The sequence below is a fragment of the Ambystoma mexicanum genome, chromosome 8, assembly GCF_040938575.1.
Source record: "Ambystoma mexicanum isolate Mex_15411 chromosome 8, UKY_AmexF1_1, whole genome shotgun sequence".
Classification (NCBI taxonomy): Eukaryota; Metazoa; Chordata; class Amphibia; order Caudata; family Ambystomatidae; genus Ambystoma; species Ambystoma mexicanum.
Window position 1 is genome coordinate 1,074,679,955 of NC_090929.1, and position 288,358 is coordinate 1,074,968,312.

The window sequence follows — 288,358 nt, forward strand, 5'->3', positions numbered from 1 at the left end:
CTCCTCATATGTCACATATCTCGGCGAGTATGTCCCTGCTATTTCAAAATGGGTGGCTGTACTGCAGGCCATATCTGGGACCTCCTCTACCCACCCCCCTCTGGTCGGTTCATCGACCACTTCTGCTTCCTCCTTTGGATTCATCTTACTTGGTTCTTCTGTATCCATTTCTTCTTCTTCTGGGTTTGTACATGATGGTGTGAAGGAGTGTCTCTTTGGGGTCCAAATTTGTATCATTCCTTTCAAACTTCCGGCTGTTTTTACATGTTCGTCTTTGTTTCAGGTCATTAGCTGGCACTGTCCATTCGGGCTGCAATATTCCAGTTTCCTTCATACTTTCTTCGTTTTCTGGGATACACACACCTTGTTCCTTTGTAAAGGAGGCTACAGACATGACCTGCACCCCTGCCCCTCATTTCGAGCAACCAGGATGGTACTCGCCAAGGCACGTGACATATGAGGAGCAAATGAACCAACAGAGAGTTGCACTAGGACTCTGCCCAGTATACATTAGAAGATCCGTACCTGTTGAAGCGCCCATAACCAGACGACCCTGGGCAGCACGGTACCCTATCAGACAGCCATACCTGCCGCCAATATGAAAGGAGGACCACGAAGAGACGCCAAAAGCCCTAATGGAAGGCCAGTGGAAATGAAACAAGGGCCTGAACAGACTCATGAATGAACAAAAGCCACTATCGACTAGACCACGCCTGCGTAAGTAAATACAAAAATGAATGTAATGGACACAGAGAAGAGACAATGTTAAAACGTGAGGAAACAGAGCCACGAGACAAGATGGAAGCAACCGACCAGTTAAATGTGTGTAAATAGGCTTGGAACGCAAGATGCTAAGAAATCGATACTGCTTGCAATGCTTAGTAGAATATTAGAAGCGGCATGCGCCAACTATATAGCTACCTCAAGAGGCACGTTAGTGCGACTCCATTTTGTAAAGCAGAAATGGGCCCAGGCTGCCAGAGACCTGGCAGGCCAGGTTTCACAACTCAGCCTGAACAGAGAGAAAGAGCGGAATCGAAACTCAACAGAGAACGGCTCGTGCCGGGGAAATCGAGGTCACCCAGAGAAGGGAGAAGAGCGTCAACTCGCAAGAACCAAACTTCAGAGCATACCAGCTCGCCCGTGAACGTCAAGATAAGAGAGGCCCAGGCAGGTGGCAGGGCCGAAGCAGAATTAAATACAATAAAAGCTGGAAACTGAAGCAAATTCATGGTGAACAGACACGTGACCAGCCAGGCGTGAAGAGGTACCATCGCCTGATGTCATCCAGAACTGAGGATGCCATAACTTTTCCCGATAAGAGACTACAGTCTTGAGGCCAAACCCAGCCAACTAATTGACACAAAGCCTAAAATACTGATTGATGGAAGGGAGGCAGGGTGAAACTTGGTACACCAGGCCCTTAGGTGTCCATTCTGCATTCTGCTAATTAAAATGTGGATTTATGTCTAGGGGTGTTACCTGACCAATCACAATGGACCAAGATATCTGGAGTCCTATAGATAGTAGAACCAGTGAGACGTGGTACTTGTGATGACGTCAATCACGTGTGATGTAGTGGGATGGGCGTAGACGCCCACCAGATAAGAGTATTCCAATCCGCAGTCCCTATTATCATATACAGATATAGCACCTATACTTAAGTTACCTTTCCTAACCAATTATATTGCATGTCGAGTTTTGTAAAGTTAGACGTCAATGATGACGAATATTTCCTATAAGAATTACTGTTCAACTGAAGTTCGAGGAAGTCGGAGCGAGACAGGTGATCGCACTACAGCTGATTCCCATTTGTTTCCCCGTTTGATGTATGTATCATTAAACGGACTTCCCTTTGCCAAACTACTGAGTCCTTGTTATTGAGTCGTGTCGGAGTAAGTGAATCCTGCACCCCCTGTCCTCACATGGTGCAGATATCTTGTCTTGCAAGTTCTAGAGGGTGAGTGCTGACCAATGGGCCCGTCAGCGAATTCCTCTCCTCTAGAACACTTGGTAGCGTGAGGATGGTTCCGGCCATCGATTATAGATCATTGATTGATATAGTGTAAGACACCCTTAGACCGAAGGCACGAAGTAACTCTAGGTCTTCGGTAAGATTACGAGTCCTTTCGCCATTCTGGCTGAGTAGACTGAGAAGTTTCCCGTGGACAATGATGGAGTAAAATTTTAAAAAATCTGCAGTGGGTCTGAAGGAACCCGCCTTTCCAAGCATAACCCTTCTCATTCCCACGGGCAGCGGATCGGACGAAAACCTTAAAAGCAGGAAGAGGAAAGGGCGGTGATCCCGAAGTTCCAGAGAGGAAACGATGCAATCGGTGAGTGACGCAATAAAACTCGTTACTTTGGCAAATGTCGTGTAGGCATTAGAGCCAGTAAGGGAAAGGTAACAGAGGATGGCGGAGAAAAAATAAAGTAGTTAGAAGTAGAAGAAGACTGTATATATATAGGGGGTTAATGACTCGAGCATAAGAGAAAACGTTGAGAATACCGGGGGGCACCCGAGAGAAAACGTAAAGATTACCGGGGGGCACCCGAGAGAAAACGTAAAGATTACCGGGGGGCACCCGTAAGAAAACATAAGGATACCGGGAGGACACCCGAGAGAAAAAGTAAGAGGATTCGCCTTATTCCTGCACTTTAAAGGGTGGTCAGAAGGAACGTGAACCCAGAGCCCACAGTGGGGGGACAAATTAGGCTACGATGACGTTTAAAGACGTCATTAAGGGGGTTTGTTCAAATCCCATGATGGGGTATTAATTAGAAGACAAGTATACGTATGACCAGCTGGTGTCTGTCTAGTCTGTCAAAAGTCTGTCATATGTGTTCTGTTGTATGTCAAATGTAAAATAATTGTATAGACGATTGTTTGAAATGCATTTTGCGTTACGCGATTCTGTAACTAAGAGGGAATCGCCACTGAATTGATGAGTTTTGAGTAAATTGCTGGTATCAAATTTTGCGGGAAAAAGATTGGATTGGAGCTTGCGTATTTGGTGCTCGCTCATACTATTGAAAGAGTGAAAGAACTGTATAATTATTGTTGGTGATGAAATTAAGAATGGAGGAAGTTACCCCGCTTGCGCATTTGTGCAAACAACTGCCCAAGCATGCAACAAAGCTGAAGAAATATGGCCAGGAGTGGGTTAAGGGCACCGCAAATAAGATGTTTATGCCGTAGCCCCAGAACGGGTCACTCTCTAAGGCTGTTTTACAGCACATGACCACCTTCCTACTTGCCACATATACCGGCAAAAGGCTAGAGAAACGTCTTGCTGTGCTGGAACTGTGGAAAATGTTTGAAGAAACGAAGGTGGAAGAACCACCCCCAGATTGGATATTAAATGTATGTACAGAGGGGGGTGAGACGCCTACCGCACCACCTGCCCCACCTGAACCAGTGATCGTAGGGAGTAAGTCAGAGGGTCTTTACCCGCTAAGAGAACTTAAGGCAGCCACGGGGTACAGCAACTCGGCATATGAGTCGCCTGCATGCAGTGGTGACGACATCAAAGAAAAAGAGCAGGAAAGTAATCTTGCCTCCGTAGTCCCGAGGGACAAGGAGAGACACAGAGATGAAGGAAAGGATCAGGCACAGAGTAGTGCATCTCTCTAGAGAGAGGGAAAGAAGCAGAAAGGAAGTAGCGAGTTAGCATTCGCAAAGGACAAGTGGATGGGAGGTCAGATATTGCTAAAACTTGATGGTAAAGGGAGTGATGACATAAGACCGAGGGAATGGTCTGATGAGGTGCTGAGAAAGGAAAAGGAGAAAGAAAAGGAAATAAGAGATGAGAGGGTAAGAAAGAAGGATAGGTTAAGGCGAGAACAGCTGTATCGCGAAGAGCAAGGAATACCGCTCAGTCGCACACAATGCGCAGCCTATGAGAAGTACAGGCAGAACATGCTAAAGCTAGAGGAAGAAAGGAGAGTGCAAGAAAGGAAAGGAAAGAAGCAAGAAGACGAGGAAAGTAGAAGGGCAAAGAAACATAGAAATGAATGAATGAGGGAAGTAGATGAGGCTAGAGAAGAAGCAAAGAAGCGAAAGGAAATAGATGAGGAAGCAGAACATAAGTACAGACAGAGGGCACGAGATCTGGAATATTTACAACAGGAAGTTAAAAAACCCAATCCTGTTGTAGAATGGGAAGACATAGAAGAATTCTTTCCTGCAAGCATTGCGGTACCAGGTACAAGCAGGACAAATATTGAAGATGACTTCGACACCAGAAGCATCGGGGAAACGATTGATAAAATTTATGATGAGATGGGGCTGGAACTAATTTCCCAAGGGGAAGGGAGGATGAGCGCTTAGAGAGCACTCAGCTATATGACACTGAGGATGTCACCCGAAGTAGTGGGAGCAGGGGACTGTCACTAGACAGGCTAGAGATTGGGCAGAACGAAGAAGATGCAAGAAGTTGTGTAAACTGGGAGTATTCAGGATCTGACTCCGGTGAGGAAACGGAGGAAGTGGCACATGACGAAGGGAAACGGTGCGAAAAACAGCTCCCAAGGGGTACGATGGTCGGATGCTAGAGGGTCCACAAGTAGGGCACCGAAGTCCGCTGGACAATCCAGCCGACATGAAGAAACACCCCACTGTCAGAGGGGGGCGTCGGCGCCTCCCTATGCAGACAGGTTAAGGGCATTGCCAGGTAGACGGCAAGGCAGGAACATAACCCCGGCGATAGACCAGAGAACTATGGGGAAAGAGAAAGTGGACTGTGCATTCCAATTCCCGTTACTAGAAAAGGGGGGAGCAAGACCACAATACATTCCATGGCCACACATGGACCGAGAAAAACTTAAAAATAAGCTTCCAATGCTGACATCAGGAGCCGGAAAGTGGAAAAATGAGTTAGAGAAAATGACGGGGGGTGTCACCCTCGCCATAGGGGACATTAAGGGTCTCCTAATCGCCATACTTGGTGAAAGAGCCGATTATGTATGGAAACGGGCAGGCTACCATAGGGTAACCCTAACCAACACCTCCCATGATGGAGCGCCATTTCATAACTGTAGGGCAGCAGTGTGGAAAGCGCTGCATACACTATATACAGACACTTCTGATATGGGAGCTATAATGACACGAAAAATGAAGGAATCTGAGGATCCGTTGATTTATATCCAAAATTTTGAAGACGCGTGGGTACTCAAAACGCATGAGTCTTGGACGAAATCTATCCCTGTATTCTACCATATATTGTGCCAAGGGTTACCAGAACCGGTGCAAAAACAGCTCAAGAAATTGGTAGGAATAGAAGCTAAACCGTGGGCCAAAATACAATTAACAATCGCGCACTATTGGAGATTGTTACAAGAAAAAATCGGAAAAAGGAGGCAACCCGTAAGGGAGAGGAAGCAAAGCTGGTGCAAAAGAAGCTCTCGAAGTATGCTCTCGAGGGAGCCATGCTCACCAGCCCAGCCGAACCAAGCGCACAGCAAGCGACTAACCCATCGCAAAATAATCAGGGTAACACAGGATTTTACCCGAGGGGAAGAGGTTTTGGAAGTAGAGGATGGCAGAGCAATCAGGGAGGGTTTCGAGGTAACCAAGTAGGTTTTCAGAATGTTCAAGGTGGTTTCCAGAACGCACGAATGAGCGGTCCAGCTATGCCGGATGGACAAATGGCACGACCGCCGCCAGATTGTTGGCTGTGTAGAGTGACAGAACACGTGGCATGCATGTGCAGAAGCCAAGGCATGTGGCAAAACAGCCAAGGGATGGGGACAGGCATGGTGAATCAACCTGCCGCCCCGCAGCAGGGCGGTGCACAAAATTACACAGTACAACTGCAGGTACCAGGCGCACAGCAAACGGTTCAGCCAACGAACATGGGGAATCTGCCACAGGGACAACCCCAACAGGCACCGCCGCAGATAGCTCAGGGCAATAATCCTGGAGGGGAAATTAACCCTGGAAATGGGGGAAACCCACAAGTGTACAGTGGACCAAACTTATATATAAAATAGGACAGCTCACGGGAGACTCTGATGGGTTCTATCCGATCAGTGACACCAGACCCTAACAGGGAACCAAGGGTGAATGTCACCATAGGGGGGAAAGAATATTCCTTCTTAGTTGACACGGGAGCAACGCGCTCGTGCATACATGAGGGGAAGTTTTCCCTGTCTGGCAAGGCCACAGATACCCAGAGTTTCTCTGGAGCTCATAGCAGAGTTCCCTTTATAGACGCACTCCCAGTCTCAGTGGGAGAGCGTGAAATGAATGTACCCCTGTTATATTCACGCCAGACCCCAGCAAATATTCTGGGTCGGGACCTGATGACTAAATTAAAGATTACCATCTGGTTTAGCAAGAATGGTATAGTGTGCTCCACCCCAGGAATGCATTATTGAAACGTGTGCGAAATGATCAGAGCATACTCAGGACATGTAGCAATGAGGGCTACACCGTTAGAACCAGATGTTTTCGCATATGTAGTGCGGGTGCTCATGGCGGGATTGCCGGGCCTCGCAGACAAAACTATGAGAACCCCTGATGAGTTTCTATTCAGACCAAGAATACCCATGCACGAAGAGGAGGGACAAGTATTTCCCTTAATGATGCAATCTGCCGCAGTGTGAGGAAAAGTGGTATTGGTTGAAGGGTATGACGATGAAGGCAGGCAATGGTGTGCGATTATTGCCATTGAAGAAGGGTATCGAGTGACTGACGTCACCAATGACGATATGTTCGAAGAACACCCTGACCTAGAAGAGAAAAGGGTGGAGGTGAGCCTCATATTTTGGGTCAAAATGATCAAACAGGAAGTGCCACAGAGAATGATGTTGGCAGTGGTACGCCCAGAATACTTTGATGACGACATGGGCCAAGTGCCTGCCGCAGTATGGACTACAGGGCCCTATGATGTAGGTCTCCTGAAAGGGGTGGGTGAAGTAAAAATCAAACTGAAACCAGGAGCAATTTTACCATGAGCGCAACAATATCCCATGTCCAGAGAGGCAGATGAAGGAATCGCGAAGACAATCTCTGCCATGATGGAGCAGGGCATCATAGTGACGTCGGAATCAGCTTGCAACACAGTGATTTATCCTGTCAAGAAGTCAAAGGGAGGGTCTTGCCGTTTAATCCAAGATTTACGAGCATTAAACGACATAGTTGAAGCCGAGTTCCCTCTAGTCCCTAATCCATCCACAATATTATGAAATATACCAACTGAAGCAAAATATTTCACGGTGATCGATTTGAAAAATGTGTTTTTCTCGATTCCATTGCACCGTGACTCACAAGATCTGACATCCTTTACTTTCAGACAAATGCGTCTGAAAAGAACGAGGTTGCCACAGGGGTACTGCGAGTCCCCATCAATCTTTAACAGTGTCCTGCAAATGGACCTAAGCAACATTGCGGTGGACAGTGTTGTCTTGCAGTATATAGATGACATTCTGAACTGCAGCACCACTGAAGAGCAATACAGGCACGACTCTGTGCAGCTATTGTCTATACTGGCTGAGAAGGGATACAAGGTTGATAAGGAGAAGTTGCAGTACTGTCAGCCAGAAGTGTTATACATAGGCCAACTGATCTCCCATGAGGGGAAGAAGGTAACCCCAGAAAGGGCTGAAGCCATCATGAACACGGCCAAGCCACGCACAATAAAACAGATGCAAAGCTTTTTAGGCCTTTGCAATTACATCAGAGCATGGGTCTTTGACTACAGCTCATACACCAAGCCCTTGCTTCAGGCCCTAAAAAAGGCCCAGGCGACAAGGGAAGATATCAAATGGACTGAGACAATGGAAAAGGGGTTCACAGAGCTCAAGGGGGCAATTTGTAAGGCCTCAGTCCTTGGGATACCTAATTATGCAGAAGAATTCTACCTGTTCTCACATTCCGATGGTAATTCTATGACAGCAGTGCTCGCGCAGCGAACCTCACTGGGGTACAAGCCCCTAGCATATTACAGTGGGAATCTGGACCCAGTCATGAAGGGCCACTTCCCATGCGAACAAAACCTAGCTGCTGCCGCATTCGCTACCGAAAAGGCATTGTCCATTGTGATGGGATGCTCCGTGACATTGTATGTTGAGCACTCACGGTTTGCCATACTAGAAAAACCCAAGGGCACACTGACATCTCAAAGAGCATCCGCCTATGAGGTGATTATCTCCAACCCATCGATCAAAATAGTGCGATGTAAAACTGTGAATCCAGCTACGTTCATAGCAGAGCCAGTCGCAGAGGGAGAACCTCTACACGACTGTGCGAACTATGAGGAATTCTATGATGAAATCCCCAGGGTAAAAGAAAATGCCCTGGCAGGTGGAGAGATCGTCTTTATTGACGGGTCTTCGGGAATTGACCAAGAAGATGGACAAAGGTATACAGGCGTTGCAGTGGTAAAGCACCTAGCGAATGGAGAGTTCAAAGTACTCGTTAGTGCACGAATACCATCCCATTATTCGGCACAGGCTGCAGAAGTACTGGCGCTGATACTCGCCATTGAGAATCATGCAGACCAGGAAGTAACGGTGTACAGCGACTCCGCCTATGTGATGTCCACAGTACACGCAGGCTTAGCGCGCTGGAAAAGGAGGGGCTACCGCCGAGCAGACGGCACACCAGTGCAACATGCAGCCTTATTGGACAGGCTGATAAAAGCACTACAGCTCCCAGTGGGCATAGCGGTCATGAAATGCGCCGCTCATAAGAAGGGGACGGATTTCGTGTCAAGCGGAAATCATGAAGCAGACACGGAAGCCAAGCGCATGGCATCCAAAACTGAAACAATCATGGACGTGGAGGTGGCACGTACCCATGAGCGAATGATGGTAGCGCGAGCCACACCGGAGGCCTATAGCGATATGGGGCAGACTCAGCTAATGGAGCTCCAGGGGGAGGCACCACAGGAGGAGAAGAATTTATGGAAGCATTGAGGGTGTTCTTTAAACCCCTCTGACGGGCTGTGGAGGCAAAACAGCATTGGTAAACCAGTAATGCCTGTCACCCTCCTAAAGGTAGCATTAGAACAACTGCACTACCCCATCCACATGACAAAAGAAAATCTTGCTGCAACACTCACAGAGGACTGGTTCACGCCGAATTTAGCAGAGCATGTTGCATTTTTCATGGTGAACTGCATTATCTGCCAGCAATTCACCGCTGGGCACACATTAAAAGTAGTGAGAGGAATCATTCCCAGACCAAATGGACCATTCCAGCACTTACATATCGACTACGTCGACAAGATTCAAGTGTGCAATGGGTACAGGTATTTAATTGTGGTGGTGTGTCCCTTCTCTAGATGGATAGAAGCAGGTCCCTGTACACACCCCGACGCTGCCTGTGCTGCTAAGTTCCTGGTTAGGGAAGTGTTCCCTAGATGGGGGGTGTGCGAGGTAATTGGATCGGATAATGGGGCCCACTTTGTAAATTCAGTGTTCAAACAGATTAGTTCATTGCTTGGTATAAAGCACAAGTTCCCGTCAGCGTATCATCCTGAGGGGAATGGGATATGTGAACGGATCAATGGCTTGCAGAAGGAAAGGATAGCCAAGTTGAAGCTCACATTAAAGAAGAGATGGCTGCAGTGTCTACCATTGGCACTGTATGCACTTCGGAACCAACCAGGCTCCGACCATCACCTCACGCCGCACAAGATAGTTACAGGCAGAAGGATGAAGACCCCTCTTAGCCCCCGAGAAAGAGCTAGTTGTGATGCCCAGCCGACTAGAGAGGTTCTGGGAACAGAGATGCAAAAGTACATTGACTGTATGACATCCAGTGCCTCTGTCATTACAGGCCAGTTGCAGCGACGGCGAAAGGGGGACGGCGCAGCACGAAACACAACAGGAAGTGCTGAAGCAGACACCGAGCAAAGTGTCCATGCACCCCTCATCTTCCCTGGTGACAGCGTGTTGGTGAAGAACTTTACCAGGAAAAGGTGGGACGAGCCAAGATTTAATGGCCCGTTTATCGTAGAAGACTGCACCCAATCCGCCGTCAAGCTCCAGGGCAGAAGGGCATGGATCTTCCTAAATGACATTAAGCCTTACATAGGAGAGAGCCCTCCAGCTACATCTAACTGCGAAGAATCTACAGACAACGGGGAAGAACCTCAGCACGTGCAGACAAGATCCATGGTGAGGAAGAAGGATGCATGAGCAGGAAAACCAAGGCAAAGAACCCGGATGCAAGTTGTGACATAAAACTGGACAGGTTCCCCAAGCGCAGGGGGATAAGGACATAACGAACACTCTGTACATCCCAGTTGCAGGGTAAAGAGAAGCACATCCAAAGCCGCAACAACATTGATAAAATGAACTTTTGAAAGCATGACATATCCAAGTAGTACTGGGAATCAAGACTCTGATAGACTGTAAATGAGACATTTCTGAGAACCAAACAATATCCTGAATCATCCAATATAAAGACTTTGTGCACAGAATTCATGGTACATTCCAGCAGAAATCTCGAGTGGGATGTGCTAACCTATTTTCAACTTGTGGTGTTATCATACCCATCACTCATAGGGAGAGGAGCCAGTGTCACAGACTTTATTCAAGATCCAGCCAACCAAAAGGTAATCAGGCAACTGCTAACCATCATCGCAGAGGTCTTCGCTGAGTTACCCGAGCATAGTGAGAGGGACACAAATGTTTCCACCACCATTAGACATTGATGAACTTACATTTAATGTGTTCTTCCAAATAATCGAGAAATGCCCAGGACTCGTTGGGAGAACTACTGATACACGCACTTATATCAGCGATCCAAGAAACCTAGCTCAACTAAACCAGCTGTGGACTAAATTAAAATATTTAGTAGGGATTCATGCACCAGGAAGGTGCAAAGACTGTGCAAATCAAAAGAAAAGCTTGTGATCAGGACACAACCAAACAGGGCAAATGTCCCTATGACCCGAGGACATCCGGCTGGCACAGAACGTCCTGCTTAGATTACTCACAGATTATCCAGAAATGGTAGGAAGGCCTGCAGATGTTGACGTCATCACCTTCCTGAGAGATCCGGCCAACGCCCCACACATGGGCACACTTCTCCATGGCATAATGCTCCAAGTGGAGCTGTCCAACTTCCAGCGAGAATTCCTAAGAAGATTCCAGTGAGACTTTCTGCCAGGGACAGATCAAGGAGATAAAGACACAGTTCTTCAACTTGCCGCCGAGAGTCTGAGCGAAAGGAGTGGACACAAGAAATTCACCATCCTATATTCCTTTTTCTTCATTTTTCTCATTTTTTCCTATTTTTCATATGCTCACTTTTTTTTTTAATTATTTTGTTTTGTTTTTACAACATCTTATTTTTGTGTGATTTTAGTAGTTCCATCTTTTTCATTCTTTCACAGCGAATAGGTTCCAGCATATCATTAGGACTGAAACAAATTCTAGGAAGCAGTGGGACCTCACCTATTATTGATATGTTTAAATGAATGTGATGTACCAAAGTTGCTAGCCTAACCCTTTTTCCCATAGCCTAGCAAACAAAACCGTACTGCATACCCAGAGACTATCTTCATCACCCACAAGAGGGGGGACACTTGAAAAGCACTTGAAACTTTAGTAGTAACAAACTTTTGAACTGTGAGATCGGAGCAAGAAAAGAATAAATAATTGACTATGGACTCGATCGACATGGGGGCCCAGAGCAGTAACATAGTTTTACCCCCAGCAGAAGGGCGCCCCCGCTTTCCTGGAAGAAAATGCTGCAAACTTTCACTCAGAATGATTATGTGCATATGTACAGTGATCATTATTGTTTTTCTATTATTAACAATCAGAACTGCTTTCTTTATTGGTGCATGAAGTGTCCCCCTATCAGTACACCAACTGGATAACGAACGTCAGGGGCCTACGAAAACACCCACACCCTATATAGTGATTCCAGTTCCAAGAAAAGCTAATGATGAAGCAAATGATTTAAAGTTGACTCTAATTAGCAATGATACGTATACACATGAGGTGATGAATGAGAGAAACAGCTGGAGACAGGGTCAGCACGGAATGAATGATAATGTAGCATGGACCACGGCACACACCCACACACAGAATGCACATAAACAAGGGCAAGTGCCAATGGTTACAAGGCCTCCAATGAAGACAGCAGAGAAGGAGAAACTGCCTACCGAACATCCAAGTCCAGAGAATAGTGGAAGTGACCAAGAAATGCCACGTGAAATGCCGAAGAAGGAGGGAATAGCAAGATCCCTCAAAAGAACAGAAGTGGCCACAAAAGAATTCACAGAGAAGACACAAATGCTAATAGACTACTTGTTCCCATTCATAGCCAGAGCAAAGAAACTGCACGAGGAACTGAAAGGCAGAACTATAGAGACGATAGCAACAAGCACACCAGCCCGAAAGCAGGGAACAAGCACCAGACCTACGACACAGCCACACATTGAAGAACTGGGGAGCCAATGGCGGCTAGGGGAAGTATATGACAACATACAAGGAGGAATGAACGAAAAAACAAACCCTTCTCCTACCACAGCTATGCTGTCGAGGCAGCCAGCTCCACCGAGATACCCAGAGATGAAGAGCAACATAGACGCATTTAGAGATTTAGTCATAGCAAACTACAGAAGAACGCTAAGAATCAAGAGAAGCCCGCATGAAGATAACAATAAACTTGATGATTACCTGGACAGCACAGCCCACCTCGGAAACAACATATGGTACCAACACATGAAGGAAGTAGGACAAAGGAAGTCAGAAGGAGAATGCTTCGTCTGTGCACTCCTACCATACAGCATGGGAAAATCCAAGATTTTTGTGGCTGTAGAAATTGATATCCAGACAGCACACTGCATGTCGCATGTAGCAATGTGCAAAACCAGAGGCCAGTTCATGGGCAGTGATGCCTCCCTGAAATGGGCAACTGAAGCAACGGATACTGATGAGGATGATTATGTTGAAGACATAAAAACAAGAAACAGAGCTCATACTAGGAACCATGTTATCAGGTATGAGAACCCAGATGTAAAAGGGGCAGGAATTAGATGGGAAGTGAACCAGAAGCTAAATATCAGAGGAAAAACTCCAGAAGAAGCCCGAAGTTGGAAGTACAGGGGCCAGATGCAGATTTGGGGAACAGTGCTGTCACTAGACAGATGGGAAAAAGGAGTAGTGATCTGCAGAGCCTGGATGGTCGCCGGATATTACGAACCTGACATCAACATAGTGCGGAACGGATGCAAGCCACTATGGCCAAAACTCGCAAGATTACTCACATGGGTCGAAGACAGAGGGGGCCCCTGTAAATAGTACCACTAGAGAACCCAAAACTATGCTTCAGAAACAATGGTACGAAGAAGATGGGAGAGAATCAGAACTGTGGGAGGCATATGCACAATAGTGAATGTCCATGTTCCTGCACTAGTGATCCCCAAGAATGACCTGAATTTGGACAGTTTCCCGAAAGCAGATGTTCATCTAAGAAGAAGGAGATCTGTAGAACTGGTATCCAGGATAAGGAGGGAAAACTACTTTTCTCCCAAATCAGAAGAGGCATTCCATGCAATCCCAAATGAGCACTGGCTATTCAGCCTTACCTCAACAGTATTCACAATATTACTCCTGCCCCACATCCAAATCGGAGTGAATACTAAATGGTTGCAGATAACCAGATGGGAGTTCTTACAGACCATCAATTCCATCCTGGTTTGACATCGATCATGATCTTCATCCCTATGGCTTTCTTCGCAGTTTTCTGGCACTGGGAGATGATTATCTTGATAACACAAATCCTAATAGTATCATCAGTAGCAGGGCTCCCAGGAACTTGAATATGTCTGCCATCCATTGTGGGACCCATGGGAATAGTGTTCCAAACCAGCTGTCATCATCAACTTCATCAGTTTTATCGATCATCTGGTTCTGTAGGTTTGTCTGTATACTTATGGCTTCTGTTAAGGTCCCATTTTCTTCGTCATGTGACGGTATAAATGTGCAACATTATTCTCTGCTTTTTGCGCAAACACCTCCATCCATCGCTGTGATCATGTCAAGTACATATCTGTTCTGTAGAGTCATCAATCGGATTGCTCTTAGTTCTTCTTTAATCGCGTTGAATCCTTTTATGGTGGTGTTGATGGTCTGTAATAATTCCCATCTGGTTATCTGCAACCATTTGGTATTTACTCCAACTTGGATTCTTGGCATGAAGATCATTGTGAACACTGATGAGGTGAGGCTGAAAAGCCTGTGCTCATATGGGATTGCATGGAATGCTTCTTTTGATTTGGCAGAAAAGTAATTTTCTCTATTCATTCGTGGATACCAGCTCTACAGATCTCCTTTTCCTCAGGTGGGCATATGCTTTCGGGAAACTGTCAATATTCAGGTCACTTTTCGGGATCACCAGTGCAGGAACGTGGACGTTCACTATTGTGCATATGCCTCCCCAGTTTTTTGGCAGTGTTATGTATGCTTTGGATCCACACGCCCAGTAATGATCCATAATTACTGCGGTTCTGTGAGTCATTCCTGGAGCTTCAAAGATTTGTCCGCAGTTCTGATTCTCTCCCATCTTCCTCGTGCCGTTGTTCCTGAAACACAATTTTGGGCTTTCCAGCAGAACTATCTGCAAGGTCTTCCTCTGTCTTCGACCCATGTTAGCAATTTTGTGAGTTTTGGCCATAAAGGTTTGCACAGTTTTTGTGAGTTTTCTATTGCTTCCTTACAGGCTCCAAGGACCATCCAAGCTCGGCAGATCACCACTCCTTCTTCCCATCCGTTTGGGGAAACCACTGTTCCCCAAATCTGCTTTTGGCCTCTGTTTTTCCAAATTTGAGCCTCTTCCGGGGTTTTCCCTGGACGTTCAGTCTCGGGTTTATTTCCCATCTTATTTTTGTTCCTTTAACTTCAGGCTTTTCATACCTGATCACGTGATACCTAGTATGCGCTCTATTTCTTGTCTTAATGTCCTGGACGTAGCCATCTTCATCGGGGTAATCCATTTCAGTTGCCCATATCAATGAGGCGTCCCTCCCCATAAACTGTCCTCTGGTGTTGCACATTGCTACGTGTGAAAGACAGTGTGCTGTCGGGACATCAATTTCTACTGCCACAAAGATCTTGGATTTCCCCATGCTGTACGCTAGGAGTGCACAAACGAAACATTCTCCTTCTGATTTCCTTCTTCCAACTTCTTTCATGTGCTGGTACTAAATAATGTTTCCTAGATGTGCTGTACTGTCCAGGTAATCGTTCAGTTCATTGTTATCTTCATGTGGGCTTCTCTTGATTCTTAGTGTCTTCCTGTAGTTAGCTATAACTACATCTCTAAATGTGTCTGTGTGACTTTTCCTTGCTGAGGGTCTCTCGGGCATGCTGGTCGGTGGAGCAGGTTTCTTTATCTGCATTGATGTGGTAGGGGAGGTTTTGCAATTCTCTCCTTCTCCTCTTACATTCTTTTCCTGCCCTCTATAAGTGCCTTTATCAACCACCAGCCTGTCACCGGCCCAGTGTATGGCTGCATCGTGGGCCTGGTACTTGTTCCTTGTGTTGGAACTTGTGTGCTTGTCAATACAGTCTCTGCAGTTTTATTGTTCAGTTCCTCCTGCGGTTTCTTCGCTCTAGCTATAAACGGGAATAAATGATCTATCAACATTTGTGTTCTTGCAGTGAATTCTCCCGTAGCCGCTGATGTCTTCTTCAGGGCTTTTGCTATGTCTGCTTTAGTTGGCCTTTCACTTGATTCTTTTTGGTTTCTTTCATTATTTACTGGGATGGGTTGTTCGGTAGGCAGTCTTGTGCTCTCTGTTGCCTTTGCTTGAGGTTTTGTGGCCATTGACACGTGCCCTGGTTCGTCTACATTCAGTGTGTGGGTACGTGTAGTTGTCAGTGCTATGTTTTCATCCATTCCGTGCTGACCCTGTCTCCAGCCTTTTTCTTCATTTGTTACCACAAGTGTGTATGTATCACTGCTAATTACATTTCTTTTCAGTTCATTTGCTTTACCATTAGATTTCCTTGGGACTGGGATGACTATATAGGGTCTGGGTGCTTTTGTGGGACTCATGTGTACACCATCAGGTGGGTGTACTGAAATTGGAACGCTCCGTGTACCAATAAAAAATGCAGTTCTGATCGTTAGCGATAGCAAAATGATGATAAACACAATGCATAATACATGATAATGCGGTAGGTTACACAGCAGCATTTCCTTCCAGAGAAGCGAGGGCACCCCTCTGCTTGTGGGAGGACCAGGTTACTGTTCTGGGCCCCCATCTCAATCCTTTACTCAATGTCAATGTTATTGTTTTCCCCCAATTCGATATTGTTCTCGACCAGTCTGTGTCATAAAGTGCCTGGTGCTTCACAAGTGTCCCCCCTTTTGCGGGTGATGATTGTCTCTGGATACAGGATACAGTTCTCTTCCTATGCTATGGAAAAATAGATTATACTAATGCTTTGGTGAGTCACATTTACTGTGCATGCTCGAAGTACGTAAGTTCCCAGTCCACCCCCCGAATCTGCTTCAGTCCTGAGGACATGATGGACACTGTTCAATGTCGAGAAATGGAAAAATGACAATCAAAAACAAATAAAGGCGAAGTTCTTGTCTCTGCTCCCTCGATCTGTCCCTCGGCGGAAAGATGAAGTGCTTGCCTCAGCTTCCTCGATCTGTCCCTCGGCGGAAGGTTTCACTGGAATCTCCTCATATAATCTCTCTGAAAGTTGGACAGCTCCACTTGCAGTATGATGCCATGGAGGAGCGTTCCCATCTGTGCGACGTTAGCTGGGTCTCTGATGAATGTGAGGACGTTAACCTCGATAGGTCTCCCCACCATTTCTGGAAAGTCAGTGATTAGGCGAAAGAGGACGTTGCGTGCCAGTCGGCTGTCCTCGGGGACAGGGACATTTGTCCTGCCTTGCTGGGTTCTGTATCACAGGCCCTTCCCTTGACGTGAAGAGTCCTTGCGCTTTCCTGATGCGTGGATTGCGACTAAGTAACTGAGTTTATTTCACAGCTTGCTCAAATGTTCAGAGTTTGCTGGATCTCGAATAAACGTGAGAGTGTCTGTTGTTCTCCCGACAATAGCTGGGCACTCCTCTATGATGCAAAAGAAAAGCGTATTGATGAATTCATCTATAATCGCCTGTGGTGGAAACATTTGTGTCCTTTTCGCTGTACTCAGGCAGTACACTGAACACTTCCGCGATGACGGTAAGTAGCTGCCAGATTATCTTCTTGTTGGCAGGATCTTGGATAAAGTCTGCGACACTGGTGACCCTCCCTACTAGTGATGGATATGATTCCAATATTAACTGGAAGTAGGTGAGCACGTCCCTTGTGATGTTTCTGCTGGGGGACACCATAAGTGCTGCCAAACAAAGTCTTGATATTTGATGATTCAGGATACTGTGTTTAGCTCTTAAGGTAAAAGTCCTTGATCACAGTCTATTAGAGTCGTGTTTCTCAACAACGCTTAAGTGCGGTTTGATTTACAAGTTTGTGTCAACAAACGTGTTGTGGCTTAAAAGCGCAATTTTCTTCTTCACCCTGCAACTAGGATGCACAGAGTGTCCGTTTATGTCCTTATCCCCTTTTGCTTAGAGGAAATGTCCAGTTTAAGCCACAACTTGCACAAGGGTTCTTTCTGTCTTGGCTTTGCTGCTCATGCGTCCTTCTTCCTCGTCAAGGATCTCGTCTGCACGTGCTGTGGTTCTTCCCCGTTGTCTGTGGTTTCTTCGCGGTGGGGTGCAGCTAGAGGGCTTTCTCCGATGTAGGGCTTAAAATCATTGAGAAAAATCTGTGCTCTCCTGCCCTGCAGTTTCACAGCTGAAGGAGTGCAATCCTCCACGATGAAAGGACCATTGAATCTCGGTTCGTCCCACTTTTTCCTCTTATGGTTCTTTACAAGTACAGCATCTCCCAGGAAAATGAGTGGAACACGTAGATCTTGAACTGCGTCTGTTTCAGTGTCTCCTGCTGTGCTTTGAGCTGTGCTGCACCCTTTTCGTCGTCGCTGCAGTTGGTCTGAAATTACAGTAAGGCTGGATGTCATGCAGTTCAGTTATTTGTTCATTTCGGTTCGCAGGACCTCTTGGGTTGACTGGGCATCACATCTACCTCTGTCTCGAGGGGTTAGGGGAGTATTCATTCTCCTTCCTGTGACTATCCCGTGCGGTGTAAAATGATGGTCGGAGCCTGGTTGGTTGCGAAGAGCATACAATGCCGGTGGAAGGCAGTGCAACCATCCCCTCTTTAGAGTAAGCTTCAACTTGGCTATCCTTTCCTTTAACAAGCCGTTGAGCCTCTCACAAATACCATTACCTTCCGGATGATACACCGACGAGAACTTGTGCTTTATACCAAGCAACAAGCTAATCTGCTCAATGACTGTATTTACAAAATGAGCCCCATTGTCTGATCTCATCACTTCACACACCCCCCATCTAGGGAACACTTCCCTCACCAGGGATTTGGCCGCACAGGTAGAGTCTGGGTGTGTACAAGGGCCTGCTCCTATCTATCTAGAGAATGGACACACCACTACAATTAAGTACAATTAAGTATCTGTACCCGTTACACATAGTCGATATGTAAGTGCTGAAAAGGCCAATTTGGCCGGGGGATGACTCTCACTACTTTTAATGTGTGCCCAGCGGTGAATTGCTGGCAGATTATGCAGTTCACCATAAAGAAGGCAACATGCTCTGCTAAATTCGGTATAAACCAGTCTTCTGCAAGCGCTGCTGCTAGATTTTCTTTCGACATGTGTAATGGATAATGCAATTGCTTCAATGCTATTTTTAGTAGGGCTACAGGCATTACTGGTTTACCGGTGCTGATTTGCCTCCACAATCAGTCAGAGGGGTTTAAAGAACACCCTCAACGTTTCCATAGGTTCTTCTCGTCCTGTTGTGCCTCCCCTTGAAGTTCCATTAGTTGTGTCTGCCCCAGATTACTATAGGCTTCGGGTGTGGTACGTGCCACCATCATTCTCTCATGGGTAAATGCCACTTCCACTTCCATGATTGTCTCACTTTTGTAGGCCACACGCTTGGCTTCCGTGTCTGCTGCGTGGTTTCCGCGTGACACGAAATCTGTCCCGTTGGTGTGGGCGGTGTATTTCACGACCGCTATGCCCACTGGGAGCTGTAGTGCCTTAATCCGCCTGTCCAATAAGGCTGCGTGCTGCACTGGCGTGCCGTCTGCTCGGAGGTAGCCCCTCCTTTTCCAGCATGCTAGTCCTGCGTGCACCATGGACGTCACATAGGCGGAGTCACTGTACACCGTAACTTCCTGGTCTGCGTGATTCTCAATGGCGAGTATCAACGCCAATAATTCTGCAGCCTGCGCTGAATAATGAGATGGTATTCGTGCACTGACGAGTACTCGAAATTCTCCGTTTGCTACGTGTTTCATTACGGCAACGCCTGTACATCTCTGTCCGTCTTCTTGGTTGATTCTCGAAGATCCGTCAATAAAAACGATCTCTCCTCCCACCAGGGCATTTTCTTTTACCCTGGGGATTTCATCATAGAATTCTTCATAGTTTGCACAATCATGTATCGGCTCTCCTTCAGTGACTGGCTCAGCTATGAATGTAGCTGGGTTCACTGTTTTACATCAAACTATTTTGATTGATAAATTAGATATAATCACTTCATAGGCAGAAGCTCTTTGAGATGTTAATGTACCCTTTGGTTTCTCTAAAATGGCGAATATTGAGTGCTCGATGTATAACGTCATAGAACATCCCATCACAATGGTTGTCGTTTTCTCTATGGTGAACACTGCGGCAGCTAAGCTTTGTTTGCATGGAAAGTGGCCTCTCATTACTGGGTCCAGGTTACCACTGTAATATGCCACAGGCTTGTACCCCAATGAGGTCCTTTGAGCGAGCACTGCCATCATAACGCTGCCATCTGTATGTGAGAACAGGAAGAATTCCTCTGCATAATTAGGGATCCAGAGGACTGGAGCCGTGCAAATCGTTTTCTTGAGTTCTGCAAACCCCTTTTCCATTGCCTCGGTCCATTCAATCTTTTCCTTGGTCACCTGGGCCTTCTTCAGGGCCTGGAGCAAGGGCTTGGTATACGAACTGTAATCGAATACCCATGCTCGAACATAGTTGCAAAGGCCCAGAAAGCTCTGCATTTGTTTTATCGTGAGTGGCTTAGCCGTGTGCATGATGGCTTCTGCCCTTTCTGGGGTCACCTTTTTACCTTCATGTGAAATTAGCTGACCTATGTACACCACCTCCTGTTGACAGTATTGTAGCTTTTCCTTGTCAACCTTATATCCTTTCTCAGCCAGTATAGTCAGTAGCTGAACAGAATCGCGCCTGCATTGTTCTTGTGTGGTGCTGCAGATCAAGATGTCGTCCACATACTGCAAGACAACACTTTCTAGTGCAATATCGCTTAGGTCCATCTGTAGGACTCTGTTGAAAATGGACGGAGACTCACAGTACTCCTGTGGCAACCTCGTGCTTTTCAGACGCATTTGTCTGACTGTAAATGACGTCAGATCTTGAGAATCACGGTGCAGCGGGATTGAGAAAAAAGCATTTTTCAAGTCAATCAACCTGAAATATTTTGCCTTGATGGGTATGTTGCATAGGATTGTAGATTGATTGGGGACTAGAGGGAACTCGTATTCAACTATATCATTTAATGCTCTTAAATCTTGGATTAAACGCCACGACCCTCCCATTGATTTCTTGACAGGATAAATCACTGTATTACAAGGTGACTCTGACATCACTAAGATGCCCTGGTCCATCATGGCGGATATTGTCTTCGCGATTCCTTCATCCGCCTCTCTGGACATGGGATATTGTCGGGCTCTTGGTAAAATTGCTCTTGGTTTCAGTTTAATTTTCACTTCTCCCACCCCCTTCAGGAGACCTACGTCATAGGGTCCTGTAGTCCATACTGAGACAGGCACCTGGGCCATGTAGTCGTCAAAGTATTCCAGACGTATCAGCGCCAACATCATTCTCTGAGGCACTTCTCTCTTGATCATTTTTACCCAAAATATGAGACTCACTTCCACCCTTGTCTCTTCTGAGTCTGGTTGTTCTTCAAACAGATCGTCATCGGTGACGTCAGTCACTCGATACCCTTCTTCAATGGCGATAATCGCACACCATTGTCTGGCTTCATCATCGTAGCCTTCGACCAATTCTACTTTCCCTCGCACGGCTGAAGCATGTATCATTAAGGGAAATACTTGTCCCTCCTCTTCATGCATAGGTATTCTTGGTCTGAATAGAAACTCATCAGGGGTTCTCATATTTCTATCTGCGAGGCCTGGTAATCCTGCCATAAGCACATGCATGCCATATGTGAAAACTTCTGGCTCTAATGGTATAGCTCTCATGGTTATGTGTCCTGAGTATGCCCTGATCATTTTGCACACATTTACATAATGCATTCCTCCGTGAACGAGATCGCATGTTCAATTTTGTCATTAAGTCTCAACCCAAAATGTTTACTAGTGTCTGACGTGAGTATAATAAGGGTACATTCATTTTGCACTCTCCGATGGAGACTGGGAGTGCGTTTGTAAAGGGAACTTGACTGGGAGCTCCTGTGAATCTCTGAGTATTTATGGCCTCGCCGGACAAGGAAAACTTGCCTTCACGTATGCACAAGCGTGTTGCACCCGTGTCAACTAAGAAGGAATATTCTTTTCCCCCATGACGACATTCACCTTTGGTTCCCTATTAGGGTCTGGTGTCACTGATAGGATAGAGCACATCAGGGTTCCCAGTGAGCTGTCCCAGTTGATATATAAATTCGGTCCACTGTACACTTGTGGATTCTCTACATTCTCGGGGTTGACTCCCCTTCCGGAGTTTGTGCCCTGAGACATTTGCGGTGGTGCCTGTTGAAATTGCCCTTGTGGCAAATTCCCCATGTTCGGGGGTTGAGCCCCTTGTTGCACACCCTGCTGCCTGCCTGGTGCTCGCTGCTGCACTGTGTGATTCTGTGAACCACCCTGTTGTGAGATTGCACGTGGATTTGCCATGCCTGCTCCCATTCCTTGACCATTTTGCCACGTGCCTTGACTTCTGCACGTGCGCGCTAAGTGGCCTGTCATTCCGCACAGCCAACATACCGGCGGTGGTCGGATTATATGTCCGTTTGACATATCTGGGCTGCCCGTTTGCAAGTTTTGAAAGCCTCCTTGATTGCCTTGGAACCCTCCTTGATTACTCTGCCATCCTCTTCCTCTAAATCCTCTTCCCCTTGGGTACTGTCCTACGTTACCTTGGTTATTCTGCTGTGGGTTAGCCACCTGTTGTATGTTCTGTTCAGCTGGGCTAGTTAGCATGGATCCTTCAAGAGCATACTTTGAATTTCTTTTGCACCAACTTCGCTTCCTCATCCTTTCGTGTTGCCTCCTTTTTCCGATTCTTTTCTTGCAACAATCTACAGTAATGTGCGATAGTTAACTGTATTTCTGCCCACGGTTTAGCCTCTACCCCTACCAATTTCTCGAGCTGTTTCTGCACTGGTTCTGGCAACCCTTGACACAATATGTGGTAAAACACTGGTATAGATTTCGTCCAAGATTCATGCATTTCGAGCACCCACACGTCTTGGAAATTCTGGATATAAATCAACGGATCTTCTGACTCCTTCATTTTTCGAGTCATTATAGCTCCCATATTGGAAGTGTCCGGGTACAGCACTTGCAGCACTTTCCTTACTGCTGCTCTGCAATTATTAAATGGCGCTCCGTCATGTGCAGTGTTAATTATGGTTGCACCAGGGTACCCTGCCCGTGTCCACACATCGTCTGCTCTGTCACTGAGTATGGCAATCAGGAGACCTTTAATGTCCCCTATAGCTAACGTGACACCCCTGTCATTTTTTCTAACTCATGTATCCACTTCCTGGCTCCCCATGTCAGCATTGGAAGCTTGTTTTTCAGGTTCTCTCGATCCTTGTGTGGCCATGGAATATATTGCGGTCTTGCTCCCCCCTTTTCTAGTAGCGGAAATTGGAATGCGCAGCCTTCTTTCTCTTCCCCCATAGCTCCCCTGTCTATCGCTGGGGTAACATTCTCACATCGCCGTCTGCCTGGCAATGTCTTCAACCTGTCTACATAGGCGGGTGCTGACACCCCCCTCTTACCATGGGGTGTTCCTTCATGCTGGTCAGACTGCGCGGCAGACTCTGATGTCGTCGGTGCGGACTCGCTAGCGTCTGACCATCGTGCCCCTTTGTCCCTTGGGAGCCGCTTTTCGCACCGTCTCCCATCTTCATTTGTCTCGCACTCCGTTTCCTCTCCGGAGTCGGACGTTGATTGTTCCCAATTCACGCAACTCCTTGTGTCATCATCGTTTTTACTGATTTCTAGTCTGTCCAGGGACAGTCTCCTGCTCCCACTACTCCAAGTGACATTCTCAGTGTCATACAGCTGACTGCTTTCGAAGCGTTCATCTTCCCTTTCCCTTTGGGACATTTGCTCTAGCCCCATTTCATCATATATTTTATCGATCGTTTCCCCAATGCTTCTGGTGTCGAAGTCATCTTCAATATTTGCCCTAATCGTGCTTGGTACTGAGTCGTACGCAGGAAAGAATTCTTCAATGTCTTCCCATTCTACAACAGGATTAGGTTTTTTAACTTCCCGCTCCAGATATTCGAGATCGTGTGCCCTCTGTCTACGCTTACGTTCAATATCATCACCAAATTCTTTGCGCTTCCTGGCCTCTTCTCTGACCTTATCTTCTTCCCTTCTCTTTTCATTTCTACGTTCATCTGCCCTTCGAACTTCCTCATCTTTTCGTCTGTTTATCCTTTTTTCATGTACCCTTTGCTCTTCTTCCAACCTTAGCTGTCTCTGTCTGTACTGGTCATAGGCTGCTTTCTGTTTGTGATCGAGCTACTTTTCTTGCTCCTCGCGATATAGTTGTTCTCGCCTTAGCCTATCTTTCCTTCTTATCCTTTCATCTCTTAACTCCTTTTCCTTCTCCTTCTCCCTTCTCTGTGCCTCATCTGACCTTTCCTTAGGTCTCACATCATCACTTCCTTTTCCATCGAGTTTCAACAATACCTGCCCTCCCATCCATTCGTCTTTTGTGAATGCTATCTCATCAGGTCTGCTTTCACCTAATTTCCATTTCTTTCCCTCTCTCTCCTTATCGAGAGATGCACTAATCTGTGCCTGGTCCTTCCTCTCATCATCGCGTCTCTCCTTGTCCCTCGGGACTGCAGAGGTAATATTCTTATCCTGATCCTTCCCTTTATTGTCGTCACTACTGTATGTAGGTGACTCATATGCTGGGTTGCTATACCTCGTTGCTGCCTTAAACCCTCTTAATGGATAGAGTCCCTCAGGCTTACTTCCCTTGGTTTCTGTTTCAGGTGGGGCAGGTGGCACGGTAGGCGTCTCACCCCCCTCCGTGCATACGTTTAATATCCAGTATACCGTTGGCTCTTCTTCCTTTGACTGTTCGAACATTTTCCAAAGTTCTAGAACAGCAAGGCGTTTCTCTAGTTTCTTGCCTGTATATGTGGCATGCCGGTAAGTTGTCATATGCTGTAAGACCGCTTTAGATAAAGACCCATTTTGTGGCCACGGCATAAACATCTTGTGGGCGTTACGCTTAACCCACTCAGTGCTATATTTCTTAAGCTTGGGTGCATGTTTCGGCAGTTGTTTACATAAGTGTGCTAATGGAATAATATCCTCCATGCTTAAATCTGTTTCTAACAATACTTTCATGCAAATTCAACACTCCCAACAATATGAGCGAGCACCAAATACCGCAAGCTCCAATCCAATCTTTTCCCGCCAAAACATTTGTATCACCAATTTACTTCAAGAACATCAATTTGTGTGCGATTCGCTCTTAACTGTAGAATCGTGTAAAAACTCTACTTGATTTCAAACAACAAGGAGACAAATGTCCATGTGACATACGACAGAATACGTACAACAGAAATTTGACAGACTAGACGGACACCAGCTGGACACAAATATCTCTGCCTCTAATTTGTACCCCGACATGGAGTTTACACAAACCCCTTTTATGACGTCTATAAACGTGGTAGTAATCTGGTCGTCCCCTATTATGTGGGCTCTGAGTTCACGTTTCTTCTGACCGCTATATTACAGCGCAGGAAAAAAGGCGTATCCTCTCTCTTTATCTCAGGTGTCTGCCCTGGTATCCTCTCTCTTCTCGGGTGTTTACGCCGGTATTCTCTCTTTTCTCAGGTGTATACCCCAGTATTCTCTCTTTTTATTCCATTATTCTCGAGTCATTATCCCCTTATATATATATATGCAGTCTTCTCTACTTCTGACTATTTTGTTTTCTCCACCTCCCTCCGTTACCTTTTCCCTTACTTGTTCTAATGCCTATGACATTTGCCAAAGCATTCAATTTTTTGTTTCACTCACCACTCGCATCGTACCTCTCTGGATCCTCGGGATCACCACCTCCGTTACCGCCTTCTTTAGTCTTTTGCCTGTTCCGCTGCTCGTAGGAATGGAAGGGTTTATGTTTTTAAAATGGGTCCCTTCAGACCCACTGTAGTTTTGTATTTATTTAAACTATCATTGTCCACGGGAAGCTTCACAGTCTACTCGGCCAAATGGCGAAGGACTCGTGATATTGCCGAAGACCTAGAGTTACTTAGTGTCGATGGTCAATAGATGTATTATTTTAATCAATAATCAATAATTGATGGTCAAAACCATCCTCTCCGCTACCAAGTGTACAGGAGAGCGGAGCGACCTCTGACGGGCCCATGGGATCAGAGCTCACTCTTGAGTACCTTAAGACGAGATAGCTGCACCTTGAGGGGGATGGGGTGCAGGATTCTCTTACTCCAACACCAATCAATAAGGACAACTCAATGGTTTGGCAAAGGGAAGCCTGTTTAATGACAAGTACAAAAAACGGGGAAGCAATAGGAAATCAGCAGTGATGCGGTCGCCCGTCTCACTTCAACTTCCAAATTCTTCATTCAGACAGCAATAGTTATAGTAAATTCTCATCATCATTGACGTGTAACACTCAAACGTTTGTCATGCAATTCTATTGGTTAAAAAGAAAACTTAAGTATAGGTGCTATATCTGTATATGGTAACAGAGTGTGAGGATTGGATAACTCTTATCGGGTGGGCATCTACGCCCATCCCTCTACATCACTCATGCTCAACGTCACTACAAGTACGACATCTCATTGGTTCTACTAACTATAGGACCCTAGATTATTTGGTCTATTGTGATTGGGTCAGTTACACCCCCAGGCATAAATCTCCACTTTAATTAGCAGCATGCAGAATGTTCACCCAGATGCGGTGTGCCCCACGATTCACCCTGCCTCCCTTCAATCAATCAGCGCTTTAGGACTATGTGTCAATTAGTTGGCTGAGGTTGGCCTCGAAACTGTAGCTTCTTATCGGGAAAGGTTATGGCATCCTTTATTTTTGGGTGACATCAGACGTTGGTACCTCTTTGCGCTTGGCTGATCACGTGTTAGTACACCGTGAATCTGATTCATTTTCCCTCTATTTGTGTATTTGATTCTCCCTTCGGCTTTGCCACCTGCCTGGGCCTCCTTATCTCGACCTTCAAGGGGCAGGCTGCTATGCTCTGAAGTTTCCATTCTTCGAGGTTGCTGCTCTCCTCCCTTCCTTAAGTTGACCTCGAATTCCCAGGCATGAGCTGCTTCTTGCTAAGTTTCGATTCCGCTCTTTCGTCTGACTTTGTGCTGGTATATGAATCCTGGCCTGTTTGACCCCTACCATTCTGGGCTTAATTCTGCTTTTGTAAAGCAGATTCACACTTGTATAATGTGCTTCTTTGAGGTAGATATATAGTTGGCGCTTGCCGCTCTATTCTTCTACTAAGCATAGCAAGCTGCACTGTTTTCTTCCAAAGCCTATTTACAGGCTTTAGCTAGTTGCAGATTTTCATCCTACTTCATAGTTACGTTTCTTTATATTTCGACATCGTTTCTTCTTCCAAGTCCATTACATCATTATTATTTACATTTCGTCTTTGCGTGTCATCTTTCGATTGTCGTTTACGTTCATCTGTATGTCTGTCCGGGCCCTTGTGTCGTCACCATTCGCCTTCAATGAAGGCCCTTTGGGTTTCCTCAGAGACAGTTTGTAAGTAGTCTTCATTTTGTGTCAGCTGCTGGTACGGTTGTCTCAATGGGTACCGTGCTGCCCATGGTTGTCTGGTTATTGGCACTTCAACAAGTATTGCTCTCCTGATGGGCACTGGACAGAGCCTAGTGCTGCTCTCTGTTGGTTTATTTGCTCCTCATACGTCACATATCTCGGTGAGTATGTCCCTGGTATTTCAAAATGGGTGGCTGGAGTGCAGGCCATATCTGGGACCTCCTCTACATGGTGTAAATTTCTCTGGGCGAATTTATAAGCGGGAGCAGCAAGTGAGCCCAACCCACATCAAGGGGTGTGCGGGGGATGGAGGGGATTTTGGAAAAATGGCTTCCAAAATGTGGAAACACGCCTTCCAGGATGTGAAATTTACTGTCCAAATGCACACAAGTATGAGCTAAAAAGCATTAGGTTCTTATTCTTCTTACATGTGCAATTGTGATGGTGTATTTTACGGCAGCTTGTATTAATAGCTGGTACTATTATGTATGCATAAAAAAATTCATTATATAGATATCCAGTAATGATGGAAAAATATAATTTTTTCATTCTATTGTCTAATTTCTCTTTCCTATCACCTCTACACCAAACTTCCCCTTCCTTTCCACACACTAACATCTGATGACACTCTGGCAGGGTCCCAATATAACACCTTTTGGACAAGAGCAGGCTCCGTAAGACCACTACATTGGTGATTGCAGCAGTATGAATATTGGATAACATAACATTTGTAAGCCAACTGCAACCCAAAAGGGCGGGCCGGATGAGGATGAGTGTGGGTTGGTGGAGGTCCATTTTGTTGTGTAGTAAAACCTCTGTGGTGTGTCGCCCCTTTAAGGGGTTGGGTCCCTCCCTCATGTATTGCCCTTTTAAGATGGGCCATGATGTTGTCAAACTAGGCCACGTTACCATGGGGCCCCCCTGCACAGCGGGCAGGACGGGGCCGTATGCAGTGACACTGTCAGCCTGGCCGCATACCGAGGCACTTAAACCTACACAGTGCTGGTGTCCCATAGCACTATTGGGGCTGGTACGATGTCCTATGGCCAGCCTCCACCCTTGCAAACTCCGAGGCCCGGAGCCTCCTGATGCTGGTGTCCCATAGCATCCAACGGGGGAGCTGGTACGATGTCCCATGGCCAGCTCCATCGTCCAACATTGGCAACGAGGAAGTCGTCTCTCTCTCATGAAGGAAAAGGAGAGAGAGAGAGAGAGAGCGGACAACGAGCACACGAAGTGCAAGCAGTCTCTACATTCCTTTCAGGACAGCACCCGACCCTCACTGCAGCCAGGAAGGCCCTGCACTCCACCTCACGTACTACGGTAATAGCCCGGACCAACCTGCAGTGCCTGGCAAGAAGGAGGGGAAAGTGGAGCGGCCACAGCCGCAAAGAAAGTGGCGGTTCCTGGGAAAGAAAGGGATATCTCCCTTTCCCCGCGGCACCCGCCGCAAGCCAGGGAGAAAGGGCCCCGTGCCCACATAGTGTGAAGTACGGTGTCGGCCACACGATAAGGGAGGTGGCTCCCCCCCCTCTAAGAACTATAAAGAAGGTCCTGCGGCCTCCGCCGCAACTGTGATGACGCGGGTCGTCACCCACGTAGTGTGGGAGTGACAAGCTGCCCCCGAAAAGGAAGATGCCCAGCGGCCAGTGCCGTACCGAGATTCCCCAAGTGGCGTGATCGCCACGAAGATAAAAGTGTTAGTGGCCTCCGCCGCAAAAGGGGAAGCTGCACGGCAACCGCCGCACGGAATAAGTAAGATGCCCCTCCCCCACCCGCCGTGAAGTGGAGGCAGCGTCCCCCATGACAAGGAAAACCCCAGAAGAGGAAGGAGGTGAGCCGCCCGCCCCTCTCTTTTCCCCCCAGAGGAGGAAGCCTGTCCTGTGGCCCCTGCCGCATGGAGATCTGAGCTGCCCTTCCTCTGTATGCCTGCACCACGGGTCGGGATGGAAGGAAAGCGACACAAGCCGCAGTGGGGAAAAGCCATAGCCGCCCTTCCCCCACCCGCCGTGAAGGAAAAGCGGCATCTGCCGCAACAAGGAAGAGCCCCAGAGGAGGCATCGCTAGCGGGAGAGAGGTGAGCTGCCCGTTCTCCCCACCTCAGAGGGGAAGAGCAACGAAGAGGAGCTGCCCCTCCCCTTCCAACAAGCCGCACAAAACGAAGCGCCTACACAGGCGGCTCCCGCCGCAGGGAGAGGTGAGCTGTCCCTCCCCTGCATGCCTGCCAGCACCACGAGCCGGAGGGAAAGTGGCACGAGCCGCGGTATGCTCCAGACCGGAGCGAATAACGAAGCACGGTGCCGCTCACTGGCCCTCAGCAGACTTGGGCCACCGGCGGGAAGTGCTACTCTGCTCCGGGCGGGAGCAGTAACAGGTTGCATAGACTCGCTCTTTGTTGGAGCAATGTGATGGGCATCGGCCCATGGTGGGCCCGGGCCCCTGGGGACGGTGAAGGGCTGTCCTCCATCTTGCATCACCGGGGGTTTAGAAATGCAACACCCCTTCTTGGCTGCCCAATCAGGCACCCTCCACTGTTGTGTAAGTGGCACCCACGAATATGCCCAACACCAAGTCGACACATGAACCCTCCTCCGGTCCAGAGTTGTGATTGAAAGGTGACAATTACGACACTGCAGTTCCTGGGCCCAGTGGTGGGGACTGGCTTTGAAAGAAGAAAGGCAGCAACGGGGCCCCGATCACCAGAACCAAGAAGTCAGACCCCCTACTACGGAAGCCACCCTGAGTGACTGCTCAACAATGTCTCCACTGCAGTCACCCTGGCTGACCAACAGGTGGTGTTGACATCGAACCACCAAGGCTCCTGAACTACCGGCCACTGGTGCCGGCCACATGCCACCCCGTCACAAGACGGAACTATCACCAAGAAGCAGCGCAGCCGACAGGAACTGGGTTGCAGCTCATGACGAGTGCTTGTGCGCCCTCCTGTGCCATCGAAGGAAAGAGGCACTCCCGGGTGGGGGGTAACATCGCCGGAAAAGGGGTGAGTGATGGCCAGCCACACCACACCCTGTCGTCAGCATGTCATCAGAGGTCAAGGGTCATGTGCTGTCACATCCGCTACCCCTGGCATTTTGGTGAAATGACATCCTGATTTCCATCCACAAGATGAGGATGGAAAAGGAAAAGAAATAGAAATGAAAAAGCATGCAGAATTCTTGACATACTGCGCTGGTATTTCTGAAAAGTTGCATCCGTTACAGACCAACACTCAGACGGTGTAATTCTATTGGAGCCCCTCAGAATACCACCATTAGTAGTCAGGGCAAGAAAATGCAATTGCTGTAATGAGGCCCATACACGTCTTTTTTTTAAGTATACGTTTAAAAAGGTTTTGGGATCATTTCCCAAAAAAAGAACAAGGGTGTGCCTTTTAGTGACACACCGTTTTGGGATCTCGTTCAGCTACCTTTAACAAGCCTTAAAATCAAAATGTCCACTCCAAGTCCCTGCCAGGGTTTCTTCAAAGCAATCATCTGAGAGCTAATGGTGTAATCAGTGCTGTAAAGGCGCTACTGGTGTGATACAAATGTCTTAACCAGGTCTGGCCTTAGCCACTTGATTTTTAAGCAGCAATCGTGTCCTTCAATGAAGTCCTGTTAAGCATTAGTACCAATGCCAACAGTGTCAGCTTTTGTGTAGGTAGTAGGCATTTGCAAGGCACTGCTATCATATTCCCAGGTATGTGCACCATTTTCACGCTGCTACCATCATTGCCTTCCCTGGCAAATACCTTTCCCATATCTACACACAAGCCAACACCGTTGGCATTGCCAATGCTTGTTTTAAAATGGTTACAGCAGCGTTTTTTCAAAATAGGCTGCATTCCAGATCGCCAAAATGAAAAGAGGAACATTGGAGTCTCCCATAATAGATTTTGAGCGAAATTACAATGTCAAAGCAGCTTCAATTTCACTCACATTATCACACCGGGGTGTCCCAAGTACTAACAGTTCTCACTAACAGAAATGTGCTCATGAGCAAGACATTGCTGTAAGGACATAACCACTCTTCATATTGCAACAACTTTGTCCTTAAAATCATAGTGAATGTCACCCCTAAATGGCCACTAAATTGGCCCTATGCCTATAAACAAAATGAATGCCACCCGAATTACACAAGATATTTGCAGCTGAAAAGGATGAACTGTGCTAAAAAATATCTATGAGGACCAAAATAATTTCCATAAAATTGTTTCCAATATTACCACAAAAGTAGTGCTGAAACAAGTACGATATTATTGCGGCTCTAAGCATCACCCACAAATGTGTCCATCTTGCCGCCCCAATGTACCTTTCCCAGAGGATCCACCTGGTCTCCTCCACAAGACCCACTAGATCACCCTATGCCAGCATGCTCTCAGTATCCAGGGTAAAAAGGACCAGAGCAGGGGGCTCCAGTTTCCCGTACCTCGCTGCCGTACACTGGAACACCCTCCCTAGCTCCCTGCGCTCTGAACCCTCACTGACCGCCTTTCGGAAAACCCTGAAAACGACCCTGTTCATCTAACAATTACATGGCCTAGCCCTCATAATTGTATTGTATGATGTATTATGTGGTATATCTGATCACAAGTCACTGCCTTACTGTAACCCAAGGCACAACCTGCTCACATTGTAACTAAGTCTTCCTTGCAAGTAACAGTGCCACAATGCCCCTGGGCTGCCTGCGCGCTATATAAATTTAATAAATAAATAAATAAAATTATCGCCAAAATCACCGTGCATGTTTCGATAATCATAGACATCAATTGGGGTTTGGGGGAGCAGGGGTTTGGGGGAGCAGGGGTTGCTGTTGCTACCCCAAGCTCTGCCTAACCAGCTGCCGCTGGTTAAAGAGCCGTTGTGACTGGCCATTAGAAATGTGTGGCTCTCAGAAGCATCAGATCAATGCAGACAGAAAACAGCATGCTCTAAAAACATGTTTTTGTTTAAAAGAATGCATGCATTGCGTGAAATTATAAATATAAGCGCACGCTCCAATCTGTGATTTTCCAGGAAACCCTCATTCCCCAATTTCTCGGATATGGAGCAGGCTAAATTTCTAGGGCTGTGAATTTTGCCACCGCGTTTTTTTGTTTTTAACACGATGGTGGGGAACCTCCATTTTCATAGATTAAGTTAACGCAGTCCAATGACTGAAGGGCGTCGCTCCTCATGCACAGGTCCCTACAGATTTGGAAATGCAGCTTTGAACTGTATTGACGACTGCTCCTGCCATTCTACCACACCTCTTATATTCCTTGCATTTCAGCTCTTATAGTTGCGCATTTTTATTTCAAATGCAATGACATGACCCGGAATGCAAAGAATATCGATCCAGGATGAGAGAGACCATTGCACTTTGCAGGAGACAACTTGAGATGTCTATCATGTATTCCAATTGAATGCTGGTTTCTTCGGTTAGTGTATTCCAGAAAAGAAAGACATGTGTAAAAGGGCACAGATCGAATTACTCAGTAAATTGTGACACAGTTAGAGGAGTAGGTCAACATATGAAAAAGGATTTTGGTGAACCAGTTCTGCTTCCTATATCAGTAGGTGAGATAGATTTGTGAGTTAAGCGCTCACCTCAGTGATGGAACCTCGACCTTCAACTTTCCATGGTTGATAAGTGGCTGTTATTGGCCACCAATGACATCCATTCTTACAGCACTTAGAAAGGGATTTCTCCACCATAGAGCACTATAAAAAGTGATATTCTGTTAGATAAGGTAGAACTATGGCATGTGACGTATGTTAACTTTGTGGTAACATCATTGGGTGAAGAACCCCGGGTGTACAAGTCTTCCCAAGTCCCTGACATTGCTATATTACATCTGTGGAATCGCCAATAATAAACAGAAAAATAAAAGAGACAAGGTAGCAGAAAGGCATGCTTGTTAAATATGTAAAAGAATGTCACCTTAAGTATCCAAGCTGCCCCCGCATCCGACTATCCACCTAGATGCTTCTAAAAACACAGGGGTCGCCATTTATTGGTAGTATACATCAATGCATCCCCGGGAGAAGGTCCTGCACATGACGCTGATGCATGGAGGACATATAAAGCCAAGAATGGGAAGCATCTTCACCCGAAACCACTCCAGAATATTCTGGTTCTTTAGGCACGCCACATTTTAAAGAACCGAATATTCTGGAGTGGTGTAACCAGGGACGGCCAGTCAGCTGCGCCAGCGAAACGTTACTTTCGATCGGGCACGTTTCCACTATCCATTTTTAAAAACATGCTTTTTTTTTTTAAATAAAACGGTTAGACAAGACGAGCACTCACCGGGAAAATTATAGCAAGTTGGTTGTTCAGATGGATATTAGTTACAGGAAACTGCAGTGTATTTAATAAACTTACTTAATATAACAAATTAACTGTTTGTAATTTAAAAAACACTAATACCGAAAATGCGGTGTAAATCATTAACATTTCAATGGTTTAACCGGACACCGTTTTAAGGTGTCTTTCAGCCTAATTTTGGAGGGATTCGATGCACTTGTACTCGTATCAGGGAGAAATGTTGTAAGGGTTTACCAGAGTGATGGGGTAGATTTATTTAACGTTCAGGGAGATTGCCAGCCAACCTTGGAGACCTCATTGTGCTCAGGGAGACCTTTCTGCCTGAGGAAAGTCCTACCTCACCAGCCTATCTTAGAGACGTGCGCATTTACAAGTTTACAAAGTAAGCTTGGCATCAGGAGGCTGTGCAGCATCGTTCAGCGCACTTGAAGACGTTGACCCTAAATAAGGTATAGCCGGGCCTGATTGGTTAAACAGTGTAACCAATCGGGTGTCTGCCTTGCCACTGTCTTTGGCGGTTCATTGGCTGATGCTGTGTAGGAGAAAATGCTCAGAGCCTTGGCAATCATTTTTTTTGCAACTTCTAACTTCTTCAGCTTCAAATATTTTCCACACACGACACATGTGTTAAAACAAATGGTACCCGTGTCATTTTGGCTTTCACCACATGACATATCCTGGCCTAGTCCCTGTTAATGTCAAGGGACGCTTTCGCTTTCTCATAAAATCTTCAAGATTATATGAGAAAGCTACCTGGCCTTGACTTGACTTTAGCAGGGAATAGTACTGTGACTCACTGTGAGAGGTGGTTCGCCCCTCTCCGTCTCCCTCCAATCATGTTGGGGAGATGGAGAGAGTCGAAATCTAGTTCACGACTCCTGCATTCCCTGGGGTAGGACTCCAGGACAGTCTGCCCTGGGGAATGAAGGCCGCACTGCAGCAGACACACTTGACACTTTGTCTTCTTCCCATCACACTTACTGGAGCTGGCAAGGCAAGGCCGTGCACGTGGGCCCTCTGCTTTCAGCTTCTATGGGCGGCCAATCACACCCTGGCTCTTCCACAATGCAAACTGTCCAACTCCAACACGAAGTAAGAAGGTGGTATGGCACCTCACACGTGTGCCCATCACCTGATCAGGGGTGGAGCCAGACTCAAAATATTGGGGGGGCTAGATGGCAGTTTTTAAAGCTGGTAGTTAGTGGGACCATTAAACCAATTGCGCAGTTGACCCCCACTTCCTTTGAGCCCTGGAGGCTGAATAGCTATTTCAACTTCCTTTGGCCCACTAGATGCATCTTACACCACTATTCAGAAGCTATGTAGTTTAACAAAGAGGCTAATCATTGGAGATGTGAGCCATCTAAAAGCTTAGCCCAGCAGTCAAGCCTTCAGATTAATCATCGGGCAGTGGTATTCAAATGTTTTTATGCCAACCCCCCTTGAGGAAACATTTTTACCGGTGCCCCCCACCCACCTATTGCTGGTCATGGGCTTATCCTGCATGTGCAAAGGGAGGTACGTGGAATGCTGAGCAACCTCTTACCCAGGGGCTGACTGTGGGTGACTGCATGTCAAGATGCCACCATCTACCCACTCTAATGCATACCGCTAAACCTATTTAGTCTTGATGGGCAGGCCAACCTTGGATGCTTTTGAGAGGTGTCCTATTGAGGTCAAAATGACATTTGGTTGCCTAGGAGAGTGAAAATGCGTACCAAGGAGGACAACACCACGATAATTGAATGGTATGCTTTTAAGGCAGGAGGAATGAAGAGAGGTCGAAACCAGCTCATCAAACCAATTGTCTCAGATTGTTTAATTGCAGGTTGGTGGGAGGGGGCACATCTTTCAAATTTAAAAAAGTCTGATCACTGAGGATGGAATTTACACAGCATGGAACAGACTCGCTCAGAACATATGTCTTTTTAGTTTGGGATTTTTTATTTGCACTATCTTCTTTTTTTTCCTCATCACTCGCCTTTCCTTGCTTTCTCTCCACTATCCAGCTTTCTGGCCTTGATATGATATGATATGATATGGCATTTGTAACGCGCCTATACACAAGTGTTTCAAGGCGCAACGAGGCAGGGGGGGGGGAACAAGGGGAGAACAGACAACGATCCTACTAGGCCAGGTGTCATTCAGATCGCGCAAGGGTAAGGGGACTGGGAAAAGTGCAAGGGGAGAGGGGAAGTGCAGTACATGGTTCGTAGAATACAAGATAAGTAATAGGGCCAGCTGGTGGCAAGTGCAAGGAGAGTGCAGTACATGGTTAGTAGAATACAAGATAAATAATAGGGCCAGCTGGTGGCAAGTGCAAGGTAAGTGCAGGGAGAAGGGGCTGTAGGATACAGAGACAGTCCCGTAGTGCAGGTAGGCAGTGCAGGGAAGAGTGGCTGGGCCAAGGACCGAGATCGGTGAATGGCCAGTTGCAGATTCAGTGCAGGTTCAGTGATTTTAGCAGGGGAGAGAGGGAGAGAAAGCGGAGGCAAAGGGGAAGGTTTTGAGGTGCTTCTGGAACCGGAGATGGTTCTCCTCAAGTTTCAGGGAGGCAGGAAGGCTGTTCCAGAGGGAGGCCCCTGCTGCGGAGAGAGATCTACCCCCAGCTCGTTGTTTGGAGAAGCGGCTGACCCTGAGGTAGTTGGAGGTGGATGAGCGAAGAGCTCGAGAAGGAAGATATTTAGGAAGAGAGAGTTGAAGGTATTTTGGCCCAAGGCCCCAGAAGGCCTTGTGGACAATGCAGAGGGTTTTGAACTTAATCCTCGCAGCCACTGCGAGCCAGTGTAGCGATTTCAGTCCTGGAGAGATACGGTCCCTGGGCTTGAGGCCAAGGACAAGTCTCGCAGTCCTTTTCTGGATGAGTTGCAAAGGGCGGAGAGTAGAGGCAGGAAGATTTAGAAAGAGGCTGTTACAGTAGTCCAGCTTCGAGAGAACCAGGGCTCTGGAGACAGTGAGCTTCTGGGGGAAGGAGAGGAAAGGAAGGATACCTCTGAGGAGGTGTAGCTGGTAGTGTGACTTCTTAGAGACATCAGATATGTGAGGAGAGAAAGAGAGTGTGGAGTCGAAGATGACCCCGAGGTTTTTTGCCTTGCAGCTAGGAGCAGGAAGAGAGCCAAGGGAGGCCGGCCAGAGAGCTGCAGGGAGGAGGGAGTGGGTGTGCCGATAAGTAGAATCTCAGTCTTACTGGCATTAAGGCAGAGGTCGTTGGCGGCACACCATTCCTGGATAGCAGAAAGACAGTCGGAGATGAGGGAAGGGGAAGAGGAGACCGAGGGTAGCCTGAAAATGAGCTGGGTATCATCCGCATAGCACTGAAAGTTGGGACAGAGAGTGGCGATGCTGTGGGCAAGAAGTGCCAGGTATTGGTTGAACAGCCAGAGGGAGAGGTTAGATCCCTGGGGGACACCACAGGTAGAGAAAAAGATGTCAGAGAGGAAGGAACCCAGTTGGACCTGTGAGGGTCGATTGGAGAGGAAGGAAGTCAGCCACGCCAGAGCCTGACCAGTGACCCAGGTTGTCACGGAGACGGTTGAGCAGGATGGTGTGGTTGACAGTGTCAAAGGCAGAAGAGAGGTCGAGCAAAATGAGAACACAAGGGGTGTTAGAGTCAAGGTTTGAGAGCAGGTCCTCACGGATGTTCAGGAGAGCAGTTTCCGTGCTTCTGGCTGCTCTGAAGCCAGACTGATGGTCATGAAGACTACCAACAGATTCAGCATGGAGATTAAGCTGGGAGATGGCCAGTTTCTCCAGGAGCTTGCCCAGGAAGGGAGTGATAGAGATTGGGTGATAGTTAGCTGGGCAGGAGGGGTCGGAGGAGGGTTTCTTAAGAAGGGGGTGCACAAGGGAGTGCTTGAGGGGGGATGGGAAGACTCCAGAGGCGAAGGAGTGATTGCAGAAGTCAGCCTGGGCAGGCGCCAGGGAGTCAATGTGGTCCTTGATAGTTTTGGAGGAACAGGGGTGGACCTGTTTTGACGAGACTTTCATAGATCGGACTTGTCTCGAAACCTCGTCAGCAGAAAAAAGGGGAAAGGCAGAGAAGGAGGGAGGAGGGGTGGCTGCAGAGGGGCCACAGGGAGAGCAGGGAATAGAGGAGGGGAGGTGATAGGAGGAGAGTGAGGACAGGATGTCCTGAGTTTTTGAAATGAAGTGAGAGGCCAGTGCCATGCAGAAGGCCTGGGAGGGGACAGGAGAGGTGGAGACTGCAGCAGGGTTGGCCAGCTCCTTGCAGATTTTAAAGAGTTCGGCCGAATCGTTAGATGCCGCAGAGATGCGGGCTTGGATAAGGGCTCTCTTCTTAGTGAGAACGGAGAGCCGGTATTTCCTTTGGAGCAGGCGGCAGGCCAGTTTGTCAGAGGATGAACATGAAGCACGCCATTTCCTCTCTGCCACCCTGCACTTGCGTTTAAGGGTGACGACATCCGAGTCGTACCAGGAGTTACATTTGGCTTTGGGCTTCAGGCGGATTCTTATGACAGGGGCAAGGATATCAAGGGTATCAGATTTAGCAGAGTGGAGAGGGCTGTGTCAGGGCGGGAGTCAGCCGAAGGGGAAGGGGGGGGCGAGAAGGTGGAAGCGAAAGCCTCAACTGACACGCGCATCATGGGTCGGATGACCGCAAAGGTGGGTGGCAGTGATGAGGGTGGCTTTGCCTGTGGGGTAGGGAAGGTGAGGTGGGAGGATAGGAGAAAGTGATCACTCCAGGAGAGAGGAGTGGAGAGAGGGACAGAGAGGGGAAGGTCAGAAGAGATCAGAGCATCAAGAGTGTGCCCTGCAGAATGGGTCGGCCCAGACGGGAGAATAGAGAGTGAGAGAGAGTCACAGAGGTCGCAAAAGAGTCCAGAGGGAGGACAGGAGGCATCAAGGTGGATATTGAAGTCTCCAAGAAAGAGGAGTTGAGTGGTTGAGGACAGGAGTGAGCAGGCAAGGTCAGCCCACTCAGAGAGGAAGTAGGAAATTTGACCAGGTGGCCGATAGATAGTAGCCACGGTAAGGGAATGGCTAGGAGAGAGAGAGAGTCGGCAGACGAGGCATTCAAAGGAGGAGTAGGTCTGCGTAGGGGTGACTGTGGCATGAATGCACTCAGGGAAGATAAGGGCAACACCCCCCAGCACGGTTGGGCCTGGGCCAGGAGAGGATCTTGTAACCATCAGGTAGGAGTGTGTCAAAGCTGGTGACAGAGCTGGCTGTGAACCATTTGAGTTGAGAGTGGCAATGAGGAGAAGCTTGCCATCCTTAAAAGACTTCCGGGGAGGGGTACAGATCAGAGGTACGCCCTGTGGAGGTGAAGAGGAAGGAGCAAGAGAGAGGGCAGGGTGTCACAATTGCTTCTCCTTGAGTTGAACAATTACACTCTTTGACTTGCAAATCCAAACCCCAAACTTCTATCAGTGTAGAATCAGATCCTCAGTACCAGTCACTCACAGTCCTTAGGTTTTCAGTGTCCCTGCACTTCTTTGTGGTCTCCTTGTTTAATGGCCACTGGATCTCTTCTTCTTACCCTTTTCACCGGTAGGTCCCTCTAGTGCCTGTGTCTTGAGGTCAACATGTGCCCACTTGCTAGACCTGCAGTAGGGTGTGGACTAGAGATAAATGGTACCTGGTGAAACCCCACAGCATTCAGTAGGAGGCTGAAAACTTCAGTTAGCTTAGTGGCTTGATCGCTGCCTCCCTGTCAGCTTCCTGTCTTGCGGTCCTAGGTTGGTCCCCTACAGGCTCATCCCTCCTGGCCTCCTCTATGGGTCATAATAGCATACTGTCAACTCACCCACTTTTGGCACATGACACTCACCCGCCATTCCCCTTACCAGTTCATAGGTGTCAATGGATCTCCTACCAGAAAAAACAAAATACACTTTTTTTTCCATCCTGTTTTTTAAACTTTTTTTTTTACAAGTATTTAATGGCCTTGTGTCCAAGGGAAACACCTCTGCACCCTCTGCCCTCTTTTGTTTGTTTTCACGCACCTCTTTGATGCTCTGCCACAAGCTCATATCTCCTCTCCTCCCTCACCCTTGTAAGTCGGTGGGTTCACCTCCTCCTGACCAAAGATCACTTCTCAGCGCCTAAAACCACCTTCTTATATCCCATTGCTCCCTCCTTGGGGTTCCCTCACCCCTTCCCCTGAATACCTCCTAAGCCATCTCTCCCTTGTTCTTTATAATGAGCTCCTGATATCTGTTTCACTCCATCATAGTAGATCCTCCAAGCTCCTCTTTCTCTTTCTCTCTGACCTGCAGCTTGATATCTCCTCTAATTTCATCTCTCCCTCTCGCTGCCTAGATATCCCAGTTAGGCTGGCTGCAAGGGCACTGAGCACATTAAAAGCTTTCTGCAATGTTTCTTGATTTTGACAGCCAAACCAGTTTACTCTTTAAATATGACAAAAACCTTAAAGAGGTAGGGGGAACGGAAAGTGTAATACATGTGACAGTCCTCTGCCTAAGAGCTGAAACCATGAGAGAGCTGGAATCAGGAGTGGTGATTTGTGGCATTACACAGCGGGTGGCAGCACCTATCCCTACGACCAGGACATCCATTATCCCCAGGCACCAGCACAAGACTTCAACATAGGAACCGACACCCATCAACACAATCCAATAAGCCAAACCAGACAAAACCCAACAAGAGAAACAAGCCTGAAAAGAGGGGAATACAACTACTAAAGTACCCCTGAAAACCTCCCTATTTGAATAACCTGATACCATACTCTTACCAGCATTTAACTTACAAAACAAGCACAACACAGTCTTCAGCTGATTCCGGCGCTACTTAAGAGTTGAACTTAATGTGCGTGTAGAGGCAGCAAGGCATAGGTCTAAATCTCTCAGACTGCACAGAGAGCAAAATTGATACTACTTCAAATTAGACCTCGTACTAGCCTGCGCTCAAAACAGAAATTACAAAATTTTTAAAGTTTACTTGTTGTGTGTGTCCAAATAAATACAAAGAATTCTTGAATGCGATAACTGATTTGGTTTTCTTAGCCTTCCCGGCCTTGATTTATTGTAAGTTGAAAGAAAAACACTTCAATTTGAATTCAAAAGCTCATTCAAACTTGAGAGAAATAATATTGAAGTTATTGTTAACCAGCCTTGTCCCTTGTCCCTTGTCTCTTGTCCCTTGTCCCGACACGTGTTTCCCCGCCTATTATGTGGCGGTTCCTCAGGGGTTTTAGTGGCTGAAGGTTCTCACTAAATCATATTCATTATTCTCATGCATAACGATTGATATTTGGCCATTGCAATCATGTACAGTCTGTGAGTCAAAGTATGATGCTTCTCAAATCTCAAATTAGTTTCTAACACGGTGTCTCCATAACCAAGTCTATGAAGATTTAAGATTTAAGGGACAAGGGACAAGGCTGGTTAACAATAACTTCAATATTATTTCTCTCAAGTTTGAATGAGCTTTTGAATTCAAATTGAAGTGTTTTTCTTTCAACTTACAATAAATCAAGGCCGGGAAGGCTAATTCAAATTGAAGTGATTTTCTTTCAACTTACAATAAATCAAGGCCGGGAAGGCTAAGAAAACCAAATCAGTTATCGCATTCAAGAATTCTTTGTATTTATTTGGACACACACAACAAGTAAACTTTAAAAATTTTGTAATTTCTGTTTTGAGCGCAGGCTAGTACGAGGTCTAATTTGAAGTAGCAGCATTTAACTTACCCTGCATAGAACGATCTTATCCAGAATACACACTATTTGTGTAAATCAGCCACTAACGCACTTAGCATGTATGTGCAGGTTAGCCACTTTCAGTGTCCAGTCTAATAGTATAGCTAAGCCGTATGCCCCTTGCTTCACCCTGAAACAGACCCGGTTTAATGTCTGCATCATGCTGGTCCAATCGAGAGGGATTGATTGGGAGGAGAAATGCGTCAGACCTGGTGAAATGATGGGAGTGAGAATTGTAACACGCCCGGATGTATTGGTGGGGGTAGGGAGTGTGTCGCACCGGGGTGGAGGGCAGGGGATGAAAGATGCGTCTGACCTGGAAGGGCAGTTGGAGACCAGAAGTGTATGTCACCTTGATGTAGTGCCGGGGGTGGGAGGCATCTCTCACTGGGATGGACGAACAGGGGACGGAGATGTGTCGCACTTGGATAGACTGCAGAGGGTGTGAAATGCGTCACACATAAAGGAGTGGTATTGGGGGCAGAAGCTGTGCCACACATGGATTGAGTTTGGGGCACCGGGAATGCGTCTCTCCTGAAAGAATTAATGGCGGTGGTAATTGCTTCGCACCAGAATGAATGACAGGGGAAGGGATATGGTTTGTATTTAGTCAGGATGTCGGGGGTATGAAAGGTATTGCCACTAACTAACCATACTAAAAACTCACCCCTCTGCATACGCCTTCTCAAACTCTGAACTAAACACAACCATTATTATTATTATTATTATTATTTTTATGGTATTTATTGAGGGCGGACCTAGCATTGAGAAGAAACAGAGCGCTTTTCAGAGGTATACACCAATGCAGCTACATAACAAAGCACTTTACAGAGGTGTACAACATTACAGATGCATAAGAAAGCACTTTTCAGTGGTAACAACAGAACAGATATACAGCGCGGGGTAGGATGCAGAGGGGGGTGCTTTAAGTGGGCCAGGGCGAGCCGGGGCCAGGCCCGACAGTCTCCAAAAAGTGGGTCTGAGTCGGGGCCCTGGCGGGGCCCCCCGATCCCGCCACAACATTGGCGGGACACATTATCCTGCTGCGGCTGCGACGGGAGATGGACCCGCCATCAAGTCAGGCAAGCTGATAGAAGTGCCAGCCAGCCACAGCAACGCTGTGACTGGCTGGCACTTCTCGCAGTCACTGTAACTTCCTCTGGTGACCGCTCGTGTGAGGGGTCACCAGAGGAAGCTACTGTCCTTTTGTTTCCCGCGCCCTCCCCAGGTCACCGAGGCATCTTTGACCCTCTGCGAACCTGTGGACTCCAAAAGATTTCTTGAAAAGAACACAATTCAAGCCATCTTTTGTAAAGCTTTGCCGATGGACAAAGACGCCTCAGGCTTTGTCCGTCATCAAAGCTTTATAATAGATGGATTGAACTGTGTACTTTTCAAACCATCTTTTATAAACATATAACATCTTTTATAAACATATAACATATTATAAACATATAACATATGTAACATATTTCTATGTTTATAAAGTATGACTTGCATAGTACACAAACCATAGTAAGGTACGCATACAGATATATAAATGCTTACATGCATTTATATATTTGTTTGCGTACCTTACTCTGGTTTGTCCTACGCCATTTTTCGGTATAGACCTTTGAGCGATTTCAGTTTTTCACTATACCATTGATTGTTGGTTTTTGGTGCAGTTTTAGCCTTTCTTAGGGGCTCCATACTATGGCAGTGAGCTTGTAGCTGCTGCATCAAGCTTGTATAAAGGTCTGCACAGGCAGATTTCTTTAATATTGTTGGTATATCACACAGGAGCTTGCTATCCGAAATAAGGTTGAGATCCTTTTTCAGACCGCGTAGTTCTAAGCTAGTGATTACCTTCGTTTTTCCTAACATCTGCGTAATAACCATGATGAAGCTCACAATGTGGTGAACAGACCGGCTGACTGGGATATTGACAAGGCGGTATAGGTTAAGGCCTCTGGACAATATAGGATCCAGCCATTGCCCATTTCTGTGCATATAAAGGTTGTAGAGAATAGAGAGATTATGTGAATCAAGAAAATCTTTTAGATGTCTGAAATCAACATCTTCAGGGTCGTTGCACCAAATGTTTAAGTCCCCTAGAATGATTAGTTTAGAATAACAGAGGGCTTCTGTGCCCAGGTAAGCATCCATGATATCCAAGAATAGATTGGCTGAACAAGGGGGTCTGCAACATAATATCATTTGGCAGGATGTGGTGGAAGTGAACTGGCATGTACAGGCCAATACCCAAGAGGTGTCATCCCAGTTCAGAGTATGAAAATTCTAAAGTTCACAGGTGTTTTTGTACAGAATAGCAACTCCCCCTTTTTTGATTTTCCCTGTTAAGCCACTTAATCTGCTAATTGTCCTGCACCAGAGAGTGGAAAGATGTTACATAGGTGGATGTGAACCATGATTCAGTTATCCAGAGAATATCTGGATCGCTAGATTAAATATAATAATTTATGGCGGTGGCGTTTTTTATGGGCGATTTGGCGTTTATCATGGTCACTGAAAATGTAGAGACTGTAGCGACTTGTGAGGTCACCTTCAAAGGGGTGCATGATATACTAGAGGACCTGATCTTATTCAGGGCACTTAGTGACAGAATACCTTGCTGCGAGTCCTTATAGGACAATAAGAAGTCTCTGGAATATGTTTTTGACATTGTGGTTTGGGTGCACATATTCCAGACTATTTTGCAAGGTGAGAGCTGCAGCAATAATTTAATCAACAGTGAACAATAAAGGAAACAAAAAGAAAATTGCAGTAAGCACAGCAGGCGAGTTACCAGGTTTAAGGATTCATGGCGTACACCCGTACGCGCCTGATGGACAAAGATATGTCAACAAGAACTACAGCTCCCTTGGGAGTTGTAGTTCCAACACTAGAAACGTGTGCGGCATTCGTGCTGCGTGTTTCACTTTCTATAGGAAGTTGGGCACAATTGCAATTTCAAAACTAGGCGGGCTGATAGGTTCAATGCAAGTGGTACAAGCACAATTTAAAAAGCACAGTATTAAAACTATTTAGTATCTATGAGGCTATCTGGCCTCAATATACCCCTAATTCGAAAAGCAATATAATATTAAAAGCACAATAAAGATAAAATGTGCAGTTTCAGTTTTTTGCTGCTAAATTAAATCCTAGCTGAAGCAAAATGCAGAGCCTATCTATCAATGCAGAGCATTATGCAACTTTGTTGCGCTGGCGCTTTCGTGCCTGGTGGGCAAAGATAAGTCAACAAGAACTACAGCTCCCTTGGGCGTTGTAGTTCCGACACGAGAAATGTGTGCTACGTTCGCGCTGCGCATTTCAATTTCTATAGGAAGTTGGACACAATTGCAATTTCAAATCTAGGCGGGCTAGAGGGCGCCAGAGGGCCATCCAAGATGGCCGCCTTGGCCTGAGCTCCCGTAAGTACCCCGCATCAATCCTTCATAATCCTGCTGTTTCCTGCACTGCACAGCCCCAATTCCTCGCCCCCTGACTTCCTGGTCTGCCCAGTTGCCTGCCAGTGTTTTCCGGACGAAAATCGGCCATTCCACGCCGGATTGAGACCCCTGAGGCCTTAGGTCTGGGCCCCACACAGCTAGCCTGCCGGAGTAAAGGACGCAGCGCCGCAGCCCACATCCAGCCAGCGGACCACATTGGCCAACGCCGCGCCGCCGAGGGACCCACCCCGCTCAGCCTGGACCGTGCCCTGCGGGAGGGCCGGATCCGGAGCGCTGCTCCCCCGGGGCGGGGGCGAGCTACAGGGTCCCTGTGGTGCGGGCCCAACATCCGCCTTCCCGGCACGCGGCCATCATCGGCACCCGCCCGCCGCCCCGTGGGGCCCCACTGTCATGATGCCTACCTCCAAGGAGCCAGGTCCGACCCGGCAACCCCAGAGGCAGGCATCATTTCCCCCAGGGGAGTGCCAGCGGGCCCAAGCTGGGGCCCTTTGGATGCGGTCCTGGCGCCTTAGGCGCCAGGCTCATGTTGGACCTCTGTCCTGGTGCCTTAGGCGCCAGGCTCATAAAGCTAGACATGTGTTCAAGTGTTTTAATGTGCACTTACCTGATGCAGACCATGCTGCCACATCCAGGCCCTCTTGAGGCCTGAATGGAACTACTTTACCTGTGGGACTACTTTCCACCCGGGTGTGGTCGGGGAAGGATACATACCTGATCGGTGGAAGGATACACACTTGGAACTTCTTCCAAAGCTATTTAAACCACACCCGATCAGCAACTCACGCTTCGCGTTGTTCTGCTCCTCGCAGCTGGACGCTCACCGTGTCGGCTCCTGCATCTGGACCTCAGCCACGCCTGTCAGTATCCTGGGTCACCTGCAAAGGGAGACAAAAGACCTTACCTGCTAAATCAGCACCACGGAGACATCACACTGACGATCCTGAAAAGGAAGACATCATTTTTAAAAGCATTTCGCTACGATCGCTGCAGCGCTGCATTTCACTCACCTATCCTCATTTCACTCACCTATCCTGGACGCCACCATCTTCAGCAGCGATCATCTGGATCCACAGCCACTTCCCAGAGCCTAGAGAGAAAAAGACAAGAACAAGGTGAGAGAAGGAAGGGAATAGGAAAAGCTCAGTTTCCTTCTAAGACTTACCTGTTGGGTCATTCCCATTTCATTTCGGGTCTTGCCGCTTCCAGGCATTTTCCGGACCCCGGCCCCTATGGGGAAAAAAGGCAAAGACATTGAATGAGCGAATGCAAAGACATTACCCGAGCGCTCATCCAGAACTTACCTGTCATTTACTGGAACTGCACGTTTCACTTCGGGTCGGTGCCATATCTCCGGCATTCCGAACCCCGGCCCCTAAGGGGAAAAAGACAATGAACATTATTATTAAGCTTGGACTTTTGAACTTGCAACATAACTATTACAGAGCCTTACCTGAATTGTCAAGCTTACCTGAACTCCCATCAATCCTCAATCCAGTGAAGTAACTGGGTTTCAACGCGCCCCTGCATCAGAAGCAGGATGGAGAGCTCATTCTTCCTGACCCTAAGGTGAGACTTCACGGGGAATCGTGGAAGGGTATCGTGGAGGGTTGGAAGAGAGTGGGAGGCTTGAGCATAACTCAGTCAGTAGGTAATACTCCCTTTTCACGCACAGGGGAATATTCCTGCGAGCCAGAGAAGCCAGAGTAGAGGGGCCCTTCCTGTCCATCTTCAGAGTCCTGCGCTTCATCATTGAAGAAGCATCAGCACTCGAAGCCAGACCTGCGCCTCCGTGGGAATCAGGTGAGCGTTACACCCACAACGATCCACCAGAGCCGGGGGAGCGAGGCCGGAAGATCAGCAGAGACACCAGGTACGGGGGGGGGATCACGCGCCGCGCTGAAGTTGGCCCCGAGCCGGCCATCAAACAAAGGCTCCGAGCCAATCAATTACCATACTCGATGCTCTTCCCAGCACGGCTCAGAGTACAGCACGGGGAGAGGGTCCACTTTTTCCAATCATCCGAGGATGCACGCATGTTTCTTGACCAGATGGGCTGCCCAGACCCGAATCCCAACCGTCCCAGGCCCCAAAGAGACAGAAACATCAGGATTCCGCCATAATCCGGAGTGACTAGGGGCGAGCTGAAAACTCGCAAGAAGACACAACGGAAACAGGTTCAACACACAGTGAGTTCAACGCGGGGCAGGGAAGCTTGGAGGGCCCCAGGCACCCCTTGCACAGCACCAGTTTACTCCCCAGGGTACACTCTGCTACCAGTAGGTCTCGAAGCTGAGTTCCTCGGGGGTACAGTTTATACAGCGACATGGTTTCCACCTGTTACGCTGTTTGTTTTAAAGGGTTTGTGTGGGTTCTCTCTGTGGGCCAGTTGGGGGTTGCCCACCTGAAAGAGAGATACACCACGGGTTTGGGTGGGTTTGACCTCGGACGGTGTCCTCAAAGTTCATCAGGAAAGCACAGCGCCTCCAGTTCTCACCCCTCCCCTCACTCTCCATCTCCTAAGCAGATACCAAAGTCGTCCAATCAAGCAAGTCACAAAGCTATCAGCAACAAAGCCAGCAAGTCTCTTCTCAGTGCCTCCACACGACCAGCTGCAGTAAACGGAAAGTGGTCAATTAGAATGCCTCATCCGAACCATTCAACGTTTTAACATGGAACATTAGAGGCTGCAATATCCCAGCCAAAACCAGGAAAATACTCCAGTACCTCAGGCGTCACGAAATTGACGTGGCTATGATTCAAGAGACCCACCTTCTACCAGGGACGGAGCACCAGTGGGCTAAGAGCTGGGGCTGTCACAGATACTACTCCTCTTATTCAACCTACTCCAGAGGAGTCGCTCTACTCATACACAGAAGGATGAGCTTCCGCCTGATACGCATGGCGAAAGACGCAGAGGGGAGAGCAATCATAGTGAGCAGTATCGTAGCCAGTCAGAAGGTGACCTTCGTCAACTCCTACGCTCCGAACACAGACGGCCCTGACAATTTTGGATGGGTACTCACCCAGCTGTCCAAACAGGATCCTGCAACCGTAATCTGGGGAGGAGACATGAACATTGTACTTGATCCACTAAAGGACAGATCAAAAGCTTCTCCACTTCCTCCAACCAAAGCTGGACTTCAAATAAAAGAAATCTGTAATGCCTTCAGCCTGATAGACATTTGGAGGGTCTCGAATGGTGATTCACGAGAATTCACACTTCATTCACCTGTACACAACTCGAGCTCACGTATCGACTATCTCTTCGTCTCTGCAAATGGTCCTCTGACAGGTGATCGATGCTGCATACATCCGAGAACTCTCTCCTATCATTCCCCTATTTTCCTCAACTTAAAGCCATCCACTCCGACGCCACCGCTACAGCGATGGCGCTTCAAGAACGGCTCGTTAAGGGATGAAGTGTTTGCTTCCAAACTAAGGGACAAGATCAATGTATTTCTTGATGCCAACACTGGCTCGGTCCCATCCGCAAGCACAATTTGGGAGTCACTAAAATGCTTTATAAGAGGAGTCTGCCATGCCAAGGAAAATGGCATCCATAAGCTCATCAAGCGCGAGCTCACAAGCAGCGAAGGGAAACTAAAGAGCCTTGAGCGTCAAGCCACTAATGGGGCGGATCCCAAAATATCAGCAGCCCTGAAGGAAGAATTGATGAAATTCAATCTCGCAGCAGACCGCGAGGTCAAATTCCTGTATCGCAATAGCCAAGCTCGTCAGTACGGAGAAGGCCAAAAACCCGGGGCCCTTCTAGCAAATTTAATCAGAGCCGACAACAGACCTGCACACATTGAATCGATTCGGACCACTCTGGGTGAGACAGTCTACACCGATGAAAGGATAGCGGAGGAGTTCAGGATCTTCTACCAAGAACTATACAGTGCTAAACTCAATAAGTCGTCGACTGCTCCACTGGAGTACCTAGAAGACACGGAACTCTACTGGGTCGAACATTCTCTCCGAGAACCTCTAAACGAAATGATCACGCAAGAAGAGATTTTAGAAGCCATAAAGTCCCTCCCCAGCTCCAAAGCGCCGGGCCCCGACGGACTGACTGGAGAATTCTACAAGTCCTTCGCGGGCACCTTGGCCCCTCTCCTAGAGGCAGTATATGCGGAAGCGCTGGAAAGAGGGCACCTGCCCCCTACCACCTGTGAAGCAAATGTTATTCTACTACACAAACCTGGCAAACCTCCAGAAGATTGCTCATCATACCAACCAATATCTCTCCTCAATCTTGACAATAAAATACTCGCCAAGGTGCTGGCAAGGAGGTTAATGCCATTGATGCCTGCTCTTGTTCTGGCGGACCAAGCCGGTTTCATTCCAGGCCGCAACACGACATTTGGACTTAGGAGAATGTTCGGTGTCATGGCCGCACTGGACCCCTCACTGCAGGCTGTGGCGGTGCTTCTCGACGCTGAAAAGGCATTTGACTCGGTCGAGTGGCCATTTCTGTTCACGGTGCTCACTAGAATGGGCCTAGGAGCCCGATTTATTAACCTGGTCTCTCTCCTGTATACCAAGCCTCGTGCCAACATTATTGTAGGTACAGCCAAGTCGGCCCCAATAGTTCTGCAACGAGGCACGAGACAAGGCTGCCCACTATCGGCCTTGATATTTGCTCTGGTGATGGAACCTCTAGCCTCCAAACTGCGAGAACAGAGACAGCAGAGGGGACTCATTATAGGCCCTCACAAACTCATCATCTCTCTCTATGCCGATGACGTAGCACTATTCATCCGAAACCCGGAAGACAATCTCAATCCAGTCATGAGGGAAGTCATCAAGTTCGGAGCTGCGTCAGGATTAAAAATCAACCAGTCAAAATCCATTGTATTCCCTCTCACACCAGCCACAAAACAGTTCCCAGACGACTTCAAACTCACATGGAAGTGCTCCAGAGTTCGATACCTCGGGATACAAATATCTCTAAAACGTCAGGAGGTATTCCGGGATAACTATGAAGTGGTGGTCAAATCACTTCAGGACAAGATCTCGCGCTGGAAGTCTCTTCCACTAACCCTCTGGGGTAGGATCTCCCTGGTGAAGATGGTGATGTTACCCAAACTATTATACCTATTCAACAATATCCCGATGTTGCTGCAACAATCCTTCTGGAAAAAATTGAAAAGCTTGGTCCTCGAACTACTCTGGGCGGGTAAGCCAGCGAGAGTGGCATACACCACACTAACGCTCCTGGTCACCAAGGGGGGACTGGCACTGCCAGACCTGGAAAGATACTATTGGGCGGCTCAAGCACAGTTCCTCAGCCATTGGTACGCCTCCCAGGCGATCCGACCACATGTACAAGTTGAGCGAGCCCTCGCAACACCTAACTTCCTAACTGCAGTCGTCCTCAGTCAAATGCCAGCTCCCAGCGCCACGATGAATGTGATGCTCACAACGTACAAAGTTTGGAGGACGCTGGCCCAGAAACTTGGGGTGCAGGCACGGTACTCCCCACTCCTGCCTGTCAAGTTTATTCCCGGAGTCCCACTGACCTCGGAGACGGTGTTTCACAAGTGGGTCGACAAGCTGAACATACAAGCACTGGGGGATCTCTTCACAGAAGAAGGTTTTCTAACACCAGAGCAAGCAAAAAGTAAAGGGGGAAGCACGGCCTTGGATGTATTCCTCTACTTCAGAATCCGCTACACCATGCAGGCTCTACTGCCCGACTTCCCACGTCAGCCACCAACGTGGCAATTATTGCATAACGTCATCCAAGCGCAGGGCGAAGGTAAGCTAGTGTCACAGATCTATAAAGCCCTCATTCCCTGCACATCTCTCGCCATCTCAGGTGCAAAGGATAGATGGGAGAAGTCATTACAGGTTAAGATCTCTGAGGAAGACTGGCTCTATAGTCTGAAACAAACTCAAAAAGTGGCGCTTAACTCACGCCTAAAACTTATACACTTCAACTTTCTCCATCAAACATATCACACACCAGCGAAAACCAACAAGCATCACCCAGACACAGAAGCAAAATGCATCAGATGTGGGGCAATCTCAGCAAACTTTACTCACCTAGCTTGGGCGTGCCCCGAGCTTACGCATTTCTGGAATCAAGTTCTGAAGACAACAGCGGCTGTTGTGGGAGAACCAATACAACCAAGCCACACAGCGGCCCTGTTGGGCATGACTAGGCTGCTCTCTGCTCCAAAAAGGAAACTGGCAGGGGTAATGTTGACTTTGGCCCGCAGGAGGGTCGCCATGGCATGGGGCAGAGGCCCCCCCGTCAATCCTCTCCTGGCGCAAAGACTTGTTATATTACCAAGATGTGGAAACTGACTTCATTAAATTACTTCCTCTGCACGCCCGACCTCCAGACATCTGGGGGCCATTGACACTGTTCTTGATGGGCAAAGCTGCAGAGCACACATCTGCATCTTCAGACTCGGAGGACACCACCCGGTGAGGTCTGGGCCAGGGTATCTCCACATCCTCGAAGCGATTGCTGGAGGGGGCTCTATCTCAATTAAAGAGGACGCTGTTTCAGGGGGACGGAGCTGTGAGGGGGAGGGAGGGAGGGGCAGTTGAAGGGTCCCGGGTCAAGGCGCAAAGTTTAAGTCCACCCTAATGTGGGTGTGAAGTTGTATCGTGAGTTAAATACCTAAAAATAAAGTTTTTATGAAAAAGAATCTAGGCGGGCTGATAGGTTAAATTCAAGAGGTGGGTCTGTGGATGCAGAGCTGGATTTTGTCGGTGGTGGTGGTGGATTTTTCAATGGAATGTTGCATGGCAGGTTTGGGTAGCGGGTTGATGCTCTGCTTGACCGCTTTGAAGAGGCCTCTACTTTTGTTGTCGGCTTCTGCTATGGTATTCAGATAGTAGGAGGCTGTGGCTGTGTTGATTGGTTGTTGGCGGGCTGCTCAGAGTTCCTTGAGGAGTGCCAGGTCGGATGCAGAGCTGGAGATGTGTCAGGTTTTCTCTTGTTTCCTGATCACTCTTTTGCTGAGGTTGAGTTCTTGCGTGTACCAGGTTGCTGACGGTTTCGGTTTGCAGGTGCATTGTTTCAGAGGCACGTGTTCGTCAATGGAGGCATTGAGTGCTTCCAGTAGAGAGCCGCAGTTCGATTGGGGGTGTTCTGACCATGTAAGGTGTAAGTTCACCTGTGAGGGCTTCCACTGGGAAGTTCTTGAAGGACCTGAAGGTTTGTCTGCTGGGTTTATGGAGGGAGTGCTTGACTGGGGTGATGTGCAGGATGTTCAAAGGCATGGCTAGGTGGTCAGATCAGTCAAGCGGGGGACGAGAGGTGTAGTGGGTGGAAGACATTGCAGTGATGATTAGGTTGAGGATGTTAACTTTCTTGTGTGTTGGGTCTTCTGTGTGCTGTGTGAGGCTGAGGGTCTCGAGAAGGCTGAGGAGAGCTTCCTTAATCGGTTTGGTGGCCTTTTTGCCTGGGAGGTTAAAGTCTCCCAGGAAGATGTAGTTTGTGTGCATGAGGGACATGGTAGTGACCAGTTCAGTGAAGTCTCTGATGAAGGTGGTGTTGAGTTAGGGTGGTCTGTAGATGAGATGGAAGGTGACTGTGTCTGTCGGGGAGAGTGGGAAGTGGCAGGAGAGGACTTCGAATGAGCTAATGTTATCGACGTCAAGTCTAGTGGAGGGCCACAAGGTCTTGTGTATGACTGCATGACCTCTGCCTGTCTTTTTTGACCGGTCTCTGTGTTGGATGTTGTAGCCATCTGGGGCAAGATGTCTAGGATGTGGGCGGAGGCGGGTGTCAGCCAGGTCGTGTGATGAAGATGGCATCAAGGTCTTATTTAGTGATGAGGTCAGTGATGTCTTCTGCATGGGTGATAGTTGAGCGGACGTTGGCGAGCATCAACTTCCGTGTTGTGGATGGTAAAGGGGTGTTGATGGTGTTGAGGCCCGATGTGGGTGAGGTTGCTGCATTGCGGAGTCCATGCCTTAGAGGAGGGGCGATGTCATTGACGTTGGCATTGCCTGATGATGGTGGGGATGGCCTGTGAGGACGGAGAGAGAAAACACATGTCGGTGCATGCTTACCTGTTGCATGAGCAGGGGTTCGGGCCCTGGGTCCTCCCGGTCCGAACAGGTCCAAACAGGAATTGCCCTTTTCTTCATCTACACTTCACTTCGGACACCCAGGTGAGAGACACGCTAGAACCATACCTCTACACCACCACAAACCACCAGCACTTTGCAACACCCTGAAAAGAAAACAAACCACACACAATCTCACCTCAACACCAAATAGCGACTACCAACCAAAAATTCACCTCTGCTCAGTGACCGGTTTCTCTGAACTGAAGCTGTCAACAGCACATCGCAACTCTCTTGCTCTTCTGCTCTTCTACTGTTCTTTTCCACTAACAAACCCCACCTACCTCCTTGCATTGCAGATCCGCCAGAGCACCAAGACACCACGCAGGTGGCAGCCGTGCATGGTTCAAGAACCTTTAACGTAATATAGCATTGTTCCCCTAGTAAAAATGTTTTCCATTTGACGCACTGATTACTATTGGCTCTGTCATCAGCATAATGCTGGTTGTTGACAGACAGATCTCTTCTGGGTACATTGAGCTTGTAGTGGGGCGTGGCCCCTTCTTAGAGCACAGATTGGTCCAAGTTGAGAAGGAGTACGTGTCAAAGTCTTTTTTTTGAAGGGCGGCTTTTAGGACGTTCTTAAACATGGAAACATTTGTTAGGGTTTTCATATGGGGATTCAGTGTTCTAGTGACAGGACCCTGAACCCTTATGTATTTGTCTCTGTGCTTTGTTATGCAGGTCAGTGAGTGTTTGGGGCTGCATCTTCTGAGTCTATGATTGGAACGTAGCGGACGCCCGAGTGTCAGCGAATGTTAGGTCCTTTGCCACTGAATGCTTTATAAAATAGTGCAGAGTGTTTTGAATGTGTTGCAATGCTTTGGTGGGCACCCGTCGAACATGTGATCGGAAGAGGAGTGAACTAGTGGTGATTGTGCTGTATATCACATGAAGCTACTGCTTGTAACATCATTAATAGGCAAACCTACTGATGGTCATGTTTGTTATAGAGTACAGACAAAAGCATGCGTAAAAGGCACATGTAAATATTTGACACATGCTTTTACCCTACTCTATATTTTGATTGACTTGGATGGCGGAGATAAGACATGGTACGGAAATGCCATTTTGGTCAACCGCATCCTCTTCACTATACATACCTGCATGCCTTTAAGGCAGAATTATATTTTTGTGCTAGTGCAAAGTCTTTGGAATCAGATAGAATCCACCTGCTTTTTCACACCAGCTAAAAGCAAGCGAATTCCATAGGAATTCATTGTAAATGTCACCTGCCATTTATACATTTCAGGTGGCATTTCACTATTTCCACTACAACGTTCAGAAACAAGGCGCAAAGGTGATGCCACCTGCTTTTAAAATTTGTTTTGCATTTCGTAAGGCAAATGGCTTAAATTGCACGGAGGGGACATGTTTGCACATCAGTCATGATTCAAAGAAAATGAGAGCGACTGTGTGTGATATCTTCAATGGGAGAATCTTCTACTTGTGATGTAAGTGACAGGGCATAGCTGTCCTGGGCTCATCTCTTGAGAGATCCCTTTCTCCTGTGCTGGTTTTGCACATGAAATGCTGGGTATCTAGTCAATTCATCTAAACCCATTCCATCTAATACCATTCCATCAAAATGTTTCCATCTAAAACATTTCCATTGAATGCATGTTTTTGGGGGGTAACGGCTTAATTTTTGTGCAGGTGCATTTTAAAGAGTAAAAAAACAGGAGTTTGCTGGGGGACACCCCCCTCAAATACCCCCTCCAAAAAAGAAACAAAATTGCATTAGATGGACATTTTTTAGATGGAAAAATTCCGATGGAATGGCATTAGATGCAATGGTTTTAGATGAAATGACCATAAACCAAATGCTGGTACTTGCTTAATTTATTTCACACTTTAAATATGGGCCTAGAAGTCTCTGCATGCAATATGTGTATCGGGGACAGGATGAAGGCGTATGGGATGAATATTGCCGAATGGCAGCGATGGGAAGATATTGGGGCTCATGTTCATTGAGCTATAACATACATTTCATGTGTTAAAGTCTAGCGTAAGACTTTTACGCATGCAATTTGCCTTACGGCTTATTTTCGGTTATTTGAATGGCAAAGAGGAGGTGCAGAGTTACAATTCTGCCTCGCCCTTCCTCTCCGCCATGCAATTACTCCAGCATTTGCGCCAGCATGTATTTTCATGCTGGAGAAAATGCTATGGATTCCCATGGAATTGACCTACAAAGCAGGCGGATTCCATAGGAATCCATTGTGTTGTGTTGTGCTTAGAGTGAATGCAGATGCATAATGATGCTGAGAGAATGTTGGTGTGCCTATGAGAATGTTTGTGTGTGGAGGCAGGAGCGACTGTCGTAAAGGTTCCAGGAGTTGGCAGTTGGAGAAGCCTAGTCTGGGGACCCAGTGGTTCACTGTATCATCTCAACATGTAACTAGAATAAAGCTTACCTGTGGAACCTAATAGAAGTGTCCTAGAAATCTGCTTTTCTACACTGGCGACGAGGATGGTCTTTAAGAACACAAGAAACGGACCTGCAAGGCAAAAGTAAGATGTTTTAAGAAACCAGGCTACTGCTGTGGGTACAGCAAGAAGAGAGAGGAACCACTACCCCAATATCAAGTAAGTCCCATCACCCAGAGCAAAGAGACGGGAAATTAAGAGGTCCCAAAGTTAAGAAGCACTGCCCAAGTCCAAAAGAAGCAGAGCAAGGGAAGACTGCACAGAAGGGGCTGCACTCCAACAAGAGGCAATAGGTACAAAACAAGAGGATTTGCGCAAGCCCCAGAGCATAACAGAAGGGGCCAGGGCAGAAGAAAACCCAGGCCTGGTTCGCAAGTAATGTGACCATAATGAGAAAGTCTGCGAGTTACCCTTTTGAGAGTGAACTGCTTAATGGCGACAGTCTGAAGTAGGAGCTTCGAGAAAAAGCTCTGTTTCTTCTTCTGAAGTACATGTTGTGACCGGAGGGGCCTGATATTTCTACATGGGGAAACGCTCTCCCATGTTGCTTGTAGAGAAAGTGTGCTGAGAAGGTGTCTTTGGTCATAGCCACATGAGAAGGCTAACATGATAATGAGCACCTACTATGCTGGGTCGTCCGGTGTAGACTTTGAAGGGCGCAGGACGAGGGCATCGTCCTTTATGACTTGGATGAAAGCGAAGTATGAGGCCATTGGAAGCAGCAGTTGGGACACAGGGAGCTCCTTGCAGTCCGATGGATCCGTCATGACTGATGCCGTAGGTGGAGCGCTGTAGGGTATTGCCAATACTCCGCTGCGCACCTTCGTGAGGATGGAATGACTGGTGTCATTTAGCCAGTGTGTGTTTCGTCACGGTTCTAAAACTGTGATTGCTTTGCTACAGCGTTAAACAATGAAAGAGGCTCGCTTTCGGAGAAAGGAGACGTTTCCCTTTGAGAAAGGAACCTAGCATTGTGACACTGCGTGCTGATTCAACTAGGAAGTTCGGCGTACTAAAAAGAAGATCCTTGTGTGAGGGGGGTTTGTTTTCTTCATTTCTAATCGAAGAAGGTGGAATACACCCAGCGAGGTACAATGAGGCATCCCGCTTTGGATGTAGGAGGTGGGATCAAAGCAGATCAGATTGAGGCGCATTTCGCGCCAATTAAGGTGAAGTGATGTCCATACAAAGCGCAGCTACTTGTAGACAGAAGTTTTTTTTGCAAGAAGGGTCATTTAATCGGTATGCAGCCAGAGATCCTATGCTTCCATGTGTACAAGTTTTATTTTTTGTGATATGCTGTCACAATGTTGCGGAAACAAGTTCAAACTTGTGCTGACACATGACCTTTACTTGTTTCGCATAGTGGTTGGTGAAAATGTGCTTAAAGTACTTGTTAAGTTAATGTACGATTTGTGTTAAACTTGTAGTAAAGTTTGAGAAATTGCACGGATTCGGTGGTGGCAATTTATGGTAATGTGGATGGCTGTGCAGTGTATGTGAGGAGAGGCCTATAGCTGTGTTTAGATGCAAATTAAATGTAAAATATTTGAGGATTTTCAGGTTAGTGGTGCAAGGCACCTACAGACTTTATGGTAATGAACTTCCTCACTTTTTAAAGGTGAGGGAAGTGCCTGAAGTGTTGTGAGTCGAGAACCTGAGAGTGTGGGCTAGAGTTAACCTGCTGAGGAATTTCAGGTGTAGAGCTGTTGTTCAGCATGGACTCTTAGCAATTTAATTTAAAAAAGAAAATATTAACTGTCGTGTGGGGCGTTTAACATGGCTGCATGTTGAATTGTTATGTATTTTTGCGATGCTTGATGTGATGTTGGCATGTATGAGTGGATGGGAATTGTTGTGTTCCCCACCAGGTAGGAGGGTCATGCCTTCTGCAGTGTGAGTGGATAGGAATGGTGTGTTTCCCACAAGGTAGGAGGGTCATGCCTTCCGCAGTGTGCGTGGATGGAAATCGGGTTCCCACCAGGTAGGAGGGTCATGCCTTCTGCAGTGTGAGTGGATAGGAATGGTGTGTTTCCCACAAGGTAGGAGGGTCATGCCTTCCGCAGTGTGCGTGGATGAGAATCGGGTTCCCACCAGGTAGGAGGGTCATGCCTTCCGCATTGTGAGTGGATAGGAATTGTTGTGTTTCCCATAAGGTAGATAAGGGGGATCATGCCTCCCGCCATTGTCAGTGGGTTGGGAATTGAGTTTCCCACCAGGCAGGAGGGTCATGCCTTCCACAATGTGAGTGGATGGGAAATGTAGGTGTCCCACCAGGTTAGGTAAGGGGGGTCATGCCTTCTGTAAAATAAGTGGGAGTGAGTGTAGTGAATCCGTGTGTAGTGAATCCGTACAAAGTTAGTAGTGGTTGTGCAAGTTTGCGCCTACCTTAGTTGATAGGGATGTGTTCACATCCCGTCATGCCAGGAGAGTGCGGCGCGAAAGCCTAGCAAGTGTAGAAAGGGGGGACGCCTTCCGTGTACGGATACAGAGTGATGTTGGGGAGGACGCTCCCCACCTTTCTGAGTTATTAACAGATGCTGTGTTAGTGTGTCCTTTGTGTGTTCCAGTTCGTGGATTTGTGTGTGAGTGTAAAGGAGGAGATGTGTTATGTTGTGCTTGGAGTGAATGCAGATGCAGGATGATGCTGAGAGAACGTTGGCGTGCCTGAGAGAATGTTTGTGTGTGAATATAGGAATGATTGTCATGAAGGTGCCAGGAGTTAGCAGTTGGAGAAGCCTAGACTTGGTGAGGGGACCCAGTGGTTCACTGTATCATCTCAACGTGTATCTAGAATAAAGCTTACCTGTGGAACCTTATAGAAGTGTCCTAGGAATCTGCTTTTCTACACAGTGTAATGCTGCCTGCCATGCGCACAATGCTGGCAGCGTTTACTTATTTTGCAGGGTGCAGTGCAAAAGGGTGGCATAAAAACGAGTATGCCACCACTTTACACCACACTTTTGCACTCTCCCATGCAAAAGTTGAAAATGACTCAGGGGGGCCTGGCAATGCAAAAAATGCATACATAACTGATTACCTCTGTGTAATTTACACAGAACTCAAAAATAAGCTCCATTCTTTTTTATGTAATGGTCTCGGCAAGCCAATGTACTATTTCTGGCCTGCTACCACCGTACTGTTACTGTACACCCTAGGGTATTTCCTGTTATTCCTAGTGGCACTGTAATCTATGTAATATATGTAACTAGAAAGATGGTTAATATGCTGCTACTGTAAACTTTGTAATATAATTTATTACCTGTATTTTTTTCTGCAACTTTGTACAAATTGCGCCCCGATGCCCCCGGGCCTGATGGTTTGCGCGTTATAAATAAACAAATACAAATACAATGTTTGTGATGCCACAACCCTTGGAGCGACATTGTTGGGTATGCCTCTTAAACATTTAGGAGTATAATCTACGTTGGCACTCATTTGCTCTCAAGGCGTACATTGCAGGGAGGGCCCCTGTTACGTTTGCACTTAAGTGTAAACATGTCTCCACTGTGCACTTTTAGTCATTTGCACTACAAGGTGCAAAAAGCAGGCGTAATCCCAAATGTACGTCTTCTTTTTGCACTTTACCACTGCAAAGTGAGTAATTGTTGCCTGCCATTTACGCATGGAAGGCCGCATTTACAATGGATGCCTATGCCGTTCGCCTATTTTTTTCTGGTGTAAAAAGCAGGTGGATTCCCTAGGAATCCACAGCATTTGCGCTAGCATGAAAATGTCATTGTGGCGTAAAATGTATGTTTTTTGTATGATGTAGAGCATGGGACTCACAGAAACGGTCATTCTGTTATGTGCCTCCTCTCCCCATACAAACAAACATTTGAAGTAGGGGTAAAGAGTATATGTACAGTTTTATGCCTATTATGTATTCTTTTTCCGTATCATTTTTACTCGACTTCACCAGGAACATAACCCCCATTGTGCGCGAGTAACCTTAAAGCTTTACTACCAAGCTATAATAATTATTTATTTATGTGTATTCATTTTCTTCTGTTCTCTCCTCTGTTCGCACTTTTCACTTTCCCTTCCATGCAATTACCCCTTTTCCCTTTCCCATGCACTTGCGCGTTCTCAATGTCACTGGGCCTAATAAGATCGTTGTTTTTTGTTCTCCCCTGTCCCCCTCCCTTTTGCCTGGTCGCGCTCTGAAACACGTGTGTATGAGCGCGACATAAATAAAATATCAATATCAAGACATGCTATTGGAAACATCATGCTTTGAAACGCCCTAGAGGACTTTGCTAACATTGTTAGTCCTGAGGTGAGTTTTGATTAACACACGTTAAAATATGTTTTAATTGAAAGAAAAAGTAAACTGCTGAATCTTCCAATAACGCGCCTGCGTCACTTTGGAGCTCCCAGCAGCAGTCCTCCAAGCCCACAAGGCGAGCACTTCTCATTGGGCCCAAGTCCTCCGGAATGGTCTCGTCCTCGAGGGGCACCGAATACACAGGTGCCAGGGGGCAGGGAACCCCTTAGGGAAAACCCATGAACGCTAAATGTCTCTATACTTTAAATGTAATGTCCATGAAATCTGTCCACCGGCCCCACCCTGGAAATTCAAAAGTCAGCTCGCCTGTCGTTGTCGTCGTCGTTCGTGAAGGTTCTTTGGATACCGTCCCTAAGCTAATGACAGACCTCCTTTCATCTCCACTCATAACCTATTGCCTTCCCACTCTCTCCATTGTAGGCCTTGAGGCCTGTGAAACTGCTCGCCTGGGTCCCCACAGCTATTCAGTGGACATTAGCTACTGGCGAGAAAAATAGCCCCCCCTTTTTGTATGGGTGAACAGCGGGAGCTGATTGATAAGCGCGAGGGCCTCTGATTAATCGTCCAGATCAAAAGAGGAAATCAAATAAACGTCAGCCCCCCCTCGGATAGAATGTGCCTTCGTAACACAAGCCTCCCCGCCGGCGTGCAGAAAAGAGGCTTTTTAAGGACAAATTAGGCGAGTAATTCTTTCAATATTTTCCAGCCGTGATATTAAAGGCGATTCCCTTTGAAGTGAGTGTTTGCTAGAGAAACGGCCATTTTGCATGTCAGCGAGATGGCGCATAGGTTGGTAAAGCAGCAGGAGTCGCAAAGTCATGCACCACGCTGCTTCAGTGAGGCCAGTGGAAGACCTTGCTGCTTAGTTGACGTTTAAGGCCTGGTTCATGGAATTTTTAGCGCAGTGCAAAGTGTATTTTTGCAGTGCAAACACCCTGATTCACAGAGCGGTGCATAGTGTATTTTTGCAGTGCAAACACCCTGATTCACAGAGCGGTGCAAAGTGTATTTTTTCAGTGCAGATTCACTTTGCACTGCAAAAGTACTCTTTGTACCGTTAAATGGGCCTAACTCACAGTGCAAAGAGTACTAAACATTCCATGAATCAGGCCCTTAGCACGTTGCAAGCAACACATTAAAAAAAAAACGACCTCATTGGTAGAGTGAAGCCGGAGGTGCTCAGGCAGCCCAGGCAGAGAGTCGGAGACCCTAAGGCTTGTGTCTGCGTCTTATTTTGTAAATGGCCAAGGCTCCCCTGCAATGCAGAGTCCCCAGGAGGCTTTGCAAACAGCCAAATACTCCTATGTGACGAGCCATAGGAAAACACATTTTTTCCAGCACTGGTTAAGCAAAACGTGTGTAAAAAACTCATGGCCTGAACCAGTTTGCCTACACATTGCATTATTCTTACACTATTCTACAGAATTAACATCCTATGCATTTGAGGATAAGGCACTAAAAACCCTGCGTAAAGCAACTAAGCACAAGCAAATGGGCATCATTGCAAAGTGGTTTAGAAAGGTAATTTTTCAGATCACAAAGGGGATTTTCTGGACAAAAAAATCCCCCAACATTTTCAAAAGTGCACCTATCTAAATATTTAGAATATTACTTCATCTTGGGGTGGGGGTGTCTCTCGTGAAGGGTTCCTTCATTTATACTGACTACATTGATGAAAAAGTGTCTTTTTGGGCCCAAACACCATGCTAAGTCAGTTGCTAATTTGAGAGTATATGTGTAATAAAAACATTGGTATGAACCGTAGGAGATGCTTTATGATTTTATTTTATTATTTGGATCTAATAGCCGATGATTGTGTAGTTGGCTTGTAAAAAAATCTTATTGAGAAACACATTAGATATTATTAATGTCACCTATTGACAGAAGAGCCATGTTCATGAGTCGACTCTTCAAGCCATCGGCTAGAACAGGGTTATGCAAGCTCTGGCTATCCGGATGTCTCGGACTACAAGTGTCATCAACTTAGATTCATTGTAAACCTTACAGCCAATCAACTCGTTTGTTTTGCTTTAGACACCCATAGTGGAAGAGGTATTCCCAAACGTGGGTCTCGTGCCTGCTGGACTTACGGGACCCAAGCTACACCTCACTGATGATGCCCAATGAGGCTGAAACATGTCTGGAGTTTCTCCAGAAGGCAGAAGGGGTGTGACCAAGCAGTCCGGGCTGGACTGCCCCTTTTGTGGTGGGACCAAGCCTGATCTGATTTGCATATGGTCTTTCCCCTTTCCGTAATGGCTTGGCAGGTGAAAAATGATGGTCTGGTGGGTTGGCCAGAGCGATGCCAGCGGTTAAAAGTAATTCTAAAACATCCTTTGTTTTATTTTAATGGTTTTTATTGTTCAAGATACTGAAAATTATACATGTGTTAGCAAGTAACAGGTAACAATAAAGGATGAACAGAGTAAATGATCTCAGCAAACTAGATTATGATTTCTATACAAGACATTAATTGGTCAGATTAAGTAATTGTACCAATTTAATCAAGAGTAGACTAGAAGTTGTAGATAATACTAATTAAACATGGAGAGTTATAAAACAAGTCTGTAAAGAGTAACTAATATGGCGATAAGAATAGAAATATGGGGAGACGTACTAGGAGACATACAGGAGACATACAGGAAACAGGTGGGAACAGGATGAGGGGGGAGGATGGGTATAATAAATTCTTTCATAAAAATGATCTATTCATTTCTGTAATAATATATAACAAACATTTGAATATAAGTATAGTCATCAGGTTAATGAAGTATATATGAGGATATATTTTCATGAGCCATGAGCAGTTGCGTTGAAACAGTTAAGATAACAGGTGAAATAGCACCATTTAGCATTGCTGTAGTCACCCCTCCCCAGCCATTGTGGAATATGTATGTCAGACCTCTGACTTAAAAACCCTTTCTCTTCTGCTCCTATGCCGATGACACTCTTAGACTTAGCTGCAGGACTCTGGTAAAAACAAGTTCTCACCTGTCACCAAGGGAATGGGCACTTCTGAATTGTGGGTGAGTGGCAACTGCCTGAAGTTTAACACAGCCTAGACAGAAATTGTGGCAAAGGGGCCATAATACCACCTCCAACTAATTGGCAATCGCTGCCCTGCCGCCACCATCTTTGGGGGAAATGTAACTATCCAGACTAGGGCTGGGATGTCAATAAAGTCTCAATAGGAAAATAAGCTGCTAAAAAAAGCTCTGCCATTCATTTTCCCAAAAAATGGTCCATTGGCCTGGCAGCCCTTGTAAACTTTCGATTGGATGATGGTAAAACCCTCTATACGGCCTACAAAATACAGTGATTCCAAATGGACTGGAATGCAGCAGGAGATAATTGTTTGTTACGAAAAAAAACTAGCTGCCTCTCTCCAGCAATCTAAGCAGCCTGCTCTGGCTACCAGTGGCAGTAAGAATAAAGTCCAAAAAACTCTGCCTAGCGCCCAAAAGCATGAAAGGCCAGGCTTCTCAATGCCTAGAATGCAAAATTCCCCAATAGCATCCCACCGGAACCCTCCACTCCACCAATGCCAACCTGCGGACTGTTCCTCCCTCCCGCTGCAAGAGCAGAGGAGACAGACGCTTTTTGTATTCACCCAATGCCTCCGAACGTTCCTTAACCTTCTCCCGCCTTCTCTGACACCCACATCAGAGCAATTCAATTAGTCATTCACTTCTGCAATACAATGCAAGCCTTCCGTTTGAAGCCTCCCCCACATGCATGCCTCAAACACTTGCCCATGAACCAGGCCCGCTCCACCCCCCGCGCCCGCTCCATCGACACCAGGGCAACAGCACATCACCCAATAGGGATATGGGCTACTCCATCGGCCCCTGGCGGATGGATCCACGGAGAGCAGTGCATTCGTTGCTCGGTCTCATCTCGAGGCTGGGCCAGTTCCTTGCCTAATCATGGAAGCACTGTATCCCAACCTCCAGCTGGCTCCCCGCACCAGGCTCGATCACAGGAGCGGTGTAACTCAGCCCCGCTGCTGCAAAACGCCAAGAAGAAATTAATGTTGCAGTGGGGCATAACCATATGAAAAACAAACCTTAAATGCATCATGGCTCTAGTAATACTTGTATCTGAGCCAGGCAAAGAAGCATTGTTGTATTACATTCAATAGACTCATTCTCCCAAACCAGTCACCTGGAATGAAGACCTGTACAAAACAATGGCCCTAAATTATCTAGGCTGTGTCAACACACTTACAGTACTGCAAACACATCTGACACGTGGATAGCTCACAGGGTTATTTTTTTTTGATCGTGGTATGGTTTAAATTCAAGCCTTTCACAAATAGAAAAAGCACAATTACAATACATTTTGTGACAACAGCAATGTGTACGGTTAGCCAGTGGCGTAACTGAAACTAACATGTTCAAACTGCGAGTGATAGTAGCCTCTTCTACCTCCGGACCACAGCAATTAATGTCCCCACCTACAATAACCACTGAAGCTGGCTTACTTGACGACCATTGAACCAGAATTTCCTCCAATTCCAATCTAATCTGGTCTTCATTGCCTAAAATTGGGTTAATATAAAAATGTATCAATAAGGCATTACATTTATTTTTGACGGTATATATTGACAACTTAGTAGCCAGGAGACAATCAGATTCAGAACGAATACAAACCAAATCCCATCCTGACACATTTGTTACAGCAGTTAGACGGCCCCCAGAGGGACACTCACGGCCGCCATTTTTTGGCTTTATTAATAATGGTGGTAACACAATCAATGACAGGCAAATGTCTCAAGCAAAACAAAGGGGGTCTGGGAATCTCTCTACCAGCACGAACACAGCCCAATTACCTGTTCTTGGGTGAATAACCCCTGGGAGAGACTCTACCAAGTCTTTAGCTCACTGTCCTTTCACAGAGAAGAAATTTCCCCGCATATCAGCCTTTGTCCTGCCTAGGGAAAAGAACAGTGAGCTAAAGACTTGGTGGAGACTCTCCCAGGGGCCATCCACCCAAAAACAAGTCAATGGGCTGTCTTCGTGCTGGTAGAGAGTTTCCCAGACCCCCTCTCTGTTTTAAATGTCTCAAGCAAGTTTCATGTAAAAATAAAATGTCAAATTTGTTTTAAAAAACTCGAGCATCTTGCGATAAAAAAAACTATTAAAATCACGTGAATTCCAACTTCAAAAAAGATATTGGCCCTCATTACAAGGTTGGCGGAATGGGTTTATCGGCACCGGTAATGGTGCCGGTGCCGGTAAACCCATTCCGCCCTATCACAAGGTCTCCACGCGGGACCCGCAATGGGCGCCTGGTAAAACCAGGTGTCCATACCGGGTCCCGCGAGGAGACCAGGGACCTAACAACGTTGTTAGCTCCATCCCCATTCCCATTGAGCCCCATGGGGGCCCGAATGGGAATGGGGATGAACCGGGTTCCTCGGATGAGGAATTACCGGGTCCGGCAAGGTTGGGATGGCCCGGTAAGTCCTCATTTGAGGAACCTGGGCCCAGTATGCGGTAAGGAGGCTAAATGCGGCATGGTTACCTCCAACCTCGTAATGAGGGCCATTGAATCAAAGTTAAAAACCTGGGTGTTTACTTGTTTTGTTTGGGAGAGCTGAGACCAACCAAGGCCAGTCTTCTGTTCCTTTGTCCCTAGGTACTTTATAGTTTGAGCCCTTCACCCTCCCAAGTGAGTAAATTGAAGAAAATTTAAATTAGCCAATAGAAACAGCTTTCATTCATTACAGCATCTAGAAGAAGGAGAAATCAGACATGAAGCACTTTATGAAAACCTGATACTCTTATTGTATCATTCTTGTTGAATGAATTCTACAAATGAGGTAAGCCCAGAATGGGGTAAGCCCACTTAGGCTTTGTGTACTGGTTTAGCGCTTTATTTGAAATCGAAGCATTGAGCGCTCTTCATGGTCTACAATTGCCTGGTGATCCCAGTATCCTTTCAGGCCATTGTTTAATTGCCCGATTTCGAATTTTCTGTGTGGACCTCTCTGCGAAGCCCAGTTGGGATGTGTGATTTGCAGTCCTTTGTTTTCACGTTCTATGATGGCTGCCATTTCTGCAAGCGCTGGAGGGCTTGCTCTGCACTTGCAGCCTCTACTCTTATTGGCCAGTGCCATCCGTTAAGGGTCAATCAAGGGTGCCGGCAGGCAAAAGCCGGCCCCCTGTCAAGGCCCTCTCCTAAGGCCCCTTGTCTGGCCCTGTCCCCAGAGCTGGAGGGAGCCCCCCCTCCATGCCGCCGCTCCTGCAACTTTGCCCAAGCCCATGCTGCACAATGACCAAATTTACTGTATCTGTGCATTTCGGGACCATGACAAATGTGCTGCTATATTGCACCGGTAAGCACCCCGGATCACCTGCTCCTGGACCACAACCGTCTACCTAGCTGCCGGCTGAATGCTGCCTCCCTTGCCCTACAGTCTGACTGCAAACTGTATCTTCTTCCCACTTGATATGCGTATCTGCCGTACATTTCACATTTAGCTTGCTTTCTGTTGCCTGCTAGTGCCAAACCCATCATTTCTCTTTAAGAGTGCCTTTAGTATCTATATCCTCCATTTTGTGCTGTTTTTAGTGCTTATGTGAAATTTGTAATCTTGGTGTGATTTTTTAAATCACTGCATCCTCCATTTTGTGCTGTATTTAGTGCTTCTTGGCAAATTCGAATCTAGGTGTTCTTTTTAAATAGCTAAATTCACCATTGTGTACTGATTTTAGTGCTTTTTGGCAAATCTGAATCTATTTGTGCTTCTTAATCTGTGCACTGATTGTCTTCCTCTGCACACCTCCTCTGGGTCGGCCTAGCTGCTAGGCCTTTGGTGAGTTCCTGTGCACTGTGCAGCTCGCCTGCCTTTGTCTCTCTCTCTCCCTCTACTCAGATGGCACTCCCCATCTCTCCTATCTATTCCAACTGCTATTCTATCACTTATCCTACCTCTCTCATGAAGTCTGGAAGAAAAAAGCTGAAAGAAGCTCTCCTGGACTCTAATCCAGGCCTACCGATCGCTGACACTTACATCAATGCCACTTACAGACAGACTATTACGGACATCATCTTCACTGTCCCCTCTCCTGACCTATGGACCCCCCACCTGGTCTCCACTTGTTCTCCTTTCTCCTTCTCACCCATTAATGATGGCACTAGGTGAGAAGTACTCCTTGCATACTTCTCATCCTCTAGATATATCATTACTGTCTATCACAATGGCACTAACATGGTCCAAGGTTCTCGACCTACTCTTCTCCTTCTCAACCAGCACCTGCCATCTCTCAAAACTTTCTCCCTTCTCCTGCCACCCCTTCTTCCTCTCCCCTTATTTCTCCACCACCACCCGTGGGAGTACCACGCCCCTGTACAGCCACTCGGAAAACCTTCAAAGGTGGTAACCAGCTTCACTTTGCAACTCTGAATGCTCGCTCTGCTGTCAAACACTTCTCTGACATCTGTCTCCTTCTCTAAGACTATGACCTGCACGTCCTTACTCTTACCGGGACGAGGTTCAATGCCAGCTCTGTCACTGCTTTTGACACACTCCTTCCCGAGGACTACAAAATCTTCTCCAAACCCAGACCCAAAAGGTCTGTAGGCGGAGTTGCCCTGATCATCCCTGAGTGGGACCCTGCTTCCATCATACCTACGCAATCCTACTTCTCTTTTGAATGCCTCGTCTGTAGGCTTGGGGTCTCGCCTACTCTCTCTCTCACCTTGCTACTACCTGCAGCCTCTTGGCCCTATTTCCCTCTTCCTCTCTGAATGGGACGACCTTGCATCATTCCTTTAAACCTTTTCTTCCAAACTCCTCCTCCTTGGTGACTCTCTTGAATCATCCACCTCTCAGTTCCGGGTCCTCTGTGACTCCCTCTCTCTCACTGTTCTTCCTTCCGGCCTGACACACATTGCTGGCCACACTCTTCATGCCCTCATCTCTGGTGACATCCCTATCTCTAATCCGGTCACCACCCCCTCTCCTGGTCTGACCCCTCTCTCCTTTCCTCCCACCTGGGGCCCCTTGGCCTTCTATCTGAGCCCCCCCTGCACTGCCAGCCTTCTTTGCCATCATTTGACCGATGAAGTGAGTGTCAGTTGCTGCTTTTGCCTCTTCATCCCCCCCACTCCTGACTCTCCGTCTGACTCTGTCCTTGCTAACCTGCACCTAGCCATCTCTAACATCCTTGACATTGTTGTCCCTGCCATAAGGATCCGGCTAAAACCTGCCACCAAGAACAACATTGACTTGTATTGATTTGTATCTTTTTATTATGTAACCTCTGTAACTATGTAAGCTTAAAGTATTCTTGTTTCCATGCCCTGATACCTACGGGTCTGGCGGTGCTATAAATAAATAAATAAATAAATAAATAAATAAATAAACAAACAAACAAACAAACAAACAGCTGGTATGACTCTGATCTAGCATCTCTGAAATGCAAGTGCAGAGTTGCTGAACAGAAGTAGCAAACCTTGGTTTTATACTCTGACAAACTGGCCTGCAGCCTGCTACAAAGGTGATATCACTTCTCTATCCGCTCCAAGAAGCAGGCCCACATCCAAACCCACATCTCTAGAGCCACTAAAAAAACGGCCAAATGTTTCAAAATCTGCAAAGAACTTGTAAATCCACTTTCAGTCTCCACCTCTCTCCTTCCTTCCCAGGCTCTCTGAACTGCCTTGGCCTCCCACTTCACATCCAAAACTCAGGACATCCTGTCCTCACTCTCTTCCACCCCCATCTCGTCTCCCACTCCTGCTCCCCTGCCTCCTTTGGCCCCCTTCCTACTCCCACCTCACTCTCCTCCCTCCTTCCCATAGCACCGGATGAGGTCTCTAAAGTGGTCCCCTCTGTGAAGGCGTCCTCCGAACAGGTGTCTACCTGGTCCTCCAGAACCATTAATGACAACACCTCCTCTCGCGTCGCACCGGCTCTTGCTGACCTCTGTAACCATTCCTTCGCCACTGGCTCTTTCCCTCTATCCCTCAAGTACTTCCTTGTGCACCTTATCTTAAAAAAGCTGTCTGCTGACCCCTCCTGCCTGGCTATCGCCCTATCTCTACTACCCAATTCCTGGATAAACTCTTGGACAAGTTGGCCCTTCCCAACTGAACCTCCACACTGATCTTGTTGGTTGCATTGATGACCATCAATCTGGATTCTGGGCATCCAGAGGCATGGAAACTGCTTTCTTGAACACCTGTGAAACCATGCTCGCAAATCTCGACTCCAACTCTCCTGCTGTTCTCATTCTCCTTGATCTCTCCTCTGCCTTTGACACGGTCAACCATTCCATCCTCATAAAGCGACTCTGTAACACCCTCAGCATCACTGACTGGGCACTGGATTGGCTGACCTCTTTCCTCACTAACAGCCTTCCTAGCTGCAACTGGGCCCTTTCTCCTCCACAACCACCCTCTCTACCTGTGGCGTCCCCCAGGGCTCTATCCTATCGTCATGGCTCGTCAATATCTGTCTCGCCACTCTTGCTCACCTGATCTCCTCCTTATCTCCTCATTTCCATTGCTATGCCAGTGACACACAGTTTTCCTTCAAACTTCCCTCTACTTCCCACTCTTCCTCCTCTCTCATCCCCGACTATCTGTCCGCCATTCGGGCATGGTGTGCAGCGAATGATCTCTGTCTGAATGCCAGTAAGACAAAGATCTTCCTCATCGGGACTCCTGTGCCCTCTTTTCCTCCTACCGTCTGGCCACCCTCTTTGGGCCCTCTACCCCCATCATCTAGTGAGGCCAAAAACCTAGGGGTCATCTTCGACTCCACTCTCTCCTTCACCGCTCACATCATGAACTTCACCAAGAACTCCCACTTCCAGTTCCACCACCTTTTCTCACCTTCCTCCAGAAGCTCAGTGTCTCCAGAGCTCTGGTCTTCTCTGGGCCGGACTACTGCAACAGCCTCTTTCTCAATCTCCCTCTTTCCTCCCTTCGGCCCCTCCAGCTAATCCAGAATAGGGCTGTAAGACTTATACTTGGCCTCAAGCCCATGGACTGCATCTCTCCAGCACTAAAAGCATTCGCTTTACTACAATCATCGACCAATTCACGCCCGTCCACTTTGATGAGTGGGATCTGATAAAACCTCTTGCTTGACCTGACATACGATTAAATCTCACCCATACCGGCGCTATACTTGTATCTCCAGAAAGAGTACTGAAATATTCTCTCCAATAATCTCTTTTATGTAACCTGACTACACGTTGGGCAAGAACCCTGTCCTTTCTATATGCCACCACATCCTCCAAACACTTGGAGCGTAAGTCCTTCCGCCCTTTCCTATCCTAAACAAACGCTAAACATTCTAACGACCAGCACAGGACCTCTGGTTTCCTAAACTACTTTTTACAAGCTGGAGCCAGTTGCTCCACTACACACTGAATCACATGCACTATCGCTTGATTAAACTCGTCTATTGAGGAGGGCAAGTGTGATCTCTGGCCTCCACCTTCTCCACTATCAACCATCAAATCAGCGCAGCTCACACAAAAGTTCATCTAGTCCATTTTATAACCCTTGGAGAAAGAACTAGTTGCTATTACCATCCTGACTTTACCTCCAGTGCAATAAATCCATGATCACTCTCCATCTGCCCTTATCATCCACGTGCACGTAGGCACCAAACTCGCCGAAACCCACGTAAAATCAAGGTAGGACCCCTTGCCTGTAGTCACATCCATCTTTGTGTATTCTTTAGAGGTCAACAATACAAGCCCACACTCTTCTGCCATTGCCTCAAGTCTATCCTCATTCATATCTGTCACAGGACTACTGAAATCACAACAGAATGTAAACTTGCTCTCTTGACCCAGGGCATGCTGTAACGCCCCTATATCATTTCACGGTTTATAGAAGTTGAGCACAACTATCACTCCATTAACCACTGGTATTGTCACCAACCTATGGGATGGAGCATTGGGCTGAATCTAGCAACACCAGCAAAGTTATGGTGATTTTCAAAAGGCATAAAAAAACTTTCACCTGAAATGTGAAAGTAGAATAACCCATTTTAGCCAACTCACACATGCCACAGCGCCACCGAGTAGCCTTTATGGAAGTTCACCTCCAGTTCAGAGCTTCATGAACAAAGCATTCGGGGTAAGGCAAAGCATCTTAAATGCAAGCCTTTAGCTCAGCGTTATTCAAACTGTGGGTCACGACCCCTCAGGGGTCCGCGGGTGCATCCCTGGGGGGGCCCTGAGAGCTCAGCATGGAATATAATGAAATCATATTTTTTTTAGATTGGAAGAAATGGGCAGGGGTGGCTCACATGGTTGGGCTGAAGCATGAAACTGTCTCAGGCAGCAATGAAAAAGTGGCCTGCAGTTGTAAATGGATATTCATTCCTTTAGTCACAGACTGGCCTCATTATAACTATGGCGGTACGGTAACAACGGTGCAAGTAAGCTACCGGCACCGTTGCCACCGTACTGCCATAGTACTAGTTGAGCTCGCGGGTGCCTGACAGCCCGCCAGGTCTGACCTGGCAGGCCGTGCGGCACCCGCGAGCACAGCTCGTCGGATGCACCGGCACCGTTATTATTAACGGTGCCGGTGCATCCGAGCTCCCCATTCCCACTGGTAACGGCACCCGCGAAAGGGCAATTATCAGGTCCACCTAACTCGGCATGACCGGTAATTGCCCATTCGCGTGTGCCGGACCCGGATGCAACTGTGGCAGCAGCCATGCCGGTTTTACCGGCACAGCTTCAGCCATGGTTGTAATGAGGCCCACTGTTTCAATAGTACCCAAGGGAGTGCTTTGTGTTAAAATAATTAAATTGTGATATGTTCAGCAGCAATGGCCAAAATGACTAACTGCATTGTTAAGTAACTCATCAAACTGGTCCACATTGGCCAAAATGGTGGCCCATTTTGACTGGCCCACACTAGCATTTTACATTTTTGATACAGGCATTGCCCTGTAGGCCAGTCCGAGCCTGGCGGCTCATCCATAATGGCGAGGGGGCGCCCACCCAGTGGCCCCTCACCCATTATGGAGGAGCTAAGGAGCCAGCCCAGTGAAACCGTGAGAACTCCCTCAGCTGCTTTTTCCAACTGATGGAGTGCTCCTGGGCTGGCTGTACTGTCAAAGGGAAACACTTTCCCTTTGACAGTTCAGTTTAGTTCCCCAGCCGCACATGCTCACTGAGCCATGCAAGTGCTGGGGCGTTTTGCTTCGCCAGCATTGCATAGCTCATTGGAAATGCTGGTTGGGGTACTGCATGTCTGTATGTCCGAGGGGGAGCTCCTGCACCTCCTTGCACATATGAACAGAGGAGCCTGGAGCAGGGCGTTTCAGCACCCTCATGCAGGCCAATGCAGAAGGTACGTTTATGTTCATTGTTTTTATTTAAACATGTGTATGGATGCGTGTATGCTTATGTTATGAGTGAGTGTATGGTGATGGATGCTCGTGTGAATGATAGAGTGATTGTTGTATGAATGTGCAGCGCCTTGCATACACACATAATCATGTTCATTGTGTTAGGCCCAGTGGGGCCCAGGGGACAGTGATGGTATCTTTTTACTGGACATCTATCATAGATGTCCAGTAAAAAATGTCATGCTTGCGCCCCCCCAGCACCAATTGCAAACTGTTTGGCTATTTACCAATTTTTTGGTTAAAAGTATGCTCTACAATGCAACATTTTAACCCATTATTTAAAAAAAATTTACAGGGGTGAAACCCCCCCCCGAATCTCCCTTTATTGGTCCGGGCTCCCTCACAATGCTCAGTCGCTGTGGCATTTTTGGGAGAAAGTTATGCCCCTCCACTTTAGAAAATCACCAGCCGCCACTGGCCCTTAGACTGTTGGGAACGGAATGGGGGGAACCCAGGGACTATGGTGGGAGTACAATGGGCAGGAACCATGTGATAGTGGTGGGAGCAGAGTGGGGAGAGCCCAGTGTGTGTGATGGGGTGGGGAGAGACCAGGGACTGGGTAGGAGTGGGATGAGGGAGCCCAGCGATTGTGATGGGAGCAGGTGACGGCGCGCAATATATACTGTCCATTTGGCATTTCTGGGGGGGTCCCGACCTGCCCAAATTTTGCTCAGGGGGGCCATGGCCAAAAAAGTTTGAAGACCACTGCTTTAGCTGAAGAAAAATGTTTCAGCACAATTAGGTTAGACATATGATGTCAATCGTGTCGTGTGTATAGTGAACATTTAATGTATTGTGTGGCTGAGCAAATGTATATTTGCATACCAGTCATGTATAATGTTGTGAAAGGGAGTGCCCACGTGTGTGATAACAGAGAAAAAGACGTAGATGTATTCTTATTGTCATCATATTTTGTCTGGGCCTTGGCTTAGCGTGTCACTCCCTCGTAGTCTGCCACACTGTCTCTGCTCTCTCTCCACTCACTTCAAATGTTACCCATCCTCTTCAGATCGGGCAGCGGCTCTGCCTGTAATTTGCTCTCCTTAACTTCCTTCTCTCTTTTTTTTATCAACCTTCATTTTCTTTCCCTCTTTAATATTTATCCTTCTCTCCAGTTGCTCAGTCTCTCCCCTCGTGTAGCCTGATTTTTCAATAAAAACTCGGGATTCTCCCGCATAAATCGGCAGTGTTGGCATATATGCTCTCTATGCTCGTAAACAGCTGTAATCACGGTGGTATACTGTTTTATTTGTCTTCTTTGTGCCCTCCCTGGAGTCAACCAATGCCTGGACTTTGGACAGCAAGCTGTTAGTAACTCTTCTTCGTCAGCACACCAATTCCTCCGGTTGACTGTGAGCCCCTGAATCCCAACAACACCTTCTCATTTGGCCCGCCTCCCCTGCGCCCTCATCCTGTGCAGAGTCCCCGCAGCTGCGGGGTGGGGAGGGCTCCAGATAGGAGCTGAAGGAAGAGGCGCATTGCAGGGAGGGGTGCCCACTGCCCAGGCAGGAGCCTGGCCTGTCTGCTCCTCTGAAAGGCCCATTCTTGGGCAGGGGACTCCTGCTGATTCCCCATTGCTTCGCCTTCTTAAAATGAGTTTATCACGCTCCCAGGGCCGGCCTCTGCCAAAATGTAATGTTTCGCCTTCTTTGTCCGCCATGAACGCTTCAATTTGGAGCCTACATTTATTATTTTGACCTTTGGAGACATCAAAGCGAGGCCGCGAGAGTGCCTGGGAGCTATGGGAGCGGGCGCTTTGTGACTTCGCCTCATTGAGGAAAGGCCGCATTTTTTTTTTATCTTCCACTCAAATAAAAAAAAAAAAAGAAGTTTCGTCCACGAAGCGGAGAAGAAAGCCCTCACCGCGGCAATATTGAATGAAAATAAAAATCAATTAGTCTCTGGGGTTTGTGAAACAGTGTGAAGGGGGCGGTGGCTGGAAAGGAGGCCTGAGGAACGGAGACAGGCCGCCGGCCTAATCAAATCCTCCACGGAAGGTTCTGGAAAGCGGGGCGAAAGCGGCCTTCAAAGGGCGACTGGGAAAAGAGCTCCCCGCAAAAGCGAGCAGGTATTGTCGACTGGGGCTGTCAACGCTTTTCGGATTTAAGCGATTAGTACTCAGCGAGTGAGGTTTAAAGTTCAAATTTTACTCCGCAGCCAGCTCTCATAAGCTCACAGGAACCCCCGAGGGGCAATTAGACGGGTAATGGGCGAAATCTACAGCTCTCGTTACGTCAATTTACCTTCTGCCAGGCGTAATGTTTCTTAATGTGAAATTATGTGTAGAATAGAGGTGCTAAGCGGTTTAGCATAGAAAAAAAGACGGGGTTTTTAAACAAAAAAGATATCAGTGTTAATGTTAGCAATGCTGCCAAATGTGTAAGGTAGGGCAAGGAAAATAACTAGATTTGGTGCAAAAGCTATGCTTGAAGTGACATTAAGCTTAGTAGTGCTGCAAAAGATTCCGCAGTGGGGATTAACAAAAATCAATTGGTTAAAAAAACATTAAAAGCAGTATAAGGCGTTCCAGGACAACCAGCAAAAGTGATCAAATAATACCTGTTAAAGTGCAACATCTCCACAGTCCTTTGAACATCTTCCTGGATTCCCCACACGTGGCATCACTAATGGTGACATTCAGTTTCATGAGTTAGCGCTTCATGTTGCCATTTAAGTAACTGTATGACCATAGGAGAATTCAGTAGCAGAAGCAGCTAGTGGTGCGGGGGATGGATTGGGAAGGGGGGTAGATAATAGGACGCCAGCAGGAGGCTGGTGGTGGGGGGGTTTTGGCAGTGGGAGAATTGGTAAAAGTTTTCAGAACCGAGGCCCTTAATTAAGAAATACGGAAAAGACAGGAACCTGTTACAGATACCGTCACCGCAACATCTGGCTACAGTTTGTACAATATATTCCATATAAGTAGAGAAAGGTTGTTGTGGCATTAAAACATTTGAAATCTGGATTCTGTGATTGCTCCTTGTATAGGGATGCCCGCCTACAATACGGATCCCCTTGTTTTCGGTCAGTGATTCTATACACCGCCCCTATGACTGTCTCTGTCTGCCTTGGCTCACCCTGAGGTGTCAAGCAATGTTCAAGGTTCTGCACTGGCCTATAAAATCTCTTTACAAACTTGCCCTAAATTATCATGTGAATAAATTGACTTGATAGAAGCCAAATGGAACCTCCGAGATCGGATGCTCCTAATCTCGGGACCCTCCCTTATTTAAAATAAAAGGGAAGTGGAGATCATAGATTCGAGCAGCCAAACTGTGGAATGGCGTCCCGGACGAAATTCATGTTTTTGGGTTTAAAGCTCCAAAAACGTTTAGTTCTCTCAATCTTGCTTAATAGCCCAAAGGAATAGTTAGAAGCTTATAGGTATAGGCAATTAAGTTTGTGCGGTGCGCGCGCTGCACAATACAAGTGAAGCAACGTTAAGTACTGTTTGTGCTGCAGTTAAGAGGCGATGAGTGTGTCGGAATTCCCTGAGTACTTACTAATAATCTTAATTACGGTATCTTCCTCTTCACAGTGCTAACAAAAGGGAGGCGCCAGTCTCAGGGCGTTCACACTGATGGACAGCGTCCACCCACTCTTTTAAGGAGATGCACGCCAACCCGTTTGGTAGTTTCAAAGCAGTTAGTGGATGGCCAGCCCCAGTAGACGGTGCTAGAAGGCCAGCCAGCATACCAGGCTGCCCCTCTGCCCACCTCAGGGTATTCATCGCCTAGTCTCTCCTGAGGGAGGTGGAACGGGCGTTTCCCTAGGCCGGCCCAAACCGGCTCTGGGCCCAGGGGGACCGTAAAGGTCTTGGGCTGCAGAGACTCGTCCCCTTTGCAGCCCCGGATGAACACCCACCCACTCCTTTAAGTAACTAAGATCAGGAGATTGATTACAGTAAAATAAGATGGTCTAGGGATATGGTTTAACAAGCAAGTGTCTTCAGTGGCGTTAGTGGTTCTTTTAAACTTGTAAACATTTTGTGTTGATTACTGCATGCTCATAATTTTCAGTTTATAGGTTGTGTGGTTTTGTTGAAAATGTTCTTTTTCTGTCACAGGTGGAGTTACAGGGCAGTCATATCTGGGGGTGAGTTTTTGCTGAGGTTCTGGTCACGAGGGTACCCACTGGCAGCGCACAAGCCATGTGTGGGATTCGACGGGCACTGACGCCCTTACGGACAGTTTACACTTCACATCAACTGAATGCAGTGGTCCTGGGTTTATTCGCTCCAGGTAAGGGCGTGGGAGCTACTGCCTGGGAATTGAAAAGTGCCACCCAAAAGGTGTTGTACGCCATTACACTAAAGCATGCTGGGACTGCCCCCATTTTGTTTGCTGACTCCAATAAAATGTGATCTGCTTGTTCCAAACATATTATTGTCTTTGTGGTCTATTTTATAATTGGATATTGCTTATCTGGTGGGTATGGGGTAGGGGGCTAAGGTAGGGGATGGCCCCGCTATGAAGAACAGCCAATGGATGTCCCCATGAACGATTTACTTGCAAATAAAGATTGTGGTTCTACAAACAACTAATAGAAGTGCGCACATCGGGTTACATTATGAATGCAGGCTGCGGCACCACTAACCCGAGTCACTTAAAAAAAGTCAAGACCCACAACCTCTTTACTGGTTCTTATGTAGACGTAGAGTAGGAAAAGGGCAGCAACAAAACAGAGCTTTGACTTGTCGGATATAGTGCTGTTCCTTCTAGAGCCCCAATCCCCGGAAATCTGTCCCTGAGCTGAAGCTCTCATCCACAAGCAGGCTTCTGAAGACTCACACTGGACTGAATGTTTTACTTACTAAGAGCTCCATTCAGAAACAGAAGATATATATATATATATATATATATCAGACATTGTTCGCTTTGGGTGAGTATTGCAACAAATGAAAAGAACAGGGCCTAGTATGCATTACTTGATCACAGGGGTTTCATGTTAAATCATTAACACAGACATATTTCAAATGGAAAATGTGGTTATTCTTATGTTCCCAAAATGCTCTTTTTTTAATGAACATCGCCAGGAATGGGTTCCTTAAAGAGATGAGTGCCGCTCAACTTGGGCTGGGGCTCTGCACCTCTGCCCCACCCACATAATAAGCACACCTTCCCGGCACGAAGAGGGAAGACGCCCCACAGTCATCTTTTTTCCATTTCCGGCACTATATAGACACGATACACATTACTGCGTCCCAGTTACAACGTGTAGCCTGTTTACATTACATTTGTTCAAAGGGAAGTTCTTCTGTGAATGCCAGGTGCTAAGGGTATGTATTTCTCTGTGCAACCACTGAAACACAGTTCCAAACGCTGGCATGGCATTTTTTGTAGCCAGATTGCTTCGTCCCCCATTGCATTTGAACCAGCGAAGAGGTGTGATGGTAATTTGCAGTCAACATCACCAGGCGTGTCAGACTGTACCTATAACTAACTGGGCATCACAAGAACAGCATGGGTACTACGACTAAAGTCAAAGTACAAGCGCTGAACACTTCCTGTGATACATCGGTTCCATGTCATTTCATTGCTTGATGTTTTTTCGCAGGGTTTTTTACCGTGATTTTTTTTCTCGAAAAAAACATCACATTTTTTAGAAAATCGGGCTGCTGTGGGGGGGAACACCCCAAAAATAATTTAAAAAAAAAACTTCCTGCAATGAAAAGACGTCATACCCCAGGATTTGCATTCCCCTCGTTATTCCAGGTTCTCATCCTCGATCATGTCCTCTGGGTTGCCACCTTCTTTTTAGAGTAATGGGTTAGAGTGTAAACGGCACTACAAATATTTTGTTAATAATGCCTCATACAGATACCGCTGAATGAAAGGGATCCCGTGATACGCTGCACAGCTACGTCACATGAGGTAAGGGTGCACCTCGACACGCTGCACGTCAGGCTCCAACTTCGCCAGCTTAATCATCCCAAGAATCAAAGGAACACGTCAGAGCATGGTGTAGCTATAGGCTTTCTAGATAACTGCGAAGAGACGTGCATGTCGCACGCTCCTTCCGAGGGTCATCGATGCATGGTTTATCCATGAAAATATCCCTGTATGGAAATATATTGCACATTACAACGCTTTTGCTATTACCTGCTTCCCACACGGGTTGCAGTGTTACCTTGTACGTGCCATAGCATGGGTTGTACGCCGAGCATAAGTCCTCAAAACAGTGGGGCATGGGGAAGTGACGTCCCGGGAAGTGAACACATCAAAGTGAAATATGCAAATGTATTCAACTGGCCTTTCCCAATTAAAAAAAAGCACACAGGGCAAATGAGCATTTGCCTTTTAGAAAACTTAACACTCAACACAAGAAAAGTAATCAGACGGAAAGATTTTCCAATAGCGTTGCTGGTAAAGTATAAAAGATGCACACCTTTTAAAAATAGGAATCTGTATCGTAACAGTCCCTGAAGGGCAAAATTAAAATGTTATACGTTTTCGAGGCATCGACTATGCTTTCATGTGGACTTCTGGGAACGTGTCTTGCTTACAGGTTCGTATCGCATTTTCAGTGACTGAAAACTCAGTAACCAGTATTTTAAGCAGAGGGAGCAAACTATCCTTCTTATTACTTGAGGCTTTAAAAAAACATCCACGTGGGACAGTATCCGCCCTCTGTAAAAAGTGGGCCGATGTACCCGCTACTTCTGCCCTGGTGGTCCACAGAAAACACTCTCCGCGTTGGGCAAAACTGTTAAGGCCCATTCTGGACAGCTGAGTACCCAAAGTGGCCTGAAGCCCAATACCAGGGTCACCGTGCGGTGCTAGAATTACTCTCAGTCCAGCATGTTTGTGTCAGTGGGTCTTTCCAGAGCACTATTGCGTTGGCTTAGGAAATCACCTATCTTACTTTCTTAAACTAGTACTCTCTGAAACGGCACTAGTCAGGTCCTTCCAAAGGTGGTTTGCTAAACCCACCAGAAGATGCACTTAAACGGCCAGTCTGTCACCATGAAAGACCTAAGAAAACAACACAGAAAAAAATCCATCCAAGTCTAAGGTATCTATAAATCGCACCACGTCTGTGGACACATGCCACATGCGCGGCTCCCCATGCGTGCACTCTAGAATGATGCAGCTAGGGCTATGCAAATCCGGTCTAGCAGCTCGCATAGACGTCCACACTGAAACCCCTAACGTGCCTCAACACCGCTAACATTAGTATACAGTGACAACCTACGAAAAAAATGCGGTCTAGCTGGGCACACATCGAATCCTCTGCACTAACACTGTATCCTAAACCACTGACAGCACCCACCCACGTACCTAAACTCTGGGTTGCTTAGTAGGGCCCAGCCAGCCCTTAAGTCCTAAGCACACGCATCTTAATATAAACATTTAGAACTTTCACATACATGGACTTCGGTCCCCGTGGGCGTTTCAACCACAAAGCGCATTGAGACCATACAAATGGGGAAATGGCGCTATATAAATGACGACTACGATTACAATTAAAATTACAATTAAAACATATAGGGGCAGGTCTTAGAACCAATGCAGGTGGGTGAGCTCTTAGAATTCCCCCACAGACACCACCGAGATGACCGTAAAAGGTAGGTTTAATGCCATAGTGGGCTTCCTCGTTGGGGTTGCCACATTGACCTTGTGCCTTTGTGATTCTCATGCTACCCGAGGCATGGGAATGATGTACCGCAACGGGCACGTGCAGCACACCATCAAAATATGTATGGTGTGTGATGCAGATCTGCACATGGCTGTCTGGGTCCATCAAGGAATCCATGGTCCTGAGGAAGAGTAGTCTGTCGGAAACCTAGGCGTGAAGGCCGACCTGGCTGTTCCCTGTGTATATTGACTACCACACAAACACGCACACAAACACAGCGGTACTATGTTCTAGTCCATGCACACATGGGCACCCGCACAAACCTCAACAACACAGAACCAACTTGAGTAATATCAGGAGCAACGCAATGGACACATACATGCATGATACCATGCACAGAAAAAGGGGTTGTTGCTGACGGCACAGTACTCTGCACCCGCGCAAAACCTTGCCCTGGTTCTGGTCCTGAAAGAGCTGCACAGGTGTCAGTCCTGAGTGAAGATCACTTTCCATTATTGGAGTGGTGGTCCCCTGGGTGAGGAGAAATGGTCACCTGGTGTTCGGCTTTTTTTGTACTGCGGTGATAGTGCCCTCATTTGCGTGAGGTGCTGAATCGATGATATCTTGCACGAGGCAAACTTATTTCAATCCTGCCTTGAAGGTCAACTTTCAATATCTCAGGGGTCAGCAAAGTCTTTATGGGAGTGGGAAATGGGCATATGCCCCAGGCCTCTAGCCTGAAAGGCGCCATAATCGGCTGCATACCAAATAGCCCACGTCCTGATATTGTATATTGTGCTGTTGAGGTTACAAGCCTGCAGTCTGGCTGTTGGCAACTAAGGGCCTATGTGACCAATACATCATATTGTGGAATCCATGTTCACTCTAGCACATATGGGTGCATTCACTCAAGCACAAGTTGTGTATTGCTTTCACCTTTCCTTGGGAATATATTCTTCCTGTGCAATAATCACGCCCGAAATGTATATTGATAGGTTATAGTGCTAGGATGGTTTGGAGGGTAGTGCTTTGTGTTAAGCACTCGTTGCAGAGATCTGTGTTCAAATGTCTGATAATAGTTCCAAATGCTGGTAAGGCAGACTCCGACTTTTCTCTCTTAGGTTGATAAACTTGTGTGTGTACACTTGAGAAAAGCACCTGCTGTGCTACTAAACAACGTACCTGCACCAGAATGCACTAAACAAACACAGCATCACTATGATGAAGGTCTAGAGGTTGGTCGCTCTAGAGAACTGTAAAAAAAAGCTGGGCAACCACCCCAAATAAAGAGCATAACGAGTTATTAGTGAATGGTGAAAGGACGTCAAATTGAAGACAGTCGGGCTCATTTCACAGTTCGTGGTATCTTTTTACAGTTCGTGGTAATTGTGTGCAGGGGAAAGCCGGCATTATAATGTACATTCTGTGGGGTTCCCTGCATGCAAATTTCCACATTTACAAAACAGATTGGGAAATTAAATAGAAAAAACAGGCAAAACTGCCTTTCATCTGTCATTTTTATTTTATTTTAATTGGTTATTTATAACATGCTTAATACCTAGAGGTTTCTAAGCGTGGACCCCGGCATCGAACCTGACCGGGGAATCGAACCTGTGTTGCTCTGCATCATCTTGCTTCCAAGGCGAGCGCGTTGCCCCTGAGCTATCCTCCCGAGATTTTACTCTCCAGTTTGTTAAAAATGGAAACGCAACCAGGAAATAATGCTTTGCAGATGGCATTTACAATGTATTTCTCTTATTTCTCTTATAAAATGGCTGTCAGGGGAACACAATTGTTAAGGCTCATATCCCAGCTTTGTCACCAAACGATACTGTTATCCTTCAAAAGATTGTCGTATCGCACGTTATTCTACAGTCCTGTCTTTGGTGAAAGCGTTTAGCAGCTGAGGGGTCAACAGGTTGCATGATACCAACATGAATTGGTAAGCCAATTTTATTTTTTATCATGAAAGGGGATCAGGTTTGACTAAGTACCACTTGTGGGACTGTGGATATAAAACAACAGGGATCGTGGATATTAGCGTCTGTTGTCCACGAGCTAAAAGTAGCTCCTGGATATCTTCATCGACCACAAAGAGTGATCAAGGCCTCCATGTCACACAATCTCCACCCAATTCTGCTAGCTAACTAAATTGTGCAAAAATGTTCTATTTTATTCAGATATCAAAAAGTGAAAACTTTACAAAGATAAATACAACAATAGTTAATGTAGATATGTAAAACAACCAACATTTCATCTATAAATCAACATAATTCAACATCAATCAATCTATGACAATTCATAAGACACAAAAACCATATATTAATGTGCACAAAAACCCCTAACACATCGGGGGACACCTAGAATCTTTAAAATCCTTTGTGTGACCTGCCCTTTCTTTGCAGTGTCTTAGTTTCTTCTGCTGGTCGACACGTTGTGTTTCGGCCTTTCTATGAGCATCAATTAGTGCTCCAATAGTATAAGGCCTTCATCGGGGCAAAACAGATGCTTTGACGACAACCCAAAGTGTTCCTGTGTCTTTCTTTTATCTACAATTCAAGCAAAGGTACATATATTATATCAGAGCAAGGTAGTATATTTCTGACATGTAATTTAAAACGGATGTAAAATTCCGTCATCGGTTATTCTTTTTTCCCAATAAATGGAACAGCAGGCTGCATACCTTTTATATATATAGCCACTCAAAAATAGACTCTGTGTAGCCCAATGTATTGGCATACGCTTCTCATTAGTTAGGTCTGCCTGTGGACAAATATTTTATGTGTGTGCATGGAAGACACTTTTTACATCCACTCTTTTATCCTAATACCTACAACTTCATATCTATGTTATCTCTCACCTGTGCTAACCTTCTTCATCAGGTAGCTGCCCCATGTTTAATCGAATCGGGTAGGAGAGTATAATTTTCAAGCAGGTGCTACATACAAAGAACAAACACCTATGAGAACACAGCGCAGGGAAGTCATTTTTCGTTTTGGCACTTGTAATCAACATAGACCACCTGAGAGGACTCACCCGCTACAGCCTTGATACGCCTTTTGTTTATATGCAGTCCCCGTGCAGTGCTTTAAGGTTCCTCCTCCTCTTCTGACCTTTGGTGTTCCTTCTCTACCTGCCCTTCCTTGCCTGTTGCATTATCATTCTCTCCTTCGCCCCACCCCTTTCTCCTGTCTTCTTTGATGTTCTGCCTCATAATCCTCTGGTTTTGGGGCTCCTTCTCTACTTCCTCTTTCCGGTCTGCTTCCTCTTCTCCTTGGCTCCCGCTCCCCATTTGTATCTTGACTGCTCCTTTCTCCATTCTTTGCTTGTCGCTCTCCCCACCTTCCTCTTCTCTCTCCTGTGATGCTTTCTCTTGACATCCTCTTATCACCCCAAGGTCTTCGTGCTCTAACCGCTCCTCCTCCTCTCACTCCGTTCCACTATTCCTCCCTTCCTACACTCCAAACGCGCTCTCCTTTCTCCTCCTGCTACTCTGCTCGTACCTCTCTGTAGTGATAATCCATCTCATAATTCTAACACCCCAGTTATTGGGGCAGATACTTGGCCCTGGAAATGTGAGATGGGTGACAGATTTATGCGGTTTTGGAAAGGAGGCCTGTTACTGGACCCAGATAATTTGGACTACAACTCCTTCATGTGAGCTATATAGTGTTACGACCCACCCGTGGTTCCATGTAATGAATTAATATAATCACTCTTTGCCATTTGGAAACCAGATGCTGCTTCTCTTTCAGCTGCCCGCCCCCTGGCGTAGTTCCGCTGGGGTCTGTGTTTGCCACCTCCTACTGTGATATGCGTCTGTATCTCTGCTTGCATAGCAATTCCTCTTTGCCCCTGGATAAACAAATAATCAACCAGCAGTTCACAATGTCCCGTGTTCATGGGTTAGCGAGTGACAACTTTTGACTTCTTCAGGTCTCTCCTTTCTAAATAATTTCCATGTGTTTGAGTCCACAATCGGGTGGGGGCTGGAACAGTTTAAGGAACCTTAAGCCACAGTGGGGCTCTTTGGGCATCATAGGGAAACTTTACTCACAAGGGTGGGAATGGGGCGGGGGCCCTGGGGATCCCTGAATACTGGCTCGGGCCAGCACTGAAGAGCGGGCAGTAGGGCCCAGGCTCAAGGTCACCATGAGCACGTACCCCAGCCTCCTTCTGGTGACCTTGTCTCTCTTCTCATATTCTGGTGGTATTGTTAAGCCCATTGTCTGCTCTTTCTTTTCTTGTAGGCCATTTCCGTGGAGCGGGCCTAGGGACATGAGAGGCAACAAAATGTTGCAGGCCTCTGCCAAACCTATCTACAGGTCTGCTTATTTGATACAAAAAACAGTTTGCTTTTTTCTACAATTTAAAAAGTTTTTGAAATTAGGAAACACATTCATGAGGGCAGTGTGAAACAATGACTCTAAGGATTTGACCGTATCACATTGTTTCTTTTCTTGGGTGTCTGTATAAGTCTTTAAAGAATGTTACAGTAGTAGAACCCACATGATATGTTCTAGGCTCACATCCGTCAATTTCTGGTACTTGCAGTTTGATAGAGACAATAAAGCTACAATAATGTTCCTTTTTGGAACTGTTTCGAAAAGAATGTATTTCTTAAATATGGTCATGTTTCATTTATTATGTGATTTGAATTTTCTGCAAGTCAGGTGAACAAAACCGTGTATTATTTGTATTCATGAAATCCAAACATTTACAAATAATAATTACACCTTGCTGTATGACAAGATCTGGGAAACACTATGGTCAGAGGCTGAAATTGCAGAATGGGCGCAAATGCCAGCATCACCACTCAACCAAAATGTGGGTGGCTCATTTGATTTCATAGTACCTAACCTGTCAACACTGCCGGTCCGTAAATATTGCAGAGTTGTCATGATTTATTAAGTTCTCAGGGTACATACTTCAAGAAAGCCCCACTCATCACTTAGGGCACCAACACATGAAGACCTTGCCACTTCTCTAATCTCAGTCAATCTTCAACTTTGTGCACACTCCTGGAATGGCTAATCCATCTCCCCTATCAGTGATTTGATATGTGTACCATCCTGTTGCTTTTAGCCTCCTGTACACTATGGGCCTCATTTTAAGCTGGGTGGTGTGGTAAAAAAGCTGCATTACCGCACCACCCAACTATGAGTTTGGTGCAAATTTGGAGGATACACCTCCAGCGGTGTCCAGTTAATATGTCGAATCCATAATGTCGAATGACAAAAATGTTGAAAAAAATTGCCCACATTTTTTTTTCTCGAATATGTCATTTTTTAATTTACATGTTTTTTTTTTTTGCTTTTGTGTGTTAAAAAAAAGGGTTAAAAAAATAAAATAAAAAAGAGGGGTTGGGGGTGGGGTCCCCCCATTTCGACCAGGAAATAAAAAGAAAAAAATATTCGAATTTTTTTTTTTCAGCCATTTTTTTTTGACATTTTTGCATTCGACATTATGTAATTCGAAAATGTCACTATAAACCACCTCCAGCTATGAGCTGGAGGTAAATCTGCCACCTTTTCAGCCAAATTTCCTGGCCACTTAAGTTTGAATGAAACAACTAGTCTGCGCATTAGTCTTTGGACTTTGCTTAGTTTGCATCAACTCTTTCCTCCTCTTCTTCGTCTCAGTACTTAAGGCTTTATGGGAGCTGAAGTCCATAGATGCAATTTGGTTTCCATTATGATGTTGTACAAAAACTCCTCATAAAGAAATGTCAGAAACAGAAGATATTCTATGTGTGCTGTGAATATTTGAAGTATGCATGGAGTTTCGTCTAGAGTGACATAAAGGAAGGGGTTTATGATTTTAATATAAAAAGGAGGAATTGTGGGGTGGCTACACGCCCTCAAGAACTGAGGTGTTTTTAGGGTCTTTGTTGGAAAAAAGTGTAGAGTACCATGTCTCATCTAATGAAATCATTCCCCCTCCCCTGTAGTTGTCCTCACCCCTGTGATCATCCCGCATTTAACCACCCCTATGGACAGGATCAGGTAGCTACTGCTGCCCCCTGGCCGTCTGGGCAGAGGTTAGCGCGGGGTAATTAATGACGAGTCCATCAGATTCATCACATACCCCTCCCCTAAAGATCCAACTTCCCACTCTAGAGCTGTTAATTTGATGAAAATGAACAGTCTCCCCCATATACGGAAGCAGTTCTTTAGTTTTGGCTTCTCATTTCAAAACAGAATCTGTTGAACAAAACTCCTTTGCCTCCCACAAGTCAATTGAAGAATATGGGACAGATATTTGTTTCTCTGGGTAAATTCGGAAGATTAGCATCTGTGTATATTTTCGTTTTTACTTTGTCACGATATATGATACGGAAAAAGCAAGTCAGGGATCTCCTTCCCCTGCAATGAACGTGGCACAATATCACGCTTTTTATTATTACACATTTTTTTTAAGGAGGCCTCCAACCCGTCTCGCACCCAACTTCCACCAGCACCCCACCAGACCAGGAACCAGGCCGGTGTTTTGTCAATGAATACTTTATTAATATATTATTTTAATATCAAATCAGAACAAATAGATGACAGCAGCCACTAATGATGTGGCAACACATATGCACAGACTTCTCGAAAGTAACCAGGTTTAATACTACTGCACACAAGGGTACATCGGGCTGCTTACACTAGAAGACAAATAGGACTTCAAACAGACTAGCTAGCACACATAGGAAATTCGATTTTAATAGAGGCAACACATGAAAAAAAATAAAAAAGGAAGGCAATTCAAAATCCGTATCAGGGTACAGTAGGGGAAGAGAAGTAAACTAGGAAAAACAGCTTTAAATAGGTTAAGTGACATTTTTAGAAAAAGGGAAATGGAAATGGAACTAGTTTTTGCTGGGTCTGGAAAGACAGGCAAGCTCTAAGCAATGAAAATTGAAGGAAACGCAATTCAAAATCCACGCTCAAAATATGATAGGGGCAGGGGAATACTCTTTGAAAAATGATTTTTCAAAGGTTAAGCACAGTTTTTAGGAAAACGAAAATGTAAATCACACTAATTTTGCTGAGGCTGAAAATGACAGGCACACTTTCAACAATGAGGAAGGAACAAAGGAAGTGAAAATGACAGGGGCAACTAACAGGCTTTGGGCAGATTACTCACAATGGGAACAACGGTTTGGTTTTAATATGACAGATGCAAATGGGAATTTGATTTTAAACACAATTTAACACATGGAAGAATTGGTTTTGCAGCTCTTAATGAAATGACTTCTTGGGGAACAATTTATACTTATAATGACACAGGGAAGAGAGAGAGTTAGTTTTGAATGTTAACTTTCTCAATCACGTGAAATAATGGGGAAATCAATTGATTTATTGAACAAAATATACTAGGGATTTACTCAAATGACAGGAGGCTCTTCAATGGGAAATGATAGAATTGCACGGGCAAACAAAGGATTTTCAATGGGAACAACTACTAAAATACACAGACAAATGAAATATTTTCAATGGGAAAAGGACTGCATTATACACAGAAATGAAGGGAACAATCACTACAATGCACAAACAAAAAAAATATTTCAATGGGAAAAATGACTGAATTACACAAACAAAGAAGATAGGGGGTTTATCATGGGGGAATCTCTATGACAATGCTGAAATATATATATGGTTTATTGAATCTATTGCTGGGGCGGTCTATATTTACAAGCAAAGGGCTTGATGGACTTCAAGGGGTGCCAGAGCTTCACTGCAGGGAACATCAAGTGGGTCAGTCAAGACCTCTCTCTTTCCTCCAAAGGACTCTGTGTTCGTTCTGACTGGTGGACTTTTCCATAGGAATGCCAGGGATTCCCAATTTTGGACGAGGCTGGTGGAGAAGGGGGGACTCTCGCTCTCTTCTCTTTTCAAGGTCTAATTTGCTTTTGTTCTCTTCCAAACCACTAGAAGTTTCTGTTTGTAGTGCGCTCCCAAAAGGTATCCCTGAGGAGGATGATCTCTGTTCCTCCTGGTCCAAAGAGCACCACCTCTTAGAGCCTTTTCTTCTTCCTCTAAGGAACTCAATCCATTTCCCATGGAACTTGATGGTGTGGGGGGGCAAAATATTTTCACAAATGTATTCATCCCATTCAGGGAGGTTTCTATTACCCGGAGAGGTATTATCACTGGTGTGTCCTTGCTTACGTTCTGTTTCGCTTCCAACCCTGGATGGAATATAGGTATTTTAGTGGAGGACATAGAGATTTTAAGGCAGTGGAACAAAGGAGTTCTCCCCTTATGGGCTTTATGTTTTGAGGAGGAGGACTCTACAGTCCCTTCTCTCTCTCCCCGTTCTTCTATTAATTCCTCTTCTAACTTCCCGGGGCAGGTCTCCACGCCATGACTCACAACTCCACAGAACAGACATTGCTCTGTAAGGGGGTTTCTGACTCCTCTAGTGTGGTAATAGGGTACCCAGAGAATGATCCTCTTCTTTCTTCTTTCTTGCTCCCAGAGAGGTTTAACTGTGGGGCTGTGATGTAGGATCTGTGGATTCACCATGAGTACCTAGGGGAGATTACCTCTGGTTCTGGAGAAAATAATAGTAATTCTATACCTCTCTCTTTCTTACTAGGATTGAATATAGATATTTCGGTGGAAGAGATGGGGAACTGCCGAAAAATGGGACAGGGGATTTCTCCTCTCCTGGGTTTTGTAGTCTGAAGATACGGAGTGGGTTGGATTTCCCCAAGGATGTTCTCCCTTTTCAGTGAGGTGTCAAAATTGGATTCAATTTTACTATGCAAACATTTTCCGGGTTCCCCTTGTCTACGGGGTGATTTATCAGGGCTTTCATCACTTCCCCGCCGTAGGTCAGAGGAGAGAAGGGGATTCCTAAGATCTCATATACTAGGTCTCCCATGCTCTCATCCCTATTGATGTTTCTGGAAGTAGTGGAGATATTTAAACAAGTAACTCTTAAAAGTTATTTCCACAGGACAATCAGTGTAATATTTGCAAACCTCTTTTTCTGCAGGGTAGAATGTATGTGTGCCAGTCAACAGGGATATTGATTTGTATGTCTAAAAAGATTATCACTTTGTCTCTGCCTGGCCCCTTACAATGCTGTGGGAAAAAGTGGTAGATATTTTTCTCCACAACTTTTCTCATGGGGGGAAGGGCCTGTGGGTTCAGAAGATGAAAGGTGACTTCCAGGTTTTTATCATTTTCTTGTTCATGGAAGAACGACCTACTGGTGGAGTGGAGGACATTGGTTATTTCTTCTTTGCCCAATTCTGTCAAGTGGCCTGGTTTTGGGAGATGTGCTCTACTCTGGTGGGGTCCCCAACTTTTATCAGTTGAGCCGCATCCCACTCCTAACACCATACGTAAGACAGGCATGGTATCAAGAGAGAAACAGACTCAAAGGATATGTTTTCAAAACCTTTATTTCTAAATGTTCCTGGGTTGGTGTGATGCCTCACTGGCCCTAACACTAAAGGGATGGTTCCCTTAACTGATGTATGTAAGGGCCGTCAAAGACTAGAAGTCCAAAATTAAAATCAGTCTGTGTCTAAACATTTGCTTGCCCTCACTCTTTCACAAAAATGTGTTAGCAAGTCTTTCAAAAGCAAATAGTGGTGGCTCAACAAAAATCGGAAACCAGGATTGGTTTCAGGTGGCCTTCTCACCAGAGGTAGGTTGGACAGCTTCAAAAGGATGAGTTCTATCAAAAAGGACTGTTCATAGGACCTTCTCTATAGTCCAAACAATGTCAATATCTTTAGTGCCTCTGGGTTCCCTTCCCCAAGCTTCAGTTTCTTCAGTAACGCAAAATGATTATGATTCCACCTTGATAGGCCTCTCAGGGTTCCCTTCCCCAAGCTCAGGCCTCTTTCAAGTTCAAACACAAGCACACTTCTTGGTCCTCTTCCCCACGCTCAGGTCTCTTTCAGGTTTAAACACCAATACACTTCTTGAGCCTCTCAGGGTTCCCTTCCCCAAGATCAGGCCCCTTTCAAGTTCAACAAAAATACACTTCTTGAGCCTCTTAGGGTTCCCTTTCCCAAGCTTAGGCCCCTCTTGAGCTTTAAAGAAAACACAAGTTCAGTTTGTCAGCATGTACCTTCTTTTTCATATACAGTTCTCTCAAAGGGTTAACATCAGAGACTTTTGAAAACGCCAGGTTATTTTCTCCTCCAAGGCGCAACCACTCCGAGCCTTAACCCCTCTCTTTGATTTTCCTGCGTTTGACTTTTCACTTCAGGGGCTTTCTGCACCCCTTCTTATTCCTCTCTGTTTTCTTGACTTTCCTTCTTGTGACCATGGCACCTTTCTTTCCTTCGCCTGCATACGTGCACTTTCCTCTTTGTGCCCACTGGCACTTTTCTTTCCTTCTCTTGCCCACTTGGGCTTTCTTTAACTTTTTGTGCCCACTGGCATCTTCCTCCTTGCTTTCCTGTGGACACTTGCACTTTCTTTACCTCTTCGTGCCCATTGGCACCTTCCTTCTTGCTTTCTTGTGCCCAACTGCACTTTCTCGGCCTTTCTTTCCCCACAGAGACCTTTGTCACTCTGCTGGGTCGCTTGCACCCTTCTCTCTCTTTTTGGGTTGCTTGCACCCTATTTAATATAGCCCTTTTCCTTTGCGTCCCTTGTACACTCTGCTTTCTGACTTTCTCTCAATTTCTGGCAATCTCATTACCCTTATCTCAATCTACTTTCTTTAGCAGTTTCTTTTTCTTTCCTCTTTTCCGCTCCATGCTGTTTCATTCATTTTCATCTGCCTGCTCTACTTCAGTCAGTCACATGCTACCAAGTCTCTCTCTCTCTCTCTCTCTTCACGAGACTCACTTGGGCAGCAGCGCAGTGACAAGTCGTCCCTCCTGGTTGTGCAGGCCTGAGGTCAGGGTCTCGCTGCACGCCCCGCAGATGCCCTTGGGTCTAGAACAGGTCCCAAGAGAACCAGCAATATTTTACTCACCAACAGCAGCCTGCTCTCTGTAGACACAGCCCCCGAGCTCGCTCATTCAGCTGTGTAGAACCACACCTTTTCATAGTTGGAAAAACAGTCAAGTGGAGTCAGGTGTGTGTGATAATTAGGAAATGCCTGACTCGGACTGACTCTATCAATGGGACAACTTAAGTTCTTCCTACGGCCGGTCCCAAGAGAACCAGCAATATTTTACTCACCAACAGCAGCCTGCTCTCTGTAGACACAGCCCCCGAGCTCGCTCATTCAGCTGTGTAGAACCACACCTTTTTATAGTTGGAAAAGTTGGAAAAACAGTCAAGTGGAGTCAGGTGTGTGTGATAATTAGGAAATGCCTGACTCGGACTGACTCGATCAATGGGACAACCTAAGTTCTTTCTACGGCCGGTTTCCTTTACATTCCCCATGTTAGTCTTATGGGAAATCTTCACTACTCCTGGTTGCCTCTTCCTCATCCCAGTATTTGGTGGAAATGGGGAGGGGGAGATGAAATGGGATTGAAAATGATCTTAATGGATGGAATGATCATACTATGACTGACAGAGGAAAGGGGGGAATCTCCTGGCTCTGTTTTTATACCACTGGGGGGATTCCCCTTTTGTTAAGTTGTTTCCTACTCCTGGTCCCCTGCCATAAAGGTACTGATCTTGACGGCCTCCCCTTGGGTCCAAAATGCGGAGAGATAAATAGGTGTTAGGTTTAAAGTCATATTGATTCCTCTACCCAACTCCCTGCTACTTTTGTTCTAATAGGGTATTCCCACCTTTCTCTTGGATCAGGGACAATGGGGCCTGCATATCCTATAAAGGCTTCAGGGACTTCTTCCTCCTTGCCTATTACCCTGTTGGGATACTGCGTCTCACCTGGGTTCTTTCTATGATCACAACCCCAGCTCCTCTCGTCCACCCCCAGGGTTGGGATGAGAAAGCGATGGCCCACTCCTGGCCACCTGAATAGAGGATGCTCAGGGTCTACATGGGAGAATACCCCTAGGTTACTCACGCTCTTGAAGAACAATTTCTTAATATTGCAGTCACAAGATTTCTTGTTCTGTAAACTTGAAGATTTGGTTGTTGTATTTACATATTAGAACTTCTTTCACGTACTTTCCAAATTCCTTGGTTTGCCTCTGTGCCAGGTATTTTGTATCACTCTTTACAACTCTGGTGGATTGCCTGGTATACATCTCTGCCAGGTATCATCTTATGGTTTCTTCAGGGCCCCTGGTATACTTCCCTGCCAGGTATCCTCCCACCGTTTTCAAAATGCCCGGTAGACGTGGCACCAGGATATCTTGCATGTATTTCTTTTTTAATTATTATTTATTTAAAGCACATTTGGTTACATTGCAACCTTTTCACACTGTACAATTAATGGGATCTATGTGATTATTGCGACGTTCGAAAATGCCAACTTTTTTTTTAACCCTTCACACCACATATATATGCAGGGGAAACCCCCTGCACCCTCCACCCCCATATTAATATTATATTCTATACCCCCCACATATATATGTTGTGCAAGTGGGGGGTAAAAAAAAAAGTTGGCATTTTCGGCCGTCACAATTGTCAGGTCGAAATTTTGTTACGATTCCCAATTAATGAATACAACATTTACAATTACACTTTACATTAAAATTACACTTTTAAAAAACCATTGAAATACACCACTTGCTGTGCAAACATCATATTCACACCTTACAGGTACAATGACTTTGGCCCTTTCACGGCTATCCTTACCAGCAGGAGCTATGTTAACATAAGTTTGCTGGCAACTATTTCCCATACATGAAAGGAAGCCGCTGAGATGACCAGAGATTCCGCCTGAACAAACAATTCCAGAATTGATTAGAAGGGTTCGCAAATTTGGCATAAGCACAATTATAAAGATTTCCTAGGGCCTCACATTGTGTTAAAATGTGTTGAGCAGATTCAATTTCCTTTCAACAAATTCTACACAATCTATCTTCATATAAAATCCAAACCCAGCCCCCTGTTCTTGAATATCGGGATTGTCTGAAGCTTTAGCAAGAGAAGGAACCTGGTCAAGGACGGGTGCCGCCATTTTGTTAAATAAGATTTAAGGGCACCCAGGACAAATGACTGTTGGGCGTAAACCCCAAATTTCCTTAGCGAACTAAGATGGTGTAGGGTCTGATCTGCATCATAGGCCCTCACTTTCGCTCAGATCCTGGCCAGGTTATATCCCAGCCAGGTATTCGGCAATGGGCTTACTCCAATATTGTCCAGATACCGCCCAACCCTTGAATCCGGGTTGGGAAACCTTTCACTCTTAGGAAATCTAGCAGCGTGTTGCAACCTAAGTGTCAGTAAGGAATCCTGCCCTCCCAGGTTGAATTTTATCCTAGCCTTAAAGTTACAAGAGGCCAATTACCACATCTTAAAGATAGAAGAGAGGCCTAGTTCAAGTCTGATCGCCTATATTGGTGTACCTGATGGTAAATATAGAAAAGACCGAAGGATCTTTCCCTCCATCTTGCCTAGAGAAACCACCCATTTCCATGGGAATACCTCTAGGGCATACAACATAGTGGGCATGATTGAGGTCTTGTATGCCAAGATCTTGGCTTCAATACATCTCCCGCCTTAGGAGTCAATCCTTTTTTTTAGTATGAGCCACTTGTTCCACACTTTTTGTGTGATATCCTCCAATAAATGGGAGAGAAAGTTGAGCTGATGGTGACTCCTAAATATCTGTATTCATTGGTCCTTTCACCTTGTTCACCCCCTAGCCACCAATTATGGGGTTTGCTAGTTTGTGCCCCCTTTCTACAGACCATGACCTTCATTTTGTGGATGTTTGGTCTCAGGCCAAGACTGATAGCAGAGTCACATAATGCCTGAAGTGAACGCTGCAAAACTAGTTTTGTTCTGTCTAAAATGACAACATCATCAGCATACAAGATACAGGCCAATCCCTTGTCCCCATATTGCGGTGGAAAATTCATCACTTTACCCAACCTTTGGCCAAGTTCCGGCACATATAGATTAAAAAGCAGGGGTGCCAGAGCACATCCCTGTTTCAATCCCTTCTTAGTCGGAATGGGGATGGATAGTTACCCATCCTGGGAAAGTCGGATTCTGACCTCTGTCTCACTCTATAGTGCTTTAATGAAGTACAGTAAAGAAGGATCCATTTGCCAGCATTCCAGCATTTCCCACAACTTGCCTCTATCCACGCAGCCAAAGGTGGCTGGAAAATCCACAAAGCAGGGATAAAGAGCTGTGCCAGGTTTAAGATGGATATCACATATTAAGGTCAGTAGTGTCCATATTGAGTGAGATGCTGCACACCCTTTTCTGAAACCAGTTTGCTGTTAGGTTAATAATCCCTTTTCAGCCAACCAAGATGACAATAATTCCAATATATGCTTGCAAAATCTTTTGTACTGCAGTCTTGCATGGCTAAAAGTCTGTAATTATCTTGAAAGTCATGCTGGCCCTTCTTAAAGACTGGAATGAGGATTGCTGTTTTCCAGGTCTTTGGAATCTCCCCCGATTCACAGACATGTGTAAATAAATGTTTTAGAATATGTGCACATAATAGGACATCTGCCTCAAGGACCAGGTTAGAGAGTCCATCAGGGCCGACTGCACTGGATGCCTTTAGCTTTTTCATTTTCACCACCAGGTCAGCCCTTTTTATGTATGCACTAACCATAGAATTTACCATGGACCTGGTTTCCCAATGGACATTATAATTGCTATTGAATGCTTTCTTAATGTACTCGACCTATTTGTCTTCCGATATTGCCACCAATTCCCTTGCCTGACTAGGGCCTGGTTGCAAACTCCCCAGGCAATGCCAGAACTTTCTTGAATCATTGGTACTGATTAGCCTATTTAGGTATTTCCACCCTTCATAATTTTGGGAAAACTGATGATTCCTCAGCCAATTTTTATAGTTGGTTTTCAAGATTGCTATCTTCCCTCTCTTTTCAAAAAGCGGATACGTAAAATGTTTACCAATACTTCGTAAGGCTGCATTTAACTCCCTCTTCCTTCTTGCAATCTCTTGATCATACCGACGGGATGGGCCAAATGGACCTGTTTGTTTAACCTCTTGTCTGAATTACCTCGGGCGGCAGAGGCCAGCCGCTGAGTTAGGGCTAGAATGACTTGAGGAGTGAGACCACTACCCGGCGAGCCATTGTTTCTAAGGAGGACATTGAATTTTTCGATCCTTCTTGATGACCAACGGAGGCGATTGCCCCCTGAGTTGACCTCCAACTTGCCATTCACTCTGTCTCTACCTACTTGTTTTGACTCCTCAATGGTTATTATCAGCATTGAGTGATCGCTTGCCTTGGTAGGTCTAATCTCAAGGACCGGTTTTAGTCTCCCCCCTCCCCCTTCCCATCTCCATGCCTTAAGGGACAAAGATCAAACTCTGACATTACTCTCATCCATCTCCTGGCCTTCACCCGCCCCCTATATCCATAGCCCTGCCCCTCCCCTCCCTTCCCACTCTCCACAATCAACATTAAAGTCCCCTGTTACAAGAACAAGGGCCCCTGGGAATTTAATTACCCAAGATCTAAGAGTCTCAGACAGAACATCCATATGCATTTGTTCTTTGGTGGATTACCTAGTATACTCCTTTGCCAGGAATGCTTTCATGGGGCTCCTCAGATTCCCTGGTATACTCCCCTGTCAGGTCTTCTCCGTATGTTAAGATTCTTTACACAGTTTTAAATGTCATGGGGCTCTTCAGATTCCATGGTATACTGTGGGGTGTAATCAAAAGCCCCAAACCAATGGAACTTATGGGCCCACTGGGAAACTAACCTGCCAGCATTGAGAAGCCTGCACACTGTAAAATTGGGCCTATTTAGGTAGACTATGCAGGTGTCTTTCTGAAGGTGGAATCCAGAGAAGGCTAAAACAAAAATGTATTCTGAGTGCTGATTGCAAAAACAAGTCACATTGCGGGCTAAGAAATAAATGCAATTTTTTCACTGAAACTGTTACTCATCAAAAGGGGGTGCACTGTGACAATTCAGACCCATTTCTCAGCAGAAAAACGAACAGCAAGTAATTAAAAGTGTATTTTGTTAATGGCTGAAAGAAACATCCCTGCACTTTTAGTGCAAAAGCATTGAAGGCCTGAATTCAAGGCCAGCTGATGTTGTCTCTGCCGGTCCCCTTATCCATCTACGGACCGGCACCTCACCCCCTGCAAGATTCGCCTCCTGCACCCATCCAATATACACCCTGGAGCTCATGCAGCACCTTAAAATGGCCGCAGCTATCGCTGTGGACGCACCAGGCTCCCAGCCTGCTACGTTTGCTTCCTTGTGGAAGCTGCATCCTGATTGGTTGAGGCCCAACCTACCCCCGGCATACCATCAAGCCGGGAGGCGCAGCCAGCCCTCATTGAAGGCCGAATTCATGGCCAGCTGATGTTGTCTCTGCCGGTCTCCGCTGGAGAAGTTGGATAGCTGCCACCTCCACAGCACGTCTCGCCCTCACAGGTAATTCTCTCGTACCCCAGCTACTGTATGTTACGGCTACTGATCATTTTCCCCATTGCCTGCAAGCATTTGAGGCCACTACTCCCCTGCCTAAACCCACCCCCTTCCTCCCACCCCTAGACCATTCCTCAAACGCTTTGCAAACACATGCGCACACTGAAAGAACATCTACCCTCATCCGTACCTCCTAGCCTGCCACCAGACCATTCGCTACAGCAGTAGCACCCCCGAATCCAACACTACTCAACATATGCAGCAGCCTAATTAAATCACTGCACGGCCCTCGCAATGACTCCCACAGCTACACATCTTGTACCTAACCAACCGGTTCCATGTCATTTAATTGCGGGATGTTTTTTCGCAGGGTTTTTTACCGCAATGTTTTTTTCGAAAAAACCCATCAAATTTTTTTTACATTGTTTTTTGGGGGCAGTCCCCCAAACTGCACATTTTCAAAAAATTCAATGGGTTTTTTCGGAAAAAAATTTGCTGTAAAAAACCCTGTGAAAAAACATCATGCGACGAAAGAACGTCGTACCAACCAACCCACCTCTCCAACAGCCACTCCCTTCCTCCCTACACTGCGAATCCATCATAACAGTCGCTATGCCTTGTCACAACCCGCAAATAACACCACCAACAAACCTCTGCCACCAGACACTTCCCTCTGCCCCTCCACCCTGCAAGAACCTCTCAACACAAGACAGACTATACTCGTTCATGCACCAGGAAACCAGATCTTCCACGCCAAACCCACCCCCTGCCCCATGAATACCACTGTGACAGTCAACACCCATCGCCAGGCCCCACGGCATCCTCCCTCACCCAACCCCTAGAGCACGCACTCGCCATCGCCTTATCGGCCACCCCTCGCAAGCCTCTCCTAGCACTCATGCTCCCTCCCTTCCACGCAGCCCACGGCCCAACCTCCTACCAACCCCTGCCCTCACCACCTCTGTCACCGACAAGCCTACCCCAACCTTGGATTGTCCCACATGCGCCACCATACACCCACAGTTCCAGCCCATGAACACACTCCACATGACAACCCACCCACAAACCCAGAGTGAAAGGTTAGCTCACCTAGCGGTCCGCTTCTCTCACCCTCAGTACATCAACAGCCCTCCTAACACTGACAGGCATAACCACTTTCTCAACTTACACAGCAGCCCTGGTTACATCCCGTCTAATACACCCCACACCTCCCCTCCCACACCCTCACTCGCCTCCTGCAATGTGTCCTTCTCAGCACTAGATCACTACCAGTGCACGCGCATTAAATCTTTGACCTCATCTCAGATCAGAACCTGGACATCCTAGCACTCACCGAAACATGGCTCACCCCATTTTACAGCCCCATCCTGTCGATAGATTTCCCCACAGGATACTCTATGCTATGCAGTGACAGACCACTTAAAAAAGGAGGAGTTGATCTCATATTTAACTCCATCGCCCCTCCAACTGTGAACTCCTCTCAGCTAAGCTCACCTGCTTGCACACCAACTCAACCACCATCCACCTCCTCTACCGACCTCGGGGCCCCATCCTGTCCTTCGAAGGAGACCTCACCCAGCTAATCTTCCCTAAACTCAAGCCTTCCTCCCAACTCCTACTCCTAGGGGACCTCAACCTGGGATTCAATGACCCTACTGACCATGACGCAACCACCATCGCCCATTCACTACAAGCCCTAGGCTGCATTCAACACATCTCTCAACCCATCCACTCCCACAGCTGCATCCTGGATTGGATTGTGGACCACACAAGCAACATCAATGCCCTGTCCCTTGCTCCAACCACCACACTATCACCTTCTCTATCTCCATCCCGCTGCTCCACCCAAACCACTAGCCACCCTTGCCACTATCCTTTCTCGCTGCTCTTGCAACCTCACCTGTGACCGTCTCTCTCCCCTCCTCGACCAGCCTATCCCACCCATGTCAGATACCGCTACCTGAGTGGAGCACTATAATGCTCTGCTAGGCACCTAGCTCCCCTTAAAACCACAAAAGCTAAGAGAACGGCACACCTTAACTCCTGGTTCTCCCCTGACCTCCGCTCTGCTAGAACCTCTAAAAGAGCAGCAGAACCTTTTTGGCGCAAAGACCCAAGCACACTTAACAAAACCTGCCTCTCCACCACTTCACTTCAATACAAACAAGCCATCCTAGCCTCCAAAGCACATAATAACAATCAACAATAACAGAATCTCTAAAGCCGCCTCCAGCTCTCCAAGCTCTTCTCCATCCTCAAGAATTAGAGGCTCCTATCTCACCATCCACCACCATCCTCAAGGATGACGCGTGGTGCAACTGTATCCAAAATACACTCATGGCCAAAATCGCCAAACTCCAAGACAAAATAAGTCTCAAATAACAAGCACTGCCTCTGCCGGCTCCTGAACCCACGCCCATCCTCCACACTTCCAATGCTACTTCCAGCATCCCGCCCTTCCACTTCCATCTGGTGGATACTACCATCTTGGCCAATATTATCAAAGGCATCAAGCCCTCCCACTGCAAGGGCGACACCTGCCTAACCTCCATAGTTAAGGAGTGCACACAACCTCTATTCCCCCTCATCTCCATTATCAATACCACCTTTGACTCCTGCACTGTCCTCACCACACCTAAAGAATCCTGGGTCTCCCCACTCCTAAAAAACCTTCCCGTGACCTAGCTACCCCTACTAACTACCGGCCAATCACCATGGCCCCGTTCTTACTCAAAATCATGGACGGAGTTGCCTACCTACTAATCCAATCCTTCCTAGAAACACACTATGTCCTAGACTCTAGACAATCAGGCTTCCACCACAAACAGCCCTCTCAGACCTAAAATAAAACGATTTGATGTACCCATTGACCAGGGCTCCCTCTCACTCCTCTTACTACTTGACCTATCTGCCGCCTTCGACATTGTCAATCACGACATCTTATGCAACGACCTATCTACCTCAGCACACTTCTCAACAGATGCCACCAAATGGATTGCATCCTTCCTAGCCAACAGATCAACCCACATCTTCATAGGTGAGGCATCCGCCCTTCCCACTCAAACATCATGTGGCATACACCAAGGCTCTTGTGTATCACCCACGTTGTACAACGTATACACCAAATCTCTCTTCAACCACCTAGACGCCCTATCCCCCTCTCTGGAGATTGCCCTACAGACACATTCTGCATTAATGCCATCTGTGAAACCATCCAGGCCTGGGTGGCAGCACACAGCCTCTGCCTCAACGATTATGAAACTGAGCTCCTCAATCTTGGCCCAGCATCACGCCTGGCCAAACTAGACCACAACTACAAGACTTTCATCATTGATGGACACAAGATCCCAGTAGCAACATCCATCAAAACCCTTGGCGTTTTCTTCTATTCCTCGCTAACCATGACCCGTCACATCAACCATGTAGCTTCCTCCTCAGGATACGAAATCAAATTAATCAACACTAGCAAGCCATTCCTCTCTAAACAGAACTGACTGGAAATAGCATGAGCCCTCATAGGGTCCAAATTAGACTACTGCAATGCCCTACTTTGTGGAACTTCAGAAAAAATCTCCACAAACTCCAAACAACCCAAAACAATGCCCTGCATGCAACACTAGACATTAATAGGCATGCCCATATCTCGGAAGCCAGAAAATCAGCTCATTGGCTCCCAGTCAAGGACAGAATCAAATTCAAGACATTACACCCTCAAATACATTACCAACGAGGCTCCACAATACCTCACAGACACCATCAAAAAACACTCGTCTTCTAGACCCACCAAGTCCGCCTACAAACACTGCCTCCTCACTCCTTGCTACAACAGCAAAAGACCAGGGGGTGCCAGCTTCCTTGCCCGGACCCCAACGCTCTGAAATGATCTTCTGCCTCACTTACAAAATGAACCCTTGTATCATGCCTTCAGGAAACACCTCAAAACTTTGCTATTCAAAGTCAGCTTGTCTCCACTTTATTGGTACCCCCCGACTCCCCTGTAACCAGCGCCTAGATGCCTGTGGGTTTTGTGCACTTCTATAAATGTACTAAATAAATAAATAAATGACGTGAAATGTCATCAGTAAAATACACTGGATGTCAAAGAATAAAGGCTGATGTTAGAAATTGCAGTATGTGAGTTCTTTTCAGCCAAGGACAAATGGTGGACCTCTGGGCAAACTTCACAAAGGACTCCCCCCACTGAAAGCCTGGTTTGTGCATCCCAACTGTTTACAAATGCAATAAAATGTGGCTTGCCTGAAAGGTGTTGAAAGGCCGGGTTCTGGGCAGGACAGTTGGCCCTGGCTGGTGTATGACCGGAATATAGGGAGAGGTGTGAAAACACAGGCTAAAATCAAGGGAAGCTGAAACTTTGAAAGAAATAAACAGATACAAAGATATCACAGTGCCGGCCCAGCTCATTATCTGCAGTGGGAGATCTTTTACAGGGGTGGACTGGCCTGTAGGGAACTCTGGAGATTTCCCTGTAGGCTTCTGTACCCTGGGCCTCTTTTGTGTGATAACCTTTGTTATTTTCAAATTTTCCAATAGGAAAAGGATTGGGCTTGCTGAAAATATGTATTATGGGGCCACTTTGAAAATTATTTCCCGGCCCCTTTTTGGTTCTCAGTCCACCCCTGCCATTTATGATCTGCAGCCACCAACTTCAAACCACAAAGATACTAATAAAAACTCTGGTCACTGGCTGACAGAGAGAGACAAATGGCTTGGAGGAAGAAGAGTTCATATTTGCATTAACATAAAGATTTACAATTGATTTTAAAGGACTATTGTAATTTAGGCCTTTTTCCCAGCAACCACAAGTCGTACTGCATTCATTTATGTGTCTATTTTTTAGATAATTCCCAGGTGATTTTGTTGAAATAAATATCAGCCACCTGCCACTTAGGGAACTGTAACGACCAGCTAAAATGGGTTTCTGGCTGACCTGAAAATGTCCTGAATTTAAGAGTTGGTGAACTGGTGGAGGGTAAAATCAAGTATTTGGAGAGTAAATTACATGTTCATAACTATTACGCTTTTTGTGTTAACGGTGGGAAATTGCCACATGGCCGTGCAACATGATGCGGAAATGGCTGTCTTTTCATTAAATTCCCTATGAGTGGCTGAAGCGGAATATATGTATATCATGGCAGTTACTAATAAAATTATGAAGTTCTGCAACAAAACACAATTTTGCTAAAAAGCGCAGATAGAAACAAAAGGGGATTTCAAAGAGCAGTTGCTACATGTCTGTTCCAGACTTTTGAAACAATCCTTAGAGAGGGGCTGGATTTGGAAGGAGAAAGAAGGGTAACTGTCCAATCCTGGGTGTGAGAACTCTTGCAGGGAACTCTCCAAGATTGGAACCCTGATGGTGTCATCAGTGCTATATAAAGTGGATGCACTATGAATAAAGGGAGAGCTCCTAAAATTACCATTGTGTGGAAAGCTGCTGAAACTTACCATCTGACAGCCGCAAGGAAACACCAAAGGAGATTGCTGAGATTGCATCTGAGTGGAGCTGTCTATTGCCGGTGAGGCCCAAAAAAGCTGCCTGGGCCCTATGGTGAAGAGTGGAGGACCATCCCTGAGAGTGGGTGGCAAGACCCTGCCCTGTCCTCCAGGAGGGTCCTGAAATGCAGCTGGCTTTCCTGAACTTTAAACAGAGGAATTCAATATGAGTAGAATTGGGCCAATTAAAACCAAACGTGGGGGAATCTGCATGCCTTAAATCCTTACCCCTCATAGTGAGCGGGAGTCGGGGCACTGTATAGTTCCTTAGCCTATTTAACTAAAAATATTCATTTAATTAATTCCCCTTGGCAGAACACCACAGGGTGAATTTTGTTAAAATTCTAAATTGACAAAGCTCATTCCCAGTGTGTGCTGAAAGCTATAGACTGTAATTTTTTTTTTTTTTTTTTTTTATTGATTTGGTTGAATTTAATCAACCTTTCAAACACAAAAAAGAAAAGAGTAAAAAATACAACATTTAACATAAATTTCAACAATCATTGTATAAATCTTAGACGACAACATTTTGTATACATTATTCACCACTTAAAAGGATGTGAAGAAGCTATAATATGCAACATTTAATTAGATTCTTGCTTGGATTAATTGTCTAGTTTAAGACTGATGAGGAAATTAACAGCTGCTATTTGGATTGCAATGTTGTTTGTACTCAACAGAACCGACCAGCATTCATCCTGTGAGACATTACCCAAATATTGACAATGTCTAGCAAAGGCAATTCGTCTGTTAACACTCAGTGATAAACATTCTGTAAATAAATGAGCCAGTGTTTCACCTTTCGATGGGGCTTGACAAAATCTACAGATATTTTGGTCTGGTCTAACTAGTCTACGTTTAGCCCTGACTTCCATAGTAGCCCATAGATTAAAGCGAAGACGCATTATTCCTGCTCTATATTTTAGAGCAGGAGAGCGTACTAGGTACGCTGGGAGAGTTTTCAGTTTTTTTGGAGGAAAGCAGGCAAGATCACTGTAACGATACATGGTACTTAATTCACATGTATTAATCCAGTCTGTTTGATGGATTTTGAATTTGGCTTTAACAGGGTTCAACAACAACAAATCAAGTGAGACGTCTGCTTTTATCATTATTTGATATACTCGTATTAACCACTCTGAAATATATCTAGATTTTTTTACCGCAAATACCAGGCGAGAAAGCGTGTTTAATAATACGTTTTCATTAGAGGACACCAGGCATTTCCCAAAGAGTGAACATATTCGCCAGTTATAATAGACTGTAATTTAATCTGGTAATCTTTCTGTTCAGCTTCCCCAACACAGGCCTTTAAGTGGAGGGGGTCTGATATCCCAAATTCTCAAATCATCCCAATTTGTTTCTGTCCAGCTTCCCCATAAAACTAGCCTTTAAATGAAGGGGGGTCTGAAATCCAAAATTCTCAATCATCTCATTTTTTTCTGCCCAGCTTCCCCGACACAGGCCTTTAAGTGGAGAGGGGTCTGACATCCAAAATTCTCAAATCATCCCAATTTTTATTGTCCAACTTCCCCAACACAGACGTTTCAGTGAGGGCGGTCTGAAAACAAACCGCTAAATCACCATGTGTTTATTTGAAACCAAAAGTGTGGGTGAAATCATAATTGTCATATGTATGTGTACCAACATCTAAACCCAACTGCTAGCCTTTTAAGTGCACAGGAAAATCAAAATTGCACAGCAATGCATATGTAAATGGCTTGTGCTCATTGGCCAGTTTCATTATTTCTTGAAGTGAAATGTGTATAAAGTAAAGTATTGTGATTTGTATGTTTCCCAACTAACATGCATCTATTATTTGTGTAGTAAGAAGTTTAATTGTCAGCCATAAAGACGGTGGTATGTGTCGTTTTAGTGTGATCTCTATTACCTATCTTCCAAATAAATACAAATGTATTTCCTATATCCTGGCATAGTTCTTGGCTCACTGTGGGCACAATGGGGGAGATTTGTGTGACTCTATATGAGTCCAGCGCAAAGAAGTGTAAGCAAGTATTGCAGGGCTCCTTGATTGGGGGTGGAAAGGAACTCCCCAGGTTAAGGGTGGTCTCAAAATACCACAACAAATTGGGGGCTCATCCGGGATTTGGCTGGCTATTTTTGAATCATGACAAATGCATGGTGACAGACTGTTCATTTTGATGAAATTGCATTAAGGTGGAGGGAAGTCATCTTTGTGTTTTAAAATACAGGGAGGACTTGAACCCTGCATAGGTGATACATTAAAATTGAGCAAGAATTGATTTTGATTTGACACTGTGAGTGGAAATTAAGCTAGAACAGGATGAGTTTTACCCCTGCACAAAGGAAATTCTACAAAAAAATTGCAAAAGGGGCATTTAAAAAAATGAATACAATCGAATTAGATGATGCCAGGAGACACTTTCTTACTAAGCTGTTCATCCATGGTGGGCGGACAGAGGTGGACGAAGGGAGCTGGCAAGCTAAAATGATGCAAGATGTCACATCAGAAGGAATTGACATTTGATGTCAAAGTGGGAAATGGCACAAAGCATTAGAGGCATTTTATATGCCCCAAAATGCTCAAGAAGAACTGAGTGAAATGGCTCAGCTCACAGCTTATCTATACTTCCTCTTGCAGTAAGTGGAAGAGCGAGTACAGAAGAGTGAGGCCTGTGCACAGAGTCAGACTGAGATTCTAAATGAGGCGCAGAAAGAACTTAAACAGAAGATCAAGCACGGCAGAACCATATTTTCGAGTTAAAACAAGAAAACCTCATGGAACAACTCAAAAATGAGTTGAAAATCCAGCAGCAAGAGTGTGCAGAGCATCAAACACAATTTTCTGCACTGCAAAAGGCACATAAAGAGTATGTAAAAAATGTGAGCACACTGCAACATAAGGTCAATGATCAGGCTAGTTATAATAGAGGGCAGTTAGATGACCTTATGACCTTTCAATTACAAATAAAGGAGTTGAAACATTAGAACAGTCAGTTAATTATAAAAGGGATTGATTCCCAAAATGACTTTGATCAGATATATCAGCAGGTACATACTTTAAAACAACAGAAAATTCAACTGGTGCAGGAAAACAAACTCTTGAATCAGGAGTTTAGAGTCCTTGCACAGGTGGTGTATCAGTTGAAAATGGATGTAGAAAAGAGTCAGTCAGGTTCACAGGAGCAGACTGGAAATAGGCAAGAAAATGTAGAACTCATGGAGCGAGTGAGGCAAGCGGAAGCTGACCTGTTTCAGGCAGCACAGTGTAGAAACGCGCAAGAGAAAGAGATTGGTATTTTGAAAGCAAACCACTTTGAATATGCACGCACAATGCAGGCTGCACAAAACAAAAATGAGTCAAATCAGAATGAAATCAGGGAACTAAAAGATCAATTAGTGGCCCAGAGTAAAGTGCTTGAGGCGAATCAGGCCCTAGTCTCAGAGTTAAAAAGTGAGCTCTCTGAACACCATCGGGAAATGAGGACAGAGAAAAGCAGGTATGAGAGATTGGCAAATGAAATAGAAAAACACAAACAGGCATTGAGGTAACCGGACAAATCAGGATATGGGAAAAGGGCCCTCTGATCCAGGGGTAATGCCCTCTCTTGCCCTCAGAAACCTCATTCCAGTTAAGCACAACTTCCTATGAGCCGACAGCGACTGACCTCATGCTTTCCACCTACCCTGCCCAAGGAACATGTGGCACCTAGGCTTACCCAGGCTTAGCCAAACTGAACCAGAAGGCATGTCCCTATCTGAGATTGAGGAGTACTCACTTCTACCACATGAAGGGAAAGTGGCTGGACCAGTGTGTCCTGGGAAGTTAAGAATAATCCTTTCAGTACTTAAGACCATGAACACTCCCTTGATGAGTAAATAAGGGAGTTGGACTTTACAAAAAATGAGATTTCAGAGAGACCACCTAGCTTGCTTCACTGGAGAAGAACATTTAAAGCATCAGCCCAGGGGGTCACTAAAAACCTCTGTACATTCCGGGGAAGGGGGAGAATTCCCCAGACCTACTGGAAGCAGGGATGAGGAAACTTGGTTCTATCCTGCGCCTAAAAGTAACGACAGGGAGTAAACATAAGGACAGGGAGTAAACATAAGGACATACTATGTATGGGAGACTGGAATATCTGGTTAGAAAGAGATAATCCTCACCTACATTATGTGGCTCTGATGGAATTCCTGGACAATCATGACCTGGAGCTTATTACCTGGGAACCCTCCCATAAGAAAGGGCATTGTCTAGACCTCCTAGCAGCAAGAGGGGGAATTGTCCAATTTGATGAGACTATTCCATTGCTGTGGTCAGATCACTGTCTACAACAAGTAATAGTCAGGGAAACAGGACAGCAGAGGGGGAAAGGACGGGAGAGTATACCTGCCTGGTGCCGGAAGGCGTCTGACCTAGAAACAATCCCCGGCGATGAAGTTGAAAACAGACTGGCATGCATTGACACCAATCTGACATGTGAGAAATTTTTTAGCAAAGGGGCAGATTTGATAAAGGAAATCTGCAATAAATATGCACCACTTAGACTTAAGACAGACAAACATTCTAAAACTTGGTTTAATCCAGCATTGAGCCTAATGCGCAAACAGGTTCGCCATGCCAACAAACTTTGGAGGTCATCTAAATTGGAGGAAGATGCAGAGAAGGCGAGAATTTGCCTAAGGCAATATAAAAATGCCATCTTTATGGCAAAAAAAGACTTCCTCCAAGAAGAAATGAAGTCAGCAGGCAATCAGTCTAAGGCGTTATTTGATGTAGTATCTAGGTTTAGGAATCCTAAATGTATGTCAGTACTGACAGCTAATTCACAGGAACAGGCCAATAAATTTAACAACTTTTTCGAACAAGAAATTGTGGATATTCAGAACATATCAATGAAGTACTGGTTGCAGAAGAATGGGGTGATGTGGGAGAAGAGAAATTAGAGATAGAAAATCAGGAAACTGAGGAGATCTTTAGCTTCCAGCCAATGGAACAGGAAACAGTACAGGCTCTAATATTTCAACTAAAACCGACAAAAGATCTAGCATTCCCTATGCCAGCCTGTACTGCTATCCGCCCAGCAACCAATCTTACCCCATTTGTAACAATCTTTGTGAACAAATCACTCACAGAAGGCTATGTTCCTTGTGCACGTAAGAGTGCACTGGTAAAACTCTTACTGAAAAAACCTAATTTAAACCCTATGGTACTTAAAAACTATCGCCCGGTAGCCAACCTATGCTGGCCTACCAAAATCCTGGAAAAAATAGTCTGTAATCAATTTCAGCACTTTGTTGACAGTAGAGACATCCTGGACGAATATCAATCAGGATTTCGCCCTAACCATAGGACAGAGTCTTCTCTATTAGCAGTCCAGGATGACATACTGGAAGCCGCAGACAGGGGAAGCAACTCAATATTGTTGATGCTTGACCTATCTGCGGCATTTGATACAATCAACCACAAGACTGTTCTCCAACGGATTAGAAACATCGGTAGAGCAGCCAAAGTAGTGGTAGACTGGTTTGATTCCTTTTTACAAGACAGAACGCAGCAGGTAATACTGGGAGCATTTCTCTCAGAATTAATACAACTGAGGTGCGGAGTTCTACAGCGATCAGCACTATCACCTCTGATCTTTATATATTCGACCACTATTTGTTATCTTGAGGAGACACGGCCTACGATTTCACTCATATGCAGACGACACACAGATTTACGTGGAGACAGACAATCTGCCAGAGGAATTTGAGATGATAGACCGCTGTATGCAAGATATAAAAAAGTGGATGGCCTGCAATCAATTACAGCTTAACACAGGCAAAACAGAAACAATTCTATTTATATCAGAGAAGAAAAATAGAGAGGAAGACACAAATTTTACTCCATAGATTTTGGGAGTGAGTATTCCGTTCTCAAGGAAAGTAAAAAACCTCGGGAGCATTTGGCAAGAAAATTTGGCCAGTGAAGCCCAGGTAGGGGCAAAAGTTAAAGCAGTATATTATTCCCTGCGGCTGCTTAGAAATGTGCTCCCCTTCTTAACACCTCAAGACTTTCCAGTAGTGGTGGGAGCTTTGATAAATTCCCACCTTGACTACTGCAATAGTATTATGACAGGGATCCCTAGGAAACACATGCTAAGACTACAGAGGGCCCAGAATGCGGCAGTCAGGTTAACGGCCCATCTGGGTAAAAGAGATCATGTGTCCACAGCCAGGAAAGCACTGCACTGGCTGATGGTGGAAGATCGCATCAAATTTAAGGTGGCATGCATGGTGTATAAGTGCTATTATAAACTCGCTCCCCGATATCTGAACACCAGAATTCACCACTATTACCCATCCAGAGACCTCCGATCAGAAGATAAACTTCTGTTATGTTTTCCGAGGACAAAACGCATTTCCAAAGGTGACAGAAGGTTCTCTGACTTTGGGCCTAAACTGTGGAACCAGCTGCCTTTCAGCATCCGCTCTGGCAAGATGCAGAAAGGAACTGAAAACCTTCCTATTTAAATGAACCTACTCCTTCAGGGTTACTTCAGGCTTCCAGAGTGATATGTTCAACCCTTTAGTTAACATCTGCCCCCAAATGCAGTTATCTGCCTGGTGCGCATGAGAAATTACTCAAACTCAAACTCAAACAGGTAGAGTGACCCTGAGAATTCATGTTTGCCCAGGCGAGAGGAGTCCAGATTCCGTGGTTCTGGGAGATATTCCCAGTCTCAGAGAAATAGGGAGTGCCTAGAACACAGGGAATGGAGCACCAGTAGCAGTTCTGAGTCAGTAGACGAATGGACTCTGGTGCAGAAGAAGAAAAAGAGAGGGAAACAGAGCAAGGGTTTTGTAAAAGACCCAATAAGACAAATAAAGGCCATAAAGAGCTTCCTGACCCCATACCACAAGAGTGCCAAATATTCAATATGGGTCAAAACAAAGAAGATAGTCCCCAAGTGAACCATTTAGAAGGTAGAGGTTGTTACCCGCACAATAAATGAGACTAAAGGCTGTAGTGGGCTAGGACAAAAAGCAAATGAATAGGATATAGACAAGATAGGCAAATACAAATTATACACTTTTATTCTATTATAGACTAATGAGTCATATAGGAAGTGGGGTTATTCCATTCCCCCAAGGTGAAAACAAAATACATTTGACAATATATTAAGGACGTATTCTGTTATATACAGCATAATGCAAAGTAAAATAGACATAAAAACAACAAAGATAATGGAACACAGTTTCCACAAGAATTGCATATATCAAAAGGTAGTATATTCAAAGTCGCTACCTGGCTACCCTCCTGTTTTTGCAAAAAGCTAAACATAAACAGAAAGAAAATCAGCAATTCTTAAATTCCACCAGTGTATCGACATCAATCTAACGACTAGGCGAGTTGTAAGGAGGTCCAGAGGTAACTGGCCGATAGTAAATTGGTTTATGTCGTCCAGCCTATAGACACATCGCAGGTCTATGTCCCAAAGGTGAGCATCCCACACCCTATGTGTGCAAGGCGTGTCAGATGCCCCGAATGGAAGTTTCGGCGGATGGATGGAATTGCTGCCTTCTTCAGGACCCCATGTAGGATTGGAGCACTGTGGATGTGAACAAAACTATATTTAGGACATCATAAAAATGGCTAAAGTAACCAAGTAGATAAGATAGGTACTATGTACAATTAAAATACCAATGTGAAACACCCACTTCGTGTGCCATCACCAGCATAGCCAAGCCATGCAGAAAAGTTGTCCATAATTCCAACACCAATCACCTTGTGCAAATAGAGTGGGTAGAAACAACATCCTCCAGTCCACCACCCAATCCCGGGTCCCGAGACAGTGTATGATACACTTACTGTATGTGAGAATTTAGAACAGTCCCACTAGGATAAAATAGGGACGCATACGATTTATAGATGAAGAAATGCCCGTCTGAGAAGGATCCACAGTTGGAAGCCAGAACCTAAATAGGGACCTGGAGGGGGGTCAAAGAAACAAATGCCAAGTGAGAGGAATCATGTATCTAGACTGAAAAGTCTAACTGTAGCCAAAGTAATGTGTACAGGGGAACAAAGGGCTCCTGTGGAGGACCTATCTAGCAAGACCAGGTGGTCAAAGATGATGATGAGAGATGATCAGCGTCTCAAATGTGGGAACGGAGGGCCGATGTGCTCTCTCTCAAATGGTAGTATGGAGCAAAGCTCCAGAATGACTCTGGAGGCTGAGGAAAAAAATATGTATAATTATGGGTGCAGCTTACCAGAAGGCTTGACACATGCAGAGTCATGGCGTGAGGTAAATGTCCTCTTCGTAGTGTAATCAGGGAGGCATGTCATGATGCAGAGCGGGTCGGGAATGAAGCATGATCGCTTAGATAGTGGGAGCTGTGAAGGCACCAAGAGGGAGCAGAGGGCCCAATTAGACATTGATGTCTGCCCGCAAACGCCCGCCGGGGTGGGCAGGAGTGGAGGGTGTAGGGGATCAGAAAGGGGGAAGAGGGAAGGTGGCAGGAAGAGGAAATGGAGGGAATGAAAACAGCGGGGAACAGTGGGTATGAATCCTCACCTGGTGGAGCTCGTTGTCAGGGTCTGAAGGAACCTCCCTCCCTTCCTCCTCACCTCCTTCCTTCGTAGAGCTCTCCTCCGGATATTTCTTCCCTCGCCTTCGAATCTTCAGTGTGTCTTCTCCCTTCTTGTCTTTTTTCTTTTGATGTAGGTAAGGCCTCTCTCCTCTGGATGCCACGCTGTCAGTTGGAAAATACCCAACAGCGTTATCTCCCTGGGAGTGAGCCCCAATGACAGGGAAAAAGCCTTCTGGCAAAAAAAACCTGTAGATCCAAGTGAGGCGGCGGACGAGGTCTCCCTGAGTGATGTTCTGCAGTCTGGATGTTGTTGTCTCCAATTCAGGATGCCCCTCCAAGAGCAGACCGGACGGATCGTTACAGACTTGAGAAAAGGATGTAATGTTCCAAATGTATCGTGGCAAAGGGAACAGAGAATGCAATCCAAAGTAATGGAAAAGGAGGATGCTGTAAGTTAAGAATTCAGGAAGATCCTGAGGCAGAGTAAGAAAAGGAAGAAGGAAGCAGTAAGACTCCGGAAAGTCCTCCGGAAGGTAAGGACGAGTGAGAAAAGAGAGTTTCTCCCGAGGGCTGGGAAAGAGCAACAAACAGGAACGAGCAATAGCAGGAAGGAAGCAAGAGGAAGTGTGCGAGCGCAACAGCAGAAGCACCGTGCTAATTGTGAGAGAGAGGACGAGGCAGCGAGAGGCTTCAGGCTGAAACGCTGTCCCAGAGGCTACTTATGTCGGAAGGTGGCCATCTTGGAAAAGAACTAGACCGCACGATGCAAAACGGTGTGAGAGTGAGGGAACATTCTAATGGCGCTAACACCGGTCACAAACCTTCCAGGAGGGCATGAGAATATACCCCTTCTTTCTCTGAGGAGCCCCTGGCCTTCCCGGGTGCAGTCTATGAAACTGGTGGATCAGCAAGGGAGCGTGAATGTTTCTTCTGGATTCCCAAGTGTGTTCTGCTTCAGAATAACCTTTCCAATGTACCAGATATTGCAGCACTCCTTTGGGGTACTGGGAGTCAACAAGATGGGACACTTCATATTTATCTGCATCAGAAGGAACAGAGACCTCTGGCTTCGGAAGCTTTTGATCAAAGGGATCTAGTTTGTACACCTTCAACAATGATGAGTGAGAAACAGGATGTATCTTCTTCATACTTGACGGAAGACAGAGGCAAAAAACCACCGGATTGATTTGGTTCAGGATAGTATAAGGGCCAACGTATCTGGGAGAGAATTTCCCCTTCCTTATAAATCTGGGTAAGAACCTTGTGGACAACCAGACTAGGGTTCCCTCCGTCCAAGAAGGGTTTAGGAGTCTTGCTTTATCTGCCCATTTCTGGTATCCCTTTCTGCTTTCCTGTGGAGTCTCCTGGGCTTGTTTGTGAGTCTCTTTAAGGGTTTCCACCATGTGTTCTATAGAAGGCAGTTTGGATGATGTTGGGATATGGAGCGGAAGATGACGAGGATGGTACCCATAGGGCTCTTTCGGATGGCTGTATGTAAAGTGTTGTTGTACGTCAACTCAGCCATAGGGAGAAACCTGCTCCACTGGTCTTGTATGTGACAGCATAAACATCATGGCATTAAGCCTCTCAGTCTGCCCATTGCTCTGGGGGTGATACCCTGAAGGGAGAGCATGCTGAATCCCCATCTGTTGGCAGAGTGATGTGCAGAACATGGAGGTGAACTGTGTTTCACGATCAGACACAATTGTCTTGGGAAGTTCATGCAAGCGAACTATGTCTCTCATGAGCACAGAGGCAGTCATAGGAGCAGAAGGCAGACCCGGTAGGGGAGAGAAGTGAGCTAACTTTGAGAGTGTGTCCACAATTACCATGATGGCGGTGTATCAATTTGACCGAGGGAGGTCCACAATAAAATCAGTGGAGATGTAAGCCCATGGTTGCGATGGTACGTCCTCTTGTTGTAACAACCCGATTGGCTTGGAGGACAGACGTTTGCCCGAAGCACACGTGGGGCAAGTGGAAACATAGAACTCAATATCCTTCCATAACGTAGGCCACCAGAAATATCGAGAAAGCAATTTTGTAGTTACCTTCTGACTTTTGTGACCTGCGCAAGGAAGGTCATGACACCAGGAGATGGCATGCTCCTTAAAGTAGAGCCCCTCCTTCTCAACTAAAGAATAGTGCAGGATGTCGGGTGAGGTTTATTGCTGAACACCAGAACGAACGTCCTGTAGAAACAAGCTGACCACTGTGATGATCTCTTGACCTGCCAGCAGAAGTTCAATTCCTTGGTGGATGCGGATGTCTCCCCAAGGCTGTGAGATAAAGCATCCGCTAGGGTGTTTTCCTTTCCTGGTATGTACATGATGACAAAATCAAATTGAGAGAAGAAATACACCCAACGAGCGTGTCGAGCATTCCGACACTCCATCTGCTGGTGCATGCTGAGGTTTCTGTGGTCTGTTCAGACTACAAAGCGATGTACCGCTCCTTGCAGAAGGTGACGCCATTCTTCAGATGCTTGACGTATGGCAAGCAATTCCTTCTTGATGACCAAATCATTTCATTCACTGAGGTGAGAGTCTGTGAGTGGTATGCCACTGGGTGTTCCAGGCCATCTTTTCCCTTCTGTAGGAGTGCCACTCCGACTGCTCCACCTGAAGCATCGGCGTCAACCACAAAGATAAGCTTTGATCTGGTTGCCTTAAGATAGGAGCAGTTGTGAAGACTTGTTTTAGAAAGCAAAAATCCTGATTGACCTCCCGTAACGCTCACCTGGCTCCCACGGAGGCGCTGGTCTGGTCTGGGTTGCTGTGGCCTCTTCAAGCGTGATGGGCAGAATTCGGACCACCGATTGAACAGGACCCCCAAATCTTGCTTGTCTGGCCCGTAAGAATATCCTTCTGCAGATGAGAAAGGGGATTAAATGTTTGCTGAATAGTGTGCTTGCTCCCCCCTTTCCCCCTTCGTTCTTCTCTGACTTCCTCCAAAACCCCCGGTTTAAGCTCACCTTATGGTTTGGAAGGATGAACTCTCCATCCTGCTTCTGGTGCAGGGGCGCGCGTACGTCCAGTTACTTCACTGGTTTTCAGAATGGCGCTGGCACATCCACTTGACTTTTCTGAGCGATACGCCATAAGTATGAAGATGCAAAAGTTCAAGTGTGAGCCTCCTTTTATGTTGTTTTTTCTGTCCTTTATTTCAGGTGTAGAACAAAGGCGGTGCGTTGAGGGGTTAAATTGCCGGTGGTAAAATCAGGTGAGTTAGTGATGAGGGCGACCCCTCTAAATGTCTTTATAATTCCCCAGTAATGTCTTTTGTCCTTTCCCCATAGGGGCTGGGGTGCGGTGCCTGCCAAAGATGCGGCGCCGACCCGAGATGTGGAATGGTTAACCAAGAAAAGCCGGTAAGTAGTATGGCTGAAAATTCGGCTTTCCTCTTGTGTTCCCTTGCTCACCTTTTGTCTCTTCTTCTTTCCCCTAGGTGCAGAGATGTGGCGACCGGTGCTGAGAGCCGCGATGGAGCCGGGCGGCGTCTCGGGAACAGGTGAGTGAAGCGCGGCGCTGCAGCGAGCAACGCGGTGCTTTTAATTGGAAGTCTTCCTTCAGGAATGCTGGCGTGAAGATTCCGGATGCAGGTAAGAAGGTTGAATAAGTTCTTGGTTTTCACCTTTCTCTTCTCCTTTTCCCTTACAGGTGTTCCAGGTTCGAGGCGGGCGTGGCTGGATTCCAGGTGCAGGAGCAAACACGGTGAGCGTTCAGCTGCTGGGATGCAGAACAACGCGAAGCACGTGTGGCTGTCTGGGCGTGGCTTAAATAACTTTGGAAGAAGTTCCAGGTGAGTATTCTTCCACAGCCCCACCCAAGTAACAAAATAGTTCCGTCAGAAAAATAGTCCCTCCTAAGCCTCATTTGGCTTGGTTCTTCATGCAGCATGGTCTGCATCAGGTGAGTGTGCAGCATGGTCTGCTTCAGGTAAGTGCACCAAACACTTCCCCTTATGAGCCTGGCGCCTATGGCGCCAGGACTGATGTCCAACATGAGCCTGGCACCAACGACGCCAGGACAGAGTCCAAAGAGCCCCTATAAAGGGCCGCTGGGCTTTTACCCGGGGGTGTGATGCCTGCTCCCGGAGGTGCTGGGCCTGGCCTGGTGCTCCAGGGGTAGGCATCATGACACCTCCTGACTCCAGAGAAAATGTACTCCTTTTTTCAGAAGCGAGGTAAGGGGGAGTACCTTGTCGGAAAAATCAGCAATGAACCGCCGATAAAAGTTTGCCAGGCCCAAGAAACGCTGGATGTTTTTCATGTTCTTGGGTATCAGCCACTGTACTATAGCTTGAATCTTCCTGGGATCCATTTGAACACCCTCTGCAGGAAGGATGAACCTCAAATAGGAGACAGAGGACAGTTCAAATACACACAGGCTTGGCGAAGAGATGGTTGGGTTGCAGGCGAGAAAGGACCTCCCGCACATGTTTGCGATGTTCCGAGAAGGAGGAAGAGAATGCCAATATATCGTCCAGATACACCACAACATTGACGAACAACAGGTCTGAAAACAGCTTGTCCATAAATCTCTGGAATACTGCGGGGGCGTTGACCAGACCAAATGGCATCACTCTATACTCATAGTGGCCTAGGGGAGTTCTGAACGTGGTCTTTCATTCGTCCCCTGGTCTTATTCGCAGCAAATGGTATGCTCCCCTGAGGTCCAGCTTTGTGAATATCGACGCTCCCTGTACAGCTTCCAGTACATCTTTAATCAAGGGCATTGGATATCGGTCTTTGATGGTGAACTCCTTTAGACCAAGATAATCAATGCACGGCCAGAGTTCATGAGTGCCTTTCTTAGAGATGAAAAAGAGAGATGCTCCAGCGGGGGACTTGGATTCTATAATGAGTCCATGCTTGAGGTTGGTCTCAAGGTAGTCTTTAAATGCTTTGCCTTCCGGGATGAACAAAGGATACATCATTCCAAAGGGGATAGAAGCCCCAGGTGTCATCTCAATAGCGCAATCCTAATGTCGGTGAGGAGGGAGGAGGTGATATTCCTTGTCTTCAAATACTTCTGAGTAGTCCTGATATTGCACTGGTATTGAACAGACTTCAGATGAGGAGAGCCCGCTGTATTGGTTCTTGAGTGGGCTGAAAAAGTGAGGACTTGTGCAGTGCTCTTGGCAGTGTTGGGAATCAAATGAAGCCGTGTTAGCAGTCCAGTCTATTGTAGGATTGTGGCGACGCAACCATGGTATACCCAGGATCACTGGGAAGTAGGCTGCCTTGATGAGGTCGAAGACCACCTCTTCCTGATGATGGAAAATCAATACCCTGAAAGTGTAATTCTCATTGATGATGGGGTCAGAGGACAATGAAGAACCATGCATACCTTCCGCTGGTATCGAATTATCCTTTGTAAGGATGGGAAGGTGGTTCTTCTCGGCCCAAGTTATGTGAACAAAGTTGCCCGCAGTGCCACAATCCAACAGGGTCAGTGCTTCCCACTTGTGAGTGTCCGCCGACAACTGTACCTTAATCACCATAAGCCGATTATCCTCCTGACATTCAAGAGATTGGGTGGAATTACAGGGACTGGAAGCGACATCCTCCGACATATCTGTCAGAATCCGTCAACCCTTGACTACGTAGTGTAGCCGACGAATTCCTCCTGGTAATGTACCCCTTTGAGTGGAAATTAAACAGTAACTCAAAGGAATCTATTAACTGGAAGCTGGACACCAGACGAGAACCACGGGCTGCAGGGGATAGAGAGAGAACAATGTCAGTGCAATTGGTAAGACAGGCAACAATCCGTGGAATGTCTCAACAAGGGACTAACCTTACGGTATCTCCAATATGTAACATGCAAAGTATATCCATAGGCTATGGAAACTTGAATGTGGAACGTGAAAAGCAAAGTTCTTCAATCAAATCTACGGCAGCCCTAGGACAAACAAAGGGTTTTCAGTACAAGAACTATAAGTAGGAAGTCACAAACAAAACAAAGCGAAAAAACACAAGGAACAAGGCTTACCGTGGTTACCAAGGCAGAATGGCTGAAGTCTGTAAATTCTTTGGTAATTTGTAGGAAGTCGCTGTAACAATCCGGAGTAATCCAGGGAAAAACCTATACCAACAGCACGTGGACGCCTAGGACTAAGGTGACCCAGTCTCTAGTCCCCCACAGGCCAACACAACCCGACGACACACGTACGCCTAGAAATCCAAAGTCAGGCACACCATAGAAGTCTCTAGTCCGTGCCTGTAAGGAGCTGATTTGCAGGTGGAAGACCGGTAAGAAACAAACAGGCGAACAGAGCATAAACCGGAACTTGGCAAGAAGACAGTAGAAACGTCAGGTGAAAAGTAATCCTTTAAACAGTCTGAGGTAACAGGGAATCCAAACAAGGCAAAATAGAAAGGCAGACGAAGATCAGGAATGGAAGCATGGTCATTAAGGAGCAATCAATCGGCAGGAGGGTTAGGCAAGAGCAATCCAGGGACAAAAACAGGGGTCCAAATAACCAGAGCATTGATCCAAAGTAACACGAAGCAAACAAGAGCCGTAATGCAAATCAGAGGCACTGCGGCAAAACCGCTAAGCGTTTAAATGCCCGTGATCACATGACTCTGTTGAGTCGCACCGAGTGACGTGTAGCATGGGGAGGTCGCCAGTGTCTAGATGGCAACATTCAACGCTCCAACATTCGGGAGCGTCCTGTAATGAACACCCAATGTGAGGCATATGCAAAGCGTTGTTGGGAGCGAAAGGGGTGAGTGTGATGTTTTCTCCCAGAACATGAAACACATTTCCTTCCCTTCATGCCTGATCCGGATTCATTAATGCTGACGCCTTGTGTGCGATCACGGATCGAGTCATAGTTCATGACAGTATCCTCCCTCAAAGGAACCCCAACCCTCTGGGAGGACCAGAAACGAGACAGTAGTCTTGGAGCATGAACATTCCCAGCTGGTTCCCAGGTCCGATCTTCCGGACTTAAACCCTTCCAATCCATGAGGTAAAGACGCACCCCTCGGAAGACCTTAGTATCAAGGATGTGACTGACCTCGTATTCATCATCCCCTTATACTGAGACTGGTTGAGGACGTGTTGTCAAGAGCATAGAAGGAAGGCATGGTTTAACTAAAGACACATGAAATACGGGATGGATTTTCCAGCGGACCGGGAGATCCAAGCGCACCACCACCGGGTTGATGAGTTTTGTGACCTGAAGGTCCAATGAAATGAGGTAATAATGTCTTATGTCCTGGCATACTCAAATGTTTAGTTGACAACCAAGCCCTCATGCCCACCTGATAACATGGAGCAGGAGATCGTGGGTATCAGCTGCCGCTTTAGCACTTGCCTGTGCAAGAAGCAGATGCTGTTCGATGTCGTTTCGCTGTTTATTCAAACCAGGAATACAAGCAAAAGCAGCTGGACTGTCGCTTGAAGGCATAAGTTGGAGGGGAGGAGAACGTGGATGGTGGCCACACATTGCATAGAAGGGGGATGAACCCATGGAGGAATGGAGAGAGTTGTTTGCAAACTCAGACATCCCTAAAACAGACAGCCAAGACTCCTGGTACTGGAGCACAAGACATCGAAGATACAGTTCCAAAGTCGCGTTAAGTCGTTCTGTCTGACCATCCGTTTGAGGATGGTAAGCGCTGGAAAACCTATCATCTATTACCAAAGAACAGGTGAGTGCCCCCCAGAATCAAGAGGTAAACTGGGACCCCCGGTCGGTGATGATGATATTAGATAACCCAAAACATCTGAAAACATTCTGTAGAAATAGATCTGTCAAGACAGGAGCAGAAGGGAGCACGCAACATGGAATGAATAATGCCATTTTGGTAAAGTAGTCAACTACCACCCAGACTGTTTCATAACCACGTATGGCAGGGAGTTCTACAATGAAATCCATTGATAGCATCATCCATGGCTGGTCAGGAATGGGTTGCGGTTGGAGGAGACCCACTGGTTTAGCACAAGAACATTTGCTCTGGGCGCAAATCGCACAGGAAGCCAGATAATGTTTGACGTCGCTACTTAAGGTCGGCCACCAACACCATTGTTTTTGGTATTCTTCTGACCAGGATGTGCAACGACCTTAGAGTCATGACACCATTGCAAAGCTTGTTGGTGCGTCTTTGTATCTGGAAGATAAAAGCGGCCCTGTATATAGGGTAAGCCTATGTACATCACATTCGCAAGTTTTATTTCTCTTTCACAATAAAAACTTTAAACATAATAACATTTTACAATATATAAACATTGATCTTGGATTATCTCTTAACATGGCTTTTCTAAACCGCCATTTAATTTAAACAAGATTTCACCATTTCACAGAAATAGGACAAGTCATTCCCCACAGTTTTAACCAAGTTATTGTTTGTCTTTCACATTTCAACAGGATGATATGTCATAATGTGATGATACAAAGAGTTCTAAATCAGGGTAATATATGGTCACATATTTCACTGTGAATAATACAACATTAGTGAAACAAAGGTGGTTGACATTAAGGTGAAAAACAGGAGAGAGGGGTAGTCCGTGTTTCACATTTTTCTATTCAATTTAGTTTAAGTCAGCTATTGGCCATCCAGACCCCAACCGCCGATAGACAGTCTTTCAGTTTCTGGTGGGGGGGGGTCAGTCAAGGGGACTTTGAGTCTAAAAATAATCTGTGTATCATCAGCATAGGAAAAAAAGTGTACCCCATGGCTGGAAATCAGTTTGGCCAGGTCCAGCATTTATAGATTAAATAGGAGAGGAGAAAGAACACATCCCTGGGGGACCCCGTAGTCAAGAACAGTAGGGTGGGAGGGGAACGGAGGAAGGGAGACAGTTTGAAACCGATTAGAGAGAAAGGATGAAAACCACTTCAGGGGAATGCCTGAGATTCCAGCCCCTTGAAGACAATGGAGCAGCTTCTGATGGTGAACAGTATCAAAGGCTGCGAAGAGGTCAAGGAGAATAATAGCACCGACCTCTCTGCGGTCCTGAAGCAGGGCGATATCAATGAGAAGAGCCACCATAACGGACTCTGTTCCCATTCCAGGTGAAAACTGGTCTGGAAAGGATGAAGAAGGTGGTTGGCTTCCGAAAAAGCAGAGAGCTTAGGGGTAGCAATGGATTCTAACAGTTTCATAATGACAGGAAGTGGAGCTATAGGACGATAGTTCTCAATGGTAGCAGGGTCAAGGTGAGATTTTTCCAATAAAGGGAATATCACAGCATGTTCAAGGAGGTCTAAAATATCTCCAGTTTAAAAATAATACTGAAGTACTGCCGTGAGTAGAGGGGTGAGCTTATGAGAGACAGTTAGAAGAGCGCAGAGAGGGATCGATTCAGTGGGGAAGGCAGATTTGAGCTTTGCCAGATCAGTTGAGACCATAGCATCTGTCACTGTCATGAATTTGAAAGCATTGGAGGGAAGCTCATTTGAGTGGAGAGAGGCGTCATGGGTATCTATAGGGATAGGCCTTTCTATTCGTATCAAATCCCAGATTTTACACATTTTTTCCCTAAAAAGGAGGGCAATGTGATCACAGTAGATTTGCATTTGTAGGGTCGCAGGGCAGGGACATGCAGGAGTTGTCAACTCCTTAGCCCTCCGAAACAGCTCTTTAGAGGAACAGGATGCAGTCAAGATGCGATCTGCGAAGTGACAGGCTGTTGCCTTTTTTATGGTGATCTGATGGGTGTTGCGTGCCTGCTCATAGGCCAATTTCGCAGAGGATTTAGGGAATTTGTGCTAACTCTGTTCGGCTTGTCGACATTTATTTTTAACAATCTGAGTTCAGTGGGAGTACCAGGGGGCAGACGGTTTGGCACGGACGGTAGAGAGCCTTGAGGGAGCCAGGATGTCAGCAGTAACCTACAAGGCCTTGATCAGGGCATTACAAGCGTTTTTTCTGCCAATGAGGCCCTGTTGAGTGAGAGTTTCAATTGAGTTAAAAATGGATTCAAGAGGGACGTTGGACCAGCGGCGTTGAAATTTCAATTGGGGCTTAGGCCTAAATTTAGGCTTAGCGTGGGGGATGGAAAAGGGGAGCAAGTAGTGATCAGACCAAAGCAAAGGCCAAGAAGGGAAAGAGTGAAGTTAGTTAAAATCAGAGAAGGTCGGTCAAGTTGGTTCCCACCCGAGTTGGTGGGGCTATAGTTTCTTAAAATTAGTCTATAGTCCGCTAGGGAGGAAACCAGTTTAGTGGCTTGCAGATCAAGGGGGTTGTTGGGATGAAGGTTGAAATGGCCAAGTATGACTATTTTAGAGTAGGTTAGGGATAAATCGGCCACTAGCTGCGTAAAATCCCCCCAAAACTGGTTAGTCGTATATCCAGGGGGGCAGTGGGTTATAAGAAAGTGTGTGGAGTTTTCAGGAGAGACATGAATCCTGACTACGAACAGCCTCCTACTTTGGGGGCAGGTCAGCCCAATTGGAGAATGCCATACTGCGGAGGAAGCATTTGAATAATGTCAGGTCCAGAATTAGTGTTGAACCAGGTTTCTGTAATGCACAAAACGTCGGGCGATAGGTCATCCAAAGTAGCAAAAATGTCATCACAATGGGCTACTGCAGACCTGGCATTGACAAGAAGGCATTTCAAGAGGAGAATTTGTGCATTATTGTCCACAATTATTTTAGGGTGAAGTTTAGTGGTGAAACCAGGTGGCCAGCACAGGTTATGAGGAGCCAGGCCAGTTAGTTCATTGTGCGAGTAGGTTGTGCGGGACGAGGTGCTGCAGTCGACCGTTACGGCTTCATGAGCCCAGGGCCCAGAGTGGTCCCAGACAGGCACAGACAGGCTTGCTTTAAGCACGCCTCCGGCGCGCTGACGGCATGCCCGCAGCGCCTGTCCGCTGCGCGGGCGTTCGCTCCAGCACATTTATGCCAGAGGGAGGGAACAGCAGGGCGTTTACAGAAACTCTGTTAATAGGCAAAGAAAGAGGACTTGCGTTGTGGCGAGCGAGTAGGCAGAGGCAAGGGGAAAGCCTCGGTCAAGGATTCAATACAGCAGAAGTAGGAAGCAAGGAAAGCTTCCTTAAATCCACGCCTTTAAAAATAAATCTAAAATGTGGCTCCATGAACTTGATGCTTCGGCCGCTTCGCCCTAATCCATGCAGGCATCCTCCTGTAAGATGCTACCTGCTCGGGTACCTCCTCATCCTGCCCTCCCTACTGTATCCTGATTCTCATATCGCTTGGGCATCTGCTATAGTATAATGTTATATTTATTGTATACTGTGGTACCTGTTCTATTCTCTCCTGATGTAATGCTTTAAATGTTTGTAACCTTTTTGTGTAACCACTGCCTTCAAATCATGCGCCCAGATGCCCCAGGGCAAGGAGCGCATTACAAATAAAATAAATACAAATACAAAGCAAAATAAATTCATCAGTCTAAAAACAATGTATCTCTTTCATCAGTCTAAAAATAAAGTAACAACAAAACTCTGAAGAAAGTGGCTTTAAATGGCAGTCCCGACTAAGGAGCAGCCTCACCTCTTAACTTAACTTGGGTATCTGGGATTTAGCAATCACACTCACACACTCACTCACATACACACACATATCTCTGCAGCAATTCACTGACCTTTGTTGCCATCATAGTCTTGTATTTTAAGGTACTTGTTTTTGCATTTATCTCTACAGAGCACACTTATCCTTCGCTAAATGATGCACAGCCGTATGGAAGTGTTTCATCTTCTCATCTTCTTGTTACTCATGGTAAATCTGTATAGGCAGCTAATTTTAATGCATGCAAACTTTGTTTGCCTTCCTTGATGCATTTTTAATCTAGCACCTTTGCTGGATTGCCTTGTAATCATTTTGCAAATGCACATTCTCATCTGTGATGTTTTGCACTTTCAGATACAATAATACATTTTCTTTTCAGGTTGATTTACCATGTGGTTTGATTCATTGCAAGTAAGCATTATTGACCAAATAGAACTAACGTAGCTTTTTGAAAGACACCTATGCAGAAAGCATTGAACGTTGATGTGAAACTAAAGCTGGGAACGGTAGAAAATATAGGGGTCATTGTGTGTATGGCAATATTTCGCACAGAAATACTGCCATACTAATTTACAGTTACTGCCACGCGTATCAGCAACAAATCGTGGAGTTAGTCCCTATTCATAGAGTCCAACAGGACACCATTGGGGACTTCGAAGAACTACCGTAGGTGGTAATACCACAAGTTGTTGGAGGTACAGTGAAGAGAATACCGCCAGCCAAGTGCTGGCCGTATTTCCTCCAGTTTTCCTCCAAACACTTATTAAGGCGGTGTGGTAAAAGTGACGATAGCGACATAACCACCATTTTTACTGCAACACCATACCCATAATTACTCAGTAGTCTACTTCCTGAATTAAACATTCATTTGAAAGAAAATGTTTTAATCGTGGACTAAAATCTTGGCTTCTCCACTTGACCAAATTATGTGATCCTGGGCAAATCACTTCACATCACTGTGCTTTAGTTTCCTTGGCTGACAAAATTGTTATTTCCTTAAAGTGATTCTTTTAGGTATGCTCTACATAGAGTCCCAATCTTACATGGCTTAACAAACTGCAGTTGCAATATATAGAAAAGCATTGACCATTTGTATAGTGCATTTCACAGGGTGAACTGTCACTCATAGCTACATCAGTTTGAGCCATGGTTCTCTCCTCATAAATCAAGTGAAAAAAACAGATACTGCAGTTTTAGTATTATGGGTGTAGGATGGGTATGGTGGTGATTTGAGAGCACACATGAGAAGTTTGTGCAGGAGGCAGGAAGGGATGTGGTTAAGTGAGATACATCCTGCAAGAATAAGGCAATACAACACAATGGGCCTCATTCCGAGTGGGGCGGTAAGGGATACCGGGCACCGGTAAGGAGACCGGTGCCGGTAATCCCTTACCGCCCTACTACAAGGTCCCTTAGCAGATCCCTCCTTAAACGCCTGGTCTGACATGGTGTTATGGACGGGACCCGTTAAGGGACCAGGGCTTGACATACGCAAGCTTGTTACTTGCGCCCTCCCCATTCCCATTGAGCCCTATGAGGGCTCAATGGGAATGGGGAATGGCATTTTCAATGGGGACTTACCAGTCCCACAAAGGTCGGACTACACCGGTAAGACCCCATTGGACTAGACCGGTGCCAGACCTGTTTTTGTTGGCAGTCATGGCGCAAATAGCGCCATGACTACCAGGGACGTCATTTCACCAAAATGCCAGGGATAGCGGAAATTACATCACATGACCCTTGACCCCCCGATGACATCACAGGAAGTGATGTTATTTGACCCCACCCCAAAGTGATATCGCGGGAAACCTTTCACCGGTTGACAAAACAGGAATTGAAATCACATAGCATTGTACACTACACAAAATATGGTTACGATATCACTATAATGTGATGTACATATCATACAAGAATGGATCGCCATGTGTATCGTTAAGATCAGTGTGTATAGGCCCATATTACCAAATTACTGTGAATGCAAGCAGACGTCCATGACCAAATGACAATGATGTGTTATTATATAGCACTTACGCTTAAGCGCTTTATATAGAAAAAATATACACCCACTATCACCCAACCTGTATTGGTACTCATTTATCGAACACAGAAGGACGAAAGAACGGACTAAATCAGTGACTCACACCCTGAAGTGTGCCTGAAACAAACCTTTAATGAGTCTGGCAATTATTTTGTAGAATTCCAGAAAAAGACATTATTTGGTATTCCTATTCTTTCTTATTTAGGGTCAGTGCTGAAAGTGTTAGACTTGTGGCTTCGTGTTCTTATTTTTCTTATTTTTTTTAAGGGGCCTGAACAAGAAAGCCAGCCACTCAAGAAGTAAAGAGCCACATGGTGCTGGCCACAGCCCAGGAGCTTGCATTACCAAATATATATATATATATATATATTTTTTTTTTTTAGAGGTTGCAAGGGAGACCACAGAGGTCGCAAAGGGAGATCACAGAGGTCGCACTCTGGTGACCCCCAAATGACGTCCCTGGTGACTACCACCAAACTCGCAATGAGGCCCATATCTGAAGACACAGCAGTCACAGGAATATAAAGCTATTGTTTCTATTAAAATGACATAATAAAGTGACGCTTACCAACTCCCCGCACGTCCCTTGTTAGTTGGGTACACTGCAAAGCTTGTTGGGAAAAACTCAGACCCCACCCAATATTATTGACTAAACTACGCCCCTCCCCTACCCTGTCAATCACGTTATTTGGAGAATTTCTGGCACCTAAGCCAACATTTTCTAAAGTTCATATGCAGGATGAGGAAGGTAACCATTACCTTGAGTTAGGCCCCGCGTGTAGCAGGTAAACACGATTAATGAAAAGCAGAGCCATCACAAAGTGCCAATTGTCCAAGAGTGCACCGGCTCCTGCCGGTTTTCGGAGAAACACTGGGGAAGCAAAGCAGGATTTCGAAGGGGCTTGCTCGTTCAGCAATATCCGCCACATTGTCAATAAACAGCGTAAGAAATGCAGTTTAGTTTTTAACCTGTCACCTGGCTCCATGTCGTGTCCCTACACTTTCGGTAACTGCGCTGTAAGAGTTTAGGTGTCGTTTTGTGGACTTTACTCTGTTCACATTAACCGTGAAGTATCCCGAAGACAGCTTTCAAAGGATTGCAAGAACGTTTCTACATCTGTTGCTTTAAGCCCTGAGGTTTGTCAACTCGGCTGCTGAATTTCACGCAAACCAGATAATGTCATGCCGTGGGGGGAAATCCCCAACATCCGATTGTTGCAGAGCAGCCATTCCAGACCCAGTGCACAGTGCACAGCGGGAGAAGGGGCATTTCAAGGGAAAACCTCCATAAGCCGAAGTTGAACCAGCACTGCCATCTCGTGGTAGTTGCAGGTCAATGTACATGTTAGAGCCGCTCGGCTGTCTGAAGCGCATTACAGACGCATTTTAATAGTCAGACAAAACATTTCTCTGAGAAATACTCTATAACTATTCCAGAATCCAGCAATTGAGGTACTAACGGTATGCATACTATTTAACTCTCTCGGAGCTAGAGCTGCCTTCATGTATCGTGCATATTATAGGGCATTTTCATGTAACCCGCATGCATACTTTTTTACCCTGATATCCCATTTGAAAGGCGTAGGATGCACGGGTGCAACACATTATCCTAAAATATAAGGAGCGCAAATTAGAGACTTCCAGTATTCCCGCTTTCACACATAGTGAAATGGTATTCCTACTACTTGATTTTTGGGCGGATTCCTTCTTTTGTCATTCTTTTGCCCTCAAAGGTCCAGCTCCTATCGCTGCCCTAATGTGTCCTAGTCAGGGCTTTAAATGGGTCGGAGCTGACCAGGGCGTAGCCCACCAGTCTCCAAAATCCCCCACGAGGCGGGGCTCCTGTAAATCCTCCCCCAATCCACAAAGCGGCTGTCCAATATGATTTTGTCTGAGCACGCACAGTGCTTCTGGCCAGCAACTGCTCACTACATAAAAAGGTGACCAGCCCTCCACAATCCTTCTCACGTTTTCAGACAGGATTTGCATTTGCTAGTGATTGACCGTCTCTGCAGACCCCTGAACCTCCCATCCAGGACGATGGTGATCAGCACTAGGGCTGTGGCGAGTAACATATTTAGTATTCGGCTGAATACCAAATAGTTTGTCAACTATTCGGCCGAAGCTGAATATGAAGCTTAATAGTTGCTTTATTTAATAAATCATGTTCCAAACTTGAAAAAACACCCTTATTAAAAAAAGAAGAAAGCACCATTTTAAATGCATTCTATACTTTTATTTCTCTTCATTGTAATCAATGCAGCATCTTTATTTAAATTATAAAAGCCAGAAAAAGCAGATTTGACCAAAATGAAGTGACCAAATGTACAGAAGGTTGTTGTATATTCAAAACTAGTGCCAAAGTAGGAAGCTTCACAAATGCAAAAGGACTAGGTTGCAATGAAAAAAATTGATATTGCAATTTGTAACTGCCTTTGTGAATCAGGTGCATTGCATTCTCTATCCAGCTGCAAAGTCGCTGCGGTGGAGTTACGAAACTTCTTTGCAGCTCACATAGAAATGTATAAAATGGATCATGTCGTCTAATGGAGGACACAAGTCAAGACAAATCTGAAATGCGTGAACTTCATCTCACAACTATTCACCCAACCCACTCATAGTCCAAACAAAGTAGAGGACTCTACCAGAGAAGCTGTTGGTGTTTGGTGAATGGGTAAGCACCTGTTCATTTATTACAATTGATTTTGCACATCAGATCTAACTAATACAAAGAATATACCAATTCTATCACAAGACTGGAGGTGAGCATTATGCTTCAATTTCTTTTATTACTACTCCTCAGCAGTTTCAACAAAACATAAGAAAACTCTGAAAAGTGTCCGTAAGTAACTTTTCTTCCCTGAAACTGAAGTGTGTCATGCAGGGAGCAGCCGCCGCGGTAGATAGTGTCGCGAGAATCAGGTGAGTGAGACCGCATTATTCCGGGAGGGGAGCGGCCCTGTGCCGTATTCCTGACACACCGGGGGCTTAGCTCAGCATCACGTAGCACAACGTCCGCCGCCTCTCACACCCACCTTTGCAGAGGTGGAGTGGAGGCGCTTGGAGCACTCCGGTCCCCACCCTCATGGAGGAGGAGCCGGAGCATTCATGCGCATCCAAGCGTCGCATTTAGAACGTGATGGAGGAGAGGCATGAACGCCGGGCCCGGCAGTGAAAGATTAAAGACTTGATAAACTGAAATAAAGAGATTACAGCCCTATTTTGAGCTGCACTAGCAGCGATTCCACACAGCAAGGAATCAGTTGTGCAGCGGTTTACGGCTCGCAGAAGGAAGAACACTCTCCGCATGACAGCAGGCATCTCTACCTGCCCAAGACTTTGTAGCCTCGCAAAGGAGGCAAAATACTCACGCATTGCCTATTGCAGAGGCAAGAAAGAACATTAACAGTCTAGTGCAAGCCACAAGATTTAAAAAAAAAAAGAATAATAATAATATTAAAGAGAAAGGATTTATAATTAGAAAAAATAAATACAAGCATCCGACTAGGAGCAGTGGGCATGCCAAAACACACTTCCAAAATGTCAGAATCTGAATGGAGCAAGGAGGAACAGCCTCTGGACCTCGCTGCCAGCTTCAAAGAAGTGCTGGGGAGCTCACAAGTCGATGCATTGGCGCAAGGGGTGAGACTCCTGCAGGAGAGGCTGGGGACCCTAGAAGCAATGCTTACCCAGCCCAAAGAGAGAACCAATGAGACTGAGCGCACGCTCAAAGGACCCTCGGAAGCAGGGTCAAAGGGGAGTAAACAGGTCCGAAAGAGAAAATCCTCTTGCGACCCCCAGGGCCCGTCAGACGGGGTGAAAGAAAAGGCCCCAGAGGTAGCCAACGCTTTCGCTAATCTTAAGGAAGCTTACCTGCAACGTCAGGCAGTGCCAAACCTCACGACCCCCACTCCAGGGGAAGACAATTCAGGAGAGGATGACCCAGACTCGGAAGAGAAGCCAGCAGAGAGAGATCTTTCCTTGCAAGAGTGAGAGGAAGTAGTAGAGGAGGAATGGGTGAAACCCAGTGGGGCGAAGAGAGCCCGCAAAGAACAACATCTCGAGGAAGATCAAGATGACATTTCTGACCCGGAGAGCATCCGGAACCCAAGATCCTTGGACTGGCAGCCATCTCCCAGGGTTGCTCAGTACATGACAATGAGATTGCGAAAGGCCCTCGACAAAGAAGTAAGGCAAGAATGCCCACGCCCAGACCTCCCGGGGAAGGTACCAGAGACCCCTAAGCTAGATCCTAAGATGTTAACATTTGTGTCCAAGACCAGTAAGGATCCTCGCAAGGGAATTGACAGATCGTGGAGGAGCTGTCAAGAGAAGGTGTTGGATTTAACAGGACCTCTCGCGAAGATAATGGATCTGGCGGAGAGGGCCAAAGATACAGGGGAAGAATTGGACCCCGACGCATTAGTAGGCTGGGCTCAAAGAGCAGTGTGCCTCGTAGGCAACGCTAATTGTGCCATCGCCTCAGAGGGAAGGAAAGGATTGCTGCTCAAGATTGACTTAAAACTGAGCGACCTCGCATCATATGAAGCCAGAGAAGCAGCACAGGGCCTCCTCTTCGGGGAGACTTTTGGGGAGGAGATGGGGCGGTTCGTCTGCAGGGGTCGTGCGGCCAGTCAGAATCAGGGAGGAAGAAGACCCCCCAATCCCAGGGCCCAATACTGGGAGAACAAACAGCAAGATACTTTCTTCCCGGCCAGAGGACGTTTACCTAGAGGACGCAGAGGCAGAGGAACCGGTCGTGTTCAAGGCTTTACACCAGCTGAGAGCAATAGATTATCCTCCAGTAGGGGGAGGACACGCATGTGTTGGGAAAATTGGTGCACGCTTTCCACCGATGCTTGGATATTGCAAACCGTCAGAGGTCTGCAGCTGGAGTTCATAGCACCGCCAGTGCAGTCAGGCTGGCCAGACCAGCAGCGCTTAGCACGGATGAAGCAAAAATGCCTAGATTGCGAACTATCCCAGCTAGCACGAAAAGATGCCATAGAGAAGTGCACAGCACCCCCCAGATTTGTGAGCAATATGTTTCTACTGCACAGAAAGGAGAAGGTCCGCCCAGTTATAAATCTAAAAGAATTAAACGTGTGGATCGTGTACCGCCATTTCAAGATGGAAGGTATCCATCAGCTCAGAGACTCCCTGAGAGAAGGAGACCGGCTGACGAGACTGGACTTTAAGGATGCCTACCTAACAGTACCAGTGCAGGAAGAGTACAAGACGTTCCTAGATGTTTTGCTGGAAGGGGCATCTCTAACAACTCAAGACGATGCCCTTTGGTCTTGCGTCAGTGCCCTGGGCTTTCACCAAATTGATGAAGCCTGTAGCAGCAGCGATTCGAGAGAAAGGCATCAGGTTGATTATATACCTGGACGATCTGTTACTCATAACGGAGGACCGAGACACTCTAGTTTACCAGACAAGATGGGTACAGGATCTACTGTTGTCGCTGGGGTTCCTAGTGAAAGATGAAAACTCAGACACCACGCCAGCACAGAGGCTACATTTCCTAGGGTTTGTCTTGGACACCAGGAAAGCTACATTGGAGCTGCCAGCCTGAAAGATAAGGGATATCAAAAGGGAAATCAGAGTCTGCTTAAGCAAGCAGTGGATCTCTCTCAGAATTCTAGCAAGAATTGTGGGATTGTTGGCAGCCTCCATCCAGGCCATATTTCCAGGTCCTTTGCACTATCAAGTACTACAGAGGCTAAAAATATAACACTTGCACCAAGGTTTGAAATATCATCAGCAAGTGCCATTGGATCAAGAGTCCATCACAGAGCTGGAATGGTGGTTGAAGAATATGGACGCCTGGAATGGGCGTGCCACCTTCGGAGACCGGCCAGACCTGATAATAGAATCAGACGCCAACCGCATAGGCTGGAGAGTGCGATGCAGGGATCTGGAAACAGGTGGCAATTGGAGCAAAGAGGAGCTTCACCTGCACATTAACTGACTAGAACTTCTGGCAGGGTCATTTGCGATCAAAGCATTCACAAGAGGGAAGGTGAAGTTGTGCGTCCTGCTGACGATGGACAATATCTCAGCAATCTGCTACATAAATTACCTAGTAGGAACGAAGTCCAAGTTGCTAGCAGAGCTGGCAAAGGTTTTGTGGCATTTCTGCCTCCAGTCAGAGACGTCAGTGACAGCAGAATATCTGCCCGGGGCACTGAACGTAGTGGCCGAATGGAACTCACAATACCTTGCGGACACCATCAACTGGAGACCGGATCCAGCAGTGTTTCAGATGCTGAACACGAGGTGGGGTCCAGTGCATATGGACCTCTTTGCGTCCTGGCTCAATGCCCAAACGGACGATTACTTCAGCTGGAGGTTAGACCCGGAGGCTGAAGGGACGGGGATGCTTTCCTACAGGAATAGTCAGGCAGCCCGAACAACGCATTTCCCCGCTTCGTGATGCTGAGCAGAGTTCTAGTGAAGTGTCCCAGGGAGAGAGCAGAGTTGATTTTAGTGGCACCATTATGGAAGTCACAAGTGCGGTTCCCGACGCAAATGGAGCTAGCAGCGGATCTGCCAAGGGTGGTCCCCAAAGGAGACCAACTGCTCATGGACCCAGCTGGGTTGTGTCATCCTCAGAGAGTGAGAGGGAGGCTCCCGCTTGTCGCATGCAGGATATCAGGAGACTCTGGGCGCTGCCAGGAATTTCGACTCAGGCTGCTGAATTTATTGCAGAGTCCTGGGCTCCATCCTCTAGGAGGAGCTACGACGCGGCTTGGGCCAAGTGGACAAACTGGTGTAAAGGGAGAAGTTTTCATCCCGTTTCAGCCCGTGTAGTGGCTATATTGAATTTCTTAGCACAATTGTTGCAAGATGGGAGAGCATTTCGTACCACAGGGGTTTACAGATCTGTGAGTTCTGCAGGGCACCTGCCGATTGAGGGCGTTCCAGCGGGAGAACACCCAGCAGTAGTGAGACTCATCAGAGGAGCAAGGTATAAGGTGCCACCAGAGCCTATGTATAGTACAGTATGGGATGTGACTGTAGTACTGCGTCTATTGGAAAGCTGGCCAACAGATAGGTATCTGTCAGTGAAGCAGTTGTCAGGCAAGCTGGCGATGCTGCTATGCCTGATATCATGTAAGCGTGTGTCAGATGTCAAGGCGCTGGAGATTAACAGAAGATCTTTTGGCCTGGAAGGGGGGACCTTTTCGATAGTCAAGAGGACTAAAACAGGGACGACTACAGTTCATTATCCTTATTTCCCCGAGTAAGGCTAAATGGCGTGTAGCAAGATGCATTAAAGAATATGAAGTAAGACAGCAGATTGCAGGGCAGCTGGCACTACGCAATTATTATTAGCGCATAGGAAACCTTTCCACGTGGTTACAACAGCCACCATTGCAAGGTGGGCCAAAGAGGTAATGCAAGCAGCAGGTATTGATTTGGGAATGTATGGAGCGCATTCAGTAAGAGGTGCAATGGCTTCTAGAGCCTTTACAACAGGGGTATCATTGCGACAAATTATGTTAGTAGCTGATTGGGCTAGTGATAGTTGGTTTGAAGTAAAACTCCTTAAATGAACGCAGAGTTTGGGAAGCTTTGAACAAGCATAATGCTCGCCCCCGGTCATGTCATAGAATGAAGATTACCCCTGCTAATTGCGCAGGGAGTATTCATTCTATTAAACACTAGGAGGCGAGCATTACATTCCCACCCGATCATGTATTGTTTAATAATGCGATATGTATGGACTATAACAGTACATGGACGCCTCCCTGAATTTCTTCATTGTATGTTCCCTAGGGGAAGAGCAGAAGAATAAGTGAGAGCGGAGGTGATGGCCACCGAGGCTCGAGTGGAAGGACAGGAAGCCGAGGGATCAGCAGCGATTAAGTTGGCGAGTTTGAGAGTCTTTGCACTGTTGGCAGGACATGGTTATAAAGTTCAAGAGACAGTTCAGAGTACTTAAAAGAGAGGAGGAGCCCAGAGACAGGATGTGTGTCATGGCTGGGCTGTGTTGAGATGGACTACAGAGACTATGGGATTTGTAGTTTCAGAAAAGAAAAGTTACTTATGGACACTTTTCAGAGTTTTCTTATGTTTTTTTGAAACTGCTGAGGAGTAGTAATAAAAGAAGTTGAAGCATAATGCTTGCCTCCTAGTCTTTAATAGAATTAATACTCCCTACGCAGCTAGCAGGGGTAACCTTCATTCTGGATCATACATAGGGTAAGTTTGTTGTATTCCAACTGTTAATGTTGTCATCTGACATCACCACCTCCTCCAACAATTACTACTTCCTCCTGATGCAACCTCCTACTTCCCACACTTAGTACTTTCTTGTGACAACACCACATCCTCCAAAACTTCACCGCCTTTTGATGTTGCCCTCTCCTTCTAGCTGTCAGCATCCCCTCCTACCACCCTCACCCCAACTCTTCACCCCCTCCTCCTAATGGCTCCATTTACCACTCTCGGCTTCAACAGTCTCCTCTCCTCCACAGTTTTTGTAACATGCTTCAAAATGTTCCAGCTTCCAGTCCCAACCTGCACCAACAACCCACACTACCAGCATGAGCTGGCTGTGGTTCCCCCTCTGCTTGGTCGGTCTTAGATTGGGTTCTGCATCTTTGGGGCCAAAGTGTTGGAGGCCTGTGATTGGTTCTTAGGTTTTGCGTGCCAGACCACAGCTGAGTTGGCTGGTCTAAACTAAATGAGCTCTAGGGTCCATTTTGGAGCTCTTGTGTACATAGAGTGAGTCAAGGAGAGCTAAAATGGGACATGCCTGCATTAAAGATTTGGACAGGTAAGCCTGCATTGGGAGGGGTTAGGGTAGTGATGTTTATACTTATCACATTCCTTGTGGTCCTGTGAGAAAACTCTCATGTTCATGTGTTCATCGTCTATTTCAGCGGATCCACAAACATTGCGGGATCCATGGAAAGTGTACTTGCTGTCTGCAGAAACTCTGGGGATACTTCCAAGTGTTTTCCAGAAGTCCAAACGCGGGTAGAGTGATCTTGGCATCCCTGGTAGGGAGGGGTGCTTCAATGGGGCCTTGCATATGACTAGCACGTGCCTCATGAAGCAGACCAAGGGAGAGTGGCAGAGGGATCTTCCCTATGTACCCAGCTTTGACTGGCTCGGGCAGGCACCTAGCCCCCAGAGTCACTCTTCCAGACATCTGCTGAGACTTACAAGGGATCTCGTCACATACCTCCCTCTCTTCCCGTTTTTCCCCTCTGTGAATAATCAATGGGTTGTCTGTCTAGGAAATCCACAATGGCCTGTAGTTGTGCTTCCTGATGAACTGACAAGAAGGCTGGAGGGCAAGGTACCACTGCATGACGCTTCAACTGGTGTCTTGGGCCCTTAAAATCCTTTCAAAGGGGCGTGATCTGTGACTAACCTGAATTTTCACACCATCAAATAATATTTCAGGGCTTCTATAGCTCACAGGATGGTTAAGCACTCCACTCTAATATGGCGTAGTTCATCTCCCTGGGTAGATGCGTCTTACAAATGAATAGGATTGGTTGTTCTGCCCCATTTCTAACTTGTTACAAACCTCCCCCCCAAATAACCCGTAAAGCATTGGTTTGGAGCATGAGCGGGTAAGACAAATTGGGCATGATTAGTAGGGGAGGGTGGCATATGGCACACCTCCACTGCCAAAGGGTATTCCTGGTTTCACCACTGGAAAAGGATACAATTCAAGCCTTTTAGTTGGTCTGTCAAAGGCCCAGCAATGGTTTAACCACTGTTTAACCGCGATTTAACCACAGTTAATGGTTACTAATGTTAGAATTAGATTAACACATGCCTGACAATACACGTACTACCTTTTTCTAACCCATGAAATCTGACATTTTGACCAACGATGAGAACAAGACAAATGGTAAGAATGGCACCTTTAGTACTCTTTAATAGACAGATATACTATTGTGCAACATTTCATGATGAGCACCCAACCACTACAGCATATCTCTACTTCTAATCAGGAATAACTTTAATTTGTACTAGATAGTCAATAACATAGTAGCTTAACAAGAACAACCATTATGAATGATATGTATCATACGAGTAGAAGTATGTTTAGAATAAGGTCTTTGTGAGTTGTTGTAAAACAATTGCAACTAACACTTATTTCTTTTGTTTTTCTTATTTTCTCTTTTCCAACCTCCTAACAATCCTGCTCAACACCCACCCATCATTTCCCGTCCCACAAATGTATTTTTATATGTCCTAATGAATACCGTGGAATATGTACACACATGACCTTATGTTTTGACACAATGTATCTACACAAAGTTTTCTTTTATCAACTTATTCAATGCTACATGCCCTGATTTGAAAAAGTGTAATGACGAAACACGTGTCATCATTAAGGGTGCAATGTGATGCTTTTTCCAATGAAATATTGGTGACAAAAATCAAATTGGCGCAGGTCTCTGAGTATTTGTGTTTTTTCTAGTTTTTTGGCGGTTCTTTGGATTTTCACCGCCTTTCTCGCTGAGACGCGACAGTCAAAAGATCGGATGCAATAGTATAAATATCCCAATTATACAAAGGAAAAGTAGCAACCAGTAAGGGGTCGTCAATCAGACCAGCCTTGACAAATGCCAAACTTCACACACGTGAATATGAGTTGTCATAATCTCCCATGAAAAGCATCCAAACTCTCACTCTCTTTCTGTTTCGCTGACCTCATGACAAACCTCTCATCGTCGATAATGACCATAGGAGTGAAATAGTCTCTCAACACCGCCCTGGTGGCAGCATAGGAGTTGTCTGCAGGCCTGAGGATCTTGAATACCTTGCATACGCGGGACCAGCCAAGTATAAAAGGGTAGATTTATTAGCGTGGTTTTACAGCTCCCCTGTGGCATCGAAATACACTTCAAGTCTTTCTAGTCATATGTTCCAGCATAGTGCCAAACTCGCACGGGACCCACTGACATCAAATTGAAATAGGGGAGGGCGGGACCCTTGTTGATCGGGAAGGCGAATGGCTGCTGGGCCCACCTCTGGTGTCAGCCTCAGGCCCCAAATAAAGCACACAGAGACATAGGTGTTACTGCTTGAGTATCCACTTGTGTATTACCCTGCGTGCCTTGGGTGAGCCCTTTTATTCCCCTAACACTGTAGCGATGTGGAGTGTACGAGCTGCCCCACCCCCGTTCCTGCGTGATAGACATGAACAGTGCATATCGCTAATGGAGTCTACCCCCCCACATGGTGATGGACACCACTCACTGAAGCAGCCCTACCAGCCATAACCGGATGACATCACCAAGCAATGAACCTGCCAGCTATGGAGCAATTAAATGAGTTAAGGAAAGGAATTTGCTGAGTGGGTTCAATAAAAGTTTCTGTGCGCTATTGACCACTCTCAAATACAAATGTTAAGGTTCTGAATCGGCAGCGGGCACCCTAATCCCAAAAAAATCACCCCCTATGATTTGGAATATATAAACAAAGAATTTAAAGATCAGGGAAGGCGACTTGCGCACAGATTGGTAGTTAATCTGTTACCAAATCAAAGTATCACAAAATTCTATCTAGTCATAAACAGATAAGTCAACAAAAAATATATGAAGTTTATTCCACGTATTGAACAGCGGACACGTGTTTCAACCACCTGGTCGTTTTCAAGGCTGTAAATCGTCCATTGTATTGTAATATTGGTGAAATTAGCAAACATTAGCCAACGTTTGTCACATTATAAACAATGTCCGTATCCATACAAAAACATGCCCATAAATCATATTCATCAATAGGTGGTCCCAGGCGGAGCTACCCGATATGGCCGGACCAATTAGATCATCCATCCTGTATATAACACATATCTAGCCATACTATTCACCCAATACCATTTCATCTGAGGTTTTGGAAATGTATCTATATTTTGTGACATCACAGTCACTTAAAACCTGTGGACACGCCTGTAACCAGACGGGAGCATTGGAAATCCTGAGATGACCATGTGTATCCGTGTTTTCTGAGATCTCATTATTAAAGCAGTGGTTTTGTCACATTTCTGGACTTCTCCATTCTTTGGCCGCAGAGATTTCCCCCGAACCAGACCTCTTGCTTTTATGATACTCCACTTCAAGTGACAGCAGAGGACGGTTCCCCAACGCCCCTAGCGGCATACCGTTTTTTTCTGCATTCCTGTCTGCTCCGCTGGGGGATGCCCAGCAGACCAGAAGATGGAGTGGCAGATTGTTGGAGTGACAGTGTCCGATTGCTTTGGAAGATCCACGGAGTTTAAGTATTATGAGTGCAGCAATCAGACAAATAAAAGTGGGAGGGAATTAGGGGAAGAGTTATGACTTGTTGTCCGTCGTTTTATGTTATTTATGAGAGAATACCTGTTTCGAGGAGTTACCTTAGGTTACGGAAGGTGGTACATTGTTGAATATTACAGAAAATATCAAAAGAATACAAAAACAGAGATTGAAAGGTTTTCCTATGCAACGGTGTAGAAGAACGACCATGCCCTTGAGTGGGCACTTTAAGAGATGAATCCCCTGGGGATGAAAAGCAGGATGACAACCGTGGAGTTTTTGTGTTGGGGTATATTTTGAGTATTGTGAGGGTTTAAGAGTGCACTTATATGGTTTTGCATGCCTACTGGTTGATGACATCAGAAGGAGGTTGTGAATAGGACATAGGGCCTCATTACACGGAAGGCGGTGAACCATGGCGCTATTATCGCCATGGTTCATGCCGGTAAAATACCGGCACCGCCTTGGTGGAAAGGGGAATTACCGCCCCATTCCAAAGTTGGCGGGGCGGTAATTCCCCCTTCCACCATTGCCCTTCCCCATTCCCATTTTTGCCCCATAGGGCTCTATGGGAATGGGGAAGGCGCTAATTACGGTACCGCAAATTGCGGTACTGTAATTAGCTCCACTGGTCCCTTTGCGGGTTGGTTTTTAACGCCTGCAAAAAGCAGGCGTTAAATTCCCCAACCCGCAAAGGGACCTCGTAGTAAGGCGCTAAGGATTTACCGGTACCGGTAAAATTCTGGTACCGGTAAACCCTTACCGCCTACCGTGTAATGAGGCCCATAGAGTTTGAGTTTGTTGAAAACAAAAGGATTGTAGTATCATCGGGTCGAGCTTGGGAAGCACTTGGAGGTGGACTTGCCTTTAAGGGCGGAGGTTAGAGTAAGGGTGGCTTGTGGTGTGCTCCCTCAGCAATGTTTTACTGTGTTGTTTTTTTGTTGTGTTTGGGGTGCACCCAGGTATGCAGACAGTGTGCATTTGGGTATGCAGAGAGTGTGTAATGTGGTTGTGTAGTGTGGTTAGATTTTGGAGTTTGTATGCAAGTGGGGAAGGTGTATTCTTTAATGTAATGCATGGCCAATGATGTTTAAGATATGTGTGTGTGTTTTTTCAGTGTGTTATCTGCGCTTCAGCTTTGCAATTCATCTAATTTTAAGGATCTTTGGGTCAGAGCTTAAAATGTTCGGCTGCCGGAGAGAACACCCTAGTGTGGGAGAAGCAAACTTTTGTAAATGGCTGGCAGGAAGCCACATTTCTGCAGAAGGCAGGCTGTGTTCGCAGAAGCTAGAGAAGTAGGAGGAAGGAGACAGTGGAGCAGGCACAGGTTGGAGGAAGCTCAGTGGGCGACTGCAAGGGGCTTAGTTTCTCAACATGTGTCTTGGAGTAACATAAACATAAGATAAAAATTAAGTAACAAAGCACAAGGTATCCATCATTTTGGTGGGTAATTGATGTATGATATAGCCACGGTCTTGAGTAGCAAAGATATTGGATAAGCAACACACACACACATTTGGATATAGGAAGAGAAGAGTATTCTCCCTGTGAATGTCGATTTTGATCACATAACAATGACAGGAATGCAATTGTGCATGCAGCAGGGAACAGCATGTGATTAACGCGCTGTATTGACTAATGTTGGAATGCAAGGTAAAGGAGATGCATTTTGCTGGCAACTAGTGGTTAACTTACATGTGAAAATAAGATGGCAGGTTTGGAAAGGTGGTTTGGGAAAGAAAGAAACATACAAATAGCAGTGGCACAGAGAAGGGGGCCCTTCGAAAAGGTGGTATTATTGGACCTTTGACAAGATAAGGAACCGCTGGCATAAAGTGTAGTGTGCTTATTAGATGGTTTTTTTGGGAGCAGAAGAGAATCGAGCTATGATGTAGGTTAATAAACGAGGACATTTTTTTTTTAAAGTTTATTAAATGATTTTGTTTTTGACGCATACGCATCTTTACAAAATTATTTTTCTCTTCTTTACAACATATATCGTTTCACATCCTTATATACAAAAAATATATATATATATTTTTGTTATTTGTGCATCATTTAAAAAAAAACAAATATTTACAGGGTTATATAATACTTTTTACATTCATCCTAGGATGTTTTTGTGTTTTTCCTCCACTTATGATTAAAAAAGACAAAGCGTATCCAGCATATCAATTGTATATACAAATACAATAAAGGTTTAGCTTATAAATTCATAAAAGTTCCTCAAACAGGAAAAACAGTTACCAAATGAACAAGAAGCAGCGCGTAACGCGCATAGGACTACGAATCTATTCAGAAATAACATATTTCTACCATACCGATTAACATGCTCTACTTATAAAATAAAACAAAACATTAGAGAGAAAAAAGAGCAAAACCTCAACGCTTCACATGTTCACTAGCTCTCCACCTGCCGAGTGATTGCTTCATCAATGATTTTCACTAATCGGACAGTTGTCAAGATTATCGCGCATTACAAGATCCCCACATACAACGAGTCCAAATTAATTCTCTTGCATTTAAAGTGTTGGTGGAATTAAATGAAGTAACCATTTTTAGTCTCTCAGCTTCGAAAGTTGGACATATGAGAAAAAGGTGTTTTTAAGTTTCATTGAATTCTGGCATTTTACAGAATCTACAAATGGTATCGTCTGAATTGATGCCCCTGTTAAACCAATGTTTGATTCTCATTTTAGTATGTAGCAAGTCTAAACGAAAACGCATATATAATGCGCGAGTTTCAGCGCTAGGGGAGAGCATAAGGTATTGCAAGCGGGGTACCTGAGCATGTCCATATGTTGCGTATTCCGCGAAGGAGGGATATTGCGATATTTGTAGACAAGTGGCCGCCCAATCGTTCAGAAATAAGTGCCTGTGAGCAATATTGAGTTTGTTTTGTAAATCTTCTGCAGGAATATTGATGTTAGATAGAATAATCCGTATGCGCTGCTGAAAACATGCGATAGACCTAGGATGAGATTCTCTAAACATAGTGAGGAAGTCTTCATATAATGAGTTTTCCACAGGAAAACTCATATTGAGGTAAGTTTGCAGGAGTCGCCAGTTGTGGCGCGAAGCCAAAGAGTTTAAACCTAGTTCATGGCGTAAAATCGCATTAGGAAGGTATGCCGGAAGGCATAGAGTTACTTTCCACAACTTGGCTTAATATTTATTTAAGAACATTGATAGATCCCATAGATTCAAATCAAGTCTATATAAGATGATGGCTTCTACCTTTTTGGAATAGAATTCTAGCAGAGGTACTGGGGAGAATTTACAATATTTGCGGAAAATGATTCTCATTTTATTTTGCAAAGGAAAAACTTTTTCAGCAATGGCTTGTTGCCAAAAGACTGCAGAAGAGTTATTTGCGAGATTATACCCTAGATAAGTTGTCTGAGAGACAATTTGAAGGTATTTGGAATCTAAATGCCAACAAAACTTACGGACCTTTTTTTTGGAAGAAAGTACAAGAATGTTTGATTTGGAAGAATTTATGGTAAGGTTGTTTCCTCTACAAAATGAATTGAATACTTCTAATTTATTTTGAAGACCCGAATGAGTGCTGTCAAATAACAGCACATCGTCAGCATATGCAAGCCAAGACAGGTGAAGCTTACCCAGCTTAACTACATTACATTTAGAGGGATCCCACATACCTTCAATGTCAGAGAGGTATAAATTAAACAGAACTGCTGCAAGATTGCAGCCCTGTTTAACACCAGTTGCTGTCGGAATAGCTTGTGTCAAGAGGCCTTTGTTGTTAATGCGTACTCTGAAAGACGTGTTGTGATGTAAAAGCGCAATCAGCGCAACCAAACCAGGGGAGAAATTGAGTTTTGACATTTTGTCCCAGAGTCTACTACGGATTACACAGTCAAATGCAGAAGATAGGTCCAGTGAGGCAATGAAGATCGGTCCATGTACTGGATTATGGGCTTCGGCAATTAAGTGCGCTAGTATGGTAGCATTCAGTTGTGTCCCCATGTTTTTTCTAAAGCCTGTCTGGACTTTGTTCAGAATGTTCCTCGCTTTGATATGTTTCTCCATCTCTTTAAGTAAAAGAAGAGCGAAGATCTTGGCAGCAACATCAATAAGGGCAATTGGCCTAAAAGTGTGAGGATCTTTCAACGGGCCTTTTCTATGAAGAGGAATGATAATCGAACTAACCCTAGAAGGGGGAAGCAATTTAGTTTTGAAAATCGAATGAAAAATCTTCAAAAATACATTAGCCCAAAATACCTGGTCATCTTTTATAACGCACGGTGGTAGTCCATCATGGCCTGCACATTTTGAAGATTTTAACTTTGCTATTGACACAAGAATATCTTCTACAACCCAAGGACAAGTCTCTGGAATATGTGCCACTAGATCAGAGATGTTCACTTGATTAAATCTCTCCGGAAGTAGGTATTTTTGTTCAAAGAATCTAAACCAGGAGGTACCATCTATTGCAAATTCCAAAAGAGGCTGAGAAGAATTATTAGACCCCCTCAGAATTTTCCAAATATCCCGAATGTTCCGCGTACAAATTAAGCGGACCATATTCTGATTGCCAATAAGATGAAACGCTGAACGAGCCGCTTTTAACTTGTTTTTATATTTTCTTTGAATCGCCTTTTTGGCTATCATCCAACTGTTCCAATTCATGATACCAGAGTTCCTCCTCCCCATACGTAATTCAGAATTTTTTTCTTTTTTTAATTTAGCAAGGATAGTTGCTAAGATATTGGACGGTTGATAAGGCTTTTGCTGGCTCAACGAGGAGTCAGCTAAAGCCATAAAATGACGCTGTATCATGTGGATGTTCCAAGAGAGAATGACCTGAGAGTGTTTCTCAGCCGTACAGGAATCAGGCCACCAGTCTCGATTGACTAAAAATGTCAGACGTCGACAAGTGTGCATATTCCAACAAATAGAAAGAAACAGTCTGTCAGAGTGGGCCAAGGCTAGCACTTGGACCCTATCAAAGGATTCAGGCTGTATCAACAGAGTGCCCTCTAAGATGGCATGATCTCCAAATGGAGGAAAACAAGGCTTAATCATAGATAAAAGACCAGAGAGGTATTTTGAGGTAATTATGTAATCAATGGTCGAAAAAGCATTCCCCCTATACCAAGTGAAAGGAGACTTTGAACAAGGTGTTTTGCTTATACATAGATCCCAATTGGAAAAGAAATTAATCCATCTTAGGCCCTTTGCAGAAGCAGTTTTAAAATAGTAGGAGGATTCAGTAGGTAGAGCAGCATTAGGAAATGCATATAAATATGCATTGAAATCACCACCAATCATTAGCTCTGCCGGTGGTTGTGTGTATAAAGTGTCCATTATAGAATAGTTTAATAAGTTCATGGCATCGACAATAGGCAGAGTATGAGAATTCCAATAGAGTGATATCAACACTACTCTCCTTGGCTCAACAATGTTTATGGTGACATCTAACAATAGAAACAGTTGAGTAGAAACACTGTGATTTATTACAAATCTAAGATCATTGTTAATTCCACCTATTGGGCGACCAACTAAAGGTTGTGAGGCTGCATTGTGAATGGCAGTAAAGCCATCTAATTGAAAGTTATGGACACACATGGTCTCTTGTAAAAAGAAAATCGATGGTAGGCTTGCTATGTCGATATTTGAGAACCATGTTAAAAGATTATTAAAGCCACAACAGTTCCAAGATTGGATGATGAGGTTTTTACATTACGACTTTGTAGGAGGAATAGAGACTGAAGCAGCTGCCTGAACAGGAGAATTTAATTTAGGCAGTACCCCCATTAAACCGTTCAGAGCTGAAGTTAGAGAAGCGAGTTGTGCTAAAATTTTTGCATTCTCTGATGGATCGGTTAAGGCATCCTTTGTGGTATTATTTTGTTTTATCAACGCAGGGGGTATAAATTCAAAAAATTGCATGGCCTTTTCAATGGAGGGGAAAGCTTGTAATTCCAGTCCCAGAAACAGCAAGTCGGTTTTATGCTCCCAAATAAGTTTGGCAATAATGGGCGATAATACTTTGCAGAGCATCCGATTGTTGTTGATCAAAGGCAACTTTATCCAATCCACATCTTGTGAGATTAAATTACGCAAGGACGGGATTGTGTAAAGAGTGGTCATCAGGAAAATGCGATTGATGGATGCCATACCATTAATTTGGGGATTGCTCGACCATCCAATTAAGGTTTGAGTTTCCTCAGGGATGTCATTAAAGGAAGCAAGACTGCTGTTAATTATTATTGAAGGAGATGCCGAAGAATGAATTGCAGCAGGCTGCACAAAGACATCCTGTCTTTCCCCCTGGGTTACTGTCGCCAGCATTGAGCCAGAACTTAAGGGTGTTACTATGGTCCCAGCCTGAGCAAGAGGTACTTCTGGCTCCAGTCTAGGCAAATTAGGCCTTTGTTCAGATAAGTCAGACGTGGAAGCGTGCATTTCGCGGTTCTGCATGGGAGACCCCTGCACATCTAACAGTGCGGCGCCAGGCAAAGATTGATGAATTATTGCTTGAACTAAAGTCGAGTTCGAAGCATCAGTAGCAACAACAACTTTCTTAAGATTACTTATGCCTGCGTGGCAAGTTGTTTTTTTGTTCGCCATGGGAAGAAAGAACGTATTCAAATTTGCCTGACGCATGGCAGCAGGTGGCAGAGCGCCTGCATCACAAAAGGACGCACGCAATGCACCTAGATCTTCAAAAGTATTTTCCGAAATTGGTGAAAGAAGGGAGGTACAAGAGCCTTTCTTCTTACCTTTTTGCGTTTTTTTGGAGGATTTCAGTTGCAGTGCAATTTGACTCTCTTCAGTTAATTGACTAGAGTTCAGCTGAAGATCTTCACTTCCAATATGCGAAGTGTTCAAAGAAGCATTTTTTATTACACAATTTGAGGCCGACCTTTGGAAGGAGGAGGCTGCGTTCGTGTTGGTAGTTAAGCAGTTCTTATTCTGTTTTGCCTTGTTTTTGCGTTTTACCGCTCTCTGATATGCTTTTTTCATTTTACGAGAAGGATGATACATGTGATTAGGCCCCTCAATATCTTGGGAGATCTCGTGTGAGTCAGCCAAGTCCAATAAGTTCGTGAGAACAGACGACTATCAGGAGCGGAGTCAGCCGTGGTAATCGGCGGAGAAATACTCACAGATTCAAGCATTTCCAAATTAAATAATTTGGAGTTATACATGATTTGTTCGATTTGTAGAATTCTATCATGTTGTAGTTTGGCTATTTCAGCCAGCTCTATCGGAGGAGAGATAGAGTGTGAGTGTGCCATTACTTCGGGTTTAACAACTGCATTTGCAAATGAAGTAGGCATGCCATTCAGCAATAGTGGGTCATCAATCGTTTGAGTGGTTTGAGATATAGAAGCTTGCATTGAGGTGGACACAGGCAGACTCCTTCTTACAATTTCGGCCATCCGGTCAGGACATGTTGCATGAAATTTGTGGCAGGCTTCTTGAGCCAACATAAATCCCTCGATCTTAGCAAGTTGAAGTGAATTGGAAAGCATCACATCTTTCAGATCTTTTAAAAGTACATGTGTGAATTCATGACCTTTATCTAATAGGTTTAGAATTCGGGTAAGAACTGGGAAAGAGTGAAGTTCCTGTTCCACGAAATGGGAAGAATTCCCATTAATTGGAATGGGAGAAATTGAAGGCTGCGGATAAAGTGGCACAGTATTAAATTCCTGTGGCAACTGTTTGAATGTAGAGTCATGAATGGAAGGTTCTTCAAATTGTAATTCCCTATGTAATAGGAGCTCACTTGTGGGAGAGCTACCTGAATTGCTAGGTGCACAATGAGTTTGAACATTTATGTGAGAGGTACCTGGATTAGGAAGAGGAATGGTATGAAAATGAACCTGTTCGCACGTACCACATGAGGCTCCAGCTGGGGTGGAAGGCCCCAAAGACAGACTAATACGTCTTTCTAGGGCAGCAATTATACCAGGAGCAAGCATTCAGGTATCCGAAATGGGAAGCAGAGCTTTACCAATCTCTCCTGAAAAGACCTCTGCATTGAGGTCTTCATCATTAGCTGTTTTCAAAGAAATTAGAGTATTTACTTTTTCAGCCAACGCTAGCTCAGGCAATTGTAAACTATTGGGCAGAGGCTCAAGGATCTGCGAATCAGGGTTCATTGTAGAATTTTGAAGGACAGCAACATGTGTGGAGCTTGAAGGAGGGGCTTGTTGGCTAACTTCTGAGGGAGGAATAACCACCGTTTTTGGTTTAAGTGGCTTCATAATCAGAGGTGTTTTTACTGACTCTTTCAGGCATTTTCCATTCCTAAGGGTGGTAGAGGTGGTATCCATCCGGAACTAAGCCTGAATCAAGTGGACTCAGAAAAATAAGGCAACAACTAGAATAAGCAGCAGGCAAAAATACCCTGTGAACCCTCCAATAGCCTTGAATTCAAGGAATCACACCTCAACCCAAGCTAGACACACAATGTCTACAGAAACGCACGGACATCCAGACACCACGTGCCGCGCACCGCGAACAGCAAACAGTCCTTTGCAGTGCTTCGCGGTGCTCAGCGCGGGTGCGCTGGAGGGCCGTGTCTAAATAGAGGCAGAAAAATGGGCGTTGCACCGCCAGGGGGCGGAGAGCAGAGTCCACAGGTCACCTTTTTGGAAAAAATATACAATAAAAAAATAGATAAGTATATTGGGTAATAGTCGAGTTACAAAACCCACCGCACACAGTCCCCTCGGCACACAGTCCTTAAGACTTGCGTCTTGAGACGGATGCAGGAAGAATGCACAGTCACCTGATTCTGCTGAGAGTCAGGCAAGGAGCGGTGTCACTCGTAAAGACTTCCTCCAGGCACGGAAAGCAGCCCAAGTATAACAGGAGTTGAAAGCTGAAAGCTGAAAGGCGAAGTCCAGGCGTGTAGTCAGCGAGCAGCACAGCAACAGCAAACAGTCCTTTGCAGTGCTTCGCAAAGGACAAATTCCTTTTCAGTGGTGTGATCTGGGGCGCATGAAGTGAGCAAGAATGAAAAACAGATTGGGAAAGCATGAGATTTGGATTTGAATATATACAAATGAGTAAAGGTAGAGATGAGATACATATATATGCGTGTGTATCTATATGACAAGTGCAGATTGTTGAATAAAAAGTTTTTTTTTAGGATTTTCAATTTCTTTCTATATCAGGGTGAAGCTAAATATTGTATGTTAAGCAAAGTGTTTTTTTTTTACTCTCATTGCCAGTCGAGAGAGTATTTGAATAGTTGTGATGACATGTTTTGTATTATTGTAGGACTTTAAGTGGGCTGAGCCCAGCCCCTACAGTATCTAAACACTGTCCCAGAGTGAAGACTCTTTGAACTGACTATCCTTATAGAAGTTTTCACTAAATATATGAATAATGATGGTGTTTTTGACAGTGGAAGTCACTTCTGGGGATTGTTGGATTGACAACCTCAGCAAAAAGAAATTTGAGATCGAGTGGTCTGCAAACAAGTGAGCTCAATGAAAAGAGAGTATTTTAGTAGATTTTGTCATGCAGTGTATTAAGGTGGTGTCATTAGGGTGTCTTTAATTGGTATGTAGAATAATGGATTTGTGTTTAAGATTGCATGGGGTACAGACCCCTCCTGGTTTGGTGATTGGTTCATATATGGATATGTTTATGTGGGTTAAAACTGGATGTGCACATTTATGACATTGTTAACACATCCCTTCAAAATAGGGTTTATTCCCTTTCATTGCGCACACACACACACAAATTAGATTGGCCCCAACAGACAACTCATACAATCACACAGGTCACTCCTCGGTTATCAAAGCATACAATAGATTTGCTATTTGGGACTGTGCCAGACACTTTTCAAGCATTGCTCTCAAGCATTGCATTAGGACACATTAGAGCTCCCCCTGAAGTTCTTTATATCATTTCACCATTGTGAGTACCTTCCTCAGCAATGAGCAGTATACTTTGAAGGGCACACTACATTGCGCATAAGGCAGTCACACAAAGGGGACGGACAGACGGTTTGATAAATGAAGGAAAAACACTTTTGGAGTTCAGGTGCATTGCAGGACGATAATTTGGAAAGGGGAGATGTCTTAACCAACATTTTTGCCACACACACACAATGGGGGTCATTCCGAGGTTGGAGGTAAGGGATTACCGGCGCCTGTAAGGGCACCGATGGCGGTAATCCCTTACCTCTGTATTCCGAGTTCCCTTTCCGGGTCCCTCTTTACCTCCTGCTTTTAGCAGGAGTAAATTACGGGACCCGCAAAGTGACCTTGGAGTAAATTACGGCACCGTAATTTACGGTGCCGTAATTACCTCCTTCCCCATTCCCATTGAGCCCTATGGGGGCAGAAATGGGGATGGGGAAGGGCTATGGTGAATGGGGAATTACCGGTCCATCCAACCTTGGAATGGACCGGTAATTACTCCATTCACCATGCCGGAATTCCATGGAGTAAATAGCTCCATGGTTGCCAACCATGGAGCTATTTACTCCATGGTGTAGTCCTAACTCGGAATGAGGGCCAATGGCACAGTAATGACTTCAAGGGTCCCTGGACAAGCCATCACACTAGGTAACAAGAAAGGGCCACGCTGACACATACAGACATATTTATAAGAAGCATGAAGCCGTGGATATAGATGCACGTAGTTTAGTTGTGCAAAATATCACCGCAGGAAAGGCAAGGAGCATGTAGGCGGGGGAGAAAGAGTGAGCGTGTAAGATTAGGACACATTGGGGTCATTCCGAGGTTGGAGGTAAGTAACTGTCCTTACCGGCATGGAGTAAATACCATGTCCGTGTAGGTCAGAGACCGCAAATAGAGGGCTATTACGACCTCCCGGGCACGAGCTTTGCGCCATGCCGGTAACGACTTTACAGGCATGCCGCTAAGGTCCCGAAAAAGGCCCTTCGCACCATCAAGTGAAGAGCAGATTGTACTACCGGCATGAATTAAAATGGCATTAGCGGTGTCCGCTATCAGCGGTCACCGCTAATATCGGTCGCTGTAATTAAGCGGAACCGGAAGTAGCGTCATCGCACAGGAACGGGAAAGAATACGGTGGCCATCTTTAAAAACACAATCCATTGCCATCCTCAGCAGCCAGGACCTGTAGGATACTGCTGCGTGAGAAATCCAAACCACTACAACACCACAATGCCCAAGGCTGTGAAGAAGGGTGCCTCCCGCCAGCGCAAGGAGCGCTTTAATGAAGATGAGTTGACCATGCTCGCAGAGACCCTGGAAGAAAATGCAGATGTCGTGTTTGCCCAGAGCCTCAAGAGGGAGGCCATAATCAGAAAGAAGGAGATCTGGGCACTAGTGGCGCAAAAAGTAAGCAGGTTGGTAACACCCCCGCACAATCAAGGACTGCAGGAAGAGGTGGGATGACTTGCGCCTGCGAATCCGCAATATCCTCTCGGCCAACAGGAGCCAGGCCATGTCAACTGGCGGAGGAGCAAGCTCTCCCATAAAGCTGTCCCAGTGGGAGGACATATGGGCAAGCCTGATCGGCATGGAGGCCATAGAAGGTGCGGGAGACATGGAGTGTGGCACCACGTCATCGGCGGACGGAGGTTAGTGTCCTAAGAAAGCACTGTATTGCAGAGTCTGATGATAGTCCACCAATATGTCTGTCTAAAGAGGCAAGCCATGGCCCAATACACACACATTCCCAGCAAAGTTGTCGGACGCAGCACAGACACATGGAGATGCCTGCAGCAAGGCAATGCCATACCTTACACAAACCACACTAAGATGTAAATGGCATAAGTCACACTGCATGCAGGCCCCAAGAAATATGCATGTCACATACCATACGTCTGCCCCAACATGAGTGACCCTGACGTATGCCTGCGCTAGCCACCCATGTAGCAAGCAACGTGATCATCCCAACTCAACTTCCTATTACCCTCTATTGCGTAGATGAGCAATTATACAAATGTATGCATGATGCCTACCAAACCATCACTCATGCCGTCCCTCTCTTCGACCCCCACAGGCTCAGACCATGACAGCCCCTGTTAGGGAGAATTTTCATGTATGGCTAATTTCCCTCACCTAGTGAGTCCCCCTGCAGCTTTGCTGGACTTCTGGAGTTTATTTTCTTTCCACTTGGTAAGAGTGAGAGCTTTTCCCCCACTCTTACCTGTGTTTTGCTATGTGTTTCTATCTGCTTTTGGGATTGTGGACTCTGAAGTACACCACTTCAGTAGCTCCCTTCTTTGTGTGTGTCACACAGCACCTTCAGTGCCGTGGCACAGGGTTGTCTTTGCGACTTCCCTCGACTCCATTTCTGAGGTGGCTACTGTCCCCCAAAAAGGGTAAAGTTACCATTAACATTACTTAGTCTACCACAGATCCAGTACACCTCATCTTCCATGGAGTACTGGAAAGGGTTAACTCGTATCCCTTTTTATCTGTACCTCCTAGAGCATTGTTTCGCTCTTTTAACATTTAGACTTGGCTGGTGGCAGCGGTATCTACCCTAACCTTTCTACCGCAATTATATTAGATAAACGTGGTACTGTTCTTGGCTATTATATTAGCCTTGAACATAAACCCGCTTGACCAAATCGTCTTTCTTTTGGCTCCGGTTGGGTTTATTTGCCATTTCTTTTTGTTAAAGTCCTTCTTGTGTTTTACTTTGCGCGGAAAACTAGGTTCGCCTTCATTGTTTACTGTCTTTTGGCGGGCTTTCTGTTCAGAAGCCCTCCACCAGCCGCCTGGGTGTCTAGGTGGGCTGAATGTGAGGGAGGGGTGTAGTCACCCCCTGCACAGGGTATCCTAGGAAACCCAAGTCGCACTTTGTCATGATTGGCCAGGGTAGTTGTCCGGGCTGGACAACCCCCCTTCTGGGTGATTGACAGCCAGGCTGTGTGAATGGGGGTTTTTCGCATAAAAGGCAGGTCTCTTGGGCTAGAAGTCAGAGAGTCGCCTCTGGAACTACTAGGAACCGAAGAGAAGCAGAGAGAACGGCGGCTGCTTCAACTACCCCGTCCCGGTGAAGCCCTCCTGCAGTCCTGAGCTATCTGCCCTTCAACGACTCAGAGAAGATCAAGTCCGGAGTCTTCTTCCTTTGAGCTTGGTGGGGATAACCAGCTCATCTTCTACAGCCAGAGGATCCTCTTCCGTGGTCGAAATCACTGCACACTGCTGCAGGGGTCCGGATAGCCATCTGAAGAGCCTCTCGTGTTTTTAAGGAGCGCACCTTTTATTCCTTGTCGCTGCTGCCGGCCTCATCCATGTGTGGTGCAGACCCCCTTCAGACGACCTCCTTCACGACGAAACTCCAGGAATCGTGGATCTGCGGGAAACTAACAGGAACAACTGCCAGGGCACCAGCTGCACCATTGGAACAAGGTACTGTGTTCTGTTGAGGAAACTGGGTGAATCCCTTTTTCTTCATTTCCAAGGCTTGACTTTGTCTTCCCTACTTCTTATAACTTTTGCTTCCGAACATTGATAATATCGAAGTACTTTTGGATACGGTGAATCATGAACTGTCTGACCGCATGATCTTCGGCAACTGGCCCCAGTGTCTTTCGACCCTGGCTCGGGCCCTTTGACTTTTGAACTCCTGTCTTTGAGTGTTTCTTTATTCTGCCTGCCTAACCAAAATAGTGCCTGTTATTTTTGCCTCCAACTCCCTCTGGGTATCTCAGGTGCTAAGTGTGTTTTTGCCCCGGTAGCATTTTCATGTCACGGATAAGCGTTTGTTTAGTAGACCGAACTGTCAAAAAGTGATCTCAATCGTATTTGCGGTAACGTGTTGTGTTCGTAACACCGGTTAATTCAAACACAGGGTACTTACCTTGAGACTTACTGTACAAAGTGAATTGGTTAGTTGTAGTATATTTAACGTGTGGTTTTCATTTGAGTTCAATAGAAGTGTTGTGTTTATCACAAATGGTTTAAAAATAAATGTACTTATATTTTTCTACCTGAAACCTTGAGTCAGTGTTTGCTTGAGCCACAGTAATTGTGGTCCCTTTGTGTAATCTCTGCTACTGCTCATATACTGTTGAGATAAGCCTGTCTGCTCCGCCACTGCTACCACTCTGACTTAGTAGTACAGGCTTGTACCAAAGGTAAAACATGTATTGCCACCTGTAGTCTTAATTGTGTGTAGTGGTCCCTAAGGGCACTGCACAGGATTCTGCCTAATACTGGTGTACAGCGGTGAGGATTTGGAAGTAGAGTGATTACACTTAGAGTGCTGCTGTTGCTTGGGTTCAACTAACCACAAGGCTAACACCACTAATTCTATTTCACTAAGGAATCATGTCAAATATGGAAAATTACACTGAAGAGAGTCGTTTACTCTATACTGCTGAGGTTCTGAGAACCATGTGTAGGGATAAGAATATCTCTGGTAAGGGAAAGAAATCTGAACTGGTTGCAAAGTTAATGGGAAAAAACCTGGAGAGTGGGTCAGAAGGACCTACCACTCCAGCAAATGTGGATTTTGATGTTTCTGATTCTGAGAGTGTTCATTGTGAAGAAGTAAATGAGTCCTTGCTAGAAAACCCTACAACTCCCTTGCCTGCTCAGAATGCACAACCTCTGTCCACAGGGACTCCCACAGGTCCTACACTTACTCCTGGGTTTATTGCACTTGAGAAAATGAGACTTGAATTGGAAGTGAAATGTAATGATGCACAAACTGCCATGACACATCAAGAGTTAAGGCTCAGAGAAATGGAGCTGAACCATGAACTAGAAATGAAGAAGCTGTCTCTAGAAAAGGCTTCTCTCCCAGAGTCCTCTAGATCTTCAAGCCCTAAGAGACCCCGTATGCCAAAGGAAATGATTGGTATGTATGAGACTAAACTTGATATTTTGGATTGGTTAGCAATGTTTGAGTACAATCGTGGGATTCAAGGTATCTCAGGGAATCAGTTGATTCCTTGGCTTTTCACTGGGCTCCCCCCCTGTTGCAAGTGATGCTGTAATGGAGTTGGGGGAGGAGGATAAACAGGATTATGAATGTGTGAAACTAGCATTAATAGCTAGGTTTGGGAAGACCCCTTCCCAGTATCTTAAGAGGTTTAGAACCCTCAAAAAGCATGATGGTACCCCTTGGGCTAACTGGGTGTGTGAATGTTTGAAAAACTTTGATGGTTGGGTTAAGGGTTACAAAGTAAACACTTATGAAGGTTTGAGCAATCTTGTAATGTTGGACTCTATTTTTGATGTCTGTCTCCTGAGCTTAGACAGCACTTGGCTGATTCAAAGGAGATAGATCCTAAGAAGCCAGCTAAGGCTGCTGACTTATGGGTTGCCAACAGGGCCACTCACAATGATTCTGGGGCTACTCAGAAGAAGGGTGAGGGGAAGCAGCCAAAGAAAGACAACAAAGAGAATTCCAATAATGCCAATCCAAAAGAGGGTGCCAAACATAACAAGGGTAAGCCACAAGGTAACCGAATCAGACTAGTGTACCACCTGGTTCCACACCAGATGGAGGCCAGGGCAAACCCCCATTCCAGAGAGCATTTGGAAATGCGTTGTTTGTGGGTTGCCTGGTCATGTGAAAGGAGATCCCAAGTGTAAGGGTAAACCTTCAGGGATCAACACTGTCTCCTTAGCCTTTTCCCAGGTGGATGAAGTACCTATGACCAGTGGAAACTTTCAGTTACTAGCTGATGAGCCCATGAGAGTCTCACCTAGTGTTTCTTTAGTGTCCTTGGGTCTTTGGGAACAACAGAACTTAGATGTCTATAACTCAATCCCAGATAATACTAAAGAGTATTATAAAGATAGTGTTCTTGTGAATGGTCAGGAGACCCCTGCCATCCGAGACACTGGAGCCAGCATAACTGTGGTTGATGAATGTTTTTTCAAAGTGGAGGATGTTGCTAAGGCACCCAAACACTTAACCAAGTTAGCTGGAGGCTCTGTGCAAATGGTTTCCCAGTTACCAGCTCTCATCCAATGTAATGACATGACTGTCAGAATATCTGTAAGTGTGCAAAATAACGTACCTGGGAGGGTCCTGTTGGGTAATGACCTTAAAACTCTTGGAGTTGTGTCCAGTACCCCAAGGCCCCGCAGCAGAAGGAAGCAGGAGCTCACAAGGTCTGCAAGGGAGATAAATTTAAGAGGCTCTCCTGGGGACATGATAGAGGAAGCTATCACCCCAAGTCCACAGGACTTACTTACTGCCATTGCAGGACAAGAAAAGGCAAAGGGGAACCTAAGTCCGCCAGCAAGAAACCAGCAAGCACTCCTGTGCCCAGAAGGACATCTCCAAGACTGTCCAAAGTCACACCTGTGACTCCCACACCAGCTGAGGCTGAGTGTGAGGTTCAACCCTGTATGGTCAAACAAGATACTGAGGAATCAGATTTGGAAGAGAATCTCACCTTGGTAGGAGATCTTGACCCTGTTGACCGTCCTGAGCTGCAGTCTTTACTGGCAGAAGGTGGATCCAACAGGGAAGATTTCAGTAAGCGACAAAGAGAATGTCCTACCTTGGAAGGTCTTCGCCAACAGGCAGCTTCTCAGCTCAATGGGACTTAGCCTGGGAAGTATAGGTTGCACTGGGAAGATGGCCTCATCTACAGTGAACCAGCTGAGTAAACTCCTGGAGACTACAAAATACTTGTAGTACCTCTAGTGAACAGACTCCCGTTTCTCCAGTTATCCCATGAGGTACCTTTGGCAGGTCACTTAAGTTTTAAGAAGACCAAAGAAAGGTTCTCTCTTTACTTCTATTGGCCTAAGAAGTGTTCAGAAGTAGACACATTCTGCAGAAGCTGCCACACTTGCCAAACCTCTGGCAAGAGTGGATCCAAGAATGTGGCACCCTTAGTGCCTCTCCCAGTGGTGGGAATTCCTTTTGAGAGGGTTAGGATTGACATTGTTGGTCCTCTTGACCCTCCCACAACTTCAGGCAACAGGTTTATCCTGGTTGTAGTGGACCATGCCACTAGATTTCCTGAAGCCTTACCTATGAGGACTGTTATGGCTCCGGCTGTAGCTAAGGCCCTACTTGGTATTTTTACCAGAGCAGCTTTTCCTAAGGAGGTGATATCTGACAGGGGATCAAATTCTATGTCCCACTGCATGCAAACCATGTGGAAAACCTGTGGAGTCTCTTACAAGTTCTCAACTGCCTACCACCCTCAAACCAATGGGTTGGGAGAGAGGTTTAACAGAACTATGAAGAGCATGATAGGTGCTTTAGAAGAACCTCTGAGAAGGTGCTTTAGAAGAACCTCTGAGAAGAAAGTGAGACCTTCTACTGCCATGCCTTCTCTTTGCATATAGAGAAGTCCCTCAGGAGGGAGTAGGATTCAGTCCCTTTGAACTTCTCTGTGGCCATCCAGTCAGAGGTCCATTGGCCCTGATTAAGGAGGGGCTGGAGAGTGCTCCTTCCCCCAAGCCAGTCAGAGTGACTGACTATGTGACAGGTCTCGGACGAGAATGTCCAGAGGCAAGTGATAACTTGAAGGCTGTTCAAGCTCTGGTCAAACATTGGCAGGACCAGAAGGCTAACATGGTTGAGTTTACTCAAGACCAGCTTGTTCTTGTTATGGTCCCCACAAGGCAGAGGGCCTTGCAGGACAAATGGATAGGACCCTTCAAGGTTGTGGGTAAACCTGGAGAGGTGAACTATCTGGTGGACTTAGGCAATCCTAAGGAGGCTCCCAGAGTCTTTCACACCAACCGTTTAAAGGTTTATGTCTCCAGACCTGACATAGGAGCTTTGCTTCTAGCTTCAGCTCAGGAGGAGGAGGAGGAGAGTGAACCTCTACCTGACCTCCTCAGAGGCTTACCTTTAGATGAGCAAGTGGAAGGAGTTAATCTGTCTTCCAGTCTCACATCTGACCAGCAGGATGAGTGCAAGTTACTGTTGAATCAGTTTGCCTCCCTGTTCTCACTTTCACCAGGCTTGACCCCTTGGGGCCAGCATGACATACACACTGGTGACTGCTTGCCTGTCAAAAGCAGGGGGTACAGAATGTCAAACAATGTAAGAACCCATATAAGGAATGAGGTCAACAAGATGCTTGATCTCGGGGTTATAGAGCCCTTTACTAGCCCATTGTCTAGCCCAGTTGTGCTTCTACCAAAGGCAGGACACAAAGAGTTGAGATTCTGCGTGGACTATAGAGGTCTAAATGCAGTCTCAACGACTGATGTACATCCTTTGCCTAGGACAGATGAGTTGGTGGACAAACTTGGTGCAGCCAAGTACCTCAGCACATTTGACCTAACGTCAGGCTATTGGCAAATAGCCCTGCCAGACCATGCCAAGGAGAAAACTGCATTCTCCACCGGAGCTGGCCTCTACCAATTCAAGGTAATGCCTTTTGGATTAAAGAATGCACCTGCTACATTTCAGAGGATGGTCAATAAAGTTCTGAATGGGATGGGGGACTTCTGCATGGCATACTTGGATGACATTGCAGTGTTCAGCCCTACATGGAAATAACATGTTGAACACCTAGGCTATGTATTGTAGGCCCTGGAACAGGCCCATCTGACCATAAAGGCAAGCAAATGTCAAATTGGTCAGAGTTCAGTGGTCTACCTTGGACATGAGGTAGGAGGGGTGACATAAGGCCACTGCCTAGCAAAGTACAAGCTGTACAAAACTGGGCCACCCCTACTACTCAAACCCAAGTGAGAGCCTTCCTAGGTCTCACAGGGTATTACAGGAACTTCATAGAGAACTATGGGACCATAGCTTCTCCCTTGAATGTCATCTCCTCTCCCAAATTTCCTAAAAAGGTCAGGCGGAATGAGGAGTGCAATCAAGCCTTTGAAGGCCTAAAGAAAGCCCTTTGTCAAGCTCCAGTCCTAAGAGCTCCTGTCTATCACCAACCCTTCATTATACAAACTGATGCTTCTAATGTAGGTATAGGTGCAGTCCTTAGTCAACTGGATGAGAAAGGTAGGGAACACCCCATTTGTTTCGTCAGCAGGAAGAGAAAGGATCCTGAGACAAGGTGGGCAACAATAGAAAGAGAATGCTTTGCTATTGTGTGGGCACTGAAGAGGTTTAGACCATACTTGTATGGATCTACCTTCACTATTCAGACTGACCACCAACCCTTGAGATGGCTGATGCAAATGAAAGGGGAAAACCCAAAGTTACTCAGATGGTCAATCTGCCTGCAAGGATTTGATTTTTCCATTGAGCACAGAGCAGGAAGTCACCACCAAAATGCTGATGGTCTCTCTAGGTAGTTTATAACCGAGTAGAGGTATGAGGTCCATCCAGGAGTGGATTAAATCCTCCTGTCCCTTAGTCTGGGGAGGGGGGCGAGTGTTAGGAAGAATTCTCATTTATGGATAATTTCCCTAACCTAGTGAGTCCCCCAGCAGCTTTGCTGGACTTCTGGAGTTTATTTCTTTTCCCACTTGGTAAGAGTGAGAGCTTTTCCCCCACTCTTACCTGTGTTTTTCTATGTGTTTCTATCTGTTTTTGTGAATGTGGACTCTGAAGTACACCACTTCAGTAGCTCCCTTCTTTGTGTGTGTCACACAGCACCCCGGAGCAGTCTATGGGGGAGTACAATCAAGGGGCCATGAGTCCCATAGTGGAGCTTATAGAAGTCGTACATAACACCCAAGCACCCTCCACCTCCACAGGTGTACCGGCGGGGCAGCAGCGGCATGAGGAGCTGACTGCTCTTGTGTGTCAATTTGTGAGTGACAATGCCCAAGGAAGGCAGGAGTGGCATGAAAACACTGCCTCTCTGGGCAAGATAATTGCTGATAACACCACCTCCCTGGGCAAGATCTTTGCAGAAAATACAAGTCGACTGTGCCAGGAGGTATCCGCCCTGCAGCAGGTCCTCGGCTGCATTGCTGATGCAATGGAGGCTGAGCATCCGGCATCCCAAATGGAGCGGGCGGCCACTCCATCGTCCTCCAGATCAACACAGACCAGCCCACTCCGCAGGTCGTCACGCACCCTGCGCCGGCCGGACATGCTGCCACCAGGTCCAGGGAGTGGCAGGAAGTAGACTGGGCAGCCTGATGAAGGCAATAGAAACTTTTTGGGACATGTGTGGGGGGAGGGAGGCGAGGGTGTGTGGGGGAGTTGTGGGGGGAGGGGGAGAGGGTGAGGGTGTGTGGGGGAGTTGTGGGGGGAGTTGGAGGGGTGTGAGGGTATGTGGGGGAGTTGTGGGGGAGCGGGAGGGGGGGAGGGTGGTGTAGGGTTAGTGCACTTCCGTCTTCATTGTACATTTCAATACACCTGTTGTGTATAAAGAAAGACTTGAGTGGACATTCATCATTGTGCATGTGTCATTTATTCATATACAGCGCATAGTGTACATGTATCCCCACACCCATTGCCCTCTGTCTAACTATCATGTCACCCTCTGCAGCCATATGTGTCAGAAATATTGTGCAATCACTGACTGACGCACAGCACGTCCCTCCTGTGCATCGGCACTGCGATTATGTGCAGCCACATCTTCTTCATCCCCTTCATCATCACCAGGTGGTAGCAGTTCAATGTCAGGGGGCAGGGGCACGTTGCGTCGGATACACATGTTGTGCAACATGACACATTCCATGATGATCTTGGCCACCTTCTCATACCTGTAGAGGAGTGCCCCACCCGACCGGCTAAGGCAGCAGAACCGTGCCTTCAACAGGCCAAAGGTCTGCTCAATGACCACACGGGTACGGGTGTGGGATCGATTGTAGTCCTCCTCGCACCTGTTCTGTGGGTTTCAGACAGGGATGAGGAGCCACGGCTTCAAGGGATAGCCACTGTCACCTGCAAAGGAGTCAAGGAAAGGTATATGTCAGTCGATTCATGATGGGCAGCTGTACTAGTCACACATGCCTGCAGATTACCATTGGTCACATGCACATGTCCCTGGTTGTATGCATGCCATTTTTAGGCCCTCCGTGTGTCCTGTGCCATGGAATAATGGTGTGGGTTGCAGCTTCAAGATGATACATGGTGTGCAATGACGTCTTGTTGCTCATGCATTGTGTGTGCATACAGCTGTGTTTGTGTCAAATTTGTGATGTGTTGTGTTCTGTATGATTTTCTTACTGGGAGCGTTGGCAGCAGTCTCTGCAATATTAAGCATACAGCACTGATTTTTCACATGGTGACATGCAGCATTCCTGTGGTTGTGGCACCCTGTGACAGACAGTGGATTCCCTTCGTGGTTCAGTTCAATGCACTCCCAAGGATTCTTGTCCTGTGTTGTGATTTTCTGGAGACAGCAACATAGTGCATATACACTGCATGTTTCTGGATGGTGTTACGGAGGGTGAGGTCCACTGATGAGTGGTGCACGTGTTGTGGGATGTGGGGTGGTTTACTGTTAGTCATGCTGTGATAGGTGTCGACCTTACTTCATTCCTATGGGATTTGGGTGTCATGTTCCGTTTGGGATGCTTTGGGGCACAGTGCTTGGTGATATGCACATCGTGCAGTCACATCGACATTGACACCATGGTGGTGTGTGCATCTCTCCCCCCATTTCAATGCCATGTGACAGTCATGCAACTTACCAAGCAGCCAGGCACGTCGTCTAGCATGTCGCTCCATGAAGCGTAGTAGCGTGGAGTTCCGCAGGACCATAGAGTCATGAGTTGATCCGGGATATCGGGCACAACAATGTGTGATGATCTTGCTGGCGTCGCATACCATCTGCACATTGATGGAGTGGTATTGCTTGTGGTTGCGGTACACCACCTCCATGGCATGTGGGACCACCAACTCCACGTGGGTGCAGTCGAGGGCACCTATACAATTTGGCATGCCTGCCAGTGCATGGAAGCCAACTTTTGTATCAAAAATCTCCTAGGGAGTCCATGGTAGGGCTATGTAGTGCCTTGTGTGCTTGAGCAGGACATCCAGCACTTGCTTCAGAATGCGAGAAAATAAGGGTTGTGATATGCCATGCATGTGCCCACTGTGTGATGGTAGGTGCCTGTGGCAAGGAAGTGGAGCACAGACACTACCTTCAGTAGAGGGGGAATGGCGGTGTGTATTTCAATGAGGCTGACAATGTCGTCGTGTATCATGTTCACGATGGTGGTGATGGTGTCCCGGTCCAGACGGTACAGGGTGTGGATCTGCTCAGGGGTTAGGTTGAAAGGACTGACTCTGATGCGAGGGATTGGGGGCTGCCTGCGTGGTAACGCTGGCTGCACTGGTGGGGCATGCTGGGCCTGTCTCACCCTCCTTCTTCTCCTGCGTCTCCTCTGTGGTGCCTGCTGTTGCTGTTGTTGTTTTTTTTGTTGCTGGTGTGGCAATGCAAGCATGTCCTCCAGCTCCAGTAATGCTTCTTCTATTGGAATCATCTTGGTGTGGGAAGGGGTGTGGTGTGTGGGTGTGCTCCTTTTGTACTGGCCCAGACTCCATTGCCTCCATTGTGCTGATTGTGTGCACCTGTGGCAGTTGGGAACACTGCACATGGCAATTTACGGTTGGTTTGCGATGCCGGTATTACTGGCATGTCGGTATCCCCTATTAGCGCCTTCATGATGCGGGTATTTGCTTGTCCGCCTAACTTGTGATTTCCTCCGATTAACGACATGCCGGTATTGCCGGTATGATGGGCCGCATGCCCGCGTCCATGCCGTTATTAGAGGCACCGTTAATAACGGTACCTCTAATAGCGGGGTCTTAGGTCGGAATAGGCTGGAGCCGTATGCGATGCCGATAATCCTTTACCGGCATCGTTTTTCCATTACCTCCAATCTCACAATGACCCCCATTGTCACGAATCGCTGTGTGTGGTCCCTCTGGTCGGCTTGGAGACGCTTTCCTCGGTTCACGGAGTCATTTTTACTTCTAAGATGGCGCCGTTACCTTCTGCGGAGGTGACCATTGCAGCCTAGTGTTTTAGGCAAACACTAGGGTGTTTTGGGTGAAACACAAGGAGGTGAATAAAAGGAAGGAGTATTATTAGCAATAATTTAGGCAATAGAAGGGAGTCATAATAATAAAATGTATATACACTTTGAGAAACTCACCTGATTTTCTTTGTGTTTCAGGCACAAGGGGGCACATTTAATGACCCCACACCTGAGCTCACGAGCAGGGACAGAAGGCCCTATCGCCAAGAGGGCCTGTTGGACCCGGGCTAACGCCCAGATGTCATGAAGCTGGGGCACATGAAAAAGCCCCTAATTGTGTACCCCCCCACCCCTGTATCCCCCATGATAACACTACCCCCTTGACTGACTATCCTACTACCCAGCATCCAGCTCCCCAAAGTAGGGCCCTCATACAAATAAGGAGGTCCCTAGACTCATTGAAGGAGCGTTGGACCAACGAAAGTTTCCTGGACTTGAAGCAGTATACAGGTGTTTGAACACAGAGGTATTTGCAAAGCTACATTAGGAGTGTCTTACAAAAATATGCATGGTGTCCAGGAAGATGACAAAGGGGACAGGGATAAGAGAAGGGCTTTTGAGATTGAGGAGAAGATGGTTTTGGGGTGACAACCACCCAATGCTTGTGGTCAACCATTGTGCATTAGAGAGAGTAATAAATACATGAATAAATAAGAAATGATGTTGATGGTACACAGTGCAGTAGGTTTTGCAAGGTATCAAGGTTAACTTACAGACAAGGGCCCTCATTACGACCCTGGCGGAAAGGGGAAAACGATGGCGGAAATGCAATACCGCCATCGAAAAGCGCTCGGTGCGACTATGACCCGTCACCGCAAAGTACGAAGCCATTAGCGACACCGTAGTGAACGCCAACGCTAACTGCACTAAGCACGCGCGCGCGCACCATGCCAAACCGCAAACACCACCATGGTGCAACGGTACGCCAATTCCGACCCTAGCGGACATGTACCTAACGCCATCAGGCATGGCGGAATGGACCATTCCGCCATGGCGAGAAATACGGCATCGTGAACCAACCGTAAATGGCCCACTGAGTGCCTGTACTCCACTCCCTGGCCACATTGCACAACTCCTGGCAGGCGCAATGTACTCACACCATGCAACCAGTGAAATCTACAATTCACCCATGCATGCCAACGTAGAAATGCATGCAGGTGTTCGAAGCGCCCCGTGAGTGGGCATCCATGTACGGCATTTCACCATAGCCGTACTGATGCAGCACAGGCATGTGAAGGTACAAGACATCAAAATGGAAATCAAGAACACATGACACAAAACAACAGTAGTCCCCCATCGCTTGCCACCAGCGCAAGGCAACATCCAAAACAGCATCCTGAGGGGGATTGCACCAGACCTGTACTCTTGCCAGTAAACAAACCAACCATCATCAGAAGCATGTACCACACAAGTTGGCAGAGTGACTGAGCAGCCAGGCACATCCCAAGAGGGGCCGATGGGAGCTGCAGGGCACAGATGGCATGAATACAGAAGCTATTCCAATGGACATGACCCCAGTCCCCCTCCAACAAACGCACGCAAACACAGGCACCTGTGACCAGCCACATTCTGAACATCCCATCATACCATCAATCGACCTGGCTGACAGGCACCAGTCGGCCAAAAGCCAATCCCCCGCCCCTGAACAGCACATCATGTAAACAGTCACAATGGCAGCCCCTATCCGTGACCACACTGTGCTACGTAGGCAAAAGCGGCCAGTACTGTACCACACAACTCAACTCAGAAGGCGGAACACAATGCAGATCATCTCGCAATACATACCGCCACAAATCGAAAATCGCCACATCACCTGCAAAGAATAACGCAACACGCCAAATATCGGAATACAATTTAAATGCACATCCAAATGACAAAGGCCTCACAGCAATTTGTAAAATAACACCAAAACATCCATCATCACCGAGGGCTGCATCTGCAATAATTGACCAGCTTCCACTTGTGTGACGCCCTGTACCATCATGGCACACAGGGCCAACATCAACGTTCCAAAAGGCAACATGGAAGCGGCAAGAACCGCAGGTCCGTCCCATGAGGCAGGCACTAGTCCAGCTGAAAGGCCGAAATGTTGCACCTAGCCACCAGAACAGCGTAAGGGCATGTGGCCCATTGGCGATCGTCCCATAAGATCGTAATGCTGCTCCACTGATTCACCCGAAGCTGCAGGTGTCGAGAGTAAAAACCATCTGGAGGAGTGGCGTACAGATGGCATCTGCAATAGGGCAGGAGATACCTGTCACCAAAATGAAACACAAATTAACCGATTGCACTACATGACACATGATGCATCACTATCTTCATTCAACACACCAAATCCACACCCATATGCATGCTAGCCCACTCCAAAGGAATATACACACCCCTAAATCAGTATCGATACATAACGAAACCAATCGAGGTTAATACACCATTGGCAACGTCGGTTACTGTGCATGCGTCCGTCAAGATAGAACCCATGACATGGGATTAGTAACGTGCCTAGACACAAGTGTATGAAGGCGCGTCGAGACAGGGAGGATCCGACAAGGGCAGATAGACGTAAGTCCCACTATGGCAGCCTTGCATCACATAGCGCAGGGGAAGGGGATTGAATCAAAAAACACATGTACATGGCAGATCCTAAATGGAATCATCTGTCCATGCATCCATTCATCATTCCCTCATCCCGCAATGAAAACGCATGAACATTCACTCACATAATATGTGAAACTTCCATCGCGTCTGTGCGTAATGCAGTCTGCAAAAACCACTGTGCTCCTGGCCGGATCTGTAGTGTCGTGAAGCTAGATGGACTTGGGAACGTCCTGCCTTATCGTCCACTACGCTATTGCGCATCCCATTCAATTCATGTCATTCATTGCTTGCTCGTTATGGGCCCTGTCCCAAGGACATTCAACAATAGAACGTTACATTTCCAGGCAGACCTGTGGGCGTCTCCTCACCGCTACTTCGCAACCAAAAATCCTGGCCTTCGAATTCCTCACTTGCAACATTACGTCGAAAAGGCTTCTGTGAACGCTTGCATTCACAATTACATCAATGTAGTGCGGCTGTGTGTCATAATGCTAACTGGCTGCAATCACAAATGGGACGCCACGCCCGTCGGTGAAGTACGATACTGTGCTGCATGAGGGTCGGCCATCGATCGAGCCCTACATACCACTGACTCTTCACAGGTATGTAAGCGGCTGCAATCATAGCATGTGTAACAATGGGAGCATAGCATGAAAATCAGTCAAAGTACATCACACTGCCATCGGGATTTGATACATGATTCCAATCCCAAGATGCCATGCGGCCAAATGCAGCCTTACGTGCGGGACGTGCTCGGCCAGAAGGGATTGCATCTGCCACAGATTCATTCAATCAGCACAGGTGGAGGCCATACAGGCCGACAGCACATATATAGCAGACCCAAACCCCTCCCACAACCACTCCCACTCCAAAATGCTACCGGCAGGACTAGCGATGTTGGGCCTGGGGCACCAGATAGCACTGCAAGTGCTACAACTACAAGAAGACGACGAACAACAACAGGTACAACAACCGGGCGCACAGGGGAGACGGAGGAGAAGGAGGAGGAGGAGGGCAAGGCAGGGTCAGCAAGGCCCACAAGCACTGCCACTACCACCACGCAGGCGGCCCGCAATCCCACGCCTCCGAGCTGATCCGTTCAACCTCACTGCTGAGCAGATCCACACCCTCTACCGTTTGGACCGGGACACCATAATCGCCATTGTGGACATGACACATGCTGACCTCGTGAGCATGATAGATAGCCCAACCGCCATCCCACCCCTACTGAAGGTGGTGTCTGTACTCCACTTCCTGGCCACAGGCACCTACCAGCACACAGTGGGACAGTTGCATGGCATTTCACAGCCACTGTTCTCACGGACACTCTCCCAAGTGCACGATGCCCTCCTGAAGCACGCCGACGACCACATCACACTACCACGCACGTACCAGGAGATTACCAACGCAAAGGTGGGATTCCATGCACTTGGCGGCATCCCGGGTTGCATTGGTGCCATCGACTGCACCCATGTTGAATTGGTTGTCCCACATGCCATGGAGGTCCAGTACCGCAACCGGAAACAATTTCATTCAATCAATGTGCAAATGGTGTGTGACTCCAACAAGATCTTTACGCATTGTTGTGCCAGATTTCCAGGATCTACCCATGATTCTATGGTCCTGAGGAACACAAGAATACCACGCTACATGGAGCGACACGCAGGGCACAGATCCTGGCTACTCGGTGAGTCTCATTCCATGCATGACATCGTGGCCCATTTGATGCGTCAATGACCTTGCAGGAGGGGGGGGGGGCTACTTAGCACTATCATTCCACTGACACCCTTTATTCGTCCCATACAGGTGATGCCGGGTATCCACTGAAGAGATGGCTCCTTACACCAATCCGGAACCCACAGAACCAGCATGAGGAGGACTACAACCATGCCCACTCACGTAGCCGTGTGGTCATTGAACAGGCATTCGGCCTACTGAAGGCTCGTTTCCGCAGCCTCAGCAGGTCTGGCGGGGCACTCATGTACAGCCATGAGAGGGTTTCTAAGATGGTCATGGCATGTGTCATGCTGCACAACATGTGCATACGTAGGAATGTGCCCATGCCCCCTGACGCTGTACTGCATGCACCTGAAGATGATGATGATGAGGGTGGGGATGTGGAGGCACCCCAGGGAGTCCATGAGGCACAGGATGCACGTGCAATCCGACAGAGCATCATAGATGCATGCTTCTAGCAACCACGCATGGTGCCTATTACACGGAAAGGGGACCTGTGGCACTGTGTGTGTGTAGTACAGGCACATAGTGGACTGTACGCCTATGAAGGCCTCGTACGCAAATATCAATGTCCACACATGTCATTGGATGATAATGAAGTGCTGTATTGTTAATGTGATTTGATTCATACACCCTATGGACCCGCCACCCAGTGAAGCCCAACACACCCCCTCCACCCTACTTCCTCCCCCCCCAACACCAGTGTCCAGATATGCATGCTGCCCGTGGGTAGACGCTATTGCAAGCCCCCTCTACGGGTATCAGGGGCACCCCTGCCCGTGGAGCGCAGGTTCCTGCCAGATCTGCGTTGGGGGCTGCCCTGGACGGAACTTGCCACGGATGACGTCTCTGCCTGCTCGCGTCCATGCATGTCTCTGAGGGTTTGTGAGAGCTCCGAGAGCACACGGCGCACAGCAGCAAGTTCAGCACAAACGTCTTTGGACGTCGCATGCAGTTCCCCCCTCAGGCTCTCGGTGCTTTTCTCCATTTGTGCTCTCAGGCTCTCGGTGCTTCTCTCCATTTGTGCTCTCAGGCTCTCGGTGCTTCTCTCCATTACTCCCCTGAGGCTCTCACTACTTTTCTCTATTTGTGCCCTGAGTGTCTCGGTGGATGTTTCCATGGCTGCCCTGGAACCCCCGCATTCATTTGCATGGTCCTTGAGTAGCGTGGACGCTTCCTGCTGTTGCTCGATCAGCAGGTCGAGGGACTGTTGCCTCTGCTGGGCCATGGACATTTGCGGTGGTGTGACAGGGGGGCTGCTCAACACATGTTGCCTTGGCACAGGACTTGTGGGGGTTGGCCAGTCGTCGTCTTCAGGGTGCCCCTGCGTGGTTTCGTCATGGTGTAGGGGATGGAACATGCAGGGGGATTGGGAAAGGTCATGGATGGTACCTACGTCGCCAGCACTGTTTTCCGTGTCGGAGCATGCTGGCATGACAGCTGTGTCACCTATGGTGCTGCTACCACCAGAGGCAGTGCCATCAGATACGTTCTTTGGGGGGACCTGTGGTGCTGGGGTTGTGGACTTGCTGGCTGCTGGGGTGCCTGTTGCAGTCCCCTCCAGTGTGCTGGCACTTGATTCCTGCTGCTGCCGTGTCTTGATCCTTGCACCTGAGGTGGAGGCTCTTGGGACGTTGGTCCTGGCCCTCTTTGCAGGCGTGCTGGTAGGGGTGTCCTGCAGCTCGTCGTTGGTATCGGACCCTGTGGTGGAGTAAAGAGGGGCGAGCGTTAGTTATGGGTCTGTCGGATTTGGAATGGCAACGTATCAAATGCATTGGGGTGGTACATGAGGCTGATATGGGACTGGGCCTTGGAGGTGGTCTCATTTTCGTGTGGATTGAGGATGCATTCATTTGGCTGCCTGCAGTTAGGGGGTGCATGCTGCACATGTAGGGGTTGTTTATGGCATCTTGATTAATTTGTTTATTCATTCTGACTTTTAGAGGGCGCTGTCAGGGCAAAGTATGTATTGCACTATGGGGTCACATGGTACTGCACATGTTCGTGGTTTGTGGATTTCGCATTGTTTCTCTTGGCAAACCTACCTGATTCTCCGGATGTCGGCACTCCTTTCTCCATCCCTCCGACTCCCTCTATGCTCTCCATTCCTATGGTGGAGGCGCAGATCTCCTCCCAGGGGGTCAACTTGATGGGCGACTCTGATCCCCCCCCGGTAGCTGTGGCGATGTTCCTGTTCGCAGAAAGTATGCTGCGTACGCGGATCCGCAGGTCGTCCCACCGCTTGCGACATTGCTGTGGCGTGCGGGGTGTTGTCCCCACCGCACTTACGCGCTGTGCCACAAGGGCCCATATGGCCTTCTTGTTGGCAAGGGCCGTCCTGGTCATTTGACTGGAGAAGACGACGGCGGCATTTTCCTGCAGGGTCTCGGTCAGCACGGTCAGTTCCTCTCGGGAGAAGTGGACCTGCCGCTTGCGATCACACGCTTTCTTGGCTACCTTTCCCATATTTATTTTTTTAACTGGGGTTGCTAACGGGTTGGGATGTGTGTCAGGGTCGGATTTTTAATGGTTGTGTTGGGATTCGGATTTTATAGTTGTGCGGCGTGCTGTTTCCCGTTCCGGCCACATGCTTTTACTTCCGTTTCCGTATATTTACGGTGCCCGTAATTTGCGGTGCCCGCTCATTACGGTGCCCGCTCATTACGGTGACCGCTAAGATGGGTGGCGGTATTGCACCTGGTGCAGCGTACGGCGGCGGTAAGGGCCGTTTTGGGGTCATTTCCGCCATCGCAGCCTTTCGGATTCCGCCATGGCGTAATGCTCGTGCCCGATGGGTCGTAATTAGCCGCACTTTGCTCCTTCGTGCAATGGCGGAAACGCTATTTACGCTGTTGCGGTCCGGTCAGTCAATTTCCGCAAGGGTCGTAATGAGGGCCAAGGTAATAAGCGTGCACACTTGAAACAAATTAATTACCCTGCTGAAACAATTGCAGCTATGTTTGTTTTTGCACTCTGTTGTCTCTGCCTCTTCAACCTTCTAGTGGTACGAAAAGCAACAATGTATTATGCATGTATTATGCACCTGAACAAGTATATTTTATATCGTATATGTTCGCATAGTTACTGAGATAATGACCCGACCCCTTGCTAGTACCAGGAAAGAGATGAAGCGGCTCCAATGGACTGTCATTACCAATTTTGAACACATAAAGTCCTATAACTAATTTGGCCCACACTGCTAACAATATATAGGGGGTAATTCATAGAATTCAGCACACAAGTGGCCCATGGGGCTGACGCACAGTGTGCCCCTGCGAATCCCTGCGCCAGCCGCATGCGCTAAAATACATTTCCGCGCACAGCGTATTCATGGATTCCAGCCACCAAAACCAGCCGTGGCGCACAGTGGCGCAGCGAGCCTGCAGCAGCACCAGTTACACCCCCAAGAACGCCCCTTGCGCAGGGAAAAGCCATCAAAATCCCCAATCCAGCGCAAAGGGCTGCGCTAACCCTGTACCAGCATGGCAAGCGGGGTACGTGTATTACTGGGGTGCGCGGGAAGTTTCACATGTAAATTCAGCAGGGTACGTGTATTTCAGGGGTGCGCGGGAAGATTCACACGCGATTCCATCAGGGTACGTGTATTTCAGGGGTGCGCGGGAAGTTCCACACGCAATTCCATCAGGGTACGTGTATATGAGGGGTGCGCGGGAAGTTTCACACGCGATTTCAGCTGGGTACGTGTATTTCAGGGGTGCGCGGGAAGTTCCACACGCGAATGTCCTGGGTACATGTATTTCGGGGTGCGCGGGAAGTTACACACGTAAATTCAGCAGGGTACGTGTATTTCAGGGGTGCGCGGAAAGTTCCACACGCGATTCCATCAGGGTACATGTATATCAGGGGTGCGCGGGAAGTTCCACACGCGATTCCATCAGGGTACGTGTATTTCAGGGGTGCGTGGGAAGTTCCACACGCGATTGGCCCCGTGCGAGCGGGGTACGTGTATTACTGGGGTGCGCGGGAAGTTTCACACGCGATTTCAGCTGGGTACATGTATTTCAGGGGTGCGCGGGAAGTTCCACACGCGAATGTCCTGGGTACGTGTATTTTGGGGTGCGCGAGAAGTTACACACGCGAATTCAGCAGGGTACGTGTATTTCAGGGGTGCGCGGGAAGTTCCACACGCGATTCCATCAGGGTACGTGTATATCAGGGGTTTGCGGGAAGTTCCACACGCAAATGTCCTGTGTACGTGTATTTCGGGGTGCGCGGGAAGTTTCACACGCGATTTCAGCTGGGTACGTGTATTTCAGGGGTGCGCGGGAAGTTCCACACGCGAATGTCCTGGGTATGTGTATTTCGGGGTGTGCGGGAAGTTACACACGCAAATTCAGCAGAGTACGTATATTTCAGGGGTGCACGGGAAGTTCCACACGCGATTCCATCAGGGTACGTGTATATCAGGGGTGCGCGGGAAGTTCCACACGCGAATGTCCTGTGTACGTGTATTTCGGGGTGCGCGGGAAGTTTCACATGTGAATTCAGCAGGGTATGTGTATTTCAGGGGTGGCGGGAAGTTCCACACGCGAATGTCCTGTGTACGTGTATTTCGGGGTGCGCGGGAAGTTTCACACGTGAATTCAGCAGGGTACGTGTATTTCAGGGGTGCACGGGAAGTTCCACACGCGAATGTCCTGTGTACGTTATTTCGGGGTGCGTGGGAAGTTTCACACGCGATTTCAGCAGGGTACGTGTATTTCAGGGGTTCCGTGGAGTACCACACGTGAATTGGCCGTGTGGGTCCTCCCAGGTGTTCGCTCTACAACCTCCACGGCCACTGCAGGCAGCCCACACCATGGGGGACAACCCTGCACCCCTGCTCATGTCCCGCAGGCAGCCCATCCACCATGGGCATGCCCCCCAGCCAAGCTACATGTCACCTTGCACTACTGATCAACAATGCATGTCTCCCAGCACCCCCACCCCCCAGCAGTGCAGGGCACCCTCCACCAGGCCCCCACACATGTCTCCCAGCACCCCCACCCCCCAGCAGTGCAGGGCACCCTCCACCAGGCCCCCACACATGTCTCCCAGCACCCCCACCCCCCAGCAGTGAAGGGCACCCTCCACCAGGCCCCCACTCCTGTCTCCCAGCACCCCCACCCCCCACCAGTCAGGGGCACCCTCCACCAGGCCCCCACACATGTCTCCCAGCACCCCCACCCCCCAGTATTGCGAGGCACCTGCCAACAGGCCCCCACTCATGTCCCACTCATGTCCCCCTACACCCCCACCCCCCAGCATTGCGAGGCACCTGCCAGCAGGCCCCCACTCATGTCCCCCTGCACCCCCACCCCCCAGCATTGCAAGGCACCTGCCAGCAGGCCCCCACTCCTGTCTCCCTGCACCCCCACCAGTCAGGGGCATCCTCCACCAGGCACCCACTCCTGTCTCCCTGCACCCCCACCCCCCACCAGTCAGGGGCACCCTCCACCAGGCCCCCACTCCTGTCTCCCTGCACCCCCACCCCCCACCAGTCAGGGATACCCTCCACCAGGCCCCCACTCATGTCTCCCTGCACCCCCACCCCCCAGCAGTGCAGGGCACCCTCCACCAGGCCCCCACACATGTCTCCCAGCACCCCCACCCCCCAGCAGTGCAGGGCACCCTCCACCAGGCCCCCACTCCTGTCTCCCAGCACCCCCACCCCCCACCAGTCAGGGGCACCCTCTACCAGGCCCCCACACATGTCTCCCAGCACCCCCATCCCCCAGCATTGCGAGGCACCTGCCAGCAGGCCCCCACTCATGTCCCACTCATGTCCCCCTGCACCCCCACCCCCCAGCATTGCGAGGCACCTGCCAGCAGGCCCCCACTCATGTCCCACTCATGTCCCCCTGCACCCCCACCCCCCAGCATTGCGAGGCACCTGCCAGCAGGCCCCCACTCCTGTCTCCCTGCACCCCCACCCCCAACCAGTCAGGGGCACCCTCCACCAGGCCCCCACTCCTGTCTCCCTGCACCCCCACCAGTCAGGGGCATCCTCCACCAGGCCCCCACTCCTGTCTCCCTGCACCCCCACCCCCCACCAGTCAGGGGCACCCTCCACCAGGCCCCCACTCCTGTCTCCCTGCACCCCACCCCCCACCAGTCAGGGGTACCCTCCACCAGGCCCCCACTCATGTCTCCCTGCACCCCCACCCCCCACCAGTCAGGGCACCCTCCACCAGGCCCCCCACTCATGTCTCCCAGCACCCCCACCCCCCAGCAGTGCAGGGCACCCTCCACCAGGCCCCCACTCCTGTCTCCCAGCACCCCCACCACCCACCAGTCAGGGGCACCCTCCACCAGGCCCCCACTCCTGTCTCCCGGCACCCCCACCCCCCACTCCTGTCTCCCTGCACCCCCACCCCCCACCAGTCAGGGGCACCCTCCACCAGGCCCCCACTCCTGTCTCCCTGCACCCCCACCCCCCACCAGTCAGGGGCACCCTCCACCAGGCCCCCACTCCTGTCTCCCAGCACCCCCACCCCCCACCAGTCAGGGGCACCCTTCACCAGGCCCCCACACATGTCTCCCAGCACCCCCACCCCCCACCAGTCAGGGGCACCCTCCACCAGGCCCCCACACATGTCTCCAAGCACCCCCACCCCCCACCAGTCAGGGGCACACTACACCAGGCCCCCACACATGTCTCCCAGCACCCCCATCCCCCAGTATTGTGAGGCACCTGCCAGCAGGCCCCCACTCATGTCCCCCTACAGCCCCACCCACCAGCATTGCGAGGCACCTGCCAGCAGGCCCCCACTCATGTCCCCCTGCACCCCCACCCCCCAGCATTGCAAGGCACCTGCCAGCAGGCCCCCACACCTGTCTCCCTGCACCCCCACCAACACCAGCAATGCAGGGCACCCTCCACCAGGCCCCTACTCCTGTCTCCCTGCACGCCCACCCCCACCAGTCAGGGGCACCCTCCACCAGACCCCCACACATGTCTCCCAGCACCCCCACCCCGCAGCATGGCGAGGCACCTGCCAGCAGGCCCCCACTCATGTCCCACTCATGTCCCCCTGTGCCCCCACCCCCCAGCATTGCGAGGCACCTACCAGCAGGCCCCCACTCCTGTCTCCCTGCACCCCCACCCCCCACCAGTCAGGGGCACCCTCCACCAGGCCCCCACACATGTCTCCCAGCACCCCCACCCCCCAGCATTGCGAGGCACCTGCCAGCAGACCCTGACACATGTCCCCCAGCCAACACGTCATCACAATCTAGATCCCTGGCCCTTATGGGCAGCCTCCACATGCCAAACACCCACCCAAGTATTGCATCCACCCACTCAGAATTGCCAATTACATGATACAACCCCAATGGCAAGTATGTAAATGAACACATGTCCCTCACATACACACAATGGGTGTAAGTGAATGTCAAAACCCATTTCATGACATGCATGAAACCAATGATATGATACTACACATTGAAGTTTGATGGAAAAAATGTATTAAAAGCAACATAAATGGGATTAAAAATAAACAAACGACAATGGGAATTAAAATCAAAAAAGCAGCATGTCCGTAAAATAATGAAAAACCACAAATCATAATCCAAAGGAAAGGTGTCCAAGTCACAGTTCAAAAAAGTACATCCAAGGGAAAATCAAAACCAAAAACCATTGCTCCATGGGTAAATCAAAAAAAAATCCATAATCCAACAATCAACTATATACAGATAAACAATCCAGGGTCCATGATCCCAACTGAAGAAATGAAACCTATCTAAAAATACTACGTAATAAAAAAACTATATACAAAAATGTTGGCCATTGTCCAAAAGGTCCAAAATCAAGAAAAAAGCAAAGGAAACCTAACACTAACTACATAACTATTTACAAGGGCAGCAGGCTAGTCCAACGGCTCACTGGATGTTGTCATGGGCCAGGGCATCATCAAACTCTTGTTCAATGGCTTGGAGGTGGGCATGTTCCCTGGCCCGAGGTCTCGCAGGGATAAAGCAGTGTCCAGCTCCAACTCCCTGCGAAGACCCTCGAGGCCTTCAGCCCGCCTCAGCGCCCTCCACATGGAGTTCTCCGCCCTGACCATTGTGAGCCGTTCCTCCTCTACCCTCTGCCGCTCCGCACCTATTTGCTGGCCCAACCGCTCCCACACAGAAGCCACTCCCATTCCAGGGTTCTCCTGCCCTCCGGCCGATGCCTGCACCCCTGATGTTGATGGTCCCGAGCCATGATGCCTCCCACGTCGAGCCTGCCGCTGCCTCCGACGCAACTGCCTGTGCCAGCACGACGGCATCCAGGCTGATGGAATCCACCGACGCCGTCGTGCACGTGCCCTGCCCGATGATGCCGTCACATCCTCCATCTGCTGGGGTCCAGTTGCTGGTGTGTTCACCCCTGCTGGACCTCCGACTCCCGACTGTGGCAGGGATGGGATCCCCACCGAGTTGGCTGCATTGGTAGGGGCAGGTCCACAGGGGGCCCTGGTGGCATCTGGGCCGGAAGACGGCATGGAGAATGACTGGCGCATAGCCTCCACAGAGAAGGAGAGGGTCGCCAAAGTGCCCGACACATGTATGAGACCCCCGACCACGACCGCTCCCAACTGGGCCACGTTGGCACGGTGCTCTTCGTGATGACGTGCGTGCTCCCCCCGGGAAGTACGCACCTCATCACGAATGACACCCGTGCGCAACGCGACACCAATCAGGACCTTCTCCATACGGCCAGGGGTCCCCTCGTCTGCAGGTGGAGGGGAGTCAGATGACATGGACATCCCCCCTACCTGCGGACGGGCCTGGGATGGGGCATCCCTGCTGGTGCATGGTGGTGCAGTCACAGTGTCAGGGACAGTGACATGCACAGGCACCTCCACCGCGACCTGTGCTGCCTCCTGCCCCTATCCCTGGACTGCACCATTTGCACGAGCAGGGATGCCCCCACCAGGCCCCATGTGCGGCTCAGTAGCGGCCTCCTCCTCCTCTGTGGAAACCACCAACCTGGATGGCTCCATGCCGTCTTCCGCCGTTGCAAGCCCCTGTGCGGTCTCACACACCCCTTCCGCTGCAGCCGTGGGGGCATCCCCACCGCTTGGCTCCACAGCGCCGTCTCCGCCCTCTTCTTCACTTTGCGCTGCGTAGAGGGAGACATAGAACACAAGCATCAGGGTACTGTACAATGGTCCCCTAGACAGGAAGCAATAGCAGATGAGTGGCACTGTCAAAGATCACTTCCATCATGTTCCTCCACAACACATGGGTCAGTGCAGGCAAAACACATGCAGTAACAGGCATGGCACTTGCTATGGACATAAGCAAACATGTCCAAGGGACTCTTGAAACATACAATGTTGTTTTTGAAGTCACATGCATCATGGGTCATGCCTATCACATTCACACACTTCACCGTACTTTCATCCATCTGGACTCGTACACCCCAGACACAGTGGATGCAAGGATCGCTAGGCTGCATCAGTGGATCTGAACATTGACACAGACATGTGTCATGCATCCATGGCATTCACAAGTCACAGACACGCAGGTCAGACACACAGACATGGAAACCATACATGTACATGGCATCATCACCCATCCCTCACCCCCACCCATGTCCAGGAACAGAGACTGGCATGCTCTCATGTGTCCATTCCGCGTAGGGCTCCCCATGTAGCATTTAAACACATACACCAACCGTGTGCTTCACACATTACTGGTCTCACATGCATGACCATGATGTCCCTGCACACACACACGCGTACATGGCCTATGTCACACATACAGGCAAGTATCAGACAACCAGCACAGTACAACATGCCCTGTCTTACACAGCAATGCCTGGCCACTTACCGCTCGACTCCAGACGGGTCTGCCTCTCAAGGACCTGGACGTGGAGCGCTGGGGATATGCGTTCCAGGACCCTCATCTGATCTTCCAACAAGTGGCTCCGGCGCCCTTCAGCATCCGCTGCCTTCAAGAGGCGCCGGGCCTTGTTGAGGCTCCTGGACCTGAAGTCCTCCCAGCGCTTCTTGACATGTTGGAAGTCGCAGACTGCCACCCCCACCGCGTTGATGGCAGTCACGATGTCCGTCCAGATCCTGTCCCGTCCATCCTTGTCGGCGCGTGATGATCCGAAGAGGGCATCATAATGCTCCAGGACATGCTCCACCAGGACACCAACTTCCTTCTGACTGAAGCTGGTGGCCCTCTGCCCCTCTGGCTGGGGGTCGCCAGTGGTCTCGGATGGTGTTTGCCCCAACATGGCGACCCCCGAGGCAGGCGTGGGTGGGCAACTGGGTCCTGGGGCTGGGCTGTGGAGCGATGGTATCCCAGTCGGGAGTCTTCTGTTCCAGCAGGGGTGGACACAGCAACTGGACCCCTGCAGATGGCTGATGTGCAGGCACCACATGGCAGGGCACGGTGGCAGCAGGCAGGCAGGCAGGCAGGCAGCAGCAGATGGCTCGTGGGAGGCTGCTCGGGGCTCTGGGGGGCAGTAATCCGACCTTTTGGGCAGGAGCGTGGTCTTCCGTGTGCTTACGCGTGCCAGCTTGATACGGAGTGACGGAGTGATTTGGCATGTGAAAATTCTGCACGTCAGCGTGTAATTCGAGGAAAGGCCCTTACCGCGTAAGCGCGTCTGCACGCATATGCAATTTCATTGGACAGAAGGCCCTTCAAAAGCAAGCGCCTCTGTGACGTGACGCGCGCAGGCGTGCATGGGCGTTTCAGCGCGCGTGAAAAACTGCACGTCCGCGTGTAATCCGAGGAAAGAGCCCATGCGTGTAAGTGACGTGACATGCGCGGGCGTTTCCCTCAGCACGGGTTAAAGGTGAGCGGGGCAAGCAGTTTGCTGTACGTGCCTTTCGTGGAGACCGACGTGTGTTTCTGCTTCCTGTTGTTTCGCGCGCCATCACAACTTCACAGCTATCAAGGACGTATCTCTTCTTTTGGCGGGGGTATTGGCTACCCGTGTTTTTCTGCATCGCGCTAGTCAGATGGTGAGTCACACACGCTATTTTTCCCACTGCGGGTGCCCCTGTGTATCGCACCCATTTTCGATGTCATAGTAGCCTGCGTGTCCCACGCGTGCGCTCTATTTGTGTTACTGGGTGCCACCGCGTACTGCGGGAGGTTGATTCCACGCACTTAGGCTGCAGGGTTGCGTGCATGGTTTTACTGCAGTTTTGGGGTGCCTGAGCGTTGCGTGACCCCTCACTACATCACCGGGGTCACATACAGCCTTGTAGGTGCAGGGGGGCTGTTAACATCTTGCTTCCCACCCCCTTCACCCCAATTGCCCAGGTCAATTGTGGTGTACACCTCCCATTGGCACTACTCCATCTGTGCCATGGTTGGGAGGACACCAAAGGTGAGGGGTGCCTCAGCTGGGCGTACTCCTCGTGGCGGGCGTGGTCGGGGACGTGGCCGTGGTGACCAGGGAGTAGTGGGACTCCAGGGTGTCCAGGGCGGCCACAGAGGGGGAAGAGGCAGGGGTGCGCCACTTGAGCACAATGTTGTGCCATGTGTCGGTGCAGTCATGCCACCACCCCCTGTGGTTCCGGGGGATGCAGCTTCTGCATCTGGCACTGGCGCCCATGTGACCCGGCAGTCCGTTCCATCGACTGCCACGGGCCCAAGGGTAGTGGTAGCTGCAGGTGCAGCTGTGGACACTGCCACCCAGGCTCAGGGTCTGCCAGCGCAAGCTGCGTTGGCACTTGAGGAGCCCTTGGTAGATTTCCAACAGTCCAGGAGGGAAACCATAGGGGCAGACAGGGCTGCTCAGACCAAGACACATGTCCCTGGGGCAGTTATGTCATCTGCTGCCCCGAACAGCCGGGTGTTGGCAAGTGCAGGGGCAGATGCACCCAACAACACCCCGGTTGTGACTCTGCCAACCAGGACCGTTGCGGTCAATGACCCTGCCACAGCCGATGTTGCTGCGCAGGATCCATTAGAGGGCACCCAGATGCCACTGACACAAGTCAGGCCTTTGGTCGTCCCTCCACCTGCCACTCCCTTGGCTCAATCCACCGAACCCACTGGCCATACTGGTCAGGGCGGCAATAGCCAGCCAGGGTCTGCGCCACAGTCCAAGAGGAGGAAGGTTGCACCTGCAGCACAGGCTGGGACCCCACACACAGCCACGACCTCCTGCACGTCGAGGAAGAAGCCTTTCTGCAAGCAGGAACTGGACTTCCTCGTGGGCTACGTGCGGGGCCACAGCCGTGACATGCTAGTGGGTGCCAATAGTCAGACTACGGCTGCCCAACGTGACACCCACTGGAAGCATGTTGCGGAACATGTCAGTTCATTCGGCCATGAGGTGCGCACGGCGCAAGAGTGCAAAAAGCGTTGGAATGACATCAAACGCAGCACTAAGGCTAAGCGTGCCTCTAATTACAACTTGACTCTGGTGCCTGGCGGTGGACCTGCACCAGAGGAGGAAGAGCTCACTCCGCATGAGGCACTCGTTGCGGAGTTCATACCACCTGAATTGGTCGAAGGAGTGGGAGATATGCTGGACTTTGATGCCCAGTCCAGTGAGTGTTGATGCGTGTTTGTTGAGGACGTGTGTGTTTCACTTGTGGGATGTGTTGTGCATGATTGCCACTACATGTGACGTGTACATGGTTCTGATGTGTAAGTAATGCAATGCTTCCGTGATGCATGTCTGCTCTGCTGGATGGTGGACATGTGGAGCATACGGGGACTGTCCGCATCAACACTATTGCACCCTACTGACATGCTGGTTACAAGTATGCCCCTCCGGTCCATGTTCCAGCTCACTGGCCCTTCTGCATGTGGCGTGGGGTGACCTTCCTCTCAGCCCAGGCACAATGTCATTGCATGACTGACGTGCATGACTCCTCTGCCTGCATGCGGGGACTCCATGTAGGCATGCTCCTTTGCCCCTCCTCCGCCACTCTGCACCACAGTTTCACCTTTGCACTGGTCTACTTCAATCTTGCAAATGTGTACTTTCCTGTTCATGCGTCCTGTGTAGATGCTAACTTCCAGCGTACAATCTGCCAGACATATGCCGTGTGGTACAGCCTTAGTACTTGATGCAGGGTATGTCACTTGTACTGTGCATAGGTCAGATGTCCCGTAGGGACATGAGTGCCCATTCATTCTCCATGTGCATTGCACGCATGCCCCTATGTGTCCTTGACTGGATGATCACTGTAATACAAGTCCTGGGTGACATACATTGCATGGCATCTCATCAGCCTTCACATGTCAACTGTGGGTCAGTACTGCGTTGCACACATGTTTAGGGTCTGACAATTTGTGTGGCTCACAGGCCTCAGCCTGTTTAATGGACAATGACTCTGTCCAACTGTTGTTGTGTCTTCTTCACACATGGGCGGCATCCAGAGTTTTCATCATGTGTCCTGCTTACTGTCCCATCATCATTTGCAGTGTTGTCACTTGAATCACATTAAGCTGTTGATGCCAGTCAACACTGCCTGTCAATACACAGGTGTATGGTCAGCCTTTTGATACCATGCTAGGCATCCCTGCTTTTGTACTTGGGTGGAGGGGTGCTTGGCTTTTAGATAAAGTACACATTGGGCCTCATTACGACCCAGGCGGTAAGGGGTTTACGGCAGCGTTAACAGCGCCGACCCTTACCGCCTGAGTACGAGGTCCCTTAGCGCCATGGCGCTTTTAACACCTGCTTTTAGCAGGTGTTAAAATCCATGGCGCTAAGGGACCATGGAGTTAATTACGCCACCGTAATTTACGGTGGCGTAATTAACGCCTTCCCCACTCCCATTATGCCCTATGGGGCAAAAATGGGAATGGGGAAGGGTAAATGGGGATTGGGGACTTACCGCCCCCGCCAACCTCGGAATGGGGCAGTAAGTCCGCCAACCACCATGGCGTAAACGTAGTTTACGCCATGGTGGTAAAGTCACGGCCCAGGCGGTAACTTACCGCCTGGGTCGTAATGAGGCCCATTGAATGCACAATGCACATGATGCCTGAATTTGACCTTGCACTGCCTTCACATTTCCTGACACACACCATGGAGTCCTTGTACATGTAGGTAGTGAGTGGCGTACACATTTTCTGCACTGCATAGACCCACTTCCATGGAAACTGCCACCTTTCAACAGGTCTGATCACAGAAGCAATTCAAAGTTGACCCAGCATGCATGCCAGGTTATATGTTGTGTGTCACATGTCTGCCTGATGCGTTTGTTGTCGGTGTGTGTGTGTGTTGTGTGCTTCTGACATGTGTAGTGACCTTTTTTCTCTCTATCTTTCAGGTGATGACGCAATGGAGGCGGAGGATGGTGTTGTCATGCCAGGCACATGGTTGTTACCACTACATCAACCCGGCACAAGTGGGGGTCGTGGGGTGGTAGGCCACGAAAACCCCCAAGTGCTACAGTCCATCTTGTCTCTGGCTGCCTATGAGTCCAGCCTTGATGACGACTCTGACGTCCATGTTGAGTTGGATGAGCATCAAGTCCATGTGTCAGGGGTGAGTGATTCTGATGTGGACACTCCTCTGTCCGCGACACCTGCACTGAGGGATCAGACAGTCTTGGTTCCTCCGCCCGTGGTGGATCGGGACGCAGGGTCACCCTCCACACCAGTCACTGATGTGCCTGGGACATCACGTAGACGGGGGCATGTAGACCTGCAGCCGCGGGCGGTGCCAACACAACGAGGACCCCCGGTCCTTGGGTCCCGCAGGGGTCAAGCCCGGCAACACGGTCGCCGCGCGCAACCGCAGTATACTGAGTGGGAGCAAGACATGACTGCCAATTCAGAATGGCAGGGGGCAGCAATGGAGAACATCGCTGAGAGCATGGAGCGTGTGGCCCGATCTGTGCTCCCCCCTGCTAGGCAGGTGCTTCTCCAGCAGCAGGCGGCACGGTCCATGGCCCACTCGCTCAGGCTGGGCATGACGGCCTCAGACAGGGCACGCCAGGCTGAAATGTCATGTCTGCGTCAAGCAATTGCTGCTCACGCAGAGGCGCACATGGATGCCCTGAGGGAGGCGTATGCTTCCCTCAAATCCACTCTGGGTGTCCTTATGTTGTCCCAGAGGCAGCGGGCAGAGGAGAGGTTTGCACAGCTTGAGCGTACCATCTCGGCTGAGCTACAGGCTTGCCGGGAGGTGCAGCGGTTGTCCAGCCAGGCCTTGCAGGAGGAACTCCGTGTTACACGTGCTACCTTGCAAGAGGAAGCACGTGTATCACGTGAGGTTCTGCATGCAGACCTATGTCACATCGCCACACAGACCCAGGCTCACCCGTCCGGCAGACTTGCTGCCGACGAGGGGCAAGCTGCGGCTAGGCGAGGCCAGGCTACTGTGCCACGTCTTCCTTTCCAGGATGAGCCAGACTCGGATGACCATCTATCTCCCACATAGGTCGGGCTGTTCAGGCGTTGAGCCCATGGAGGTTTTTTTTGTTTGGCTCAGCATCATCGCATGTGGGAGTTGAGCAGCACCCTGTACCTCCCCCCTGCTGGGTGCCTCCCCTCCCCCCCGGGTCGTATGTGGCCATTTTTGATTTTTCGTTTAGTTTAGTTAGTTAAGTTTCTGTTTGATAGTTAGTTTAATTAGGTAATGTAGGTTTTTCATAGTTAGTGTAATTAGTTAATATAGTTTAAAATTGCTTGTCTATTGTGCTTTCATGTGACAGTGTGGTGCTTTGTGGCTTTTGAAGGCATCCACTGTCTGTTCCGGCTAGGCACTTCAGGCTTGTCTTGTGTATGTGTTTGATGCTTGGGGTCCTCGACTCACATATGCCACTCCTGCCTCCCTTATCCATGGGCTCGCAAGGATGGTTCGGTGTGACAGCCTATTACACAAGGGCTTTGGACTGTCATATCTGTGGCATGTCGGGTGCTGTGTGACTTGTGTTGACACCCCTAGTGGGGATGATTGCAGTGTTATTGTCCACTGTTCAGCTTTTGCTAGATGGGGTGTTTCATGATTAATGTGTACATTCATTGCTATGCATTGTGTAGTATGTTTCTTATCTTTACTGTACACGTGCCTGTTGCAATTCATGCCGTAGATAGTGTGTTCCACACTTTGGATGTGAAAGACGGACTGATGGTGTGATTTCTGATGTAAGTCTCTGACATGGTCCAGTAATGAGATGCCTGAAGAGACACACACAGATGACTTTAAAGCATTAATCATGTTTTCATGCCCTTTCCGCAGGGGGATGAGCCTCCAGACCACCTTTGCCAGCAGACATGGCCCATTGGACATCTGAATTCTGGACACGTTTGTTGGTGCCCACATGCACATGTGTGCACAAGCAGAGGCACAGGGATTGCAGACCTACATCCTAGAACTGCTGACGCGTTCCAAGGAACTCCAGGCAAGGTGAGCAGCACAGGGGGGGGGCACAACACAGCAAAGCTTTCACCAGGCGAGTTGCACATGCAGGCTTAGTAACAGCACTGAGGGCGAGTTTGGACGAATATTGGTGTTGAAGCACACAATGCAGCTCAGATGTGTTGGTGGACTGATGGCTGTTGATTGTAAGGTTGTCTGGGACACTTGCAGGGGCAGTGGCACATACCCTCCGGTACACCAAGATCCATTGAGGCACTTGCATCAACCATGTAGCCTTCCGAGTCATGGAAAGGGGCAGCTCACAGGGACATACAGCAAGGGACATACTCGGGTGCAGTGCATTTCATTTCCATGTACATTTTGATACATGCACTGCCTACTTTGTTTCGGTCATGGTGGAACACGACTTGTTCTGAAGTCATGCCTTGCTATATGGGTCTGTCTGCTTACCCAGGGAACATTGCATGTTGTGTGAATTGTGACACATTGGTGTTCCATTTGCCACGCACCCACCGGCGGCTGACTTACTGCATTGACTGTGTATGACCCATCACAGGGGTAATGTTACAAATGGATACGAAGCATCTACACCAGATTGTCTGTTTGTAGAGTAGTTTGTTGCTATGGGGCATGTTTGGTGGTGTGTTTTTGTGTTATGGGCACGGACAGATTATTAACTGTGGCTCTCTTTGCAGCATTGCAGTGCTCCTGTAAACAGACCTGAGAGTGCACAGGCAGGAGGCCAGCACTCAAAAACAGAGCTAAGTGTCTTGTTGTTTTTCTTTCAAACTGCTCTGCATAGGCTTGCTGGGGGGTGCACTAATGCATGGATGAATGTGTAATTCAATTTGGTATGTTTGTTTTCCCCTAATCACCCGGAGTCCTATCCAATTTTGAAACCTGTACCCTCTACCCAGTGTTCCTGCTTCCCGTACCTATCCAAGCAACGTTCCCTAACCCTCTTTCCCCGCTGGGGTTGCGGATGCCTGTGTAAGCCCCAAATTTGCAGGCGCCAGAACCCTAGACGGGGTGGTTGGTTCGTGCCACTCCTAAACCTGGACTACAGAAGGCCATGACAAGGATGTCCAAGTTTGTTCGAATTGTGTATGTGTTCATGCAGGTAGTACATTTTCGTGCATTCCCTACTTTCATGTGTCATTCCTCCTCCCCTCTCCTGCCACTCATTCCAGTTATCCAGTGTGCCAACACCTGTCCCGACTGCATATCCCTGACCCTCTTTCCCCACCAGGGTCTCAGAGGCCTGTGTGAGTTTGACCTTGCAGGCACCCGGGACACGGTGGGGGTGGTTGTTTCGTGCCACTCCTGCACCTGTACACAGGACCTGTGACAGTACACATCCGTTCATGGTGCATCATTCTATGTTATGTACCACACATGGTCCACATCCTGTTGTGACATTGTTTTACTGTGCAATCTTGGTTGTTACATCATTGTGGTAGTACTTGGCCTTTGTGAGGTACTGCTACGTCAAGTCATCTACTGGAGGGTGTTCTGGTTCGTTTTTCTGGCTTGGATTTTGTGATTTTGCAAATGAGGGTGGACTCTGAGGGTGGAGGCACCTTTTTACACACAAGGTGGGAGATGGTGACGAAGGGGAAGGGTGATCCTGTGGCCAGGTGAAATTGAGGGTTGAAGGCTCCATGACCCAGGTGCAGTTGTTGAGTGGGTCATGGTCATTTGTGAGGGGGGGGGGTTGTTGTTGATAGTTGCCTTGCCCTGCAGTGTGATGGGAACCCTGACATTGTAATTGTGGTATCCTATGTACATGTTGTGTTCTGCTGATCAATGCCTGTTCATGTGTTGTGTTTACCTTTCAGGTGTGAGGGGATAGTTGTGGTTTGACATGCTGCGGTGTACACATGGTGAATGTTCACATGTGATGTGTAGAGGACACTGATGGTCACTTGATTGCACATGCATATGTTGAGTGCATGTTCTTACTGACACACACACTTGCACTATGATGCACTACATGTACAACCACCCTTGGATATCCACGTTGACACTCTGTTTGCCTTCTGGTGCCCACTGTGTCCCTGCAGCACATGTTCTGTGACCAATTATGGATCCTGTACATGCCTAATTTGCTTTTTGATGTGGTTTGTCGCTTAGATGTGATGCTCAGGGTGTGCATCACACACAATAGCTGTTCACTGTGCTGTGCGCTGAGCAGTGTGTTGCAGGAGTTGGACACAGCACACAGAAGCTGCAGTGTTGATTTTGCAATGCACAATATGCATGTAGACAGGCGTTCATTGTTATGTTACGTCTACAACTTTTGTAATGCATTTGGGAATTACTTATTTTGGGTGGGAGGTTGTTGGTCAGTCATTTCATCTGATTCCATGTCAGGCATCATTGTCTGATGCCACTGTACATTTTTGACATGGCAATGTGTACCTTATTGGTACTGTGTTGGTGTATGGGTATTGCTTGCCATGTCATGTTGTGGTTTGGGAGGGTTTGAGTGACATAACAGTGATGGTCATGGCCTGTTTTGCAGGTGTGTGTGATTCACACCTTGCATGTCAGGGTCATCCGCTTCTCAAAGCAACTAGCTCGGGGTAGATCTCTCTCCGCGGCAGGGGCCTCCCTCTGGAACAGCCTTCCTGCCTCACTGGAACTTGAAGAGAACCATCTCCGGTTCCGGAAGCACCTCAAGACCTTCCTCTTTGCTTCTGCTTTCTCTCTCCCTCTCCCAAGCAAAATTCTTCAATGGAACAGCACTAGATCTGCAACTGGGCCACTCTCACCAGCCTCGGTCCCTGGCCCAGCCACTCTCCACTTGCACTGCCTCCCTGGCAACCCCTGCACTGCGGAACTGTCTCTCTATCCCTACAGCCCCCCCTTCCCAGCACTTGTCTGCACTTACCTTTGCAGTTGCCACCAGCTGGCCTATTTATTTGTTTTTTAGTCCACTTACCCTGTACTGCACTCCCCCCTCCCCTTCCCCTTGCACTTTTCCCTTCCCCCTAGCCCTGCACTTGCGCAATCTAAATGACACCTGGCCTAGTAGTATCGTTGTCTGTCTTCCATTGTTCCCCCCTCCCTGTCTCGTCGCACCTTGAAACACTTGTGTATAGGCACGTTACAAATGCCATATCATGTCATGTCATATGTGTGCCTTTTGGTCACACAGGATAGCTTGTGTTTAAGTAGCTAGGGATGCAGACAATGTGGCACTTCCATGGCAACTATCTCAGGGTGGTAGGGTTGTGACAGTTGACTGTCTCATTGTCATCATTGATTGTCACCTGGTATGTGCCAGGCCTGTGTGCACTCCGCAGGGGTGGGAGTTTAGGTGAAAAATGTGGCCACAAGCTGGGTCCGGGCTTCCTCGCCATGTGCCCTGTCCCCTCCCATGGGCAGCGCCTGTGCCTGTGGTTGGGTATGCGAGGGCACCACCATGTCCACCGGTACGCCCTGCCGTGTTGCAACATTGTGCAGGACACATGCTGCCACAATGATCCTGCACACTACTGGGGGTGCATAGAGTAGCTGCCCACCAGAGCGGTCAAGGGAGCCGAAACTTGACTTGAGCACTCCGAATGTGCGCTCCACTATGGCCCTGGTTGCAATATGGGCGGCGTTGTATCTTACCTGGGGTGGTGTGGTGGGGTTCCGGATTGGCGTCATCATGTGGTTGCTCAGAGGGTAGGCACTGTCCCCTGGGGAGGTGTAAATGGTTGTGATTATTGGGGTTTGTGTATTTGTGTGTGTGTGTGAGACATGCATGCATATGCAAGGGCATTTGTACTCACCTAGGAGCCAGGTGTCGCCATGCTGCCCAGCTTCCAGGGCCCGGCTCAGGGCGGACATTCTGTATATGAAACTGTCATGGGTGGAGCCAGGGTAGTTTGCATAGACAGAGGTGATGATTCCCTTTGCATCGCATACCACCTGTACATTGATGGAATGCCAGTGCTTGCGGTTTCGGTAGATGTGCTCAGTGGCCCTAGGTGGACGTAGGGCCACATGGGTGCAATCTATGGCACCAAGCACTTTGGGGAAGTGTGCCACCCTGAAAGAATCCAGGACAACGGCCTGCCTTTCTGCGGGTGTTCTGGGCATGTATATGTGCCTGCGGACTGAGGGGCGCGCTGTCATGATTGCCAGTACCTGGTGTAGGCAGCGTGACTGCGTGGCCTGTGAGACCACCCTCACTATGGCAGTAGTCCGCTGAAATGACCCAGTGGCCAAGAAATGCAGGACATTGAGCACCTTCTCCAAGGGGCTCAATGCTTGGGAGCAAAGGGTGGGGGATGTAAGGTCATCTTCCCACTCCCTGACCAGGTCTAGGATGATATGGGGTGGAAACCTATACCTGCCGTAGACCTGGTCGTCAGGCATCCCAAAAAGGCTTGTCCGTGGTGCGAAAATGCGTGCCCTGGCTATTCTCCTCCTCCTGCGGTGTCCCACGATCAGTGCTGCGACAAATGGGGCATTCATCGTAGCTTTATATACGTGTTTGTTGTTTGCGCGCACTTTTATACTGTGCGTGGGGATGCTTCCGCCTGCCTCCGTGTTGCGGACGCGTTGACGCCTGTGTGCGTCTTTTGCCGTGCGCGGTTTTCCCGTATTCGAATCCATGAATACGGGTTGTTCGCGTGCGTGTGGGCATTCCGTGTAGTTCCCTGCAGTACTTCCCCAGTTACGCCTTCTTTTTCATGCGTTATTCCCCATTCCACATGTTATGCCCACTGTTCCGCCCACTTTGGTTGTGTGCGCCGCGCTATGTGCGCTTTTGCTGTGCGCGTAGCGCACGCCGTGTGTGCCATGGCAGGATTTGGCGCACAGACAGCAGGAAACACACGCAGCGTCTTCCTTGAATTGCACGCGTGCGCGTGCGCTGGGTTTCTCACGCTTGCGCCACCTTGCGCCTGCTTGCGCTGGGATTTTCGGCGCACGTTTGCTCCATGAATAGACCCCACAGTGTCAGCACCTGACCTGTGTGTGGAGGGAGGTTTCAGGAGAAGGCTGCCACGTTTGCTCTCTCACTTCCCATGCCAGAAGCGAGCTACGATACAATGAATACCACAGAAGATATTTCCACATGAGGACAGTTATTTGAAAACATGGACAATGATAGAGGATTGTTGATGCACAGATGACATGATACAATATATGCTGGAAGGCCCAAACAAAGGAGAAGCGAGAACAGTAACATAAATGGAATTGCAATGCCTTAAGATAGGAAGAAGAGAGGTAGGAGGAATGCCTGAATGCTGCAAGAGACACCAACTACTAGTATATAGACAGGTGTTTGCAGGAGGAGAATGGATCAAAGGGCTGCAGGGATGCAAAGCACAAGTGCTCCTGACAGTTCCAGCGGAGGTGGCGCAGAGAAGAAATTATGAGTGCCTCAATGAGTGGGCAAGGCGTTCCAAGTTGATCAGATGGGTAGTAAACAAGGCAGGTCCTCCTCTGCCCATAATGCCCCTCACGAACAACACCACTATGTTACAAGGATGATGGTACAGTAAAGAGTGGAGTGAACGGAGGCGGCAGACGTTTTTCAAAGGTACATGGCATGAGAGGAGGCACAGCAGTACTCGTGGACCACCATTGGACCTAAAGATTACATGCAGATGCCCCCCCCCCAAATAGAGCAGGTGTATGTACCCTGGCACCATTGGACACACCAGCCTATGTGGTGCACCAGAAAGACATAAGGATATATGGATTGCCCAAACTGAACACACACCGGGGGAAGGAAAGGGCACTGAAGCTGAGCAGAGTGAAGAGCAGAAGGCATGTCTCCAGCAGGAGGGAAGAGGCACTTAACGCATTGCAAGAGGAGCATCAGCTATTCAGCAGAAAGAAGATCTTCCTGTTGTTCCTAGAGTAAAGGTTGATGGTACAGACCAAACAGGGAGTGCTGCCACATGACCTGGAGCACGAACAAACACATAAGGAATTCAAGTGACCTGAGGGGGGGCAAAGGTGTGGAACCACAAGACACCCATCAGTGGGGAGGGGCTTCAAGTATGTGTGGACCATGTCTGGACAAGAAGGGGGATTGTAAAGAAGTGGAGTGTACAAGCTCCCCCACCTGTTCCAGTGTGATAGACATAAACGGTGCATATAACTAATGGCATCTACCCCCCTCCACCAGTATACCACCAAGGTGACGGACGCTTCTCACTGAAACATCCCTACAGACCATAACCAGATGATACCACTGAAGCAGTGAACCTGCATGCAATGGGGCAATTAAATGAACACACACACACATACACACACACACACACACGTAGATGTGTTAGACATGAAGCACATGCACAAAGCTACACAGCCAAACTGCTCTTAGACACAAAGAACATGCTTACAATCACTAAAATATAGATCACATATACCCTATCTCTCTTATGCGGAAATGCCAATCACACAAGAATACATATAACTGCTTGCTTGATGCAGAACGCAACTAAATTGAGTGGTCATGTAAACCAAGATGGAAGACACAGCCATGTTGGGTGAATGGGAGCCATCGAGAAGCCTTAACACTGTGGAGGGAAAGATTCAGTCTTGTTGAGCAAGCAAAAAGAGCAAAACCCGGATAGCTCAGAGAGCAGGTGCAGTGCCAAGGTCATCAAGAGAATGCAGGTTTGAGCCAGCATTGTAAAACTACAGACAATAAGCAAATCTCAGGCAAGAGATATAACTCTATCTGAATAAACAAGGAAACAGATGTTGCAGAAATGTCAGGTTCCCACCAGCTTATACCTGACACAGAGAAAGCAACAGAGTGAACAAGTCCCCACCAGCTGAAATCCTCACAAATTACTAAACAGGATATTCGAAATGCAGTCCTTACACATGTGACTTGCAGTAGCAGAGAATGCCTATTCAGAGGCTCTGGTTCCCATCCATTTCAGTGGGACAAAATATGCAATACATTATTAAGTTGAAAGCTAGAATGTCCCTGCTTGTGGCCAGGTTATCAGAGAGTGGTAACCTTATTGGGACAAGGCGGCAGCCTGAGGCCCTTCTCACCACCCCCAATTGTTCTCATGTGCTGGTAAACTTCCAAGGCAGAGAACGCCCACACTGGCCAATCCCTACCCACCTTTAAGGCTCGCTCACACTTTGTTGTAGCAGTCACTAACACATCATTTCACTTGCAACATTCTGTAGGTGGTCCCAGGCAAAGCTACACGATATGGCTGGACCAAATATATCATCCATCCTATACAGAATACATATCTAGCCATGCTATTCACCCAATCCCATTTCATCTGAGGATTTAGAAATGTATCCCTTGTTTGTGACATCACAGTCACTTAAAACCTGTGGACACGCCTGTAACCAGTTGAGAGCATTGGAAATCCTGAGATGTCCATGTATATCCCTGTTATTCTGAGATCTCATTATTAAAGCAGTGGTTTTGTCACATTTCTGGATTTCTCCATTTCTTGGCCGTGGAGATTTCCAATGAACCAGACCTCTTGCTTTTATGATACTCCACTTCAACACGCTGACGTATTCCGCCCGCTGTCTTAAAGCGGTTAACCATCATAGCGTACACAAGCAGACCATGCATTTAAAAGGAGATGGCATGATTTGTGATTCTGATGGGCTTGTTTGCCAAATCCTTTGATACAGGTTTTTGGCGGGCATTTCTTTGAATTAATGCAATGCTTTTATTCCAAACCTGTTGGCAGGAGTCATGTTCTGTGAGCAAAGGGGGAAGAACAGGTTCAGGAGCAGAGAAACAAGGAAGTGGGGATCTATCAACACGAAAGGGAGGCCAATTTTCTACAAGTAACAAGGGGTGGAAACAGTAAGAATCAGATCACCCGTTCTCAGGTAGGGTGGGTAGTGGAGAAAAAGTGGACCTAGGAGTAGGGGAGGAGCCATTTCTTTAACAGGAGTTTCTTGAGCTCCTTTCTGAACTGTAGAAGCGAGGGGGCGAGTTGGATGTTTATGGTGAGGAGATTCCAGAGTCTTGGGGAATAGACAGAGAAGACCTGCTTCTGTTTTTTTCCTTCCTTCACTGGTGGAGTTCAACTCTGCACATGTCCTTACTTCCTTACTTCTGGTGGATCATAGGCCTCCAGCGATGCTAAGTTTCCCAGTGAGGGAACTTGGGGACTTAAGGGTGACAGCCTTGTAGATGATGCAACAGGATTTGAAGATGATACAGGCTTGCCACGGGAGCCAGAGCAGTTTGATGAGGGTCGTGGTGATGTGGTTGAATTTGCAGAGTCCTTTGATGAGTTGTGTTACAGTATGCAGGACCCATCTCTGGGGAGGCAGAGTAGGACCCGGAAGACCTTGCAAAAGGGCATTGCCACCATCCAGGAGGGAGAGGACAAAGGCTTGGACAGCAGATCTGAAGTTGTTTTCTGGGTTTAAGAGCTTGTTTTTCTGCAGAAGAGAAAGTTGATACCAAGCTATTTGTGTCTTCCTTGCTATGTGCTGTTTGAAGGCTAGGTACCTGTAGATGTCAAACCCAAGGGACTTGGTTCAGGCGGCCAGCTGGGATGTGAAGCCCTCAAGGGTCATAGCAGAGAACCAGGTTTGATGTCGGGGTATTTAGTGTTGAGCAGTAGGAATTTGGTCTTGGAGTGGTTGAATTTCAGGTGAGCAAAGGACATCCACAGCTGGATCAATGAGAGTCAGGCGTTGAGCCTGTGGCTGTCTTTGAAGGAGGATATCCGTAGGCAGAGCTACGTGTCATCCGCGTATTGGCGGATGGGGATGTTGTGTGGAGCAAGGACGGTTCCAAGCAGTTCCATGTAAGGATTGAAGATTTCGGGGGAGAGGAAGAATCCTTGCGGCACTCCACCGGAGGCGAGTGGAGTTGGTGATCTGGAGGAATCTGGTGGCAATTAACAAGTTACGATTTGAACCAGCTGATGACAATCTCACTGATCCACATACGGCCATGTAGATTGTCAGTGAGTGTCTGGTGGTCTACTGCGTCAAATGCTGCCGAGAGGTCAAGGAGAACCAGGAGGCAAGTATGGTCATCATCAAGTATTTTAAGGGCAATGCCGATCACCTTGATCATAGCCTTTTCTGTGCTGAATCAGGGTCTGAGGCCAGATTGGTAAGAGTGAAGGAGGTTGTTGGCTTCAATACTTTGAATGAGTTGTGTGGCTACCGCTTTCTCAAGGATCTTTACAATTTGTCTGGTCTTGAGGGTCCAGGGGAAGGTGATAATTGTCAGGTAACAGGGAGGTGCTTCAGTTGCAAGGGTCGTGAGTGGGGAGGCAGGGAACATGTCAGCCACATCTGATGTGACCTTTAAGGTTGCTAGGATGGCAATGAGGTCTTCCATAGTGAGTGTCTTGAAAGTTGTCCAGGTAGTTATGGTTTTGCAGGATGGGATGTGCAGCGTGCTGCCAGTTGTAGCGTTGATGTCTATGTCTTGATGGATCATGCTGATCTTATTGATGAAGAAAGGGTTGATCCTGGTGGATTTCTCAATGCAGTGTGGTATGGGTGGGTCAGACAGTGTGTTTATGCAGTGCTTGCTGGCTTTGAAGAGGGCTCTGCTTTCATTGTTGGCCTTTGCTATGATGTTTTGGTGGTAGTTGACCATGGCAGTGGAGATCAGACGTTTGGTGTAGCACAGAGTTCCTTGAGCAGGGCAAGGTCAGATGTGTTGAAATATTTTTGGCAAGTCTTCCCTTGTTTTCTAATGGTTCATTTGTTAAAGTTGAGTTCTTGAATATACCAGGTGCAGAAGGTTTAGGCTTGAGGATGCATTGTTTCACTGGGGCATGGCGGTTGATGTTGGTTGCAAGGGTGGTGTTGAGCTCTTGAGCTCTTGGAGAAGCGAGTCACAGTCATGGTTTGTGAAAAGTAGAGAAGCCCATGTGAAATGGAGATTGGTGAGGTCTACCATGAGAGCCTCCATTGGGAAGTTCTTGAATGATCTAAAAGCTTGTTTGCAGGGCTTCCAATGGGTTTGCTTCACTGGTGTGGTGTGACGAATTCCAAAAGGAATTGCTCAGATGGTCTCAGTCTAGCGGGATTGGAGAGCTGTAATGGAAGGTGGAGCAGGGTGGTGATGATGAGGTTGAGGATATTACTTTCCCATGAGTTGCGTCTTTCGTGTGCTACACGAGGTTCAGGGTGTTGTGTAAGCAGTGATCAAGTGACAGGGAGTCATATTGGACTATAAAATGGACAGGTACCTACACATTCCTTCTCTACACATCCTCACCATTCTTAGAGGTGGAGAACCACAAAAGTCATGTGTAAACCCACACCATTATGTCTGCTATGGCACCAAGAGCCAGGCACAAGCCTATCCGCAAAATAACAGCTGTCTAAATATTTAATGGGATTTTTTGTAAATAAAAGGAGTAACGTCATTAATATTTGGGAAAGGGTGAGGTTCAGAGTGTTGAGTAGAAGGTGGAGATTTTCTTTAATTGGCTTGGTTGACAGGAATGTTGAAGTCGCTGAGGAAGATGGTTGTGACCAAGTCTCTGAAGTCTTCGATGAATGAGGTGCTGGGCCTGGGTGGTCTGTAGATAAGGTGAAAAGTGATTGTGTCTGTTGGGGAGAGCAGGAAGTGTCAGGAAAGGTTTTCAAAAGAGTCAATGGTGGCCACGTCCAGTTAGGTGCATGGCCATAATGCCTTGTGAATGATGGTAAGGGCTTCAGCCCATCTTGTTTGGACGGTCCTGTTGTAGAATTCTGAAGCCGTTTGGCATGAGGACATCTAGGATGCCTTGAAACATGATGTATTCATGTATGGCAGAAAAGCAATTTTAATGTTAAATTAGCCAAATATTATTAATTGAGCCCGACAGTCAATCTGCATTAGAAACAGCATATTAAAGGGGTAGTTCGGTCAGAAATGTTATTGGCCCAATTAATCGGGTATGTATTTCAGAGAATACATTGATCGTTCTTAAAAAAAAAAATTCCAATGCAACTTACCAAAATAATTCTCACTTTAAGACATGCAAAAACGGCAGCTCGGATACCGCCATCTTGTGCTATTCTTATCAGTTGATCTAGCTTCCTAAGTTCAAGTGCCGTTACGGCACTGATATGGTTCACCCGCCCCTAACGCTGACATCACCAGAAGCTCAGGATGAGTTCCACCTGTTTCAATGACATTAGTGGGCAGCATAGCCAAACGTACCCTGTCATCACCAACGTCATAATATTATCTAATGCAGAATCAGGAACGTAAACACACACATCCACAACAAAAAGCAAAACGTTAGTTTCTTTTTACAAAAATGATAGCAACATTTTATTTTGAAGAAAACAGAAATATTCGGGAGCATAACAAGTAGTTTTCATTTTGACACAATGCTGAAAATAGTTCATTAAGTCCACAAAACCTTGGATACATTATTCGAACACAGTTCATAGCTCTCATTTTTGATTTAAATGCAACACTTTCACATCTGCACGTTTCCAGAACCTACAGGTTGCCATGTTGCTCCTTGTTACTGCAACCACGAAAGAACAGATTGTTGTCTGGTGATCAGACCAGATGATCGTTATCACAGATGCGTTGTTGATGATTATTGTCCAAATACTGTTGAAGAAGCCATCGGCAGGTAGGCTGTACCCATGACAGGCACACATCAGGATCATATAACTATATAAAATCGATCGAGAATGCAAAACCATATTTCAGTACCCACTTTATAATTGAATATACACAGTACATTCGTATGTTGGCAGTACATTTAAGTTACAATTAAAATGTAAAATGTCTATTCTTTGCATCAAATTGAACATTCATCCATCATAATGTTCATCATGTAACACACAACACACTTTCCATCCGCACTTGCATAAATATTATTTAAAATCTTGCTTACATTGGGCCTCATTACGACCCTGGCGGAGTGGGTTTACGCCAGCGTTATTCGCGGCGGACCCGTCCGCCCTACTACGAGATTCCGTAGCGCCATGGAGCGTTTTCCGCCTGGTTTTTCCGGGCGGAGAAATCCATGGCGCTACGGGACCTTGTTGTTAATTACGCCACCGTATTTAACGGTGGCGTAATTAACGCCTTCCCTACTCCCATTATACCCTATGGGGCAAAAATGGGAATGGGGAAGGGTAAAATGGGGAATGGGGATTTACCGCCCCGCCAAGGTCGGAATGGGGCGGTGAATCCGCCAACCCCCATGGCGCTATCGGCAGCTTTCCGCCGTGCTCCATGGTGCATTTTGCACCGCGATTTCCGCCAGGGTCGTAATGAGGCCCATTGTGTTTTGAGATTCCGATGTGGCGGAGGACCAACCACTTTGAAAGACAGTTTTCTGAAATAGAAATTTTACTTTCCAGCGTAAGCTTTCAATGCAGTGAATCTTATAATTTCTTTGTGGAATTTGGACACATTTGGTCCTTCAAATTATGCGTGTGTATTCAAGGACACATAACAATGGACCCTTCATCTATCATTCACAGCGTGCCCAAGTCGGTTTCATTTTTGGTAACACATGTCACAAAAATGAACAATATTAGTGGCGGTCAGTGTACTGAAAAATAACAAAATATTTAAATTAAACCACATATGACAATATTTACTTCCATTTTACTGGTATCAATGCACTTGTTCCCACTATGTTTACATTTTCTTTAAAAAATGATATGAGGCATGGTGTACACAAGCACGGATTTCCCTGTGCGTCAATAGTGATCTGCCCCCAGCTCTCCCCTTGGAGAAGTGTTGCCAAACATAGAGTTGGAGTGAGAGGATGAAAGGTATCATGAGGCAGAGTAGTTTATGAGAGAGAGCTGCAGGCAGTGTGTTCTCACGCCCCAGGCAGCCTTGTGGATGATGAATGCAAAAGGTATTTAATTTGATCCTTGAAGCAACTACCAAGGCATCAGAGTTTGTCTGTCAGAATGGCTTGTGCCTGAAGGGATAATAGTGAGGGAGAGAGAGAGAGAGGTACAGGGATCACAGAAGAGTGTAGAGGCATGAACAGTGGAGTCGAGGTGTCAACAAGGAGAAGTTTGAAGCAGAAGTCACAGCAGAGGGTGTGTTGTCATCCAATTCAGTAAGGAAGACAGTCATTGGGCCAGGGGGTCTGCACATAGCGGCATGGGTGAGAAGAGAGTTGGAGGAAGGGACCAACTCAGGCGAGATGAGGGCTACTCCACCGCCACATCCGTTGGGCCAAGGCATTGAGAGGTTCTTGTAGACATAATTGAGGAGGGAGTCAAAAGCAGTGACAGAGCTAAAACTGAACCACGCCTCGGTGAGAGCGAGGACGTCAAGATCAAAGTCTTCAAGAAGGAGGCAGATGTCAGTAGAAGCTTAGTAGCTTCTGTGTAGTTCTATTCACGCAATCATATCGATTTCTGCATTAATGCAGGCGGGCCTGGTTGTCCTCCACATGTCAGCCTACACAGTAAGATGTAACTGTGCAAAGGCCACAGTCACTCACATGTTCAAAATGCACATTGGCAATACATATTCCTGTGCCTGTTATTTCAATGTTGGCTAACACTGTGGCACATAAACATTTGCTCTATTGCAATCTGCAGCCACTTATCATGGTTCCTAATTTCCAGCGTGTTCAGACTTCATTTACTTCATTTACTTTATTGATTTATTTGTTGGTTATTTGTGAAGCACCTACACCAAAAAATGGTGTTTCAAGTCACAACAAGACCAAAAAAGGGTGGGGCCTAGGGAAGAAAACAACAATGATATGATATGATAAGTCAATTATAACGTACCTGTAGGGTTGCAAATACAGTCCATAGTGTGTGGTGGGCCCAGAGGCAGTGGATGGGACCCCTGGTCATGAGGGAGCCTGGTCCCCATATGTTTGAGAGGGTAGCCAGGTAACCAGTTAGCGCAGCAGAACGAGAACATCAGCAGGGGAGAGAGAGAAAGCAGAAGCGTAAAGGAAGGTCTTCAGTTGCATCCGGAAACCCGAAGTGTTCCTGCTCAAGTTTGAGAGAGGCTGGGAGGCTGTTCCGGAGGGAGCCACCAGCTAAGGAGAGCGATCTACCCCCTCCACCCCACTCACTGCCTGGAGAAGCATCTGACCCTCAGAGAGTTGGAGGTGGATGAGCAGGAGGGCACGAGAAGGAAGAGAGCGTTGGATGCAGTGTGGTCCCTGGCCCCAGAAAGCATTGTGGACAATGCAGACAGTCTTGAACTTGATCCTTGCAGCCACCAGGAGCCAGTGGAGAGATTTCAGGGCTGGAGAGATATGATCCCTTGGCTTGAGGCCAAGGACAGTTCTTGCAGTCCTGTTCTGGTTAAGTTGCAGAGGGTGAAGACTAGAGGCAGGAAGATTTAGAAAGAGGCTGTTGCAATAATCAGGCCTAGAGAGAAGTAGGGCTCTTGAGACAGTGAGCATCTGGGGGAAAGTGAGAAAAGGAAGAATACCTCTGAGGAAGTGCAGCTGGTAGTGGTACTTCTTAGAGATGTCTGTGATGTGAATAGAGAAGAAGAGGGTGGAGTCGAAGATAACACCAAGGTTTTTTGCCGCTGCAAGGCGCAGTTCAAGGGCCCAAGGAGGGGGAGCCAGAGTGAAAGAGGGAAAGCGGGAACAGGGGTCCTAATGAGAAGGATCTCGGTCTTACTGGCATTAAGGCAGAAATCATTTGAGGCACACCATTCCTGAATTGCGGATAGACAGTCAGGTATAAGCAAGAGAGGAGAGGAGGCAGCGCAGAACAGAGTATCATCCGCATAACACTGAAAGTTAGGAGAGAATGTAGAGATGAGGTAGGCCAGAGGTGCCAAGTAAAGGTTGAACAGCCAGGGTGAGATATGCGGTCCCTGGTCTTGAGGCCAAGGATAAGTCTTGCATCCCTATTCTGGATTTGCTCGATTGGGCCGAGGGAGGAAGCGGGTAGATTAAGGAAGAGGCTGTTGCAATAGTACAGCCTAGACAGTACAAGAGCTCTAGGAACTTTGAGCTTCTGGGTAAAAGTGAGGAAAGGGAAGATACCTCTAAGGAGGTGAATTTGGAGAATGGCCCTCTTGGTAAGGTCCAGGATGTGAGGAAGGAAAGAGAGAGAGGAGTCAACGATGACTTCAAGGTTTCTGACTTGAGAGGAAGGGAAGGGAGCAGAGCCCAGGGAGGGTGGCCAGAGTGACTTGAGGAAGGATCTCAGTCTTGCTGGCATTGAGACAGAGATTATTCAATTAAAATTCTTGAAATAATCAGACCAGCATTTAGTGACATTACTTCACAAACAGTAATTTATTAAAAAGCGCATCTTTTTATCAATTACATCTCAAGTCACATACTATTTCATTTTTTGTATAATGAAAAGAGCTTGCAGGCACTGTGCGAAAGCTTGAAACTACCTTTTTTAAACACTGTAAAGAGAGCCACACATCATTTGAATCTCAAAGTCAACCTTTCCACAAGTTCAAGTTTGGGAGGGCAAACCTCTATTGCAATATTACGTAGCACAGTCTGGGCCCTAGAAATACAATCTGGATCAATTCCATGTGTTTGCATGGCCAGCAAATTCAATGTCAGATCTTTTACGAATTCAAAATCGATCTGTTGGTAGACTGGCTTTGCCACCCGCTGTTTGCTTCTTTTGGTAAACTCCTTGTTGTAACGAGGCATCCCAAAAATTCCTGAAGTTTTTGCTTGTTCCCTTCCAATGTTCTCGATGTGTGCAATTACAGCCAGGCTTGTTCTGGCCTCCATACAATTTATGCGAAAATGTAAACTTTTAGGCCTGTACTGTGGAACATATTGTGGAACACCTCCGAATCTCTGTTGTGGCAGAATTCAGTGAGTCCCCTCATGTCTCTTGAAAGCATTTTGTCGAAAAAACAATCATCTAAAGTGCTCTGTGAGGAAGGAAGCCTTTAACCAACCACCTTCTTGCCAAGAGTGTACGTTAGAACAATAGTGCATCACTGAATGCCATTTTTCAAGCAGATTATCAACAGATCCTTGACAAGTTTTTGAGCTCCAACAACAATGGTTGCTTACAGGCTGTGACCAATTTCAAATGTTATCTGTGGCCTTTTTTTCTAGGAGCTGTCATTTTTTTATTGTGGATTTTGCGACGTGCCATACATCATATTGATTCTTTATGTCTGCAAACTGCTTTCGCATGGCCATGGCAATTGAAGCGTGCCTGTCAGTGTTGAATGGATTTAATGCAACCATATTTTTCAATGGCAACAGAAGATGTACATTCAGTTACTTGCACAACCACCAAACTCACTATTTTTTGGGGGTCCATGTCTTGGAAGTGGTAAATGCAGGTTTTATCAGAAAAACAAGGACTGTCACACTGTCCATCACCAGCAAGCCAGAGCCTTTTGCCAGCGAGAGCATTGTCCATTGACAGCTGTTTGAGTGTCCATGCCTGGCTAATAGCGGGGAACAGGAAATCCTTCTGAAATTTGTAGAATTGGGTTTTGGAAAGGAACTGGAGTCCCACAAAGTTAGAAAAACGTGAAAGTGTACTGAACGTTGATCCACTAAACAACAATGCAGATGACCAAAGTACATTTCCAGCAGGCACTTTTCCAAGCATAGGTTGAGCAGACCATGAAAATGAGTTATGGTGTGTACACAGCTACCCTTGATCTGCATGTTGATGCCTTTAACTACATGAGTACACTCCACCAATGGCTCACCACAAATCCTCCCACGCAATTTATGATCACATTTAACCCTTTTCATAATCTCGATCAGGCAGCAGTCGAATACAATGTATTTTGGTTCCTTAAATACAGTGAATTGTGATTCCACTGAGGTGGATAAGTCCTCAACACTAGGAAAAGTGAAGTCTGGTCCTCATCACGAGCACAATCGTCAATTAGTGGCGAAAATGCTTCAGTTATTTCTGTGTGTGATACTTCCGATATGTCCACATGTATTGGGGAAACAGGGAACATTTTCAGGTTCCTAGAAATAATTTGTTTATAGGGTGTTGATAATGTGGGCGGTTCTGAAAGCAATTCAGAAACAACTGCTGTTTTGTCAGTCTCTTTTGGGTGTAACAATGATCCAGGCGTACTTTCCATGGGTCACTGCTAACATTTAATTCAAATTCCGGCCACTGGGCTGCTGCATCATGACACTGAGGGCCTCATTCCGAGATTGGAAGTAGTCATGGCGCTATTACCGCCATGACTGCCTCCAATAACGGTACTGAGTCCGCCCTGGTTCAATGGGGACTTACCGTTCTAGTCCGACCTTTGCGGGACCGGTAAATCCCCATTGAAAAAAGCAATCCCCATTGCCATTTGAGCCCCCATAGGGCTCAATGGGAATGGGGAGGGAGCTAATAACGGTACCGCAATTTGCGGTACCGTTATTTGCTCCCTGGTCCCTTTGCAGCTCCCGCTAAGGCCGCCTGGTAAAACCAGGCGCCCATAGCGGGACCCACTAAGGGACCTCAGAATAGGGCGCAAAGGGATTACCGGCACCGTTGTCCTTAACGGTGCCCGGTATCCCTTGGCGCCTACCTCGGAATGAGGCCCTGAATCTTGCGTGAACAATGCTCAGCTTCAACATCAAGCTACTCGCAAGTCACGTAGGTTTGGCAAGCAACATCATTGGTTAGTGTAATTGTCTGAGTCTTTATGCTCCTCTTCGTTTTAGGCATCTAATTTAAGAGAAATAAAATGTGCTTAATGTATAGCACACATACAGAATAATCAATGGAGAAAGCCCTAAACAAATATTTTTTTTCAAAAACCTTTATGTTATGTACCCTTGTTTTGTGGATTTTCCTTGAAACTGTCGAATTGGATTTGCTGACACCAAGCTGAAAAACATTTTCTAATTGTATAAACCTTGAAATTTGCTCTTCCACTGAAAGAATCGCATATCCCTATATCCAAATATAACAAAATGTCATAAGGGAAGCAATTAAAACATATTAAATATTACATTACTTTTAAAATGGATGATAATTGATATTTTACAATATGTTACGCATACCTCTTGTCCATGTTTCTCTCCAATTTCTGCCACTTCAATAGCATAGTCCTTGTACATAATAAATTCAAAGAACATTGAATACATGTTTAAACAATTTAATGTTAAAAGCTTTCGATCTCACCTTGAGAAAGACCCTGCAATATGAGTTAAATATGAGTTAAAGTATCTAAAAAATTAAGTTTCGTCCCCGGATTAATATTAATAACATTAATAACATAGAGTAACATAGAGTCGAAGAATGTGTGAATGTGTAACATTTAAAAAATACATAAATATAAAAAGTGTATCTGATAACCTTAAGGGATGTCGCAGGGAGTTGGTTCAAGTTCAGCCTGGAAAAATATTGATTAAATTGTATCCCCTTTAATGCGTTGTAATGTTATTTTGTTTCACCTATTCAATTTTTCGCTAAGCAGCTGAAATTTATGAACTAAAACAAACACAATTAATATGGTGTAAGGGTCTATGTTATTCAGTGGCAAAGTCCATTTTTCTGAATGTGTACTTTCATTGTTGCAAAGTTGTTGATGTAATGCTTTGCAATTTGTTGATAGTATTGCAAATCACCCAAATAAAAATGGCAACTTAAATGTAAAAAAAACATATTGTTCATTTATTACCATTAATATAAATCAATACAATTTCACTTCTTTTACCTAATCCTCTGCACTGGTTGCGGTCGAAGAACAGTACGCTGTCGAAGTTCTAGGCTCTGCCTATTTAATGGTAATTGAAATAAGATGTGAAAGTAAAATTCAAAATAAATTACATTAAAAAGGTTGGTATTGACAAAGAAGTCTAAAAGTTAACATTATACATAACATTAGTCAATATGTTTAGGTGGAATTTGAACAAATACATATTTTGTGAATGATTATCCTAAAAAATTACTTGAAAGGTGAGTGAGGTCGCTGTTGACTCCGGAATAGTGGTCGATGTAGCATCCTGGTCCTTTAGTCGATGCAAACAGTCAGAACATTGTTCATTAGAAAATGTACATGGTATTATAACTTAGACCACATCGAAAACAAAAAAAAGAAGTTTGTGAGCAAGTTGCTTGGCCTCACCATTAGGATGTTGGGCGTGTCTGTGGTTTCCTCCATGGTAACGGTCTGTACTTCCATCTGTGTGATCTATGTAAAGACAGACATGGTAATTTACCAAAATAGATGAGATCATTTTTAAAAGACGCAATGGGAGTGTGTGGTTGGTAAGGTTCACATTGCTCAAAGTTATTTGAGTATTTCACAAAGTAATCTAAAGTTAGAAATGTATAAACCAAAGAAGATTGTGTCAAGAAGGAGAGACATGCAATGAAATATCAATGGAATTATTCCACAAAAATTGAAACACTTTATTTATGGTACCTGCCCACTGACTATTTCCATATTTATTTCTTTATTTATTATTACATTTGTATTGCGCACCTACCCCTTGGGCATCTGGGCACATAAATTACAAATATGGTTACAGGTTTCAGCAAACTTAAGAAGATGGTTATAAATTAAACAGGCTTACAAAGTTGGTTACATGTAGGTTAGGCTTGGGTCTGGTTACAAATTATGCAGATCACAAGTTAATGCATACTTACAACAGTAGATGCGGGTTATGCCGGTTTAAGAATTTGGTTACAGATTATGCAGGTCATGAAGTAACGCATACTTATACACTTGTTTGCAGGTTATGTAGGGCACAGGTAGTGTATACTTACAATTTAGGGGCCGATTCATGGAACAAACGTGCGCTGAAAATCCCAGCGCAAGCAGGCGCAAGGTGGCGCAAGCGAGAGAAAGCAAGTGCACGCGCACACGTGCGATTCAAGGAAGGCGCTGCGCTACTTTCCCACTGGTTGTGCGCCAAATCCGTGCATGGCGCACGCTGGCGCACACGTCTCCAAACAGCATGCGCTAAGCGCACCGCGAAAGCGCACATAGCGCAGCGCACACAACAAAAGTGGGCAGAACAGTGGGCGTAACACGCGGAATGGGGAATAATGCGTGAAAAAGAAGGCGTAATTGGGGAAGTACTGCAGGGAACAACACGGAACGCCCACACGCACGCAAACAACCTGTATTCATGGATTCGAATACGGGAAACCCGCGCACGGCAAAAGACACGCACAGGCGTCAACGCGTCCGCCACACAAAGGCAGGTGGAAGCGTCCCCGCGCACAGCATAAAAGTGCGCGCAAACAACAAACACGTATATACAGCTATGATGAATGCCCCATATGTCGCACCACTGATCGTGGGACACCGCAGGAGGTGGAGAATAGCCAGGGCACGCATTTTGTCACCACTGACAAGCCTTTTTGGGATGCCTGACGACCCGGTCTATGGCAGGTATAGGTTTCCACCCCATATCATCCTAGACCTGGTCAGGGAGTGGGAAGATGACCTAACATCCCTCACCCTCTGCTCCCAAGCATTGAGCCCCTTGGAGAAGGTGCTCAATGTCCTGCATTTTTTGGCCACTGGGTCCTTTCAGCAGACTACTGCCATAGTGGGGGGGGGTCTCACAGGCCACGCAGTCACGCTGCCTACACCAGGTATTGGCAATCATGACAGCGCGCCCCTCAGTCCGCAGGCACATATACATGCCCAGAACACCCGCAGAAAGGCAGGCCGTTGTCCAGGACTTTTACAGGGTGGCACACTTCCCCAAAGTGCTCTGTGCCATAGATTGCACCCATGTGGCCTTACGTCCACCTAGGGCCACTGAGCACATCTACCGAAACCGCAAGCACTGGCATTCCATCAACTTACAGGTGGTATGCGATGCAAAGGGAATCATCACCTCTGTCTATGCAAACTACCCTGGCTCCACCCATGACAGTTTCATATAGAGAATGTCCGCCCTGAGCCGGGCCCTGGAAGCTGGGCAGCATGGCGACACATGGCTCCTAGGTGAGTACAAATGCCCATGCACATGCATGCATGTCACACACACACACACAAATACACAAACCCCAATAATCACAACCATTATCACTTCTCCAGGGGACAGTGCCTACCCTCTGAGCAACCACATGATGACGCCAATCCGGAACCCCACCATACCACCCCAGGTAAGATACAACGCGGCCCATATTGCAACCAGGGCCATAGTGGAGCGCAAATTCGGAGTGCTCAAGTCATGCTTCCGCTCCCTTGACCGCTCTGGCGGGCAGCTACTCTATGCACCCCCAGTAGTGTGCAGGATCATAGTGGCAGCATGTGTCCTGCACAATGTTGCAACACGGCAGGGCGTAATGGTGGACATGGTGGTGCCCCCACATCCCCAAACACAGGCACAGGCGCTGCCCATGGGAGGGGATAGGGCACGTGGCGAGGAAGCCTGGACCCAGCTTGTGGCCAGATTTTTCACCTAAACTCCCAACCCTGCGGAGTGCACACAGGCCTGGCACATACCAGGTGACAATCGATGATGACAAAGAGACAGTCAACTGTCACAACCTTACCACCCTGAGATTGTTGCCATAGAATTGCCACATTGTGTGCATCCCTAGCTACTTAAACACAAGCAATCCTGTGTGACCAAAAGGCACACATGCAAGGTGTGAATCACACAGACCTGCAAAACAGGACATGACTATCACTGGTATGTCACTCAAACCCTCCAAAACCACAACATGACATGGCAAGCAATAGCCATACACCAACAAAGTACCAAAAAGGTACACATTGGCATGTGAAAAATTTAAATGGGCATCAGACAATGATGCCTGACATGGAATCAGATGAAATGACTGACCAACACCCTCCCACCCAAAATAAGTCATACCCAAATGCATTCCAAAAGTCGTATTTGAAACATAACAATGAATGCCTGTCCACATGCACAATGTGCATTGCAAAATCAACCCTGCAGCTACTGTGTGCCGTGTCCACCTCCTGCAACACACTGCTCAGCGCACAGCACCGTGAACAGCCATTGTGTGTGATGCACACCCTAAGCATCACATCTAAGCGACAAACTACATAAAAAAAACCAAAATAGGCATGCACAGGATCCACAAATGGTCATAAAACATGTGCTGCAGGGACTCAGTGGGCACCAGAAGGCAAACAGAGTGTACACATGGACATGGAAGGGTGGTTGTACATGTAGTGGATCATAGTGCGAGTGTGTGGGTCAGTAGGGACATGCACTCAACATATGCATGTGAAATCAAGTGCCCATCAGTGTCCTCTACACATCACATGTGAACATTCACCATGTGTATACCCCAGCATGTCAAATCACAACTATCCCCTCACACCTGAAAGGTAAACACAACACATGAACAGGCATTGATCAGCAGAATACATCATGTAAATAGGAAAGCACAGTTACAATTTCAGGGTGCCCATCACACTGCAGAGCAAGGCAACTATCAACAACAAAACACCCCACTCCCTCACAAATCACCACGACCCACTGAACAACTGCATCGGGGTTATTCATCCGACATCCTTGAATTCCACCTGGCCACAGGATCACCCTTCCCCTTTGTCACCATCTCACACCTTGTGTGTAAAAAGTTGCCAGCACCCTCAGAGTCCACCTCAATTGGCAAAAGCACAAAATCCAACAGAACTCAAAGCAGGACAACACAGAAGCCAAGCAAATAGCCTGCAGGCAGTAAAACAAACCAGAACAGCCTCCAGTTGATGACTTGAAATAGCGGTACGCCACAAAGGCCAAGTAATACCATAATGATGTTAACAACCAAGGTAGCACAGTAGAACAATGTCACAACAGGATCTGAACCATGTGTGGCATATAACATAGAATGATGCACCACAAACAGATGTCTACTGTCACAGCTCCCATGTACAGGCGCAGGAGTGGCACCAAACAACCAACCCCGCCGTGGTCTGGGTGCCTGCAAGGTCTAACTCACACAGGCCTCTGAGACCCTGGTGGGGAAGGAGGGTCAGGGATATGCAGTCGGGACAGGCATTGGCATACTGGATAACCAGAATGAGGGGCAGGAGAGGAGAGTAGGATTGACACGGGAAAGTAGGGAATGCACCAAAATGTAGTACACACATGAACACATACACAATTAGATCAAACTTGTTCACATGCACATAGCACCAAATTACTCAAATGTAAGTCAAAGAGAAACTTATATCTGGGGTGAGTGCTGGCCACCTGCCTGCGCACTCTCAGGTCCGCTAACAGGAGCATTTCAATGCTGCAAAGAGAGCCACAGTTAATAATCTGTGCGTGCCCAAAACACACAAACACACTACCAAATATGCCCCAAAGTAACAAAATACACTACAAACAAACTTGTGTGGATGCTTCATACCCATACGTAACATTACCCCTCTGATGGTTCATACACAGTCAATGCAGTAAGTAAGGCACCGGTGGGTGTGTGGCAAATGGAACACCAATGTGTCACGATTCACACAACATGCAATGTTCCCTGTGTAAGCAGACAGACGCATATGGCAAGGTCTGACTTCAGAACAAGTCCTGTACCACCATGACCAAAATAAAGTAGCCAGTACATGTATCAATTTCTACTTGGAAATGAAATGCACTGCACCTGAGTCTGTCCCTTGCTGTCTGTCCCTGTGAGCTGCTTCATTCCATGTCTCGGAATGCTACATGGCTAATACAAGTGCCTCAATGGACCATGGTGGACCGGAGGGTATGTGCCACTGCCCCTGCAGGTGCCCCAGACAACTTTCACATCAACTAGCCATCAGTCCACTAACACATCTGAGCTGTATTGTGCGCTTCTACACCAATATTTGTCGAAGTTCACTGTCAGTGCTGCTACTAAGCACGCATGTTCAACTGGCCAGGTGGAAGGTTTGCTCTGTTGTGATCCCCCTGTGCTGCTCACCTTGCCTGGAGTCCCTTGAAACACATCATCGATTTTCGGATGTATGATCGCAATCCCTGTGCCTCTGCCTGTGCACACATGCACATGTCGGCAGCACAAAATGTGTCCTGATTCCAGACGTCCAATGGCCTATGTCTGCTGGCAAAGGTGGTCTTGAGGCTCATCCCCCTGCAGAAAGTGCATGAAACACATGATTAATGCTTAATATTCATCTGTGTGTGTCTCTTCAGGCATTACATGACTGGAACATGTCAAAGACGTACATCAGAAATCACACCATCAGTCTGTCTTTCACAGCAACAGTGTGGAACACACTATCTACGGCATGATTTGCAACAAGCACATGTTCATTAAAGATAAGAAACATACTACACAATGCATAGCAATGAATGTACACATGAATCATTAAACACCCCATATAGCAAAAGAAGAACAGTGGACAATTACACCTCAATCATCCCCACTAGGGGTGTTAACACAAGTTCCACAGCAGCAGATATGCCATAGATAAGACAGTCCTTTGCCCTTGTGTAATAGGCTGTTACACCGAACCATCCTTGCGAGCCCATGGATAAGGGAAGCAGGAGTGGCATATGTGAGTCAAGGACCCCAAGCAGCAAACACATACACAAGACAAGCTTGAAGGGCCCAGCTGGAACAGACAGTGGATGCTTTCAAAAGCCACAAAGCACCACACCGTCACATGAAAGCACAATAGACTAGCAATTTTAAACTATATTAACTAATTACACTAACTATGAAAAACCTACTTTACCTATTTAAACTAACTATCAAACAGAAACTTAACTAACTAAACTAAAAGAAAAATCCAAAATGGCCACATACGACCCGGGGGGGAGGCACCCAGGAGAGGGGAGGTACAGGGTGCTGCTCAACACCCACATGTGATGATGCTGAGGAAAAAAGAAAACTCCATGGGCTCAACGCCTGCACAGCCCGACCTATGTGGGAGATAGATTGTCGTCCGAGTCTGGCTCTTCCTGGAAAGGAGGACGTGGCACAGGAGCATGACCACGCCTAGCCGCAGCTTGCCCCTCGTCGGCAGTAGGTCTGCCGGACGGGTGAGCCTGGTTCTGTGTGGTGATGACATGTAGGTCTGCATGCAGAACCTCCCGTGATACACGTGCTTCTTCTTGCAAGATAGCACGTGTAACACGGAGTTCCTCCTGCAAGGGCTGGCTTGACAACCGCTGCACCTCCCGGCAAGCATGTAGCTCAGCCGAGATGGTACGCTCAAGCTGTGCAAACCTCTCCTCTGCCCGCTCCCTCTGGGACATCAGAAGGACACCCAGAGTGGATCTGAGGGATGCATGCTCCTCCCTCAGGGCCTTCATGTGTGCCTCTGCGTCAGCAGCAATTGCTTGACGCAGAGACGACATTATAGCCTGGCGTGCTCTGTCTGAGGCCGCCATGCCCAGCCTGAGCGAGCGGGCCGTGGACCGTGCCGCCTGCTGCTGGAGAAGCACCTGCCTAGCAGGGGGGAGCACAGATTGGGCCACATGCTCCATGCACTCAGCAATGTTCTCCATTGCTGCCCCCTGCCATTCAGAATCGGCAGTCATGTCTTGCTCCTACTTAGTATACTGTGGTTGCGCGTGGTGACCACGTTGCTGGGCTTGACCCCTGCGGGACCCAAGGACCGGGTGTCCTTGTTGTGTTGGCACCGCCCACGGCTGCATGACTACATGCCCCCGTCAACGTGATGTCCCAGGCACATCAGTGACTGGTGTGGAGGTGTAACGCTCACCTGATTCCCACGGAGGCGCTGGTCTTGGCAGGAAGGTGTCTGTGACTCGAAAAGTGATGTGCAGGACTCGATTGGCTTCTGGGGTCGAACCTCTTCGCACTGTGTGTCGAACTCGTAGGGTGAGGTTTCTGCAAGTGAAAAAATATGGGGTTTATGGTCTGGGTTGTTGAATGTCCCTCTCTCTCTCTCTCTCTTCCTAGCTTCTCCGTAGAGCCCCCAGGTCAACGTGCTCACCTTAGATAGGTGAATGCTGGACTCTCCATCTGCGTCTGATGCAGGGTGCCGTTGCCAGTTCCTTCACTGGTAAAACATACGCCTCTTGAATTCAGAGGATCGTTACCGTCGTTAACTGCACGAGCGGTGAGTTTCCAGACACCTTTTTAGTCTTTATAGTCTTTAGGTGCGTGTCACGTTAATATTGAACAGGACTCTGTATAATGCTTTTCCCTTTTGTCTTGCAGGACTCTTGAGATGGAAGATGGAGTGAGCACCTGGAAATGCGTAAGTAAATGCAAGCGCTCTAACTGTCTTTTTCCCTTGCAGCTTAATTCGTGCTGAAGAGACGCCGGAGTGTTGGCAGGCGTTCTATTGCGACGAGCGCGATGGGCGTAAGTAAATACCTGTCTAATGTCTCTTCTTTTGTCTTTCAGAAGTTGGGTTGCAGCGCCGGAGTCCGCGGAATGCCCGTAAGTAATAACAATGCTTTTGTCTTCACAGGCGGCGATGCAGCGTGAAGAATTCCGGAATTCGCGGAGTGCCGGTAAGTAATAACAATGCTTTTGTCTTCACAGGCGGAGGTGCAGCGTGAAGAATAGACCGCCGGCGATGGATCAGGTGAGTAAGCACTGCGAGTAAAGGTTGCCTTGCTAACCTGTTGTTTCTTCTCTTTGCAGGTGCTGCTGTTGACTGGATACAGGAATGGTAAGTATAATTCCTGCAGGTTCAGGATCGAAAGAAGAAAGGCTGGAACAGACTCGGTGAGCGTTCTGCTGCAGATGCAGAATAATGCGAAGCACGTTTCATCTATCGGGTGTGGTTTAAATAGCCTTGGAGTGATGAGGCGTCTTCCTCCATGGCCCCGCCTAGGTAAGAAAAGAGTTCCAGTTCCAGAAGAGTTCCAGTGCTGTATCCAGGGAGTGGAGCTTGCCCCACCCAGGTAAGAAAGTAGTTCCTGTTCACAGAGGACTTCTAAGTGGCTGGTAAGTAAGCAGCATGGTCTGCTGCAGGTAAGTCCACCCAAGCATCTTTACACATATTATGAGCCCGGCGCTTCCAGTGCCGGCACCGATGGTTTTGATGAGCCTGGTGCCACCGGCGCCAGGACAAGGTCCAAAAGGTCCCAGTGGGGACCGGCTGGTGCCTAGGATTAGGGTTAGGGGCCTGCTTCCAAGGACGTTGGGATGGTCCTGGCTCCTTGGAAGCAGTGATCATGACAGCACCCCCCTCAAGGCCCCTCCTAAGCGTGTCTTCTCCGGGGGTTTTGGCTTGTCGGGGTGATTCAGATGGTATTTCTTGACCAGACGAGGTGCGTGGACATATTCTGAGGGTTCCCAAGACCTTTCCTGGGGGCCGTATCCTTTCCAATCAACCAGATAATATAACTTAGATTTGGAGATTTTGGAGTCTAGGATGTTCTTTACTTCGAATTCAAGTTCTCCATCTACCAAAACAGGTTCTGGGAGTTCAGTCAATCGGGTTTCTGGTTGTACTGGTTTTAATAAAGAGACATGGAATACTGGATGTATTTTCATATGCGCAGGTAATTCCAATTTGACAGCCACCGGATTAACTATGGTAGAGATGAGGTAGGGTCCAAGGTATCTCGGGATGAAGGTGCGTGGTCCTTTTAGAGGCAGGTGCTTAGTGGATAACCAGACCTGATCTCCTACTGCGTAGTGAGGGGCCTCTTTACGGTGTCGATCTGCTCCTTTTTTGAATTGAGCTTTAGCTCTTTGCAGATGGACAGTGGCTTCCTTAAAAGCACAGGTGATCTCCGAGTGCAAGTGATCCACAGCAGGTGTTTCGAATTCTTGGGGAGGGTCCAGGTTAGAGGTTCTAGGATGGTGTCCGTATAATAATAGGAAGAAGGGAGTCTTCCCGGTTCCAGAATGAGTCGAATTGTTGCAAGCGTATTCAGCGATCCAAAGAATATCCTTCCAAGGGTTTTCAGTTTGTTGGAGCATGCAACGTAGATATTGCTCTAGAGTCTGATTTGTCCTCTCGGTTTGTCCATCAGTTTGGGGATGGTGACTGGTTGAAAGTCTTACATCAATTTGGGCTAGACGACAGCAACTTCGCCAAAAGTGGGAGATGAATTGACTTCCCCTATCGGAGACTAAAACCGAGGGAAAACCGTGTAACCGAACGATGTTTTCTAAGAATTCTCGGGCCAATACTGAAGCTGAAGGTAGGCCCTTCAGGGGAATGAAGTGAGCCATCTTGGAGAATAGATCCACGACTACTAGAATGGTATTATACCCTGAGCATGGAGGTAAGTCCGTGATGAAATCCATGGACAGGGTATGCCATGGACAGGGAGGAATGTCTAGAGGGTGTAATAGGCTGGCTGGTTTCTCCTTCTGACTTTTAGTCTGGGCACACACACCGCAGGAGATTACAAAGTCTCTAATATCCTTCTTCCATGATGGCCACCAGAAATGTCTTTTGATCTTTTCCTTGGTTTTGGTAATGCCAGGGTGACCCTCCATTAGAGAGTCGTGATAACAAGAGATTACTTGTTTTTGTATTTTCTCACAGGGCAAGTACAATCGTCCTCGGAAATATGGTAGGTCTTGATCCACTGAGAATTCTTTTCCCTTTAATTGCCAGTTCTGCAAATTGGCCGTAGTTAGGAGTGATTTGACTGTAGTCTTGATGTCTTCAAAGGATTGAGCGCTGACCAAACCCAAAATCCTTTGTTCTGGGATTATGGGTATTGGTTCTGGATTGGTCAAATGTTCATCTACTCCCATCCGGGAGAGGGCATCTGCTTTTCCATTTTTACTGCCTGGTCGATAAGTAATTATAAAGTCAAACTCAGCCAGAAACAGAGCCCAGCGAAGCTGTCTGGAAGACTGAGCTTTGGCCGTCTTCAGATATTGTAAATTGCGGTGATCAGTCATTACGGTGACTATGTGTCTGGCTCCCAAAAGATAATGCCGCCAGGCTTTAAAGGCTGATCTGATAGCTAAAAGTTCCTTGTCTGTAATTGAATAGTTGATCTCGGGAGCCGAGAATTTGCGGGACCAAAAGGCTACAGGATGTAATTGGTGTGTGACCGGATCTCTTTGTGATAAAACTGCCCCCATAGCAAGACTAGAAGCATCCGTTTCCACGATGTAGGGGAGTTCTGGGCGAGGATGTTTTAGAACAGGTGCAGAAATGAATTTAGCTTTTAAGTCCTGAAAAGCTTGTTCTGCTTCAGTAGACCACTCAAAACGTTTGTTCTTCTTTAACAGAGCGGTGATGGGCTGGACTATCCGAGAGAATTCAGGAATGAATCTGCGGTAAAAGTTAGCGAAGCCTAACATGCTTTGAACTCCCTTTACCGAGGTTGGTGATGGCCACTTGATGATTGCATCGACTTTCTTTGAATCCATATGGACTCCGTTAGGTGACAATATGAATCCCAGGAACTCAACTTCAGTTACGTTGAAAACGCATTTTTTAAGCTTAGCAAAAAGGTTATGTTGACGCAATCTCTCGAGAACCTTTTTAACGTGTCTCTGATGTTCCTCTTCAGATGATGAATAGACAAGGATGTCATCGATGTAGACAACAACACACACATCTATGAGTTCTCTAAGGACATCGTTCATAAAATACTGGAAAGCGGCAGGAGCGTTACAAAGTCCAAAGGGCATCACTTGATATTCAAATAGCCCATACTTGGTGCGGAAGGCCGTCTTCCATTCATCGCCCTCTTTTATTCGTACCAAGTGGTAGGCTCCTCTGAGATCCAACTTTGTATATATACATGCGTCTTTGACTTGGTCCAGGAGTTCAGGGATCAAAGGTAACGGGTATCTGTTTTTAACAGTGATTTGATTCAGGGCGCGGTAATCTATACAAGTCCTAAGGTCTCCTTCCTTTTTGGAACGAAGAACAAAGCCGATGAAGCTGGAGATTTTGAAGGACGGATAAACCCGTTAGCTAGGTATTGGTCCAGATATTGTCTGAGGTGAAGATTCTCTGGCTCGGTGAGGGCATAAATCCTACTGCAAGGAGAAGTTGTTCCGGGTATCAGATCTATTTGACAGTCGTAAGACCTATGAGGAGGCAGGGTGTTAGCTTGATCCTTCCGAAAGACATCTTGGAATTCCTGGTATTCGGGAGGTAATTTGGGAACCTCAGAAGAGATTGCAGCCAGTGAAACATCAGGCCGAGGATAACAAGTGGTAAAACATTCTGGAAACTGAACCGTCTTTGCTCGCCAATCGATCTGAGGATTGTGCTTCTCTAACCAAGGGATTCCCAGAATGATCTGGAACTGAGGGGCCTTGATCACATTGAACACGATTTTCTCCCGGTGTCCATCTTGGCTCACTAGCGTCACTTCTTGGGTGGCGTGCGTTACTGGTCCGGAGGCTATCTCCGTGCCATCCACTGTAGTAATGACGTCTTTTACTGCCTTAGGGACAAGGGGGAGATTCATCCTTGATACCATTTCACGGTCCACATAATTACCGATTGCTCCGCTGTCAATGTAAGCTTCAATTGCATGCAAACGATCCGGACGTTCAGGACTAATGAGGACCATGGGCACCACGAAATGCGAGGTCACAGGACAGATCTTAACGCTCGGCAAGAGGACCTCTACACTTGCCGGGCTAGGTCGTTTCCCTGCTCAGAACTTGTGGTACAGGTATCTGCGGCTCCTACAGCCTTCTTAGCTGGTTTCACTGGACAGTCTCGAAGAAAGTGCCCTGAGTTCCCGCAATAGAGGCATAATTGCAGCTGTCTTCTTCTTTCCCGCTCCTTTTGGGTTAAAGGACCTTTCATGCCCCCTATTTGCATGGGTGCCACAGTGTCAGCTCCCTTAGTAGAGGTCTGTGGTTTAGAAAACACTCGGGTATCAAATTTAGAACGATCAGCCTTCCTGTTCTGTAATCTGTGGTCCAATTGGACAACTAAGTCAATATAGTCTGAGCATTCTTGTGGAGGGTTCACAACTTGAGCTAACACATCCTTGAGCTCTCCACGCAGGCCTCTGTAGAAAAGCGTTATTCTCTTATCCTCGGGCCATTGAGTTTCCACAATAAGTCTGTTGAATGAGGCTATATAAGTCAAGAGGTCTTGATTACCCTGTCGTAATGAAAGAAGTTCATTGTTCAAGGCCTGCCCTTGTGCATGTCTTGCGAACAGTTTCTCCATGCTGGACTGGAAGGTCTGGAAATCATGTAAAACCGGATCTTCCTGGGTGACTAAAGGGATCGATCAATCTGCGGCGCTGCCACTGAGATAAGAAAGCACGAAAGCCACCTTGGTCTGGTCTGTTGGGAATGCAGCTGGTCGACATAAGAAGTGTAGGCGGCACTGGTTGATGAACACTGCAAATTTCTTTGGGTCACCAGAAAAGCGTTCGGGCGGAGCCAAGGGCACATTACCGGGTAGATTGATTTGCACTGGATTTAAAGATGATGCAGAAGGATAACTTCCTCCTGGAGCGGGCAGAGGTGTCTGTCCTGCCTGCGTTTGTAGCAATTGCCTAGCAAGGTCCTCTGTTCGCTCCTTGGAAATTATCAGTTCTCTTCTTAGAGAGTTTGTTTCCTGACGAGCTGCATGTACTTCTGCTCTTAATTCCCCGAGCAACTGGGCTAATTGATCAGTGTCTGAGGTTTCCATTGCGCCTGGGTAGGAGTTTTGCGGTGGGCTTCACGTTCTGTAACGCTCACCTGATTCCCACGGAGGCGCTGGTCTTGGCAGGAAGGTGTCTGTGACTCGAAAAGTGATGTGCAGGACTCGATTGGCTTCTGGGGTCGAACCTCTTCGCACTGTGTGTCGAACTCGTAGGGTAAGGTTTCTGCAGGTGAAAAAATATGGGGGTTAATGGTCTGGGTTGTTGGATGTCCCTCTCTCTCTCTCTCTTCCTAGCTTCTCCGTAGAGCCCCCAGGTCAACGTGCTCACCTTAGATAGGTGAATGCTGGACTCTCCATCTGCGTCTGATGCAGGGTGCCGTTGCCAGTTCCTTCACTGGTGAAACATACGCCTCTTGAACTCAGAGGATCGTTACCGTCGTTAACTGCACGAGCGGTGAGTTTCCAGACACCTTTTTAGTCTTTATAGTCTTTAGGTGCGTGGCACGTTAATATTGAACAGGACTCTGTATAATGCTTTTCCCTTTTGTCTTGCAGGACTCTTGAGATGGAAGATGGAGTGAGCACCTGGAAATGCGTAAGTAAATGCAAGCGCTCTAACTGTCTTTTTCCCTTTATTTTTTTTTTTAATTTATTTTGCATTTATTACTCGCCCAAACCCTTGGGTACCACGGCGATGTTACAGACAGCTTGGTTAAAACATTTCTTGGACTTTGCCAATCGGGCGCAGTGCAAGTGAATACAAAAATAATCATACACGAAGACATTAAATGCAGGGTTTCAGTACACTGATATTTCCTGAAGCATGGAAGGGGATTTTTTAGTCTTGGTTAAATAGCCACGTTTTCAGGGATTTCTTGAAACCTGAGAATGTTTGCTCATTTTTAATGGGGAGGGGAAGAGTGTTCCAATATGTGGGTGCGAGGTATTGGAAACTACTGCCTCCTGCCTTGGTTGTCTTGTAGCGGGGGATGGCTAGGAGTAATTGACTGTTAGATCTGAGGGGCCTCTTAGATACTTTTCTGGTGATGGCGTGGTTGAGGTAGATGGGGACACATGAGTGGATGCATTTGAATGTGACGCACAGAGTTTTGAATGTGACCCTGGCTTTGATGGGGAGCCAGTGCTGGTTTCTTCTAATATTTGCAGCTTAATTCGTGCTGAAGAGACGCCGGAGTATTGGCAGGCGTTCTATTGCGACGAGCGCGATGGGCGTAAGTAAATACCTGTCTAATGTCTCTTCTTTTGTCTTTCAGAAGTTGGGTTGCAGCGCCGGAGTCCGCGGAATGCCCGTAAGTAATAACAATGCTTTTGTCTTCACAGGCGGGCGGCGATGCAGCGTGAAGAATTCCGGAATTCGCAGAGTGCCGGTAAGTAATAACAATGCTTTTGTCTTCACAGGCGGAGGTGCAGCGTGAAGAATAGACCGCAGCCGATGGATCAGGTGAGTAAGCACTGCGAGTAAAGGTTGCCTTGCTAACCTGTTGTTTCTTCTCTTTGCAGGTGCTGCTGTTGACTGGATACAGGAATGGTAAGTATAATTCTTGCAGGTTCAGGATCGAAAGAAGAAAGGCTGGAACAGACTCGGTGAGCGTTCTGCTGCAGATGCAGAATAACGCGAAGCACGTTTCATCTATCGGGTGTGGTTTAAATAGCCTTGGAGTGATGAGGCGTCTTCCTCCACGGCCCCGCCTAGGTAAGAAAAGAGTTCCAGTTCCAGAAGAGTTCCAGTGCTGTATCCAGGGAGTGGAGCTTGCCCCACCCAGGTAAGAAAGTAGTTCTTGTTCACAGAGGACTTCTAAGTGGCTGGTAAGTAAGCAGCATGGTCTGCTGCAGGTAAGTCCACCCAAGCATCTTCACACATATTATGAGCCCGGCGCTTCCAGTGCCGGGACCGATGGTTTTGATGAGCCTGGTGCCACCGGCGCCAGGACAAGGTCCAAAAGGTCCCAGTGGGGACCGACTGGTGCCTAGGATTAGGGTTAGGGGCCTGCTTCCAAGGACGTTGGGCTGGTCCTGGCTCCTTGGAAGCAGTGATCATGACAGGAGGGTGACCTTGCGTCCCGATCCACCACGGGCGGAGGTTCCAAGACTGTCTGACCCCGCAGTGCAGGTGTCGCAGACAGAGGAGTGTCCACATCAGAATCACTCACCCCTGACATATGGACCTGATGCTCATCCAACTCGACATGGTCGTCAGAGTGCTCTTCAGGGCTGGACTCATAGGCAGCCAGAGACAAGATGGACTGTAGCACTTGGGGATTTTCGTGGCCTACCACCCCACTACCCCCACTTGTGCTGGGTTGATATAGTGATAACAACCCTGTGCCTGGCATGACAACACCATCCTCCGGCTCCATTGCGTCATCATCTGAAAAATATAGAGAAAAAAGGTCACTACACATGTTAGAAGCACACAACACACGCACACACCGACAACAAACACACCAGGCAGACATGTGACACACAAAATAGAACCTGGCATGCATGCTGGGTCAACTTGAAATTGCTTCTGTGATTAGACCTGTTGAAAGGTGGCAGTTTGCACTGAAGTGGGTCTATGCAGTGCAGCAAATATGTATGTTACTCACTACCTACATGTGCAAGGACTCCTTGGTGTGTGTCAGAAAATGTGAAGGCAGTGCAAGGTCAACTTCAGGCATCACGTGCAATGTGCATTCAATGGGTAGCATATCTACAAGCAAAGCACCCCTCCATCCAAGTGCAAAAGCAGGGATGCCTAGCATGGTATCAAAAGGCTGAGCACAGACCTGTGTATTGACAGACAGTGTTGACTAGCATCAACAGCTTCATGTGAGTCAAGTGACAACACTGCAAATGATGATGGGACAGTAAGCAGGACACATGATGAAACCTCTGGAGTCCACCCACGTGTGAAGAAGACACCACACCAGTTGGACAGAGTCATTGGCCATTAAACAGGCTGAGGCCTGTGACCTTCACAGATTGTCAGACCCTAAACATGTGTGCAACGCAGTACTGAGCCACAGTTGACATGGGAATGCCGATGAAATGCCATGCAATTTAGGTCATCCTGGACTTACAGTCATCATCCAGTCATGGACACATATGGGCATGCGTGGAATGCACATGGAGCATGAATGGGCACTCATGTCCCTGCGGGGCATCTGACCTCTGCACACTCCAAGTGAGACACCCTGCATCAAGTACTAAGGATGTACCACAAAGGATATGTCTGGCAGATTGGCCGCTGGATGTTAGCATGTACACAGGAGGCATGAACAGGGAAGTACCCAACGGCAATATTGTAGCAGACCAGTGCTAAGGTGGAATTGGGGTGCAGAGCAGGGGGTTGAGGGGCAAGGCAGCATGCCTACATTGGGTACCCCCTTGCAGGCAGAGTACACATGCACGTCAGTCATGCTATGCATAGTTCCTGGGCTGAGAGGAAGCTCACCCCACGCTGCATGCAGAAGTGCCGGTGAGCTGGAACATGGACCGGAGGGGCAAACTGGTAACCAGCATGTGAGTAGGGTGCAAAAGTGGCGATGTGGACAGTCCCCGTCTGCTCCACATGTCCACCATCCAGCAGAGTAGACATGCATCAGGGAAGCATTGCATTACTCACACATCATAACCATGTACACGTGACATGTAGTGGCAGTCATGCACATCACATCACACAAGTAAAACACACACATCCTCGACAAACACGCATCAACACTCACTAGACTGTGCATCAAAGTCCGGCATCCCTCCCACTCCTTCGACCGATTCTGATGGTATGAACTCCGCAACGAGTGACTCATGCGGAGTGAGGTCTTCCTCCTCCAGTGCAGGCCCACCGCCAGTCACCAGAGTCAAGTTGTAATTTGAGGCACGCTTAGCCTTAGCGCTGCGTTTGAGGTCATTCAAACGCTTTTTGCACTCTTGCGCCATGCGGACCTAATGTCCGAATGCACTCACATGTTCCACAACTTGCTTCCAGTGGGTATCACGGTGGGCAGCCATAGTCTGACAATTAGCATCCACTAGCATGTCACAGCTGTGGTCCCGCACGTAGTCCACGAGGTAATCCAGTTCCTGTTTGCAGAAAGGCTTCTTCCTCGACGTGCAGGAGGTCGTGGCTGTGTGTGGGGTCCCAGCCTGTGCTGCAGGTGCAACCTTCCTCCTCTTGGATTGTGGCGCAGACCCTGGCTGGCTGATGCCGCCCTGATCAGTATGGCCAGTGGGACCGGTGGATTGAGCCAAGGGAGTGGCAGGTGGCGGGACGACCAAAGGGCTGACTTGTGTCAGTGGCAGCTGGGTGCCCTCTAATGGACCCTGCGCAGTAACATCCGCTGTGGCAGGGTCATTGACCACGACTGTCCTGGTTGCCAGACTCACAACCGGGGTGTTGTTGGCTGCATCTGCCCCTGCACTTGCCAACACCCGGCTGCTCGGGGCAGCAAATGACATTACTACCCCAGGGACACGTGTCTTGGTCAGGGCAGCCCTGCGTGCCCCTACGGTTTCTCTCCGGGCCTGTTGGAAATCTTCCAAGGGCTCTTCAAGTGCCAACGCAGCCTGCGCTGGCAGACCCTGAGCCTGGGTGGTGGTGTCCACAGCTGCACCTGCAGCTACCACTACCCTTGGGCCCGTGGCAGTCGATGAAACGGACTGCCGGGTCACACGGGCGCCAGTGCCAGATGCAGAAGCTGCATCTCCCAGAACCACAGGGGGTGGTGGCATGACTGCACCGACACATGGCACAACATCGTCCTCAAGTGGCGCACCCCTGCCTCTTCCCCCTCTTCGGCCACCCTGGACACCCTGGAGTCCCCCTACTCCCTGGTCACCCCGGCCACGTCCCTGACCACTCCCGCCACGAGGAGTATGCCCAGCTAAGGCGCCCCTCACTTTTGGTGGCCTCCCAACCATGGCACAGATGGAGTAGTGCAGGCACAGATGGAGTAGTGCCAATGGGAGGTGTACACCACAATTGACCTGGGCAATTGGGGTGAAGGGGGTGGGATGCAAGGTGTTAACAGCCCCCCTGCACCTGCAAGGCTGTATGTGACCCCGGTGATGTAGTGACGGTCACGCTACGCTCAGGCACCCCAAAACTGCAGTAAAACCGTGCACGCAACCCTGCAGCCTACGTGCATGGAATCAACCTCCCGCAGTATGCGGTGGCACCCAGTAACACAAAAAACGCGTACGCGTGGGACACGCAGGCTACTATGATCTCGAAAATGGGTGCGATACACAGGGGCACCCGCAGTGGGAAAAATAGCGTGCGCGACTCACGGTCGGACTAACGCGATGCAGAAAAACATGCATAGCCAATACCCCCGCCAAAAGAAGAGATACGTCCTCAATCGCTGTGAAGATGTGATGGCGCGCGAAACAACACGAAGCAGCTACACACGTCGGTCTCCACGAAAGGCACATACAGCAAACTGCTGGCCCCGCTCACCTTTAACCCGTGCTGAGGGAAACGCCCGCGCGCGTCAAGTCACTAACGCGCATAGGCCCTTTCCTCGGATTACACGCATTCACACGCGGATGTGCAGAGAAGCGCTTACGCGCTAAGGGCCTTTGGTCCAATGAAAACGCGTACCTGTGCTGACACGCTCACGCGGTAAAGGCTTTTCCTCCAATTACACGCTGACGTACAATTTTTTCACGTGCCAAATCACTCCGTATCAAGGTGGCCACGCGAAAACACACGGAAGACCATGCTCCTGCCCAGAAGGCCGAATTACTGCCTCCCAGAGCCCCGAGCACGCTCCCACCTGCAATCTGCTGCTCCCTGACTGCCTGCTGCCCACGTGCCCTGCCATTTGCTGCCTGCACGTCAGCCAGGGGTGCAGTTGCTGTGACCACCCCTGCTGGAACTGAAGACTCCCGACTGGGATTCCATCGCTCCACAGCCCAGCCCCAGGACCCAGTTGCCCACCCACTCCTGCCTCTGGGGTTGCCATGTCCAGCACAACACCATTTGGCAGCACTGGCAACCCCCAGCCAGAGAGGCACAGGGCCACCAGCTTCAGTGCCAGGGAAGTTGGTGTCCTGGTGGAGCAAGTCCTGGGGCAGTATGATGCCCTCTTTGGAAGTTTGCGCGCCGACAATGAAGGACGGACCAGGATCTGCATGGACATCGTGACTGCCATCAACGCGGAGGGGGTGGCAGTCCGCGACTTACATCATGTCAAGAAGCGCTGGGAGGACTTCAGGTCCAGGACCCTCAACAAGGCCCGGCGCCTTGCAAAGGCAGCAGATGCCGAGGGGCGCCGTGGCCAGCTGTCGGACCACCAAATAAGGGTCCTGGAACACATATGCCCTGCGCTCTACGTCCAAATCCTTGAGAGGCAGACCCGTCTGGAGTTGAACGGTAAGTGTACATGCAGAGTGATTGGACGCTGTGCATGTCGTGGTGTGCCAGTAGTGTGCAGGTTGCACATGTGTTTCTGTAGGGCCATGTAGGGATGTGTATGAACATGGGTGTGAGGCTGCCACATGTGTGTCCTCTCATGTGTGAGACACATGGATGGTGTATGTGTTGGTAAGCATGCTGGACAAATGCAGGTGTGGGAGCACACATGTTGGAATTTCTGTGTATCTACATTGGCATGGTTGTGGCATGGATGGTGGTTCCTAATGCATGTATCTGTACTGTGTACATGTGCATGTGTGTGTACTTGACAAGTGTGCAACTGTGATGCAACATGGATGCATGTGGCACTGATATGTAGAAGGCTGAATGGCAGATCTGACATGTATGGCGATCTCATCACTGCAACAGTTGGAGGAGATGTAGACATGCATGCAAGTGTGGTGGCGTGTGTGCTTGTCTACTGCACTCCCTGTGTTTCATGTGATGTCTGGCCCACCTTTGAATGCTCATGCTGTTGTATGTGTATGGATGGTGCTGGCTGTTGTGATATGGCTGTGGAATTGCTCATGTGCGTGAGTTGAAATGACATGTGTGTTGGGGATTGTGATGCGATGTCTGAAGTTTGACACTGCCACTCATGTGCAACTGACATGTGTCTATCAGTCCATTGTACAGTTCCCTGATGCCTGTGTCCTATCTCTCCCTGTCTGCAGCGTCAAATGATGCAGAGGGTGGAGAGGGTGCTGTGGAGCACAGCAGCAGGGATCGCACTGCCAGCCGGAGACGCAAGGGCCGGCTCCCCTCCCAGGTTGTCATCTCGTCAGGGAGGGAGGAGTCCGGTGCCGGGTCCCAGGCCGCAGCTGCCGAGGGCAGGTCCAAGAGGCGGAGGTCGGAGTTGGACTCCTCGGCAGCAGAAGGGGCAGCTGAGACCCCACAGGGTCCGGCAGAGGAAGATGGCACAGAGTCATCCAGGTTGGTGGGGGGGGTTGGTGGAGGAGGAGGCCGTGCAAGGGGCAGACACGGGGTCTGGAGGTGGGGATTCCACTGGTGCTAGTGGTGCAGTGCAGGGGCAGGGACAGGAGGCAGCACAGGCCACCGCAGAGGTGCCTGTGTGTAATCCTGTCCCCGATCCTGTGACTGCATCATCCTGCACCAGCAGGGATGCCTACGTCCAGACCCATTTTCAGGGAGGGGATCCGCTTACAACAACTGGCCTTCCTCTCCCTGCGGACGTGGCTATCCGGGACCGGGTTGACATGTCCTGAGTGGGATGGCGTTGCGTCAACGGGGCATGCGAGGTGACCTGCAGTGTTTTCGTGAGGACACTGCACGTCATCTCGAATGCCTCGTTGACCACGTTGACCTACTGGGACGGGTCACCAGGGCCGGATTCCTCCATTTGCTGGACCTTGTTCCGACCCCCTCCTCACCTGAACCCCCTATGCACCAGTCGTCCTCCATGCCATCTTCCCACCCATGTATCACCTGGGTACCCTGTGGAGCTGCCTCTGACCCTGCGCCCAGGCTGGTGGAGGACACATCCCTGGCACAGTCGGGAGTCGGACGTCCAGCAGGGGGTGGCCACCTCAACAACTGCACCCCAGCCAGAGGAGGATGTGCAGGCAGCAAGAGCCAGGGCACAGGCAGAGGCACAGCAGCACCAGCAACAAGGTGGGAGCCATGATGGCTTGGGGCCTTCAACATCAGAGGGGCCGGCATCGGCCAGAGGGCAGGAGGACCCAGGACTGGAAGTGTCTTGCGTGTGGCAGCGGTTAGGCCATGCTATAGATGCGAAGCGGCAGCGGGCAGAAGAGGCACGGCTCACAATGGTCAGGGCGGAGAACTCCATGCGTAGGGCTCTGAGGCGGGCCGGGTGCCTCGAGGCAATTCGCAGGGACCTGGAGGTCCACATGTCATCGTCCCTGCGAACCCTCAGGGCCATGGAATAGGACCGCCTCTGGGACATCGAGCAGGAGTTCGATGATGCCCTGGCCCGGGAAATCGAGAAGTGAGCCGTCGGACTAGCGTCCTGCCATTGTTATTAGTTTTTAGAGTTAGGTTTCCTTTTCCTTTTATTTGTGGTCAATGGACAATGCCGCACACATTTGTATATAGTTTTATTTTTATGTAGTTTCTTAGGTAGGTTTCATTTGTTTGGTTGGGCTCATGGACCCTTTACATAGTTGGACAATGGATTGATTTGATTTATTTTTTGGATTTTGCACATGGATTCATGGATTTTTCTTTTGGACAATGGATTGTGAATAGTTTGATCATGGATTCATTAGAATATTTTTTTTCATCATGGACATGGAGTAATGGATTTTTTTTGGAACAATGTATTGTAAATAGTTGGGCTATGGAATAATTTGAATTTTTTTTTCATTATGAACATGAAGCAATGGATTTTTTTTTACCTTTCCTTTGGATTTGCGTTGGTGGAGGGAGAGTTTGGACTGTTTTTCTTTCAAATTTTTTTGGATTGGTTATAATTTTCATTCACTCATCTTTTGCACATGCTTTTCTTTTCATGTTTGCTATTTGTGTATGATTTCATTTCATTTATTTATTTTTGTACATAATACATATTCATATTTTATTTCCTGGTGTGGGATTCGCTCATTGGGTTGATGCATGTGAAAATGTGGGTTTACACAATCAATGCCAACCAGTGTATCTGTGTGACGGACATGTGTTGATGTACATAGTTGACTTTTGGTTTGTGTCTTGAGATAGGCATGCCAGTGTGGGGGGGATTGGGAAATCATTGCGTCTCAAGAATGGGGTGGCGTGATGTGATTTTTTGGTGTAGAAGTGGCCCATGATTGTGCTTCTTTATTTTGTGTAGGGGGGACATGAGTGGGACATGAGTGGGTGCCTGCTAGCAGGTGCCAGTCACTGCTGGGGGTGGGGGTGCAGGGGGACATGATTGGGGGCCTGCTGGCAGGTGCCTGTCACTGCTGGAGGGTGGGGGTGCAGGGGGACATGAGTGGGGGCCTGCTGGCAGGTGCCTGTCACTGCTGGGGGGTGGGGGTGCAGGGGGACCTGAGTGGGGGCCTGCTGGCAGGTGCCCGTCACTGCTGGGGAGTGGGGGTGCAGGGGGACATGAGTGGGGGCCTGCTGGCAGGTGCCCGTCACTGCTGGGGGGTGGGGGTGCAGGGGGACATGAGTGGGGGCCTGCTGGCAGGCGCCCGTCACTGCTGGGGGGTGGGGGTGCAGGGGGACATGAGTGAGGGCCTGCTGGCAGGTGCCTGTCACTGCTGGGGGGTGGGGGTGCAGAGGGACATGAGTGGGACATGAGTGGGGGTCTGCTGGCAGGTACCCCTCACTGCTGGGGTGTGGCGGTGCAGGGGGACATGAGTGGGACATGAGTGGGGGCCTGCTGGCAGGTGCCTGTCACTGCTGGGGGTAGAGGTGCAGGGGGACATGAGTGGGGGCCTGCTGGCAGGTGCCCGTCACTGCTGGGGGGTGCGGGTGCAGGGGGGACATGAGTGGGGGCCTGCTGGCAGGTGCCTGTCACTGCTGGGGGTGGGGGTGCAGGGGGACATGAGTTGGTGATCACTAGTGGAAGGTGACATGTGTGCTGGCTGGGGGGCATGCCCAGGGGTGCAGGGTAGTCCCCTGTGTTGTGGGTTGCCTACAGGGGCCGTGGATGGGGTGGAGGGCACACCTGGGAGGACACACACTGCCAATTCACGTGTGGGACTTCCCGCGAACCCCAGTAATACACGTACCCCACTCGCACAGGCCCTTTCGAGTGTGAAACTTCCCGCGAACCCCAGTAATACACGTATCCCACTCGCACAGGGCCTTTCGCGTGTGAAACTTCCCACAAACCCCAGTAATACCCGTACCCCACTCGCACAGGCCCTTTCACGTGTGAAACTTCCCGCGAACCCCAGTAATACACGTACCCCACTTGCACAGGGCCAATCGCGTGTGAAACTTCCCGCGAACCCCAGTAATACACGTACCCCACTCGCACAAGCCCTTTTGAGTGTGAAACTTCCCGTGAACCCCAGTAATACACGTACCCCACACGCACAGTGCCAATCACGTGTGAAACTTCCCGCGAACCCCAGTAATACACGTACCCCACTTGCACAGGGCCAATCGCGTGTGAAACTTCCCGCGAACCCCAGTAATACACGTACCCCACTCGCACAAGCCCTTTTGAGTGTGAAACTTCCCGTGAACCCCAGTAATACACGTACCCTACTCACACAGGGCCAATCGTGTGTGAAACTTCCCGCAAACCCCAGTAATACACAGACCCCACTCGCACAGGCCCTTTCACGTGTGAAACTTCCCGCGAACCCCAGTAATACACGTACCCCACTTGCACAGGGCCAATCGCGTGTGAAACTTCCCGCGAACCCCAGTAATACACGTACCCCACTCGCACAAGCCCTTTTGAGTGTGAAACTTCCCGTGAACCCCAGTAATACACGTACCCCACACGCACAGTGCCAATCACGTGTGAAACTTCCCGCGAACCCCAGTAATACACGTACCCCACTTGCACAGGGCCAATCGCGTGTGAAACTTCCCGCGAACCCCAGTAATACACGTACCCCACTCGCACAAGCCCTTTTGAGTGTGAAACTTCCCGTGAACCCCAGTAATACACGTACCCCACTCACACAGGGCCAATCGCGTGTGAAACTTCCCGCAAACCCCAGTAATACACAGACCCCACTCGCATAGGGCCAATCGCGTGTGAAACTTCCCGCAAACCCCAGTGATAAACGTACCCCACTCGCACAGGGCCTTTCGCGTGTGAAACTTCCCGCAAACCCCAGTAATACACGTACCCTACTCGCACAGGCCCTTTGCGTGTGAACCTTCCCGCGAACCCCAGTAATACACGTACCCCACTTGCATAGGCCCTTTCGCGTGTGAAACTTCCTGTGAACCCCAGTAATACACGTACCCCACTCGCACAGGGCCAATCGCGTGTGAAACTTCCCGCGAACCCCAGTAATATACGTACCCCACTTGCACAGGGCCAATCGCGTGTGAAACTTCCCATGAACATCAGTAATACACATACCCCACTCGCACAGGGCCAATTGCGTGTGAAACTTCCCGCGAACCCCAGTAATACACGTACCCCACTTGCACAGGCCCTTTCGATGTGAAACTTCCCGCGAACCCCAGTAATACACATACCCCACTCGCACAGGGCCAATCATGTGTGAAACTTCCCGTGAACCCCAGTAATACACGTACCCCACTCGCACAGGGCCTTTCGCGTGTGAACCTTCCTGCGAACCCCAGTAATAAACGTACCGCACTCGCACAGGGCCAATCGCGTGTGAAACTTCCCGTGAACCCCAGTAATACACGTACCCCGCTTGCTATGTGCTGTGTGGCGGCCATGTATACTGGTACAGGGTTAGCGCAGCCCTTTGCACTGGATTGGGGATTTTGATGGCTTTTCCCTGCGCGAGGGGCGTTCTTGGGGGCGTAACTGGCGCTGCTGCAGGGTCGCTGCGCCACAGCTGGATTTGGTAGCTAAAATGCATGAATACGCTGTGCGCGGAAATGGATTTTAGCGCACGTGGCTGGCCCAATTTTTTGCACAATGAGAGTAAAGCCGGATCCTTCCTTATGGTCAACGGCAGGGCGTTCCAGTAGTTGGCGGCCATAACGGGGAAGCTAGAGCCACCTGCTCTTTCTCTTTTGTATCTAGGCTTAGTCAGATGCCCAAGATACGCAGAACGGGTGTGTCTGGTCAACTGGTTTTTAGTTATTAGGCTGGAAAGATAGCAAGGAACAGTGTTGGATAGGCATTTGTGTGTAAGCGTAAGGACTTTGAATTTAATACGGTCCCTCACTGGTAACCAGTGCAAATCGCTTCTGGAGGTGGAGATGTGATAGGATTTGGGTATATTCAGAGCAGCTCTGATGGCATTATTCTGCAAAGTTTGGAGTTTCTTGATGTCTTTGGCTGAAGAGCCTACAAAGATGGCATTGCAATAATCAATCCTGGAGAGGATTAAAGCTCTTGCTAAGGTAATACGGTTCTCTTCTGTGAGGTAAGGTCTGCAGGCTGTGATAAGTTTGGCTGTGTAGGCGGATGCCAATGTGATGGCATTGACTTGTCGTGAGAGGGTGAGTGAGGAGTCCAGATAGAGTCCTAAGGTCTTGATTTCTTTGGAAGTTATGATAAGATTTCCATCTATGTTGAAGGATTGATATAGCGATGAGAGATTTTTGAGTTTGGCTTGGCTGCCCATGATCAAGATCTTGTTCTTGTCATCATTAAGGCATAACTCGTTCTGAGCCATCCAAGTTTGGATTGTGTGATAGATTGCATTTAGGGCATTTGTGTCAGTGTTATAATCCCCTGTGATATGAATTAGTATTTGGGTGTCGTCAGCGTAGTTTGTATAGGTGACGCCCAAGTTATCCATTTTATCAAAGCGGGGTTTAGTGAAAGCGTTGTACATGCTAGGGGATACACATGACCCCTGGGGCACTCCGCAGGTGACTGGAGTGGGGCTAGCTGCTGCAGAAGATGAGAAGACTCTCATCATACGGTATGACAAGAAGGATTTAATCCATGCTGTGGCATTATTAGAGAAGTGGGCATCACTGGCTAGGTGGAGGATCGTTATGTTGCCTCTGTCTCTGATCTGATCCATTTGAGCTTTAAGGTCTACTAAGGCCGCTTCCATGCATTGGCCTGGGCGGAAGCCTGATTGGCGGAGGCCCAACAGATGATGTGTTTCTAAATATTTTTGAATTTGGACATAGGCTGCCCTGTCAAGAATTTATAACAAGAATGGCACTGTGGTGATGGGCCGGTAATTGGTTGGTACATTCAGGTCTAGAATCTGTTTTTTTCAATAAAGGCAGTATCCAGGCTTTCTTGAGATTATCCGGTACTTTCTTAGAGGCAAATTAGTTGTTTATGAGTGAGTAAGGGCTTTGAATATTTTCACACCAGGCTTGGTCTTTGATGCATAGGTCGGGCGTCTGAGAGGGGGGCTTCTAATTCTCTTAGGACTGAGAAGAGCTCTTTGGAGCTAGTATTGGCCTTTTCTATAAGTAGGTTATATACATTGTTTTTAGCTTGATGGGTGGCGTTTCTGTAATCACTGCTAAGGCGGTAAATTGTTGTCTGTTGATTGATGGATTTTTTCTCCAGTTATTTTCCGCATTTCTTTTTTTGCTGCATTAATTCTTTAAGTTCAGGGGTGAACCATTGGTTGAGGTGTGCTTTGGGTTTAGCTTTGCAGTTGCTCATAGGGGCCACCGCATTAAGAGCAGATTCCATAATTAAGTTGTAGGTGGCAACCAGCGAGGCAGGGTCAGCTGAGTTTTCAACTTGTGACGTGAGCTGTGAGATCAGAGGGAGAATATTGTCAGGCGTAATGTTGCGCGCTTGGGACGTAGGTGCCATCGGCGTCTGTGAGCTGGTAGGAGTGTTAGGATTGATAGTAAATAGTAAAACATTGTGGTCTGACCACAGGCAATGGTCGTTGTTGGAGATGTGTGTGGTGCAATTGTGGTTGGTGATCCAGTTGAGCGTGCAACCTTTGGCATGGGATGGGCCAGCGGATCATAGGGTGAAGCCTTATGTTTCAATGGTATTGGCTAATGTAGAAGCTTGGGTGTCAGAGCTGTCATAGAGGCCTAAATTGAAATCTCCAAGGATGATCATTTTGGAGGTAGGTTTTGTGTCAGAGGTTAGTAGCGTGGCAATGTCCTCGTCGAAGGAAGTGATGGGACCTGGTGGCCTATAGATAAGGTGCATATTTAGTGAGGCTGTGGCCGAGATCGTGATTTTCGTGGACAGGAGTTCTCCCGATGTGAGGGGAATAGTGGCAATTTCTCTGATATTGAGATTGGATTTGAAGATGAAGGCAGTGGCTCCTCCCTTTGTGTTGGTTCTGTCCTTTCTAATAATTGCATAGCCATCCGGCAAGGTAAGGGCTAAGGATGGGCCTGCTGCAGGGTGAAGCCAAGTTTCTGTCCTGGTAATAAAGTCAAGGTCCTCAGAGGTGATATGGTCAGATATGTCCAGGGCATGTGCTGGGATGGACCTGGCGTTAATTAAGGCACCTTTAATTTGTGTAGGTATAATACCTTTTTTGTCGTTGGTGAGCTTGGCTTTAACTGTGCTTACCACACATGTGGGTCTGTGACTAGACGTATTGTTTCTTTTATTCTGGATCCTATGGGTGTTTGTAATTGCGTTTGCTTGCTTAGTGGCAATGATGCTAGTCAGGTTTGAGATGTCTTAGGTGTTAAAAGCTGGCCTATGGTTTTGTTGCTTTAGGAGATTTTTTGTCCTGACACTAAGTCTGTCTTTTCTCTGGCCAAAGGAGAGGGCCGTCATTACTGTGTTGTTATCCGGTGGGTGCAGCTTATACATAGACAGTGGCAGTGTTTGTATAGGGTGTACAATTGGCTGGGTGCATTTGGATGTGGCGAGGGCTATAACCATGGCTAGGGTGGCACTAATGAACACAGATATTTCTAGTTTTACTTCATGAGTGTTCACTTCAAAGACTTGTTATACATTCAAAAAGCAAAATTGGGGCTCCCGCGCCTAGTGCGGGTGTGAGCATGCGTTTTTACTGAATCACTAAAGAAATCACACTCAGGGATAATTAAAAGACAGTACAAAATCGAAGTCTAAGGGAAATACAACCTGACCTCATTAGGGAATACGATTCACTTTGAAATTTTAATAAAAAACATGCAAGTATTAAAACCAACTGTGTAAAACTAACATGTAAAATCTAGCATACGTGCTGACAAAGTGACTAGTGCTTACAACACAAAGCGCTAAGTGCTATTTGCCATCTGGCTACAAAAGGGCAAGGTACAAGCATCATACATGGCTCCAATTGTACATACAAAATTGTAGACTGTTCTATCTTTTTTGAAATAGGTCTAATTTACATTTTCAATCAAAATACAACCAAACAAAGAAACCACACAAAGTACATAGATAGAGACCTTCTTTGTTGGGTGTCTCTAATTTAGATGCCTTGGTCAAAGGATACCTAAAGTGCATCTATGAAGCAAATACTTTGCATTAGTATCTGTCTAAAGCCCAACATGTTTCGTTCCTATAGTCCTATAGATTATTGGGAAGAACTTCTTCAGGGGAAAAGGAATTTTTTGTGTGTGGGGTTGGGGCAAGGAGCACTCCCAGCCCAAGTTCAAATATTAGCTGTCTGACTGTCGTAAAAGTGAGAAGTCTTTTTCAATTATTCTTGACGGGCAATTCTGAGAGATAGTGTCCCTGTAGTCTTGTTAGTAGTACAAGAAAAACGATCCCGGCCACACCTATTCAAGCAAAACACAAGAAAAGCCACCTCTTGATTAGTGTGGTTGCTTGATAAGTTACATCAATAATCAATTTTAATTAGAATATGCACTTAGAGTAGGCGCTTACATCTATGAGTGTTAGTAAGCTGCCCGTGAGTACTGTCTGGAATCACAGTATTGCAGTCTCCAATAGGATCCCTATAGATATACAGATACAAAAACACATACCTTCCTGTCAGACCCAAAAGATTAGGGCTATATATAAAAAGATATTGTTAAAAAACATACTTAAAGTAACACTCGTGTGTTCGAAAAGTCGTTGAAGGATTGGAGTGCCTTTTTAAATGTCGTTGATGCAGGCATACAGGGTTTAGTGCCAAATTCTGTGAATTAGAAAGTGGAACCCATATTAATATGTAGTCGGGAATGGTAGTTAAATATATTCATCAATGAAGGAAACCTATGCATTGTAAAAATGGAGGCAATGGGGAGCTGGATAGGCGAGATGTGACATATGGGACTACCAGATTAAAAACGCAGTCTGGCCGGTTGTTAACCAGAGCTAATGCGAAATGGCTACCAGGCTGGTTACTAGCGCAATGCAATCTGGCAACAGACGGGAGCCGAGTGCCTTGGAAACGTTATCTCTTCAGGAGTAAAACAGAACTAGTGTAAAACGACTTTGGGGCAGATTACTAGCTCATTGCCATATAGCAAAGTTGGAAAACGAGTATCTTAAGTTCAGTTGCTCCCGTATAGAAGGAAACGCTGGATTTACAAACTATATTAACGATTCTCTCAAACGGGTTTGTAGCGTAATTCCTCACTGGGTAATGGGTTACCTGCAATGGATGGTCCATAGGCGATTCATTGTGGTGTGGCTGAAGCTCACAGTTCCGATCGGAAAGAAAAGCTGCTGTTGTAGAGGTAGCTTTCTTCACAGAATCCGATATGTGTCTGCGGCTGCACATGCGTCAAGTGACTAGCGTCTGTACTGCCGTGTAAGTGAAGATATCAAGATATAAGAGGCTGTTCGAAAATCAATCAGGGTGTGTTTTTAATTGTATGTTTAAAGAATTATGACTATCGCTAAGTAGCTGCTAGTTGATAGCCTCTATTAGCCTGATGCGGAGAAAAAGCGAGTGCACCATTAGCTGGAAAACAGAGTGCCTGGCATGCGCAATGACTAAGATGCTAATCTCTATTCTACTAGAGCTGATGTCTGGCTGATGTGGACTATCGATCGCAGTCCTTGGAGTAATGTGGCTGCCTGGGACTCAAATGAAACATTTTAAACATATAAGGTAACAGATCCTGGAGCCTAAAAATGAATGAGTTGGATAAATCGGCTAGTGTATATAAATGAAGTTAGTGTGCGTTTCCTCCATGAATTGTCCTCTGATTGTAAGGTAAAGCGCACAGTTTGGTAAAGATATATTTGTTTATAAGGACGGCAGGTGTCGGGCACTATTAAGTGCCTGAAATATAGAAGGTTCTAGAAGCGCTCAAAACAGACATCCTCGGGGTTAAAGGAAGAACAAGACATGTTGTTATGAATTTGCCTGAGGGTGTAAGATGTCAAAGGTGGGTTCTTGTTATTAAAAGAAAACCACCCTAAGGTGTTAATGAAGTATGAATTGCAAGTGCACACAGCTAGTGTTTCTAGGGATATGGGTATGAGTAGAGAAATGGCTAGTTACTGGTTAGAGCACAAACACCTAAAGGCTGTAACGGAGCCGTGGAGTTATTACAGCTGATAGTTGGATTATTTAATGAATACACTCCAATCTATATTTTCATTAAGCCCTTCTGGATAGCTTTTAGTCAAAAAAATAATTTTTTGTTCTTGTACACTCAGAGTGTGTTTGTCATTAGAAAGGTCTTGTGTAGGTCCAATTTTCATCAACACTGTCCATTTCAATTCTTCTGGTTTGTGTCCTTGGCTAACAAAGTGGCCTACCAGAGGTGCATTAATGGTATTGTTCCTGATGCAACTTTTGTGTTCGCCTATCCTGACTTTAATTTTTCTCTCTGTCTTCCCAATATAGAGTCTCTTACATGGGCACCAGATGGCATAAACTACCATCATAGAATTGCAATTGGTCAATACTCTTTGTTCCCATCTTTTTTCAAGTCCTAAATCAATGTCTTTAGTACGAGAGATTTGGGCACAGCAGTTGCAATGGCCACAAGGGCTATGCCCTGTGGTTTTAGGTAGCCCCCAACTTTCAGTCAAGGTTTGTTGAGCACTTGTTTTCAATGAAACATCATTCCTTGTTATCAGTTTCTTAAGATTTTTGCTCCTACGGAATGCACACTTGGGTACCGATAGTGGGCAATCACCTTTTTCAAGTATATGCCAGTTTTTCCTCACAATCTTAGTAATGGCATTGGATAGTGGGTTGAATGTACTAACAAACACAATATTATCATCTTTAACCTTTTTCTGCCTATATTCCAAGATAGCCTCTCTATGGTTGTTGGATGCTCTTTTATATGCTGTTTTTACAATCTTTTTCGGATAACCCCTCAGGATCAAGTCTTGTTTTAGATTATCTGCTTCTCTCACAAAATCCCCTCTTTTACTGCTGTTACGTTTCATCCGCAAAAATTGTCTGAACGGTAAATTTTGTCTTGTGTGTTTGGGATGTAAACTAGAGTATAGTAACATCGAATTCTTATCTGTTTCTTTATGGAAAGGTCTCACTTGTAGTGTCGATGAATCTCTATCTATGAAGATAGTCAAATCTAGAAAATTGATCTTTTCAGCGCTCACAGTTTTGGTGAATTGTAAGAAGGGATTTTGTGAGTTCAGTTGTGTTTTGAGTTGTGATTTTATGTATTTCATATATGGATTAGAGTTATTCATGATGGTATGTACTTCAATGGTTTCAACATACAGGTTAGCAAGTGTTGGTGCTACAGCAGAACCTAGAAACCTAGAAAATTGTAAAATACATGAAAAAATGAAGTGTCCACTACTCACCTGGGTCAGCGTGTGCTGAAATTCAAGTAGAACTGCACTGGGAAGTAGTTTTAAAAGTACTATGGGGCAACGCTTTTTGGTGTACTGTGATTGCTCGTACAGATCTTCTGAGAAGTGCATACTGCAGACATGGAACTGATTGCCCCTCACGTCATCCAAGACTTCATTGGTTCTGCTTTCAATTTCGGACACTGGAAATCTGCAGTTCAAGAGACATTTTCTTATTAAATTCAAATCCTTTGGAAAAACATGAAGGACTGTACTATCAGTTTTAGCATAGCTGATATTACTTCAACCGAAAATGATACAAGAAGGCATTGTTCGATTGCCCTTATGATCTGTTAAAGAAATATAAAAAAATATTAGTATTGAAAAAGTATCACAGTGAGTAAACCAAACATCACATCCCTCTGATAATAAAAAATAAATTGACTTTATAGAAAATGCCACTGAAAGCACATTGAAAACATGCCCTACTAAAAATGACAGAGAAAAAAATACATAGGCCGATTGATAATGGTGTAGACTTTTGAAATAATATAATGTGAGAATAGGGTATCCATTGGAGTATAAAGCAAAAGAAAGTGTCCTAGTGGAGACCGTTGACAATAGAGAAAAGGACACTAAAAGTTAACTGTTACTTGGAACAACAGATGAGCCGATTCAGCGACCAAGGTAAGAAGTGGAGGGATGCGATATCCATTGTCAATTTCAAAGATGTTCTTTTGGTAATTTCAAAAGTCTTTATAAAGGCTTACGAAAGTGGATGTGAATGTGAAATGTCTGACATGTTCGCTCACACCCACCAGACCTCTATCACAATGCTTGACCTTCTCAATCCCGCCAGTGCAGCCCCCTGCGAGCGCATGCCCTCAGGTGCGAACTGCCATTAATACTGGAGGGGGGGGGGGTGGATGAGGATGGGGGGAGCGTGATAGGCCCGGAGCAATGTAAATGCCAAATTATTAATGTTCAAGGGGCACATGCATATGTTGATTGCAGGGGCAGGGTCTTCAAAGGGGAGTCTGGAGACACCGGGTCTCTGGTGGCCATGTGGACAATGGTCGCAGTGTGGATGATGCCTTTGAGGTATACATGGTGTTCGGCATCTTGAGCCTTCGAATCCACCCAGCCCCCTTGCGAGCGTACGGTCACAGGTGTGAACTGCCATTAAGGCTGGAGGGGGGGATGGATGAGGAAGGGGTGAGCACCATCGGCCTGGAGCAATGTTCAAGTGACACATACATATGCTGATTGTAGGGACGGGGTCTTCAAAGTGGAGTCTGGAGACACTGGGTCTGCGGTGGCCATGTGGGCAATGGTCGCAGTGCGGAAGATGCCTTGGAGGTGTAGTTCGTGTTTGGCACCTTGAGCCTTCCCATCCACTTACTTGTGAGCACACAGTCACAGGTGCAAACTGCCATTGATACTGGAAGGGGGATGGATGAGGATGGGGCGAGAGCGATAGGCCTGGAGCAATGTTCAAGAGACACATGCATATGTTGATTGCAGAGACGGGGTCTTCAAAGGGGAGTCTGGAGACACTGGGTCTGCGGTGGCCATGTGGACAATGGTCGCAGTGCAGAAGATGCCTTTGAGGTGCACATGGTGTTGGACACCTTGAGCCTTCCCATCCACCCAGCCCACATGCGAGCGCATGGTCACAGGTGCAGCTGCCATTGATACTGGAGGGCGGATGGATGAGGATGGGGCGAGCTTGATAGGCCAATACATGTGTTATTGCATACTAATATCTAATGATACTCTTATATGTTTTGACGTGTAGTGGACTTACAAAACATGTCTCACAACTGTTCAGCTTTAATTATTTTTTCTTTTTTTATTTAGTTTGGTAAAGTGATGTCAATGACACTACAAATTATACTGCTGAGGTCCAGGTACTGGCTGCATAAATCCACGGTATTGTCCGCTGTCACTGGGGATTCATCACAAATGGCTCGAACCACACATGCAGGTATTACTCTATTGGTGTGAAATCCCAGTCTTCCATGAATCCACCATGTAAACGCGCGATATGTCACAAGTCTGTACCAGAGATACAGATATAGTTTCCTGAAATTAACCCAATAATTGAATTCTTTTTTATTTGCACTACCTTGTAAAATATACGGCATTGTTTTGATTTAAAAAGTACCTTTTCATACAAGATATTGACAGTACTTGTGATTTCAAGTACGGATCAGTTACAAAGGTGAACGCGCATTAAAGAAAAAAAGTTTTGGGAGATACTTCAAATTGAAAAAAACGTTATTGTTCGGACGATAAATCTAAAGTGGAACACTTTGGCTTCAGTTTACAATGAGAACATTATTCAATTTACAGAAAAATTCTTGCGTAAATGATCCATCAAACTTAGATTGATTTGGCTGAACAACATATTATGTTACCCGTCTCTATTGTGAAACAAATAACATGCATAGAGTGAACTTAGTCGTCACTTGGATTGCGAGGGCGATCTGTAGCTTGAAGTTCGTGCATAAGGACCATCATCATTCACAGCACAGATCTTGGCCCTAAAGTCATGCAGCTAGATAACACATAGCGATAGTGTCTCTTGCGGCAATGTAGACCAAGCAGCCATAGTTTTCTCTGCAACACCAGTTCTCCACCAAAGCAGGCAAAAAGTTTACAATGATGGCAGGTACACCAGGTGCAAATGTGTTCCATGGGACTGGGTTCAGGCTCCGGCGATTGATCCTCATGTCTTTCATCTGATTCCACATTGTCACGACTTTTTTCTCTTTCAAGGATCTCCTCTTCTAAGTATTCGGGCTCGTACATGTAGGGCTGAATTGTTGCCATAGTTCTGAATAGTGAAGAAGCACAGAATCAACAGAGAGGCAAACAAAAGCCCTTTTGTTTGTGTAAAGCAAAGAAAAGCGGTTTGCCATTAACATTGAATGTTAAAGAAAGACAAGCAAAGAAACAGCCAATGTCACACAAGCACATCATAAAAAGGCAAGAATAATACTCTCAAACTCTCAAAATTCCCATGGACACAAGTTTAAATATGGTTTGGTAAAGAGCTCTGTAGATAATATGAGAAATGCAAAGCAACTACTTGGTTAATTGAGTTTAGGCCATATAAGTACCTGTTCTCAGTGTGTCGTACTTGGCAGAGAGCTGAACAGAGCAGAACCAAGTCAGGGAACCTCAAAATGAAATGCACTGAAACGAAAGTAAGAGAAACTCCAACATTCTGTGATCAGAAAGGGTTTGTTTACACTTTGAAGAATGAGGTGAATTGGCATCTCCATGGATGCACGTCAATAGTTTGCGCACAGAGGACATTGACATGAAACGTGCATTTGTGTTGTGAAATGGGACGTGAGCGTCTAGTGATGCCAGCGTTAGGGGCGGGGGAACAGAATCAGTGCTGCAAGGACACTTGCGCTTAGGGCGATAGATCAACGGATAAGAAAAGCACAAGATGGCAGTACCCGAGCTGTCGTTTTCGCATGTGTTGAAGTGAGAAAAATTTGCATAAATTGCATTGGAATATTTTTTAAGAACGATCGATATATGCTCTGAAATACATGCCCGATCCATTGGGCCAATAAAATTTTTGACCAAACTACCCCTATAAGGAATGGTTATTGAAAACCTGGGCAACATTTGGTATGTATTTCATAATACCAGCATCACCATAGCTGGTCAAAGCGCAATTGCCCACATTGGGTTATACTATAAGTATATGGCCTGTATGTTTCCTTTACATCTTCCACCATCCGGGCGTGCTTCAGCCATTCCACATCTGTGCCCACCCCTTTTCAAATTAAGATTATGGGCCTCATTACGACCCAGGCGGTAATATGCCGACATTACCGCCATGGCGTAATGAGCGTTTACGCCGTGGGCCGATGGCGTAAAGAGCGCCACATTACGACCCATCGCGCACGAGCATTACGCCATGGCGGTAATGTAAATAACGCCATGGCGGAAAGGGTCCCTACCGGCATCGTAGGGCGAGCAAGGTGCACTTCCGCCACCGTAAGTAGTGGCCACCGTAATTAGCGGTGGCCACAATTAGCGGTCACCGTAAAAAGCAGAACTGGAAGTAGTGTCATCGCGGCGGAACGGGAAACAGCACGTCGGCCATCTTTAAAAACACAATCCATTGCCATCCTTCCGAACAACACCAGATCCAACCCTGACACCTGTCCCAACCCATCACCCACCCATTCAACCACCCAAAAATGCCTAAAGTTGTTAAGAAGGCATGTGACCGCCAGCGCCAGGAAAGATTTACCCGGGAGGAACTCTGCATGCTTGCGGAGACCCTGCAAGACAATGCAGCTGTCGTTTTCTCGCTGGAAATGACCAGGCCGGCGATAGCAAAAAAGAAGGCCATATGGGCCCTGGTGGCCGAGCGCGTCAGCGCGGTGGGGACCGTACCCCACACCCCACAGCAGTGCAGGAAGCGTTGGGATGACCTTCGCATACGGGTCAGAGCCGTCATCTCTGCGAACCGCAACCTTGCCCTGGGTACCGGTGGAAGTTCGGAATCCCCACTGAAACTCCAACCGTGGGAGGAAATATGTGCAAACACGATTGGCATGGAAGGCATTGAAGGCGTCGGAGGGATGGAAAGGGGAGTTCCGACATCAGGCGATGAAGGTAGGTGCCTCAAACAAGACATGCCATAGTCACTGCAGTCCATTCATGTGTAGCACAATGTTGCCCTAGAGTGTAAATGCAACACATTAGCTGGACACTGCCCACAGCCACATGCGAGCTCCACCCTGTATACACTGCTGGCACCCACATACCTCCATCCACATTCCACACAAAAAGGAGACAACCTGCATGGCCCTGCCTGAAATCTGCCTCATCTACTGACCAGAATCATGTCAATCATTGTCATTCCAAAGTCCGCAGACCCATCAATAACACCCTCCCTCCTTTGCTCCACCACAGGCACAGAATCACACCCCGAGGACCAGGACACCCCTGCGACGAAAAGAGCCAAGAAGGCCAAGAATACCATCCCCGCACCCTCAACCTCAGCTGCAGTGAGGCAGACCCCACAACAAGCAGAATCCACTGCAAGCAAACCGGACGGCCCACCGGCAAGCACCCCAGTAGACAGCAGGCCAGCAGCAGCAGCACCACCTGTACCAACATTGCCTGCCACAGAAGGCACCGGGTCTGCGGCCAGCAGCAACATGGGTGAAACAGCTGCAATTGCTGCATGTTCAGACTCTGACATTGAGGAGCACAAAGTCAGAAGCCCCACTGACCTTCTACGTTCCCCCTGTTTGTCAAATGCCAGCCCCCATGAGGATCACACACAGGGGCACATAGAGGTAGAGGAGTGGCCTTCTACCCCATGCCCAGTTCTCAGTCCACAGGAGGGGAGCAGCCCCTCCATCACACCACCAGCACTGGGCATGGCCCAGCAGGGGCAGCAGTCCCTCGAGGACATCATACAACGGCAGCAACATCTGTCCACGATGCTGACTGAGCATGCTGCGGAATGTGTGGGGGCTAGGGCAACCATTGAACAGGCCACGGAGACCCTAAGGGCCGAAATTGCGCAGAGCACTGCCACCCTGAGGAATGCTATGCAGGCCATGTCAAGGGACATTTGTGGCAAACTTGCCGGGTTGCGTTGTGTGTGTTCACTGAGCTCTCCCACACCCTACAGGACGTGCATGCACGGGAGCAGGCAGGGACATCCTCCGCTGCCAGTTCTGCACAGAGCAGCCCCGTCCGACATTCCAGACGGAACCTGCGCTCCACAGCCAGGGGTGCCCCGGGGGCCGGGAGAGTGGGCTTGTAACAGCCTGTGGCCACTGTCACAGGCATCTGTAGACACTTACATGGGGTGTGTTGGGGTGTGCAGGGGGGAGGGGGGAGGTGGGATGGGGTGTGTTGGGGTGTGCAGGGGGGAGGGGGAGGTGGGAGGGGCTGTGTTGGGGTGTGCAGGGGGGAGGGGGGAGGTGGGAGGGGGTGTGTTGGGGTGTGCAGGGAGGAGGGGGGAGGTGGGAGGGGGTGTGTCACGACAATTTATGATTGAAATACACTTTTTCCTTTTCCGAAATGAAATGTGTGGACATTTTCATTGCATATGTGTGCTTTATTGGTGTACAGTCCACAGTGTGCATGTCCCAGAGACACACAGTGCCCCAAGTGCAGTCTCCATGTGATACACACCAGCCGTGTGTGCTAGAAGCAGTGGTCGATAATATTTTGACGCATTTCACGCCCTTCCTGTGCATCGCCTCCGTATGTGCACGGTTGAAGTCCTCCTCGTGCTGGTTCTGCGGGTTCCGGACTGGTGTAAGGAGCCACCTCTTCAGGAGATAGCCTGCATCACCTGTATGTAGGCGAGAATGTATGTGTCAGTCATGACGTCTGATCAAGAACATGATCTGCCACCATGACTTGCATCCAACTGTTACTTTGGCTCACTTCTACATGCACTAATTGATTCACACAATGCAACCAGTATATGCTCATGGCTCTCATGGCCTGTTTTGCATGCCATCACCCAATGTATGCAGAGGGGTGGAGTGCATAGTGAGTGCCCATCCACTGTGTCCGTTCATGCCGTTTGGTTAGTTGGCCTGGCACATGTCCTGTGATGGCAATGCGCACATCATTGCAACATTGCTGTGGGCCTCATCATGACCCCAGTGAGCAATGCTGATGTAGACAGGGACATTTTGGGGGCCCTGCTGTCTGTGTAATGGTGTGTTGATGTTTCTGTCCGTCATGTGCCTCCTTCGTGGGCAGTTATGGGGGACAGGCCTATCGGTTGATGGTGTTTGGTGACGTGCATGTAGGTGCATTCCATTGTTGACAATGTGGTCTGAATTGGTAGAATGCACTTGCAGATGGTTGTGTCATGGTTGGGACACAACCTCATTCACATGGTAGGGCTGCATACATTGGGTATTGGCTTTACTGGTGTTGGGTGGAGTTTGGGTTGCTTTAGGGTATCATCTGTCTCCGTTCTCTCTGCTACTCACAGCCAATTGGAGTATGCATCATTCCCCCCCCCTTTCAGCCAGATGGAGTATGCATCATTCCCCCCCCTTTCAGCCAGGTGGAGTATGCATCATTCCCCCCCCTTTCAGCCAGGTGGAGTATGCATCATCCCCCCCTCCTTTCAGCCAGGTGGAGTATGCATCATTCCCCCCCCCCCTTTCAGCCAGGTGGAGTATGCATCATCCCCCCCCTTTCAGCCAGGTGGAGTATGTCATTCACCTACCCACTTCACATTTCCATGGTCATGACATTGGACTCACTGAGTAGCCAGGATCTTGGGCCTGCATGTCGCTCCATGTAGCGTGGTATTGTGGAGTTCCTCAGGACCATAGAATCATGGGTTGATCCGGGGAATCGGGCACAACAATGTGTGATGATCTTGTTGGAGTCACAGACCATTTGCACGTTGATTGAGTGGAACTGTTTCCGGTTGCGGTACGGTACCTCCATGGCACATGGAACCACCAATTCCACATGGGTGCAGTCGATGGCACCAATGCAACCAGGTATGCCGGCTAGTGCATGGAAACCCACTTTGGTGTTTGCAATCTCCTGGGCAGTCCGTGGTAATGAAATGTGGTCGTCTGTGTGCTTGAGGAGGGCATCGAGCACTTGGATGAGTGTTCGTGAGAATAATGATTGTGAAATGCCATGCAAGTGCCCCACTGTGCTGGTAAGTGCCTGTGGCCAGGAAGTGGAGTACAGACACTACCTTCAGTCGGGGTGGGATGGCGGTTGGAGTTTCTATCATGCTGACGATGTCGTTGTGTGTCATGTCTATGATGGCGGTGATGGTGTCCCGGTCCAAACGGTACAGGGTGTGGATCTGCTCAGCAGTGAGGTTGAATGGATTGGCTCTGATGCGTGGGATTGGGGGCTGCCTGCGTGGTGGCACTGGCTGTGCTGGTGGGGCTTGCTGAGCCTGCCTTGCCCTCCTTCTCCTCCTGCGTCTCCTCTGTGCTGCCTGTTGTTGTTGTTGCTGTTGTAGCACTTGCATTGCTATCAGGTCCTCCAGCCCCAACATTGCTAGTCGTATTGGTATCATTGTGGAGTGTGACTGGGTGTGGGAATGGGTGGGGTGTGCTCTTTTTGTACTTCCTGAGTCTGTATTGCCTTCACCTGTGCTGTTTCTGTGCACCTGTGGCAGCTGCATTCACTTTACATGGCCATTTACGGTTGGTTCACGATGGCGTAATTAGCACCATGGCGGTAAGGTACTTAACGGGCTGGGTGATGGCGTTAGCTGCATGTCCGCTTGGGTCGGCATTCGCGTACCTTTCTGCCATGGCGCTAAGTACGGTGTGGGAGGCCGCGTGCGCGCGCCCTTGGCGCAGTTAGCGGCAGCGTTAACCACGATGCCGCTAATGGCATCGTAGTTAACGGTCACGGGTCATGATCGGACCTAGCGGAAAACGATGGCGGTAACCATTTACCGCCATCGTTTTTCACTTAGCGCCAGGGTCGTAATTGGTATCGGCTCTGCCTATGACCTGGTTCCACTGTGACCTTGAGACATCAATTCATGATGGTAGCACTTCTTTCTGTCTGACACCTCAGGTCCACCCTGGAGAATTCCACCCAGGGTGAGAGCAGGTTGTTGTTTGCGTCTACTAATTGATCTTTTTAAATGATGTTACATATTGTTTTTTGCATTGGAGTTTATATATCGTTTCATGTCGTCACCTAAGTGAAGGGAATTTATGTATTTATGTTTCCCTTCTCTTTCTTTTTACCTCCTTCCCCATTGTTAGAATGTAAACTTTTTACTCCTGATGAAGACGTCACTACAGTAAAGTACCAAAGTCGAAACCGGTTGAGTGTGGATTGGGACGAGGTCGTGGTCGGAGACTTCTGGGACACATCTCAATTGCCTAGGCCACTGATACTATCTATTGTGGCTGGACGGATTGATTGAACATTCTTTCTATAAATCTTTCTGATAAATTATATGTCATGAATTTTCTTATAGATTTTATAGTGTACACCCATTGTTGCCTAGTATGAGTGGATTGCTGGATGGATGCATGTGGATGAATGCTTGGACGATTGAATAGGATGAATTTTACTGTTTAGATGTGTTCTTTTTAAACAAAAGTGGTTTCCTGCTATGTAAATTGTTTTTACAAGTGCAGATTAAATCATGATTTGTTTCATACATTAAATTTGTATCAGGTTCAATAAAAATCCTTGATACCAAACCCTTGAATTGTACCCTTTGGATGCCTTTCTGTGTTCCAATTTCATATTAATACTCCTATCCAGAGTGTGGGGTCCCCTGTGTCTTTCAGAGAACACAATACTTCTATATAATGACTGCATATGCATCCTGCTCTGAAAGCATTTTACAGAGGCTGTAGTTCTAGAGCAATTTGTCAATGATTATATTTTGGCACATTCCCTGGGCCACATTGAAAAGTGTCTTTATTTAAATGTGATTTGATAGAGAAATGCTATAACAGAGCATGTTTACACAGTGTGTGTGGAATTTCAGTATTTCTACTTTCCACAGCATAGCTTTCTGAACTCCTCACCATCACCCCTTTGCTGTGGAATTTAATGTAGTTTAGATTATGCTGGCACTGTTGCATGACACCTCGGCTGCATTAAACTTCACAGTGAAGGCCTATGATTAGTGCATGCAATATACAAACTTTAAAAGGTGCCATTTTGGCCCACTAAGAGATGTCATCTGTTGCCAAATTGCAAAGTGTGCAACCAGGAAAGATGGCTCACATACCAGCTTCACCATTTCACCAAATGATGTTAATCTGGTGGCCAAATCACTTATCTCACTGTGCTGCTAAAATTGTGAGCAGCTACAGGATGTTTATAAGCATTCACTATAAAGTTAGTGTCTCACATGCATAGTTTCGAAGATGGACTGCCGTGTTGCTCCTATATGGGCAGATATAGAGGGCACAACAAAGGATGCATTGGGCCTCATCATGACTTCGGCAGTAACCCTTAAATCCGGCAGTAGCGCTATTACCGCCGGATTTAAGGGTACGCCGAATCAGGGCTTCGGCGGATTTCACCCCAGCTCTGAGCTGGGGGGAAATCCGCTGAAAATTGACGCTATTACCGCCGGCGGGAAATCCGCCGGCGGTATTAGCGCAAAGATTCCCCATTGAGCCCAATGGGGAATGGGGCATTCCCGAATGGGCTCAGTGGGGAATGGGGACTTACATTACCGCCAAACTCGTGATCCAGCGCTATTAGCGCCGGGGAGTTCGGCGGTAGGGCTAACACCGCCCGCGCTAATAGCGTTACCGTTACCGCCCAAGTCGTGATGAGGCTGATAGTCTCTTAGCCCTGTCATGGCAACTTCACATGTATTTTATTTAAATCAAAATCTTGGGTTAGGAGTAGTGAGGTTGGATGGGTATACTAAAAAACATAACAATCCACAACAAATATGGATCTTAAAGAAAAATATATTCTTTTTATTTCTCTTTTCATCAATATATACTTGTACAAAATGAAACAACCATAGAAACTATATATGTCCAATCCTTTTGGACCAAACCTTACGTCACCACCTTTCATACACTTTCATACCATCTCATATTCACATGTTTACCATAATTTTATAGCACATATCACCAGTGTTCCTTACACTGCAAATTTGTTTAACTTTTTTAGATATAGTTTTGGCCCTGTCTTAACATTTAGGTACCTATCCTCGAGCCACCTTTCTAAACTGGTGACCCCTTGTCTACATATGTTTCAGTCCTCTACTGGCACAGGACGAAATGTAATATGCAGAATAGTATTGAAACTCTTTCTGTTTGTGCCAAACTGTAGGTGATAGGTGTTTTTCACAGGTTATATAGTTCTCAGTCACCTCCGGCTAGTATTTGCAGGGGGCTTGTATGTATCTGGCAAAGTTGTGCCTCAGGTTCTCGCAGACCCCATCATGGTCTTGGAACCACATGTAACCTCCAAAGTAGGATATCAAAACAACTTCCTTCAAATGTCTGGAATAAGGATCACCTCGGTCCCATGCAGAAGGACTCCCAGGACCCCCTTGTTTTTTACATACATATTTGCTGCCAGCGATGCCCTTTGCTTTGGGGGCTTTTGTTTTTATTTCTCAAGTATTTTGAATTGCAAATATGCAATTTCAGTGGTTGTTTGGGGTGGCTGCACCACTTACCCCCTTGCCAAAAGTTGCCAGTCTTCCTCTGGCATACTACATAGAATATAAAATGACAATGGTTTAAAAGATAGGGCCAGCAAAACATCACTTAGGAGCAGGGGTGTTGCTAGGTTCGTAAAAGATCTGGGGCTACGCTAATGTCGGGACTGTCATGACTCGGGGCTAGCTAGCCTTTTGGCTGTAGCCCCTGAGCTTCTATCGAGGGCTAAACCCAAAAGACCAGGGGCTATTGCCCCCCGGGACCCCCTCCAGCAACGCCTTGGCGGGAGCTCTGAATTGTGAAATGTGAGTGGCAGTGAAGGAGTGATGTTAGCTGGAAAAAGAGGCAGTGGCTCGTCAGCATTACTAGGTGAACTGAGCTTCGGAGTGTTTTGACTCCGTACTTACCTTGAGTGCAGATGACTACTGTGTAGAAGAACAGAAACACGCGCAACTGACAGTGAAATCACTATATCCATTCCTGCTAGATACACACTCGGGTACAATTTGCAAACAGCTGTGGGCACCAAAGTTAAGGGGCGAAATGCCAAGGTGGTACTTGCCTTATTTTGCCTTCGTGTAGGACTTGCCCATTGACATCCATCTCTGTTCCTTAAGATGCTTACCTGCAAATTCCAGCAGCAGGACCCAGTAGGTGGCATGGCTCCATGCCGTTGCTTCAAAGGCACCCACCAATTGACAATCCTGCCCCACCGCCCGTTGAAGCTTGTCAGCGCATTTCTAATGGTTTTTGTAATGAACATCAACGTGAACTTTGGACACCAAGCAGAACACAGAGACAACCACATGTGGAAGGTACCGGAGAGCCATCTCTGAAGGAAGCCACTCAGTCTCAAAGCTCCTCTTCCTGCAGCCTCTCATTCACATCTCCTTTGCTCCCAAGACTGCACAGCAGCAATTTGCAAGCCACCAAGGCTCGGGAAACCTTCTTGCCACAGTGGCTCTCTTTATTTGGCCTGGACTAGCTGTCTGCTCCGGAGGCTCAGCCTTCTGATCTGGCTGGTTAGGCCTTAGGACTGGTGCACAGGTGGGTACTCTCTGCACCCTATGAGGCTGTACCTATGAGGTTTGCACGTGTGGTGGGTCCTGATCCTTGAGCTCCAGATGCTTGAGGCCTGACATTCCACCAGAAATAATTAACCCACCTGTCATCTTAGGCCAGACCGCTGAATACACCGGTATTCACTAGCATTTCAGATCCACCTGCTCTATATTGCATGGGACTGGGGTGCATGTATGTTATGACGGCCAATGTTGTCAGAGATTACAAGTGTCATTGATGCCACTATTGAAGCAATGCAAGCATGTCCTTTGGGACCTACTTTCTTTATTTTGTACCATCAGTTGAGGTCCTGAGGGGCCCAGGTTACTGCTGGAAGATCCGGGAGCCTTACAATAATCTTGGGGCTATTGACCTGTTGCTCTTGAGGGCACACACACTGTCCTGACACTGTCTGTTTAGGCCATCCAGGCCCTCCTTAGCCTCTGTAAATGAAGTACAGTGCCCCTGAAGTGAAAGTCACCACCGTATCTTGCCCACCCGCCCAACCTGGCTCAAATGGGTGTGAATCAATGCATGCCAATTGTATCCAATTGTATCTTGGGGAATTATGTGCGGCATGGAGAATAGTGGAAAGGGACAGTCTGGCTTAGACTTTCCTCTGAGGCATTTAGCGATTTCATTTGATTTGAAATATTTGTAACACGCATAACAAATGAGTCCCAGGCAAAGTAAAAACTGCATCTGGGCACCGATGATAACAAAGGACAAGAACTAAAAAGATGGATAGGAGAATTTCCTAAAAAGCAAAAAGAGATTTAGCCACTTGACGTTCCAGGGTGAGATGATTCAGGACTAAGAACCCTCTATCTCCTCTAGCCTAATAATGGGCAGAGGGAATGAATACAGATGCTGGTGCTGTAGCTGCGATATTGTTTGATCTTATGTGCAAGTATTGTATAGGCACTCAATGTACACATTTAAAAGGTAAACAGAGTACTGTGAAGGCATCATGAAGCGAGACACACACAACAGAGTCAAAGTTTAAAAAAAATGTATTTATTGATTTAAATGTCAGGATGGTGTAAGGCCTTGCTTGCCCTATGCTGAGGTGGGATTTCTCTACTTAAAGAAACTAAGGATAGTCTGGGTCAGTAAATTCACCTTAAATGTCTGTGTCCAAAACCTATACTTGCCATCATAACTAAAGCTAAACACTGTGTAGGGATATCAACAACAAACAAAGCAGTGTTCCAAATAAAGTTCTGAGCCTCTTCCAGCTCCCGGCTTGCCTTCCAGCTCCCCTTCCCCAAGTTCAAAACACAGTACCACAAAGGTTTGCTGTTCCCTTTCCCAAGTTCAAAACAACAGTTACACAAAGGCTTTGGGTTTCCTTCTCCAATTTCAAAACAACAGTTCGACAAAGGCTTGGGGTTCCTTTCTCCAATTTCAAACCACAGTTCCACAAAGGTTTGGGGTTCCCTTCTCCGATTTCAAAACACAGTTCCACAATGGTTTGCTGTTCCCTTTCCCAAGTTCAAAACAACAGTTATACAAAGGTTTGGTGTTGCCTTCCCCAAGCTCAAAACAACAGTTCCACAAAGGCTTGGGGTTCCCTTCCCCAAGTTTAAAGCAGTCTCCAAAAGATCTTCGGGTTCTCTTCCTCAAGAAGAAAATATAGTTCCAAAAGGGCCTCCGGGTTCCTTTCCCCAAGGCGACAACACTATTCAGTAAAGGCCTCAGGGTTTCCTTTCCACAAGGCAACAACAAAGTTCATGACGTCTTAGGTTTCCCTTCCCCAAGACATCAGCTTGTACAGCTTGCCAACTCACACTCAATTCTCTTAATACTCAAAACTAGTTCCATGTCAACTTTTAACTCCTTCAGACTTTTCAATAGTTTACACAGATTGCTATCTTCTGTTCAGTTCAGTTCATAACAGTTTATTCGCAACTTAAAATTCCATCAAACTTAGAACATTATAATCTGCAAATATTAAATACATCAATAATAAAAACCATCTGTAATTTTTTGTTAATCCCTACACAGAGCGCGGTTACAAACATTTAAAAATGAAGCATACGATAGCCTAAGGAGTTTCCATTTCAAGTGAATGGGTACATAATAAAAAGACATTTTTGATGTAAGAGTAGATACATTGCACCACGGATAAGTCAAGGACAGAAACCGCACCCTCAACAATGGAAAAAAACATCACTTTCTTGGGGGTCAGGAATATAGGGCAGAAAATCAAAAAGTGTTGTAAATCATGCGTGTAATGGCCAGAGCATGTGCATTTCTGCCCAATGGTCTGGGCATTCCATGGTCTGTCTGTATTCACTTCAGCAATCTACTTCATAAGTGAAGATTCTTTGTCTGTATTTTCCTTGGCTTTTCAGACAGGGTATCCTCGGTCTAGGCGCAGTTGTCAGACCACACGGTCCATCCCTTACAGGTCATGCAACCGATAACCCTTGGCTTTCTTGCCCACACAGGTTTCTCTGTCACTACATCTGTGCTCTGGTTCACATTCACTTAGATTTCTCTTTGCCAGTCTCTTGGCTTTGCCACAATATGTTTTCTTCCTGGCCAGTCTCTTGGCTATGCCACAATTTGCTTTTCCACCCAATTCACTTTGTGGCTGGGTTTTGCCACAATGTGTTCTTCCGCACAATTCACTCCATGGTGCTTACTCTCTTTCAGCGCCTTAGTTTCATCATCTTTAGCAATATTCATTACTTGTTTTTCACTTTATTCAGAGAGCTTCATTCTTTGTATTTCAGTATTCATTATATGTTTTTCGCACTTGTTTGCATTCTATTTGTATGCTCATCAAAACGTTCCTTCAGTTTGGTATTCAATAATACCGAATTCATTTTCTTTCACTTAAAGTTATTGGGACATGCCTGACCTTTGCACCACAAGTCACTGCAATCGACTTAGAGATAAAAGGCTCCTCCTTACTTGCTTGGGAAGTACCAAAAAGGAAACAAAAAAAATAATTAAATGCCTGATCTGAAATCCCTGCATAGTTTTTAAGGCGGGAAAAAAGAATGTTATGGTGCACCGTATGAAATCCCCCCCCCCCCGATAAGGCCTGCATCACCAAAAGAGATAGGTGGCCATCGTTGGCATTTGCTGAAATGTCATCCGTGACACTCAGTAACTCAGTTCCGATTCCTTGTTTATGGTGAAATCCTTACCACAGTGGCTAGACAGTCTGACTACCTTGAACACAATTCTGTAACTGTATGGTAACCAATTTTTCCAAAATCTTTGCTATCCAGGTTTGCCCCGCTATGGGGCGATAGTTGCTACACACAATAGGATCTAAGGATGTTTTGGTATTGCAGTGCAGCTCTTTATGCTTGGTCAAACTTTCTGGGCATGAATCAGGGATCAACATTTTGGCAGCCCTAAATCCCACCATCTTTTTGATCATTGCTCTTCACAAAATCCCATCTCCAATTTCTGCAAATGACAGTCCATGCACCCTAGGATCTATTAATCCCACCTCTCCTTTACAGCCTGAGCACTCTAAGCAGAACAATAGGAATTTCCTTAGGGTCATGATTAACCTCCTTCATCACAAAAGCAGAAACACAGGTAAAGAATCCTCTGATTCTTCCATTCGGGAGATTCCAAGTATTCAAAGGTTGGCAACTCTGTTCGCATTTTCCAGCTGCTCCTCCTTTCATTCCAGTCAGGCGATGGAGGAGGCTGCTCCTGGTTGAAACTCTATATGTCATCCTTGAACCTGTTTCAAATGTCCTATCTTGCTCCTGAATGCAGCATTGGCATTCTCTACTTCCTTCGACTTGTTTTCTGCTCCATATAATCTCCCATCCATAGCCCACAGTCTAGATTCCACTGTTACCACGCGTTGACTGACCTTGTCATTTTTCTATGCATGGCTTAACCATGAGTGCTCCCTTGTGAGAATGTTGAATGTTGCTAGGGTTACATCTTCGTGTATGATTCTAGAATGTTGACGGAATCATACACGAAGATGTGGCTGTGTTGAAAGGGCCCACTTGGGGGCTCCTCCAAAGATATATACTTAAATAAAAGTATATCATATTATACTGAATTGCATCCTATGTAATTCACGACAATTGGCGACGAGGATGGGATTAGGTGGAGGGAGCCCCCGGACGCTACTAATGAGGATGGTGGTGTCGTGCGAGGTCGGATTTTGTCGGCGAAGAGTTGCTGGTGCACGGAAGAGTATGGTGAGCGGCATTGCAGTGTGAGCATGGTTGCAAAAAAAAAAAACAAATAAGGAAAAGAAGAGATATATGTAATACCCGACAACAGTTGCAGTGGGCTGCGCGCGAGGACGTTATTGTGTTTCAACTGTCGTTTTGTGTTAGAAACGTGCCGCCATCTTTGGGAAAAGTACAAGCTTAGTTTGTATGATGATCAGATGTTTTGTACGGCAATGAAGCACATGAAAAGGATTAACTAAGAAGCACAAGAGCTACATGGGGGAACTGATGGTGAAATTTTAGGGTGATTTACCGGATTCATAAAGCTGAGAGACATTTAAACAATAAAAAAAAAAAATAAAAAAAATAAAAAAAAAAAAAAATATATCTTTTTTTTATTTTTTTTTGAGGAGTGCAAATAATTATTATACCAGAAGAGTGCAGTAATCCCACTGGGACATACCCCATATGAGCAGAGCATTACATACAAATCATCATCAATCTTTGGCCATGCAGAACACGACTGCCCCAATAAAATTTTTACCGGCTCCTGGGAATCCGACATGTCCTTGGGAGCAGTGGCAAGATAATTTTCAAGTATATTTGAGAGCGATTGGAGGGGCAAAATTTAATGACGATAAGAAAGAAGCAACTTTGTTGCACTGTATTGGTACAGAAGCATTGAGAATTTTCAGGTCATTGCCTGATTTGGAGCAGGATGAAGAAACATGGGGAGAGGCTTCAAGTGGGTCAAGGAAATATGATATAGCAGTAGCTAAGTTGAACAAACATTTTGGTAATAAATCCAACATTGTATTGGAAAGATATAGGTTTTTCACAAGGAAACAGGGCAAAGAGGAAAGTATTGATTCTTATTTGGCTGCTTTGAGAGGATTAATGGCTACATGTGCATTTACAGGAGTTACAGATGAATATCTGCGTGATCAGATAGTATTGCATGTGGCTGACCCGCGTATTCAGCAACGATTATGGCAGGCAAAGAACCCTACGTTGGAAAAGACTGTGGAGATAGCCAGGTCAATTGAATTGGGTGAAAAATGTATGAGAGAGATTCAAAGTAAACCGGAGTACTCTGGAATTAAGTCAGTTCAAGAGATAAGTGGTGATCAGAAAAACGACCAAGAGGAGAAAATAATTGCCTTGGTCAAGAGAATGGTCAAGTCAGATGCGTCTGGTATTTACAGACAAGATGGAGGAGGTGCGTTCAAGCAGAGTAATAAATGCACATGTTGTGGATGGAATAAACATGAAAGCATGGAAAAAGAGTGTCCCGCATTCTTGGCTGAGTGTTTTAGGTGTGGACATATAGGACATTTTGGAAAGATGTGTCGCAGCAACAGAGGAAGAGGAAGGTATAATGGCAGGTTTGGTAGGAATGCTGGACGATTTTATAGAACCAGAGGTGCCACTACTATGGGTGTGAGAGCTGTGGAGGAGATTGCTGGTCCAAGTAATTTGGTGGCGATAACAGATATGGAAAAAGATAGAGTTCAGATACTTACTGTCACACCAAGAAATGATGGAGTAGGATCTTGGGTTCCCATGGATATTGATGGTATAACCTTACAAGTGATGGTGGATACAGGTTCCCCATATACTATGGTTGATGTGCAGACATATATCAAGGTTTTAAAGAAGAAGATGGAAGATCTACAGGTGACCAACACCAGAGCAACAGGATATGGAAAAACGCCCATTAATATCATAGGGTGTGTGTGGGTGAAACTTAAATTTGAAGGACGCAAGACTTACTGCAGATTGTATGTGGCGGAGAATGGGTTTTCAATAGTAGGATGGTGGGAACAAGCTGCATTGAAGATCAAGATTCATCCTGGAGAGAGTGTACCCATTCTCTGCATTGCTGAAAATGTATGTGACAATGCAGAAAGTTTAGCAAAATCTTTTCCAAATGTCTTCAATGACAAGATTGGTTTGCTTAAAGGATTTGAGCATCGCATCATTCTCAAAAGAGGTGTAACACCAGTTGTGCATAAAGTGAGAAATATACCCATTGGCACCAAGGATGCATTGGAAGCTGAATTAAAAAAACTTTGTAAGCAAGATGTGATTGAACCAATTGAGAGTTCGGAGTGGTTATCGCCTATTGTATTGGTTAAAAAAACTGATGGATCTATTAGGATGTGTGTTGATTTAAGAGATTTAAATGCCAACATATGGATAGATAGACATCCGTTACCGAACATTGGAGAAATGTTGTCCACCATGTGCCCGGCGAAATATTTCACGACTTTAGATTTGTCGTCAGCCTACCACCAAGTGATTCTTGAGGAAGGATCGAGACATTTGACATCATTTGTGACACCGTTGGGAGCTTTTAGGTACAAGAGAATGCCGTTTGGATTAGCTTCGGCTGCGGCAGTGTTCCAGAGATTAATGCATCATCTGTTTGATGGTCTACAAGGAGTGTATTACTTCCAAGACGATATTTTGGTGTCAGGAATGTCTCAAGAAGAACATGATGCAAAATTGCTAGCTGTCCTACAAGTGTTACAGCAGAAAGGAATGACACTCAAAATGGAAAAATGTAAGATAAAGAAAAATGAAGTCACATATTTAGGACATCGAATAAATGACAAAGGCATCATGCCTAAGGAGTCTTTGGTTGACACCATTCTTAAAATCCCAGAACCTAATAACAAAGACCAGTTGAGAAGTTTTTTGGGTCTAACAGAATACTATTCCAAATTTATAGATCATTACTCGGATAATACCGAAAATATGAGGAATTTGATGTGTAAAGGAATGAGATATGATTGGTCAAAAGAATGCAAAAAGGAATTTGAGCGGATAAAGATTATGATTAACAGAGCACCTGCTTTGAAAATGTTTGATTCAAAGTCCAAAACAAGGATAGCAGTTGATGCTAGCAATGTGGGCTTAGGAGGTGTGTTAGAACAAGTGCAAAATGGTGAAGTTGTTACCATAGCGTTTGCATCAAGGACATTAAGAGGAGCTGAGCGAAGTTATTCGACCATAGAAAAAGAAGCTTTGGGAGTGAAGTGGATTTTAGAACATTTCAAGAGTCTCATCTGGGGTATTCCTGTAGATGTCAGGACGGACCATAAGCCTCTTGTTCATGTTTTGAATGCGAAAAATTCGCACATGATGTCTCCACGCATAAGTAGATGGATTCTGATTATTATGCCATTTAATGTTACCATAAAGTACACTCCGGGAAGAAACAATGTGGTTGCGGATTGTTTCTCCAGATTGCCCTGTGAAGAGGTTGCAAATGACTGTGGTGATGAACAAATGTTCAGAGAGGAACAGCACATGGATTGCATTATAGCTCAAGTGCATCCCAGTTTCTCACAAGAAGAATGGATAGAAGCGAAGGACAGTGACATCGAACAAAAGATGTTGAGGAAGGCTATTGAAACTGGTTGGAGAGATTCCGATGACAAGTTAAGACACTGGGAAAGATTTAAGGATGAATTGTCTAGTGATGAAATATGTGTATACAGAGGAGATCGGATAATACCACCAACAGTTTTAAGAAAGAGGATCATGGATATTGCACATGAAGGCCATGTGGGCAGAATGTTAACTAAAAGAAGAGTAAGAGAAAGTTACTGGTGGCCCAACATGTGGAGTGATATGGAGACTTTAGTAAGGGATTGTACAGCATGTGCAGTGAGTGACAAGAGCAAATCCATACGAACAACTCCATTACAACCGGTGGACATTCCTAGTACTGTTTGGACTAAATTGGCTATTGATATAGCTGGCCCATACGAATCTTTGGAGTCTCAGAAGATTTATCTGATGGTTTTGGTTGATTATACATCTAAATGGGTGGAATGTGGTATAGTAGAAGAATCAGTGTCGGCTGTCAAGGTTGTGAAGTTCCTGGATGAAATATTTAGTAGAGAGGGAGACCCGCAAGAAATTGTGTCAGATAATGGAGCCCAGTTCATGTCATCAGAGATTCAAGGATTTTTAAAGGATAGATCTATTAAACACAGCACTACTGCATTGTACCATCCAATGGGTAACGGGCTTGTAGAAAGAATGAATCGTTTCATTAAGGGGATTATACAGTTAGCTTGTGTTAATGGGTTACCATGGAAGGAAACACTTAAAGAAGCTCTCACTACTTATAAAGTGACGCCACATTCCATAACTGAAGAAGTACCATTTACGTTGATGAGAGGAAGACTTTGTAACAATAGATTGAGACCTGCTTGGATGATGAGTAATGAGAGTAAAAAAATCAATATGGATGACATTGTGGTCAGAGTAAAACGGAAACAAGAGAAGTATAAAAGTTATTATGACCAACAGAAGAATGTTCAAGAAAGTAAAATAAATGTAGGTGATATGGTGAGAGTAAAAGAACCAAAACGTGTGATGAAAGGTGAATCTAAGTTTCGCTCTCCTCAGAGAGTAATAGATTGTTCAAGGAAGTCGGTGGTACTTGAAGATGGAAAAAAAATGGTCATGTGATGATGTTGTGTTGGCAAAGGAGAAAGAAGTGATGAAATATGGAGAAGATGGATTGAAGGAAGTTGAAAATTTCAAGAATGGAGGTGATGAACTCAGAGAACTGGTCAATGAAGGATCACAAGGAAGGAATGTACAGGGAAGTTCAATGGAAGGAAGAAATGACAGTATTCAGTCAGGATCAAAATGTAGGAAAAGAGTATGGAATTACAAGCAAGACTATGTGTATTATTGAAGAGTTCAACACAGTTATACGTTCCAAGACTGGCTGTAGATGCAAGACACATGGAGAAAGATGTATCCTTTATTGGTTGAAAAATACGGTGTCATGTCATTTCATAGATTAAGTGTTTTTAGTTAAATTTAAAAAAATATATATTTTTTGTGTTTGAATATACAAATTGCATGTTATTGTTAAGGTGGGAAGATGTGAGAATGTTGAATGTTGCTAGGGTTACATCTTCGTGTATGATTCTAGAATGTTGACGGAATCATACACGAAGATGTGGCTGTGTTGAAAGGGCCCACTCGGGGGCTCCTCCAAAGATATATACTTAAATAAAAGTATATCATATTATACTGAATTGCATCCTATGTAATTCACTACATCCCTCTGTTTTGGATAGGCTCGTATCTCAGCACCGTAGGCCCCTTTATTCTGCACCCCCTCCTTCTCTGTACTGATAGATGCACTGTTCAGATCACCTGTTGGTCCCGAACAGTGCTTAAATAAATGTGCCTGTAACACCGAATCTGTCCGTTCCATTCCCTGTCATGTTCTGCTGATGCAATTCAAAGAGTCCATCCATTAATCATAGCAATACGCTTGGGGGTGTCTATATCTTCATCTTCCCTTTTAAAACGTGGTTCCGTTCAATTTGCCAGAGAGAGTCGCCCGCCAGTATCTGCATGACCTCCTCCAATCTTCCAAATCCCACTGCAGGAAAGTCCCCACACCCACACCTGTGACCTCTTTGGCTGTAATTCTGGGTCAGCACTCCCCCAGCACCTGGGGTCCTTGTCAGATTCTTCGGTTTACTGCAGCTTTCCCTCCAGCCACCAGCACCATTGGGCGAATCTGTACTGTCTCCTCCCCTCTGTCCCAACCGTCAGGCATCCATAACATTGATGTTTCTGCCCCTAGTCCAACTGTCATGAGATGAGGGCTGTCGGCTTCATTGGGTGGGGTGCCTCAATATTGTTGTTGCCGTTAATGGGGACTAAGGGACATCTCCCGAGGCAGCCATTCAGTAGGGAACTCTAGCTCCCGCCTTTTCAAAACAAGTGCTCCACTTTTCCCTCGCTGCTTGCCTGCCTCTGTTCTGTTGGTAGTGCGGTAGTCCGTTTGGATCTGGGCGCCTGAAGGGAGAAACGTCACAGAGCCTAGAGGAGTGCCATCTGCCAGCCCATTGGCCGAATCCAAGGGCATCATGCAATTTTTTTCTAACCCAATCATCTGTCTAAGGGATAGTTTCTTTGATCATATTAACAATAATTGAACTTTGTGGTCTGATTTGTTCTCTGAGTTGGTATATGTTAATTCCCAGTCTCTTTGTGTTGCCCACCCATGGTGGGCACCACTTGATGATGAGTTTGCTGCCTTACCGAAGTTTGAAGGACCTCTATTTGAACAGGGTGTGTATCGATGCACTATCACAGTTTCAACCTTCACCTCTTTCTAGTTCATCCCTGACCCAAATGCCAGCGAAATCCACCCCTTAATCATTTTATTGACGGGCTCCTTGGTGGCATTACTTTCATGATAGTATATTGCACTAAATAGATGGGTTTTGTCATTGCTATCTCAGTAATCGGCCATCTTTTTCAACTTGAACCACACCTTTTTGTCAGTTACCAGGTAGATGGAGTAGCCTTTTCTACTGAATAGATCCTTGAGGAATTTTCTCACATCTCTGCTAAATACGCCCTTAGTGAATTTGGCTTCTGCCTACATTGCATGTGAGGTGATCCACCAATACTAGGCAGTATTCTGTACCACTCTTGTGTCTTAACCTAAAATGTCCAGTCTAACCCTCTCCCATGGTGTTGTGGGGACTTGGGATGTGGTCATTTAGGCTAATGCGAAATGTTCAAGCTTCAAACCCCTGCTCATATATAGTGCACTTTAATACCTTCCGTTTGATTTTCCTGCCTCATCCTGGACACCTTATGCTGTGCTGCCTGTTTACATTCAACAATACCTTGCTGGCACTCATGGTCAAGAACCATGATCCTATATATCATACCCAGGAGTGGTACTACTTTATCACCTCCACACACATTTCCACCATCAACACATAGCTCATCTTTAATATGCCAACATCTTGGCACTGTTGTCTCTTCATGTGCATCTTCCTAAGGCAACTGGAGCGGACAGCTTTCCTCTCTCAGACCAATTCTTCATAATTGTGTCATAGTGGTTTACCATTCCTGCTCCAAATTCATGTTGTTTTCTACAGCATGCACTTGTTTCCTACCTTTGTCTTTGTCTCCCATTCTAGATATTAGTCTCGAAGAGCAGTCTGTGGTTTTGTGCTTCCTGCCAGGTGGAAAGAACAAGCACCCACACGCAAGCTCATGTTCTTGTAGCATCGCAAACCACTACCAAATGCATTCCGACACCTTGCTGAGGCCTTTCGTGGTTAAAATTTCCTTCAGGGGCTTTTGGTTTGGCTTTATCTCATTTTTGATTCCCCACAAAAATGATCTACCTTTCACCGCCACCGATCTCACTGGTAAAAGTTATTTTTCAATGACATGATGTTGCTCTGTGCCCTTGAACATGAGGGAGGTGTAGTCAATTCATAATTTCTTAAACGCTTACCACCGGAGGCCAGTCTTTAAGAGCGAGATGGGGATGTAAACCTGTGTTGCTCTGTGTTGTCTTGCTTCCAAGACAAACGAGTTGTCCTGAGCTATCCTCCGAGCTCTTCAATCATCTTTTTCTCCAAATCATTTACTTGTAAAGGTTGTGCGCCAACTCAAACTCCACTAGCAGCCATACTTCGTCCATGTACATAGCTGCTTACAAAGCACACCGTCTCCAATGCCAGCTTCTCCTTTTCAAAATCTTGCATTCACACCTCATTCCACATGAGCATTCTACCTTTTTTGAGAAGATCTCATTTTTTATAGTGTTTCCAGAAAAATATCAGATGAACCTACTATAATATACCACCATTCCTAGAAATATTCTAAGTGTTTCCTTATTTGTTGGCACCCGATTACCTCTAATTCTGCTACCTGATCTTGTCTCAGTTGTGTGCATTTTTCTGTGATAACATGTCCAAGAGGCACTATGCAATCTTTGTGGAATTTACATTTTTTCCTAACGAAAGGGACATACCACAGTCTCGCAACGTGACTAGTACTTTATTAAACCTCTTATCATGCCCTTCTGTGGTGGATCCAAAAATGCTAAAGTCCTCCTTGAAGAACAATATTCCTGCCTCTTTATTGAAAACCTTTAAAGTACTGCATATGCTGATAATAAAAATAACAGCAACCAAATAAATTGGTACAAGCCCTCTTGTGTGATGAATGTAGTCATAGATCTCAGGTTTGGAAGGGGATATATATGGTGATAGGCGTACATTGGGGGTAATTACGAGTTGGGCGGTATATGGTAAAAGTGGTGATAACGTAATTACTGCCACAATTACCGTTCTTTCACATTATGAGTCAATGGTATTGCTGCCGATAGCACAAAAGCTGTATTACGATTGTATCACATGTTTTGATATGGCAGTAATACTGATGAAATTGGCCGGTAATACCGCCAAAAATGCAGCGCAGTAAATGCAAACAGGTGCCACAAATCAAGCCACAGGTGCACCTAATCCACTGAAGAGTGCTACATAAGGCATACGCCTTCCCCAAACACACTTTCAAACACCATCCTGCCACTAGCCATTGCGACCTGGGACATGCAGCTGCTCACGCTGCGCATTGACCTGCACAGGCAGAAAAAAAAACAGCACAAGTCGGAGAGAGGAGGAGGAGATGCCATGCAAGACGTGCGCCCATACCTCGGGTCAAGCCCCCACCATGGACCCTCACTGACAACCAGCTGGTCAACCTTTACAGGCTGAACAGGGAGTCCATAGGTGAGCTGCTCACCTTAATCCAAGAAGACATAGGGAGCATGATTGACATCAGGACAACAGTGCCCCCAGTTGCTGGACCTAGTGTCTGTTTTGCAATTCCTGGGAACTTGCACCTTCCAGCATTACACAGCCCACATTTTCGAGGGTGCTTGCATAGGTGCTGGGTGTCCTCTTGCACCATGTGTCCCAGTATATCTCCCTGCCCACCACCCCGGCACAAGAAAATGCCATGAAGGCACGGTTTTATGTCGTTACCCACATGCCAAATGCCTTTGCTGCCCTGGATTGCACCCTTGTGGCGTTGGTGGCCCCCCCAGGCACATGAACAGGTATACCGAAACAAGAAGCATTTTCACTCCCTTAATGTCCAGGTCACCTGTGATTCTGACCTCTACATCACACACTGCTGTGCCCACTTCCCTGGTTAGACCCACAATGCTATGGTCCTGTGCAACAGTTCACTGTCTGCTTACATGATGTGGCACATAGGCCAACGCACGTGGATAGTGGGTGAGTACTATTGCCATCACACAATTCCATTGTGCAGCACTAAAGTACAGCAATGTGAAGGGGGCGCGGGGACGAGGAGGAGCACAGTCACAAAAGAAAAATGCATGCCCTGTCAAGACCCTGTACATGCAGCACCTGCCCTCTCACCCCACTAATGATAGCCTACAAACCACAAAACTAGGACATGATGGGAAATGTTGTATCACATTGAAAATGCACATTGCCTGTTCAGACTTGAAACATGTACACAACTTAAGGTACCACAATGCAGCATCATACATCCATATTCATTGAGCCACAAAGTGAAACACAGCACCATAGTACAGTAACACTGGCAGTAGTGATGCCATTTACTCAGGTAGATGAAGCTATCATGGAGTGGACGCAGACAACAGATGCATGAGAACAATGCACAGGCCCTGAACAGGCACCATGGTACCCAGCCATGACAATAACAGACCCTATAAGCATTAGCTGCTGCATGTGAGCTTGGTGCATGGTGTAACAGAACAATGCTATTGCTTAATGAACTCACATGCAAGTACTGCGAATGTAAGACATGTTGCGCGAAGACACTCAAAATTCATGCACACAATGACCATCAACATGCCGTAGTAAAATGTCTGCACATTGACGATGCCCTGTGACTGATGCCTCTTACCTTTGTCCTTGCAGGTGTTGCTGGATACCCCCAGCTGCCATGGCTCATGAAACCCATGCAGTATCCACAGATTCCACTGGAGGTGGCCTACAATGAGGCCCACGTACAGACCAGGGTCTGCATTGAGCAGACCTTCAGCCTACTGAAGGTGCATATCAGCTGCCTGTATGGGACTGGAGGGGGTTTGATGTCTGGGCCAGAAAATGTTGGGGAAATTGTGCTTGCATGTGCCATACTGCACAAAATGTCCCTCTACCCACTGATGTGGACATGCCACCCCGTGAAAAGGCGGACACCCTGCCTGTGACTGAAGCAGTTGCCCGCAGTGGACGTGATGAAGTCAGTGGAGGATGAATGAATTGTCAGGAACTCAAGGACACTTTGTTCTGATCACATTTCTTTCACCATATCATGCACCACTCTATATATTGTCACATTAAGGATTAAACACATAAACACAAAAAGAAATGTCCTGCCATTGCTTCAGGTGAACTAATGTTTAATGTCAAAATGGTAAGAAATCCAACACACCCTCCCCACAACACCATCCCCAACACCCCCCCCCCGCCCTGCCCCAACACCGTCCCCAACACACCCTCCCCCTCCTCACAATACCACCCCCAACACACCCACTCCCTCCCCACAACACCATCCCCAACACACCCTACCCTTTCCCCACAACACCATCCCCAACACACCTTCCTCCACCCCACAGCACCATCCAAAACACACCCTCCCACTCAACCACAACACCATCCTCAACACACCCGTGTGCCTAACAACAAATGTCAGCTCACTTGCGTGGCCTATTCGCCTTAATGGTGTCCCCCAGCACCTCTGGCGCAAGCATGCGCACCGAGCAGCGCCTAGGGCCAACGAGCGCTGTGTGGGGTTGATGGAGCTGGATTGCACAGACCTGTACCTGGGATGTGCTGCATGGCCAGCTGCATGTTGGCCTGCATGGCCTCGGTGAAGGCTGAGATGCCTTCTGTGAGCTCCTGCACACTATGACCATAGACAGTCAGGGCGGAAGATGTTGCAGCCACCTAACATTCTTCATGGTCCATGAGCCTGACAATCCTGCGGGTAGCACCCTGTACACAACCCCGGATGGCCTGGAGGTGGCCTGTGAGCTCCTCCATCACGTCCTGCCTCCTCTCAATTGCCTCATCAGGTGTGGATCGGGGGAATGGTTTGAGGGCTTTGGAGTGAACAGTTATTTTGGTCCCTCATGTGAGAAACTCATGGTGACAACAAGTAAGACAGACACAAGTGATCACAGTTCAAGGGTGTTTATTGAACAATGAATTCGGTATGCAGGTTGGAAAAACACCTAATATAAACCTAAATCTAAGATGGGAGCAAGCGCCAACCAACAAGTGAAAAATAAGGTAGCCCTAGTGGCGTCGGGTCGAAACAAAAAGGGCCTATACTAAGAAAGCTATTGCCAAACCTCACAACTTATACAAAAAGGGATGTGGGATAGCACCCAAGAAAAGAAAGAAGTGTTTTTAAATAATATGTCAGGATCCAGTAGCCTGGGTCTCCCTTCCCCACATTTTGGACACAGGATAAGAAGGGAGCTTGGAGCACAGTACAGTCTCAGGCTTCTCCAGCACGAGAGTAGACGACCATTCCACTGGCAGCTCTCAGGACACACTCTCTGTCTTTTCTAGCATGAGATGATAGTTCAGCTTTTAACCTTCGAGCTTTCAGTTAGCAGGGCCGTCGATGGCCAAGTCTCGTTTCACTTGAAAGTCTCTTGCCTTCGAGGATCTGACGTGTTCAAACAACAAAAATAAAAGTTCCTTTAACAAATTAAAGTTCTTTTCTAAGGTTCGCTGGGTGATGGGTTCGCCCATGGGTGCCTCTCGGTCGGGCTTTTGACCTTTCTCAATTGTTTATCACAGTTTTTACATAGGGTGATGATTTAACCCCTTGGTCCCCCTCTTCTGGGCACTGACCCTTCTCAATCGTATTCCAAACTGTATCGCAGTTCCATTATCAGTCAATTTTGGGTGATAGCTTCACCCCTGGATCTCCCTCGGTCAGGCTCAAACCCCTCTTTTATTTTGCCAGATTTCTCCTCCCTCAATTTCACAATGTCTTTTGTTTGGGTGACGTCTTCCCCCCTGGATCTCCCTTGGTCGGGCTCAGACCCCTCTTGACTTTAACGGGATTCAATTCCCTTGGTTTCTCAATGTTCACTATTACTGTGGGATTCAATTCCCTTCCTTTCACGGTGCTTGTAGATCAAAGTCTTTTGATACAGGGATTTTGCTTGACCCTCTGTATGACCACTTTGATCTATTTCGCTGGCCCTCCTACGGCCTTCTGGTATTCGTAGTTTCTCTTATATGGGGCTCGACTAGAGTCTTTTGCTTTAGCACCCACGTGGTGCAGGTTTCCCTCTGCAGCTGGTCTCCCCTTCACAATGTTTACAGTTCACTCAAAAGTTCATCAGTTTTGGTTCAAAACTTGCCACTTTTACGATTCTCACTCATCACAGCCAGTTCTTATCGGTTCTGCCCTCGACTCACCGGCTGTGATGAACCGCTTGGCCGTTGGCTGCTCTGGGGTGAAGGCCAGTACCACAGGCGCAGGGGCTTCCCTCGCCCCTGCCTATTGGCATAGGTTTGTCCCATGTACCGTTGACATCTGCTACAAGTCACTTGGGCTATTTGTGGTTTTAGGCTCTCTTCCACAAAGGTTCTGCGGGCCTGGGACGAAAAGGGCAAGATCACTTCTTTCCTCGCAACCCTCTGGATTCCTGCCGCCTTCCTCCTTCCTTTGGACTGCCGCGTGGTAGCCGTCTTGTTGTGCTGTCTGCACTATTCGCCTTTCTCCTTGTGCGCTTTCTTGCTCCACTATTTATACCTGTGGGGAAGGGGAAGGGACGTCGGGTGCGTGTGGTTCAAGTTAATTGCCTGACTTTGCCTGACCCTGCGGTCGGGACATGTCAGGTACACAGCTTTATTACAAGACCATAAACCAGTGTTCATGTCGGAAAAGGAAGGGGTTGGAGTATCGGAAAAAGCGGTTGGTAGAGTCTCCAAACATCCTACAGAATCGGAAAAAAAGAGGTGATACATGAAATTATAGCCTTCGTATTTGGGTTTGGGGTGCTCTCGGAAGGGTAGGTTTTGGAGGGTTTGTTAAATGGATGAGAATGACCAGGATGGAGAACTGGACATAAGGAATTGTGGGAACAGTAGTATTCTGTCATAGTAGCTTGGGATTGTGGACAATCAGAGGGATGGAATTGGTAGGGTTTGCGAGGTAAACGGGAATAGCTGGGGCCGTGAAATAAACAAGAAGGATTGTGGGAATTGAAGTGTTTTGTCCGATCAGGTTGGGGATGTGGACAATAATAAGCAGAGGGGTGGGAGGAAGAAGGATGGGGGTTATTCAAATGGAGACCGGTGAAATAAGGATTCTGGGAGTTATGCTTTTTGGGTGTAACAGGGTTTGGGATCTTAGAGGAGTGATTGCACACAGAGGGGTTGTTGGATCTGGGCCATAGAGGTCTAATCAGAAGATGGGGGACAGATGTGGCACAGCCCATAATGTTCTCAGGGATCTCACTCTCCTCATCTTCTCCCCTGGTAAAATACAGTGTCTCACCTGGAGCGTTCCCCTGAGCATAACCCTGGGTGCCCCAATCCAGGTGATCCTCCGTCTCTCATCAACCCCAGGATTGGAATTTGAGATTGCCAGCCCTGTCCTAGCCACCTGAATAAGGGTTTCCCGATGTCTACTTGGGAGTACACCATCAGGGTTCTCAGACTCCCCAGCCCTGGTGTTGTGGGGATTTAGAGGGTGACTTTGTGCCTGGCATCAGCGCTCCATTTAAATGTTTGACTCCCCATTCCCATGCTGGAACGGGGCGTTAAACACTTCAATAGGGTGCTGTTGCTACACCAGCATGGGGCAGCTGCTCGATGCTGGTCTGTCATCAGCACCCTATTGTAATGTCATGCGTCCTGCTTCTGTGCTTGAGTGCCCTGTGCCAACATGAGAGCAGGTGCATTTCCTTTCAATTGGGCACCTTCACCCACCACGCCAGCTCGGAGGAGCCTGTGAATGATTCACCGGAGCTGCCGTGGCAGGGGGGCATATGGGGGTGCTGATGTCACGTCCTTGCCCTGATGCCAGCTCTGGTACTGCACATGGTTGCATTTACGCGCATTCACATTCATACTGCTGTGCATGGTGCTGTGCACAGTTGCCCACCTACCGTTGCATGCAGTGATGGCATTGGCCATGGCAGCACACTGGGAATATTGACGAACTGTTCACAATCCTCCAGTGCATTGTCAAGGGAAGGGGGATCATGGGACGAGGGGGTCCTTCAGACTCACCAGATTGGTCTTGGCTGCTGAATCCTGCCTCAACTCCACCGGCTCCCTACATCCCCTCCATGTCCAGGATGGAGTAGGCCTTCTCCTTCCACGGATCAGGACGAGGTGCACCGTAGTGCTGCCCCCAGTGGCCAGTGACTGCTGCCGGTGTTGTGACAGGAGGCTGCACACCCGCTGGGCGGAATTACCGTTTCTATCGATGGTGTGTGCATGTTCCTGACAGGTTGTAATCTGGCAGTAATTCCTCCAGACACTGCGGCGGTAACAGTAATTGTGCCCGGTGAAATTACCAATGTGTTACCGCCCAACTCATAATGACCTCCATTATGTCTAACATAGAGAATATCCTTGCTTGCCCTACCATCATAAGCATGCAACAAAATTCCATCTGGTGAAGGTGGAATAGCCCAAACTTTTTTTTGTATTACATAAAATGATACTGTTAATTGTTCCTGAAAGGGAGGTCTGCTAATCAGACGCCCGCTAAATGCTCCTGGCCAAAGTTATAGTGAAACATGTGCCTTTGCTCAGCCCCAGCTCACACGTGACATAGGGCGGGTTCAAAGGTCACATGTGCATTCCTGACAACAGCTGGAACACAACATACCTGCAGGCACAGGTGGCTTTTTAATCTTCTGCACCTTTGTTTTAACATATAATAATAGCCTGTCTGTCTGGTGGCACGTACATCTGTAAATATAATCCATGCCTGGTTGCGGCAAGGTGACTACTAAGAGTACATCATTTTACAGCCACTGCAATTTCATATCACACTCGCGTCAATTCTGTGAGCAAGGTCTAGCTATGACAAGACTGCTATATATTGTTGTTTGGCCTGTATCCACAGCTGTTATGAAAAACAATGTCCAGGATGCTGTCTCCTTGATCCAAGTGCAGGCAGAGCAACACCTGCCTTCACGGAACAGGAACCTCCCCCAGGAGGTTTCCTAGGACACAGTCCTTCAAAGGCAGCACTGGCATACCAAAGCCACTCTTACACCACCATCCTGACCCCTGGAGTCCTTTTGAAGTCAGGAGTCATCCCCCGGATTAGAACTACTAGTAAACCCAGAATCCCAAAACAGGTAGAAACCTGTTTTGCTTCCTTGAGACAACTTCCAGCCAGACCGACCCCACTCAATGCCTTACAACTGCCACAGAACACACAGTGCTGCTTTTGGCATGCTACAAAAACCTCAAACTCTTTGCTACATTTCAAGCCAGTCAGACTTGACAGATTGCCAGGACCATCTTGAGCAACCCGACTGCAGGTTCAACCTTCATGGGAGGAAATGATTTGAGTGCTGATCTGACCTCCTGGAAGCCATTGAACCTGAACCAGCAGAAAGAAGCCATTGTCTCACTGCTGGCTTGACCTCTGACCAAACCATTGGAAAATATTGTCTCACCCACCACAGGGCGCTAGCTGGCTTCTATGTGCCCCTTTCCTATGGCACGGCCCAAATACTTCCTATTATGCAACCAGCTCCTTTCTTTTTTCAGCAGTAAGACGTGCAAAGACGAAAAAAGAACTTTGACACCATTTCCTCCCAACAAGTCCCCCAAGTCTCTGTCTATGCCATGTGATCTCTGTTAGTCCACCAATCCCTAAGCATTGGGTCCCATAAGATTGGTGCCCTTCTGCAGAAGCTCCACTGCTCAGATAAGTCCCTTCGTGTTAGGTTTGTATCCTGTTTTCTTTACACTGTGCTTTATGGTAAAGGCTAATTGATTCCTTGTTTAGGCAACATACCATGGGGTATTCGGTTTTGCATATTGTTGTTTGCCAGTTTAAGGCCCTATTTACTGCGGGGCGCTTCCCAACCATGCTTCCTCTCTGCCTGCAGGTTTTCCACTTTAGGCTGTGTGATTACAGGCTCATGGGTATCCCCTAATTCTGTCCTCCTCAGACTCACAGATCATTCCACGATAGAGCAGAGAAACTACAAGTGTGTTCACATCCCACAGGAGCAGCCAGCAATGAGACCTTGATCCAGCAGCAGTCATGCCCAGTGTTCCCTGTGGCTAGTTCTCTTCTGCCTTGTATGCTCTTCTGTCTTCAACTTTATGGCATAGGACTTTGAAGTAGCCAGTACCTCCAACAGAGATCTAGCGATTCCATCTTGTTCTTGTAGGAGTCCAAAGATTAATCAAATGAGGGGGTACCCCTCTCCTTAATAAAAGCAAAATGTCACAGGAGGTTGGTCCAAAACATGCATGCTTCAAGGTGTCCAATCAGGGCTATTGTAACAAGTGCACCTTGCCTTATGACTTCACACCTAGAATACCTTGCCTGTAGGAAATGGAGGGGAGAGGAAAAGGAAGAGAGCTCTAACTGAAACCAAAAGGACGGGACCCTTCTCTCAGTTCATCTCTCCTCTATTTCTACTCTAACTCCACCACCTTCCCATGTCTGCTAACTTAAAAATGACTCCAGTGATCAGCATGGCAGTGTAAGAGTGGCTTTGTTATGTCAGCACTGCCTTTGAAGGACTGATTCCTAGATTCCTAGGAAACCTCCTGGGGGAAGTTCCTGTTTCTTGAAGGGATGTGGTGTTCTTCCTGCACATGGATCAAGAAGGCAGCATCCTGGACATTGTTCTTCATAACAGCTGTGGATACAGGACAAACACAAATATATATATATATATATATATATATATATATATATATATATATATATTTCTGAGGCTTGTGGAATCTGCTTAGATCACATGCTGTGCATAGGCCGACATCTAGTGGAAGCTGCGGAGTATTACAGTTTGTTTTTCGAAAGTCGAAAATGGGCGTCGACACAGGCGTGCCAGTAATACTATCCCTAGTGTGACGTCCACTGTACCCAAGATCCCTCACGCGTGTAGGATCCTCAGATTGTTTTTTTCCGCCATACTGGTCGGAAGCATCTTGCGGAGTTCCCTGGCCTTAGCCATACTTTTGCTGTTATTATAATTTTAATTCTTATTCATTCCCTTCCCCACCCCAACGTCGACCCTCAACCTCGACGACGGCTGGAGAAGTCATCGACCGTCGACTGCTGCACGACGGATCTGGGCCTCGGTAGGCCGCTGGCCTCGGCCCGGGCCTAGTAGGCCGCTGGCCTCGGCCCTTACAAGTAGGGAGAGTGGGGGGTGGTACATACTCTTCACTCTTGATATATAGTTACATTTATATATATTCCTACACTTAGCAGCCCGCTGCCTTAAGGTGCGTATGGAGGGTACCCCTTTTCAATTCTGCCCCAAGTGCAATCGCAAATACCCTTGGGTCGACAGGCACGCCACGTGCAATCTCTGCTTGCCGAGGGATCACCCCGAAGCGAACTGCAGAGCGTGTAGTAGGTTTAAACCTAAGACACTTAAGGACCGTTCGACAAAGCGTTGGGCCCACCACGCCAGGCAGGAGGCCATGGCAGCGGAGGGCGCCTTCAGCGATGGCAGCGACGCCGTACTTTCGGACGGCGAGGGCATTACGGCGTCGAAAGACAGCCGACGAGCGCAGGTCCCCGACCTCGGAAGGTCGTCCGGCAAGGCGGCTATGGGGAAGACCCCCGGCGACGCAAGCGCTACACACCTAACACACACTAAACACACTAAGACCAACCGGACCTCGACGACGTCGACTTCCCGGAAAGAGGCACAAAAAGAACGGTCCGACTCGGTGTCCTCTGGGCGCTCTCGATCGAGATCGCCTCACGACGCAAGGCAATCATCCACTCTTGCCAAGAGTGCCTCGCTACACACACTAACGGAAGTTCGATCGTCGGGAGACGAAGACGACTTCCACCCCCAGGCCGCGCTCCAAGATACCGAGACCGCGGTTAACACCAGTGAGGCCCCACGCCCGAAGCACACAGATACCTTTCCAGACCCTCGACGCCAGGCGTCGAAAGTCTCTGGGGCCCCCAAGGGACAGGGAAAACATTTTTCCACGCACGGAGAAGGGGGGAAACAGCGGAAAGCACAGCCTTCCACCCCTGTAAAGCCTAAGCAGACAAGCAAACACAAGTCTACCCTTGAAAATAAATCACCTGCTAAAGTAATACCCTGTTCCAGGGAATGGTCCAGTGAAGACATAGACAGGGTTATGTCTAGGATGTCTTCCTTAGCTGATTTTTATGATAAGAACCCAGAACACTTTCTTTCATATAACCCTCAAGGGGCCACACCCTCAGGCTCCTCCGATCCCATCCCGCTAAGTAAAAAGCCCCGGGTCGAAAGACCTGAACCCTTCGAGGTTCAGCCTTACTCCACTTCATATTCTACTCCACTCCCCAGTTACCAGGGACAAGTTTTCCCTAGAGAGGACCAGGAGTTGGACATGATGGAAGAACAAACCGGGACAGATTACTATGCGGAGGATGAGGACTTGGAGGAGGGAGAAGATGAGCAGGAAATTTACAGAGTAGATTCCCCAGTACAAAGCGAAGCCCCAGTTACTGACTCTCCAGTTGATAACCAGCCCCTCCTTAACGAGGTTCTCGCCCGAGCAGCGGAACACTTCCACATCGACACCCACGGTGTACAGGAGGAAAGGGACTTCGCGGAGGAGTTTGTAGGAGAGAGAAGACCAGTCGCTCAGACCATCCCTATCCTCAAATCCATCCAACGAAGAATAGATCCTTCCCTGGTGAATCCGAACCTCACCAGAGCTGTCAACCCCAGAATTGAAAAGATTTTCCGGGCAGCCCAGTCTGACCCTCTGTATATAAGGGGACATCTTAAACCAGATTCCCTAGTGGTTACCAACACTAGAAAAAGGGCTGGCACGCCCTTATCTTCATCAGAAGCTCCTCCCGACAAGGAGAGCAAAAAACTTTACGGGTTTGGCAGGAAGGTAGCCTCAACGTCCGCCTACCAAGCAAGGATTGCGAATTCCACCACCCTGTTGGCTAGTTACAATTGCCATCAATGGGAAGAGGTCGCGGCGCTCATTGCCTCTGCTCCAGAACCATTAAAGGGCCAGCTGGCTCGGATCTCGGCAGAAGGGAGAGCCGTGTCTGGTTGCATTTTAAAAGCAACTTTCGACGCCGCTGACAACGCAGGGAGATTGATAGCAGAAGGTACTGTTATCAAAAGACATGCGTGGTTACGGCAGTCGGGATTCAAGACAGAAACCCAGGCTTCTTTAATAGACAAGCCAGTGGAACCCGACCTATTGTTTGGGAAAGCGGTCGAAGACGCACTTAAAAATGCCAAAGATGAATATGAGACTCTCAAATCCCTTGGCCAGCTTACCAACAAACCCCCTAACCAGAGGGGGAACAGTAATTTTCGTCGCCCACGCGGACAAAATTCACAAAGAGGCAACTATGCCCAGGGACAGGGTACACAATGGAATAACAACCAGCAGTCTACCCAGAGTTACGGCAGGGGTAACAAGAGAGGTCGTGGAAGAGGCAGAGGCAGCCCCAACAAGGGAGGTGGCACGCCTCCACCAAAACAGTGACGCTCAGTTCAGGGTCCCTTGCCACGCAACCCCAGTAGGGGGACGCATTTCCACCTTCACCCAGGCTTGGGAAGGGATCACCTCAGACAGATGGGTGCTGTCAACAGTATCCGCAGGATATTGTATAGAACTACTGCAGCGTCCCCGGAACCATCCTCCACGACAAAGAGTGCACTCCCTAGAGCATCAAAGGATCCTTCTCGAGGAGATCGCCATTCTGCTAGAAAAGGACGCGATAGAACTCGTCCCAGGACACCAGGTAAACAAGGGTATCTATTCAACTTACTTCCTTGTGCCAAAGAAAGATTTGACAATGCGCCCAGTATTAGACTTGCGGCCTGCCAACAAGTATGTCAAGCCCCAAAAATTCCGTATGACCACGCTACAAGAGGTAATCCCCCTCCTAAAAAAGGGGGATTACATGGCAACCTTGGATATGAAAGATGCTTATTTTCATATTTCCATGCTCCCAGCGCACAGAAAGTACTTACGCTTCAAGGTAGACAGTCGCCACTACCAATTCAAGGTACTGCCCTTCGGGATAGCTTCTGCACCAAGGGTATTCACCAAGGTACTGGCGGTGGCGGCTGCACACCTACGCAGGGAAGCAATCCCGGTGTACCCTTATCTGGACGACTGGCTCATAACGGGGGAGACCCCAGGAATTTGCAGGTCAAACATTCAGAGGACTATCGACCTCCTCCACGAATTAGGCTTCTCTATCAACGAGAAAAAGTCAAGTCTGGTGCCAAGCACCTCAAAACAATTTCTAGGAGCTATCCTAGATACTCAGAAAGGATTGACCTTCCCTTCGGAAGAGAGAATTCGGAATATACTTCTGCAAATTCCGCATTATCAGTCAGGTCAACAGATAACAGTACGCAAAGCTATGCGGTTACTGGGCATGATGGCGTCATGCATTTACCTGGTCCCCCACGCGCGTCTGCGCATGCGTCCCATGCAGGAATGGTTGGCGAAACAGTGGTCTCAGGCAAGTGGTCATTGGGACGATCTAGTGGTCGTTTCGCCAACACTCGTACAGAGCCTACACTGGTGGACAAGAGAGAATCTCGCAAAGGGGAAACCCTTTTACAATCCCGAAGTACAAGCCGTGGTAACTACAGATGCATGCCTGACTGGGTGGGGAGCTCACCATCTCCACCACACAGCTCAGGGTCTCTGGTCTCACTCAGTAGCCAAGAACCACATCAATCTGCTAGAGCTTCTGGCAGTATTCCGAGCGCTAAAGGCGTTCGAGCCCCATCTACTGAACTTGTCGGTGCAGATCAGGACGGACAGCACGACAGCCATGTTCTATCTGAACAAGCAAGGGGGGACTCGTTCACCAAATCTGTCCAAGCTTGCCCAGAAAATCTGGATATGGGCACTCAGACGGAACATCTTCCTGTCATCGCAACATGTTCCAGGGGAGCTCAATTCCCTAGCGGATGCTCTAAGCAGAGACTCCCTCCCAGAAGAACACGAATGGGTCCTTCACAGAGACGTGGTAGAAGATCTCTTCTCTCAGTGGGGTTTCCCCACTATAGACCTATTCGCCACAAGCGAAAACAAACAATGCCCAGGATTTGCATCCAGGTTCCCCCAACCGGACTCCCAAGGGAATGCCCTGTGGATGAACTGGTCAGGGATGTTTGCGTACGCTTTTCCACCAACTCCTCTCATCAGGAAGGTGGTGTACAAGATGAACAAGGAATCGATGACGCTCATCCTAGTTGCTCCCATGTGGGCGAGACAACCATGGTTTCCACACCTACGCAGGATGGCGGTGTGCGAACCCATCAGACTCCCAGCTTGGTACAACCTACTGTCCCAGCAACAGGGTCAAACAGTGCATCAGGAACCCAACTCTATGAACCTAGCAGCATGGCTCCTGAAGTCATAGAGTTTGGACATCTCAAATTACCACAGAGGTGTATGGACATTCTAAAGGAGTCCAGGAAACCAAATACAAGGCACTGTTACTTTGATAAGTGGAAAAGATTCGTTATCTGGTGCCAGAATAAACAAATCAACCCGGTTGATTGCACTCCTTCCAACGTTGTGACATACATGCTCCACCTGCTGGATGCAGGGTTGGTTTTTAACTCACTGAAAGTACACCTGGCAGCCCTCTCGGCTTACACCACATCCCATAACAAGGTCTCGTGGTGGAAAGTGCCAGTGGTTAAAGCCTTCATGGAAGGAGTAAAGAGACTTCACCCTCCTATTTCGAACCCACCGCCAGGATGGGACCTCAACGTGGTGCTAGCTAAGCTCATGGGACCCCCATTCGAACCCATGCATAAAAGTAGTCTCAAACACCTGACTTATAAAACGGCCTTCTTAGTAGCCATTACCTCCATAAGAAGGGTCAGTGAGATTCAGGCTCTGTCAGTGCAAGATCCTTTCTTTACTATCCACAAGGACAAACTGGTTTTACGCACACACCCTAGGTTCTCACCTAAATTCATATCCAAGTTCCATGTAAACCAGTCCATCGAGCTTCCGGCTTTCTTCAAAAACCCACAAAGCTCGGCTGAGGTAAAACTACACACCCTAGATGTGCGTAGGGCGGTCCTATACTATGTAAATAAGACCAGACCGCTAAGGAAAACAGATCAACTGTTTGTCTCCGTAGCTACAGGCAGAGAGGGGGATCGCGTCTCTAAAGGCGCTATCTCGAAGTGGATTATCAACTGTATACAGCTGTGTTACTCTCTTTCTGAAAAGACTCTGCCTTTTACGCCAAGGGCCCACTCTACTAGAGGCATTGGTGCCACTCTGGCTTTCATTGCAAATGTTCCCCTCGACACCATTTGCAAAGCGGCTACTTGGAGCTCTATTCACACTTTTACTCAGCATTACTGCATTGACACTCATTCCAAGACAGATACACAAGTGGGACAAGCGGTTCTAAGACACCTGTTTGCTCATGACCCTTCTCACATCCCACCTCCTTCTTCTGGTACTGCTCGCTAATCTATGCACAGCATGTGATCTAAGCAGATTCCACAAGCCTCAGAAGGGATACATTACTCACCGTAATCGTATTTCTGATGCTTGTATCTGCTTAGATTCACATGCGACCCACCCTTCCTCCCCTCCGAGAGAAGGCGCATGATTGCTTGTAGTCTTACCTTTCTGTTTATCTGCTTGGATTATCTGTACTCACGCTACTCCTCATGCTTCCTCATGTCAGAAAAAATACAATCTGAGGATCCTACACGCGTGAGGGATCTTGGGTACAGTGGACGTCACACTAGGGATAGTATTACTGGCACGCCTGTGTCGACGCCCATTTTCGACTTTCGAAAAACAAACTGTAATACTCCGCAGCTTCCACTAGATGTCGGCCTATGCACAGCATGTGAATCTAAGCAGATACAAGCATCAGAAATACGATTACGGTGAGTAATGTATCCCATATGTCTTGTCATATCTAGATCCTGCTCACAGAATTGACACTAGTCTGATATCAAATTGCGGGGGTTGTAAAATGATGTACTCTTCGTAGTCACCATGCCACAACCAGGCATGGATTATATTTACAGATGTACGTACCACCAGACAGACAGGCAATTATTATATGTTAAATCAAAGGTGTACCTGCGTATGCAGGTATTTTGTGTTCCAGCTGCTGTCAACAATGCAAATGTGACCTTTGCACCCGCCCTTTGCCACTGGTGAGCTGGGGCTGAAGGTGCCTGTAGGCTATCTCAGCAAAGGCACATGTTTCACTTTTACATTGGCCAGGAGCATTTAGCGGGTGCCTGATTAGCAGACCTCCCTTTCAGGAAAAATGAACAGCAGCATTTTTAAATTGTTTTAAATTATTGTTTATGGTTTAAAAAACATTTACAAAACATTGAATACAACAGTTTACACTTTACATTACATTACATTAAAAAGACCTTGTTAATAATACAACCAAACAGGATGTTATGATTAAGACATTAAAATTCAAAACAATCACAAAAAAGAAAAAGAAAAATGCGATAAACAGTACAAACCAGCCATAAAAGAAATATTAAACAATTATTAAGTTATCAAGAAATGGTTACTACATATTATCAATAACATATTCTGGGAATGTCTGAACAGATGAAAAATTAAAAGGGATTGGCAATTGATTTTAGATCAATAGATTTTAAAAAGGCTGCAACTGCTAATGCGTACTGAACATTATCCCCACACAAACATCTCTCACAGAGATGTTCTTCTATGCACCTATAGGAAGATAAAAAAAATCTCCAAGATAACACCTCCTCTTCTCATTTAATGCAGGACAGTTTAAAATCAAATGTCGGTGGTTTCTTTTATGTCTGTGTTCTTGCAAAACCTACAACTGGATTCAGCTGCCAAAATAAGACCTCTCCTCAATGAGATTTCATTGGTTGGTAAAATGTTCCAATGGAATCTGAGAAAGATTCTCCTGTACACAATATGAGGGAATCTTATCATGTACATGGATAATGAGCCTCTTTTCCTATGTTAGTTGGAAAGATGTCTCATTGACGGATAGCTATGGAATTTCTCCAGTATGTCAATCCAGTCCTTATCATAAAGAGAATTTTTGACCTTTGATGGATTTTGAATAAGATCTTCTATTTTCAGGCTTAAGCTTCACAGGATTTTATCACTAGCTAATCAGATTTGGGCAGTACAACTAATTGACTTTCCCCATAATTAAAATTGAAGCAAGTGTTCATGTCAGCATATAGTGAGGTACGAGGAGGTACAAGCCATTTTCTAAAAAGAGACAAAACATTCCACTCTACTTGGGCTCTGATTGAGACAAAACCTAATTCATATCTTATTGCTGCTACCGGGACAGAGTTAGGTACTCCTAATATCTTATGCCAAATCTTTGCTTCTGCAAAATCCAACCATTTTAGAGCTACATGGAAATATATTTCAAGCACGTTAATAAGTGTGGGAATTCATTTCCCTTCATAAAATTTGAATGCAGGAACAATTGAGTAAGAGCCACATTTACGATTTAAAATTATACGTTGGTTAAGCAGGAGGATAGATTTCTGGAGAAGGGTTTCTCTTACATTAGCGTACCCGGACTTGCAGAGATAGGAAATCCCAAGTATATCATCTGGCCTATTCATGGAATTAATGTGCGCCGAATATTCCCGTGCAGAGGTGCCAAAACGTGCGATTCGCAGTAAAAGTGCGAAAATCGCAGTGCAACTGCGAAAATTGCAGGGAAACCAGCATCGATTCATGGAAGTCCGTGCGCGACGAAAACATTGGATGAGCACTGGAAAAGTGCATGGCGCACGCCGGCGCACAGGTCATCCAAAGGCGTGCGCCACGGCCGCTGCGAAATCGCACATAGCGCGGCGCACATTACAAAAGTAGGCGGAACACGGGGCGTAACACTCGGAATGGGGAACAACGCGCGAAAATATGGGCGTCACGGGGGAAGTACAGGAGGCAAGTGCGCGGAACGCCCACACGCTCGCCTACAACTCGTATTCATGGAATCCAATAGGGCAAACCAGCGCACGGTCAAAGACGCGCACAGGGCCAAACAAGTACGCCACAAGAAAGCAGGCGGTAGCGTCCCTGCGTCTGAAATAAATGTGCGCCAAAATGTGCGCTAACAAAAAGCACCCATATACAGTTATGATGAATGATCCATACAGTGGTCCTCTAGGACAAATGAGGTGCAAAGGGGTACCGACAAACACGGACACCCGCTGTGTGAAAAATAGCGTGTGCATGTATTACGGGGTTCGCGGGAAATTCCACACGCGATTGGCCTGGACATGCCTATTCTGGGGTGCACGGGAAGTTTCACACGCAAATTTGCAGTGTTCGTGTATTTGGTGTGTGCGCGTGAAGTTCAACACGCAATTTCAGCAGGGTACGTGTACTCCGGGTGCGCGGCAAATTTCACACGCGAATCCAGCAGCCTACGTGTATTTCGGGGGTGCCGGGGAGTCCCACACGTGAATTGGCCATGTGGGTCCTCCCAGCTGTTCCCTCTACACCCTCCACGGCCCCTGCAGGCGGCCCACACCACAGGGGACTACCCTAGACCCCTGCACATGTCCCGCAGGCAGCCCATCCACCATGGCCATGCCCCCCCAGCCAACCCACATGTCACCTTGCACTACTGCCCAACGACGCATGTCTCCCAGCAAACCTACCCCCCTGCATCCAGGGGCACCCTCCACCAGGCTCCCACTCCTGTCCCCCTGCAACCCCACCCCCCACCAGTCAGGGGCACCCTCCACCAGGCCCCCACTCATGTCTCCCAGCACCCCCACCCCACACCAGTCATGGGCACCCTCCACCAGGCCCCACTCATGTCCAACTCATGTCCCCCTACACCCCCACCCCCCCGGCACTGTGGTGCACCCTCCACCAGGCCCCCACTCATGTCCCCCTGCACCCCCACCCCCCTGCATCCAGGGGCACCCTCCACCAGGCCCCCACTCATTTCTCCCAACACCCCCACCCCCCACCAGTCAGGGGCACCCTCCACCAGGCCCCCACTCATGTCTCCCTGCACCCCCGCCCCCCACCAGTCATGGGCACCCTCCACCAGGCCCCCACTCATGTCCAACTCATGTCCCCCTGCACCCCCACCCCCCAGCACTGTGGTGCCCCCTCCACCAGGCCCCCACTCATGTCTCCCAGCACCCCCACCCCCCACCAGTCAGGGGCACCCTCCACCAGGCCCCCACTCATGTCCCCCTGCACCCCCCACCCCCTGCATCCAGGGGCACCCTCCACCAGGCCCCCACTCATGTCTCCCTGCACCCCCACCCCCCTGCATCCAGGGGCACCCTCCACCAGGCACCCACTCATGTCTCCCTGCACCCCCACCCCCCAGCACTGTGGTGCACTCTCCACCAGGCCCCCAATCATGTCCCCCTGCACCCCCACCCCCCTGCATCCAGGGGCACCCTTCACCAGGCCCCCACTCATGTCTCCCTGCACCCCCACCCCCCACCATTCAGGGGCACCCTCCACCAGGCCCCCACTCATGTCTCCCAACACCCCCACCAGTCAGGGGCACCCTCCACCAGGCCCCCACTCATGTCCCCCTGCACCCCCCACCCCCTGCATCCAGGGGCACCCTCCACCAGGCCCCCACTCATGTCTCCCTGCACCCCCACCCCCCTGCATCCAGGGGCACCCTCCACCAGGCACCCACTCATGTCTCCCTGCACCCCCACCCCCCAGCACTGTGGTGCACTCTCCACCAGGCCCCCAATCATGTCCCCCTGCACCCCCACCCCCCTGCATCCAGGGGCACCCTTCACCAGGCCCCCACTCATGTCTCCCTGCACCCCCACCCCCCACCATTCAGGGGCACCCTCCACCAGGCCCCCACTCATGTCTCCCAACACCCCCACCAGTCAGGGGCACCCTCCACCAGGCCCCCACTCATGTCCCCCTGGACCCCCACCCCCCTGCATCCAGGGGCACCCTCCACCAGGCCCCCACTCATGTCCCCCTGCACCCCCACCCCCCTGCATCCAGGGGCACCCTCCACCAGGCCCCTACTGATGTCTCCCTGCACCCCACCCCCCACCAGTCAGGGGCACCCTCCACCAGGCCCCCACTCATGTCTCCCTGTACCCCCACCCCCCAGCACTGTGGTGCACCCACCACCAGGCCCCCACTCATGTCTCCCTGCACCACCCCCTGCATCCAGGGGCACCCTCCACCAGGCCCCCACTCATGTCCCCCTGCACCCTCACCCCCTGCATCCAGGGGCACCTTCCACCAGGCCCCCACTCATGTCTCACTGCACCCCCACCGCCCACCAGTCAGGGGCATCCTCCACCAGGCCCCCACTCATGTCTCCCTGCACCCCCACCCCCCAGCACTGTGGTGCACCATCCACCAGGCCCCCACTCATGTCCAACTCATGTCTCCCTGCACCCCCACCCACCAGCACTGTGGTGCACCCACCACCAGGCCCCCACTCATGTCCAACACATGTCTCCCAGCACCCCCACCCCCCAGCACTGTGGTGCACCCTCCACCAGGCCCTCACTCATGTCTCACTGCACCCCCACCCCCCACCAGTCAGGGGCATCCTCCACCAGGCCCCCACTCATGTCTCCCAGCACCCCCACCCCCCACCAGTCAGGGGCACCCTCCACCAGGCCTCCACTCATGTCCCCCTGCACCCCCACCCCCCTGCATCCAGGGGCACCCTCCACCAGGCCCCTACTCATGTCTCCCTGCACCCCCACCCCCCACCAGTCAGGGGCACCCTCCACCAGGCCCCCACTCATGTCTCCCTGCACCCCCACCCCCCTGCATCCAAGGGCACCCTCCACCAGGCACCCACTCATGTCTGCCTGCAACCCCACCCCCCAGCACTGTGGTGCACCCTCCACCAGGCCCCCACTCATGTCTCCCAGCACCCCCACCCCCCAGTCGTGCGATTTGCCTTGGTACGTGTATTCCAGGGGTGCGCGGGTAGTGTAACGCTCACCTGAATCCCTCGGAGGCGCAGGTCCGGGGTTGGAGATTTCAGTGTCTTCTAGGGTCACGCGCAGGCCTCTGGTAACACCCTGGATAGACCCTCTTCTCACCGTAATTTTGACCTGGAGGGTGAGATGTCTGCAAGTAGGAGAACAAGGGGTTAATGAATGTCTGGTTGGCCAATCTGACCTTCCCCTTTCCTGGACTCCCCACGTTACTCGTAGGCTGAATGTGCTCACCTTAAATAGGTGAAAGCGGAGCTCTCCATCCTGCGTCTGTGCAGGGGTGCTGATGCCAGTTGCTTCACTGGTTAATTGCCCAGCCTCTTGATTGCAGAGGATAAAGTCAGGGAGCAAGGCCGTCGTTAGCTGCACGAACGGTGATTGCTTGAATATGGAGTTTTATTTATATGACCCCTTAAATGTCTCTCGCCATTGCAGGTCCGGTATGTAATTAAGGTAAGCGAGAAGAATGCCGGAGTTCGTGAAGGCACGTAAGTAAAAGAATGTTATGCGAAGTTAAATGCACTTCTTAATGTCTCTTTTCCCTTTTTTCAGGTAGCCGTAGCTGACGGCGTGGAGATGGACGCCGAGGTACGTGCCGGAGAATGGGCAAGCCGATGACAGCTAGGAGGCACGTGAGTAGTGATGGCGTACCGTGCCCCTAATGATGTCCTTCTTGTTTTAGCAGGTGCGGACAAACAGCGCCTGACGAAGATCGAGGCGTACGTGGCACAGGTAAGCAGAATAAACACGGAGGTTCACTAACCAATGTCCTTTGTTTCCGCAGGATTGCCGGAGTATGAAGAGTGCAGCACGCAGCCTCGGGATGCTCCGATGGACGAGGTAAGTGCTGCGCTGGTTTTGTATTGTCCTAACCTGGTGTCCTTGTTCTCTTTCAGACGCTGCTGAAGACTGAAGACTGATCTGCCGGGAGGTAAGACTGAAGATTTCTTGTTCACAGATGCAGAAGCTGAAGATTCTCTGGAGCTGACACGGTGAGCGTCCTGCTGCTAGTGCAGAATAACGCGAAGCACGTTGCACTGATCGGGTGTGGTTTAAATAGGCCACTGGAGTGCTTAGGTGTCTCCTTCCACAGCCTCGCCCAGACAAGAAAGAAGTTCCAGCTTCCAGCACAGTTTCAGTATCCAGTCCCAGGGAGTGGTGCTGAGCACACCCAGAAGGTAAAGTAGTTCCAGCCAGGAATGGATGAGGATATCATCCTGCAGGTAAGTGAGCAGCATGGTCTGCAGCAGGTAGGTCCACCCAAGCACCATTCCTCTCAATATGAGCCCGGCGCTTCCTGTGCCGGGACTGGGTTCCCTTATGAGCCTGGCGCCACTGGCGCCAGGACAAGGTCCAAAAGGCCCCTGTGGGGACCGGCTGGTGCCTGGAATGGAAGTTGTGTCCCTGCTTCCAAGGATGTTGGGCTGGGTCTGACTCCTTGGAGGCAGCGGTCATGACAGCACCCCCCTTCAAGGCCCCTCCCAAGCCTGTCTTCTCCGGAGGCTTTGGCTTGTTGGGAAAAGTCCGATGAAACTTTCTGACTAGACGAGGTGCATGGACATATTCTGAAGGCTCCCAAGATCTCTCCTGGGGGCAAAATCCCTTCCAATCAATCAGGTAGTACAGTTTCGATTTGGAAATTTTGGAATCCAAGATATTTCGAATTTCAAATTCGAGTTCTCCATCCACCTGGATTGGCTCTGGAGGATTAGTCAGACGGGTTCCGGGTTGCATAGGTTTAAGGAGAGAAACATGGAAAACGGGATGTATCTTCATCCGAGTAGGTAGCTCCAATTTCACAGCCACCGGATTTATCACAGCCGAGATCGTGTAGGGTCCTAAATACCTTGGGTTGAAGGTGCGTGGTCCTTTTAGGGATAAATGCTTCGTGGACAGCCAGACTTGATCTCCTACTTGGTATTGAGGGGCCTCTTTTCGATGTTGATCCGCTCCTTTCTTATACCTTTCCTTGGCTCGTTGAAGGTGAGCTGTGGCTTCCTTGAATGCTTGAGTTATTGTCCCATGCAGATGGTCTACCGCGGGCGTTCCGAGAGCATGAGGTGGATCCAAATTAGAGGTTCGAGGATGACTTCCATACAGCAGAAAGAAAGGGGTTTTTCCAGTTCCTGAATGGATTGAATTGTTGTAGGCGTATTCAGCAATCCAAAGGACATCCTTCCAAGTGCCCTCCGATTGTTGCAACATACAGCGTAGATATTGTTCCAGAGTTTGGTTAGTCCTCTCAGTCTGCCCGTCAGTTTGGGGGTGATGGCTGGTGGAAAGTCGTACATCAATTTGCGCTAAACGACAACAACTTCGCCAAAAATGGGAAATAAATTGGCTCCCTCGATCGGAGATTAACACTGAAGGGAAACCGTGCAACCGGACGATGTTTTCAAGGAATTCTCGGGCCAAAATGGGAGCTGTGGGTAAACCTTTCAGTGGAATAAAATGAGCCATTTTTGAAAAAAGGTCCACGATTACTAGAATTGTGTTGTATCCGGAGCAGGAGGGTAAATCCGTGATAAAATCCATTGAGAGAGTATGCCAAGGGCATGGTGGAATGTCTATTGGATGTAGCAGACCTGCTGGTCTTTCCTTTTGACTCTTGTTTTGTGCGCAGATGCCACAAGAAGCCACAAAATCTTTAATGTCTTTTCTCCAAGTCGGCCACCAAAATTGTCTTTTGATTTTCTCTAGGGTTTTGCCCACCCCAGGATGTCCTTCCATTAGAGAATCATGGTAGCAGGTGATGACCTGCTTCTGTAAGTCAACACATGGCAAATATAGTCGTCCTTGGAAATACAATAGATTCTGATCTATCGTAAAATCTTTCCCTTTCAGTTGCCAATTCAATGAATCTTCAGGAGTTATTAGTTGACTGACTTTTGCTTCGATATCTTCAAGGGATAGCGTGTTGATCACTCCCAGTATCTTTTGTTCGGGGATTATTGGTACCGGCTCTGAATTAGCTGTGCGTTCGTCTACCCCTATTCGGGAAAGGGCATCTGCTTTTCCGTTCTTATTGCCTGGCCGATACGTGATCACAAAATCAAATTCCGCGAAGAATAATGCCCAGCGGAGTTGTCTCGAAGATTGGGCCTTAGCTGACTTCAGATACTGGAGGTTGCGATGATCCGTGATTACAGTGACAGTGTGCCGGGCTCCCAGGAGATAATGCCGCCAGGCCTTAAAGGCGGACTTAATGGCCAGAAGTTCTTTGTCCGTAATTGTATAGTTGATTTCGGGGCCGAAAATTTGCGGGACCAAAATGCCACAGGGTGTAATTGGTGTGTTTCGGGATCTCGTTGTGATAGCACAGCCCCCATTGCGAGGCTGGATGCGTCTGTCTCGACGATATACGGAAGTTCTGGACGAGGATGCTTTAAGACTGGAGCGGAGACAAACTTAGCTTTCAATTCTTGGAAGGCTTGTTCGGCCTCTGGAGTCCACTCGAATTTTTTATTCTTTTTCAGAAGGGCCGTGATGGGTTGAACAACTCGAGAAAATTCTGGAATGAATCTCCGGTAAAAATTAGCGAAGCCCAACATGCTCTGTACTCCTTTCACGGAAGTTGGGGATGGCCATTTGGTGATAGCGTCCACCTTTCTTGAATCCATGTGAACTCCATTGGGTGACAAGATGAACCCCAAGAATTCGACTTGCTTTACATGAAAAGTACACTTCTCCAATTTAGCAAACAAACGGTGTTGGCGAAGTCTCTGTAGAACCGCTGTGACATGTCTTCGGTGCTCAGCTTCTGAGGATGAGTATACCAGGATATCATCGATATAAACAATTACGCATACATCAATAAGTTCTCGGAAAACGTCATTCATAAAGAACTGAAAGGCGGCCGGTGCGTTACATAGTCCAAAGGGCATTACTTGATACTCAAACAATCCGTATTTAGTGCGAAAGGCCGTCTTCCATTCGTCACCCTCCTTAATGCGTACTAAGTGGTAAGCTCCTCTGAGATCTAGCTTTGTGTATATGCAGGCTCCTTTAACTTGGTCCAATAATTCGGGAATCAGAGGCAAAGGATATCTATTTTTGACTGTAATCTGGTTCAGGGCGCGATAATCGATACATGTTCTCAGGTCACCTTCTTTTTTCGGAACGAAGAACAAAGCTGAAGAAACTGGAGATTTCGAGGGACGAATGAATCCGTTAGCCAGGTACTGGTCCAGGTATTGCCTGAGATGGAGATTTTCGGGCTCAGTGAGAGCATATATTCTACTGCACGGAGGGGTAGATCCGGGTATTAGGTCTATCTGGCAGTCGTATGACCGATGCGGGGGCAAGGTATTGGCCTGATCTTTCTGGAAGACGTCGCGGAACTCTTGGTATTCTGGAGGCAATTGGGAGCTCTCGGAAGCGATGGCTGCTAGCCTGATATCGGGTCGAGGGTAGCAAGTTGGGGCGCATTCTGGAAACCGGATTACCTTGGCTCGCCAGTCTATCTGAGGATTGTGCTTTTCCAACCAAGGAATTCCCAGGATTACTTGAAACTGCGGGGCCTTGATTACATCAAACACGATCTTCTCCCGATTTCCATCTTGGCATAGCAACATCACTTCCATGGTGGTGTGAGAAACCGGTCCGGAAGCTATTTCTGTACCATCCACTGTAGTGATTATGTCTTTAACCATCTTCGAACATAGAGGAAGATTCATCCTGGTTGCCATATCTTGATCTACATAGTTACCGATCGCTCCGCTATCAATGTATGCTTTAATTGCATGCATGCGATCTGGTCGATCTGGACTTATGAGGACCATAGGCATTACCAAATGCGAGGTCAAGGAACTGGTTTTAACGCTCGGCAAGCGGACCTCTACACTTGTCGGGCGAGGTCGTTTCCCGATTCTGGTTTTTCAGCATTCTTATCGGAAGCTCCTACAGCCTTCTTGACCGGTTTCACTGAACAATCACGAAGGAAATGTCCTGAATTCCCACAGTAGAGGCACAGCTGTAATTGTCTTCTCCTTTCCCGTTCCTTTTGGGTTAATGGTCCTTTAACAACCCCTATCTGCATGGGCTCCACGGAATCAGTTCCTTTAGCGGAGCTCTGAGGTCTTGAAAATTTTTGGGTTTCAAATCTGGAACGATCGGTCTTCCTGTTCTGTAGCCGGTGATCTAATTGGACTACTAGGTCGATATAATCGGAACAATCTTGCGGGGGATTCACCACCTGTGCTAAGACATCTTTAAGTTCTCCACGCAGCCCTCTGTAGAAAAGCGTGGTTCTCTTATCCTCAGGCCACCTAGTCTCAACCACCAGTCTGTTAAAAGATGCTATGTATGCTAGGAGATCCTGATGCCCTTGTCTTAGTGATAGGAGTTCATTGTCCAAGGCCTGCCCCTGTGAGTGTCTTGCGAACAACTTTTCCATACTGGTCTGGAAATCTTGAAAGTTATGGAGGATCGGATCATCTTGTGTCACCAGAGGAACGGACCAATCTGCAGCACTACCGCTAAGATAGGAAAGTACGAACGCTACTTTGGTTTGGTCAGTTGGGAATGCGGCGGGTCTACACAGAAAGTGCAAGCGGCATTGATTGATGAATACTGCAAACCGTTTTGGATCACCTGAAAAACGTTCGGGCGGGGCCAAAGGCACATTCCCTGGCAGATTAATTTGCACCGGATTATTTGAGGTTGTAGGAGTGTAGCTCCCTCCCGAGGCAGGCAGAGGCGTCTGTCCCGCTTGTGTGTGTAGCAACTGTCTGGCCAAATCATCCGTTCGTTCTTTTGAAACGATCAACTCCCTTCGTAAAGCATTTGTCTCTTGGCGGGATGCCTGTACTTCAGCTCTCAGTGCCCCAAGCAATTGGGCCAACTGATCTGTGTCCGAGGTTTCCATTGCGCCTGGGTGGGAATTTTGCGGTAGGCTTCGCGTTCTGTAACGCTCACCTGAATCCCTCGGAGGCGCAGGTCCGGGGTTGGAGATTTCAGTGTCTTCTAGGGTCACGCGCAGGCCTCTGGTAACACCCTGGATAGACCCTCTTCTCACCGTAATTTTGACCTGGAGGGTGAGATGTCTGCAAGTAGGAGAACAAGGGGTTAATGAATGTCTGGTTGGCCAATCTGACCTTCCCCTTTCCTGGACTCCCCACGTTACTCGTAGGCTGAATGTGCTCACCTTATATAGGTGAAAGCGTAGCTCTCCATCCTGCGTCTGTGCAGGGGTGCTGATGCCAGTTGCTTCACTGGTTAATTGCCCAGCCTCTTGATTGCAGAGGATGAAGTCAGGGAGCAAGGCCGTCGTTAGCTGCACGAACGGTGATTGCTTGAATATGGAGTTTTATTTATATGACCCCTTAAATGTCTCTCACCATTGCAGGTCCGGTATGTAATTAAGGTAAGCGAGAAGAATGCCGGAGTTCGTGAAGGCACGTAAGTAAAAGAATGTTATGCGAAGTTAAATGCACTTCTTAATGTCTCTTTTCCCTTTTTTCAGGTAGCCGTAGCTGACGGCGTGGAGATGGACGCCGAGGTACGTGCCGGAGAATGGGCAAGCCGATGACAGCTAGGAGGCACGTGAGTAGTGATGGCGTACCGTGCCCCTAATGATGTCCTTCTTGTTTTAGCAGGTGCGGACAAACAGCGCCTGACGAAGATCGAGGCGTACGTGGCACAGGTAAGCAGAATAAACACGGAGGTTCACTAACCAATGTCCTTTGTTTCCGCAGGATTGCCGGAGTATGAAGAGTGCAGCACGCGGCCTCGGGATGCTCCGATGGACGAGGTAAGTGCTGCGCTGGTTTTGTATTGTCCTAACCTGGTGTCCTTGTTCTCTTTCAGACGCTGCTGAAGACTGAAGACTGATCTGCCGGGAGGTAAGACTGAAGATTTCTTGTTCACAGATGCAGAAGCTGAAGATTCTCTGGAGCTGACACGGTGAGCGTCCTGCTGCTAGTGCAGAATAACGCGAAGCACGTTGCACTGATCGGGTGTGGTTTAAATAGGCCACTGGAGTGCTTAGGTGTCTCCTTCCACAGCCTCGCCCAGACAAGAAAGAAGTTCCAGCTTCCAGCACAGTTTCAGTATCCAGTCCCAGGGAGTGGTGCTGACCACACCCAGAAGGTAAAGTAGTTCCAGCCAGGAATGGATGAGGATATCATCCTGCAGGTAAGTGAGCAGCATGGTCTGCAGCAGGTAGGTCCACCCAAGCACCATTCCTCTCAATATGAGCCCGGCGCTTCCTGTGCCGGGACTGGGTTCCCTTATGAGCCTGGCGCCACTGGCGCCAGGACAAGGTCCAAAAGGCCCCTGTGGGGACCGGCTGGTGCCTGGAATGGAAGTTGTGTCCCTGCTTCCAAGGATGTTGGGCTGGGTCTGACTCCTTGGAGGCAGCGGTCATGACAGCTAGTCTCACACGCGATTCCATCAGGGTACGTGTATCATGGCTCCGCGTGAACTTCCACACGCGATACCAGCAGGGTACGTGTATTTCGGGGTGCGCTGGTAGTCTCACACGCGATTCCATCAGGGTACGTGCATCATGGTTCCGCGTGAGCTTCCACACGCGATACCAGCAGGGTACGTGTATTTCGGGGTGCGTGGGAAGTTTCACACGTGAATTTGCAGGGTACGTGTATTTCGGGGTGTGCATGTGAAGTTCTACACGCGACTGGGCCTGTGAGAGTGGGGTATGTGTATTCCAGGGGTGGGTGGGAATATTTACTCGCGACTGGGCCTGGGAGAGCGTGTTACGTGTATTCCTGGGGTGGGCGGGAAGATTTACACGGTCGCCTACAACGCGCCAAAAAATAAAAGGACCAATCCTGAAACACGTACGCCAGCATGAAGCAGGCGCACGTCCCGCGCAGCATAAAAGAGTGCGCAAACAACAAACAAGCTCAGACGCCAGGATGAATATACCGTTCCTAGCAGCAGTGGCCGTGGGATACCGCAGGAGGAGGAGAAGGATAGTCAGGGCCAGAATCTTCACACCCAGAACCAGCCTATTTGGTATGCCTGATGACCAGGTGTATGGGAGGTACAAGTTTCCACCACACAATACTCGACCTGGTCAGTGAGTGGGAGGATGACCTCACATCACCCACCCTGTGCTCCCAAGCACTCAGCCCCCTGGAGAAGGTCCTCAATGTACTGCACTTCTTGGCTATCGGATCATTTCAGAGGACAAGTGCCATAGTGGGGGGGGGTGTCACAGGCCACGCAGTCACAGTGCCTACACCAGGTTTTGGCCATCATCACTGCACGCCCATCAGTCCGCAGGCACATATACCTGCCCAGAACACCTGCAGAAAGGCAGGCTGTCAGCCAGGATTTCTACAGGGTGGCACGATTCCCCAAAGTGCTAGGTGCCATTGATTGCACCCATGTGGCTCTACGTCCCCCCAGGGCATCTGAGCACATCTATAGAAACCACAAGCACTGGCATTCCATCAACGTCCAGGTAGTATGTGATGCCAAGGGAATCATCACCTCAGTATATGCCAACTATCCAGGGTCCACCCACGACAGCTTCATTTACAGGATGTCAACCCTAAACCGGGACATGGAAGCTGGGCGGCATAGCGATGCATGGCTGCTTGGTGAGTATAAATGCCACAGCACACGCATGCATGACAGATACAGAGTAATACCAATACCCCACTAATGATCCCCATCACCACCTCCCCAGGGGACAGTGCCTACCCTCTGAGCACCCACATGATGACGCCAATTCGGAACCCCATCAAGCCTCCCGAGGTGAGATACAACACAGCCCATATTGCAACCCGGGGCATAGTGGAGCGCACATTCGGAGTGCTCAAGTCACGCTTTCGCTCCCTTGACCGTTCTGCGGGCAGCTGTTATACGCTCCCCCAGTAGTGTGCAGGATCATGGTGGCAGCATGTGTCCTGCACAATGTTGCAACACGCCGGGGCCTGGCTGTGGACATGGTGGTGCCCCCACATCCCCAACCACATGCACGCCCACTGCGCATGGGAGGGGAAAGGGCACGGGGTGAGGCAGCCCATACGCAGCTGATGGCTAATTACTTCACATAGAAAGCACACCCCTGTGGAGTGCACACAGCCCTGGCACATACCATCTGACAATCAATGATGACTCAATCTGACAATTATGATGAACAAAGGGACAGTCAACTGTCAGAACCATAGCAGCCTGAGATTGTTCCCTGGAAGTGTCAAAATGTGTGCATCCCTACCTACACAAACACCACCATTGCAGTGTCATCAAAAGACACACTTCCATGCAGCAAAAATGAATACCCACTTGCAAAATACAACATGAGAACAGTGGCATGCCACCCAACCCCTCCCCGGCACGGCCACACAACACACCATGGCATGTCATGCAATGTGAGAGCAAACAAATTAATCCCCACAACATGCCCCAAGTTTCACCAACTACAGTGTCCCTAATGGAAACTGGCCACACATGAAATGCTCACAGTAATGCAGGACCAACAACACACATTACCAAATACTTACCAAGAATACCAATCACCTACACAACCTCCAACCTACCATAAACATGACAGTACGGACTTATAAAATCGGTAGCCTCGCTGCCTGATAATGGCAGCACTTCGAACACTTCCAAGTATACAGTGTTAGCGCCACACAAGAGTGTAGGTGCACTGCTTACAACATGGACTCCAGTCCCAAAGTAGACCGCCTTGTGAAGACATGAGAAATGGACCTGCAAATTAGGAGGATGAGATGGATGCAGAGCCACATATCAATATACCATGCAGTGTGCAATACACCAACAATATGCACTAGGAATGTATACACAGTATTGACTACAGACTGCCCTCACATCAAATGGGAGTCCAACGTCACTGTATAAGTCAATGTCACTTGGGCACACCCTTTGCAAACCCATGGAAACGGGAAGCAGGAGGGGTGCGTGTCACACAAACCCAAGCATCTGACCCAAATTCAGGACAAGCCTGCATGTGCCCAGCCACAATACAGCGTATGCCCACGGGAGCCACACAAGGCAACACACTGTCCAAAAAAGCAAAAATCAAAAATTAAAAAAAAAAGAAAATGGCCATTAATGGGCCCGGGGGATGGGGGGGGGGCACCCAGGAGGTCCGAGGACAGGGTGCACACCAAAACCCACCTGTGTGGATCTTGCGGGAAAAAAAACACCTCCATGGGCTCATGGCCTGCACGGCTACCCTATTGTGGGAGAATCGCTGCTGTCGCTCTCCTCACCCTCTGCAGCTGCATCAGGAGGTGGTGGCATTATGGGAGGCAGCCCACGCAAAGCCCTAGTCTGGTCCTCCATGGCAGCAAGCATGCGGGTGTGGAAGGTCTGGTTCTGGAGGATAATTGTGCGTAGGTCTCCATGGAACAACTCACGGGATGCCCGGACCTCCGCCCTAGTTGCCTGCATCTCAGCTGAGAGCGTACGTGTGAGCCGCTCCAGCTGCTGTTCTGTCCTCGTGTTGGCTGAAGCCTCAAGTTCAACCAGAGTTGCCCTGAGCTGACGGAGTTCCACCCTCAGGGCTTCCCTGTGGCCCTGGGACTCAATGGAAATGGCTTTCCGCAGAGTCTCCAGTGCCGCCCGCCTGTCCCTGTTGGACGCCAACATGTCCTCCCTGTGTGACTGGCTAATGGAGTCTGTTGCCTGCTGTAGTTGTTCAATTAGCCTTTCTTGGGGGACAATGGAAGTGGCCACCCTATCCATGGCCTGAGCCATCATCTCAGTTGATGCTGCCTGTTGGTTTGCCATACCGTATATGGATTGCTCCCCTGCGGTATTGCCAGGTGGCGTACGGCCACCGCGTCGGCGGGCACCACACCTGTCTGGGGCAAGGCGAACTGCGCCTTGCTTTGCCGGCACTGCCTGAGGCTGCAGGACTGCATTCCCCCTCTGATCTGCTAGCCCAGGAACAGGATCAGATGTAGCGGAGTGTGACCCTGCATCCGTAACCCCTCCCGGAAACACTTACCTGCGACGCAACATAGGTCTCATCATCCGAATCGACACCTGAATAGAGCTCGGGGGAGGTGCACCCAGAGACACCCCTTGAGATGACGGCCTGCAGCAAGTGTGGGTTCTCACCCACCACCACACCACGTCCCTCACTGGTGCCCGGTCGGGCCTGAGACCCCTCCTGGGTCTGCACCATCTCCACAACCCCAGCAGTATCAAGTGCGTCATCCCCTGCAAAGACATGAAAGAAAAGAAATGGGAACAGGCATTAGCAACATGGAACACAATTAGGGCTGAGAAGCAACAGAAACAGTACTTCATTGACACATGTACCACATGACTATAACCCTCCCATGCATGCACTGTCACTGCGTATGAAGGGGAGGCAAATGGCACACATTGATGACACCAAGATGGAAGACCAACAAATTTGCTGCATGCTGCCTAGCAGTGCCATCACACATTGGCCTGTGATTGACATGTCCAATACACATACATGACACATGCCATCACACAGATGGCATGTGCCCTAGCCATGTCACACATGTGACAATAGGACTGAGAAATGCCTAGTGAAAGTGGTGGAATGCAGACAATCAGCCTGAATGAACACAGAATAACATGCAACTATGTTGTGACAAGATGACAATTCAAAGGCAAATGGCGTGAGGTTGGGCTGAATGTTTACTGTTGCCAGAAGGGATACTGCAACACCCAAATCCTGGTGCGCAGAATGTATTGGATGAAGCACATGGGTGACCCAAACCACTCAGGCACACACCCCCTCACCTGGCACTCAATCAGAAGCACTCACACACACACCATGCACATGGATGACACACACATGCATGTGCACTCACCGGACAATGCCTCGTAATCTGGCAGGTCTCCCACGCCTTGGATCTGTTCCTCCGTGACATAGGTCCCAGCAACATACTCATGTGGAGTGAGTTCTATGTCCTCTGCCGGAGACCCACCTCCAGTCACTAGAGTTGCAGCATGACTTGAGGCCAGCTTTTTCTTTGCCCTGCGCTTAAGGTCATTCCAGAGCTTGTAGCAATCATTAGCTGTGCGCCTCATGAATCCAACGGCACTTATGAGTTCCGCAATGGTCTGCCAGTGTGCCTGACGTTGTGCAGGTGTGGTCTTGCATCCTGCAGTAATCACCATTTCGCTGTCATGTGCGGACACATACTCCACAAGTGCCTCAAGTTCGACCTGATTGAAGCTGGGCTTCCGTGGTGGGCCGGACTGTGTAGCCGTGTCTGGGGCATCAGCCTGTACTGGACGAGCACTCTTCCTCTTCCGCTTGGAAGGTGGTGGTGATACTGACTGTCCTACACCGCTCTGGACACTAGGGGCAGGAGCCCCGGTGGACTGTGGACTAGGAGTGTGGGAATGCACACTCACCATGGGACTTGGTGCAGGCATTATCTGAAGTGTGATGTAGTCAGGGGGAATGTCAGCAGGATGGACTAGGACCGACACTGTCCTGGCTGGGACACTCAGAGCTGGGGTGGATGAAGCCGCAGCTGCCCCTGCATCCTCCCCACCCTGCCTACTCGGGGCAGCAGATGACATTGCTGCCCCTGATCCACGTGGGCTGGTGACACCAACGTGCACCGCCACATGTGGCCTAGACCTGCTGACCTGGAAGTCAGCCATGGAGTCACCCAGTGCCAGGTCTGGTGCCACAATGGGCTGGTCCAACAAAGGCTGAGCAGGGATGGTGTCAGCCACGTTACCCTCAACCAGGGGGGGGGGCTTGGGTGTCCCCGACTGGTCACCCACACATGGGGGGCTAGGGGCACCCTGCAAGTCCTGGCCACGTCCCCTACCGTATCCACCACGGCCACCTCTTGTGGCTCGCCCACCTTTGCCACCCTTACCGCGTGCTCGCCTCCCAACCATGGCACTGATGTAGTTGTGCGTATGGGAGTTACAGTAAACTATTGTCCTGGGCATTTGGGGGTCAAAGGGGTAGGGTACTAGATGGAATTCGTACCCTAGTGCTCTAGAAAGGCTGTATGTGACCCCTGGGGGAAGATGATGGGTCACGCAACGCACAGGCACCCCGAAAAAGGGAGATAATGTGCACGCAACCCCTCCTAGACCACGTGCGTGAAAAAAAAAAACCTGCACTACGCTGTGGCACCCAGAAACACAAAAATGAACGTATGCGTGTCACACGCAGCCTAGACTGACCTCTGAAGGGGTAGGCAACACACGGGGCAAGCACAGATGTCAAACAACGTGCGCGACTCACCGTCTGCCAGGAAGAATCGCGTGTAAAATACGCGCGTGTGCGCGTTGGCAACACCCCCGCCAAAAGAAGAATTGTACGCTGTCTGAGGAGACAGGACAACAGGAGAAGTGAACGCTGTTTGAGGAAACAGGCCCAGGAAAAAGACAAGAAGAGAAAAAGCTGTCAGAGGTAACAGGGAGTACGAACTTGGAACGCCGTGAAGTAAATCACGTGTGAACCGACAAGAAGTACAGATTTCACCCACTCGCTCTCCATGAAAAGCACGTACAAGGAAATGGCGTTCTACATGTACCTTTTAAACATGCCCACACGTCCAGCGTCACTTCCTCGTGTACCTGCTAAGGCCCCATCCTCCAATTACACGCGCTGACACTCTGACGTGCAGTCATTGGACGTGTAACATGCACCCGTGTACAGGGAAATGCCCGCGCACGCATGTCACAGACGCGCATACGCGCTGTTGGCCTTTGGGCCAATGAATTCGCCTACGTGTGCTGACGCGCTTACGCGCTAAGGCCCTTTCCTCGAATTACACGCAGACGTGCTGGATTTTCACGTGCCAAATCACTCCGTATCAAGCTGGTCACGCGTAAGCACACGGAAGACCACGCTCCTGCCCAGAAGGCCGAATTACTGCCCCCCAGAGCCCCGAGCACGCTCCCACCTGCCATCTGCTGCTGCCCGATTGCCTGCTGCCCACGTGCCCTACCATTTGCTGCCTCCACATCAGCCAGGGGTGCTGTTGCTGTGACCACCCCTGCTGGAACCGAAGACTCCCGACTGGGATTCCATAGCTCCATATCCCAGCCCCAGGACCCAGTTGCCCACCCACTCCTGCCTCTGGGGTTGTCATGTCGGGCACTGCAACATCTGGCACCACTGACAACCCCCGGCCAGAGAGTCAGAGGGGCACCAGCTTCACTGCCACCGAAGTTGGTGTCCTGGTGGAGCAAGTCCTGGGGCAGTATGATGCCCTCTTCGGAAGTTTGCGCGCAGATAAGGAAGGACGGACTCGGATCTGGACGGACATCGTGACTGCCATCAACGCGGAGGGGGTGGCAGTCCGTGACTTCCAACATGTCAAGAAGCGCTGGGAGGACTTCAGGTCCAGGACCCTCAACAAGGCCCGGCGCCTCTTGAAGGCAGTAGATGCTAAGGGGCACCGGGGCCAGCTGTCGGACGATCAGATGAGGGTCCTGGAACGCATATCCCCAGCGCTCCACGTCCAGGTCCTTGAGAGGCAGACCCGTCTGGAGTCGAGCGGTAAGTGTACATGCATCATGATTGTAAGCTGTGCGTGTGGTGATGTGCCAGTAGTGTGCAGGTTGCACATGTGTTTGTATGGGGCCGAGTATGGGTGGGGGTGTACAGGGCCGTGAGGCTAACACATGCGAAGGCTGTTATGTGTGAGACATGGATGGTGCTTGTGTGTGTAGGCTTGCATGTCAAATGCAGTTGTGTGGGCACACATGTTTGGATGAATGTGTATGTAAGTAGACATGTTCGTGATGTCACACATGGATGTTGTTTTCAGCTGTATGTATCAGCACTGTGTACATGTGAATGTGTGTGTATTTGACAAGGGTACAATAGTGATGCAACATGGATGCATGTGACAGCGGGATGTGGAAGCCTGATTGGCAGATG

General features: G+C 47.6%; 1 long non-coding RNA gene across 1 annotated transcript; it reads left to right on the top strand.

The window, feature by feature from the left end:
- The first annotated feature begins 73,662 nt into the window (after window positions 1-73,662).
- On the top strand, window positions 73,663-238,267 carry LOC138473734 (uncharacterized). The gene is made up of 4 exons (XR_011268884.1): window positions 73,663-73,828; window positions 75,827-76,001; window positions 230,945-231,071; window positions 237,862-238,267. It is a non-coding gene; the product is annotated as an uncharacterized lncRNA (long non-coding RNA).
- Window positions 238,268-288,358: the final 50,091 nt, after the last annotated feature.